Below are 271,445 nucleotides of genomic sequence, written 5' to 3'. Positions count from 1 at the left end.
AAGATACTGTTCTAACTTGAGGGTTGTCTCACTGCCAGATTTCAAGCTCCTGTTATAAATCATTATGGCTCTTCAAAAACAGATGAAAAAATATGAATGTTGGCAAAACTATCCTTCACTAAGTTTGTTCCAAAAATGGCTGAACTATTTTCTATCAAACTTTTTTAAAAAAATAGTAATTTGAGTCCAAGAAGAAATTTCAACCTGGCTGAAATCTGACTAATTATTTGATAACTAAAGTATGTAATGAAATATGTCAGACTGAACTGTCAGTGTCACAATGTGCTCTTCTTTTAAGTCACATAAAGACTAAAGGGAAGGGTCGAGAGATGTCTGTTCTGTTTCTTTAACAAAAGATACCTTGGTAGACAGACAAGATCCTTGAACAGAACTGGATTATAAAGGACTTTATAAGTGGGTCAGAGTGGTGGAATTGAATATGCTGTATGTAGTGTTTATTAGCTACCTGGATGCTATTGGAAGATAAGAAAAATGTTTGTAGATCATATATATTTCTTAAGGATACAAAAAAGATGTTCTGGAAAGTGTAATCAATGCTTTTTTAATTATGTTAATTTTGCTTACCTCTTTCCAGGATGCTTCCCAGCATGTAGCAAATTGGTATGGCAATTAAGCTATTAAAGTTCCTTCTTAAACCCCCTCCATCCATTATAGAATAATGGTCATGTTTTGCACGTGCTGCAGAATATTTTCTGGCTTTCTAGGTTGTATTGCATGCTTTCTTAGTCTGATGTAAAGTGACTTTGTTCATATGCTCAGAAGTGATGTTGGTAATTATTTTTTAACACATTACGGAGTTAGGTCTACCTCAATGTCATTTGACTAACCACTCCTATTTTTGTCAGCATTAGAAATATTATATTCATATGCTTGGTTGAGGAACTACATGTAGGGAGATCTTTGGTTGCTTTTAGCTGGCTTTGGAGGAACTGCTGGAGACTGCAAAACCTGAACAGTGAAAGTGGCTAAGATACCTCACGTTTTCTCAGGCAGTGCTTATCAGACAGGGCAAACTTGTAACTTCACCAAAGAATTAAAAACATGCTTATATTGTTGAAATAATGCACATTCTATTATCTAAAGCACTTTGGATTTGAACTCAATGGGGAACTAGGTTATAAAACAGAGACCTTGTTGAAGTCAGTCTCTTCTGGACACCCTTAAGTTGCAATGAAGGTGATGGCAGAATTAATTCATCTGCAAATGGACTCAGAATAAACAACAACTTGAATGCAATCTTCCTTTTATTCAAAGCTAGGTTGGTGATTTTTGTTAGCTTGCCTCATCTATTGCATTTCTAGGCCATCTATCAACACAGGTATCCCTTTAGCTGCTCCTGCCTCGAGGATGAGAGAAACCAGGAGCCAGGCAGAGAATATATGGGCTATCATGACATCTTTGTTCATTCAATGTTTTTTGCTCAGAAAAAAAGCACCTGGCCCTCAGGAACACCACTTGGCAATGACAAATGTGCACGTATTCTGACATTCCAATTGAGGGATCGTGTCCTGAGAATTCTTCTTAGTTACTAGTCTGTATGACCAGTGTTTTTAAAATAGTGGAGGCGATATCCAGGATATTTTTGCTATTTATAATTCCCATTGTTGCAACTCTCTGGGGATGATTAGATTGGATGACTTCAGTGGTGTGATAGCTATTGATATAAATAACTTTCCAGAAGATTTCCTCATGACTTCAGAACAAATTAGCCAGTAAGAAAAACATTTCTGAAGTTTAGTTCCCTAGCTATTTTCTGAAAACCACACTACGTACTGATCTGCATACAGAAATGCTAAAAACCTTCAAAAGCTAATCTTTGAGAGCCTAGGCTTCTCATTTTAAAAAAAAAAAATAATTATCAAACATCTAGGTGCAGGTCTCAGGCTCCTCAGTTTCTTCAGCGTTTCTGAATATTGTGCTTTCTGAGAAGTTTACAGAAAATGGAAGAAACGCTCACCTAGATAAAAGCCAAATAAGCTGTATGTATTAATCAGTGATCAGAAACAAATAGTGTGGTTCAATGAGTTCAATGAATAGCTGGGGAAATCTGGCCAAGGGACAAATAATTATCCAAAACTCTCTACTTATTTGAAGTATACCTATAGGTCTGCTGTTGGAAAAGGGCTTTCCTGTGAGACTTCCACTGTTTCCTGGTTTCAGCCAGGAAAAGAATAGTGGAAGAAGTGCCTCTCACTCTATTTTGGTGCTTCTGATCCCTGAAGGAAAGCAGAGGCATGGTGCATGTTTGAAAATAAATTAACAAATTTCTAATTGCTCTTTCATGTGGGTTTGAATTCCATGTTTTAGTTGCAATTTTAAATCATGTTTTTGTGGACTAATGCTGAGGAATTGTTTCACTCTTTCCTAGGAGGATCAAAGATTTCAGGCAGTCCAGAGGCCTAAATAACCAAAAGTCAACCTGTTTGTCATTATTTCCCTTTTTAAATCTGAGTTCATTGTACCCAAATGCTCAAACTTTGTGTCTGTGCCTGCACATGTGTGTATACAATTTGGATAACCTCCTTAGATTATCTGTGAAAACTGAAATTCTTAGACCTGATTGTTAATTGACTGAGAGACCTTGGACTTCCTTTAATTAGCAACAGAAAACGCTGAAAGCCTTTGTGTTTTCACCCTTGTTTTTTTTAATTATATGACTTCTTATGTGGAAAACTCCTTCTAGCCCATTATAGGTGTGCAGATAGCATCCTGTAAAGATTTACTTGATTTATTGAAAAGACAGATACTACAGCAGCAAAATATTCAAGGTGTTTGAGGTAACTGCAGCTCTTGACCTTAGCAGAATGAAGTTAGCTAAACATTATTGCAGTACAAAATGCTTGCTGTACCGTGGCATGTAGTTTGCTATGTGGGAATGCAGATGTTCCTCAGCTCGGTAGTGCTCCATGCACCTCAAAACTTTCTTCTCTGAGTGACAGCTCTGCTTTTCTTGGAGAATATTTTAGAAGTGTTTCAGAGCCATGTAAAATTGGAAACCTCCAGAGAATGAGCTAATCCCTTGGCCAATGATATATGAATATATTTGAAATTTAGTAAAACCTCTGAGACTTGCAGTCAGCAGGACTCTGCAGAGCAGGAGCAAGGCTGGCACCATGTACTCCCTGGTGCCAAGGGAGTACAATCCTCGCCTGTCATGGTAAAATTAGCATGTTGCTTAAGGTAAATGAACTGCAATGAACTTTTCTGGGGAAAAAAGTTATTCTTACTTATCTGCATAATGACAGTGTAGATGATTGCTTAGTATATTTACAGTGAAATAAGTATATTGTCATGCTGAATTAAATTGGTGATATGTTACCATAGATGGTGGTGACAGTAGCAAATGCTTCTGAAAAGTGTAGGAAAAGCAATTGTAAGATCACATGCAATAATCTACTCATAAGGGAATGGTAGATTCCATTTGGAATTTGGAATGATAGACTTGCATCTTTTTGAGACTCTTTTCTTTCTTATTTCTAGTTTTAGTTGATATTGTTAGCCTTGATGTAAACACTAGGGGATGCAACCATATTTGGGGGAAAGAGGGAAGCTTCATTTTGTGAGACATTATAGATAGTAAAAAACAATCCTTAGGCAAACTCATTATAATATAAGCAACTGCCAAAAGGAAAAGTTATCCTGTGTAATATTCTAAAATCAGTAATTTGATCAAATTAATTCCTGTATCTATTACAGACTGAAAAGCTGCTTGAGTTCTAGCCTATTTTTCTAACCAAAAGTTTGTCTCTCTTTCTTCAGGACCCAGATAAATAGGTACATGCCTTAAAGTATATCAGTACTCATTTTCAGTTCTTCTCATTCCACCAACTAAATGTGTAAGAGCAGTGTTGTTCCCTCCATTCTTCTAGCCTTCAGTTGCCTGCAAGTTTCAGATAACTTGATATGAGAGGGGAGCATGCAGTGTCCATACAAAACACTGAGCTAACTGCCTAATTTCTTAATCAGATCTTCTGCCAGGACTTGTTGATCAAACTCTCTTGCCTGTCAAACCAGGTACTGGAGGAGGGAGTTCAGGACCATCAGGTACTGCACTGAGCTAAAGCTCTAGTGGATCTGTAAAAGGATGAGGGGAATAGACTTGGCCAGTGGATTTTATTTCTAGTCAAGTGTCAGGCGTATTGACTGGGATTTCTCCACTGGAAATAAAGGATATAATATTCAAGAGAGATATCTGAAGATACCAGGGAGGAATCTTTTTGTTTCCTCTGATATTTTTTGTGTATTAGCAAGCTGGGACACTACCAAGACAGTTCTTTGCTGCAGAAAACTGGCACTGAGGAAGCTGCCACCTGGCAGAGCGGTGTGTTACTGCCTCCTTTTCTGTGCTGCTGCTGCTCCCTGCTGTGAGGGACAGACTATGGTGGAAATCCATAATTCTTTTAGCCACGTTAGGTACTTGTCTCATGTTTGTGCTAGGTTGACTGTGATAATGGCAGAGAAAGACTATTCACTTGCTTTCATCTCTGTCCTTGTACCTGAGATTTTTAGTCCTCTACATGAAATTTCATACAGACTTATTTTTGGAGACTTGTTCTGTGAAACTATGTTCCTCAATTTAAAAAAATCCTACTTTTTGAATCTGAATCTCTGCTGTCCTGATTGATCTAGATTTACTGCTTCTAAAAATAAACACTCCTACAATCTATATGACTCTGCAAGGGGTAATTCCCTGTAGCAGGAAGGCAATGTATTTGTTCAAATTAAGTTAATTTTCAACACTAAAAGCTAATCAGAAGCAAAATATAGCAGAAGAAAGAAAAAAAGCACTATTTTCCTACTCTAGCTCCAATTAAAAAATTCATGCTTTTATGTCCTGACTTCTGATACAAGATACTTTCAGATTTGATAGAATAATTTGATTATATTGAGTCTAAACTTCAGAAGACAGTATTTTTTCCCTGTTTTTGATCTGAGATACCTTTCTAATGAAGAAAAATAAACAGCAAATAAATCCTTTGTGGTCAATCTCTAGGGGGGAAAAAAGCAAAGGCGTCTATTTGCAATTCAAACATCCTTTCAAAGCTAACACATTCATAGTGCTGCCAGGCTTGAATTGCAGATGGCCACTGTTAGAAAGCTTATCAAGTTACCATTTCATCCCACTAACAGATGGTGAAGTAGCAAAAGGCAGGTCTCACTTTTCAGAGATCTGTCCTCTGTACTGTCTTGACCACAGGCTGAGAATGAAGGTCATCCTGTGGAAACATGGCAGAGGCTTACACTTCAGGATCTGGGTGTAACTGTGTGTGGGCTCTGACGTTTGGAGAGGAAAGCACAAGAGGTTTGACAAAGGACCAGTATGCTGTTCTGGGAGGGTCTGGGAAGACTGTCCCTCATCTGAGCTTACCACCCTTTCTTTAAAAACTGACCCCTGCAGTGGGAACACTCTTTGGCTTAAAAATATATTTCTGAAGGAAAAAGTCTTTTGCTTTGTTGTGTGTATCTTAAACCACATATGGGACTGACCTTCTAGAGGGGCATCGCTTCAAATGATGATGACCAACAGATTTCACCATAGTACTTGTAATATACCCATCTGTGGTGTTTGCTTTTCTTGCTTCCAGTAGACAATTTTATTGTAGATTAGTAAGCAAATTAATTGATGTCTAAGTCCCTCATTGTGTCTTTTCTGAGCCCTGTGTTGTGGTGTGTGCGTTTGATTTTTTTCAGGCTTTTTCTAGGACACCTTACTAAAGCATTAATAAGACATCACAAACACCTCAACAGCTTCTAGGCTTTGATATTTATACTGGCTCCTGACACTTCAGATAATGAGGTTTCTCTGCATTGGTTTACATTAAATTGTCACGTATTTAGCGTACAAAGAAAATGTGCAAGGGAACCTGTGAAAGCAAAGCGAAAGCTCTTGGGCTCTTGTGATGGACTAAAATGGCAATGCGGCCATGGAGGGGCCATGGGGGTGGATGAAGAGATAAGGGCAGAAGGGAGTCCCATTACTAGGATGTCCACAGTGTGTATGAAAATTGTATCACTAGTGCAAAGAAGTGTGTAGACTTCTGGCACTCCTGCTTGTAGCTCTCCATGCTGCTGTGATCAAACAAATGTGGACAGGGTAGGATTAGTGGCCTGCTGTCCAGTTGCTTGTGAGACTATATTTACCTTCGTGTCCACAGAGATTCACCTGTGCTTGAGGACATCAATTATCCTCAGCCTTAGACTTCCTTGGATAGCTGGGCACTTTCTCTAAAATAATGGACATTATAGACCTGAGCTTTCTTCTCTTGCTTGATAAACAGGAGGTCCCAATAATTGACATGTATGTTCTTTCATTTATATACAGAGAAAACAACTATAAAAATGTTGTAATATTGTTTGAAAAATAAACTTCAAATTGAAGGTAATGATAAATTATTCTTTTTATTCCCACTATTATGTCTCTGGTCACATAGTTGCTATTTTTGTGTTATTCTGTGCAAAGGCACTGGATAGTACCTATCAATCTGTTTAGGTATCACAGAAATCCTACAGTTTATTAAAGGTGACATAATTTAGTTGCCTTTTAAGGTCAATGATGATAGCTTGGGGATTTAGTCAGGCACTTGAGCCCAGCTTCTTTAATCTCTCTCTGGTGACTCTCTGGTTCTAGCTTGGGTATGGAGTGAAGGAGAACTGGATCTAAGCAGGGGCACTGGTGGAAGCGGCTCGTAATTCAGCTCAGTCATTGCAAAGGGTATGGATGCAAAAAGCTGAGCCACCAGGCTCTAAGCATTCAAGCTGAAATCTGAGCATTGCTACCAGAGGTGGTGTATGTAGTGTGACTTCTCTGCACAATACCTGTTGCTCTCGGAAAGTGGAGGCCCAGTGACTCTTCCCACTTGTCCAAATGAGCCCTTCGAGGCTCTGTACTCTGACAGGGAACAAATAATTTAAGATAATGAAAAAGAAAACTTGAATCAACTGCCTGTACTCAAATTTCAGAAGGAGGGTCTTCCTAACAGCAAGGGTCTTTGGTTCCAAGTGCAAACTTTCAGGTCACAGCTGAGCAACATCATTTACATTTCTAGCCATGGCAAACTGTCTTCCTGTGGGAAGATGCTAGTTTGCTGCAAAGAAACTGGGGGGCAGGAATCACTTGAGCTGCTGAACCTGTTTTTGAGGATGTTTTTGCTGTGAGGGAGATTTAAAACCAGAGCTAATAAATACAAGACTCCTTTAGTGCTTGTCTTTTTGTATTGTAGATCTGCAGCTGATATGTGATCCACTAGTCTTGTGCCTGTGACCTTACATAACAAAACAGCTGAATTCAAATGTATTTTTCATAGTTTCCTCTCCTGTTCATGCTGCAGCCTTCTCTTGCTTGAAGGAGCTGGCATGTCATTGGATTTTTTGAAACAGTAATGAGTTCCTTGTGAAGGGGTAAATCAGAAAGTCATAATAAAACACAAGAACCCAGGCAGCTGACAACATGTTTTAGCAGCTGAAAATGAAATGAAAAACCCTTCAAACTTGTTCTCAAACTGCTCATGTTAAATCTGTTCTGTAATTGCTGCCTGCACAAACATAGTAGGAGTTAGCCTTTCTTTGTGTTAATCTAAGAAAACACCACTTGAAATGGATAGTTTACAACATATGTAGTGCTCCATATATGTGTATTTGAAATATTGCTCTAGACCCCAGTATGCACAGTAAACTACTCTTTCACTGTATTGATTACTACAGTTTAACACCTTTTCAAACTCAGTTGTGAATTAATTTCATACTTTCTTGAACACTTTCCCTCCTTTCCTTTTAAAAGAGTATATTAGTTTATAATATTTATACATAATTCTTTCAGAAATTATGGAGTGCTTAAAAGCTCTTCAAATAATTAGAAAAGGTTTGAAAATGAAATTAATGCAACAAAGTTATCCAGAATTCAAATGTGTGCAAGTGCTTTAGACTCCAATGAGGTAATGGATCATCTGCAGCTCTTTATGAAAAATTTCAGCGTACCTTTTAATTTCAAACTTATGAATAGCAGCCTTGGAACATCTTTTGATTATGATACCACTTCAAGTTATCTGCTTGCCCTACTTTGAATCCCATGGCAATATCTTTCAGGAGTTGTCTTGGTTAAAAGAAAAAAGGCTTTGATACATGACTAAATGCCTTAAGGTACAGAAGGGCACTTCTGTCCTTGCCTAAATGGGGAATGACAGCGGCAGGCAGGAGGAGAAAACCTCAGGATGAGTTGTAGGAAATCTCTAGATGCATTCTTTTGTGATTAGTTAATGAATTGATGGGAGTGGAATTCAACATGGAGCCTTTCAAGTTATTTCTAAAAGTGAATAGCTACAGTGCTTATGCAAACAGCATAAAATGCTTGTGTTTAGGTGCTTCAATGGAAGTTGTTGGATACCAAGCTCCTCTCAAAATGTGACCCTAAGTCACTGTACTTCTGAAATAAGATTGATTCAATCAGGTGAATACAGACACAATTCATTCTGGTAATAAAATAACACTGCCTATCTGTGAGCAATCTGAACAGGGGTAACTTCATAAATAGGAACTTTACAAAATGAATACAATAAAGAATTGGTAGTTTGTCACAGGATAGACACCTGTGTAGACCTCTGACCTCTCTGGAAATTAGAAAGCAGGTAGTGTGGTTCCTGTAAATACTCTACCTTTTATGCTCAAGCATAACCTTGGCATGCACTACTTTTATCTTAAGGATCCAAATAGATAAATATGACAGAATATAACTACTTACACATTTGATAAACTACCACTGTGACCTTGATCATACCCTGAAGTATCAGCTTCATGTAATACCAGCTGAACCTTTGTCATTTGTGCAGCTGCCAGATGCTTGCAAATTTGACTATGAAATTTGACAATAAAAGCATTGTGGGAATTTATTAAAAAGTCTTGATTTGTTTGTTGATTTTATCACAGATTATCTTTTTATACATTCATACAATTTTTATGCATGACTCTTTAGAAGTTATTGAGCAAAAAGTGAGGAGGCCACCCAAAAGTAATTATTGTAATGGCTAACCTACTCCTAAATGCCATGTAAAAACCTGAATGACAAAGTTAAATTTCCAAATATAAGCTCAGTGTGCAAGGATTAATTATTATATTTGTTAGGAACCTGTAGTAAACCGATATTCACTTTTATAGATGCCTATTTAATAACTTAATGCACCAGTAACCTAATGCTTGGAAGAAAACAATATCTCAGCAGTACCTCCATAATTAAGACTTCAGTTCCCAGTGTCAGGCTGCCTTCAGGGAGTGTGCTGTCATGAGTCTAGACACATTTTTGTGATACCCGATAGTGTTGTTTCAGTGCAACAGGCAACTTCACATTCAGCTGGAGCAGTGCAAATGATAATATTATGGCATGACAATGTTATTCTTTTAATGGATGGTTTGTACCTCTAACAAGGAAAGTTTTATGAAATTTGTATTGGCTTCGTTTACAGAAAGCATACCCATTTAGTGGTTCACTTTGACATAACTTTTCTATTTTACATTACTGCTTGGTGCATAGGAACAGAATTGTTTAAATTTTTTTCCTTTCCTTTATTTTTCTTTCTTTTGTCTTTAAAAAGCTTGAAAGAATTTCTGTGTACAATGTGGTTTGAAATAAAAAAAGATATTAATTTTGAACAGACATTTTGTTTTATTAAGTATCCATTTCAGGACTCCTGTGTATTTATTGGTGTGAATGGCACAGCTTCAAAGGATAAAGATAAATACTTCATTCTTCGTGTTGAAAACAACCTACTGTCAGCAGAAAAGCTTTTTGAACTGGTTGGAGCCTAGATCTGAAGTTGTTAATTTCTGACATCTCCTAGGCTATCTCTTTTCTTTTTAGCTTGCTTTACTGAACATCACTTGCTACGGCCAAAATAAATGGCACCATCTTGTCCTGCGTGTGGGAGGCTTGGGGCAGGGGAGCATTGGCACTGGGTACGCTGCTGCCTGTGCCCAAGTCCCAGGCCTGGGCGCCTAAAGCAGTGACCTGCCTTTCGGTGATGGTGGTATCTTCTGTTTGTGGCTGCTTGCAAATCCTTGGAATCTGGTGTAGGGGCTAACACCTAATTTATGAGCTAAGGGACTTAGGTCTGGAAATTTTGACTTAACCTTTTTCAATAGTGGGAGTGCCCATCTGCGCACAAATGTGAAACCTTTCTGAAACAATATTTTTCTAAAAGTGAGCTGTAGATAGAAGGCATCTTTACAGGTCAAATTTCTATTTTATCAAAATGCTTTTGATGTTTTTTTAAACACTTTGATTTTACCAAGCTTAGGCTACTATATGAAAATCAATGTATGCTCAACCTGCCTGTTACACCCTCCCCTGCGAAGGAACGTTTTGCAGCCTGTGCCAACAATATTGCATGAGGCAGAGGAGAGCCTCCTGCTTGTGGCAGGGAAGGGACAGATCTGAGCAAGTGACTGCTGTGCCCCAGTGGAAGAGACTCTTCCTGCTGCTTCTTTGATTCTATGGCAAAGACCATGCTGTACTCCACTTGGGTTATCTCGTTGTGAGCCCAACAAGAGTGTTGTGTGTCCAGCTCAACTCGTAGTGAAACTGTGCTTTCTGCAAAGACTCCAGTCATATTCTTGCACTCTGAAATTCTCCAGTATTGCAGTAATACGGACCATATCTTAGGAATGCTGGTTTGTCTCTGCTGCTGCTGTGACTCTTCTCACCCTTTACTTCCCAGGCAAAGCAATAGGAATAGTGTATGTGTAGAGGTAACATTAAAAAGTACTTATGTTGTAAATTGGCTGTTTAGGGGAGGGGAAAAGAAAGCATGGCATTTTATTTTGCTGATGGTTTCCTCTCTCCTTTCTGTTGGCTCCATGCCTCTTCCTGAGGCCAAGGAAGAACTGCCCAGCACTGTGTGAACTTGGCTTGGCTGTGAAGCATCAGCAAGAGCTGTATGGATCGGTGCTGGAAATCAATTAAATATTTACGTATTGGAGAAGGTTTTGGATATTTTATTTGTCTAGCTTAATTTTCAACTCTTAGAGCAGGATCCACAAAAGACCATGCTTGAAATCAAGCTCCTATACCAGATTTGACATAAAGATGACACCATGATAGTTTGTCCAAGTTAATGGACCTGAAATCTGTTTTTCTCTGGAAAATGTTTAATATTACTCCTTATGCTAGAATGAGTTGACAGATCACAGAAGTGAGTAACGCTTTCTCTAACATTATGTTCTCTGCTTCTGAGCAAATACCGAAGACAAAATGTTCAGTGTATTTATCCTCAGAATCCCTACTGGACTTCAAATACTTCCACAGTGGAGGGGATAGGAGAAACAAATGTGGAAATTTAGAGTTCAGATTCCTTAATAAGAAAGTCCTCTGTTCGTTACTTAATAGATTTTTAATCCTTACCAACATTTTTTAATACTTCAGAATAACTTTCATCATAATGCAGGTAGCTTACAAAACTGAGATATCACAATTTTTATTTTACTTGAACTAAAACAGTGATAAGAAGCAGGTTCATATTCCTGTTTTGGTGCTGGTTGGAACACCAATACCTAGTGTTTCTTTCCCACATGGGATGTTTTCAGCATGTCAGAAGACAACAGGCTCAGGTCTCACCCCAAGACTTCAGACACAGTTGCATTTACTGCAGTTTGGTGTTTTGTTTTTTCTTCCTAGTCCTGCTTTTCTTTGAATCTGAAATAATTTTCAGTTTCATTGCCAAGAATTAGATTAGCCTTCATGAACGAGAGGTTGAAACGTGTATTGATTTCATATTTCCTTTCACATTTCCTTTGTCGAGTATCCTTTAATCATGCATCAACCCAATTATTTTTTCATGAACAATTACTAAATGACATTTTTATTTGAATTTTTCATTATTAAGGGAGTCTAGGGTAGTTTATTTGTAGGTATATACAGAGACAAAAAGAATTTTTTGTGACTTGGCATTTCCATAGGTAACATGAGTGGTAATCTTAAGAAAAGGTCAGTTAAAAATTCATGGCATTTCAGAGTTACAATCAAAAAGCTGTTACTGGCTAAAGAATATTAAATGTTTAATCTGAGGAATGGCATTGTAGTTTGTGGTCTTGCAGAAGGTAGCCTCTATTAAATGCATGCTCAAGAAATCATCAAAGGGCATTGATACACTAATGCTAGTGAGTTCCTGTGTTTTGGAAGACAGCTGCATTATTTAGTTCTCCTCTTAACAGAGGACGCGGATCTATTTAGAAAAGGTAAGGTGCAGTCCAAACTTCCTCCTGTGTCAGTGGCAATGCTAGATTAATCTATGGCAAATGCAAGTGACAATAATGAAGAATGATGGGAACAAAGGGATAAGATAGCCAGTATAGACTGTTGGCAGGTCAAACGCTTCTGGCCATGAACCCTTTTATTCCTCTCTTGAAGGCTGCAGCTGCTCTTCCCACTCAGCAGTAGACCAAGGGCTCAAACACTTCAACAGTCTTCCCCCCATCTACTATACTTTTGTCATCGATGCACAAATTACATTATTTTGGTGTAGCTGAAATATTTAATGGAGATATTAACAAAATATTTAACTGGAAGGATCTGGGACAGAGTCTGTGGCCATATCCTGAGAGAGAGAATGCAATAAAAAATGTCTTCAGCTAGAAAACAGATGTTTCAACACAATTCTGTTTCATAGAAATGTTTGAAAGTTTGTTTTAATTCCTCATTGAAACAAAACCAGATTTTGAAACCTTGAATGCAATCACAAGATGGATTTGTTCCCTGGCCAGCTCTGCACTTCAGCCTGACACCAGGTGTTTCTGCTGCCCCCAGCTTGGCTTTCCCTGCCCATTGTGTCCTTGGGTCGGCAGCCATGGGGCAGGGGCGGTACTGGGGAGCAGCATTCCCCATGCCGTGGGGAGGAGAGGGATGAGAGCTTTTCTTGTGCTTCTAGTAGAAATTAAGGAGCAACTCTCCTTACACCTTCAACTGAGTGTTTCAGGCTATGGAAGAGGGATGGTAAGGAAAAGGAAAGTGGAGAAATGGAAAGATGACAGTCCTGTGTAAAACAGGGAATCCAATGTCAGAGTAAACTGGGAGTAGCAGTGCCAATTAGCTGTTCTAATATCTGTAAAAGGATGAGACTGTATCATTCACAATGGAAATAATCTGTTAAGCATGCTCTCCCCAGGTGTGAATTGCTGTGTGTCACCTAGCTGAGCCACTGCCCGGACCCCGGACGGGTTCTACCTCATCGGTCGTCTTGTACGGAGGCACTGACATGTGTGGCCAGTGAAACCTAACGTAAGGCAGGCGTGGGTGAAGAAGTCTTGAGCAGACATTTGACTAGATGTAGACTTGCTTCTGAGAGCAGCCAAGCCGGGCCCCAGGCCTGGTCATCTAGGCCCACTTTCTAGCTTAGTGCTAGGAAAAAATAGCTTGGTCTTTGGTCTTTTTCTCCTTTCCTAATCTGTTTTCTTTTCTCCTATTTATACTTACTTAAGTCATCCACCCACTCTATTGCCCTCTTTTACTTTTTTCTTCCATATTTCACACTCTCTCTTCTCCTGTATTTTCCATGTGTTTTCTTTCCTGCTCCTTTTCCCCTGCATTCTTCCCTCAAGCCATGACAGCTTTTAGTTACAATGAGAAATGACATATTGTGAAGGTGCTGTATTTTCCAACCTCTTCCCATACTCACTCCGAGTTGGGAGCAAAATGTTCCTGGTGTGCTGCCAGCTGAACCTCTTGCAGTGCTACAAAGCTGGCTCCCTCCCATGCATGTACTCCAGGGATGCACTCCCACAGCATGGGCTTTTTGTCGGCTGTTTCCTATGTGGCTGGCCTTCTCTTCCTTTCCGGCACAGGACTGAACAATTATAAATCAAGCTATTTAGGAAAAACTGTCCTTAAAGACCAGAGGTAGCAAATCTATTTATCATAACCTGCATCTTTCTGGAGAAAATGGCAACACTTTTATTACATTCAAACCATGTGTGCTAATGCCTTATATTTAGTGTGCCAGTTAGACCTGTTTGAGACAGCAATGTAATTACTATATTCACTCTTTTGGATGGCCTGGGGTGAAGTGTCACTTTATTTGCATTTTCTTTCAACTTCAGGATTATATGGGGATCTAACTATCATCTACTCGTATTAACCAGGCAACCTCTTACTGTCTGCCTTACAATGTATTAAGAAAAGGCTTAAGACTTTATTCTGCTATAACTTCTGGCCTCTTTGTTTAACAGCTGTTCACATCTTTTATTTTAAGCTTGTAGGCTTGTTACTTGACATTTATTTGCACAGAATGACAGATGCCATCTATTACCCTGCCTATCTTAAAAAATACTTAAGCCTTTTAGTGTATTTCTCCAATTTGTGCATTTTTAAATTATAATTTTTTCTCAAGTGCATTCTGAAACTGTGGAAATGCTACTGCTTTCAGCATTACTCTGCAAAAAAATGCAGAAAAAAATGCGCATTATTTTTGGGGGAAAAGGTATGGTAGAAACAATAAAATGGAACACCATGACAAGTAAACGCTTTGCTCTGTGAATGCTAATTTGTAGTTCTAAAACATGAGATATTGGCCTACTTTCTGTCTTTAAAATTAGATTCCTTTCAATATAAAAAGGCAGTAAGATAAGTTTTATGGTGTTTGCCAGCGAAGGGGAAGGCACGAAGCTCGAGGAGATGTGTTATATAACATGTCCTATAAATGCTTCTGTATTTATAGTACTTTATTAGTACATCTTCCTCCTTTTGCTGAGATTGCAAGCCTGACGATCTCTTCCTTATATAGCAGGCAAGCGTAGCTTTACCTTGGCTGCACTGCCAGTGTTTAGGCTCTCCCAGTGTGTCCTATTCTTGGCTATGAGCCTCAGAGAAGAGAATTCAGTGTGCAGAAGAGTCCTACATCTTTACTGAACTTTCTGTCACAAAAGCAGCTTTGTCTTTGGTGTTCAGGTATTTTGGGAAGAGTGTAACCATTTATCTCAGAGTAAAAGGACATACTGGCAGTAAACACCTTATCTCTGGTTTTTTATTGGGTATATGTCTTCAGGTGTGTTGTTTCTAGATGTGCGATAAGATGAAAGAGAATGTAAGCATGTGAGAAGCAGCTCTAATTTCCTCTTCCAGGAGTGAACAGCCCTGGTGTGTCTGGGCAGGACCTGGAAGAAGTTTCCTCTCCGTGACTCTGCTCATGTGCCCGGACTGCAGTGATAGAGCAGGCCCTTGCTGTTGCACACCAAGCCTGCGGTAAGCCAGCAACGCTGTCCTAACAAGACCATCCTTCCACCTCCCATGGGACTCTAAAAGTCGAGCCGGTGGGGACTCCGGGCAGTGCTGTCTGCAGCAGAGCAGCCCAGCACTCCCTGCTCTGCTGCAACAGCATCAGAGCAGGATACATGTCTTCATTGTCAACACTCCAGTTAAAAGTCATTGTTTTAGCACAAAACCCACAGAGGTGGAGTGTTTTAGCTTAAAAGCTGGGCTGCAGAGAGCGGTGGCTGAGGAACAATTCTTGATCTGTCCCCAGGCACTGAGCTGCATTTACAGAAACATCCGACAGATGCAGCAAAATCCTCTAAGACTCATCTGTCTGGATCCTTCACCAAGCAATGCCCATGTCCTACATACAGCTACTCTTTTTCATTTGAGATTTATTCTCTTGGCTTCTAGAGATATTGGCACCTGTGACCTTTTCTGGCCTTGCGCTGTGCTAGAAATATCTGCATTCTCTGTACTGCCTGTGGCCAGATCCAAATTGTGAGCATATGGTACTCCCCCTTAATCCTTTTAATTATTCTTTTACAAGCTTCTGGCTGCCTGGTTGGACAATACCTTCTCACAGCCATGTGTCAGCTCTAGTACAGCTACATACAGTCGCTAGGAAATTCTGCATCACAAACCATCTATTTTTAATTGTCCATTTGCTTTCAGGAAATTCAAAACAGAGGACACAAACACAGAAAGCAAAAGTGCATGAAGCAAGAGGGTTTTAATTTGTTCACATTTCCATATGCCTATAATTAATTTGCTCTTAAACAGAGGTAATGGTTCACATGAGTGTGCTCAGACTTGAAATTTGGCTACTGGGAAGAGATGGAGGAAGGAGCTGGAACTGGGTCCTACTCTTATGCCCTTTAACTCTAGGCAGAGTGGGCACATTCTGGCCTCTTTATCTGTTTCAGATGTTTCAAATGGGACATCTACCTATCTGTTGTTTTGTTCCATTATTTATTAGTTTCAAAGCATGCAATTCAGTCCTTACAACTTGTGATGGTTGCAAGTTAAGAGCAGTGGACTAGAGGAACTGCTCTTCAGTAAAATGTGAGGTGTTATTAGCACAGGAATTAACTCCGCATCTGCAGGGAAGCTATTTAAATGTAGACAAGTACATATTTTATTAGCTCTTAGATTGCTAAGGAGTCATCCACTCCAAATAATAGTAATTCCAGTTAAATTTAGACACATACCAAGTTAGCATGTTAAATAATAGGAAAAATAGATGTGTTTAGAAACAGTTAAGTTATACTTCAACCAGCTTGTGCCTGTATTTGCAATGGCAGCAGTTCCAGCACTTCCATTCGAGAAGCACGAGGACTGCCTGGGTTACTCCTAAGAAAAGTGCACGAGGCAAAGTGCGTATCCCTGCGCTGGCCCCAAAGGATTCTGATTATATCGTAGCGGGTGGGTTACCATGGGTGTTTTGTTTGCATCAGGCAGAGTCTTTCCAGCATCCCTGATGGGTGTCATGAACGTCAGCACTGTCCCCCACCAAGAGGCATGGCTCGAAGTTGGAGCGTTGCCCTCAAGTCCCTGATGATAAAACAGAACAAAACAAAAACCTGGATGACTAGGAAGGAATTCCCCTTTTGTTCTGTAAGCTCCTTGGGTCAAAGGCCCTGTAGAAATCTCAATTATTGTTATTGTTTAGTATTATCCTTGGTAGGAGATATGGACAAAATCCTTTCAAACTGGGAGTTTTTATGGCGCTCTTCTGAGGAACTCTAATTGCATTACACTTTCTCCCTCTTCAAAGATCCCAGAAATATCTTTGTTCATGTTTAATGTCTGGATATGTTTGTTATGTTGATGGTAATTTACTTGCAAAGCATAATTATGGGAAATTCCTACAGTTTGTGATAAAGCATACAGAACTGGTTACCACAGCAGGTTTTTCCTCAGTTTCAAGTGACCCTGACTCATTCAGAGAAGTCAAGACCTTTTCTGGGGAAACAGAGCTCTTTGCCAGTGATTATTTTGCTGCAAAGATTTTTTTTTTTTCCACTTGTTGCAGTAACATTTGGGGAGTGAAGATCTATTTCTAAGGCTGCTCCTTCTGTGCTTTCCTGGTCCCTTTTTGATTCTTAAACTGTCATATACTCATTACTTTTAACTGGTGGAACAATAGCTCTTAGATATTTTTCTGAAACCAGCTGTGTAGTAGCTCTACAAATATGAAATAGTTGTATGAGAGTCTGGAAGAGTTAAGGCATGTTACAGTTTGTTTTGGACATATCTAGTTCCACCGTGGAAACCAGGGGATCACTGTCATCAGCTGAGATGCTGATGCTGGCTCTGCAGCCTTGCCAGGTTTCTGTGGATATCTATTCCTTCTCTTGCTCTCCCTCGATGCAAATTTAGGGTCTCTACCAAATGAAATGTCATTTCAGCTATGTGAGTGTGAAAGTGTTTCAAAATGTTGAGTAACATTCTCGCTGTGCTATTGTCCAGGCAAAGTGGAGGCAATAAAAGCAGTATTAAGCCATAATCCAGTTTTAATATGATCGTGGGAAAAATAATAGAGCAGCAACTATGAAACTTGGTATAAGAAACGTTTATCTACTGTGTGTGATGAATCCGCTCATACCAGGTTGGGATTCCACTACCTGCCACTCAACGGAAAGGGAGAGGAAATGGGCAGTTTGCAAAAGAGCACAGTCTGGTAGCTTAGCTGTCAGCAGACACACCTTTGTGGAAGAGGAGTCCTAGCTGCACTTACTAAGCATTAGAAAGACAAGATAGTAAGTTCATGGAAACACGAGAGAAATTCTGTGTTGAAAGCATTGAGCCCTGTTGAATTCACGGGTGCCAGAGCTGTGGTCACTGTTCCGTTATCCCTTACTGATTTCCCCATGCTTAATAGAAAAAAAATCCTACAGTCAATTTAAAAAGACCACAGTAATGAGCTTAAAGTGCAGCACTGAAGGCTATACATTGAAAAGACTTCATAAAGATGAGCATAGCGGAAGTCCTACAATAGATTACATGGGCAGGCAGTGGAGTCTGGCATAACACAGATCTTCCTTTATCATAGGGAAATGGACTTAAATTTATCTCTTGAGGCCCCTTCCAATCTTTTAGTTTTACATCTGCTGTGCTGCTACATGGCATCTCTGGTCTCTCACAACAAGCTGCCTCTTGCAAGGCTGTGCGTGCCAGCAGGAATGCAGAGGGTTCACCACCAAAGCTGGAACCTTATCTTGGCATCATGAACCTCAGCCTTATCTGCGCTGCATCTTTTGCTAGCCTCTTAAAAGCATTGCATAAACTATTCTTTCCCCGCAGACCAGATGTGCCTTCTTGCTCTTTGGACCAAATCTCTCTTAAAATTCTGGTCAGAACGCTGTACAGCATTTGGCCTTCTCTGAACCTTCCTGGATTTTATACTAGTATTGAATATACTTGCATATGTCAGTTTATACATGTAGTCATACATCTATATACATATTCGTTTCTGTTTCCTTATATTTATAAAGACTTTTGTATTGTAGTTTAGCCTATTTAATTTTCTTGCTTTTGTTAACACTTATTGACTTTTTTGTGTGTGGAAAACAAATAATATATGAAACTTTCTGGTTTCGGGTTTTTTGTAATGTGCTAAAGGTGACTTTTTAAGCTGTATTTTCAAGTATAGAATTTCTTCCATAAGGCAGGTACTATCAAAAGATATTGTAGGTGATGGGATCTTTGTATCTAAAAGTCTTATCGATCATGAGATCACCTGTGTTATTTACACTTAATTTAGAGCGAACTAGAGCACCTATTGTGTTGTAAATTCTCTCCTAAGAAGCTGCTTAACTCAGATTTCTGTAAAGTCAAGAGAGTAAGTTTCTGAAAAGTAGCATGTATTCAAACAAAAAAAATGAAAAAAATCACAAAAAATTATGACTATCCTGGTAAGTAACTGCTTTTTAAAAGTAAATAATTTTCAAGGCAAGTTTAATTGCAGTACAATATCTGTGGGAGTACTTTTTGCTTAAAGATTTAAGCTTAAACTTTTCTTGTCATAATGAAAATAGTACTAATAAGTAAGTGTAACTTTAAAAGTTCATTTTTACAGAATTAGCATGGGCCTCCTGTTATGTTGGAAAGAGCACAAGTTCAGCTGAAATTAAGTTTTGGGCTAAAGGGCATGTTTCTATTTTAGCTGTCCTTTAATAGCTCCCTATTAAATTAGTGTTATATAAACTAAGCTTTAGCATAGTTCTATTTTTTTAATCCCTTTTTACAATCAGTATAATAAAGATACAGCACTTGAGGACAGAAAGTAACAAAATACAAGCTGTCAGAATGTGGCCAAATCTTCTTTTTCAGCTTAAAATGCCTTTTGTGAAAGGAAGGGCAGCTCTAGAGGATTGAAGAAATTTCTGATTTTGGTGACCCTGTTAGGGGAATGAAATATGAAATCTCTATGAAGTGCTCAGTCAGATACCACCAGCGTAAAAGCAATACAAAAAATATGAAAAGCCCAACAGCCACCAGGCCCCTCTGAGTGAGAAATGTTTTGTAATTCTACCAGATCAGACACGAAGAGAGGGGAAAGCTTAAACCCAAGGGCTGCAGAGGAAATGCCTCCCGGAGAGGTGCCGGAGCCCTGGGGGAAGAGGCCTTGACCATCTTCCCGCTCAGCTGCGGAGCCTGAGAAGGAAGAAGCAACCATTTTGTTAGACACTTAGGGATGCATCCAAAGAAGTTTTAAACAAGCCTATGCACAGCCAAATGTTTCGGTCACAAGTCTTGCATAAGCTGTAAAATATTTGGGAACAATCTTCCTCATTTGGGTCAGAGAACAGTACACTGACTCTTGCTTTATTAATAGCATCCTATTAAGTAATGGAGAATGGAGTTGTCCATTTAAACATCCTTTTGACTTAATGCATGGATGAGCTTACTCTGCTAATAGGCTGATATTTTTTTAGGTACAAAAATGTGCTGGCTCGCAATAGACTGATACTCTCATGTTCGTCATGTATAAACTTTCCACTACAGACAGCATGTTTAATTTCTGCCAGACACCTGCAGAAAAACTGCAGGCATAAAATGGCCACTGAAGCAACACTTGCCTCACTTTCTTACCCATACCCTATCTTCTCCAGCAAGTGAATTGGCATTGGCATGTGCTTTGTGTTTCAGGAACCTGCTAATTCTAATTTAATGCCTTTAAACTGTTATGCTTGCACCAGTGGTAATTATTATTCTTAATGTATTCTGGGTATGTGTATTCCAAAGGGTATGCTAAAGCAAGGAAAGAGATTTGAGATGAATGAGGAATTATGGAAACAAAATAAGCATCTAAAACTTATTAAAATGGATTAAGCTCAGGGGAAGGGTAACTTAAGCACTAGACTTTAAAATAATTTGGAAGTGATGGAAGAGAATATTTCATACTTTTATCAGCAACAGCTGTAGAACCTGTCAAACAAACAACAACAAAAAATACTTCTATTCAAAATCAAGTTAAAAAAGAACAAGAAGCATGTTTCCTGTTGTATGTATTTTTGTGAAAGACACTTAATGACTGCTTAGGAAGTAACTTGAAGAAAAGTTTCTTTCTGGCAGGTAGTGCAGTTTCCTAAAGGACTGCATGGTATGGTAGTGGTTATTAATGCCACTGCTATAGTAAAACTATGATATATTCAGAGAAAACTGGTAAAGATGTGTGGTGCTTGGTCATGCTGCTTTTGTATAATAAGACTTCTGTTATTAAAAGAGGGCTGCAAGAAAGGGCTGATGAATTACACTTGATCCGAAGGAGCTGATAAAAGCCCAAGTCAGGGAGTTATGCTTTGTGCATTTGGACTGAATTTTGCAAGAATATCTTGGTGTCTGCATTTGCAAGCAGTGCAGCAAGGAAGGGACGCTCTACTTAAGACAGCAAAGAGTGGCAGCAGTGACTGTTCCTGTGTGAGCTGGTGGCTGCTGGCTCCCACTGCCTGGAGCTGCGTGTCCTCCCGAGCTGCCCGCTCAGTTGCTGCCCTGAAATCTGGGTCTGATGGCAGCTCATGCCTCTGCTGAATGCTGCTTAGCAGTCAGGTGTTTTGTACCTTTTCAGAATGAATATTAAATTGCTGTTCATAAAAGAAAATACCTTTGTACTGCCAGCCTGCAGGCTTGCTGGCACGGCACAGCGGAAGGCGAGTGGTGCTGACAGTGGTGTGAATCCAGGTTGTAAAGGCAAAATGACCTGAGTTACTAGAGGACCTGTAATGACTGTGAGAAGAGACTATGCATAAGGGGAAAATAGACATGACACAGCTAGTATTTCTTAAAATACAGTGAAATTGGGAAACAAGTTAATAACAGCAAGAAGTGAGGCTAAAGCATCACTGTCTTTGCATAGTTGTTGTAGCCCATATGGGCTTTTATTGGGAACAGTTAGTGATCACACACACCATATGTGCAGCAGCATCTAGCTTAGCAAGCTGGAAGTTTGAACTACAAATTTCCTTACAGTTAGTGGTGTTAGTATGAGCCAAAGTGATATTAATTTTAATTAGATCTGAAGAAAAAGAAATAACTTCCATTTGTTCCACTAAGCTCCCCAAACTTCCCTTTTGGCTCCATATGGAAAGCCTTACATTAACTTTCCAGTGAATTTCTTTCTACAAAGACAAAGCAGTGGAAATGCCCATGTGTACTGGTAGGAGTATTCACATTCCACAGGTTGATGTGATTATTGTGAAAGCAGCTTGTAGATTTGGAGGCTTGTAAACTGGGGAAGAGAATCAGCAACAAAAAACATCCACAAGGCATCACCTGCTCAATGTAAATTCTGAAAATCAAACTTTTAAAGGGATGTGAAGAATTCATGAGCTATTCATCACTTTTTATTTAAACCACCTGGTATGCGATCCATAATAATAAAGCATCACTAACCCAGGTGTCTATTCAGATCATTACAAATAGATAACAGTTGCATTCCAGTAGTGCCTTCCAGGTTTTGAAGTATCTCTGGAGAAGTGAGCTCTTCAAAGTAAATCCTTATCTGGATCAAAATGAAATAGAGGCTCTACCTGGGCTATTGGGTATATGCTGCAATGTTTCTGTGGTCCTTTGGCCTCACTAGGATGTGGCAAGAATGTTTCATGGCTCTTTCCTGACCTGCATGTACGCTTTTTTTCATGTAGAAACCAGAGTACAAGGGGGAAGGAGAGGAGGGGAAGGAGAGGAGGGGATGGGGGCTTTTCCTGGCAGGAGTTGGGCACAGCTACAGCATGTCCTTAGAGCTGGGGAGCTCCTTGGGGCAGCCCCAGCCTCGTCACAGGCACCTCGTCACTGACCCATGTTCCTTCAGACACAAGAACCAAGATCACGTCGGAGCAACAGATTTTAATAATCCATTATGCTTTGCCTTGTTATCTCTGTGCTGAATGGTGCAGATAATGTGTTTGTCATTCAAGTTTATCTTCTAAAAAGGTAACCAGTCTGGATTTGAAGAGAATGAGAGATGGAGAAGCCACCATTTCCCATTCTTCTTTCATATTAGGTTTTAAAGTGTTTCTGAATAGAGATTTTAAGATTTTGAAAAGGGGTGAGTTTGAAGGTATTTATTTCCATTTTCTGTTGCCTATCTAAAAGGCTGTGAGAAATGATTTTGCTTTGAGAGGGAGATATCGAAACCTAAGTTGAAGCATTTAAATTAAGCACTATGAAAACACACAAAGCCTTTCTACATTGGCTATATATGGAATTTGGCCACTGCCTTTAGGAAGACTGAAAACACTTAAAATGAAAGCACCAGTATATACATAAAGTAAGTCAGGTTCTTCCCTCTCCTGCAAATTTAAGAGCCTTCTCTTCCTTGCTAAAAATCCACCTGGCTCATTAGCTTTGCCTCTTCACATAGCACTAACTCTCACATTAGGCAGTGACTTGACAAAACTGGTTTAAAAAAAGTGTGTGTGTGCATTTTTGATATAACTGCAGTGTGTCAGATGCTGAGGAGGAAGATACTGTTTTGAGAACAAATATTCTTTTGAAGTGTACCTGCACCTGAATGATTTCTTTCACTGCTGAGGTTGTGTACTGACAGGAAGGAGCTTATTCTGGCTATTAAAAACCAGGAAAAAATGATGATGAATCTTTTCCTTTGTCTATATAACGTATCAAAAAAAATTTACAGTATGTGTATGGAGAAGATTGAAACTAGCAAGATGTGCTTGTTATCCTGCTGACTGGTTTAGGAACAGAACCCAGTTTTTTGTTATTAGCGCTTCCTCAGTATAGTCTCTTGAGTCAGAAACTCTCTCTTAGATGTGAGAATGCGGCGTCTGATATAGAAAGGCCTTGATCCTGCCGGGGGTTGTGGAAAACTATCAGGGAAGAAGCAAGTCTTGCTGAGCGCCGTACAGTTGCTTTGAATTTTTGTGGTTTATTCCTGTTGAAGCATGCCCCTCTTCTTATATCCCTGTAACATTAGACTGAGCAATGAGAAAGCTTATTTTCTTTCAAGATGAGTGAGTACCCCTGCAATCTCAGTCTGTCAGTTGGTTGATCAATGTTGCAGCTGGAGGGATGATGGTCCAAGATGCAGGAACCAAGCAATTGGGCATTGCTTGCTGCAAGTGCTCTCTACAGCTGTGGTCCGGACCTGGAGCTCACTCATTCCTTGATCCCCATCTCACTAATTCCATCTGTTCTCAGGTTTTTGGCAAATTTTCTCATCCTTCTAGCTTTCAGACACCAGTGATAATAGATCATTGCAAGAACGGATTCATTTATCTAAGGCTGTTTAAAGATCTGAAAAGGATGCACTTCAAAGGCAGGAAAATGGGATGCAGTGCAGGTGAACAGGGGAGAAAGACGTGCAGTCAAGTTAAATTATTCTGTCTTCTATATGCAAGCAAAGATACTGACTTCTGTCTGCCTTTTCAAATGTTTTGCTGTAATAGCAAGGGGGAATATAAAATGGGACTGATCTCGGTTTAAATGGAAAGTTTAGAGCTGAGCTAGTAGAAAGGCCAGATTCACTGGGGAGAGGAGGCGGCAGATACACATTACAGCCATGCATCCCTGTCTAACTCCTCTGCTCGGCAAAGTTGGCTTATAGAGGCAGGGGGTTACCAATGCTGAGACTGCATGCTTCTACAGCAGATATCTAACCTACCATATGCTTTGAATGCAATGAAAAATGTTTCAGTTACAAATGCAAGCATTGTAGCAAAAAAAGTGGAGGTCAGCACAGAATTCCAGTCTGCTGCAAGGACAAAATAAAAATGCAGTATGTTAGGAAGCAGGAGCAGTCATCGGGACTTTCTCTGCCATAGGAAGAGAAAGGCAGAAAGCCTGGAACAGAATTGCCTCAATTTTATTGATTTTGTTCAGTTTAGTTTTCCTTTTTTCTTAGACTTGAACATTGTTGGAGAATAGGGTTTTAGCATAGCATTGGTATTTTTCTTATTTCAGGTTCATCCCTAGGGCATTAATTTGTTCACTTTTGGCAACCTTAAGTGACTTACCTGTATTAGGATCAGTGTATGAAAGGTTTCAGACAAAACCAGACTGAATATTATGAAAGAAACATCGGCACCCTTTGTAGGAAAAAATGGAGTCTTTCTCTCATTTCTTACAAGAAATGGAAGAATAGTTGGGAGTCTCGCTGCCTGTAGAGATAGAGAGAATATCGCAAAAGTTAACCTGTTCAGGAATTGAACCAGACAATTTTCATTATATAAACTCAAATATATAAAGAAAAGCCAGGTATAAAGATAGTCAAAAGTGCTACAAAACTTAGGTTATGAATGCTGTAGGTTGTGTAAGACGCTTTAATGTTGTACATAAGGTGGTATTCCTGACTGATGTTTTGCATTCATCTGATAGCTGCCCACTGGAAAGGTATTTTGCCAAGAACACCAAAGGAGGAACTATCAGTATTTGAGAATCCTATTATTTAATGCTGTATCTGCAGGCTACGTTGTCAATGGATGGAGTGATAAAGATGCACTTCATTCGCAAGAGAGAAGCGGCAATGTATTTTATCAATAACAAAGTTCAACAGTAAATGTGACAGTGGTTTAACAAGGTTCCATGGCCAGGTACACTTGATTATTTACTGCACAGACAACAGGGCCAGGAGTCTAGGTGCAGCTGGATCCAATCCTAGACTTGGTCAGTGGTTTATGTCTAAAAGATTATATGTGCACAATCAATCCTTTCTATGACTAGCTAAGATTTTCAAAGTTTCAGTGCACTTGCTCCCAATTCACTTGGCAAGTATCTGACAGGATAAGAATTTTCTCAACCTTGAGGAGCAACCTTAAGAGGTGTCCCTACTCAAGGGGAGATCCTGGCATGCAGCTCACAGCTGTGCAGGAGAGTTCAAAGGGCTCTTGGGCTGCTCACTGCTTATGGGGGTAAGATGGTTGACTAATAGTCATCTGCGTACCAACTGCACATGTCAATGCTCTTCTAAGACTCAGCAGTCTATGACAGGGTCAAGAAGTTCCTCTCCTACTTTTTGATTCATCTGACCTTTCTCAGAATGCAGTGGCTAAGAGGTCTGTGTCTTAACTGCAAGCTTGTGCACTGGAAAAAAACATTATTTGTTGTGAACCTGCCTCCTGCTACCTTCATCTGAAGTTCCCTCCCTTTCGTGCTAGAAGAAATAGTGAGCAACCATCCCACCATTTATGATATTACAGACTATTTTATCTTCCCTCAGACACCCTTCTTCAAGCCTGAGGGTGCAGTCTATTTAACTGCTCCACAGATGGAAACTATTCCATACCTTTGATCTTCTTTCTCTGAACCTTTTCCAAGTCTGTCTTGGGGGAGGAGGTGGGTGGAGGTATGGGATGGACAGATAGAAAAGAGGATTGACCAAAGCTGTACCATTCAAAATGCAGGTGTAAGGGGCTACAGTATGCAATGCTGGCCTCTGCTTTGTTCTTTGTCCCTTCTCTGGTAATTTTCAATTATTACTTTGTTGTCCTAAGCATTGAGCTGATATTTTTATTTGTCTATAGTAACTCCAAAATCCTACTCATAATCTTAATTAGCCCAGAGCCCATCATTTCATATATAAATTTGTGAATCATTGCTGCATTTCCATTTACTGTTGTTTGCCTGCCATTTTATTGCCTTAGCACTCAGCTTTATAAGGTCTTCTGCTGTGCCATGGGGAGAACCCTGCAACTACCTCCTCCCTTCCCTTGCTCCCGCTGTACGAGCAGCTCAGAGTAGCTGGGAAACAGCCCCTGTCTTGGGATAAAGCTGTGGGCGACCACTCGCATCCTTCAGGCTCTGTTTTGCCCTGCCTGATATTTCCTGGTTGAATACGAATGCTCTGTTATCTTTATCTTGACTAGGCAGTTGTCACCAATAATTGTAAGCAAAATAAAACGTTCCAACCAAATTCCCTGCATAAATTTATTTGGGGGGGGGTAAGCAAGAGGATCTTTATAGCCCTATTGCCATGCACTGTTACAGCACTCAGAACCACAACTTTAAGGCTTGACAGTGCAATCTACAAACCAGTAAAATTATTCTGCTGTGATTTTACAGAATTACTGCAGGTCATTTATGATGTTTTAATTCTCTTTTCTGCTTGAAACAACAGCTGCCGCCTCTGGTCTCCAAAACTGAACTTGTTAAAGGATTCTACATAGTTGTGACAGTAACCAGAGCCATAAAATAAGAATAAATTTATTTTTTTTTAAAGGTAAAACTCATTGTATCAGAATCATTGACATTTAGGACAGAAAGCATATCTCGGTATACAACACATTTCCTATTAAGTTGTCTATGTTGAAATGATAAACTTCCTAATTAGGTTATTCCATTCCATCTCTTGTTATGGCTCCCCAGTCTGTAGTATTTTTATGAATAGTTCATGCTGTGGTGTACTTTATTAATAAGCTTCCACAACCTAAATGGCATAATTAGTTGCATTTTTATCTCGAAGGTTCAATTAAAAAGTAATCTAGTAGGAGGTAGGATTCCCAATTACTGAGTGTGGGAAAGACACCTATTCTGTTCTCACTGTCTTTCATCTCAGACATAATGCATTTGGTCTTTTCCCCAAATAAAACACAGCTTTTCCTCCCTGTGGAGGAAGGAGAGAGGTCATAGAGACCTGTGGAGACCATAGATAATGATGTCTATTTTTATCTCCACTTTTCTTTAGAGACAATTAAATTTGTAGTACACTCAAATTGCAGTCACTCTGTACACTGTCTTGTAGACAAGACAGAAAAAAGAAATTATTTTCATTGCTGTTTATTGTAATTGAAAAACATTACTTTTTCTATTTCAGGTTCATTAATCAAGCTTTTACAAATATATTGGAAGTAAAATGAAATTAATTTACATTTTATTCTTACAAGTATGTCACTTTAGAAACTTGTAAATAGGCACCACCACTCTTTTAGAAAATGTTAGAATACTTTGACAGATGTAAATCTGTAATTTAATATCCATAACTTAAAACTCCAGATATAATTTCAAAGGACAATAATTGTGAATAGTGTCAGGGGTTTATTAGTAGTCTGCTTTGCTTCTAATGAAGTATTCACAATAGTTATTGTACAATTGAGCTTTCGAAGCCAGAATATTTTCCATTAATGCTTGTAAATGAATTGCAGTAAAGAAAGAAGTAATGGCAGTAGCATTTATTGAAGAAACTTGGCCAGCCTCTCCACTGGGGCAGTGCCAGAGGACTTGGTCTTGTGTACATGGGAAACTCCCCACATTAAGAAGTATTTTATAGATGCCGAGTCTTTGCTTTTCACACAGGAGGCAGCCTGAAGAAGACAATGAAGCCATAAATGAGCCAGCACATTGAGCAATAATTTCACGTTCAGTCCTACCAAGTAGGACTCTGTGCCTCTTGAAAGATGCAGCATTTCCATCTCCCACAGATAGTTTTGGCCCAGCCTGGCAAATATTGCAGGCCAGGAGAGGTCTGGAGTTGCTTGTGGGGCCATGGAAACCAGGGGGATTTCTCAAAAAAATAGGTGCTTGCAAGATGGGGTTGTTAGTTATGCTATAATGAGGGAAGCAAGCAACATGATCTTGCTGCGAGGGGTGCGTTATTAATTATCACCCTGTTGTAGTCAATGGAGAGTTATTTTATTTATGTACTTACTTGAACCTATTTATAAGATGCATATTGCACAGTATTTAGAAGTAGTGTTTTAAATGATACTGGGTTCTGGCTTGATCCTGTTTCCTTTGAATTCAATGAAAATGTGAGAATAATGCTACATTATTCTGAAAGGTTTTGGTGTTTTGGTTTTTTTTGTTAAATAATTATAAATATATAGCCCCTTTTTGGATCAAATTTTTGCTGGTGTATTAGGAGGCCAAATCTAGGGTCAAATCCTGAGAAGTCTTGTGATTGTACCTTGGTTATGCCCAGCAGGCTAGACTCACCATGGATGCAGATGTCGTAAACCCCATTACGCATAGGCTATATCCAGGAGGTGTATGTCCTGTGGCTGGGGTGGACTCAATCCCTGGTATTGTTTTATACAGGTACCTGTAGCTCAGTACAGTGATGCAGTTAGCTGTAGTTTTTCAGCAAATTGTAAGGTCACAAAGTAGAGTTTTGAGAGGTTACTTGTAAAGCCTGAATACAGCAAATCCCTTCAGTGAAAAGACAAGGGCAGAAATATAAATGTTAAACATTTATTTTTAACTGAACTGGTTTTCCCCACACGTTTTTTCCAGGAAGATACAAAGCCAAAATCTTTTTTAGCCCTTTCAATTTGACATAATAGGTGGCCACAAGCTGAGGGTACACACCCATGTTAGTCTCACCCACGTCTTTGCCTTAGACCCAGGTTTTTGCCTTTTGAGGCATGAAATGGATTTGCAGACTTTCTGACAAAAACATTGATGTTAAGGAACCTTATTTTTAAAAGCTTAAAAATATGCATCTATTCACAGCTTTTCACAAAAATTTTATTAAATATTAGTCTATCTCCATGAGATTGTTATTTTCATGAAATAAAGTCTTGGACCACCCAGCTTTTTTCTCTGTTAAACATTGGTTTGAGTGTGTGTATAGAGTAGTTCCTGGGCCTGTTTCCAAATCATATAAACCTTTTCCTTAAAAGATCTGAAAATGGGCATAATTTAAGATCACAAGGTATTTTCCCCATTAAAATGTTCCCAATATTAGATCATGGTTTGGCAAAATAAACATAATCTAATTCTTTGGCTCTTTTTATAGGGAATTCATTACGGACAGATTTCAGATTGAGGCACGGTTCACTGGTGAGAGTGATCGACTTCAAGCATGGCTCTTTTGCTGTTTGAGACTGCACACAATGTCTGTAGAGATCTTGTGGGATTTGAAATGAATTTATTGGGGTTTTATACTCTTCTTTTAAAGTGAGATGATAAAATAAGGCAAGAAGTTTAGTAGACAAGATGCTTCTAACATCCCACCTCACCTCCTGACAACTTTTGGATAAGCATCATCCCTCCTCTTTGCACTATAGATTGCATCACAGGAGCTCTAAAAGTTTGCATGCAAAAGTGAGTTAGTTCTTGAAATACTCTTAACTATATTTACATTTATTGTGTTTATATTTGTTTACACAAATTCACATATATACATTTTATATATTATTATAGGCATTCATGTGCTCATCTACCAATGTTCACGGAAATCTCAGAAAATCTAAGGCCTTGTCCAGAAAAAAGGAGAGAATAGGAGTTCAGAGTGCTGAAGGTCAGTTTACAACAGCTTACTGTCTAGGAAAGTGAGAATATATTTCTTAACACTGCAAACAGGGGCATTTGAATAGTCATTCATTAATATAACATAACCATTAGTTCAAGTTTAACAAGTCAGCCTAGGTATGCTGCTATGCTGTGTGACATTTCATAGCAACAGCACTTGAAACATTTACTTATTGTTTTCTTACCATTAATAATGAAATACCTGTGATCCCGTTTGCATTTCCCTTCTGTTAAACAAAGCACATACATTTGTAGATTTAAATGGCCCACATTTTCTGTCATGAGCTACCAGACATTTCAGCTATTTTTATAAGGAGCAGCTTACCCTAATATCAGAGTTACGTAGTTATGGATTTGCTTTTAGTTTCTTCAGTGAAAGTTTCATATGATTTATAAGCTGGTTGCTTTCTGTCTCGTAATCTAAAAGGTTGCATCAGAGAATAGCTGATAGGAAGCTGGGTTTGCGCACCAAACGGTGTGTTCTTTGTCAAGTGTACACCTGAGCAGGTGCTGGAATGCAGGATCATGTTTCTAAGTACAGATATTCAAGTATTAGGTGTCAAAATACTGCCTAATTTACAGTGTCATAAAGGTTTGCAGCTTCATTAAGGTGAGCAGTTAAACCCTGACATCACTGAGCTTTCTAGTGAAAGGCTCAAGCACCCAACTGTTAAAGAGCAAACTATGGTTGGTGTAAATCAAATTGATTAGAGACGCAATGAAAGTAACAAGTCCAGTGTATAGGCACACATCCCTCTTCCACCCTACACGGCACAGAGAAGGCAGCAGAACATGAATATGACCTCATCAGATGCAACCACATCCCCTTAGTGTGAGGCTGTGGCACCATCTACGGGTGAGACTGCTGTCCAAACTGCTTGTCCCAATCTCCCCGTCTCTCCAAGGCTTACAGTTCTGCACAGCAACTCCCCAGTCCCTTGCTCCGTAACTGCTCCGTCTCAGCACAGCTGGACACGGTGTGCTGCCTCCTCATGCCATCCCTGCTCCCAGAGAGCCAAGGTCATCTCTCTTCCCGCTCTGCAGGACCCTGGCAACATTTGAGATCCTTTCTTCAAAAGTGGCTGTGACCAGCTGCCTGCTGACACCTCAGGTGCGCTGTGTGCCCCACAAATCCTTGCTTGGGTCTGCTTGGTCCTTCAGGCAGGACCTGCTGTTTGGTGGTGGGGCTGCTGTACCTGGAAGCCACCAGGGAGGGAGAGAAAATGGCTGGTTCCTCCTGGTGAAGCTCCCCAGGGCATTCAGGTGAGGGGCTGAAAGACAAGCTCTTTCTGAAAGGCTTTTTCTCCATTGCAGGTGTCCCTCATACCAGGAGAAGTGAGGAGAGGGACGTGTCGCAGCCCGAGAGTCTTCTGCACATGGCTGCACGTGCTGCTTAAGGCAGTAGTTAGACCTGGGGACCACTGCTCTGCAAGCCTGCTATTTCCATTCCTCGGTGCTCAGAACAGGGATAACGCTGCCCTTGATATCCTTAAGTGGGGTGGAGCAGCAGAGAGGGAAGGTGCCTAAGCCCTGCAGCGCTGTCAAACGTAGACACCACCATGCTCTCCCACAAAACTGCAGCAGATGCCTCTGCTGTCACCACGGTGCGGGCAGAGGCTGCCCACGGGCTGGAAGAGCTGAGGGACCTAAGGACACCCCCCTTTGTTTTTTAAATTATTTTTTCTTTGGGAGCTTTGAAGCTGGCACAGAACAGCCATCTCGTCCGCACCGCTCCCCGCAGACAGAGCACGGCCTGCACAATAAAGAGCCGTCCTTCCTCTCCCTGGCCAAACGCCTCGGGGCGCTTCAGGCTCTTTGGCGAAGTAGGGTAAAAGACGAGTAGGAGCTGCAAGGAGCCGGGCCCCGGCCAGGGCTGCCATGATACCGCCCCTGCGCATGCGCGGTAGCCCCGGCGAGATGGCGGAGGAAGAGTGAGTGTGGCGGAGCGGCGGATCGCGTATCTGCTGCCATCCGCGGGGACTGCGCGGTTGCGGGGCCGGGGGCGGCGGCGGGGGAGTCTCAGGCGGTTGGGGTGAGGTGCTGCTGGATGTGACCGGCTTCTCCCGCCCCGCAGGCCGAGGCGGCGGATCCCGCTGGTGCCGGAGAACTTGCTGAAGAAGAGGAAGGCCTACCAGGCCATCAAGGCCACCCAGGCCAAGCAGGCGCTCCTCAACAAGCGGAAGGTAGGAGCTGGCTGTGGGGGTGGTCCCCGGGGCGGCGGTCCCCGGCCCGGGTCGCAGTCCGAGAGCTGACGGGGCGGAGGAGTTGGCGTTGTCGGGTGGTCTGCGGGTGGCTGCCGGCCGAGAGAGCCTGATTGTAAGGGGGTGAAGGCCGGGGCAGATCTGCAGTGCTGTTGCTGCTGTCCGTGCTTACCTTTCTGGGGAGGGAATCGTCATTCCGTGCAGTCCTACGAATGATCTGAGTGATCAGCTTCCTCTGCGAGGGGGGATGCCGGAGCCCTGCGGGTAGGCAAAGGAGGGAGTCGGCTCGTTGCTGAGATTCTGTATTGATGCTGTGAAGATACTGTGGGGTTCTCTGAGGAAGCTTGAGTGCATCTCTTCAGTTGTTGAGCATCTTCCCCATGTGTCTCTGAGACCTGTAAAGAGAACAAAACTTTTTGGGTTCTTATACTAAAACACAACTTTATTGAAGACTGTAAGTTGTTCCTCATAGATCAGCAATTACCAGGGTGCACGTGTGTATAGCCACGGGTGGTACATTGTAATGACACTGAGATGTTTGTGCTACCATGGGATGACCCTGTCTGAAACCAGTTCACCTTTCATTGTAAATCTTCGTGGAGACAGTGTGCTTTTCTGAGAGTGCGTTTAGAGTTAGCTATCTACCAGTAGCTAGATCAATCTGCTAGAGCATAGACAGGTCATCATGAAGCCTTGTTCTGCATGTAGGGTGACACATGTTGTAAATGCAGAGACTCCCTGTGCACAGCATGTGGTTTCCAGACTGGCAGAGCACAACAGACCTTTTTATTTCAGAATTTGAGACCTGTTCTGCTGTATCTCAGCTAATATGGCAGGTGCCTGTCTTGGAAGTGGCCTAAAGCTTCTCAGTGAATCTGTTTCTCTGGAGTTGGTGGGGTTATGTGCAAAACTCTTGCCGTTTTTGTTAGCTACTGTATTTATTTTTTTAAACATATCAGTGTCTCGCTGTATTTCCAAGGTGGAAGTAGAAGTATAAGCAATAATGTTAAATAGCCACCTCTTAAAATTCTCATTAGAAAAATGACCCTAGTGACAAGATTTTGATTAGGTCTACCAGCTTTGAAAATTCAAACCAATTTCATGGATGATTGACAAGGTGAAATAGAAGACACCTAACATTAGATTCTTTAATTTAAAATGGCCTAATAATTTACCCAGTGGTGTATCTAAAATATTATTGGGTAATTGCTATGCCTGTTCAACTCCTATTCATATGAGCACTATGATTTAGGTGGATGTACTTGTTAGTGAGCTAAGGATAGGCATTCAAACCTCTTTTTCATTTTTAAAAAAGCTTTAAATTTTCCCATAATTCTGAATTAATTTTTTCAAGTGAGCTAGATGTTCTGTGTTTAAATCAGTAATACTTAATAGTTACTTGAACACTTGCATTTTTTTTTGCATGTGTGCCCTTATAGAAAATGACTTTAAACCCAGTTATTTTCTGTTGGCTGATAATTTTGAGTTGCGCTAGGGTATTGCTGTAGTGTCTGTTTTACCTAGATACATATGTTGTTTCCGGCTTTCCCAGTGATTGGCTGAACTGTGTATGTAGTTGTGAAGGTCTGTCTGTGGCTACAAATGCTTCTATTTGATTTCTCCTATGTCTAGAAGTATCCTGTGTCTTGCTCTGTTTTTCCTCATTTTTTTTTTCTGGGGAAGAACTCTTTGTTCACTGTTCATAAGTTATAGCTAGCTGCTTGTAAATTTATATGTTGTCCCTCAGTTCTTGCTCCCTTGGGCTTAGATTATCAAATTTATTTTCTTCTTACTGCCTCCAAAACTGGAAGAGCGTAGTTCATCAAGTTCTGAATTTCCCTTGGCCTTTGAGATGCAGACCTCTAAGACTGCTGGGAGGGGTGATGGATGATTTCTTATCCTTCTGTCTTTAGCACCAGAAGGGGAAACAAATCCAGTTTAAACGCCTTGAGGCTTTTGTTCAAGATTCATGGCGCAAACACCGAGACAACATCCGGCTGAGGCGCATGGAGCAGAGACCTGGACAGACGGCTGTACCTCAGGAGCAGAAACTAGCCTTTGTTGTGCGGATTGTAGAGTAAGAAACTTTTGTTGCTCCTTACCTTTGTTATTGCTACCATTTGTAGCTCTCATATTATTTCTAAGCGAAGGAAGGGTGATCAAGCCAGACATGTCTCCTTGCAGGAGGCCTCTTGTTGCTGTATTAGAGAAACGTGGTTACTAATAGTATTTTTTTTGTGACTCAGTATTAAGGGAGTGAGTAAGAGGGTAAGAAGAGTGATTGAGTTGCTGCGGCTGAGAAAAAATTACACTGGTATATTTGTTAAACTGACTCCGTTATCACTGAAGATGTTGCGGATTGTGGAACCTTACGTGGCGTGGGGGTAAGTACCAGTCCCGTGACTCGGTAGTAGTTTGTATGTAAATGTGATAGCTTTTTGATTCTTCATCTGGTATCACAAATCCATAGCTGGCTTTTCCAGTGATGGTCAAAACTCTGTCAGCTTTATATCTAAAACTTGTTATTGTCCCTTTACTTATTGTTCTAAACATAACTTGGTTACTTTCCTACCTCTGTACAAAGAAGTAGGATGGGACTTCGTGCTGCATCATGTCTCTGTGTTACAGAATCTGATTTTTGTTTTTGTACAGACACCCTAACCTGAAATCTGTACGAGAGCTCATCCTGAAACGGGGCCAAGCCAAGATTAAGAAAAAGAGGTTCCCTCTGACGGACAACATGCTGATAGAGGAACATTTAGGTGAGGAAGAAGATGAGGAAATGAATCAAGGAAAGATGCAGATGTTGAGAGTTTGCAGTCTGACCTAAGGGGGAGGAAAATCTTTCAAGACTAGGAATTCTGGAGTAGTACGAGGAAAGATAATACAGTTGGTCATCTCGTGTATATGTTGTTTGTGGGGGGCTTTTTGTGTTCTGTTGAGTTTTTTAAATTGTTAAATTTTTTTCCCTGCAGGGGGTTATGGTATTATTTGCCTGGAAGACCTTATTCATGAAATCTACTCTGCTGGGAAACATTTCAAAAAAGTCACAAACTTCCTGTGGCCATTCCATCTTTCAGTGGCTCGCCATGCTTCACGTAACAAAGTGGGCTTCCTAAAGGAAATGGGTAAGCCTGGCTGCAGAGGTGAAGCAATCAACCAGCTTATACGTCAGCTGAACTAGTCAGGTAAGGAACCCTGTTGTGCAACTTGTAAATCTTATTCTTTATCGGTTTCCTAAGAATACTGCCGTCAAAGATGGGGGGGGGGGGGGTGTCCTTTATTTTAATTCTTCACCCTGCAGAGAAGTGATCCTCAAGGTAGGGGAAAGTTGGGAAGAGTGTGGGTCCCGTTTAGGTATCAGCAAACCCTAAGTGGCCGCCTCTGTAAAGGCTGGATTCTGGGAGAGTGCATTCATGTGTCTGTTTTTTTCTTTCTTTCCTGTTCTGCAGGGTCATTGTGAAAACTTCAGGATTTATTACCTGTTCCTTTTCACATGTAGTTTTTATGGACATTATACTATCTCTTGATTGTTGGTGCCTCTATAAAAAAAGAAAAATACACAGATGATGATGGACTTTGGGCTAGTCCTTGAAGAAGAAGAAAAATTGTATTTGGTACAAGAAAGAAGTGACTGGAACTTCCTGGAGCAATCTGACTTCGGCATCTCTATAAAACAAGGGGGTTTTATGGTTGTTACTTCTAGCCCTGTACCAGTCACCTCCTGATCTCATCTTTGGTCAGTTCCTGATGTAAATTTCTGTTACAGTTGACTTGCACTTGCTGCTTTGATCCAGTCCTCCCCAGGGGAAGTGCTTGAAGTTGCACTCTTTGAAGTGCACCTCCTTCTAGGTGTAAATGGGTAGTGCAGTTAGCTGTTTTAAGAATATTGCTGTCAGGCAGAAGAAAACACTAGGTATTCCTCTGTTACTGCAGTGCAAGCCCCAGTAATAAATAATGTAACTTTTTTTTTTAAGTACCTAAATTGTATTTATTTTCAAAAGCCATGATTTCGTGCCACTGTTTTACAAAAGGCTGCCTTTTCAATTCTGCTAGATTGGGACTGCCGGAGAGAACTACTTCCTGATAGGAAAACCCAGAACCTTTGTAATACAGCGGTGTGTGTATAATCAATATTTTTAAATAAACTTTTGAAATTATACTATTGTAACAGGAAGAGCCATATATAACTCTAGAAGAGTAGGAAAAGAGTTAAATACTCTGGCTGAAGTGAATTTGGTGAAGGAAATAAACAAAAACGTGGAAGAGCCTGAAAGTTCTATTAACACTTGAGAGTTTTAAATTCCTAATTTCTTCCAGTACAAAAATGTGTGAAAGATGCAGGGAGAATCCTGTGCTATTTAACAAATAGGGAAGGTGCTGTGCTTAATCATTAGGTCACTGACTATTTGTACTGTTCTTTGAAGACTTACGTGGAGGCAAACTATTAATCCATGAATGGATTTCATATTGACTCCACAACACTTGTTTTGAGATATAGGGGAAACAGTTAAAGTAATAACTAAGTAGGATGCCTTTAGCATATTATTTCTATGACAGTTATAAAGAAAGATGCAGCATTCATAAACCCAGCTAAAATACAAAGTACTACAGACTCTGAATTAGAGAAAACTATACAAGTTCAAGCTTTATTGTGTAAAACAAGAATACAAACATAGAAAACTCAACAGACGCTAGAGACAGAACACCCCCATCCCCAGTGCTAAAGACCAGCAGTCATTAATGTACAAGGCTTCATATAGTTGAAGTTTTCCTGATAAAACAGCTTCTTTAATTATAAAGAGGTACAAGTAACTTCAGAATTGTTCTGTTGATTCATTTTGTTTCTGGTGATAAAACAGCCCAGGCTTTTAACATAAAGAACTGGCATGGCAGGAGTGAGATTTTTATTCTTTTTAGTCCCAGAGAAAACTTAAGCCTGGTAATAGAAGGCAGTTTGTAACAAAATACTAAATTACAGGGTCTGGACACAATTGTAGTAATTAATCATAGATTTTAGGCAGTTTTTCTAGTCAATGTGGTAGTTAACACCGTTAAGTTTAGCTCATACAGTTAAGTAAGGATTGAACTACCATTATGAATACTTTATTTAGACCTCTTTAAAAACAATACCAGCTTAGTCTAGTGTTACACCACATTATCACAGACAAACACGTTGCCTTTTTTCTGTATCATACTTAAGCAAGAGCAACAGTAATGGTGCGTTCATGACTTAGCTGCACTATGAACAGAAACTATACAAGGTGATAGAATGTATACAAAACCCCCACTTCTTAGGGAAAGGAATCCTTTTTGTAAGCCACCATACTATTTACTTTGTGGATTGTAGTAGTGAAGGAGCGAAGACGAACCTCTTCTGAATTGGCTATGAATTGTGGTCCTGACTCTTCCCACTTTTCTGGCACTGCCAAATCTTTATCTGTGTATATCAGCAAGTCAAAGGCACCTGTAAGCAAGTAGGAACAAATTAACATGCATTAATGCCTGTATAAGAAGATGGTGTGTTTGAAGTTAAAGTTCATCTTTTAAAGCTTGAGACATGTACCAAGGTTCTCAGAAATTATGCTGATACTAGTTATGTGAAAAGAAGTAGTAGTTAAAAAACATGAAAACAAGTCCTGGTTATATTCATGTGTACCCTTTTCAGTTTTCTAAAGTGAGCGTGATGTCAACTTTTCTTTAACCATGTTAAAATACTGTGGAGCTGAGCTCTAAGTAACACTTCATATAAACTCAATGGTTATTTATACAAGCCTGTCCACAGCTACAGTCACAAAATAATGTATTTATGAAAATTTAAATTCCTTGGAGTACACATACTAGTTTCATTAAGTTAGTTAAGCCACCCTGAGTTCTGTCCTGATCTCAGTCTAACAAAATGCTGTCTCTGAAATGTGAGGGTGTATGACGTAATAATTAAAAAGCCTCAGAAAATGTTTTCTAAAATGGAAAAGTTGTTGAGGTTTTCCAAAATAAAGCATTTGATTTCTTTAGTGAAGTTAGGAATACTTACAGGCAGTTTCCAGCAGTGGCAGAAAAGTTACTGTGGCAGTTATTTGTCTGATAACAGATCGAATTTCATCCTGAATAGCTTTCTGAGATTTTTCTCGTGGTGCACTGGAAAAAACAGGAAAACTGGTCAGAGGGTTTCTACTCTGCTGACAGTTTTCTTTAAATACATTTTTCTCTATTATGCTCTGTTGGTCTGTTCGCTATAGGATTTTTTTATAGTAGCCCTAGGTAGATAGGCTTAGAAAAGCGATAGTCAGTTTTCCTTTATTACTGTTTGTGAAGCTTCACAATATTTGTAAGGAATGTTACATTTATTCTCAGTCTGGGATGAATGAGAACATTTGGGCATAACAAGTAGCAGTTATTCAGGGCACGTACCCAATACAGGATGTTATATACTTTCTTGAAGATTAAAAATCAAGTTTTGATCTGATGCTTTAAAAAAAATTAAAAGCATCTGAGGATTATACATGCTTCAATCATATAATGACTGGTTTACAAACAGAATCGCAGTAAGAAAGATAGTAGGTTTGGTAAGGTTTGATGCTCATACTGAGAAAAGGCTATTTCATCCACTTGGAGGAACCATGGCATTTATCTTGTGCCTGCACAGCTACTGGGTACATGGAAGAGCAGGCATAGAGGAACAGTTACCTATCATCCTTTGCAGTTTTGTCACACTCGATGTCAAACTGCCACCGCTCCAGAACCTCATTGTTTTCGATACTCGAGATGACCACCACCAGGCGCTGCACAATGCACTTGTACAGCCACTCTGAAAGAAGCCAGAGCAGTTACTTGCAGTGTGAGAGAGATGAGGAACATCAGCAGAGACACTGCAAGGAGGGTGCGGCTTCCTACCGCCAGTGGGGCTAGCTTAGCAGCTTGAAGAACCCCCTCAGCTTCCCAGCCCGGCCCTCCCACCTTTCATCTGCTCCACCACGTTGTTGAGGTAGTTCTTCAGCTCGGGGTCGGTGGTGACGAGGAGGGTGAGGCCATACTTCTGGACGCGGGTGAAGGTCTCGGGGGGGTAGATGCCCCGCTGGTAGAGGATGCTGTTGATTCCATACGCTGCAACACACAGAAAGGGGGGAGAGAATGCGTGTGTGAGGCGGCCGCGTCGTCCCGCAGGAGGCCTACCACCCGCCCATCTTTCTTCTCCCCGCTCCCACCTCGGTTCCCGAGGCACCCCCGGCCACAGCCCCTTACAGAAAAACTCAGCGACGATCTCGGCGCTGCCCCGCAGGGTGATGCCCTGCTGGTCCCGGCCGAGCTGCTTGGCCATGGGGGCTGCGCGGCAGCCGCTTCCCCGCCGCCCGGTTCAAATCCAGCCCCGCCCCGCCGTGACGCCCCTTCCCGGCTCCTCAGCGCGCCGCCGCGCACGCGCGCTAGTGAGGCCGCGCCTTCCCCTTCTCCGCGTGCGCGGACCGTTGAGGAGCTGTCTGTCTTGGTGCGCATGCGTGCGGCGCGCGGGCGGCCGTTAGCGGGAGGGGTGCGAGGCGGGGCGCGAGGCGGGGCGCGAGGCGGGGCGCGAGGCGGGGCGCGAGGCGGGGCGCGAGGCGGGGCGCGAGGCGGGGCGCGAGGCGGGGCGCGAGGCGGGGCGCGAGGCGGGGCGCGAGGCGGGGCGCGAGGCGGGGCGCGAGGCGGGGCGGTCGTCTCGGTGGCTGAGGGGAGGACGCGGCGCTGCAGCTTGCGGCACCCCGCTGGCCTCGGCGTGTCTTCCCGTGGCGAAGGGGGGCTGCCGTGCTGTCATCGGTCGAAAAGGCTGTTGGGTGCGGGTTCGGCAGCTGCCTGCTAGAAAGAAAAGGTGTTTCCGCTTTAAACTTTCCACCAGTTCTAGGTGCCGTCGCGCGGGGCCGAGCCGTTACCTGCGGCGCGGCTGAGGGAAGCACAGGCTGAGGGCGGAGTGACACCTCGCCGTGGAAGTGCTGTTGGAAATTCGGTTTCAGAGTTTGTTTAGATGCGTTCGTCCACACGAAGGCGCTTTTGAACTTAAAAATGATACTTTCCAGGTATGAATGACATGAAGCAAGTGCCCCGTTTATGGATGATTTTTGGTAGCATTCACTATTTATGTCATGTAGTAGCTATCTAAAATAAAACCAGTCTATTCAACAAGTGTCAAAAAGCAGCAGGGAGAACCTGGGAAAGTGGGATGAAACAGGTGCTTTCTCCTTAAATCCATAGGATGGCAGGGGGGTTGCAACTAGATGATCTTTGAGGTCCCTTCCAGCCCAAACCATTCTATGATAGATGGTAACACAAAAAGAAAGGGCGGAAGAGGCACATCGAAAGGCAGGGAACCCAAGCGCTCACCACTCTGGACATACCCACCCCTGCCGTCAGGCTGCCACAGCGAAGGACAATTGCTAGTTGGTCAAAGCACTTCAATCCTGTTATTACAGGGACACCAAGGAGACATTCCAGCTAGCAGCGACTATCAAATGGAGGAAGCTCTGGCAGAGGTTAACAGGTAAGAGAGACCAAGTGAAACAGCAACTAAATGTTAAGTGTTGAAATATATAAATAGTATCACGAAGAAGGGAAGCCATCGTCTACTGGGATAGTAACTAGATGGCCAGCTAGTCATTTGGTAAAATCAAACAACAGGCAAGTAAGTGAAAAGTAAATGGATTTGTTGGGCATGGAAGAACTGCAAATGAAATCCTTCCCTGAATATGATTTTTTTGAAGTGTCTGGGATGAATAGACGTTATATCTAAGATATACCCATATTAGAGGCCCCTATTAACCTTGAAAGAAACTGGTAAGAACAGCCTTAAAATGAAGTGACGTTCAAAACAGAAGTGTTTTAAACCTAGGATAAAAACTGTATAGTCATTACACAGTGCAGTAGGCCAGCTGCTAAAAGAGTGAATAGATGGTGTGATTGCTTATTTTTTCATAATAAAATACTGTTGGTTACGGTTTTTGCTCTAAGAGAAAGTACAGTTTGCTTCAGGGTTCACACTGCTGTGATTAAAACAAATAGTCTTGAAATCTTGTGCTGAAGTTCTCTTTGGGTCTGAATAATTTAATTATTAACCTAGAGAACTTTATTCTGGGTCTTGATCACTAGTGATTGTGTTATACATTAGTCTTCTGACTAAAATATTTTCTGAGTGATGTATTTCAAAGCCAATGATAATTGAGGCATTTTTTCATCCGAGGCCCAGCTTTTAGAAGCTAGATAGCTGTGAATATCAGCTGTTTTGCTTCAGACCTGGTGTACTATTATGCTTTTATTCATCTATCCCGAAATGGTCTCAACCCCCTTTTTTTCCCACTTGGCTTTTCATTGATTTTGCTTCCTCTGAGGTTTTTGGAGAGCTGCTCATTTTTGTGATAAATACAAGAGCTTGAAAGCCCTTTTATGTGAGGCCAGGCAAGAATAGTAGAGTTTATGAGTAATATTTACAGCTGGTTTATTACTGTTAAAACCAAATGGAAGAAAAAAAATCCAAATGCCTCTTGGTTTACCACAAATTCATTTCACTGTATTTCAGTGTAGGTAGTTTAAAGATCTGTTGTTGCAGACTTAATTGCATCCTTTTTATTTCTCCCAAGATTCATCTGGCAGGTATTGAGAGGCGGTGGTAATCCACGGTACCTCTGTTAAAGCTCTACGCTCCCTTCAGTGAACCTGGCGCATGGTATTTCACAGAGTTTTGGATCACTTCTCTGTCCCCAGTTCTGTATTGCAGTTAACACTGGTTTCTGCCCCGAAGTGCGCGCCCCCTTGAAAAAACCCCCATCCCAACAACCCAAACCCAAACCCAAACAAAACCAACAAACACCACCTTTGCCTTGTGTTACTCCTTTTCTTTGCATCTCTTATATATGCTGCAATGTAATCTAATGGTGAGAGCTGCATATTTTCAATACTTCTCCTTTCTCATAAACTCCCAATATTTTCCTTTGTCTTTTAACACATTATTTTTCTGTGGCCAATTCATTAGTTCAGTCTTTTAAGTCCGTGAAGTAGTGTCTTTATTTTCTTAACCTTTGTAGTTTTTTTACTGGAATGTACTTCATCTTCACCTCTCTTTTTCTTCTCATATCATCAAGATGTTCCTCTCCTTCCCCCCACCAATAATTCACTTGCATGAAGGTTTAGTTATTTGACAGTGTGTGTTTGCTGCTTTTCCCTTCACATTCTCCGATTATCTCATCTTTGTCTCTCTGTTACAAGTCCTAAGCTCCACAATGCTTGTCTTCATTTTCTTCACTTCATTTAGGTCGGTGTCACTCAGCTTCTCTACCAGGTCAATCCAATATCCCCCAACCGAGGCACCCAAGGAATGTGTGCTTATCTGTCACATAACTAATCTGCAGTCACCACTTGACCATAGCCCAGTCAAGTGCAACAGGGACATGTGTACATAAGTCTTTTTGTCATATTACTGAATGGGCACATTCCACATGATGATGATGATGCCTATAGTTTGTGTTTCGGGCACATCCAGCTACATGACAGGGAAGGCTGCGGGGCTCTTGTAAGGGAGAACAGCAGGGAGAGTGCCGTGGGTTAGTGAACGATTTGTGTGGCTGACAGCCTGCTTCCTGACCAACTCCGAGGGACTCTCAGGAACGAAGATGACAAGCTGAGTTATATGTTCTGGCACACCAGGAACTGGCTATCCTTGCTTTAATTATCTCATGCTAAAACATTGATTTTCACAAGGAATGTGAAATCCCAGTTGTATTTAATTTAGGTCTCTTACGATTCTTTAGTCATTGCTCTGTTTCTCAATTACAGCTCGATGTTATGACAGATTTTTTTTGATTCTCTTTCTGTGGAAGGAAATGTCCCCTGTTTAGCTTGGCTTCTATGCAACATTTAATGATTGCTTCCCCATGGCAATTGTCAATGAACTTGGGACAATCCAAATCACTGGTATGCCTTCACTTTTTTTAAGGCAACCCAGGTCACATTCCCATAGTCATTCAGTAGACTAGAAGACATAATTCACTTGTAGAGATCATTCCCAGTTTTTGGTTTTTTTTTTTTTTTTTTTTACCCTCAGGATGATGTGGACAGGTCTCTCCTTCCAGCATAGCAAAATAGTCTAGAAAATGAAAGTTCTGTTTGCTACAAAAGCCCTCATATCACATTAACAAATTGTCATATTAAGCCTCAGTAAAACCAGTTTTTCCTGTCCAGAGAAAGGAAGTCTTACCCTGGCCAACAGAGCCTTAGTGCTTCGTATTTTCTAGTAGATCTCAAGCTCTTTTCAATAATTTCTTCCCACATTTTAGGAGGAGATTCTATACATACAAACCCATAGAAATAGCTAGTCCTGTTGCATTCTTCCCTGCTATTTTCTGTGCATCACTTTGATTCTCCTTAGGGTTTTAGAATGCTGCCCATCCCTGTAGTTGCCAGCACTCATGGCAGATGTTGAGCTCGTTCTTGTCCTGCAGGTTAGACTTTTTGCTCCCTCCTTTCCTCAGCCCATCTTTTGGTATTTGTAGGTCATATGCTGGGTGAGGCAGTTCTCAGTTGGCTGAGCTTCCATGATTTTTGGTGGAACTGTTACTTTTCTTTATCAGTTTAGTTTTGGTGCTATAGGAGGGTGTAACATTTCAGTGGTTCCCAGGAAAAGCTTTTCCTGGACGTAGGCCACCAGCACAGTCAAGTATCATCACTGTTCCTTTCTGTAAGAGTTATTTTAAAGTCTTCTCATGCTTTAAATCACTTTCATATCTTTAAATCACTTTGATGTGTGTAAGGTTCTTTACTGCCTTGCGTTGTGTCTTCATGGCTCTCATCCAGGATTCCTTTGGTAATTTATTATTATCTGGAATTAACTCTAGAATTAATGTAAAATACTGCATTTTTTCACAGGCATTTTATTACTAAGTTAATTTTGTTTTCTTTTTTTGTTGGTCAAGTTTGTTTTCAGTAGTGTTTGTAGCATCAAAGTTTGCAGGATAAGTACAGGTACCTTGTGTCAGCTGTCAAAATACTATAATGTTTATTTTCCACTTGTCTAATGCTATGTTTTAAAACATAAACCATGAGATATTTGCAAATAATGATACTGTATTCTTTCACCAACACCAACGAAAGAGTGGTGCAACTGGGAAAGATTGTCTTGACTTTTAAGAATTAAAAGAAATTGATTTAAAAATTAGTCAGTATGGGCTAATAAGCTGCACTGTAACTTCTAATATGATGAGTAGACTTCTCAAAGGGACTTCCTCATTCTGGTTTTGAACACCGTATAGAAATTTTTTTAAATTAATTTTCATTTTAAATGTTATCAGTTTTAAAATTCAACTTACTCAGGTGACTACTTATTTTTTCTGGAAGGTGAAAGAGATTTGATGTTTCCTTATTTAAGCCAATGTAAGAACACCATTTAGCTTGAAAGTAGCTACATCCGGATACCAGCCACCTTGTACAGTGAAATAACTATTTGAGGATTTTAAGAGTTTTGAAAACTTCTGTGGAACAACACTGAATTCTCTCTTTCTGTCTTTTTTTTTTTTCACTCTCCCCAAAGACCTAACATTTTTCTAAAAGATAGGTAGGAAAAAATTTAGTAAGATATTTGTGATGGTTTTACCTCCAAACTACCGGGAGATGGCACCAGGCACATATGTTATCTGCAACCTGTCAGTTTAGTCTTGAACTACAGTGAGTTCATTTTACTGTTAGGTACTTTAGTTTAGACAAGTTTTAGATGCATTTCTTTTGCTAGTTTTTAAAACATTGTTCCAGAATGAAGGAAATAACTAACTTGATGCCCAGTTTTGAGGTTTACCTTTGGTTGCTGTTGCACTAAAGACAATTAAACTGATGAACAATTATTTTTAATGGTTTCAAGTAAAGACAGGACTTCTGTTTCAGAATCAGAAAGAGCAGAACTTGAATGAACTTTCCATGCCTTGAAAACTCCATAGTGCTTGATGATGTCATGTTATAGTGCTAACAGGTAATGTGAAATCCACTCAATACAGCTCTTTACAACTTAATCTCCTTTACTACTTAATCCTCAACTTGAAGGTTGATAATTTGAAAAATGAATGTTAATACAGTTCATGTTAGCTCCTGTCACATCTGAAGTTCTCATATTAATAAATTAATGGAAACCTAAGGAGTTCTCAGGTAGTTCAGACTTACTAAGCTGGTACACTGCAGTTTAGCTTTAAATTCAAAACAGGTCTTCTAAAGAACAGTAGAACAGATTTATCAGCAGGGACTTAGACTGTCAATAGGTCATCAGATACTGAGGAGCAAAGGGTCCAGAAGACTGGTAGCGTAGTACCTTGATGCGTGGTACCGTATACCTTGATAGTACAATAAGGACTTTTGATAGCATCCTATTGTATGTTTACAACATGTTAGATGACAATTGTTATTTTGTGATTGCTTTCTAATCGTGTCACTTCTGATGTATAAACATGATGGGCTTGTTCAATTAATTGTGTTGCAGGGAATACAATACAGCTTACATAATTCCTAAGAATTATGTTGACTGAAGAGGTAAATATATTGTGAAAAGCATATTATTAGCATTAGAAATATTTGAAGCAAAAATATGAATAATTCCTTAATTTCCTCTTGAAAATTAGAGGTTTTATGCATTTTTCTCTACAGTTAGATCTCCAGTCAAGTTGAGTGCCCTGTTGTCAGAACGATAATCATTACTGAAAATAGGCATGCAAAATATTCATATTCTTTCTCCTAAGTATTGGACAGCTTAAGAAAATGGTAAAGGATAACTTTCTAAATAAGATATCTATTCCCTTATGGAAGGAGGAATTCTTTAAAGAATGTAATTTATTTCAAGAAAAACATCCTTCTTCATGTGTTTTGAGAAATTTATGCATAGCTTTCTTTAAAAAAATGAAAGAACAAATGGCCATCAATATGTCCTGACAGTGAGATGAGCTAAAATATTTTATGAGGCACCCAGGCCACATGTACTGGGACTATACCCTGAGCCGTTCCTCTCCACCTCCCTACCTGCACCTCTCACTGCACATGGCTACCTTGGGAAGTCTGGTCCTATTGCATGGAAACAAATGCCTGACTTCTAAACTTTCTGTGATGTCTTCATCAGAACTCATCTGCTCTGCTGGTTAGTAGCGGAAGAAACATGAGCAGTCTAAGAGTGACATGGGTTGTTAAAAATACCTTTATCTGAAAATCAGGGCAAAATTTGTTTACTAACATTGGTAGCTTAAAAGCAGTTAATGAAGATGTTTTTGCACAAGAACAACATTGAGCTAGGTATGGGAAGTATCAGGTACCAAACAAAGCTTATACAATTCTGCTTTAAGTGTAAAGAAGCTCCTTCCTCTCAATTAATCACATAGATCACATGTAAGGTGAAATGTGCTACTTCTTAATTATTTTTTAGTGACTCTTATCAAGTAATAAATAAATAAATATTTCAGTGTTTCTTAGAGTTTAGTTGTTGATTCATTTTCAGTCTGGCAGCCACTTAAGAAACCAGGGAAGACGATTTTGGAATTTGCCCTTAAAGTCACTTAAGAGCAGACAGTGGGACCATTTGCAAAGTAGCTAGGAAGACAAGTGAAGAAAGGATTTGCTAGTACAATTTGAATAAAATCACTTTATCTTCTAAGTCATTAATGAGCCCAGAAGGACATGCTGTTCACTGCTTGTTGTGTTAGTCAGCACTGGCAAAATTTTTAGGAGAAAACTAGAGAGGAGTGGAACAATATTTGAAAGTTCACGGTAGTTATCTGTGTCTCTTGCACAATGAATGGCCTCATCCAAACCTCATGATTTGATGTTGCTAGGAGCATAAAAATGGAAACCAGATGGCTTGGTAATGTGAGTAGCAGTTTGATGCTAATTGTTCCTTACAGTCTCCCTTCCTTGAAATCTGATTTAAGTGAAAACATGGCATTATTGCTCAAGGTAAGCTATTCTTTGGTTGTAATCTGACAGTTAGTGGACAGGTAGACCACGAGTAGCTACTTACTCTCAGGTTCAGGTCGCTCTTGCTACTAAGGAAAATTCATTGAACTAAAACAAAGTTGTACTTTGTTTGCGTTAGCTGAATGATTTGCCACAGCTTTGATCTGATAAGTTTCTTTAAGCCTTTAAAGATGTTAATGAAGAAGTCCATAGATGTGGACTTACATGTAATGAAGCGGTAACCTAAACAATGATCTAACATTTGTCAGAGAGAGAGCAAAAAAATATAATCAATATAAATAAGTATTTTTATTAAATGCAGTGTTACTGCAGTTTTTGCAGAAATGTGATATAATCTGTTAGGAGAGAAAGGTTATGCAGACCTTCTGCTTGATGAAAAGAAGTCACTGGGTAATAACTGATTATCCATTTGCATCGAGGGGTGGCATCATTGCTTTGCTGTGCTCTTTGCTTAAGCTACATATTGGCCCAGGGTTTCGGTTTTTTCTTAGAAGCTCTCTGCAGGGACCGTGCAGCGTGACTGTACAATGTTTGCAAGGTGACACTGTCCCTTGTGGCTACTGCAGTTGGGAGTCAGCGCTCTGTTTATTTCCATCCTTGCTTGCCAGGGACTTTGTATGAACTTGGGCTAACCAGTTTAGATCAAAGTTTCTAACAGAGGATTTAAAAATCCTGCAAGCTTAGATACATCACATTTCTGCAGCTTCTACCGTGGAGATGCCTTGCTTACTGCCATCCTTCTATTTTAAAGAGAAGAGAGGTGGTTCTTTTTTTTTTTTTTTTTTTTTGTAGAGATGTGACAATGGTGATGCCCACACTCACTTATTTAATACTATGATCTGCAAACAGTCATCTAGCATTGAGAAGATTGAGGGTCAATAACTTTTGCATCCAGAAGATATCCAAACCCTCATCTCCCATGCCCAGAGAATTGTTCTTGTCATCAAACTTTAGGCTAGTTTGGCTGGGCAACATTCTTTATCCGTTTGTTGAAACTGTGCCACAGAACAAAAGGAAATTGAAAATCCATTTGAAGACAGAAAGGAAAAGGAAGAGATTCAGTTTTAATGGTCAGACCTGGCAAAGTGAGTCTAGAACCGCAGTCCAGCTGCCGAGTTATTTTGTGTTTCACATACGTTATTTTCCATATAATTTCACTTTGCATAAGCTTTTCAGTATCGGTAAAATCTAACCTTACTGAGATCTCCTGCTCCGAATTAAACTAATGACAGAAGATCTCTTTTAATATTTCTTTTTGATGACTGATGCATTTGTTTATATGACAATTTCATTGTAAACAATGTTAAAAAAACACAAAACAGTATTAGTAGGAAACGATGATAATAAAGACATGTTGCCCTAGCGATCATAGTTAAAGCTTTAGGGGTACATGTCTCCTGTTGTTATTACCTAAATAACCTCCTAAAATGCTGCAGGATGCCTGTACTAATTTGCTAGGTAAAATGCCCTGCATCTTTTTGTGTTCTCTTTAGCATGCCCAAAGTTGCATGTAGCTCTTTCAACTCAACAGCATGACCAGATTGCTGAACTCTCTCTGCCAAAACCTTTATCTCACTGTGAATGGCTGTCTCCGGTTACTGCCACACACGCGTTTTGCATTACACTGATGATGTTTAGATTTCATCTCCCTAGCAGCCTTAACCTTGCTCTGTCCTTGGGCACATTTTGGCCAACCAGGTTGCACATGAATTTAGAAGTCGTAATAATCCGTGCTGACCTGCAGGTTTTTTACACATTACCCTTGCTGATATTTACCAAGCAAATAGCATTGTTATTCATAAAGAGGGAAAAAGAACCTACTTAAATTCTCTGCAGACAGTAGAGGACATGCACATGATTACTCCATCTCTGGTGATAGCTGTGCTGATATTTCATGACAAATATGAAAAAAATGCTGATAGTAACAAAACTGGACCTAACAAAAACCCGGAGGGAAGAAGCAGTAGCAGACATGTTACATAGATATTCTCCAACATTAAACAGGATGCTGTAGAGCCAAAGAACATGATCTAATGGTGGGTATGTGTTGTAAACAAAAGCTTTGTGTAACACCTTAAAACATGGAGCAACAAAAATAGTTGGACAGAGATGACCTCCACATAGGTGCATTCTTAGGAGTAAGCAAGAAACTAGAGCTCAGGAAGCACAGGATTTACTCTCACATTCTCATTCACCCATGACTTGCTGTGTCATGTTACCTCTTTTTTACCCCTGACCCCATTCTTCAACTTCCCCTACTTCAAGATGGGGTTGCAGTAGTCGTGGTACCATAAATAACACAGGTTCGTAAAAGATTCTGTGATGTTTGTTTGGGCGCTGCTCATCAGCCACCTCTGCTTGAGAGAGTTGTTCTGGTATGTGTAGTTAGTATAAATTGAATTTTACAGCTGATAAGCACAACCAGAACTGGAAAGTGATTGGCTTTAAATTTACATGGAAAAATCCCAAATGAGAAACTACCGGCTGCACAGTATTTTGAGACTTCTTGAAGATTTAGGCAAACAATTTAGATACTAAAAAAAGGTCCTCATTTCTTGAGAAGATGAATAGTGATTAAGCATGATTTAGCCAACTTCCAATATGTTTAAAGCTAATAAAAATCAACTGTACCTACTTTATGAGATACAGAGCAGCTCATGTCCGAGCTGTTGTGACAAGGGAATAACTTGTATTTGTGTGCAGATGACAATGCTTGCCTTTGGAGACCTTCTGAGAAGGCAGTGACACACTTTTCACCTTCACAGTTCAATTCTTGATGTGATTTTAAAAGCATTTTGGAAAACTTGATTAAGTTCTAGTTCACAAACATCTCCCAACCCATGTATTAATGAATAATGACCACAAGTTATAGAAACCTAGTGTGGATAAAACCTAGCATGTATTGGTCTGAAACAAAATACTGACCCATCTAGCGCTACCTCAGCTTTCTTTATACAGAGTATTTCTATTGTGTTAAATAACTCTTGATGTTCCTTAAAACAGGCAGTATCAGTCCCTGTTCAACCCTGTCATGACCCTTTTTTCCCTTTTTTTTCTGGTTGCAGCCCTATTCTCATTGGCTTCGAGTGGAGGAGGACATTGTCTGAGAGTGTGGCATTAGAACTGATTTTCTCTTGAGATTTGTAGCATCAAATTAACAGTATCTTTAACAGCATTAAGATGAGATTTTATGGAGCTGGTCTTTTCTTATATTTGGCAAAGGTGCTGTTACTTACTTATATGCTTGAGAATGAATTTTCTTTTATTTGGTTTACTGTATTATGACATGGAACACTAGAAACCATGCTTATGTTAGAATAGGACTGCCCTTTATAACCAGACTCGTTTTTGTGAAGCAAAATAATTGTTCCCAGATAAACATGTTCCTTCGCCATCAAACCTCCATTCTGTTTGACACACTGACTGTTCATTCTCTGGGAATCTAAAAATCATTTTTAGTGATTTATGGACTGCCATTGCTAATATTTCCATGATCCTATTAAAAGTAAGTGTTTTTTCCTTAGTGGCCAATTTTTATGTTTTAAATAAGCAAAATGTCAATTAAACTAAAACCAGGTCTAAGTTACGTGTATACTAAAATTGGCAGCAGTTTGCCGGCAGATTTTATAAATCATACAAATCTGTCTATATCTGAGGAAAATGAAAAACAAAGTTCTTAATAATGTAAGGAACCAGGAAAGGTGTAAATTTACGTGGTGTGTGGCAGTGAAATAGTCACAAGTAAGTCAAGTTTCAAATATTCCTCATTTGTATTTACTGTGTTATATGCTTTTGTATTATTCCATCTCAGACATGATTTTATATGTATAAATATATATATACACACACACCTGCTTTAGTGGATTTGGTTTCCTTGTCCTGTGATGCTTTTTGCAGGTAATAGAAGTGAAAAGGTTACACATGTAATTCAACATGTACTTATGAATAACACGTTATTTCTAGCACTTTGAAGGAGATAGAGAACCACAGAATGGGTGAGGTTGGAAGGGACCTCTGGAGGTCATCTTGTCCAACCTCCCTGCTCAAGCAGGGTCACTTAGAGCAGATTTCCCAGGGTCATGTCCAGATGAATGAAATATCTGATATATATCTCCAAAGATGGAGATCTTCTCTAGGTTCTAGCTTCTTCCCAGCTCTCTCAGCCTTTCCTCATAGCAGAGATGCTCCAGTCCCGTAATCATCTTAGTGGCCTTTTGCTGAACTCTCTCCAGTAGCTCCGTATCTCTTGTACTGGGGAGCTCAGAACTGGACACACTACTCCAGGCGTGGCCTCACCGGTGCTGAGTAGAGATGAAGGATCATCTCCCTCGACTTGCTGCGACACTCCTAGAATGCCCCATTGTCCAGACCATTAACAAAAAAGTTCCAGTAAAGCTCTGGATAAACAGCGTTACCAAACAGGGTTTTTTCTCTAGGGAGGAAACCTCAAAATCCTAGTAAATCAGTCGGATCTTTTAAATTTTATCTCCTCTTTTCTACGACCCTTGCAATTTCTTTCTTTGAGCGTTGTCCACCATAGGCATCTTACGGGCTTTGGGCACAAAGGCTCTGGGACTGAGTGATCTCCTTTGTCTCTTGGCACTATTGAAAAGTTCACAGCTCCAGGCGTCTTCTACACACCATAGAAAGACTTGGAGTCTCTTCATTTTCTCATGAAATTTGGCAGAACAGGGGAAACCTCAGGGATCCACAGAAGAGTTAAGCCTGCCAGATGCATCTGGTTTACTTTTTTCTTCAGAGATAGGCTCAGTGACCTCTTCTGTGTCAGTGACAGCACAGTGGTTCTGCTGCTTTCAGCACCTGGTAATGGGAAGGTCGGCAGCAAAATTTGGCATCTTTGTAAAGTGAAGACATCTTTGCTTCTGTCCAAGAAAACAAAACACCAAACAACTCTGCACCTTTCTGGTGTCTCAGTAGTGGCAAGAGTCCTAACTGGTTGTATAATGGAATACGTGGCTGGGTGTCTGATAAGTGGGGTATTGGGCTTGACAATCTTCTGTCTCTAAGTCTCCCCTTTCTCCTCAACGCTTGGGTAAGTTAACACAGCCAATATAACATTGCATGTGATTATTAAGGAGTAAAAGCCTTCATCCCGAGTCATGACATGACAAAACCCACATCAGAATACCTTCAGGAATGATGCTTAGTATCTCATTTCTCCCCTGTGGGATTGTTCAGCAAGGCAAGCTCAGTTAAACAATGAAACCAGTATAGTTACACCACGTTTAGATTCATGTAAATGGGAACAGGCTTTGGCACAATAGCTATGAGGCCAGATGTCTCTCAGTAACTCACAAGAAACAACAAGAATAGAGGATATCTGTAACATGATACTTCTCTTATTTTTTAATAAAAACTTGACACTTTAGTAAATGTATTTATTTTGCAATAAATTATTCTGGTGCTTATATAGTTTCTGTTTACAAATGATTGAAACAGCAGCTTTTTCTCAGTAAACAAGCCTAGCACATCAGCCTGCTTGTTTACAGTGAATGTTATAAAAGCGGCATTATGTATTTCCTGCAGAGTATTTTCTTCCCCCTTTATGTTCAGCTTGTCTCAATGTATTTTATCCTAGAGGAGATCAGCTCATTGGTAAATCTATTTGGCTATTGATGCTGAAAGGGGGAACAGGAATAGAGGCATTCAGATAGGAAGAGCCTCAAGCTTAGGTTTTTTTAATGCAGAGCACAGTCCTATAGACTAAGTGTTGAGAATGAAACATCCCTTGCCATAGTGAATGTTAATGAAATTACCTACATTCACAAGGATAAGAGTCTAATTGTTTAAGTTTTCATGAGTTACTGTTTGTTTTTTAAATTCACACATAAATGAAATTAATGGAAAGTATAGGAGAGTTTTGGAGTATGAAGTCAGTGCCTCTGAGACAGATTAAGACAGATTTAGCTGAAAATTTTCTGGCTACATACCGTTTTACCAGAAAATACAATTATGTGAAAATTTCAGTGAAAAAAGAGGGATTTGAGATTAATGACATTGGAACTTCATAGGATTTCAGTTTTCATCAAAATGTAATGTTTGTTTTATTCAGCAAGCGTTTTGACAAAAACCTTTACTTTTTTTTTTTTTTTAAATCTAATTATTTGCCATCCTGCTCTATTCGTAGGAACAATAAGTAGGTAGGTAGGAACTGAACTGAAAACAAAGGGGTAGTTTCCTCAGTAATGATTGAATAGGACTCAAGAGCATTCCAGTAGAGTGCATTCCAGATAGGAATTGTATGTAAGAGCAGGAAAGGTAAAGGCTGTGTACACTGCCCAGCTGTTTGTGTTGTCCAGGTTAGAAGGCATTTGTCTGAGTAAGTGCCTTTTCAGAGCTACTACTGTTTCAGTTGCTGGGACTGATGTAGTGGACGTTTTGTCAGGGGAGTGAGAGGATAAATTGTGGGAGTGCAACATAGAAGGCTACACACGATCCAGAACTGGGAGTTTTTATGTGGCACTTAAGAAATGTGGAATAATTTGCTTTCTGCTGCTCCTGGACAAGTGCAGGACTGCACAACATTTGGTTGGTGCTGCTACATAATTTCTGGTCCTTTAGTTCAGTTGTTCAGTTAATCTGCATGTGTGTATTTGTCTTCAAAGGGAGACTGTGGCTGTTTCCTTGCTGTTGGGTATGCTTGAGGAAGGAACTGTATGTAACAAGGTTCTTTTACAGACATGCTATGAGGCAGCGTGCTCCACAAAGGAGGTCTCCTTTCCCTGTGTGAATGATTTGTTTGGTAAACGTTAGCAAGTTCTGTAGTTCTGTTGGGTCCATATGTTCAGTATATCTTTCTTACGCTGTTTAATTAATCCCCAGTGCCTTCACAACTCTTACACAAGAGATAAGTTTGCTGTAAGAAAATTGAATTCCAGTGAGTGGGATTCTTTTGCTGTTCAGTCACTTTTAATGTCCATTTTGCTGTTTTGCTATGAAAAACTGAATTATAATAGTAACCATATCAAACAAATGTGAATGAGAATAATTTGAATTCCCATTAACTCTAATTGCCTTTTTTAAACTCAGTATAAAAACCAGATTGTCTCTAATTAACTTCTAAAGTACCCCTTTTGCACAAAGGCTATCCCAGGAGACACTTGGCAGACCTCCCTGTTGAGCTTTTTTGCAGATTCCTGTATGCAGAAATGTAGTAGATGATTAGTGTAAAACCACACCATTTGTTGCTGTGATACTTCCCTTAAATGCAAGTGTTTTCATAACGATGCCACCGAGGGAGTGGAACTTCCTCATCATACACTGAAGTCCAGAGTACAGTTTGGACCACAACAGAAGGATAGTTGTGGATATTTATTGAGACAAGCACTGAGGAATGCAGAATACGTAAAGAGATGCTGGTACCTCTGTATTTGAAGTAACTGCAAGTGAAAAACAGATTAGTATAAAGTATTGCCTCCATCAGATAACTAATTTTGAAAACAAGAAAAAAAAAAAATCAGTTTTCAGCTGTTATCTCTGAAGAGGACAGAGAGGAGCCTGGGTTCACATTTGCCTCTCCTCCTTCTTACTGCCTGTGCCTGTTTCCCCCTGCTTGTCTCGTTTCTGTCCATTTCACTTTCAGTATTGTTTTTCAGAGCTTGGGGTAGGCCACATGTCCTGCAGGCACAGATTGCCAGAATATGGGGTTTTTTGAGTTTGGAAGCTGATTAAAGGGTCCACACAAACATAACTTTAGGACATTAGATAAGCAACCTACAGGAACAAAAGCTGTTGTTGAATTTGCATAGTAGTAAGTTTTAAGTTGCTACATGTTGCTATACCTTATGATTACTAAAATTAAAGTCACTGTGAAAGAGATGATAGCAGTAAGAACTGCATCCTTGGAAGCATTGCCAGATAATCTGAACTGAGAAAAGGAAAGAAAAGGAGGCATGTGGAATTGAAGAGGATTCTAGAAAATCCACAGGACAAAGAATTCCTCAGAAATGGATTCACTGGGGTCTGCTAAGCTGCAAACCTCTTTCAACCTTTTTCTGCACTTAGGACATAGTAAATGTATTTATTTTGCAATAAATTATTCTGGTGCTTATATAGTTTCTGTTTACAAATGATTGAAACAGCAGCTTTCACTTGCAGTTACTTCAAATACAATACTCTCCTGTCTGGATTATCTGATGTCTACTAAGGACTGAGAAACATCATTCCTTTCCCACATGGGCATTAGTAAGCTTTCTCCCCACTCCTGAAAACTGTAGAAAATTAACATCTTTTGAGACCTACTGTTTTGATAAATCTGTTTCAAGGGGCTGGCAGAGCTTTAAAGTTATTGAGAGAGATGGCTCAGACAGATGAATACACACACGATAAGTGAATGTGTAAATCTTGCTTCCTAAGAAGGCAGCTCTTCTAAATACTGATTTAGGTCTTCAGACTATTTATTTTATGACCACAGCCCTAAACTCTGCTAAGAGCTTTCTGCTACTGACTGATAGAATCAGGGAGGAAGATAATCTGAAATAAAAGGATAAGAAAGTGCAGCTATTTGATGTAAGAAATGTTGATTTCTAAGGTTTGCTGTCCGTAGGTGGAATATACTATCTGAGAAAAGTAGAATTGTCCAAACCAGATATCCCCTATTTATCTCTCTTTTTTTTTTTTTTTTTCTTTTGCCACTTCCCTGCAGTGGTTTCTTTCTTTAAAGAAAAAATTAAGAAAGCCAGGCTATCTTCAAAGTACAGGGAAAACAGAGATGCCTTTTTTTTTTTCCTCCAGGATCTCTAGAGAAGGAGAGTAGGTAGAAATATGAGTTGGAATTGCAAGATTTTTTCAACAAAATTCTCAGTCATGTGCTTTTAATTCTGCACCTGCACATTCAGATAGTTGGCTGTTGGCTGGTTAGGAGACAAGGCCTCTTTTTGAACACGTTTGTTTCCGTGTCTGTGGTTGCATTTCACTGTTCCTTTGGCATAGCATTGACTCGTGACATTGCCGAGGTGGGCATAAAAACGTGAGAAACAGTGAGCTTACCAGTCCTTTATTTTTTACTTTTTATACTTTATTCAGTGATGCTGAACCAGTAGACTCAGGAAGACCTGTTTTTTTTCTCATCAGTCTTAGATGTGCTGATTGATGATGTTAAATAGATCTGAGCTTTGATGTCTGACCAGTCTGTTCATCTTAGCCAGCTAACTCAGGAAGGAAATAAAAACTTATTGGCGAACAGGACCTAAGTTGAAAAGGGGTAATGCTGGTCACATTGATATTTCTGGTACAGTTCACAAGACATAGCAAACAGTTAAGAATATCTTCCCTTTCCAACCCAAGGTATCCAAGCTTACTTACTGCATCCCAGTCATGCAACTGGTACCAACAAAATTTTCTGCATGTTTTTTGTGTTCTCCTATTTGGCATGCCTTACAAAGCAGAAATGTGCAGATGATGCTGCTCAGTTCTTTACAAACAGTTTGATTGCATCAGTTTTTTTCAGTTTAAGTAAGATATGTTATTTTTACTCAGATGCATCTTAATACCTCTCTTGAATCTGCATATGTTCACTTTTGGAGAGTTGAATATTTTGTTTCCCACAGAGAAAATTATTTTATAAACACACACAATGTATTTGTTTACATGGAGGATAGACTATATGATTCTAATGATTTTGTATCTTTCCTAAGGAGACAAAAATGTCAGATTTTGTGTGTTTTCTTATGCATGTTTTTCTTCTGCTGTCTTCTTTTTGTCTTATGGGAAGCAGTGCTTCAGTAGAAAGCTATGTTAAAAATATAGTTAAAAGAAAATTGATCTTAAACTAATCCTTTGAGTCAATTAAGTAATACTGATCTCAGTAGAACATCTATTAGCGTACATGTGATGTTGCTACTAATACAGCATGAATTCATTACAGCCAGGGGTAGCTCAATGAATTCCAGATGAATTCACAATAGCTGGATTCTTAAAATGCTACCAGGTTTACTTCAGGTTTTCTGTTTCCATGTGTAATTAATACCAGGACCCAGCACTGCTACCTGCTCCTATTTAAAAAATAAAATAATCATATATATGAAATCAAACTGAAAACTTGAAAACATACACCTGAGTCTTGGTATTAATAATGAAAAATAACAGTTGGAAAGCTACCTTAAGACACTGATTTTACATAATTGAAAGTTGTTAATGGTTTATCTCCTTCAGCAGAAATCCAAGCAGCCAAAATACTCCAAACTATTTTAATGTAACTACGTAGATTAGTAGGTTACTTGAAAAATTATTCATATCATATTTAGAGATACCTAAGTGTAAAATAGGCTACAAAGCTATACTTCAAAGATATCTATGAAAATAAAATGTATTTTCAAAGATATGCTGGTCAGACATCCTAATCCCAGGTAGAAACCTAGCAGCTTCTTTTCATAAGAGTGGCAAAATCTGTTTAAATTGGTACTTTTTATAAAAAGAGACATGGAAACTTACACAGTTTCACACTGTCATGGGTTGTATTGGTAAGTTATTTTTTTAGAAGTGTCATATGATTGTTAGAAGCTTTACCTAATGAAGTTCAGCATCTCATGTAGCACGTTAGGTTTCAGACTGGAATCTCCTGCTACGTTTGGACCCATGTAATATCACACTTTTTTAATTACATTATCCCAGCTTGGTACTGGCTATTACCAGAATCAGACCCCCAACTCTGGCAAATGTATTTAGGTTTGAAGATTTCACTGGTCTCTTTTTTCATCAGCCCTTACCATATGGTTCACACAATGTTTCCATAGCTTATAGACCAGATGTGTGTTTTGTGCACACTTCATCAGAAAGTACTGCAGCAAGGACATGGCAAAAATCATCTCCAATAACTATTTAATGTATTGGTTATGTGATGATGTAAATCAAATCATGGTCCCATAAGGGCTGTTTCTTTTTTTGTAATGTACATGACATGCACTGATAATGGCGAGCGAGGGAGCAAGTTGGGATAGGTTTTTTGTTGTTTTCTGTGTATGGTAGGAGAAGGATACTTGTATCATAGTTGTAAAACTAGCCATTTTTTACTTCCAGCTTTCATCCCAGCTGAGCATTGAAGTCAGATGTGTATTTATGCCAGCAAAGTTTCTCAAAGTTTGCTTAACCCTGACAGTGAGGAAAGTTTACCAAGGTCCCCCCAGCTCTGAGATTCGTAGTCCGATGACAGCTTAGGGAAGAGAATGAGGGTGAATATAAGACATATGTAAGGTATCAACAGGCCAACAGCCCCCACTACCGAATAAGAACACATTTGTCACAAAGATTTAACAATTAGTTTGCAACTCACAAGTAGAGAAAGTACAGGACATGCTTTTTCCTTAAGCAAGCATAGTATGAGAAGAAAGGCCACATCAAGGTCTGTGAAATAGGGCCAGATGACAAAAACTTTGTATTAGCACTCGTATCCCTGGGACTCCCAAATGTGCATGAAAAGAGAGTTCTGCTTTTCCTCTGCTCTTGGTTGGATCCAGCCACCTCATGTGTGAAAGCTCAGGACAGAGCTGGGTGATGGGCTGATACAGGGCTGTCAAACATTAAGAACTTAGCACTGGGATGTGGTGCTCACAGGCCCCTATCAGTAACCATGATGTTCTGTTAACATCTATTTAAACACCTCCTGTATGCAAATGTTTCTTTGATTCCCTTGAGAAAAAGGCAATGCATTGACGGGTTTAGAAGCAATTTTGGTGGCTAATACATTTTGGTGTGGTCAAATATTCCATCATCTTATTCTTCACTAAGGCCATGCACTTTATGCCTTCTCCATCAAGAGCACTCTGGTTTCCACCTTCAGATCCAGAGGACCTTTTGAGACTGGTAAAGCAGTAAACCTTTTTTTTTCAAAGAAAAAGAAATCACCACCAACCTTTTCTAGATATACAGTCTGGTTTCTTTCAAAATACTGTGTTCATCATGAGACCCAGTCCTATTTTCCTGGTTTTAACATGCTTAAAAATTGAAGTCTTACGAAAAAGGGGCAATTAATGGAGATAGAAACACTGACAAAAGATAAGACTGTAAGAGGGGAGTATAAAGGAGACAAAGAGAGAAGGGAATAAAGATGGAAAATTAAATGAAATTAAAAAAAAGAAAATCCACACAACTACCTCAAAAAAAGAAAAAAAGACAGGATTGAAAATAAATTTTATACATTCAAGGTTTTATATAGGGTTGGTGAAGCTTAGACCTGATATTGCTGGGAATAAGTCCAATTGGACTAGTGGATTTGTACCTGATTACAACAAGGCAAAAATGTAGCGCTTTTTTTTTTTTTAACAAAATGTTCAGTGATTTATGAGCTAGTCTGTTTTCAGAAGGGAGTTGTGAGTATCAGTGTTTCCCTGAGACTTTGGCTCCTAAGTGCCTATAGCATTTCGAGACTTAAGCTTAGGCTAAATTTTAGAGGTGTTTGTCAATGAGGAGCTTAAGTTCCACAAACCCTTTGAACATTAATGCTTTTGAGAACAGTATCCATTAAATTTTCTAGGGACAGTGAAATAACCAGGAAAGGATAATAATTGTTGGCTTGAACAAGAGGAACTTAGGGTTACCACGCCTGGCTGGGACACCAAAGAGAGAGAATGTATTCACATTTTTGTTTAATACAGCTATTCAATAAGGTCATTCTTATTACACAGATTTTTAAGGATGGTCTTTGCTGTGTTCTGCAAAGAAAAATTTTATCACATTTACAACAGTAATATAGTCTGCCTGATATGGCAGGACTCTCTTACTAAGCTATGTCAGGACAGTACAGAGAGTAAAATGCTGTAAAAGACCTCAAGAGTAACGTAATATAGAAGACTACAGAATATCTTTTCCTCAAGATGAAGCAGTCTGACAGTGCTCCTCCTGCTAAAGGAATTTGTGGCTGGCTCTGTAGAGGTGTTCCAGAGCGTCCATTTGCAAGAAAAGAGAAATACCGGTAGTTACAGGCTGCCCAACACATTCCTTCACAATACTGCTGAAAATGTTTCTCATTTTAATGTAGAAAACCCTCAGAATTAACTACTGAATATATCACTTGAAAAGACTGTGAGTTAATGATATTCTAGCTTAGGACTTTTTCAGTCAAAACCACATGCAGATTACATTTTCATGTGAACGTTGGGCTGCAGAGAGGATTAAACACTCACAAAAATCACTCCAGCAAACATAAAGATGGAAGAAAGCAAAGGCATCTGGGTTTTGTGCGTTTTTGCCTGTCAGGCTGGAGGAATGAGCTACAGCCTGTTGATTTAATTGTGCTAAGTGCTGCGGGCCCTCAGCTATGTTAGTCACGCTCTACGTGGAGCAGCTGTGCAGCACTGGGTGCTGGCTGGGAGGCAAGCCCTGCTGCAGCCTCCCTGTGCTTCCTGGGGTTGTGGCTGTGGCGGTCAGGCGGGAGGGCATTCCAAAGCACAGACCTTTGCTGCCTAAAGAAACAGCCTCATTTTCTTTAATTTTATACCCGCTGTAAAATCAATTCCAAATAATAATTTCTAACCTATTATTGACACTTTATCCTATGGGGAATAGCTAGTTTTGACTATTATAAGCAACCACTGATTTTCCCCAGGCCCTCAGGGCCTCCTGTTGTGACTGAGGCAAATGTTGCTAATAAACGCCTCCTTCAAAGTGACTTTTCCAGCTGAATCGGAGGGATTCCAGTCACCCATTTGATGGAATTTTAACCAGAAACGTGTTGGACAAATTAAATATGGGTTAGCCTCTTGCTCTGGACTATATCAAGAGCCTATAAATGCAAAATGTTTGAGTCACAGAAGACCATGGTCTGTAATTAACTATTGTAACTCTCCTCGCAAATCAAAAGCAGCCTAACCTGTGGAGTTCAATATGTCAAGACATGGGCACTGAAACGGTTTAGAGAAGGAAGAAGAGGTAAGAAGAATAGGAGGGAAAGGTAAACAAGATTATGCATACATGTATGTTGCTGTTAGCTAATATCAGGAGCCTTGAACTTCTAACCTTGTTACGGACAGGCAGAGCTGAAGTCCTTTAATGTATGGGCTCACATTTGAGTCCATATGTCATTTATCCTACTGGGGAAAAAAGTAAAGATCTTCAGACTTACCACTTGGAAAATAATGAGCTGGAAAGGTTTTGCAAACTAGATATATTGTGTTTTCTTTCCTTTGGGCTACTCCTGGAATATTTACAATTTGGTTTAAAATAACTAGTCAGTAGGCTGTTTGACAAGTTGAAAGTGGCAAGGCTGATGTCAGCAAGTATAAAAGAGAAAAATTGGCAGAGTTTGACTTGACTCTGTTTTCAGATTTCAGTGTGGGAGGAAGGATTTTTTGGAGCGGACATCAGGTAGCTTTTTTAATGTCTCTAGTCAGGAGTTCAGTGTGTCAAAACATGGGCTCTTAAGTAATTTAAGGAGAGAAAAAGGATTTGATGAACAAATACTGAGCCTTATATTTTAATCTGGACCAAAGTACCATTTTAATCCAAGTACAATGAAATATTTGTAAATATGCTTATTGAAGAACTTCTGTCTTAAATTCTGTCTCAACATTAATTGCAAATATGCTATAATTCTGCATCCCTCTCTTAACCAGCCACCTTCTGGTAAGCATTTGATGTTGTTGATCTCAAATTAATCTTAAGTTATTAGGTTTCATGGAAAACTTGTGAAAGTGCAGTTTTCAGTGATGCTCTTACATATATATTCCATCAGCAATAAATTTGAAGTAAGACTTAAATTTAAGCTGGTATGCTATGAAGCTGTTTGTGCAGAAAAAGCTATTTCTCAAAGATGATACCTCTTTGCTTATCTGTCTTAATTTTCAAGTAAAAGTAGCTGACAAAATAGTAAGGAGAGAATGACAGAATAATTTGCTTTTTGCATAAATATACTTTGTAAGCTAACTTTGACTTCCTTCATTAGGATATCTATGACAACGTCGTATTGCATCCAGTAAGAAATGAAGAGCTGCTTGATTATGCGTAGTTCATACATAGCTATAACTAGAAATGGAATAAATAATCTGTGCCTCTCTTGCTTTGCTGTAGTGCTTGTATCAGATATTCCTCTGTGATTACATAAGGCCTTGTATAATGTGGTGCTTGTTCATGGCTGGAACTCCAAAATATAATTACCTTATCAAGAGCAATAATATCTTTACCATTTCTATTATGTGCTCTATTAGTCTTCAGACCATCTCACTTCCTAAACTGGAGAATTAAAAATAGAGTGATTTTAAAAAAAAAAAAAATCTCCAATCTTTCTGATATTATTTTAATTAACATTATTATTCACACAATTGTTAGGCCAAATGGATCAGCTAACTCTCTTGACTTTGTAAACTCAAGCTGATCACAAGGATAGCATTCCATAGCATTAGAGAGGAAGTCTGTTCTCAGAAATATGGAAGAATAACTTGATATTCATTTCATCTTGTCCTTCCTACTTAGAGTGTTTAGAGAGAGGGCAAGTAAAAGGCTCAGTGGGGAGATAAAGCTGAATAGCTTTTCCCTCCTTCTCAGTCTAAAACTGCTTCTTAGTACTTATGTTATGCTACTTACAACACCAGAATATTGGTAAAGGGCTTCCTCCATATCTCTGGCCAGAAAATTATGGGCAGTAAATACGAATGTATGTGTGACGTATGCAGGTTAATCTGGTGTATACATACAAGGGCCAGGAGGATTCTCAAGTGCCTTTTTTCTATTAGACAAAATTTAGGTTTATAATACCCCCGCTTTTCCATTTGGGAATACATCTAGGAGTGATAAATGTAAAACCAGGCTGGTTTTGCCCAAGTGCTGTGGATTGCAAGGCAGGACTTCTGCTGAAAACACTCTGTTGTCAGCTGCCTTCCATCATGGTTTTTAGATGTCATCTTTGTCAGCATTGGTATCTCCAGTGAACAGGGCTGAGAGAAAAAGCAGCTGAGGAAAGACAGTTACTGTGGCAGACTTACCTGAATCTTTCTAAGTCTTCCTGGAAAGAGACTGGAACCTTGATGTGGATCGGGTATTGGACTGGTAGCTCTTGCAGGGCAGGGAGCAATGAAGTACTGTGTTCTTCCATCTGCCCTCTTCACATCATCGGCTCACAGCTAATTAATCAGTTGTAATTTCCAGATGGCCTTCCAGATCAGCCTAAGGCAATGCAAACTTCAGCAAGGAAGCATGACAGAGCTCCATTATCAAACACAATGTAGTGTTTCCTACTGTACTTAGAAGGCTGCAAAACTAAGAGCTATAGCTTCAGAGAACACACATTGTTCAAATGTGAGTAACCCAAGTCTTTCAGCAGAGATACTAGTCATGAAACACTGTTTTCTGTGATGTGCATACTTTCATAAATAAGCTCCTCTATAGCACTTGTAACAAAGGAAAAAGACCTTTTAGTATCATAATAATACTACAAAACTTCTAATCTTTTTTTTTTTCATGCACTGCAGCACACCAAGGATAATTCTGAAAGAGCAAGCTACTCATAGTTCTGAGATTACATTTGGTAATTGATTACTTTGGTTGGATGACAAGTGTGATAGCATGTTGTTAACAAGTAAAAGTGCTAAACCCTAAGCTTCAGTACAGTTATAATTATTTGAAAACTGAATGTTAGCACCTATAAACTTTATCTTCATTCAAGTATTTAAAGAATATCTACTGCTTTAAGAAAAACTGTCAAATGTGGCACAGTATCAATGGGTGGACATTGCAAATAAATTTGTTTTGTTGTATATTGGCCAGAAATGATAATTTGTTCATGGAAACAAAATCTTTTTGAACATTGTGTTCTATTTTACCGTAACTGTTTAATTTGATACAATACATAGAAGGCATCAGTGTGAACAGAGTTTTTTCCTCCCTTGCAAAAGGATGGGTTTATATCCTGGAATCACTAAGCTAATCTTCAAGTTACCTTTTTTTTTTTTTTTAGAACTATCGTCATGCAAAGTATCATAAGACACCAAATTCTATGCCTCTCTTGTGCAGATGAAAAAAAGAATTCTTTATCAGAAACCTTTTAACAAGTCTTGTCCAAATAATGGTACTGAATCCAGCTTTTATTAAACTCAGCACTATGGAAAATTTAGGTGAGATGGAGCTGGGGATGTTTATTATGACAATAAGGGTTTGTGTGAGTTTGTTTTTGAAAATTAGATGTGGGGGATGCAAACTCCCACAGATATAAAATTGAACAGAATGTTTGCACAAGCTCTTGCAAAGGAAAACCACCAACTCTGAACAGCTCTGTTGCATAGTCTGAATATTTCTATGATCTTCCTGTGTTTGCTATTTTTTTTCATGCCATGACTGTTAGGGGCCTTCATTTGCTGCATAATACAGTAATAAGAAGACAGGAAACTGGAGGAATTCTGGAAAGTAGCTTTTCCTTCAGCCATGGTCTTGTAAGTGATAAGTATTTTAAGCTGAGTTTTATCTGGTTGGAAACCCAAAACTTCTAAAAAGTCTTGATTTTCAGAGCAAAAGTACACAGCACTTCTGAAAATTATTTTTTGTAAGGCATTTAAAGCAAGACACCATAAAACTGAGCTTCTCTAAACCACTTTTAAACTTTTAAAACTGTAATGCTGAACAAGCACAGCAGCATGATTCAGGGAACTGAGCATTTTAGCTTGTATAATATATAGTATTGAGTATGTGGTTCTTTTTTTTGATCCTTATGTAGTAACAAGGAGTTACCACACAAATAGTATCAATAGTCAGTGTACAGGTGCCATACAGATAACACTGGTGTGGTGTAGATCCCTAAAGAAACATGTTTGTGCTGATGCTTTCATCTGACATAGTGGCAAACTTGAGGGAAAAAATACAGGTTGTGAAAAAAGATGAACTGTCTTCTTGTGTTCTAGATTTAACAGTAGAAGATCAGCACATGACCAATAGATAGTGTGAAATTACAGAGTTGGTGGTGAAGTTTTCCAACTTCACTATGTAGCAAAGAGTAACTGCCAGGGGACTGTGGATTGCCACTGTAAATACTACCCAGGAAAGTGTGCTGTATGGGATACTGGGAATTACAGACCACTGAGTCTGACTGTCTTCCCTGGCAAGATGGGAGACTGTAGTAAGATTTCTGAATGTATGGAAAGCAGTCTGTTTGGCTAAGGTTAGCATGGCATCTTTAAAGGGAATCCTGACTTTTTAGCTTGTTCGAGTTCTCCAAGACTGCAACAAAGCACATGGTTGAAGTGAATCTTACAAGGTCAACAGTCTCCTGGGCTGCATTAGGCAGAGTATTTTCAGCAGGTGAGGTCCCTTCTACTCAGCACTGATGAGGCACACCTGGAGTGCTGGGTCTCATTCTGGGCTCCCCAATCCATGTCTCTACATGGACTTACTGGAGCAAGACCAGTGAAGGGCTACAAAGATGATTAAGGGACTGGAGCATTTCTTATATGCAGAGAGGATGAGAGAGCTGCAACTGTTTAGCCTGGAGAAGAGAAGGATCGGGGTCTTACAGATGTGTATAAATACCTGATGGGAGGAAATAAGAAAGATAGAGCCAGACTCCTCTCAGTAGTGCCTGCTGACAGGACAAGAGGCAATAAGCACAAAATACAACACATGATATGCCATCTGAACACAAGAAACTTTTTTAATGCGAGGGTGGTCAAATTCTCGAATAAGTTGCCCAGGGTATTGTGGAGTCTTCCTCCTTGGGGATATTCAGAAGCTGTCTGGACATGGTCTTAGAACTAGACCTTTATCTGGTGAAGTCAGCTGACCGAGTGTAATTTCACAAATTAAACTGCTGAAGTAAACTGATCTACTTCATTTACACTAGGCCTATGTATCTTAAAACAGTTGTTTTCTTTTAGGACAAGATGCCCAGAATTAACTGGCTGGGCTAGTCTACAAAACCATTTAATTTAATAGAGAAATTGACTTTTTTCTCTGTATTTTTGGTATATAGTTTCTGAAATAGCTGTCCATTTTGGAACTAAATAACATGTTTCATGAAGGCTTTTGAGGAAGAAAAGTTGGTTCCTTATGGTCTTGCAGCTGTCTAAGGAACTATTACAGATTATGAACTGTTTATGCATTTTGTGACAGCTGGCAACATGGCAACACTGCTCCTCAAAACCAACAATAATAACCAAATACGGGTTTATATAAATTGATATGTCCACATATTTTACTGTTGTGCTGGCCTGTCTCTGTTATTACTTGCTGTCCACCACAGTTACTAGTAAGAACATAACAGTGGATTAATGGAAATCTAAAACCTCTTTCCATGCTAAAGAATATAGAAAAATGTATGTTCTTGGCAGATGATGCTTATCTGACATGAGTTTCTTTCTTAAACATATACTATTAATGTAGGCTGTGCCTGAAATGATGAGGACCTAAATGTTGAAATGAATTGGCAAGAAATTAATCCTGTGATCAAAAAATTTTGCATTCTTCTGTAACTCTTCATAGACACCTAAGAATTTTTACTTCCTTCCTTAAAACTTGATCTGCACTTGAATTATTTGTTAGATAACTCAGTGTCAGAATGTGGGTAAGTAAATGGAAAAATATTTCAGTTCATTTTGGGATTATTCATGATGTTATCTGGAGAGGGCCTCCCGCATAAGACCTGACTGTGGGCAAGTTGCTTGTTTGTTGTGGGCAAACATTTATGTGTGAAATCCCAATTTCCCTTGGATCAAACCTAGTCTCAGATTTGCTAAGCACGAGATGCAGACTTGAGTCTGTTATGTAGTTGGTGGCTCTTCAAATCTCTTTTGCATTTTCAAAAATTATAAAGTGTAACCAGGTGACATGTTAGCTGATGTAATTTTATAACTATCAACACAGTGGGGTTTTTTGTGTTACACTACTGCCGTAAATGTTACTCTGTCCAAAACCGTCAACTGTCTATGGAAAAATTGGCACTAAAAAAAAAAAAAAGTATGTTTTTCATGAGCATGCATGGGTGTGCTAACACTATTGTTGTAAATGACAACACCTACCCACCCCCAGTGTGGGTGAAGGTGTTTGATGTGGGAGTGGAATTTTTTGTAGATTGTTGAATTTCTTTATTTCCCTACTCTTTGTTTGGTAACAGGAAGATAGGAATTATAGAGGAGTGGAACATACTGGACAGTGAGATTTTAATCTTGCTTATCCTAAAGAATCAAAATAAGAACATAATGTACTGAATATATAGTCATCTAGGATATTTAGTACGCATAATGAGAGAACATTGGTATTACTAATTAGAAAATGTTATAACACTTTTCTAAGCTCTTCCTATATGGATGGATTTGATGTAATAAATGGCTAAGACTGCAAATTCTGGTTGATGGGACCTACAGAACTACTTTTATCCCTCAGATGCAATGCTACAGTGAACATTCTCATAAGCTACAATAACATGCTACAGTGAGCTTATTCTCATTGCAGTATTTTTAGAGAGGAGAAAACTTCCCAGTAGTGTTTGTTGGGTTTTTTTCCTGTTACTGTTAATTGTTCTATTTAATTGTTTTTACAAATGAGTTATGTACAGAAAGTTCTAGAAGGTGGGGCAGCAACCAGTAAGGAGGCAGACTGATTAAGAGACTAAGGAAATATTTTAGGCCATGACAGGACAAACAAAACCTGTGGTAAATAGTTAACTGTGATCTGTAGAAAAGGGTAGAAGAAAATGGTGCCTGACTTGCTCATGGATTTACCTATGGCACAATCAGTGGTGTGTTCACCTGTTTATTTCCAGGCCTCAGTCTTAGCTGGAGTGAAAAAATTTAGAAAACTGTGTACAAAGACTTTTTTAACCCATGTCTTTTTGCAAACCAGGGTCCTACTGTTCACATCATTTCAATTGCTATGTCCTCCCACAGATGGACCGTAAAGCTGTTCAGTACTCAGTCCTTATACCTGAGAATAACAAGAAAAAGAGATGATTTTGCTGTGCAGTACCATTCTGTTCTAGCGAGTCTCAGTACTTAAATGTGGTGCTTACCTGAGCCAAGTCTTTGTTAGCGACTGTTACAGCTGCCTCATAACTCAGCATGATTGAAGCTGTATCCAGAGTTAGCGGCGTCTCTGATCAGTGTCCCTGCTCATCGCCTTTGACCCATCCAACCGGGCTTGTCTGCTTGAGATCATGTCTGGTCTGGCTGCTGTGCCTCTGTCTTCTGATTTCTCTTCCATCTCCCTATTTATTCCCTCAGCACATCTTACAAGCGGATCCTCTCCAATTCCCACCTCGTTTTCTGTGGGGGTTTTGTGCCTCTGATTTCCTCCTCTTTTCCTTCTACATCTTAACTTTGGATAATCTCTCAACAAGGACATACAGTTGTCTCCTTTAATCCAGACTGAAATCTTTGTCATTCTCCATTCGCTTCCATTCTTGAATGCTTTACCATCAACTTGGCTCAACAGCTCAGTTCCTCTCCTCTGCTGCAGTTAATGTATGAGCCATGCTGCCCTATCACTGCTCTGCTACTTCTACTAAACTGTTGCAAACAAGCATCTTGTGCTTTCTTTAAGTTGTCCTTCATACTTAGAAGGATCTCCCTGTGAGTTAGCAAAGTCACTTCAAAACTGTTCTTCAGCCTCTGATGTTGCTACTTTGTCATGAGGTCTACAGAAATATTGAAAGCAAGTATGCAGGTGATGTGCTGAAATTATTGATCATACTGTTGACTAATCTTAGTTTCTTCTTTTTTTTTTTTTTTTTGTAATATTATCTATTTGTCCATATTTGGGGGCAGCAGCTGTATACTTCATCTTTGTTTGCTTAGCAACTGGAGTCCCTGATTTTGGACCATGTCCTAAGTAATACAAATAATTATTAATAATAAAAATGTTTTTTTTAGTATGATGTTGATTAAATGCAACAGGAGTAACAAATACTAGAGTATCACATGAATTATATAAAATGGATACATTTATTTTCACCCATGCCAAAATTGAGTACATGCTGAACTCTTTTTTTTATTCCACATGACTTTACGCTTCTATTTATGTTAGCTCTCATTGGATGCTCTCTGTTTTTCCTCCACCCTTATACTCTGTAGAGTTCGGGGATACTCTCTGGGGGCTCACAGTGTATTGCTTTCAGGTTCCTTACCAATAGCTTTCACTTGCCTTTCATAGTGTTTTAGTTCATTGGCTTGAATCTACCTCTGTTTTTCCTTAAGCCTTTTAAAGAGATGTCTGCACTAGTCTTCTTGTTAAATTTGTAAGCCAGTTGGACAGTGAACTTTGCCAGATCTTCTTAGCTGATTTATAGAACTGAAATCTCCCCATCCTCCAGGGCATGCACTCTGATTTTTGTGTATAATAACCTTATTTACATTATTCTTTCTTACTTCTGGCCAAGGAATCCACTTATTCTCCCAAATGGAGTACTATGAGTGCTGGAGCAGAGTGTATCTTTTTTAGTTGGCTGGCCTTCTCGAGATCTAGGAGTTCCTAATCACAAGGGTTTTCTGAATGATTAACAAACAACACATCTGTCCTTTGGACTCCTTTGACTGACGAAGAGCTGCTCCACTAAATGCATCTGGGTTTCCTCCATCTGCACAGGATTATTCCCATTGAAGTTTCTGTATTTTTCTCATCTACTTCATTTCAGCAAAAATAGAATGTGAAAGGAAGTGAAATTTGGACTAAATTTACATTAGCCTAACAGCTCTGTTGTTACAAATGACATAATAAAAAGCAGTATTCTTCAAGGAAGAAAAGTAAGTTTCGATCCAGAAAAATGGGCTATTGAAGACAGGCACAGCAGTGGTGTTTAAAGGAGAGGCTGAAACTGTAACTAAATGGAAAAAGCATTTTACAAGTAAATCCAGTGTGGTGGACTACTGGGTTCCTATTATATAACCCTTAACACAAGGTGGGCTCTTCTCAGCTGCTTTGTAGGCCTCAGCTGTCTTTAAATCCCCTTTGTCCCATCCTCTTTTATAAAGGGATAATGATAATAAAATTACTTTATTCAAGAAGCAAATATCTGCTATGAAAATCGCAGAAAACCTCTTTTACCTGTGAAAATTTAGCTTTTGGCAATGTATCTACCTCTGACATCAGCAGAAATAGGGAAAAATAAGAAATAGGGTAAAAGGAAGTGTTGGCAAGGTAGAGCAATGGAAGAAGATGCGGATGCTAACTGTGGAGAACTAAGGGGCCAAGTTCCATATTAGTGGTTATTTTCACTGGTTAAGAAATGTGATGTGCAGTGTTACTATTATTTATATTGCTGCAGGATGCTGAGGTTCCAGCTGAAACCTGTTTCTGTTAAGCACCATACCAGTACTAGGTATGAGAGGAAACAGAAAAGGTGTTCTACCCCAAATCTCACAACAGATCAGTCTCATGTGTGGAAATAGAACTGGTCGCCAGTCAGGAGCATATAATGCATGTCAGGCTATTACACTTAATGAAGACAAAGTAGATTGAAGATTGACAGACTTCACAAATCTCAGCATAGTGTCACAGAAAAATAAACTCCACCTTAAATCTACTTGTTCCAATAAGAATAGAGGCACCTGAGTAGATGCCATCAGGTGTTTCTTGAGTGACTCAACTCCAGGACCTGAAAGGGCATCTAAGGGGAAGGATAAATCTCTAAATACCTTGTTTTCATAAGTATCTGCTACTTAGTTAGCTGTACCTTTGGGTTGACCAGGGATGATTTTCTCATGTGTTGAGCAGCAGTAGATAATAGGAAAACAGGGATAAAACAATTAATCAGGCTTCCCATCCTATATTTTTGGCATTCCTTTTTATGGGTAACAAGAGCACCGTGAGATACCACTGATGAAGGATATGTTGTGCATGTGAACACTCATAGCACTGAATGTCAGCAACTGAAATGATAAAATAATCCTGGAATGTAATGTCAATGGAAAAGATGGGGCCTCACGTCACTGCCACAGAACGCTGCAGGATGGAATTATTTCAAACAATGATGTGATTTTTTTTCTTTCCATGAAAAATTATACAATGACAATGAATAAAATTAAAATCAGCGACATGTAAGTGGGAAACTATAACAACCCTTTCTATGCTGGGGCATAGATGATTAAAAGAAAAAGAGTAGCTAGAAAGTGACATTGAAACTGCACCTGGCATTAAATGCAAAGATGGTCTAGAAGAATATGGAATATTTTACACTTTCCAAGTTTCCCTTGCTCCAGTGCAATCCTTTTATAGAAATAATGCTCATCAGCTGTGTGTGTCTACAAAGAGAGTGTATAATCCATTCTTAAAATCCAAAAACTACATTAACACACCTTGCATCTGTGTACCTGTAGACCCTGAAAGTTGAATTCCTGAAATCAAGCCCTGGCTAACCAGAAACACTGGGCTCAAAACCTGAGCCCTGTCATACCACATCATTGGCTTTGGGTGGGAAAAAGTAGCTGAGATGCAAATTACTGATTAGAATAGCTAATTGTGCTATGTTCATGAGAAAGTCAAATCAAGAAACCCAAGTTAAAATAAGTAATTAATCCATTCCTCCCTGCACACCTTGCCCAACCTTCTAAATAATTTGATCTTCTAACTTGGCTTGGAGAAATTTTGGACAACTTCTAATTCTTTTCAGTCTGCATATTTCTAGCCTTTCAGCAAATGGCAAGGGCTTCTCTTTGTCTCCTTTGCAAAGCAGAACCCAAAATTGCAACATTTATGTTCTTCCAAAGCTGTTTCCCCCACAGGTGTACTCTTAAGATCTGTCACATGGAATAAGAAGTCATCTTTCATTCTTGTTAGATTGTCAGCTAAAGACACCAAGATAATTTAGGAGAAACAAGCATATGGTGCCCTTGCAAGTTTGCCAGAGGCAAGATGTACTTAATCTGTATATCACCAATGATCTCTGAAAATTCAATAGCAAAAATTCTCTAACGCATTTAATAAGCAATAGCAGGGAAGGCTGAATTTTATGTAGAATGTAATGAAGAGGTCCTAAGCCTCGACACTGACAAAGACAAACAGAAAACTTTCTGCTGGCAAATATTAAAGAAGATTGAATGTTTGGTCCACGTAAACATTCACAGATCTGTTGTAGTCGTCCATCATTTGCAGGGACCATTCACCTTTACTGGTTGCAAGTTTATTGCTGTTTTATCGTGAGGATTAGCATAGTCATGCATCTAGCCTGAAAAGTTATGAATAATACCAGAAAGCTTATTTGTAACTGACAACAGGTATTTTGAGCTAAGACTGAGGCTTTTTGGACTTATTCAGCAAACAAGAATGGAAATGTTGCATCTCAACAATTATAGCTCTGGATGCTTTTGGCTGCAGAATATGAAGGGTGCATTGGTGATTGATTTGATTTATACATAATACAGCAATGCCTACCTCAAAACCAGCTGATGGGTGAAGTGAAGGATTGCAACAGAGTACTTCATGGTGTGCCGCACTGGGGTCACAGATACAGTAATTCCAATGTTTTGTTGTGCAGAATTTCAGAAAGGTTATTGCTAGAGTATAGATCAAAGTCCATGTGAAATTACATCTGATCAAATAAAAGGACAGTATGATTTTATGTTTCATGCTTTAGGGGTTTTATCTTATCACATGAACTTCGCATAACCTATCAGGGACAGTATCAGTCCTGTCCAGGTTTTGAGAACCACCCTGTTTCTCCCCTTATAAAGAGGAGGAGTGAAAAATACAGTCTTTAGTCTGCGTATTGCAATTCTCATATTAACATCCTCAATAATTTTATGGCAAGAGTTTTAAGGAGTCACTTGAGATACCATATACTGTTTGCTCTTTAGTAAAATATTCGGCCTTTACTAGTAAAAGGATAGCCTGATGTTGTTTAATTGATGATCTTCCTTGCATTTGGTTAGGTGGTTAACCTATGTACTTTGTGGTCGAACATCTGGGGCAGTATTTATGATGAGAAAGCCATAAATTTTACTTTTTATTAGCTGTCCCTGTTAGAAACAGATTCTCATCTGAAGATCTAACCTGCCTAGGTCAGAGACACATAAATATTTTGGCAAGATTTGCTATCTCACATTACTTCCAGTTTTCAATACCCCTCCTCTTCCCTCCAAATATTTGAGCCATTCTAAACTTCCATCCTCTTTTATTGTATGGGCCCCACTGGGCCCCACTGTAATTTGCTTACAGGGCATGGACTTTGCCTCTCCATTTTTTTTCTGTTAGTATCTGCCATGCTATCTGGAACCGAACTTACTACATAAGGTACTGTATTACCACAAACTCCTAAACTATACACCAAAGAATGCCTTTTGGTTGCTTAATGAAGAATGAAAATTTGACATCACAAATATCAATCATTCAGTCAGGCCTAGCTCCCTGCCAGCCCTGAAGAGTATGGCATAATACTTTATCCAAGCAATTCTTCTATTGAGTTGGAAAATCCAACAGACTTTTTATGGAAACACAAATCAATTTTAATCATGTTTCAGACTAACATGGGTAAGAACTCTCAATTCTTAACCCAATAAAATTACAAAAGGAATCAGTGTCTTACGCTAAGGACTGCTTCACTGGCAGCCCACGCTGCTTGCTTGCTTTCAAGATTAATTTTTCTTCAGCCAACAAGTTTCTCATAGCCATGCTCGTGCCATTAATCTACTGTAACAGGAGCCAAAACAAACACCTTTAGTCCCTAAGAGGTATTGGACCAATATGTCCCATCTGACCTTTTTCTTTGCACAGAATTCCCAAGGTAGTATCATGCTAATTGTAGGATGTATCATTCTTTCTGTCTAAGTACACATCAGTACCAAAAACGTGCCCTTCTTCCGTTATCTTACTGTATATGTTGTGATAACATTGTTTTCAATTTTTAAATGTCTATATCATATTTTAAAAATGTGGTTTTTATCTAGTCTAAGTAGTAGACCGTGTCCTGAAAATTTATTGGAGGCCTGTAGTTTATTTCATACCTAGCTGAGATTACCAGATGGTTCAAAGTGAAAGTTAAAAATATGAATAGAGAATTCTAATGTTTCCATAGGTGTTTCTAGTGAAGCTGTGTAACATGAAGTATACAATCAAAAAAGATCTCTTATGTCAAAAGTACTACATTAGTAGTCCCACGTGCATTAATTCAGAGAAGAGGAATGTCTGAAATGTATTGTATCACTGCAATCCAGCCTAAGAATCATTTCATTAATGAAAAAGGAATCACAATTTTCTCGACTGTGTAATCCACTGAGGATAATATTGGAAGTGTAAGTTGAACGCCCCAGCAAAAAGCCCATTTTGTTGTCATGGCCAGGTGAAAAACAAAGATTGAAAAGCTATGTGAAAAACTGAGTCCAAGTTCTGATCTGTTGTGGCTAGGTATGGAGCCATTGAATCTACTCCAGGACTTACTAGTTTACATTCACCGAGGAGCTGAGTCTATGTGGGGCTCCAGAAAGTGTTTTCAGACAGTGTGATACAGAGAAGCTATGAAAATTGTGAAAGACACAATGGCCTGGTTTAAGAGGTGGTGTCTGTCTGTGTATTGCACAGACCCATTGAGGAAGAGGCTTGAGCCACTGCTTTTTGGTTTCAGTTGGTAGGGTTAGTGGAAGAGCATTGTTCCTCCTCTTTGGATTTTGTTTCTCTGTCTCCAGTACAGCTTAAACTCTTTGACACTGGTGCAGCGTCCGTGTATTTGTATGGCCATGTGTGAGGGCACAGACAAGAGGGCAATTTAGAAAGCTGAAGTATATAAACTGATTTCCTGTGAACAGACTTTTTCCTTGAGCTTTTTTGCTGTTTATTGCTTTTCTGATTTTATTCAGTTGTTCAGAATTACACTTTAAGCATTCTTTTATGGAATTCGGTTTTGTTATGTTTTTGTATCTGCTAATTCAAAATAAATTAATGGACGCCTCACAAGAGAAACACCATAACTTTGTTCTTCTGGCACTTACTAGGTTTAGATAGCATGTGCCATACAGTCATGTATAACTTCCAACCATCTGAGAAATGCTTACCTGTCAGATCTTTTGTGACTGCATTGGCTTTTGCCAAGTTGCATCCGCTCACACCAGGATTGAATTTGTCCTATACTGATCTTTATGGATTTGGAAACTTCCAGCCAAGCAGTTGGATATGATACTTGGAACCAAATTTGGAACGATTATGGGCATGATTGGGTTAGAGTTAATAATTTTGTGTTTCTGAACTGCAGTATTACCTAGGGCCTGTAGAGAAAATGCAGGTAATTCAGAGTTCAAAATTTCTGTTGAAACTGAAGCTTGAAATATTTCTCTACCTTTGTTACAGGACTTAATATTAATAATGTCATGGCATGTATCCCCAAGTGTGACTGACCTCTCCGTGTCAGTGCACATTCTCCATGGAGCAGTGAGCTGGCATTCTGACAGGTTAGAAATGGTTTGTTCTAGTCTGGCTGTATCTTCAAGGGCACTTTTAGAAAGAGGAGCTTGATCCTTAACAGTTTTAGTTGAAGTCTATTGAAAGTTTGACAGTGAACTGCCCTTCCCCAGAATTGTTCTGGCCATGTGTGCCTAAGAGGTCAGCAACATTAGGATAAATTTGGTATCAGTATCCTTGATGGAGCAGGCCTCAAATCAGGCACAACAGGTGCACAAGTCAGTCATTTCAGATGCACAAGAATGCACCTTGATCACAAATATCCACTGCATATTTACATAAAATAACCACTCATTCTATCAAGTAAAATGTCCTTGTAATTGATTCTCTTTACCGAATGATTATAGTAGTAATAGTACTTCCTACAATCATTCTTAAAATACTAATGTCTGACTTGCATTGCAACATCTTAGGCAGGTATCATTTATATGTTGACAATTTTTGTTTTAATTTGATCTCAGGAGCAGCCTGAGTAGATTATGCAGTACATAATCTTGAGGATTTTGATAGGTTTGGTATTATTAGATTTGAGGATATTGCATCTTGCTTTGTGTTGTTTTGAAAGACACTGTGAGCTCAGATTTTTTTATTAACATTATCATCATCTGAGGCAGAATTTATTATTGCCACATTTTGTCCAAGTAGTGCTTTTAATTTTTTTTTCAGTTTCTTTTTGCATAAACTAATTAAGTGACACATCTTTGGTGTACTAGTCTAACCTACACCTTTGTACACTTATAAATCCAACCCTAGGGAATGAGGTCATTATTGCATGCCCCTTTGATCTGGGTTAGGTATGACAAACTAGAAGAGCATAGCTCTGTAGAAGAGGACACCTTGCTTTCTTCTGTGGTCTGTCAGGATCTTCATACTGGCGACTTCCACTCTAGAGCATAGACAGAGATTATATCCTCCATCTGTTCACAGTGATTACTAGATGGTACAGTGCTAGCTCTCTGGTTGATTGTCCAAGTCTTACATGCATTTTATGGGATATGGTCTATAAACCCCAAACACAGCACCAATCAATATGAATTTTCTTTCCTTTTACCCATATTCCCACTGATATCAAGAGCCTAAGTAGTACATGTGGAACTTGTTCTCCCATTTCCCAGCAATTAGAAATATTGCCAGTACAGCTTGAAAGACTAACAAAAATAAACAGATTTTGAGTTAGACTTATCTTTGAGTTTCAATTAGATGTTAGTCCATATAAAATGCAAATAGTATTCAGTGATTCAATGGAGTTATAGTAATATAAAAAGATGTGAGATCAGGAATCACTGTTCATTCAACCCATCATGATATGTGTACATAGCCACTATTTAAAAATTATTTATTTATTCTTTCCTGTAAAACACTTCTATGAGGTGACATTTGTGCATTATGAATTACGTCCAATGATTTCCACAGGTAGATGCTTAGCTGTTTCTTTTCTGCTGCTTGGAGATTTGGAGTGTATTAACTTTATGAACTTCATGGGAAAATTATTGCTTTTTAGAGGGATTATTCAATTACCCACTTCAGGCAAAATGCAATAAATCTTATATTAAGCTAAAGCCGAGCATTAATCAGCAGTCCCTGTGAGCATGACGGCTCTGTTCTTCTGTATGTCCAGCAGGCTTAAGACAATATTCCTTGTCTTCATTTCATTGCTCAGAGGTACAGGTGATCAATTCTTATTATGCTGCAGTATTTTTTACTTACTAACCTCTGTCTTCATCTTCTGAATTTGCTGTAACCCCTAGTTGTCCTCATGCATTTTGATTGTAGTTTAAATTCTTTCCTCTTTTAGGCGAATTCTGTATAGACATAAAGACAGAGGCAAAATATTGCCTATTTTCCCCTCAACTCTTATACTTTGACAATGTTTAGAAGCTATTTTCAATATTTTTAAAAAATATTTTTAGTACAAATGTTGTTCTCTGAATATTCTGTTTTCACTAGTGGCAAAAATTTATGAAACTCAACTTCGGTACTTTTCGGTAACCATAAAAACCAGATAAAAAGCTGCTATTTGTTAGGTTTTTACTTAGAAAAATTTTCAACTTAAACGTTAGTCACAAAATACAGTTCCTTATCATTTATGGTTTGCTTGTTAACGCATGGAGAATGTATTCTGTCTAGAAAGGGAGAATGAAATACTTTGAAAGACAAGAATAAGAAAACTCTTTTCTAGACTAAGCCTTCATGTGAGGGGGTTTTTTTGCATTGATATTTTAATGGATTTTGCACAGCTAAGAACATTCCTGGCAGTTACACTGAAATGGCTTGTTCCTCCTCAGCATCTGTGCGATGAAGAATTGCTTGCAAAGTTAGTGCAAGCAACTTTTTGTTTATTTGTACTGGTTATCTTACAGACGAGGAAGATCCTATTACATTATATCATTGCACTCTGATGAATGTCAACAGTAATGAGAAGCTAAGAAAATATTTTTCAAGGATGTAAGTTAAAGACTTCTTGGTGAAGAGAAAATAGGGCATATTTCCTTGATTAATATATCTTTTCTTGGTCTTGTAGTCCAGGCGCTTTTATTCACTTTTCAGTAGATGGTGCCAGAGTCAAAGTAACCTCTCTTGACTCTCTGAAATACTAGTGGTGTTAAAATGTAATTTCAAAATACTATAAAGATGCTGTTAGTGACTATAGATATGCAAGAAAGGTTTTGTGTCAGAAAGCTCTCTTGGTGAATTTCAAGGTACTTGGTTTCATCTTTAAACCCTTGATAGAAGCTAAGCTTAGAAAGCAAAGAGCTGGTATGTCACAATTTAGGAATAAGCCGGTACTGAATCTGCTTTACCTGCTAACTCCAGATTTTGCATGGGAGAGCAGTGCTGCTGGAAATAGAAGGAAATACAAATTATAAAAAATGAAACTGATTCCAAAATAAAACATCACACGTATGTAACACTCCCAAAGCCTCCTTAGCTTTGAACATCTTACAGTATTCTCGTGCCAACTAGTAATATTTATTCTCTGCCTTGGAAGAGGAAAGACAGATTAGCAACTCTGTTTATTGAGGTAAAGATTGAAAGTCCCCTAATTAGGGAAAAAAGCTGAGGTCTTTGATATTTTTATTTTACTCAACAACATGGTAGTTATTAAACTTGCAAAACAATGGAATATTTTATTTCCCGATTCACAAAAATATGTGAGATTTGGAATGATGCTTTTGAAAGTAGTATGTGAGGGTTAAAAAGAATAGGAAAGATAGAAATTTCATTTTAAGAAAACAGGCGATTTGAGAACAGGAACATAACATGCTTTAGAGGTTTAAGGTGAGAACTGAGAACAATGAAGAGCATTAGTCAAACCTATGTCCCCTAAATATTGCTGTGGATTTCCAAAATAAATTCTTCAACTAATTTGATAATTTTTTTAATTTAAGGGGGAAAAAAGCAAAAAAAAAAAAAAGGTTATTGTCAGGAGTCCCACAGTATAAGGTGTATGAAACATTTAAACCTGGCATTTCTTTATCTCCCAGTCTTCTCAACAGATGCTGGTCCCTGTGGGTTCTGGAGCTGCCTAGATCTGTCTCAGGGCAGCTCTTTTAAACTCACCTGCTAGCTTGTTTCTGGATTTGCTTGGCTTTTGGGACATCTGGGGTCCTCAGGATGAGGCCTCCAGTTGAGAGCCCCTGAAATGGCATTCTGAAGGCTGGAGCCAGGCCCAGTTCCTCCAGAAGAAGTAAATAGCCACCTGTGAGAAATTTCACTTTCAGGGAAAATGAGTAATCTCTCAGATATATCCTCTGGCATAGTTTCTAACCAGCTCTCATTGGAAACATTCCTACAAATATAGTCTACTATTCTGAACATCCTGCTCTTCATCCATGTGTTGTCTTTGCTCCCGGTCTAATTTTGGAATTTCTTTTGCTATTTTATCTGCTTCTCTCCTTAGACAACATGCAGTCCAGTGTTCCAGCTCACTTTGTACTAGTGTGAATATCCCAACCAGAATGCAGGTCTGGATGCAGCAGTACTCATTGAGCTTGTCTTGCTGCCATTGCATATGGATGATGATCATCCCTTTACTTTGGTAAAAGCAAGTTTCAACTTGTTTGATTCTATTTGATAGCTATGTTAAGGCAAAAGTTTTTTTAAACTACAAAACCAATTGAGGGAAGATCGAATAGCTACCTAGGCTTTTTTTCTATGTGAGAATGTCAGTACTTCTTTCGTGGAGGAGTGTAAACATTTTTAGCACTCATTTGCTTGCCAGGCTCTTCTCGGAGAGAAGACAATGTGTTGTCTAGGTCAACAACAGCACTTCAGCATGTAGGCTTTCTGCTATGCTTGTGATTAGCGATTGTTTATTTGTATAACCTTGGTTCGTATCTGTAAGGCTGCATACTTCTACTTTCCAGTATTTGGGCTGAGTTAATGTAAGGCAGGACGAGCAGACAAAGACCTTCAAACTTGCTACATCTTCAGTCCTGTTCACCCCATCCGGGCAGCACAGCTCTGCTACCAAGTATTCTTTCAGTGTAGTAGCCACAAGTCCATGATGTTTGGTCTACAGTATCTCATCTGTCATTTCTGTGGTAAAGATCATTTCAGAGACTCCAAATTGTTGCCATATTTTGGTGCTACATACTGCCTTCAGGATGGGACAAAGGGATATATGGATTGCTGGCTACGGTCCAATTTTTATCTAGAACAAGCAATATTCTTTTGTCATCCACTTTGAAATACAATTAAGTGACTGGCCTACTTTATTATACATTGTGATTGAAATTTCAGTCTGGGAATTGACTAACAAAATGGATGACTCAGGCAGTATTCTGACAGCAGGCAGCTGTCAACCATCTTCAGCATGACTTGGGTTGTCTAGAAGATCTCATCATATACCAACCTGACGTGGTCCAGGTTCAGCCATGATTGTATGTTGTGCATATCTGACTCCCACTAAATGCATTGTTCAAATAGCCAGTCAGGAGCTTCCTCCTGACTTCACAGCGGTTTGATCGAGTGAATTGAAGCGGTATGCATTACTGCATATACTCCCTGAATGTCCAAGTAAGGACTTAGAGGGGTGTATACAACTACCAAAGTTTTTTGGTATCTTTCTAGTCAGACTCTTAACACACTAAGACAATTCATGCATCCCTCCAGGCATGTATGTAGCTGCCTAGAAAAAGTTAATACTTTTAAAGTTTGGCCACAGTTATATAAGATGACTTAGTTGGTGACGGGTAGAACCAGCTTTGTCCAATAAAACACTGTTTTTGACTGATTACAGCAACACATTTTTAAACCTTCCTGCAGTTTAGTGGAGTGTGAAAAGTAGAGTATCCTTTAATAATAACAAGGGCTCTTTATGTACAGTACCCTTAAAAACCTCTGTACTTTGCAAACAGAAATAGTAGCATAGAGCAGAAAGTGATTAATCCAAGACTGTTCATTAGCTAAGCAGTGGTTCCTGGACTAGAACTCCCTTTCCCAAATCCCCTTGAGTTACCCACAAGGCAGGTTAAACTCACTGCTCTAGCCATAACCAGGTAGATTTATAAGAACCGATAAACAGAATATCCATATGTTAATGGATATGAACCCATCAGACCATTTCCCTGTCTGAAGGGATTTGGATACAGGACTCTGCGATGTCTTCACATCTCTGCATTCAGGCCGCTCTTCCATTCTTTGCAGAACACTCAGAGGGAAGGAAGACCAATGCCTCCTGCATACATGTAAAGCCTTGCACAAATACCAAGATAGTTAAAAAAACACATACAATTATTTCTTTACTGGCAGGCTCCAGAGTCAATGACAGTCCAATTTATACAGAAAGGAAATCCCTTCATGCTGCACTGTAAGTTGCAATAATGAAGTAATATGGCTACTCAAGCACATCGAGTTCAGTGATGGATTAGCATAGTCCGTTCCTGAGAGCCCAGAAAAGCCTCTAACTAGAAAGGACCACCCAGCTCACTGCCTGCAGTCTCCCCAATTGCAGGCGACCACTCAGAAGCTGAAATATTTCTAACATCCTCAAACAAAATTTAAACCATAGTGAAAGGTCAACGGCCAAACGTATAATATCTCAGAGGCCTAGCAGGAAAGAGAGCAACACAGATGATTGTGTACATTTCATCTTGTGCTGTGGCTTGTGACTGGGTATTTTCTTCAAGGTTTTGTGGATAAAATTGGTTGGGCAAGATAAAAAGTAACTGAAGAGCCATAATCACCTAAAACCCCTTCAGTCTCTGAGGCTTGGAACCTTTGAGGCTACAGTACTCTAATGGAAAATATTTAAGGATTGGTTAAATTTGTGGCTATTGTAAGTGAAGATAAAAGAAATATTTAATAATATGTTCCCGCTGTTGTCCAGCACATTGCTGCCTGCATGAAAGCATGTGGAGTCCTCTCTGTAGACAGTGGAGGTAACTCATTGCAATGGGATGGGAAAGAGGGTGTCACTGGTTATAATTCAATTGTCACAGAATGCCTGAGGTTATTCTTGCAGACAGCGTGTACAGCTTCAAGATCTGAAAGGGCTTTGGTGATTTGAAACATGCAGTTGCTAAATGCTGGATTCGATTTGTTTGTTGGAAGCTCAGAATAAAGAGGATAACTTTAAAAGGGGTGTTAATTCCTTAGCCAGGGACAGTTGCCATCTCACCAGAGGCACATGTGTGTAGGATTAGCTCCTCTCCAAGGCTGTTGAAGCTGATCTGTAATATAAAAGAAAAATTTTGAAACAAGCAGGATCTGTGCTGACCTCCCATATGAGGGGTAAGACTGGGCAGTGTCCATGTGGGTGGTAGAGTGGAAGTTTCCATGAAGTGTGGGTGGGACCTTCTCTAATAATTTACATTTATACTCGTTCCAGTTGGAGAAGTTTAGCTCACTGGCAAGGTCAATGCCCGATGCACGACTTATTCCTGCTTGTTTGTTTATGTAACATTGTTTTGGGTACCTAGAAATAACAGCCCTTCTTAATACGGTGTGACTTCAAGTAGAACTGATATGAAGCAGACTGGGATGAAAGTGTTGAAGATGCTAATGTTACTGTCAGTGTCACTGCCATGTTCATTCACTTGGCAGCCCTAGCTAGGTTAGGAGATACGGAACCAGTATTTAAGGCAGTGTCAGAGATGGCCGTGTAGCACATCTCATCAGGACATGTACACAGCCTAGTGTAACAACGATCCATCTAGGAAGCAATAAGAACAGATTTGCAGCTCTGAGAAATGTATGAAAAGAATGCGTGGTTTCATGAGTGTCTACTGCTGCTTCAAAACCCAACATTGTTTAGTTATCAGAATGAAATCTTACTGGTGGAGCACTGCTTCAAAAGATGCAATCTACAGATGTTCTATGTGGGCTCAATTTTCCCCACATCACAATAAAGTTATAGATGAAGTATCTCCATTTGTTATTATCCATGGTGAAAACGAAAACAAATCTTTAAGGGATATATATCCTTATATAAGATTTTTTTTTAAAAAAATGGTTGTTTTCCTTCATCTGATTCAGGGTTTTGTCTCCTTAAGAATACATATGGGCATGGTCAAACTTATTCTGACTAACTTTGAACCTATTTGATATTACAAGTGTGAAATTGTGACCACACGTGTTATATTAACACTTTGCATAGGAGACTTGTTTGTATGTGAGAGAAAAATCAGATGCATATATGAGGTGAAAATGGAAACAGTTGAAAAAGACTGGAAAGAAATGAGGGAGACAAAATAACAAAGTAGTATTCTGTCTGTATGTAGCAAAATACATATAAATTTAGTTATTTAGGCCATCTTCTTCTAGTCCAGCTTTTGTGAATACATCACAAAATTGCTCAAAAATCTATTTAAAAAGTAACTGAATTACTCTTTTCATAGAAATACTGCAGTGAAGGCTTTTAATGTAGAGGCAGCAAAATGATGGTGAACTTGAGCTAGACTGAAAAACATACAAGTCAGACCTTAAGGCTATCAAAACTGTGCAAAGGTCACAATATTTTTCCATGTTTATTGTAACAGAAATGAAAACTTTCTATGTAAACCAAGAAAAAGTTAACTGAATTTCACTGAATTTTGAAGAATAGATTCTGTCTCTCCATCTCCTTTTGTCCATCTATTTAAACATACATGCACTTCATGCAGAAGTGATATATGTAGGAAGAAATATTTCAAATAGCAGATGACCTCTTCTTTAGGTTGTGGGATACTTTCATACTTTTTAATTTTGCAGGTCATGTCTGTCTGCTGTTTTTTTACAATTATCAAACTCAGTGCGTCTGAGAAAGGCTCCTACATACTCTTACAAACCCACATTTCCCGCAATTTTTGCAACTTGATTTTTGAATGGATTTTACCAGTTGTGGTACTATATGCATTTTGAAATGCTTATAGTATCCAGAAATCTACTGAAGTCAATTGCTCTTTCCATTCTGCTCCTAAAAAGTTTTTTTGAAGATTAGTCTTGAGCATGGCTTAAGTTACATTTTCATTACAGCATTGCAGAGTACATGCTTGGAGTGTTACCACACCACATAGTTGCACTCATGTTTTGCAAGTTGTCACAGAGCAAGGCTTTCAGAAGCCCCCAAAACCACCATTTCTTCATAAGACATCAGATATTCTGTAAGATTACTGAGAAAGGAAGAAAGAGAAAATCAATTAATGTCTACAGATAGGAAAAAATAAGACTACAAAAATCAATACTTCGAGTAATATTTTCCTGCTCATTAAAAAACAATATCTATTGGGAAACATGCAAACAAATGGCTTGTTTATTTATTTTTTAATTTCTGAGGGTGAGGTGTTCTCATGTGTGGGTTTTTTTTTTTTCCTCCAAGGCTGTTAAGTAGCCATCTGATTAATGGTAAGTTGATTAATACTGCTCACAGGGAGTGTGAGCACCTTGAAAATCAGTCCTGAAATTTCTTTCAAACTGAAATGAAGACTCATTTTGAAAAATGGTTGTCATTTTAGGCTATCTTGTGAAGTTTAAAGCCACTACAGCACTGAAAAACATGAAGATATCCACACTTGCCAAAAACATTTCAGCAGTGAGGTGGACATAGCTGTGCCCCAAGCAGAGATGGGCATTCCTAAGAAGCACACACTGCCCCTTCACGTCTATTTATTGAGAGGGAAATATCCAGCAGCCATCAGGCATAGACAAAGATGGCCCTTGGTCATCTCACTTGCTTAGGGCATGGTTCTAAGCCTTAGACAAGTCTGAGGTAGCCTTCTGCAGACCCTACTGCAACCAAAGAAATTTGTATTTTAGCATAGCTACCACATTTTGCTGAAATGTCCTGGCATTTATAAGCTTTCCAAATAAGGAATTTTAAGGAAAAGGGAGAACATGCAGGGAAAGGGCTTCCAGGCAGAAGACAGGGATATGAATAAAAACGCCTTTCATTTTTTCCTTCTCTCTAAATCTAGCATGAAGGAAGGGCAGTGATTGTGATAATAAAGGCAAATGATAAATGAAAGAAGGGGCACTTCAACATAATCTAGATAACAGGAAAATTTTAAATGGACAATTTAACATGAGGGTCTGCATGGAATTATTTTTCATTAAACAATCAAAGCTTGTGATAATGCAAATGAAATCCATTTTTAGCTGCAGGAAATTTTGAGAATTTCAGAGGAATAAAAAAATATGAGAATAATAATATCATGATGGTAATTCACAGTAATTATAGAAAAGCATAATTGCACAACACAAGCACTAATCAAAGCTCGGAAGAGTACTTTGGCAATCATTAGGATTTCAGAGCTATTAGCATTTACCTTTGTCATTGGGCACCACACAACAAGCATTATTAATTTCATGTCAATCTAGAGCATAATTTCCCTGATCAAATATCAGTTCATAATAACTAACCACAAAGATTAGCTTATCTGACATTGATTTTTTGTGAAGGATTTTCGAAAGAAAGCTTTACTAGTGATTGCTTTAGAAGTAGCAGTGCTGTCCTTGAACTTAGATTATTTCTCAAGGTTTGTGGGCTATCCTATATGTGTACAAATTCCATCAATTTATTTGCATCTGCTGGCCTAAAAAAGCTTCAGAGCATTGTCCGTGCTTTCCCTCTTGATATCTTATAGGTGTAATTTTCTGAGCTTCATACATCTGTGAGCGTGTTAATAATCGAAATATTGAACTATGCATGTATTTTCTGCTGTGTGGTACATAAGTAACTCATCATTTGTGCTCATGGAGAAGGGATGATCAATCATTAGGAGAGGAGTTGGTTTTCAGCAAAAATGAAAAGATAAATAAAAGCACAAGTAAACAGTTGAAACCAAGAACAAGCAGTTTGAAACTGTGGTTTGGAGAAAGGGTATCCTGTAGTGAATAAAGTAATGAACAACGTGGGTTTTTCCCAGGTGAAGAATTGAAATAGTGAAATTAACTAAAGCACAGTTATTTACACTAGTATTATATATAAGTAGTTCGGATATGTATAATGTTCTCTTATGTTCAGTAGAAGAAAGGCTGTATTTTGTGCAATAAAAGAAACAACCTCAGGTCTCTAAACATGAAATGTGACTCTCTAGGCATTCTTAGTTCTTTTTATAACCCTCTTTATGCAGTATTTTTTTTAAAAAATAAATCTATTCTCTTACAGACATTTACAGACTTAAAAAAATTCTATACCATATGTATAGCTTTTAAAGGGGAGGGTTGTCAATAGGAGAAGGCAATGGCTGGTAAGTAAAATATGTTTCAATTTGTTGTTCAATAAAGCAAAATACACCTTATCAACATGCAGGTGGGGTCATTTCCCAGTGTTGGAAATAGTAAGTATTGAATATCTTTTCCTTTTCTCAACTGACTCACTGTCTCAGTGCTTTTCTCTGGCTTGTGGCAGGATTGTTTTTCTGTTAGCAACTTATTTTTTAACACACCATTCTGACACCTTGACAGTTCATGTGCTAAATCAAACTTTACAATTACTGGCAGGCAGTTATTAGATGTATTGCACTTAATTAACTTTGCACCTAATTACAAGCAGTGCTGGCCGATTACAAAGGGCATAAATATATTAGTGCCCTAGCTGTCACATCATGAAAATGGCTGTTTGAACAAGTCAAGCAAAAGCAATTACCACATTGTGTGCATGGTGAAGTGTAACAGAGTGCAGAAGGAGGAATGAACTAGTTCACTGTTTGTAGGAATTTAATTTTGCACTTTGCATTTCAGGTGATCCAGATGAGCAAAGAGTATGATAAAAGATTTCCATTCATTTGTATAAACATTTCAGGAGTGCTTCGTGTTTGTGAAGGGAAAACAAAAGTTGCATGGTTTAGTTGACTTAGGTTTTGTTAGATACCCACTCTGTGTGTCTGTAGATGATAAAATATGAGGATTCCAGCATTAAGGAAAAAAATGGTCTAACATGAGATGATAGATTCTACAGATCACAAGCAAAACTTGTGATTCAGAATGACACTGTGCAACTGTTCCTTACACAGTAGTTTCCAAAATGAGAAGGAAAGCAGAATTTGGTCTCATCTGTAGAGGGATATGTTGTAAAGAACAAATGTTAGCACTCAGCTGGCGTTCTGTGGAAATCTGTCTTGCGTTAGCACAGGAAGAAAACATCTCTGCTGGAAAAGTAAGCAAGACAGAGCAATTTTTAAAATTTTGCAAGTGGCTTTGTAAACAGTCTATATAAGAGAGATGTTTCCTTCTGTATCAAGTATCTGTTCTAACCACCACATGCTCTCTTATGCATAGGAAAATATAACATGTTACAGGTGGCTTAACTAATTGTTGCACATATATCTATAGAAAGATGATGTCTTCATTTTACAAGAATCCTGGATAAGGAGAAAAACTGAGAACTGTTAAATACCATAATTGTTTTCATTGCTTAAAGATTTTGGTTTTTTGCTTAGCAGCAGAGGAGCCTCTGAATTAGCAATGTTTTGCCACAAAACTAAACAAAATGTTTGTTTTCCTTTTCAACAAAACTTAATCCCACCCTTAATTATTCAGCAATGCATAGACAAACCAACTTAAGCCCAGTCATAGGAATTTCATGGTCAGCAAACTGTACCATTTGCTTTGTATGAGATATTTAATGCTTTGTACGAAACAGTACCAAGGTCACATGAACCAGTTTCATATATATTGGCCAAAAAAGGTCACTAGAACTTGACTTTGCTTGAGGCAAATGGAAAGAAACAGGGGGAGTCACAATGTGGTGCTAAATTAGTGGCTGTAGGTCTTGTATGCTGTTGTTATTTACAAGCTCTGAATAGAGAACTGTGAGGATATATGTAAACCTTTCCCAGCTCAGAACAGCCATTCATTGTTACTCATTTCTAAATAGCCTGCCTGTGTTGTTTCTGATAGCTCATGGAAAAAATAGGTGGTCTTTAACGAAAGTTTTGGATGCCTTTGCAATTGTGCTTGCATTACAAAGTCAATTGACTCCTTTGTGTGCAATAGCATTAAGTAGAAAGTGGAGAGATAATGTGTTTTCAAATACAGCATTACATCACTGCTGAAAACATTGCTCAATGTATGAAGACTTTGGGTGGCCAGCAATTTTTACTGTCTGTAAAATTAGAGACATTGTGGTAGAAGAATAAACTTGTGCAGGAAAGTATCCTGATGGAATCATCTGGGGAAAACAAGCACTGTCATTTAAGTATCCTGTGCAAGAGCACTTTGGCTCTTTAGCCACTCCTTAGTAGAAGAGTCAGGAGCTCAGCCCAAGAGAGATGTTAAATCAGTCAAGGGTTCATGTAAAGCTCTATGATTTCAGTTTTCCAGGGCAAATTATATGCTACTAAGCTTTTCACTGATGAGGAACTGCGGGGTGCAAGAAATTAATGTGAAATAATGTGGACGTGACTCTTGCAACACACAAAGTGAGTTATGATCAACACAAAGTGTGTTAAAATGTGACTTAATTGAATGCACTGGAATAATCCATGAATAATGTTTAAAAAATAAATCTAAAGCTCCATGCATTTGAGGAAAATCAGATAAAACAGCAATGAGAAGTTATTCTAGCAGTATATGTCTATATATGATGTGCTTGAACTTTTTTCTGATGCGGATAATCATAGAATCATAGAATCATTTAGGTTGGAAAAGACCCTTAACGTCATTGAGTCCAATCATAAATCTAATACTGCCAAGTCCACCACTAAACCATGTCCCTAAGCACCACATCTAGACATCTTTTAAATACCTGCAGGGATGGTGACTTGTCCTTGCTACATGGTTGCTGCTTTGATCAATTGCTATTAGTTAAAATATTCAACCTTAATAGTCAGTATAGATATCTATATATGCTTTCTGTTGTATCAGAAACCCATGGTGGGGGAAATGGGGATATATGCAAAAATACACATTACTGCTTCTCAATTTTGAAACAGGATATCACGACTTTTTTGTGCAGCAGCCCTGTCTGGAGCAGGACGGCAGGGTTTTCTGTGCATACAGGGCCAAGAGGCTGCTAGCTGGCTAGTGTGTGAGGGAATGGGGGCCACTGCCTCTCGGCTGCTTCCTCCTGGACAGGCTGTGGGCTTTGGTGAGAGGCACTGCTCGGTGGGGCCAGGAGCCATGACTCTGCAGGACACAGGAATCCAACTTCTCAGGACTTTCAGAGTCTCAGCAAGAGCTTGAAGTCCTGCCTCTGAGAGCACGGACAGTCATTCAGCACACTGCTGGTATCTAGTCCTTACACAAGGCAGGGACTCCCAGTCCCACTGAAGTTGTCTCCTCACTTGAAGCACAACCATTATATTAAGCACTGATCGTGTGGCAACAACAGTTGCCCTATTTTATTCCTTGCCACCCCTTACCACCATTGAGAATAGTGGAGAAAAGGCTGGGAAGTCAACTATGGCAGCTATTTTGGCCACTTGCGTAATATTTCATTAGCCACTGTTGAGTCCTCAGCTTTTCCGTATTATTTGTACTAATGACACATTGATAAAACTGAGCTGGTTATTTGTTCTTTTTATTCTGTAGATGAGATATTTCTTAGCCATGACTTGTGAAGAATTATAGCCCTAAGTGCGCTCCTAAGACAAAGAGCCTTCTAAGATCCAAGGATGTCATCTTACATGATTTTTACCCTTTTTTGGAAGCATCTAAAGAAAAACTGGAAACTGCAGTGATATACGAAGAATTGACAGGTATGTAAAAGCCCCCTGTTAACTTTTCCATCCAAGTCTGCTTTGTTCATGAAACTGCATACTTTATAGTTTGACTTTTACACTCTGTTGAAATGACTCTTTCCGTCTGAGTGCATCATACTATAGGAAGCTAATTGACTTTGACTTCGCTGCTTCTGTTCCCAGTGGGATAATGCCAGTTGTAATTCTTTTATTGATTGTTTAGAGCAATTAGCGGAAAACAAATTTCTGCAAAGAACAGATAATTTGGTTTTGTTGCTCTCTACCATTAAAGCTAAACAATTTGTTATCTGAAAAAAAAATTAATAGGAAACACATTGCATCTGTTTATTAGCTGAAGAGAGACAGGTTACCTCATCATTAATGTCATTGGTAATTAGTGCTCTTGTGCTGCCACCATCTGCACCAGTGCCTGGCAATCTGTCAGCAGCTTCAAATGCCAGGGCTGATTGTGTTTATTTGTGCCAAACAATCGGCAGACCGTATGTGATCCTGAAATTTGTAAACAGTAGTTGGCTAATGTAATTTAACTAGGCATTTTTGTTACATGTGTGACTGCTACCCTGGGAAGGACATGAGACTGTAAACCTCCAGGGCAATTCCCAGTCATTGGGTCACCAACACCAGGCTCAGAATGCCACTCTCAATTAATCAGGTTTCTGATGGTCACAACTGGTTTTTGTTTCCATTTGGGACAAGGTCTGGAAAGGCGCTGCGGTCAGAGTGCAGGACCCGCGCTCACATTCCATCAGCACGATAACCGACAGATAAACCCCGACAGGTCTCACAGAGGCCTTGTTAGTTGGATAGGCTTCTGAGCCTATCTGTTATATAGTAGGTAACTTCTTGTTCTACTTCAGATTGAAAAGAATGGATTTTATTTTACAGCAGATGAAGTTTCTTCAAATTAAAAAAAAAAAACAGGAAAAAAGGAAGTAGTTCTGTAATATTTAGGCAGTAATCTTGTTGTTTTACTGACTTTTTGTTCTGCTATTCTTGATATAAAAAATACACCAGATTTGAGTTTGATTTTGTTGCTTTATTTTGAGGAGAAAAAGATGTGAAAATTCTGACTGGCTAATAAAATAGCTTCCAAGCGTCAGAGACTCTTGAGATCCTACATGCAGGGATTTGAAAACTTATGTAAGAATACATTTGTAGTGGTGGACAGCTGTCTGCCATGCTTAAATTTGCGTCATAGTTACTATAAAGTAAAAGATTATGCATGTAAGTGGTTAGTGAGTTACTTGTTTAGTAATTTTTCATTGGTACTGTCCTGTTCTGTGCATTCAGTCATGTGAATAATATATACAAGTACAGGTGCAAGTTAAATGCTTTCCTTGGCACATGGTTTTGAAGCCTACATTAAGATATATTACTTCAGGTATCATATCATGGAATATTACGATTAGTGAATAACTATTAATAGTGCTTATTGCTAATACCTGGACATTTTCCTTTCAGGACTACTGGAGCAGAAAGCTATTAGAAATATGAGGTCCCACTGGCATTGTAGAAAATCTGTTTCATAGTTGTATGGTAGCATATAATTTCCAAGGGGCTGTTAGATGTTTGTATTTGGTGCATGAAGCTTAAGCATGTTCAGGGAGTAATCTCTTTTTCTGATGTGAGAACGTGGAGCTGCCATTGAAAACTCTGAATCTCAGTCAAAAGTGAGAGGAATCGTGAATTTCAGAGAGTCCATTAGAATACATTTCTAAAGATCTGTTGTTAGCAAGAGGTGCAGTTGGATTAGTTGGTCTCTTAAAAGTGGGTAGGAATAGATCATTAGGGGCAATAGCAAAAGAGGGAAGAGTATGAAGCATACTAAGAAAGCTATAATGTCTCAGTATGTTAAGTCCCTCTTCTGGAAAAGGGTCTGTGTACATATATGTATATATAGATATATAATTTGGGAGGTGAATAATGTAAGGAAGGCGGTATTGAACAAGAAAGTAGGAATATTTTATGACTTAATATTCTAAAATGTTTATTTACAAGAGGTGGTTTGCGCTTGTGGACTGATCCAAAGCAACTTGAATTGAAATATTCATTTGACTTTCAATAGGTTTTAGGCCCAGCCCATCTTTTCCAGTGTTTATTGGGTATATTTACTGCATGCAAATTTTTACAGAATTTGCTGCCTTCAGATACCATAAAAAATGGTCTGTCCTAAGGAGTGTGTACACTAAAGACAGAATAAATATGGCATGAAAAAATCAGGTGTTTAATATCCAGTAGGAATAGTAATATGGTTTATAAGAATCTTTTGTTCCTCCATTTACTTTTGTGTCATTTCAGTGATTCGTTTATGTGGTGTGCCAATTTGGGTATTACAGAATATAATTTTAAAGATACATATCTGTTTATCCTGAGGTAACAGCAGATCGATACAGAAACCAAAGTCATTTTAGATTTGGGATTAGAGGAGGAAAAAGAGGTTTTAATAGCAGCGTAGGGATGCTCTAGAATTTAATTGTAACCCCTCTGCCACTTCTCTACGTGTAAAGTGGAAAAACATTACAGATACTAAAATTAAATATGATGCCAATGCTGTAAATCCAGTGTAAGGGTTTTATTGTATCACTGAGCTCTTTAAAATGTTAACATTCCTTGGCTTCATTTAGAAGCATTAACTAATTCCAGGTGAGTCACCTCAGACAACAAAGCCCACTGTTGGTAGACATCCATCACACAGAGCATGAGGTAACAATTCTCCAAGGGCATGTGTAGATGTGAGAATATTTTGTTATGGTGTGGTGACTAACATTCCTTTATTTCTTATTAGTTTATACTGCAATCTATTATATAAAACTTAATTTCTGTTAACTTCTTCATTCAGTTAATGTACACACATGATTTAAAGAACATAATGTACCTTAAAATATTAAATTATAGCCTTTCTGCCCCCCAGGTAGATTGTCAGACATGCTGGTATAAATTAATACGTAATACTGCAAAGCTAACAAATTCCATTTAGCCAAGAGGGCTGAAAGCAGCTCCCAGAGGCAGGGCTGGAGGCTTCTGCTGGAGACAACTGAAATCAATGGAAAGACATTGACTTCATTAATTGCTAAAATAAGGGTGGGGATGGAAGACAAAGATCTGTGGAGAGCAAATAAGGGATGCAGGTTATATTTCTCCATTAGCAGTGGAAGTTCTTCTTGGAGATAAGTAAGTGTTCAGTCACAGGTTGCCTAAATAACTAGTCTAAGGTATTTCTAAGCGACTCTTTGCATATCAGTGTGATTTAGCTGGTTTCAGGTATAAAATGCATCCATTGTTTTTACTAGAGCTAAAGGGGAAAGCTTAGTGTTGTCATTATCATCACAAGCAATGGGAGTCACGATCTGAAGTGCAGGTGGCTAAAGTCAGCTCAGATGTTCACGAGTATCCTGCCTGGCCTATGAGGGCCATGTCAGAATTGTGCTGCCTGGCAGAAGGGGAGATGATGGAGAATGGGCAGTCCCCTTAGACCTTGCTCTCTGGCGTCCTTGTTATGTTACTTGCACTATAATTTCACTGTTACAGAAAGATCAGGAAGAAAGGGAATTTAAATTAAAGGAAACAAGATTTTAAAAATAACCAAATGGAAGGAATCATGTCTGAAAATGGGGAATATAGAACTCAGCTCTAATCCCAGAAATTATGTGATTTCTGTTTGCAGACTAGCATTCATTATGCTGAAGTCAAATAGTTGCTTAGGTCTTTTATTAATTGGTCACATGGCAGCTGTGAAAAGGAGAATGTATTTTTTTAAATTCCTGTAAAGCAGAATATTATGTCTCTGATATTGCATCTTCTCCTTTTCACTGAGAGTGAATTTTTGTATATTATTTTTCAAAACACCTGTTGAGTTGGGATAGAAGAAACTAAGCAACACATTATATCATTTTTCATCTAGAAAAATATGATGTAATCATAAAAGATTATTATAAATTGTTTCTTGATTGTAAATAATATACATACAGACAATGGATAATTAATTGCAGGCAAAGATCAATTAAGAAAGGTCATCTTAAATGTGACTTATTTTATTTGTCTCTATGATTATCAGTGGTCAAATGTAATTACATACTTGTGAAATTGCAGTTCTGAAAAGGTAGGTTAAATGTCGCTGTAAATTACAGGTTTTAAAAAAAGTCATTAATATATATTTTTTTACTATTTGTAGGGGGTTTTTTTGTCTGATGATACAACCAAAGCTTAAAGCAATCAGAGCTGACTCAAAACACACTCAAAATACTCATTTAATTTTAATACAACTTGGACCTAACTGTAGGAGCAGAAATGTCGTAGCACAGTGTACAAAACCTTGCAGTTGGCAGTCTTAGGTAGATGCCACAGCAAAGTAAAATTTAATAACAAAAATACTACTGCTTCTGACAAATGAGCAAAGTGTTGTCAAATAACTTCACTGAGTGCTCCTAGTAACTATGAGAGCTCCATTACAGGCAGATAAAATCTGGGATCTAACTTAATATCTATGTTAACAGAGGCAAAAGAGAAACAGGATGGCTTCTTGCGTGACTAAATGAGCAGTAAAGTAGGAATTTGAGCCTTTTTAAAATTATCTCTGTGATAATCTAGTTAGATTGTTGCAAGAAGGATATTTTACTAGCCACACTTAATTTCTGATTTGCACTAATACTAGGCCTCAATGTAATGATCTGCTACTGAATTTGACTTCCAAAGTACAGTAGGTATGTGAATATGTGGGTACGTACTAATAACTTTCCTGATTATCAGTCAGAATTTGCCAATGATGGAAGAAAATTTTCAGACCTTTCTCATTCTCTTCATAGCAAGACAACTTCATGCAGCTTTTTGGCATGTTTCATCACTCTAAGAAATGTAGCACTTCTGAATTTTTGGGTGATTTATTTTGAATTTCAGCCCTTCCTCTTTTGCCCTATGGATGTTGTTCCGTACAGACAGAGCCCAGAGGAATGGAAAGCTGTAATTTTGCTGAAGTATTGCAGTGATGTGAACACGCTTCTCAAGACTCCCATCCTTGGTAACATATTATTTGAATTTTGCTTTAGAGAATTTAGCAGGGTGGGCAATATCCTGTCTTTGTGTGAATGCACAAGTTTAGAATCATCACACCACCAGATGTTAAGAGGAGTATCTGTAGGCAGCGGGTTTACTTGCCAGGTTGCAAGGTATCCAAGCATTTGGGAATAATTTTAGTTGTCAGACTCTCTCTGACTAACTCTGGATGTGTTGCCTCACCATTACAGGTATGAGACTAAGCATCCTGCATGATCTATGAATGGAGAGCTCTTGACAAAAAAATTAGGCAGTATTCATAATAGTGAACGTGAACTCCAAACTTTTTAGCCTCTTTTTTTTTTTTCTCCCAGCTTTCCCCCTGCCCTTAGCAGCTTTTCTTCATTCTGTGCTGCTGTTGGATACATCTTCTTCAGATTTATTGTATCAATAGTAAAGTTTTGAGATTCTTTTGAGACATGCTGGCACTGGCATTTTCAATCTGTAAAGCTGTCCAGAACACTTCAACATAACCTTCTTCTGGCAGTGCTGTGAGCAGTGCATCAGTGGTGGGTATCAGATCTGAGCTAATGCAGGTCAGATTTCACAGTGTCTGCCGGTATTTATGGGGATGGAAAGAATAAAACAGATTTGCCCAGAATGTTGTAGCCTATTTCAAATGCAAGTAAAGGGGTCATGAATCTGAATCCCTCATCTATCATAACTGCCAGAGGTAGAGCATAGCTGGGACAAAGCCAGCCCCATGCATCAGAGCATAGCTGTGAGCTAAGGAAAAAAGAGGTTTATTAAGAATCATCATTGATAGAAATCCACTGAAGTGAGTAGAGGTCTATTTGCCTACTCATGCAATCCCATTGCAAGTTTACTTTCCACCTCCTTTGACCACAGAGTGCAACGCTTTACTCTCTTTCTCCCTTTCGTATCACAAAGCATCTCATTTTTAAGAGGGAACACAAGTTATACCCCACACCAAAGAAGAAAACATTTGGAACAAATGTACTACACTTCCTTCAACCTCTTTTCTGCTGGCAGAGATTGGTCAACAGGGATATTAGATGCATCCCATTGATTATCTCATCACTAGTATTGACATGTGAGCTGAGAAAATTAGCAAGGGATTTTTACTTTTCTTTAAATGTTTAGATCATGACAAACAATTTGATTTTGCGGACAGATCACTCTTCAGTAAATGTAGCCACACCTAAAATATACTTCTTTGGTATGAGTCAGAGCTGTGTCCTAGAGCCAGAATAAACTTGTCTCAGGTCCTGATGGACCTGAATTGACAACCATCAGCGCTCATTTTATTGCCATCTCTGGTAGGATGGAGAACTGCTGCTTATTTTTGCTGACTGTGTTACCTCAAATAATTAAAATTTAGAACATCACAATCAGTCCTCAGTGATTAAAGGATACTTTATTTTGGCTCATATCCTTTGAGATGGGATGAGTTTTGAACACCGACTTGTGGGGTACGGTTTCACAAGTGCAGGTCTTGGAAGATTTCATAAAATTCTTTGCACAAATATGCATGCCTACTTTTGAATGTTAGACTTAAAACTCAATATGGATTATTTTCAATTATGAATCTAAGCTTTGATAATGCTTTTTTTTTGGGAGGGTTTAATCTGATATAGGAAAAGAGGATAACTTTTCCAGTCTAGAGGCATAGATTGCATATGCAAACAAGAACAGAAGTTGCCTACAGAGCCTTCATGCTTCAAGTGCATTGTGTGATTATTTTTATATTCAGTCATGAACACATTCTGTGGTAATATTCCACTCCTTTTGTTTTACAGTATCGAATGAAAACTGAGACATTAAAAGCAGGGTGTAAGAGAAAGGAAAAAATGTCAGTAAAAGCAGCTGATGAAAATCTTATTAAAAAGCTATGCACGTCAGGCTGTGTTCCTTCTGTAATGTATATGTTTGTAATAACAGCACTGAATTCTGCAGGGACCTATAAGTAATGAAGAAAATTGGTCAAGCAAAAAAAGAAGTTATTGGAAACTTGAGTGCTGTTGAGTCCCATAATATGCAAACTGTACATCTGCATAAAATAAACCTGTGCCCTTCTGATAGCTTTTATATTGTTCCCCTTGTATACATCAATTTGTTTGCTGGGTTGAGTTTACTCCAGTAAATGTTTTATGGTGAGAATTATGTCCCCAGTTTCCATAAGCAGCCAACATTCATTGTCAATTTAATATCAATAACAAGGCAAAATGTAAAACTGGGCAGGACAGTGTCTCCAAGGAGAAAGTTGCCCTCTCACCTAGAATGGAAAGCTTCTGGTGTTAATATATCTTTCTCAGTTGAGGAACAGAATAACAAGGGGAGAGAAGAGAATGATCAAAGCATTGCAGATATTCCAGGAAGGAAGCTACAGCGCAGAATCAAGTCAAAGGACACCAACATGAAGAGTCAGGCTGTACAAAAGACAAAAAAAGAAGGAAAACAAAACCAATGACAAATCATAGTGAAGGGAAACTACTTATTTGTCTAGAAAGACAGAAACAAAAGAGGCAGGAATGGAATCTGAAATTGGAAAGGAAACAAAACCTATTGACTTGGAGCAAAAGCTGCACAAAAGGTATAATGTACCAGAGTACCAAAAAATATGTGTTTGAAACTCTTAGAGTAATGTGAACAAAGAATAAAAGGAAAAACCTGTTGCTCAGCAAGGTTTTGAGATGGGACAAGCATGTCTTACCAGGAAAGCCTTAGGCTCTTTCTTGGTTTCTTTCTTGGTTCTACTCTGCCAGAAAAAGGTTGTTGATCTGAGGGAGCTGCCTTGAGTAAACCTGGTGATAGCAAGCTGTGGAAATTATGAAGCTAGAGAAGTGAAAGAAAGCAGAGACTTCAGTATTTCCTTGCATGTAGGAATATGGAATAGTAGAAGGCAGGAGGGAAGGGGTGATGTGGGAGAGTTAATAGATTACAAAGACATTGGTCTGGTGGAGGAAGTAGCATTCATTCCTGTAGATGGGTTGCTTGGCACGGTGAATGCAATGCCTGTCAGATGCCTGTGAATTTGGTCTTGAGCTGCAGTCCTGGACTTCAGCCATGGACCTTTAGTAAATACTTTTTGAAAACATGGTGTTACAAGATCTGCAACTCAGTTGGCAAGAGGTAGACTTTATGTGGCATACTCTGGGGGAAGAAGATGGTTCATGTACTCAATAATCTTTCCTCTTCTCCTCTGTGGAAAAATCTTCAGACTGGCCAGCAGTCCCAGAATCGAGGAGAGCGCTAGGCTGCTGCTGTAGAGACGCTTTTATACTTGAGTACTGGAATTTCTTTTTGGTCCTGCCATCATCAGTATCAGCTATTTGTTTGGTTTTTAACCCATGCAAGGTCCTTGTTTAGTATTAGGGTTGAGATTTAATACATACATCCCTTTCAAAACATGAATAGGTTTTACAGAAAATGATGCATTTGCAAATCAGAACAATTTTTAATTCAGTATTAACTATAAACTTGAAATCAGACTAACATTCAAACATAACGTTAGCTTCCTATGCATCACTACATTTGGCATAGTGTGGGGACACGCACTAAAGTTTCAGCTGATCACATAAGAAGTGAGGAAGGGCTGCTCTTCTATGGGACTCACCTTACCTGCTGTTGGCCATCTGAGGGCTGGGTGTCTCACGCAGGCAAATTATCTAAGATCTTCCTGTGATTACTGGAGAGAGCCAGGACAGCGCCATTCCATTTATCTTATGGTGTCAAAATCCTCTTTGCTCCTTACAGTACGAGCCGGAGCTCAAGTCTTTATACAACCTGAATGGTTTATGAAACAGGTTCACTGTGAATTCCCAGGGAAAAAAAAGAACTGCCTGTATGAGAGCTTTCCTCAGGTTTGTTCAAGTATTAAGTAAAAATTTACAATCTGTTTGGCTTCAAGATAAGGAGAAGCAGCATTTATACAAATATGCCCAAGTGCATGACACAAAAAGGTATACTATTTATTTTCTGGTCTATATAAAGAAAAATACCAAATGAACAAGTCTATTCTTTAGTGAGACATGCAAATTCTCAGTGTAATTCCATTTAAAATTCAAGTGTCTTCTGTTTTTAAATGTTAGTTTGACAGACTACAAATAAGAAATCTTAAAGCTGGTAAGTATTAAACAGGGGAAAATGTGGCTGTATCCCTGAAACTTAGCAGCTGACTTTCAGAGTACACAGCCACTTAAGTAACTGTGCATATTACCAGCTGCATCTCCAAACTACTGAGCTGCTTTATCTTCAGATGTAGCTGTGGAATAATGTGTAAACTTATTTCCACTTCAGAATGTCCTTGAAGGAAATCTCCCAGAAAACACCAAAGACCATTGAAAGAAGAAAGACTCTAAGTTGCTTCAACTAAAAGAATATTGGTTTAAATAGGCTTTATGTAGGCATCATTACTTGAGCAAGAGTTTCATTGCACAATAGAGCTGATAGCAATGATACATCTTCTCCCTAAACTTGTCACTCCTCCAGACAGCAATACTTAAGGAGGTGTAGTATGTCACATTTTATGGCTAGGATGCCCAGGACACTAAGTCAATCTCTTTCAATTTGGTGTCTCGCATCAGTGAACTAAATACTGATTTAACAGCTGCCACAGACTCCACTGCACACATCATCTGAAGAAACGATGTACTAGAGATCATGCTAGGGTGGTATATCAAAATAATGGGCACTGGGGTTTTTTCAGTAGACTGGACACAGTGAGCAAGTAGAGTATGCTTCACACAATAGCATTAATTGGTTTGTCCATAAAGGACAAGAATAAATAAAAGCCATGAAGTTTCATCTGTGTATGCTATCAGGGTACATGCCACAATTGTAAACTGTGAAAATTAAGTCTTTTTTCCTTTATTTATTCTATTTGTCTCAGGGTTAATCAGCTGTAGCACCAAACTAGCTCCTTTCAGTCTTGCACAAAAGCCTATAATATATCACAGTATTAGGATCACAGGTGGCTTGTTGTCAGCAAGGCAAGAAGTATGACATAGAGGTTTATTTTGTATTCCCTTCACAACTGTATAGTATGCAGAAACATGCAAATGGTTGAGGTCAAATGGCTGTTAACATTCTTCATATTACTGAGTACTGGTATAATAAGGAAGTAATGCCATAAAAGTTCATAATAAAAGGTACATGGCATTCTCTTGGTAGTAGAGTTTTAATCTGTTAGCCACAAAGGCACTGGGATGGGAGACTAGAGAACAGTTAAAATGGATAGCGGTCCAGGTACAGCCAAAGGAAAAGTATGCTTTAAAATGGTGATTTTCAAATATTTTTTTTTTTGGCTGTTTAAGTCTCCCATTTACTAATAATATTTCCACATAGTATTGTTTTGTTCCCATTTCCATCCCTAAATTCCTGCCTCTTTTCTACTGTCCTGATGTTATAGTTCTCCTATACCAGTTTATCCTATTTCTTTCTCTTCTGCTCCTACCCTCCACTCCACTTGCAGCAGACATTGCTGTTTTAAATCTTGTTTGTTTGTCTGGGGAGCAGAGGATGTAGAACCTTAATTCAGTGGTGTCATATCTGAGATCTGCCAAGGCAGTCTGGGAAAATTAGTGAAATGTGTAGTGGCACAAATACAAGAACTTTGGTGCTCTCTTCACCATGTCTCCAGAACATCTATAGTGTGTGCTGCTTTGACTTAAAATATTTTTGAAAGTTAAATTTTCAGTTCCAAAAATCCTAACAACTGGCAACAGATATCCAAAAGTGGCCTCAAAAGAATAAATGTGCTTCGACATATTTCTTTGTTCTTTTAAAGTAAATGAAACATTAAAGTAAATGAAACAATTAGTCCAAATGAAGCACTTCATCACTGAAACCCAGAGGAATTTCTTGGCTGCCGACAAATCATGAATAATAATAAAAGAAGAGAGTGCAGAAAGGAAGGAGGGGTTATGAGAGTAGATAATCTATGGGTGATGAACAAAAGCCAATTTCAAGGACTCTTGAGCTGGGTTAACTTCTGCTGAAATGCTCAGTTTCTGTTTCAAAGTGTTCAGTAAGCCAAAAGTGTTGCAGTGGATTGTATGAGCTTCTGCAAAGTGCTTCGTGGACTCATTTTATTTCTATCTTAAATAACTAATTTTCCTCCAGTTTCAAGTAAAACACTGTCAGCGCAGATCTTTATTTCTATTAGTAGAAAGTGCACTCACTTGCAAATGTAGCTTGAATCATATAAGGACAAGCTGAGCTTTCTACTTTTCTGCTTTCTGTTAAACCCGATTTAATTTTTTTTTTAATCGTCTTGCCCATCTCCACCACATTTTTCTGTTTGCTTAGCGTACTATCCTGTCTGACTGCACTTGCTTAGAGCACAGACTCTGTCATTGTTCCTGTAGGTCATGCTCACTTTATCTGCAGTCTTTCACTGAACAGGGCCTTCATTCCTGAGTGAGGTGATGAGACAGTAGAATAACATATGAACCATATATATGTGTGTGTATTGATATCAGTCTGGATCTATGTGTAATCTCAGTATAATCTGATGGCACTTACACTCTTCTGACCACGGAGGAAAAATGTCTGCCTTTAAAATCCTGGGATTCATGGAGGCGTTGAGGTAGCTGTTCAGCTTCGGAAGTGAAGAATATTTTAAGAAAGTAAAATCTGTCTCTTGTGGAAGAGGACCCTGAAATACAATTAAGTGGCTTTGTATTCAGAACATTTCGTGAAGTGAAGAGGGAAACAGAAATACCTATGTGGTCCTTCAACTCTTTCTAATTCCTATATTAACAGTCTATAAATTTTAGGAAAGATGTTAAACCCAGGTATAGTTTGATGAGAAGCAGTTATCACAGATGGATTAAAAATTTATCTGACTACAAAAGAGCAGCTCTCCTGTTTTGTTACCATGCACCTCATGTAAAGGACACAGAACACAATTCTTCATTCCTTCCTCCATGCTCTAAAACTGTGTCCTTGGTGCTTAAGACTTCAACAGGGGTGCACAAGAAAGTGTCGTGGTTTGAAGTATGGGAAAGGGGGAAAGAGAGCGTACTACCATTCAGCTGTATTTTTGTCCATCCTTATGAGCTGATTTTGGTTTGCACAGATCAGGAGTCATCTCAGGATAGTGTCTATACTTGTCACCAGTTTGCATTTTTGGGGGATAGTTGTGTGGGTGTATAGCACAATGGAGCGATTTGTACTCAGTTACTCTGCCACTGAGCATGCCCAAATGGTTTCAAGCCTACTCACAGAAATAGGTCAGGCTGTGCCAGAAAGTTCCAATATTTCAAAGGTACAAGCATGTCATTTTAGTGTAAAGCTTCCTAAGACTGTTTTGATACCTGTTACAAAATTATATCTTACAGTAATGCTGCATGAAGTGTCCCCAAGAGCTGCTACACCAGTCACCCATGAGATGCTGCAGGCCAAACTCCCTACATTTGTAACTCCATTGACTTCAGAAGTTTGCATGAGGAAAGAATTTGGTCCATTTTAGCTAACTATAGTATAGTGTTCTTTGCAACTTCGCAGGTGCATAATTCTCATAGCCTTCTTTCATAAAGGAGATTAAATTTTAGAAACAGTAGATTTTACAGATCCCAGGACATTTGCCCTGACCATTATTTTGCTTCAAGTAAGTAGGCTCTCTGGCTAACTTTTACTTGTGAGGAATTATATCACAGACATATTAACAGCTATACCCCAGTTAAAGTGTATACCACTAGGGATTGTCTTCAAGTCCAATAAGCTTGCTATTATTTCCTATCTTAAAATTTGTGCTAAGTAATAAAAATAAATAAATAAATAAAAAGTTGAGGTCACACTACAGCTGCAGTCTCATTGAGAATTCAGATGGAAACCACAAGCTAATCTATACAAAAATACACCTAAAAATGACGCCTGAAGAATTGTGGACATGAAAGAAAATTTAAAAAGCCCCACAGTCTCAGCAGCTTTAATAATATATTAGAGTTGTAATCACCTTTCCTGGTGATGGGCAGAGAGAAGGATGTTTTGTTGGAACCTGGTCCTGTTCTGGGAAGTCCATAAATCCATTTTTAATTATATGTATTTGATTAAGTCTCATTCCTGTCATGGCCAATTCAGGGTGTGCTGGTGCCTTATCTGCTTGAAGGATGAATGAAGACCTTGTTTCTTAATTCCTACAAAGAGCCATGGGTATACCCTATTCTCAGGACAGGACTGTTGATTCCTGTCTTGTGGCTTTTACTAGCCAGTTAATCCTAAAGAGGTGTGTGGCTGGAAGCTTGTTTCTGTTATGCTTGCCTGGTGGTGTTATCCTCACCAGGTGGCCTGCTTTTAAGATGACTTAGCTCATGAGGACTCAGGAAATCCTTGATGTTGCAAGTAACCAGGTGGTACCTTAATCAATTATAATTGAGCTGATCAGTATTTTGGAGCAAAATTTTAATTCACAATAAACTTTCTTTTTAAAGTAGGATCCACATCATTGAAATTTATTTTAAAATGTTGAAGATATTTCTGCAATTCTTAAAGTTAAAAAGTTATTTTTGCAATTTTATATGTATTTTTCCTGTGTTCACATTTTTCTCCTATATAGCCATCTAGCTAATTTTGAAAACTGATTTTCCCTGGGCTAGAATGGAAGTGAAATGAAACAGGCAAAACGGGGAAAGAGATGGAAGTCTGTAAATGAAAGATTTCTTTTAAATTGCTAAAGCAAAACAGTGAAAGACTTGGAAATGGGGAAAGAAAATTTGAAATAAAGTGAATCACAAGCAGGAGAAACAGTGTGGAAATTATTGATGAAATTGCTTTCCAGATTTTCTAACATTTTGTCTCAGCTAGCCACAGTACCAAATTATCAGCATAGTTCTAAAAATGGGTATTTTAGTGTCTCTTTCACAATTCCATTTCAGGGCTATGGAAGATTCCAATTTGTATTTAATTCTTAGACTTACATGTGTGCCTTTTCCCAATAAATAGAGAATCAACTATGGACTTTATTGTTTTTTCAGCTTTCTCAGCAGGGAAGATTGGCCTCTTTACATTGGAAGACCTCTGTCTGTGGTGTATGCATGCCAGAGCTTTCCCACCTGCTTTTGACAAGCTGAATGAAATATATCAGTAAGTAACATAATTTTGACATAAAAGGAAAATTGTATATAGTCAGGAATCATTGAATAAGTGAATTCACAGTTCAATTTGAACAAACCTATGACTAATAGTAATCCAGTGTTAACAGATTATTAACTCAACATTTATTAACATTTATATGCTAACAGATGAAAATGTTTCACATATGAACTAGGTACTGTTCTGTTCATAATTAAATGTTTGCCTGTATAATATTTTAGCAGTAGAATAAAGAGTAGCTTTATGTTGAGCCAGGCTACTGATTGGAATAACTACGCTGTGTAAAAACAGTCTTACTCAAACCTTCCTGCTCCCACTGTGGGAACACATTGTTGCGTGCAAGGGCCATCCTACTACTTTCTCAGTATCAGCAAAGATAACAAGGTCAAATTATTTTATACACTGCAAAATACTTTCAATGGATGTTCTTGTAATATTAAAATTGAAAAGACTCTTAGGCAAATACTAAAACCACACACAGTTGTGTTTTCTAAATGACACCACTGATGCAGTAGGAAGGAGAGAACACAGGGCTATCCAAAACTGGTTACTGGGTAGAAGCCATGGTGTGTGTACAACAGCAGTTAGACTGTAGGTAAGGTAATGTAACTGTAAGTCAGGCTTACAAAATTTCTGCTAACAACAAGTAAATTCAGGCAGCTTTCCTCTAACACAGTAAAGACTGTGGAAACCTCACAGAACATACCGTGATCATGGAGTCTGTTCAAAATACCTTTCAGGTAGTGTTTTGATTCTGTTCCTACAGAGACTTAACAACTTGGTTAATTTTGACTGTCACACATGACCAGAGAAGTCAATTTTAGAGCCTGCCTATTTGGCATGAAAGACATACTTTAACAATATATTTCCATATGGCCTGATCCAATTGGCATCTTTGCATTAATTAAAAAGAGGAGCTGTTTTCCATCTGGTGTTCATGCAGCACTAAATCCTCTGGGTAATGTTCGTCACAAGAAAGAGGGGGAAAGGAACAGTGCATACCAAGAAGGTAAAAAATGTTAATGCCCTGTGTGGCATGATCTTCTTCTGTCTTTACTTACCTGGTGATAACAACAACAAAATTGTTGGGCTCTTCAGATAATAATCTGTTTAAAGCTCTTGGAAGGCACCTGATTTTATCAGCATTAATTGCTTCCACTGGGACTAAGCATTAGTAAAGGTAAGTCTTCACATCATCAGGGACTAATTAGGACAAGTGCAAAGGAAAGAGAAGTAGAATGAAAATTGTTCTTATTATTCTTAATCTTGCTATTTATTATGTTCTGAGCCTAACAGCAGACTTTTCTGTTTCTTGCTTGTAACAGTATCTATTAGTGTTATAAACATTGTCTAACTTGGAGGACTTTTTCTCGTTGATCCGTCCTTATTTTTCATGCATTTACATAAATGCTACCAATTAATGTTTGGGTTTGATGCTTCTTTCAAGTGGGAAGCCACAATTCTGAAGATCAAGTACGCAAATAGTTTAGTGTCCTATTCAAGGAATACAGCCACTGCTGAACAACTCAAGGTTGATTTTTCCATGGTGACTTCACCTGGACACATATGGGAAAACATAAAGTATGCAGGAGCTAAGGAGGAAGTATATTATTTATTTCATTTTTGTTAGTTGTCATCATGTTTACAAATTTACGTGGACTATACTCTCCCATTATTTGGCATTTTTGAAAGATCAGTTATGGAGAGATGAAAGAATAAAATAGTTTTAGTCTTGTAATATGTTCATACTGTATATAGTACACTAGGTGTATAGTATTAGGTATAGCTATAGGTGTTTTGTATTTATATTATATATATAAAAATAGTGTATCTAATAATATATTACCAATACTTAGAAAATTTGATTCTTATGTTTACTCACAGTCTTATCTGACAATTTTATAGTGATATCCCAGCTGGCGTGATGTAGAAATCTCTTACAATGCAAACAAAAGTAAAAGGAAATCAATATAAATATAAAATAGAAAACTGGTTTTTAGCCCAGCTGCTCACTATTGCTTCTAAGAATGAGCAGGCAAGTCAACATCTCCAAGGGCACAGCAGCCCAGGCATGAACTGAGCCGTTTGTCTTCAGCAGTGTGACAAGGTGAAATTTTTTGTTGCTGTTTCTGGATTTACAGTTCTATAAGGTGTATGAGGGTCAGGTTTAGTAGCCAACTTATTTTCTCTTTGTGTAATATATAGGTTTCTAATATAAGCACTATTTAATCTCTAAAACAGTGCAATTTTCAATGTTGTAAGAGTAGAGTACCTCACTGCAGTCACTCTCTAGGGCATTAGAGAATAATCTGTATGTAAAAAGCAGAATGTTGTGATCACTTCTCCTTATTCTGGTTCTTGATTACCTGACTTGCCAGTCACACATAGGATTTTCCTTAATGGAGGTACGTTTCACTGACAACAGGACCAGCTGACGTGGTAAACTGTAAAACTTCGAACTTTAATTTATACTTTGCTGTGTTTGTTCTAAGAAGAAACAATCTGATCTGAAAAAAAAAAAGGCAATAAAGAATATATTTTAAATTCAAGAAAAGAACCCCTGCCATCACATTAAGTGTTTCCAGAAAATTATGTGCTTTGGAAGGCATTTTTGTGACCTTGTTTATTAATGTTAACATTGTAATTACTATTTGCTGCTATTGTAAAATACTATACTGTCCTATGTACACCATGTACCCAAGGTAGACTCTCCTGTTTAGTATCTCTTTGTATGCAAATGAACTACTGATAACAAGTTTTGAGTATTTCTTTCCTCAAACAACTATGCATCTGTTCTTTCATCTTGACCATCTCTCTCAATTTGGTTTTGGGACTTCTATGTTGGACTGTGTCAAAAACTTTGTTACGCCATGCAAATTTACATTGTAATCCTCTCGCTCTTCACCAGGCCAGTTGTAAACTAAGGAAAGTAAGTTAGGTAGGCATTTGGTTTTGATAAATCTTTGCTTTTCAGCTTACGGTGCTGTAGGTGCCTGTTAATTGATTGTAATAATTTTTCCAGATGTTTTCCCAGATAGGCAAATTAGGTGGTCTGGACTATAGTTTCCTGAGATGCCTTTTTTCCCCCGTTCTTTTTTAAAGATAAGTAGAATGTTTGATCTGCTCCAGTTTCCTGGGTCTTCACTTAACTCAAATCCATTAAAGTTTGAGTTAGCTCCTCAGCTGTTAGCAGCAGCATTATCCGAAATCATGATTCACAAACCTGAGGTTAGGCAAATACCGTGATCAATTCCCACCTTTAAGAAAATGCCTTTCTGCCTCTGGTGTCCACTACTCTCTAACCAGTCAGCCCTGTCACCCTTTTTTCAGCTATTTCAGCTCAGAAGGAGAAAGCAGGCCAGGTTGCAGGGAGTTGTGCTGGGGCATGCAGTGAACGTGGATCTCAGTAATGGCCAAAATGGCAGAAATTTGTGACCACACAAAGGAAGGACTCCAGACAGGAGGAATTAGGGAGGAGAAGTCCGAGCTCTGAGTAAGAATAAATGGGAAAACACTGCTGTAAAGAAACAGAAAAATAGCATGTTTTTTGTGAGAGACCTCAGTGATTATTCTTTTACTGGAATCATTAAACCTTTCTGTAATTAAGTAAAAAGCCTGTAATGTTCACATACCCATCTCTGTAGGAATTCCTTGAATATTTTGTTTAGCATGCAGAGGCGTAGCTTAGGTTGGCCCATGGTAAGAGATCATCTTTGGTTTATTTTTCACTGGGGACTTCTACACCACACAGGCTTTCTGTTTGACCTTTATATTTTCTTCAGAGGACAAGAGGTTGAAGTCTGCAGGATAACCAGAAATACCCAACATGGCACAGCTGCTCTGGAGAAAACCTAAACTGCTTTTGAGCACAAGAAGTAGTAAACATCTGGGGATCATTTGAAACTGTAGCTGCTCACTCACTATGGAAGACATGAAAGAAGCAGTTAATGTTTCTTTTCTGGGTAGGGGATTGATCTTTATCACCACTTTCCCTAAACTGTATTAATAACAATCACCAGGGACAGGAGAAGTACGCATATTTTAAAAGGCAGCAGCAGTTGCCCCAGGTCACAGAAGTAAAGGAGGAATTTGAATCTGAGTTTTACTTGTTTTCTATCCAGAAGCATGAGCCTCTTTTGTTGGAAATAATTTTTGTGTGAAGTTTGACTGAGGCTTCTAATGATACATGCAAATAAATCAAGTTAAGAAGAAGAAAAAAAAAAAGCCTCCTGTAAGGCCTCCAAAATAATTCTTTCTCTACCAAAAAGAACTGTAAATCTTGGAGTTTTGGGGGGTTTTTTTGTGCAAGGGCTTTTAATTTTTAATTTAAGATAGAAGTGTATGAGAAGGTAGTTCTTGCTTCCTAGAACATTTGGTCTAGTATTTTCTATACCAGGTCACAGAGGCTACTTCCATCTGTGGAGCCAATAATCTCTGTAGCACCCAGAGGACTGTCTTCCAGCCACCCAACATGCATGGCTTTGTGTGGAAACCAAGTAGAGGAGGGGAGGAGAAGGGATGGTCTTTGCAAAGATACCTGGTGAGGTCATATGAGTCTGGTGATATGAAATCTCACTGTGGGAGTACTTCCTTGTATGCCCACAAGACCATGTAAAATGGGACTATGGAGTCCTCGCTCATGCCTGTTCTGAGTGATTCTGCATCTTCCTGTCTCAGTCCCTCCTGGCCAAAATAAGTGGAAAGGGATGGCATCCAGTTCCCTCAGAGCTGTCCCCTTTGTTGAAATACTCCCAGTACCATGGAGCAAGCTGGCTCAGGAGCTGGCCCATCTGTAGTATCTTCCTTCTGTAAGAGAGAAGGTCTTCTTAATCATCTGTACCTCTTGGATGCTTATAATAAGGATAGATCAGCACAGGAAAGTCTGGTCTGCCCAGAGGGGCCACAGAATTTCTGTACCTGGAGATCCTCATAACTCGACAGGACAGTCTCTGACCAACCTGATCTAACTTTGAAGTTGACCATGCTGTGAGCAAGGGGTTGAACTAGATTGTGTCCAGTGATTCATACCAACTTAAATTTTTCTGTGATTCTACTTTAAGTACTAGAAACTGTATACCTCAGTAGCAGATCTGAGGTCAGAAGCAATGAGGAATCCTGCTGGCAGCAGAAGCTGCTTAACTAGAATAGCCTTTTCCCCAGCCTCTGAGCTCACCAGCCTGCATTCCTGCCTGTCTAATAAATGAGTTGGTTTTCTTGGTTGGAGACTTTTCAGGACGAAGTAAAACTATCAGGCATTCCTGAGCTCAGAATTCACCTATGACCACTAATGCTCAACAGCCACCTGCTCTCCCATCAGTGAATCTCCAAGGATGTCAAGGTCTAGTGTCTTTCCCAAACTGGTGGAGCAGTGGAAGCTGAGAGCCATCCCTCAGAGCTCTTGCCCCAGGGAAAAGCACCTGCTCTTCACTCCCAGCTACTCCTGGATATCATCCCTCCTCTTCAGCTCTTGGAAGATGTGCAGTGTTGCTTGCTTGCTTGCTTGCTTGCTTGCTTGCTTCCTTCCTTCCTTCCTTCCTTCCTTCCTTCCTTCCCTCTCCTTCCCTGTCCTTCCCCTCCCATGATGTAAGATAAAGCTTTCATAGTTCTTTCTATACACAGCCACAAGATCTGAGAGAAAGAAAAATGAGAATCTTTGACCTTTTCTATGGGTGTAAATGAAAATTTGGGGTTATGCTGTTAAATTCTTACTGAGGAAAGTGTGAGGTGCTGCTTGTGGTGGAATAATGCAAGTACTAGTCTATATTTTTAGAAGTTCCTCTATCTGGAGAATGAGCTAATGTGTGGAGTGAATTTGCCATCTCAACAATCTAACATACCCCACAGGTCTTTATGTACCTTGAGGATGTTGTCTTAGAAAAACTTTGCTCTTCTTAACTTTGAGAACGTAGTAATGTGCAGATATCAAAAGCAATGCAAGATATTAATGATGTAAGAGATTTTCTAAACTTTTCTTGACTATTTTTAAAGGAATCATTTCTGCACAATGATGGCAAGGCAGATTTCCAAAGCAGCATACTTGAGTCTTGCTGCTGTTACAACTATTAATGGATGTTACTTGGTTGAGTCCCCCTGTGGCGCTTTGGAAGGGTACACTTGTGTGAATAATAAATTAGTTTGTTTCCTTGTTCACAGTTTTTTTGAGGAGTAGAACTACAAAAGCATTCCTTCCCATAAGACAGAAGCAAGACCCACATATCATACTTCATTCCTTCCAAATGGGATATTTCTTTGCTGCACCTGGAAAGAATGCCAGGATCCCAACTGATAAAAATTGGATTTCAGTGAAGTCAGAGGGGAACATGAAATCACTGAAGGAATAGACCACATATAAACCCAACAGCACAAATTAAGGAAAGGTTCTTATCTGTCAGACTAATTGGCTGGGGCCTGTTTCACATATCAGATCTCCCTACTGCTCAGAGAATCTTGAGTAAAATAAATCTGTGCCAGAAATAATTTATACTTATATGTGTATATCTGTTCATAGATCACAATGTGGCCTGATTCCTATACACCCTTTCCATTTGCAAGCATCACCACTGATTTAAAAAGGGGATGTATGCATCTACACTGAAGTAAACAGTGTTTGTAAAGTTAGACACCACGCTCATTCATCTTTATTGGGTCACATGTCAGTAAGGGTTTTGTTAAGTGCTCTATTATTTTGAAAGTCGGTTTAATGACTGCATGCTATAAAAGTTAAAGCAATTATATGTAATGCATAATGAACAATATGACTTCCAAATGTTCGCATGTAATGCATGTCAGATTTCAGTTGAAAAACAAAACAACCCCTCAAGGTTGCAGTCTGCTCTTTAGAAGAGCCACATGTTGTAACCTCAGAACCTCAAAATATCAGCTGGTTTGTGTGCATGATCAGAGCAGTGGAATCTATGCCATATTCTGCCCTTTATTTTCTTGAATCTGGCTGCAGTAATGATCAGATGTGCACTTCTGCCAAATGCAGTCAGTGTTTGATCCACATACATACAGATCATTGAATTAATCTATACTTTTGTCCTCATGGCATATCTCATTCTAACGTAATTTTGGTACAGGATATAACAGAGACAGATACGTAAATAAGGAATGACCTTTTCTAAAATTCATCTGTGGTTGCTCTTCTTTACTTTTGGTAAAATGAAAATATCTATAGACACCAAATGAGATCAAGACCATTGCACTCTCACACCAGAAGAGGTAGCCTTTTGTGAAACATTTAAAATCTAAATATTCTAGACAGACAAAAAAAGCAGATTTACACGTTCCTAGAAAGAACAGCAGAAGTGATCAGTCTTGATTGCCAAGAATGCCTTGCCTTTGTCAGAAGAACCTCTTGAGGAAGCCAGTTACTCTTGTTCCACTCCTTCAGCACAGATTTCCACATCCCACACATCTTTCCTATCCTATTTTCTGTGTACCTGCTTCTGCTGTTCTTATCCACTGCTGCTGCTGTCTTTACCATACAAAGTGTTAATTTTTTTTATTATCAGAACCATAGATGTAAGTTACCATAGTAAACTGAGCTTGAGTCATTCAGGAACTGCTTACCTCTCCCTCCTGGTTCACCTTTTCCTTCCCCAGTGGCAGTGGCACACAGGAAAGAGGTAGGGCTAAAGGCAAAGATAGCAGCTGCCTCAGCTGTTGAACTCTTGTCTGTTTGGATTCATGAGCTGGCACTCTGAAATTATATGCCAGCTCAGTCAAAGTTCCAAATAAAGATCATTAAATATAAAAAGGACAGTGGGAAAGCCTGGCTGGACCACTCAGTTGTCCCAGACTGGATTTCTCCAATTTCCTCCTTTGCAGATGAGCCTATTTATATGAGAAATATGGCCTCAGGCCCTGCAGTTTTGAACACGTTATCAAAATGCATTGATTGTGATTTTGCTGAGGATTGCAGTATTTCTTGAAAAGCTCATATGAAGGGTTTGGGGGGATTTTTGGTTTTGGATTTTTGATTTTTGTTTTGTTTTTGGTTTTGTTTTGTTTTGTTTTTTACCTACAGAAATGTTGTAACCTTCTGTTCTAAAGCAAATCAGCTTCCTGGGAACTTTGCAACTATTCAGATTAGTTTCATGTAAGTTGCTTAGGAATATTCCCTTCAGATAAATAGATCAACAATACCCAAACAAGGCATTTGAGTATCACATTTGGAAACAAAACATTTTATATATTGAAATAAAATTTTATGTATGGAATTTTATTTAATACAACATTAATGTGATTTTAGGTAAAGCTGTCCAACAGGGTGAAGCAAATGCTTGCAAGAATTTTTATTTTACTTCTTTGCTTATAGTGTGGTTGGTATAAACTGCTTTTGTTAGTTTAATAACAAGGGCGGGAAGAGGCCAAGCACTGGGATATTAATTTAAAAACTAGCTCAGAAGAATTAGTCACAGGAGAGCAACTTCTGGGTGTCTGGCACATATCAGCATTTTATTTCATTGTAACCAAAATATTGCACATGGATTCATAAAACACATTTGTTGGGTTTTCTTTTAAGTTTCATGGTTTGTTCTTTCTTTTAAAACCTGTGGTAGGTCAGAATTAATGGTAGCAATTTCCTTTGCTAATGACCTCAAATATACTCTTTTTAAACCCAAGTAGATGCCTTTTTTGAAAAAAGGGCTGGAGACTCTTCTAGCAGTATCAAGATAGAACACTTCTAAATTATGTATCTACGTTTGTATTAAAAACTGCAGTAAGCCTCAACAGAATTATTTTTAAACTACTACAAAATGTATTTAGTGTTCATAGGTGAAACATTATGTTTATATGGAGATAGTCTTTATACAATGATGCTAACATCCATCTGAATGTTATATGTGAGATCATAAAAAAAATACAGTGATTACTGGAATGTAGCATAAACTTAATCAGTTGTTGTTAGTTTTTTTTTTTAATATTTATTTAAATATTTATAATTACTCATGTTTTCCTTGTCAATCTTTCTCACTTTTGACAGAGAGGAAGAAACATTGCAATCCATTCTTTTAAGTAAGATTTTGTAGGTGCATAAGCTGGTTCCTTGCTTTCTATATTTTAAAGTACCCAACAGGGTAGTAGAAGGATTTGTCAATGTTCTTGGCATGAACTTCATGTATATGTGTATAGGGGATATATCTCTCTGTAAAGCATTTGTATCATTGGAATGCTTGAAGGCATTTTCATACTACAAAGTTATGTTACTAGAGATCTTACATCCGCTTATGTCACAGTTTAAACTGTAGAGAAGTCAGAGGTTTTTTCCTATTTTATTTTTAGTAGTTAGAGCATATGATCATTATTAATCAGATTCAGACTAAGGATCAATAAATTCCACAGGCCTACAGGCCAGAGATATATCAAATGACTTTGTCCTACAAAGATGAAGGAAGATTCATGCTGTGATTCCCTAACTGTTAATACAAAATCTTTGCTGATGTGCACCGTGATGCAAACATGATCTGGATCAGACGCAGGAATACAGCTGCATTTCAGTTGCAGCTAGCACATTTAGTTTAGTCTTTATGCCATCTTTATGCTTTTAGATATTCTTTAAAAACATTTAAACACCCCCAAAAACCCCAACTCTGTGGAGCAAGTCTCTATCAGATTGGAAAGTTGTATTGCATCGCTGCAGCAATTTTGAGCCAGTAGTACAAGTCCATGAAGTGGAAGTTCTTGTTTGGTCCATGACTTAAGAGGGAAACAAATGCCTGGAAGGCTACCCAATTAATGGACATCTTATTCATCACTGTCTAGACATGAGTGTGGACATACTTATTTTTATTTATCTTCCATGATAGAAAGGCACAAAATTCTGGCTACAGCTGACCTGTTACCAGCAACACTTGCACTAGCTCAGCAGATGGCCAAGTACCATGATTTCCAAGCTAGTAAAGAGAGACCCAGTCTGATAAATCTCTTAGGAGGTGGGAGTGGGCAACTGCAAACAGCTTAATTCAAGTGAGCAACGTCATACATTAGAAATCAAAATAAGCATTTTTCTCTTAGTGAAAAGAGAGTCTCGGTGTGCTAGGTGTACTTTGGTGATGAAAATGCTGTATTTGAAACACTCTAGTCTCCTTTCTTCCCCTTCCAAATGGCAGCTTCACATTTCATCAAGGTCGCATCAACACTTCATCTTTCTAAGGAAGATTAATAGTGTGCCATAAAGTTTCCCCTGTGTCTTCATCTATCCGAAGACCCTTTAAAACCTTATCTTCTCAGCAGGACTTTTTTTTTTTAAACCCAACAAAAACAACAGTAGGGATTTGCCCCAGTGACCTCAGCCAGTCTCTTTCCAGAGTCACAGCAGCTTGTTTTCTGTGTGGATGTAGCACTGCACTTCAGAGCTGGCTGCTTTTTAATTAGTTTAGTACTGTTTATGAAGGGAAGACCCAGATAAAGTTAAGGTATTCGGTGAGTTTTTTTCAAAAGAAGTGACTAATAATCAAACTCTTTGCTTACTGAAGCCAGTCACAGGCTTCAAGAGAACCTGAGGCAGGGCACCAGCAGATGTTTATGAAAAATCCATCCTGCACTGTTGGGTTATTTTAAACAGAAATCAAATGCTTCTTCCTTTGTTTACCCCTTCATTTCTCCCATAGGGTTCCTAGTTAATGATTTTCCAAGCATGGAAGTGTCAATGGACTCTTCTCTTGCTGTAGGTGTTAACACATGGAAATACTGTTTCTACTTTATATCTATAGCATGTTAGTTTCTGGCATGTGCACAAAGACTGGCCGTGTTTATTTTCAGGTACTGTTTACATAGTTCCTCTGATACTTGGTTTAATGATATCCCTTTTTGATTCATCTGCGGAACAAAACATCTTTTTATGGATTTGTACAAATGACTCAAAATGGTTGAAAAGTGAAATGCCATTTAAATGCATTTTTTTACCTTCCTTTTGCCAGTGTCAGTTTTCTGAATCACCTTTGTAAAGGAGTGGCAACATTTTTCATGCATTTCTAGGTAGCTCCACACATGCAGGTTTTTATTTAAATATATTTGCTGTCAGATGTTTTGCACAAATGCCATCCTGGGGCAGCTTCTTTAAGACAGAAGCTTTAAGACCACAGCACCTACGGGCAAGTCATGTCTATTAAGAGCACAGCTCTGATTTTTGAAGTTTATTTCTTGTTCTCAAGCACAACACATATCCCACCATAGCATATAATTTCAAAGGATCCTATGAACAAAAACCATACATGCAGAACTACTGTTTTGGGTCTTTTATTATTTATTTTTTTATTAAGCTTATTATTACTGATGAGGGCCTGATCATAATCCTGGAAGCTTTAATACTCTTCATTTGCCCTTTAAACCTGGAATGAACAAAAATCTAACCTGTAATAAGTGGGAGATTTGTACTTCCTTGTCAAATGTTTTTACACAGAGTGGTAATCGGTCCATCTGCACCACCCTCGTTCTTCCAATCTTCCCATCTCTGCAGTGTCTCAAGCTTTGATTTCTGAAGTATTTTCCTCAAATGAGAAAAAATCTTAGACAGTAGCCAGTACAGGAACAAGCTTTGATGCTTTAAGGATTTCTGCCTCACCATGGGTATGTATTTTCCATACCATGCTTCCAAGACCCAACTAACGTTCGTTTGTGTCCCACAAAGGCCCACAGACTCACAGCACACAAACAGATAGAGCAAAGCAGGGACCAAGCAGAACAGCATCAAAGGCCTTTTTGTGAAAATATGGACAATGCTATAAAACTAACCTTGTGTTAACCTACCGAAGAACAGAGGACAAGAATTCTGAATGCCAAAATATAGAGAGATGTGTGAAAGGGAAAACTTATACAAAAGTAGGCAGACTGAATAAAACTATTTATCTTTAAGCCACACAAGTCATGGTAATTAAATTAGGTCAGGCTGGCTATAAAGCTGCAAAAAACAGGCTGTAACTAATTTAGAAAGAGACAGAGAAGACCTGAAAAGAAAACAGATTGACAGCCCCCTATTATTTTTTTATCTAATCAAGGCAACAAAACTTAAGAAGGAGGAAAAGGGGGAAAAAAACCCCAAAACCCCACATTGATTTATCAAGATTTTCTCTCAAACCATTAGGATAGACAAAAGCACGTAGTCACATCTTTGATGTGTGAAGGTTTTCACATTGTTACTAGTGCTAACTGAGGGTTACATGCATACAGATTTTACCCCTGAGAAAAACAGAATAATTGAATGCCTTAAAGTTCAGAAAGTGGTGGAAAGTATAACAAAGAGTAAAGCTGATCAGAGCTTTATCATTACAGTATCATTTCACCGAATCATTCTGAGCATCTGTATCATCTGCTGCTATGTGAAGAGAAATCCTAAACATCTGGGAAAAGAGGACGATTAGACTTTTATTTAAAGCTATTTCTTCATAAAACCCACCTGCCAGTTCATATTAAAACAACCCTTTTTGAAAATGGTTTCAAATATTTGCTTTGAATTTGAATGTGTCAGGTTGTATAGGATGTGGGAAGTACCATTCTTGAAAGTTAAGAAGGGAAAGATTAGGAGTTTATTTATAGGTGTGGATCCAGGCTCATTAAACAAGGTTTAAAATAATATTTCTGTTGATTTCTACAGTAGTTTTCATTCTCTAAGTGATTAGAAAAATTAGCATTCTAAGGCTGTCTGAAGGGTAAGGAGGACTGTGTGAACAAAATGGGGGAAGGGAATAGACAAAAAGCCCAGCTTGGTTTGTGTTTGTGTTTAGTAGCAAATAACCCTTTCCCACCCCGCTTCTCTTTTATGCCTGTTTTAGTTTTAAGTAACTTCTAAAGGTTTTCCAGCAGCAGATGACGCTCAGCCACTACATTCATCTGAAACAAGGTACGAACTTTGCCCTGTGAAGAAAATATTTGAGGTTTTCAACACAATTAAGGAGTTGCAAATTCTCTGTGAAAATGGAAATTCCCTCCCGTTTCTACCAATAGGTCCCTGAGGGTGAAGTTTTGACCCCGGCGAAGTCAATGGAAACTTTGCTGTCTTTCATTAATACAAGAGTCATCCCTCATCCCATCTTGCACGTGCAGCAATTAAATGTGGATAGTAAAGTAGAAACTGTCTCTTTGGGGTATTGTCGTTAACACCTTTTCCAGACAATGAGAGAGAGAGAGACAGACTTTGAGAGATAATCAATCAGAAAAGATACACAAAAATGCATAAAGTCAGAAAGGGGGAACAGGCAGGGGAAAAGCGACATTTCTTCTTGCAGAACCTGGCCTGGGTCTGGTCTGATACCTTGAAGGTAGAGAAAGAAGGAAGATACATCATTTGAAAAGGGCTCTAAGAGGGAGAGTGGACTTGGTTCATTGCACGAAAATGTAGTATAGAGAACATAAGCAGTCAGAGATGGCTTGTCACTTTTTCAAAGCTGAACTGGCACTAGCAAGCAGGGTTTATTTCTGTTTGGGAGAAGAGGAAGCTCTCACCCTTCAACTTGAAGAGCACTCAAAGCTCCTCATCAATAGAAAGACAGAATTTTAGCAAGAAGTTGCAAAATTAATTTATAGAACCCCAGAGCATTGGCCCAAAATTTGACCTGAGCACAGGCTCAGAGATTCCTGGTGTTCTTGTACCACAACTTGTTCTCTTTCCCCTTCATACCTCCCCTCCTCCATCTTCCTCCTCGTCCATCTTCTTCCTCCCCATCACCCACTGCTTCTGACTCCACACTGCTTCGTGCTGCTGCCCGCTCCCCACCACCTCCTCTTTGCACATCTGGTGTCACTGGCAGAGGCTCCAGGGATGGTCCTCTGCCTCCATCCCAAGCTGAGCCAGATCAGGACAGCAAAACTTCATTTCTCGAGATCTGAGCCCCTTCTCATCTCTACTGTACAAGTGTACAAATGTTAACACTGCAAGACATTTTTTCCTCGTCTGTCACTTTAAGTTGCTAGCAGAATGGGTCACCTCCAAGGACAGAGACATTTCCTCAGACTTGTGCAATATTGAATTAATACATTGTGGAGAGGTCAAGATCACAACCCTTTTCCTCCTAATATTTCCTGCTTTAAGAACAGAACACGTTTGGGAATGGTTGTTGTGCTACTTGCTGGAACAAGACACAGAGCAGAAACAAACCTACTCGACCTTATTACTGAACTTGCAGTTTTACCTTGGTACACCCTGATTTGAAATGTCTTAAAGCCACTTATGATTGTCATAAGCTCACAAGGAAGGTAGGCCATCATTTTCAGAAATGTATGTCTGACATTCTGTCTTACTCCTTTACTTGAGATCTTAAGTAATCTCTTTGCATGCTTAATGTTTAGTGAATACAGCAGAGCTCTGGATATATCAGAAACTGCCAATGCAGATGGGCTGAGGCACCAAGATAAGAAAGAGCTGTTACCAGATGCAGAGTCCTGCTAAAAATTACTAGCCAGAGAGTAATATAGAACCAGATTTTTAAAGATAAACCACACAACCAGATCTGAACTTCAGTATTTCAGTGTGGCAATTTTCTGCTCTGTGCAGTGTTAACATGTAGCCAGTATCAACCAAGAGACTGAATTAAACCTACTGAGTTTTGACAAATTGGCTTCATTTTTATTGTGTATAGGTAAAAGGGGACCTGCCAGCCTACTATAGATTCTGGATTTACAGGATTTGGACCATAATATCTTCTGTTTTATTGTGTTTCCTTCTCCTATTTAACTAGAAGCTGTAGTTTCTGTTATTTTTTCTATTTTATACTTAAGATAAATTACAGATGACACAGAGCAGTGGAAGAGCAACAGCCTTTAGAAGCACTCTCCAAAATTAGTGTTTGTCAAATACTTTCCAAACATCTGCATGAACAGTGCTACATCAACCTTCCAGCTGACTGGTTAAAAAGAGCGTCCTTTAATCTAAATCATGTTCATTTTTATCCTTTCTGTTTTTCAATTCCTTTCCATTTTCTTGGTCATCTACTTGGCCATGGAGCCTACTATTCAAGTTCCATCCGCTTTTCTTAGCTTAGATGAAAGTCCTTCCTTGTCTACATAACAAATGTTGGTCTCCTACCCCAGTGTTTCTTTTGACTGTTATCAGTTTCATATCCTGATCTTTTGAAATTTCAGGTAGTATATTCAGATAGCATATAGTATTTCAATATAGCTACTTTCAGTTATGTTTAATACTTCATACATCATCCTGAATTGACAACACTAAAGCTGTCATCTTGTTTAGTGAAAATCTCTGCATGAGGCATGAGTAGTTTCCTTCACTTTTTGTCTTCAGCACAATAAACCTTCCTACTTCTGTTCATTATTTGTTTGGGGTTTTTTTAATCAGATGAGTATTGCTTCTCTACATATTGAAATACCATTGTATGTCAGTGAGAGTAAGTTGGTGTTATTCTTGCAAGGTAAAGAGCTTCTCCAGCCCAAGGGTATGGCTGGGTTGAGTTGGGACATCTTGGAAACAAATCATTTCCAAGCCATCAGGGAATAAATCCTTGTGGATTCTTCTTTTAGCTGAGTCTCTGTCTTATTTCAGAGAAATTCCAAATTTAGCTCAGCTTTTTTTCCTGCACTGGGAAGACATGTGTAATGTCTGTGAGAGAAGGCCATTAAAACATTTTTCCTTAATGAGGTTTGTGGATAATATTGCCTATGCGAGGCTTAACAACAAGCATAAAGAGGCCATTGCCTAGAGAAACTCTGCAATTCATTAGCTAGTTTTATCTTTCTTTCAAAGAAAAAAAAATAAATCTGACTGATATGTCCATCCAACACTCTCTGAAAAGAAACAATTCTTTAGCCAGACTATTCCCTTCCCTAACTAGAAAGCAAAACAAAGAGAACTCATGCATTAACATTTTTGAATCTCAAAGAAGAAAGCCTATAATCTAACCAAGAACTGTTTTAGATTTAGTAAATGTGATAGATTTTGCTTTTGGAGGCAACTATCAGAGCACTAAAGAAAGGACAATGCACAGAAGTGAATGAGAAATATGGCAAGGTTATCAGTGAATGTAACGTGGAGGAAAGTAGTCCTTAATGAATAAAAAGGAAAGGGGAGGGTTCATGTGTTTAACAGAACCCTAAGCTTTGCTCTAAGTGGTATGGGCAGAAAATCTGTGAGGTTTGCTCAGAGTGGTTCACCTTGTGACCAAGCATATTAGGGAAGCTGCTATATAGCACCAAGTTCAGTATGGAGATTATTACACCACTTAACCTTATCCTCAGGTCAGGCCATCCTAGATCCATTAACTGTCATTTTGTTTCCTCCCACTTTCAAAAGCCCTTGAGATGGTCTGAAAATAAAGGGCCTGTTTTACTTCAAATCATTTAGCATGGATGTAGCTTTGATCTCCTAACCTTTAGCAAAGCAGGGCAGCACAAGAGCATTGCAGCATCGCTGTGGTACGGCATAAGCAACCCCATGTGACACTGGTAACCCCAGCATCTGAGACACCATTTCCTATTATTGGGACTTTCATTATGTTATTAGCTGGTGGAGTCAATAATCTCAATCCTAGAGATAAGTAAGTTTCTCACAAAATAATGAGTGAACTTAATTCTATTTCATTTTTTAACATTTCTTGAAAGTGTTCAACAACAGTTTAGGAAAATAAGGGAAACATTCATTCACTCAAAGGAAAAGAAAGGTGACTCACATTGGGCTGAACAACAAGGCAAAGGAGGACACGTAGCTAGCACACATTGAAGTCCAACTGTTCTCAGCTGGAGGATGGTCTTCTGGAGGCTGGCATAGATTTGACTCTCCTGATGGTCTCTTATTTTACCCTGGGATCCTCATATATAATTTTAAATTTGGCCTTAGGCAAATAACCTTAATGATGGCTCCCCTATAAATAAAATGGAACCAATGGGACTTGCTAAACCTAGAGTGAAGAGCTTTTAATTTATAAATACGTATGAAGCATTTAGATTAAAGACAGCATAGCATGTGCAGTACTATAACAGGATGACTTATCATCTTATTAACCAAATTAATCAGACTTTCTTAAGTGAATGAAAGGAAAAAAGCTTTTGTTTAAATAAAATACTGGTTTACTTTGCTATGATGGTTGAAGACATATTATTACTAGAGGTGGTCTTTAATACAAGTCTCAAATCATAGAATTGTTTTGGTTGGAAAAGACCTTTAAGATCATCAAGTCCAACTGTTATCCTTCAGCCATAACTCTTGGGACCACCTTGTTCCTTATACCTCTTCCTCTGAGCAGGAATATTGCAGCAGAGCACAGTTCAGCGCTACACGCTCCATTAAAGGAGCTTATATAGCATCCTATAGGCCTATAGGTCCAATGGGAACCTTTGGCAGACACAAAAATACTTCGGAAGACTGTGGGAATGCTGATGACCTGACAATGATTTATAATATTGCATTAGAAAAATAAATACCTGTATAATATGGCAGAACCTGTCAGGATGGATAAAACAAAGATTTGCCAGTAACTATGCTGCACAGCTTTCCTAAACCACTGAACCTGCTGGTTCGCCTAGGCCTCTATTTTCTGCAAACCTTCATAAAAATTTATTGCAGATGAGTACTAAGAAACTACAGGAAAATCCTTCACTGTTCTAACAGCATCTCTCCCTTACGATAGTCTTGCAGTAACTTTTTTTTCCTCCCCCAGCAAGAGAAGTTTTCTTTCTCCAGTGTAACATGGATTAATCCTCTCTTACAAATGGCAAAGAAAAAAATTTATCGGCCTATCTGGGATAGCCAAAGGATGAAGTACCAAAAAGCTGTATATGAACAAGAGAGATTTAAATCACACTTGCAATTGCAGGCACAGTTTCAGCTGCTGTGCAAAGAGCCCTGACACTATTCTAAGCCCAGGTATTATTTTGCTCTGGGGGCTGATGGTAACTAACTGCCCAATATATCAGAACAAGACAGTTTTGTGTAATTTGGCTTCTCTCCTGCTATGTATTCATCAATACATCAGGACCAAAAAGAGCCCAACTGAAAGCAAACCTGGGCAACAGTGTGATTTGGAGCTGACTGCGGGCAGGAGTAATGGGGCAGTGTACTGGCACGCTGGGGACCAGGACTTGGCATGTGCCGTGTCCTTTTGTACTGCTCATGGAGCAGAAAGGCATGACAGATCCAGCTTCAAGATCCAGCTGGACATGCTGTACCGGTAAATCTCCTCTCACGCTGGCGAATCTCAGCGTAGCGCAGACCTGGCACTGGTGGCTGTATGCTTGTACACCATTCATTTGTATCATCCTGAACGCAACGGGTTTGCAATTAGATACTGGGAGCTGTGGGCTGCAGTCACCCGCCGTGCACGGGAAGCCTGTCTGTCCCACCCTGCCGGCAGGCCCTGCGGCTGGCAGGAGCCCCGGCTGTCCCCCAGGCTCTGCTGACCTGGAGCAGGAGCCGAGCAGAGCCCTGCGCTGTGCCAGCACCTGCAGCAGCTCCAAGGGCTAGGGTGAACAAAAAGTGGTGGAGAGTGTCCTGGGCTTTTCTGCACTCACATGTGATAGCCCGGCTCTACATAAAGAGAACCATAGCTGTGTATAAAATACAGCGCTGCTTATTTCTGAGCAGTATACAGGCAACCCAGGGTCTCTAGAAGAAAATAGTTAAGCTGTGTATTATCTGATGACAAGAAGGCAGTAGTTGAGAGAGATGTGGTCCCAAAGCTCTGATGTGTCCCTTTGACCCTGACAGAAGTACCTGTCTACTTTTAAAATTAAAGATGACCAGTGTAAACCTTATTGACTTCAAAAGGCCTACTCCACAGATTCAGGATGTGCACCTGAGTAGTTTATTTGCAGAACCATGCTCTTGCCTAGCCAGATGTTTGAAAACAGATATTCTATCATTACAGAGATAGGAGTTAAAGATTGACAGGGTAAGTTAGTCTGGGATAACATTTTTTTTCTTTTCCTGAAGTAAAATCTGCTGTATTCAGATCTGCGGGTTACTAATTTAGTATGTGGATTTACTAAAATGTTTCTCCATGCACACACATTTTGCAAAAAAATGAACATTATCAATTTTTCTTTCCACTTATGTGCTAGTGAATCTACTGGGGAATTTAATTCTGTGGAATTTGGGATCTTACTCCTTAACCAGGAAAGTCTGAGAACTGAAAGCTGCATTTGCTGAAATATCAGGAATTGGGATGTGGAATTCAGGACATGTGGAATTACAAATACCAGTAATAGATGTCTGTTCAAGCTGTCTTAATAAATTCCAAATACTTATTGGTATGGCTTGTCTGATCACATATATCACATTTTAACAACTGTTCTTTGTCATGAAATGTATATGAAATTTAAGTTTATCCTGTATATTGTTGTTAGTGCTTTAAAAAAAAAAAACCACAAACAACAAACAAACCCAAATTATTAAGCACTGAAAAATCCAAAACAGAAAAGAGGACTTTTTAAATGTGAAAAAACGTGACAAGCATGTACAAGCATTTTGAGAACTGATTGGCATTCCATTATGAATAGCATGAGAATAAATTATAGCAACCCAAAATCTTATTAAAGGAAATTGAAAAGCATAAAATCTCCTTATTAAAAAGCAGGCAATAGAACAAGTGTAAGAGTTAACCAAGTATCTGATTCGGTTATACATGCCCTGAATCAAGATGAAATGTGTAGAGATGTGTTAGTATGATTTTGATACTATAACTATTTTCATTCATGAAGAGGTTACAGATACAAAGAGATAATCTCTTATCTCATAAGAGAATACTTTTGGCTGTATTATTAAGGCTGTAGATCTAAATAAGTTTTACATTGACTATGAAGCGTGTTTTGCGCATTCCTGGCGACAGTAGGTTAAATCTCAAGATAACCACTTCAGACTGGCTGCATACTTTAGTATTTTTCCCCCTTCACAGTTGTTAAAACTTTATAGAGCCTCAAAACATATCCAGATGGACAGTAACTGTGACTGCCACTTATGAAACCAGTATAATCTAGCACAATACACAAAGTAGGGTAAATGTGGAAGGAAAACAAGTTCTGAATAGAGGACCTCCTTGGAATATTGGATCAGCCATCAGACACACCAATTCTGTTTAGACAGGCCTGTTATACATACCCAAATGTTCTGCAAAACAAAGCACACCCCCAACCTTTCACCACTGCGACTCCTAAACACTTCTGCCCAAGGGTGGTCTTCACCCTGCTTGAGGCAGTATTTGTGCCTACATCTTTATTCACAAAATGAAGCATTGGTTTCCATAGTTTTTTGGCAAAGCTGAGACACATAAACCATGTTCTTCCTCTGAGAGGAATATCGTATCTTGGCAGTTTTATTTGGGTCTGACCTTTTCAAATATGCAATAGCAAAAATATGAACAAATAGATCACTGTGCCATTGCACTGCCATTCTATCTCTAGTGGATTCCCCTGCGCACCTCCTTCAGCCTGCTGGTGTAAAGCCAGGATTGTCACAAATAACGTAACCGTAGCTGAGAATTTGGTCAAGATAAAACTATTGTTATTTGAAATCATAGTCTTTGTTCACTTGCTGGATAATGTCTGCTAAACACACCAAATAGCAATATATAGCAGCTTCTATAGATTTTTTTTGTGCTGAGCACAAAAATAATACAAACTTTTTTGCATACAGTATGCATATATCACAACAGGATGATTAGGTAATGGAGCCATGAAATAAGAAAAAAAACCCCAAACCTTGGCAGATTTACAGCAACTAAATCTATTGCTTTATTCCTCACTTCAGCTAGAATAGGTGCTTAATTCAACTGAATTTAATTCTGAAACCTATTTCTACTTGCACATATGTTGGCAGAGACACATCTGAGCGCAGCAGGCATTCTCAATTATTTCCTTATTTGTTCACATTTCACAAATTTCCAGCTTACAAGTTAGCAATTAAAAAAAATGTTTGGGAAATTGCAACTTTAATTCATGGTATTTCATCCCCTTTCCCACCTTTCTCCCTTTCCTTTCAGTTCATTGTAGTCGCATTATGTGTTACATCCGTGGTGCAACTGTTCAAGTTGCATACCTGCTGCTTGTGCAGAAAGTGTGTTTTTAAATATATTGTGCAAAAGGACAGCGTCTCTTAACACATGGCAGTAGTGCTGTGTTTTAGTTTTCTGTTTTGCAGAAAAGATTGCTTGCCGTATGTCTTAACAGAACCTGCTCTTTTTTCCAAAAACTTGGCTAAGGGAGTTAAGATTTTTCAATTTTTTTTTTTTGGGGGGGTCTTTTTGTATGACAATTAGAGATTGGCACATGAAGTATTTAATTAAGCTGCGAATATTGCTGTGTATTGCGAAGTTAAACAAATGCTGTGTCATTCAGCTATCTCTGACTAACAAACAAACTTAATTAAAAGTAAAAAAAGGTAAAATGTAAATAATCTTGGAGTCTTCTAACCAGCTGTGATATATCCATACAACACTATTCTATTGACTAAGGAAGCTATCATTAAGGCTTTTGTTAAAGAAAAAAAAAAAGTTGTCATATTTGTGTTTGGGTTTTCTTCATGTTGCAAACAAAGCTCCAGCCTTTAGCATTTCAGCTCAGCTCCGTTTTGTACCAGAGGTGACTGAGCCACTTGAACAGTCAGTTGCATGTAAATGTGCTGAACAAGAACCAGATCATAAACAAAAGCACGCTGGGGCTTCAATAAGCGAAGCACAAGAGCAGAATATTAACCACGAATCCTGCCTAGGTAAAAATTCCTTTTGCTTGGTCATGGCATATAACAAGGTTTCATGCCTCTCTTTCTGGCTTCTCTGGTGCCACAGACTCCCCAGGAATCTTATTTCATTCAGATGGCTGCTTCTTAATGAGCTGATCTTCAGAGGAACAGCTATTTACTGATTCATTGCTGGGTTACACCTTTAGCACATGATTTTCTCTCACAATAGTTCATGAAATAGGAACCTCACTGCATCAGGCAACTCAAACCAGAAGCAATTGCAAGAATGCTCACCCAGCCAACATTAGGAATATGGGATTCCCTCATTTAGCTGCAGAAATTATTTAAAAATTGTATAATCCCTTCAAGTGGCTTAAGCACTAATTAGGGACTCTAGGGTGTGCTAGAAAATATACTGGTTCATTAAACAATAATGTTTTAAACATCAGTATATACAAAAAGTGATAAAAGTGATTTAAACATGACTGTGTCTTCTTCATGCCTTGTGGCTGTATCTGCTTCACACCTTTTAATTTTTCAGGCTTGTACCTTTGAGTAGACAGAGACCACCATGTATGGGCTAATTGTTAAAATACATTTCCTTCACCCATTCATTCCATCCAAATGCTCGCAGTTGTGGAAATGTTCAGAACACTCCTTTAGTCATTATGGCTGTATGAGGAAGACTAGGACAGGAGAGAAAGAAGAGACTTTATGACTTGACTCCTACCAGTAGTTTACGTCTTTTAATTTTTCAAGTCTTGATTTTAAGTTTGACTGTTTTCGTAACCAGAATGTTCCCTTGAAGGCCAGCTACCTCCTAAATTTACCATGTTAACAAAAATAACCAAAAGATTGCTTTGTTATATAGACATCAACAATTACTAAATCAATTTTAAAATACTTGTTTTCCCTCAGTATTTTTGCACTAAATTTGCTTCTTGAAGCAAAAAGTTGAAGAACAGTTGGAAGTATTGAGCTAACTAAGTATGAAAGGTATGCATGAAAGTGTTAACTCTTGAATGTAGTTATTCAATATTATCAGTATTTCATCATGTCAGCAGAAAACAGGATGCATTCCATTTGGGAATTAGTACGCTTAGCTGGAGGGAATGTTTTTCTAAATTTCATTCAGTTGTTAGTGAACTTGAGGAGCTAGATTACAGTATAAAGTTATATTTTTGCTTCAGATAGATCTGTTTAAATCTAGGTGGTCTCAACTGATTTCACTGAAATTGCTTGATTTTCACAGTAATTGGAAATGGTCTATGTAATGAACAGATTTTACTATGTGTAGTACTGCTAAAAGATAATGTAAGAAAAGCTTGGCTTGACATGGAATATAGCCACAGACTAGTGGAAATAACACATTTGAATATGCAAATACTATTCTCTAACAAGTTTCTGAATTAGTAAAATGCGAATCTAAAGTCATTATTGGTGTAATTTTTCCAGATGAAGGAGAAGGATTTAGGATTAATGAAAAGATGGATTAGTTTTGTCTCCATCATCAGACTACAAAAATAAAAAATTAGAAAGAGAGGACAGAGAGATTTTCCTGAAACACAGCTACTCAAACACCTTCCTGTCCTCTCCTCCCAGCCTTTTCTTCTCCTTTCAGGCCCATTTGGACAAACATCAGTCAGTCTCATTACTTTAGTCTTTTTTGCCGATGTTCTGTGGGTTTCCAGTTTATTTCTGCATGACCTGAAAAATTCATATTTGCATCACAAACTGACCAAAATGTTCTTTAATTATTTCCCAGGAGCTTTGCTTCATTCTCTGAGTGGTCACCACTGCATTGCAACACTAAAGGGCTTGTCAACATTCCCATTATAGATGTCTAATTTTGCAGGATACTATAATCCAGTTGACTTAATTGTGTAGAGCTACAATTCATTTTACAAGATTTCAGGAAAGATGCCAGTTATTTAACATTGAAATGGGGGGGGTGCATCTCAAACATAGTAGGGGAAAAAAAAAGGCAAATCACAGCAGCGTCAAAACTTGCTAGGTTGGTTCTTGTCAAGGTAGCCCCTGATTCCCATCTATATGTTGCCTTTCTTAGCTACCAGTTTTTAGACTCGAGTGTCTGTCAATCCTAATGCCTTCCAGGGGAATTTAATACCCAGCTGACTTCTCGGTAGTGTCTTTGTTTCTCTCACTTTTAATCCTCCTGTGACCTATAATCTCAAAATTAGAGATGATCAATTTTTTAATGACTTATTAGAACATAAAAGTTTTACAAACAAGCTATCAAGGGACACCCACTGTTTCAGCTGGGTACCACACACCACCCATGTGTGGCCCACATGTGGCCTCTGTCATTATGAGTAGATACTTTAGATACGAAATGGATATTGATATATTTAGCCCTGGGATGTCTTCTACCAGTGACTGGAGAAAGCACACATTAGCTTCTTGTGAGCAATGCTATTGCCACTGCCAGGAGTTGTCCCCTCCTCTTAGTGAAGGTAAGAAAGGTATCTTACACTTGTGAGGCCTTCAGAAGTTTTCAGAGCATTTGGATTAGGTTCAGATAAAACTGTGGCTTTCTGAGTAGTTATGTATGAAAAATCTTTGAACTATTTGAAAATTGTCAATAATATCTTCTGCATTTGTTCAGTCCAAAGGGATTTTAAAAATTCAGATTGGAACAGCTGAGGGTGAGAGAAAGTTCACCCCTTATCAGTCATCCAAATTTGCCGCAGCAGTTTTTTATGAAAGCAGTGAAGTGAATGCAGAAACTAAAACCAGGGACCACTTGATAATGCTCTAAGCCAAAAACAGAACAGCAAAAAAAGAGCAGGCGTTGCTACTATAGCTTACATCATATGTAACTTAAATGAAAGGGAACAGGATCAATATAAAGTGTGTGGGCGAGGCAGGCAGACACATGGCGTTGGAGATACAAGGTCAAACATGAAACTCATTCTTCCAAATTGAAATTCAAGGAATTGTCAACAAGTCCCCATCCACACGGGATAAGTGAAGATGTGATTGTGAGGAGCCTGATGATAATCCTAGGACAGATGCTGGTCTCCTTCAGTCTGGCATCAATTCAGAAATCTTCTGGCTGTGCTGGGACTGCTTTGCATTGTCGTTCAATAGAGCTGGAGCAGAGTTTCTCCCCGTATCATAACACGTTTATCCCCATGGCGAGCGTATGCATCTGGTTTTGTATTCAAGTTTTTTCTTATGCAGTTCAATAGTTTCTTGCTAGTAGCCTCAGGGATATTTAAATAAGATGAACCCTTTTACCTACACGACCATAAAAAAAGAAGAGCTAACAAGGGGCTATGAGGTGTTATGGCAAAGGTGATGAGGTGCCTTTATGGGACCTCTGCAAAGTCCTTGACACCCTGAGTACAACAGGCAGAATTCCTCTTCCACCAGTGTCTCAAGGAAGGTGGAAAACCAAAGCTTTTCCAAACCATCGCTCCTCTATGCACATGTGCACAGGAAGTCTTGAAGCACCGTCTGCGGCACGTTAAACGCTCTGTGCTCAGCCAATGTTCCCAATTCCCAGCTGAAAATGGATGGAAATCCACTGCTGGCAAACCTGAGGCTGTCAGGGACTTAAGCCATTACACTCAGTCATATTTATATTCTATTAATGGTAGATCAGTCTTAATAAAGACAAGCTCTGCCGCTAGTTTCAGTTACAGTCTATGTGGTATAACAACATCGACTGCTATACAGTGGATATGGAAATTTCCCACCAGTGGGAGGGCATGGACAAATTCTTCACAGCCACCTTTTATAAATGATGGATGTATTAGCCTCTTTTCTTGCCAATGAGATCTTAGGAACTTGGCTTCCAGACTCTATAAATTTGGCTTGGGCAAATCATTTAGTGTTGAAATCTTGGTACGCAGCACTGTGGCGATTTGCTGTTACTACCCCACCAGGCTGCTACGTGCAGCTCACATCCAGCACCCCCCTCCGGGAAAAAAGATCCAGCATCACCAGTCACTTGCACAGGACTGGCAAGATGACACAGGCAAACATGATTCTGCCTGTATTTCACTTTTTAAAATTAGAGTCTTTTCTTCTACATTAAAGCATATTTTGATATTTCCTGAGGTCAAACAGAGAATACTGTTTGCTCTTTTCAAATCAGTAATCTGAAAAAAAAATATTAGAAGAATGAATAAATACTTCAGAAGACAAATTTTATATGGATAGGTAACCTGCAATTTCTATGTGGATTTCTAATTTAGAAATCTGGTTAAAGGAAAATTTGTTAGACCCTCCCTCTTGCTTTAGCGCTTAGAGGAATATTTTATAAAGTTTAGATCTGCAATTCAAAAAGCAACTCTGCAGCCTCCTCCCCACCCCGCCTCAGCTTCAGAGTCCAAAGCTGGAGAGATTCTTCCAGTCTAAGGCTGCAATATCAAAAATAAGTGTGTGTATACCTGTCAAGAAGACGTGCCTAGCTCCTGACCAGAGCATTCCCGGAGCCTTCCCTGAGAAGAGATCTCTGAAGAGTTTAACCCATCAGACTGTTTTGGGAAGTATGCGCATTTTCCATAGATCACCTCAAAGTCATGAAAGAAGAAATGCTTTTTTCTAGCTGAGGCATTAGCTGTTACCAAGAAAATGATTTGGTGGGCACGATGTAAAGAATGAGAGGTTTAACGTGGTGTTTGAGTGCCTACGGATGACATGGGAACCACGGGTCAGGTGGCAATAAATACAATGTACTAGTACTATGTACTGTCCCATATTTCCCAGATTGCCATCATAGAATTGCATTTGCTCAGGGCTTTGTTTCAGAGATACCAAAATATGAGTAGGGGTTCTCCAGAGGTTGGTTGGATTTTTTTTTTTTTTTTTACATAGATGAGGCTGTGCTATAGCAACCCTAAGCATTCAGTGCTCATCATGTGCCTGTGATCTATGGGCAGAGGTTTCTGGAGCTCATCTGACAGTTTCTACCCTAGGAAAGGAGCGGTTTGATACTATCACAACACAAATGATGAATTATAATCATCATAGGCATCAGTTTGTTTGTTAAGGATGGAGGCAAGATGGTGATGGGAGCATTTCACCCAGCCTTATTTTGGAATTCCAATGACTTAATCATCTATTGGGAAAAAAAATCACATTATCCAAAGTCAGAATTTTTTTTACTATAATAATTTTAAATGAAATTAAATATTTTAAAATTATAATTTTTTTTTTTAAAAAAAAGCTCATTAGACTTTTAAAGGGATATTTGTAGCAACAGGACAAGTGGTAATAGTACAAGGTGGAAAGTATGGCTAAAACTCTATTACAGATGTTTTCAGAGCTCTTTTCTTCTGTGAATATTGGTTATGGTACTGTAGTTAAAAATAAACTTCTACTGTGATCAGGGCTTTCACCTCTTCTGAATTATGGTCCCATCTCTCCTGGATGAGCAACAAGGATAATAACTTTACACTAGCTCCCACAATTTATTGTATACTATTTTTACCCAGCATTTACAAAATCCTTCCATAATTTATGATAAAAATGTAGTTATATGTTTTCTCTTAAGTGCGAGGGAACAATTATATTCACTAGCATGAAATGCTTCTTGAATAAATAGCAGGTAACTGGGAAAAATAGTGGCTAAAGTTTTACTGAGAGAGTGGCTTTGCTGGTGTGCAGAAATTAATGCCAGGTTTCCAACAGTACAGAACTGTGATGAGTAGTCCTCTTCTGTGTTTCCTGATTTGCTTTGTAAAAATCTGTTAATATTAATTAATTCAAATACAAAATAAAAGCAAAAAGAAGTAAAATAAAAGACAATACAAAATACATTAAGATGGAAACATTAGAAAAGAACAATAAAAAATCTGTAAGTAAGTGACTGTTAGCAGTTTTGCCTGGCAGAATAGGTGTTTAGAGTGCCTGCTTAAGGTAAAAATTGCACTTACAGGCATACCTTATCAGCATTGGACCTATAGGCATTAGTCAAGATGGCGTTATATTTGCAGTAGGTCTGCTACTCAGATCAGTTTAGTTGTGCTATCTTGATTAGGACCTGAGTCTCCATCGCTGCCACAAGGCCTGTACATGAAATGAAATATGAATTATGACCATCTGTCAGACAGTAGCTATCGCAGCACCTCCATTCATTTCACCAAACTGAATGTTCCTGACTCCAACATTGAGACAGACACACAAAAGCATAATGGAAAAATGTTGTACTTTTTCCTTGAAGTGATCATAAACACATCTAAGAGCATGCTATACCAAGCATTTGTATTATGGTGTTTGAAACTGTGTATTGTATTTGCAAAAGATAATGCAACAGTTAATTTTCTGCTTAAGCTATAATGCTTTTCCTCAGCACCCGTTGCTACTAAATAAGTCCCTATCATTTTTCAAGGGCGTAACTTGCAACAAGACAGCAATAACAATTACATATTGTTTTAAAATAAGATGCCATTTTCCTTTCTGGCAGGCAGCAATGGGGTTTTAATGCGTAACATTTGTTTAATAAAACTCACAGATGCTTCCTTGACAATTGCAAAGGAAGAAAAGAGAGGAAAACAAACCCAAAGACAAGGGCAGAAAATATGAAGAGCAAATGAAAGATTCAGGTTCCATCACAACTATTCATCTTGTGTCCCAGGCTGACGATGCACATTTTGGCTGGATCAGACATCTCTGGTGAACCTGTGCGTGGCAGGGAAGTGCTGTGATTTGAGTCCCTGCTTTGCTGAAGCCTTGCCTCAGTCATCTCCCACAACCGAAGAAATACTGTGTGCTACCAGGAGGCCCCAAATTCACAAAAGTCACAGCATTTTGGCATTTGTATTTCTGCGAGACAATCTGGCCAAGCAGGACAGATTTTTCTGCTGATTACACATGGCTGCTGTATCTCCAAGGTCTGCCTACACTTTTTAGTTAATAGATTGTGTGAATTGCAGTGGACAACATTTCTTCCTTTGGAGCAAGAGATAACTTATATATAACCTTTCACTGGTTGTCTGGTTTTGCGATAAACTGAAAAAAGAAATATTCATTCTGATTTCAAAAACAAAACAAATGGAAACTCCACTTCTTTGCAATGAAACGCTTTTAATATAAAGGTAATGGATACACCAGAGAAAGAGAGAGGGGATATGGATACACTGCAGAAAGCAGGACCACCTTCTAGCTGAGAATCCTGAGCCCTTTTAAATATAAGAGGCCATCTCTATTGTTATCTCTGCAACTATAAAAGGATGCGGGGCTGAGAGAGGAACCTCCCTCAGGTCACCCAGCCAGCTGCAGAGCTCTAGTAAGATCGTGGGTCTCCCACTCTGTGTAGCCCCCCTGCCCAGCCGCTGGCTAATCAAATGCCCACTCTGAATCATCATGGGAAATACTGGGAGAGAGTTACCATGAAGTGGGGCCAGTTAAGTAAAAGCAAAAATCACAGAGGATAAGCTTTCCACAATATAAAAATAACAAACACAAATATAGAAGATAAATATTATTCCGGTAGATGAAGTGCACTGTGAAATGGCAGTAGTCTAACTTGAACAAATAGAAAAGTCAACATGTACAGAAGAACCAGGAGAGTTGCTAAGACCATTGCTTTTTCCATATCTAATTTTTGAGCCCTCCAGCATATCTGGTGAGTTGCAATAGGAACTTTTTTTTCTGAGCAAACCCAAACTGAGAGACTTTGAAAAGAGCCCGTCAGTACTGCTTCATGGCTGGTGTCAGGGAGCAAGAGACAGGCAACTGTGAGTGCATCGGTCTAAGTGGTTGGACAAAAATCCAGGGTCTCCATGCATTAAAAAGACAAATTGGTATTATCACCGTGTATCTTTGAAGCAATCCTGCTTACCTACAAAGGTCCTGTTTCCCAGGCCTAGGAAGAGTCAAGCCAGGGGAGATGGTTTTGTTCGCACAGCTCTAGGTCAAGTTCAGCCAGGACTCAGCCCACCAGCCCTCTCCCCCTCAGCTTCCCGCACTTGCTCCATCTCCAGTCTGCTTGGACTGTTTCCTCACTCTCAGCTTCTCTGCTCGTTTCTTCTTCTATGCAGACACAAAAATCTCCAGACACCAGCTAAATGGGTCATGACTAGTGCATCTTCATGCCTTTGTTTTGGGTAGTAAAAATCTCTGTATGTGGAGTGAGGTGTCTGAGTGTTATACGAAGCAGGTTCAGTGAATTTTCCCTCATGTGATCCCAACACCTTTAATCTGAATGACCATCTGTGCAATCTAGTATTTACTAATCATAGCAGGTCCAAGAAATACTGCAGCAAAATAGTTACCTAAATTGAGGCAAAAATGTGCAAGTTCAATTTATATCATAATGTGATACCAGCACATTATAATTTTTTAATTAAAAATTGTATCCCTTTGTAATGTCTGCAGCTCTTTCAAATGGCTGTCATCCAGAAACAAGGCAATGCGGGCTAATCTCCATAGAGAATGGGACATCGCATCCTGACCTTGGTACACAGACAGGGGTGTTTTTCAGTCATTGCATAAACATTTCACTGGCACAAAAAGTAATTGGCAGGCATCATTTTGTAATAGATGGCAAACTGGAAAGGGAGCAGTTCCCAATTGACAGAGCAGCCATGCTTCCACGCATGAGCCTATAACTTGTGATAATATTGTGCTCAAAAATTCCTCTAGAAAAGGGATTCCCCAGACAGCTACAGATCAGATCTTTCCTCATTATCCACCAGAAACTATGAACAAACTCCCTGGGAAAAAAAAGCAAAATAAAGCATAACAAAGAAATGCATCTAATTCTTATTCCACAGCAAGTCCAGTTGTATTTTTCACTTCCTCCAGCAAGTGAGAGAAATGCTTTTCTTTTGAGTCTCATTTCCTACCTGTATGTATTACAGCTGAATACTAGAGATAATTGTAAAAGCAAAAGGAGACTTTTTTTTTAAAGCAGAAATTTCCTGTAATAACCACTGTTGTAGTTTAACCCGGCAGGCAGCTGAAACAACCACGCAGCCATTCACTCACCAGTGGGATGGGGGAGAGAATCAAAAAAAAAGAAGAAAAAAGGTGAAACTTGTAGGTTGAGATAAAGACAGTTTCATAGCACAGAAGACACTACTACTACTGATGATGATAAAAGAATGTACAAAACAAGTGACGAACAGCACAATTTCTCACCACCCAAAGTCAATGCTCCACAAGACCCCAAGCTGACCCACCCACTGGCCCACACCCCCCCCCCATCCCCCCCAGTTATATATGGAGCATGACATCATATGGTATGGAATATCCCAGTGGCCAGTTTGGGTCAGCTGTCCTGGCTGTGTCCCCTCCCAGCTTCTTGGGTGCCCCCCGCATTCTTGTAGGCAGGCCAGCATGAGAAGCTGAAAAGTCCTTGACTGCTTGGAAACAACTAAAACCATCAGTGTGTAATCAATATTCTTCTCATCCTAAATCCAAAACACAGCACTATACCAGCTGCTAGGAAGAAAATTAACTCTATCCCAGCTGAAACCAGGACAACTGCATTCTAACTTAACAGCACTATGTTGGGAAAAATCATGTGCTTGTAAGTCTTAAGAGTTTTAAAGGGATTATGTGCTGAGGATGAGACAGAAAAATATCAGCCAGAGTCACTGGTGTCCTCTTATGGCTTGCTGTTCAATTAGCCTGTAAAATTCCCATTAGTTTAAAAGGAGGCAGGATTTCAAGCTATGCAGATCATACCTATCTGAGAAATATGCATAGATTCTAATGCAGGGCAAACGTATGTTCAGTGTGCCTTCCCACATACAGTGCACTCGCTACATTGCAAATGTCTGAGCAAAAGCTGGTGGCATGGCTTTCTGTACAATGCACAGTCCCTGCACTTGGAGCCAGTCCACATTGCTTTCTTGGGCATTTCTTTCCTGAGGATTTGCCTGATGCTGCTTTAATTCTTCGCACTGTGGGACTCCATCACTCACTTTCCTTGGGAGATAGTTCCACAGTTTAATGGGTATTACTAGGGCTTTTTTTACCCCTGATGTTCATCCTAAATTTTACTTTCCTTATTTTAATTCTGTTCTCTACAAATCTTTATTTTTTTTTTCTCCATGGGTGTTAAGGTGTTCCTTTTTTATTCCAGATAAAGTCAAACTATTAGCAACTAGAAATCAGTCTTATGCCTTAGCTGAAGAGACCTAATCTTGAGCAGTAGGTAATTATGGATTGTACCTAGGGGTCCGCTAAAACTTCCTGCTTGATTAACTGTCCCTGCAGTGATGATAATTGCTGTTACACATGAAAAAGTCGAGCGCAGAGCAGAGCCACAGCCCCTCCGGCAGTGTACAGGACAGCACTGATGAACTCTGAGAACAGCTCTGTGCAGTCCCCCGGGCTGGGAGGGAAGAGGGAACTGTGTCCCAGCGCTTTAAAACACTGGAGACCAAAACAGACCCATGAAATACACTGCTGGAGGGACCACGGTTAGATGATCTTCTCCCTGTTGTACCCCACTACAGAAAAAGGGAAATGTCACTATTCAAAATTAAATTTGTAAGAGGAAGGAATGGGTTATATTCTGATTTCACATTGGCTTAAATCAGGAGTTGCTCTAATACTCCTGTGGAATTGGATGGGAGTGTGAGCCAGCTGAAGTAAAAGGCAGCTCAGGCTCAGATGATGTGTGCTGCCAGGTTTGCTTTTACTTATTTAATTGTTTTTCCACCAGTGATGTTTAATTATCAATCAAAACAGGTACTAACAGAAGGCTCCAGGAGCCTTTCCCAGCTGTTTTGGGCTGCAACCCCCAAAGCTTGCCTCTCATAATTCAGTTAGCTTTAGGTACTTTAAAGTTAATAGACTCATTTGAGCAAAGGGCTTATTTGAAATCCACATTGGAAAAAAGTGAGCATAAGTGTGCTAGTGCCAAGCTATAAACACATTTATACAGTGCAGTAAATCAATACCGCTGGCTTTCCTTGGAGAGACCAGGCCAATTAAGCCGAATATACAGGACATGATGATGGAACCTGTTCAGCTTATTACGGGACCAGTAGCAAAGACGGCAACCGTACTGCCCTGCTGAGCCTCATTTTGACATTCCCCAGCCTGGCCAAATTTTAGACCATTTGCATTCAGCTTGTCATGCATTGACTACTGGAAGAGAACAGATAGGTTTTTTTAAAATTATCTGAAAAAAAATGGTGAGACTCAAAGAAAGGAACCAAGGACGGTGATAGTTTATTGTTTCACTGTCCAAAAAAGTTTGTGAAGTTTTTTGTTGAAAGTGTCATTCAAATACAGGCTGGGCTACAAACACGGTAGCTTTTTCCTGTAGTCACCTGCTTAAATTTAAGTCTGTGAGTAGTCATTTCTATTGAAATGTTTGTGGGTTGGCTGTCTTCCTCTGGACTGCAGTTAAAGTTATTAACTTCATGAACCCAAATTGATCTTGATGAACATGCAGCACATGGAAGGTATGGAGAAAGGCAATGAGAAAAATGTACAGTGAAAATGGAAAGACATTACAAGCATTGTGTGGGTGCAGCATGAGGATGAGCAAATGAGAAGAGGCAGGAAAGGTGACACCTATCTACATCTTCCACTAGCACAGGTCTACAAATGTACTTGAACTCTGTAATGCAATAATGATGCTACACTGTCACAATTTTCTGTGTAAGTAGAGGTCATATGATCTGATCAGTGACTTTTTTGCAAACAAGAAAATGTTCAGGTTTTTGTTATCAAAGCATTTCATTCAACTGCCTTAATTACACCCCCTCCCCCCTCCCCCCTTAAAGTGTTATGCAAAATATAAAACAAGGACATGACGTTATGGAGAGCTGATTAGCTGTTGGTGCATTAAGTTCCTGAAAATTATTTATATTTTGTGTTTATGTAAAACCTGTCATTGACTGTTAAATGTAAAGTTACCGTTGTCTGAATTAGGTGCTCAAATCATAGAAATTTTGGTGTAGTTGGAAGCTGACAGCTAGCAAAGTTGTCTTAACAAAAACCTCTCTAAAATGCATTAGAATGTGCACAAAAAGTAATTTTTTAAATGAGAGAAAAGAAGAAGAAAAGACGTCTTGCATCCCATTTAAAAGGGGAGAATTCAGACTTTGAGAGAACTAAAAAGGGGGATTTGAAATGTTCTTTTAAAGGTTTTCCTTTTCAGATCCAAAAAATTCAAGCACACTTGTTGCTGCCCTAGCCCCTAATGCCAGATGGTCCTGTGTCTATCTTACCTGTGCGACTCTGCCAATACCTCTTTATCTGGAAGTAAGTGCTGAAAGGCAACTACCAAGTTGCCAGCAGTGCCTGCCCAGGTCCTAATCCATAGCACTAATTATCCATCTGCCTCGTCAGGTGCCAGAACGGATTCTCCATCCTCTGGCTGGGTATAGGAAAAAGCTGCCTTTCCTCTTCTCACACATCTTGCTCTGTGGGTAGGTTTTTTAGAATTATTTTTAAACTTTGTACTAGCTATTTTTCTGTTTGTACTTTCACTCATCTCATTACTCGTTTCACTGCTCATTTACTCACTGGGACAAAAATTGTTTGAGACAGGCAGTAAAGAAGTGTACATCTGTGAATAGAAATGAAACTCTTTCACCTCATGAGGTTAGCAACTCACCGCACTGTCATAAAACAGAGATATATTTACCCTTAAATCTTGTCTTTTGGAAAGAAAGGGAAGAAACACATAAGCACAAAGTGCAGAACATAAAACTGAAAATCCACAACTATCTCATCCTAGTAGGGCAATACACTCATGGTGCTGCTGCTGGTGGGGAACAGCCCATACCCCTAAAGATATGTTCATAAACAGCTCGTTACTTGGCAGCCCTTTGCAGGGGAAATGCTGTCACCTGAAGGAGATATGTTGGCATGGGCCGTGGAAACTTTTCTTTCCACAAAGGCTACCTGGTATCTAGGGGGAAAAACAAAGGCACACAGGCTCAGAGGCAGGAAGAGCAGTGGCCTCTGATTGCAACTTATCTCAGCGCGCCTTGGCCATATGCTGCTGCCTCCCCTAATCCATTTACTGCATCGGTGGGCAAGAGTGTATTTTTTCCCCTTCACAGCTTTTGTGCAGCATGAATTAGTGAGCTGGCTATACTCTAGTAAAATATATCCCAGCTCGCATCCTCTCTCCACCATTATCTGCAGAGCAAAAAGAGCATAGAGTGAAAGATAAAAATCTCATGTGAGCTATTTGTATGACAAAGTGATTCTGCCTGCTGCGTCTCTGGGTTATGTCAGCCTAGCTATTCCCCTCAACGTGGTACTTACTGTGCAACACATTACCAGCTAGTACTCTTAGTTTCTTAATATATTGACTGCCTCTTCCAGTACATTAGCCCCATTTGCTTTTATAGCTAGGATCTCTAACCAACTTAATTTGTCCTCTTTATCATTTTGAAGAAATGTTGAAAGGCAACTCAGAAACTTCTCTACCTGCCTTTTTCCAAGTGTGCTTCACTATTACAGTGTCCATTATGTTGAGTGTGTATCATTGTCCTGTCTACAAGGCTTGAGAGATTTCATTCATTGCAAATCCTTTATAATAGTCTCACTTCTAGAATGGATTTGCAATACATTTCATTACTAATAAGCCTGCATTTCAAAGCCGCCAAAGGCTTTACACAAATACCAGTCTGGTGTGACTCAAAATTTGCTTTTTCAGACTCACATTCAGGCTTTACAGAATACCAACTGCACAGACACATACAATAAATAACTTCACAATTCCTAGTCTTTGTTCTTTCCTTCCACCACCAGTTTTTTTTCCCTTTTCTTTCCCTTGACGTCAACCTCCGACCCAGCGATGAATGATTACTTTGCATCAGTACCTACTAACATTATAAAAGGTGTCCCGTTTGCCTGAGGTGAGATATATTTGGTCAGTGGGGTTCTGATGCTCTCCTTTACTGACATCAGACTACATTCAGCATAACTAATTCAAGGTTAGCATCGTTATTCCTGATTCTCAGCACAGCAAATGAGATCAAAATCTGCTCCAGTGAGTACACACTCAGAATAAGATACAAGTTGATTATTATCTGCATATGAAACAGCTTAGATATTGCCATAGGCCTTTATTTTCTCCACCTGTACTATGAAGAATGGCATTGGTGGGTGATACAAAAGCCTCAGTAGGGTTGTCAGATGTAAAATATTTCAAATAACCCCCCAAAACTTTAAGTAGTTGACTTATTTGTGGCACATTATGTGGCATAATATGGAAATTAAATATTGGGGTTGTATTTCACCATCAAGTCCACAAGGAGTTAATAGAGAAGTCTGCTTGCTGTTTGCTTTTCTGTTATACAAATTTATAAAAGTTCATTAGTTCCTCATCAATTTGCAGTTTATCTCTGAATGCTCTCCCATGATGTTCCCAATAGCATTGTAGGGAGGAAATGGCCACAGGGATTTCAGAACAAATCCTTTGTAGAGAAGATAATAATATACACTAGGTACATTTATTTACTTGCGCCATAATTGCTATATCTGCTTTATTGACACTAATTAATTAAGCCTCATTTAATTAATTGTGTTCTCTGAGGAAGATGGTGTTGACATTTTGCAGCTGGTAGTTGAGAGGGGAGCTGTGGAAGGCAATGTTCTTGACTGCATCCCTGGTTTGAAGTCCTCTGGCTCCCCAAACCCCTGCCAGTGCCCATGGACTACATTGGGCTGTGCAGCTGGATCTGAGCCTTCAGCCTTCTCCAAAACTGCCAAAAAGACTTCAAATGGAGAAATAACAATCCAAAATCTGAGCTGAGTCTAAATAAACCCCTAACCCAGAAACAGATATGTAGATAGTGTACCCTGAGTTTCCTTTTAGTGCTCTCAGTGAGACCCCTGCCTCAATTCATTTGCTCATTTAGAGTTATTTAAACTTCCTTGGGTCAAACTCGGATATGATGGGACAGATCTTCTGTTGTTCTTGATCAATTCAATATCAGCCCCACATGTCTGACTTGCACATCATTCCTGTGTGTGGCTGCATGTCTTGTTTTACACAGATGAGCAATCCTGCATACCAATGCTCCTATAATTTATCCCAGAGTTGCTGAACTGTTTATACAGGCACCTTTCCATCTATTCCTAACACTCAACATCCTACAGAGGTGTTTTCTCTTGTTCCCAAAATATTATTCTTCATTAATTAAATTTTGGTAAAACAGCTGTATCTTTGAGAGCTGGAGATTCTTAATCTCCTAACAGGCTTTTTGTGGTTAGGGGAAAAAAAAAAAGTCTAATATTTTCCACAGTGCCATGTTGCCTACTAATTTCTATGTATGTTTACCACCTCTCATTGATGCTCAGACCTAAGTTTGGCAATAAAACCTTTCCCAACAACCATTTTACAAGCAAAAACTGCACGTTTCTCCCTGAAAACTATTTTTAAGAACACTTTCTTTACAGAAAGTTCTTTTCATCATTTCATAGCTTAGATATCCTGCTCCCAGTCTAGCTTTACTGATTTCAGCACCATTACACCAGGAATGAATGTGACTTGCTCGATTGTTTTCGGTGGCATGATGTCGCATGCATTTACTATATCCTTGGCAACAGTGAGGCTACCCTATGGCCATTTAAGAAGAAAGAAATGGAGTGAATCAGAATAAGCCATAGTCCCTGCAAAAAGGGGGAGGAAGAAAAGAAAGAAAGGAACAGCCACTGAGTGGGGTCTGGGAAGATTAGGGACCGGTTTGAAAACAAGGATGCAATGAACTGAAATCCAAAAGATTACTTGTCTACTTTCTAGCTGCACCAATAGTCATTTCTCTGCTAATTACCTTCCCTTTTGTGGAGTGGGTGCCATTAGCAGTATCATAGCAGTAGTGCTGCTGTACCCATGACAGTCCAAGGGTATACGTGAGGCAAAGCTTGCACAATACATGTGTTTGGGGTACGTGCCATGGGATCAGCCACGAGATGGATTTCAGGAATGAGTCTCAATGCCTGAGTTTATTTTGTTTTGCTTGCAAACATCTGAGCTCTTAGATTTTGCAAAAAAAAAAAAGCACTGCATGTCATTCTCTTTAGGGCTCCACATAAAAATTGTATCAGTGGTTTATAGACAGCAGCATGGTAGTTTTCCCAGCTTCAAATGCTTTCCTGTTTCTGCTACTCAGCCAGATGGAAAGATTCTCCAAACAAAAGCCTAGTAGAGTGAAGGCATGTGTGAGTTTGCTTCCAGCCACTTCAGTTTGCAGATATTTTTCTGTCTTTTTGCTGTTGGCAAATCTGTCCTTGAAGGGCATAACTAGAAGTTTAATAGAAATGCAAAAGAACCTCTCTTCCAGTGCTCTTCCACGTCATCATTCCTGCAAAGTAAGTTATCAGCAAACACTTGCCAATGTTTGATTACTGTAACACAGGTGATTACAAGAAATATTTGTTTTTTCTGAATGTTTTCTGTCTCAGCAGTATCCAGGGTGCTGCTTCCACTTGAAATTGTTTTTCAGTGCTGTTATCTGAAGCCCACAGCTTATAACAAAAAGGGCTGATTATGTAAAAACAAAGTGACATTGGGCTGTCAAAGCAAAATATCCTCACCACAAATCCCAGCCTGGGCCTTGAGCCGGCAGCTGGATTGCAGAGCAAGAGGAATGCCTTTGTGGAAGCAGAGTGGAAACGTGTGCTGCTGAGCGGGGCAGCCCAGCTGGTGCGCGGCTCCCCTTCAGGTCCTTATTGAGGGGAACAGGTCAGCCTCTTCACACAAGTTTCGCTGTTGCTTTTGTGCATTGCTTGCTTCTAGATCAGAAGGGGCACAGAAGATAGGGAGTACTGGGAGAATATGTGCAGCTTTAATATGAACAATCTGGAGCCAAGTATTTCCCTGTGAAAGACTTTTGATGTGTAATAGAAGCCATACTCCTCCGCAGTGCTGAATAAATTGTAGCCCAGGAAAAACCAAAGTCTTTTGCTAAGGGTTTGGTTTTTATACATTAGCTCTGTCTCACAGATCATGTTTTTATATATATATATATGAAAAAAAAGAACATATGATTAAGTGGATTCTTTTTCTTTACATGAATACAGGCACGCTGCCGATATCCACAGTCTTCATTATACACCCCGCCAAAGGGAGCTGTCTTCACTCCGTCTTATATTCCAGTTTAGGACTGATACTTCCACTGATAATTTCAATAGAAACTATTGCTCAAAAAAACGCTGGTACCACATAACCAGGGACAGGATTCAACTCACCTAAGTTTAGGCACCTAAAAGTTGGGCATTGAATCTAAGCTGCTTGGTTTGGCTTTCTCTATAGTGAATGGAAAAGCAGGTATTTCTCCATAGGGCAAAAGTTCCCTCCATAGCATGGCTATCACATGGAGAGGTCTCCAGAGGTACCTATTTTTCCTCCTCTGCCAGTGTAGGGCAAATAGTTAATCTTTGTCTCCTAATCAGCTGAAGATGGGTATGATGCATTCCCCTTCATTGTGTTCTTAAATATTGAATCACTGCAGAATCTTAATCTGATGTTTTCTTGGGTAATTTCGTAAAACGATATAAAAACGTGTAAAACTGCTCCCTCTTGCAGGGTAAGATTTTTAATTTTGAACACGTGAGTAACACAAACTATAATTTCAGAAAGGCTGCTGTTATTGTTAAATTAGAAAGTCAAAAGTCAGTTTTGGGTAGAAGAGTTTAGGTTTTAGTAGAGCTTATTACTAGAACGAAGACGTGGCTTTGATAAATCCAGAACACCCAAACTACAAATCAGAGTTTTTGTTAACTTCCAAAAAACCTCCTCCTTGGCATACAGTCAGCTGACTTTGTTTTTCTCTATTTTTTTCCAGAACTCTTGGCAACTTCTACACTAGCTGTGATAGTGAAGACTAATGGTATCTGTAGGATTACTGCCAGAAGGAAGAAAAAAAAAATCATTTTAGACCCTTGCTTCAGAGAAGCCCTGTCATGAAAGGGAGCTGGAAAGATCTTTCCCCTGGAGTAAAGCAAATGACATGACAAAAGGTGAGAAATGCTGTTCAAAGCCAAGATCATACCCTGGGACAAGATCAGGACTCTGGAAGGTTTCTGGGTCTTGGAAAGCTGGGTTCATAGGAAAGGTGGTAAACTCACTTTTAATATAAAGAAGAAATCTCTTAGAAATGGAGAGTGAACGAGTTTAGGTAAGTACAGAGTAAATATTAGAAATGCTTCATGGAAACTTCTAAGGGAGAAAAAAAATAATCCAAAAATTATATTGGCCTTGGTATGTAAGCATTCTCTGCAAAGGTGGGTTCAACATGCCTGTGTGATTGCTGAGAAACACTGGGTTTTGCAGAGGGGCCATGCAAAAAGCTTTGCCTGACTCCTCAGCTGCCAGTCAGCTGTTTCCAGCAGGTGGGTGACACCTGACTGTGTGACAGCTGGCCAGGGCACAGTCACACAGGCTTGTGCAACCCATGGTCACTGGTGGTTTTGGTGCCTGGGGTGAAGTGCCTGTTGATGCACCAGGATCACTTCTGTGGGCACACACATCACAAAGGCCATTCGCATGGCCATGGCCTCTCTTCTGCATCTCTTCATCAGTGTGTGTCTAGGAAACAGACAGGGGATGATGGAGAGCCCCTGCTGTGGTTCTGTCTGGACCACGTGATCTTATTTCAAATTGCTCTGAATTATGCAGCTATAAACTTAAACCTGTATCTTCTGCAGTTAAGCCATTAAGGTAAGATTTATGTATCATAATTATAAACTGAAGAAAATGGGTTATTTTAAAGTGGAATGGAAATCATCAGTATCTCAAAACCTTTTCTGAAACAGAAATGTCTTCAAAGAGTAGTAGTTCTTTGTAATTATGTAAAAAGCAAACCAAGTAAATGCCATGTTAGATTGAGGTTTAATGCTCTTTTGTTGCTTGTTAGTGAAAGAAAGGTACTATGACATCTGCTAGAAAAAACAAACCAAATCACAGTCTGCACCCTTGGACTCACTAGGGCCAGGAAGAAATATGGCACAGGGATTAATAAAGCAAAAGGCCACACGTGGAAGCAGAGGAAAAGAAAAGATTTATTCTCTATGTCCCATCAGCAGGCGATGTCCGGCCACTTCCCAGGAAGCAGGGCTTCAGTACGCATAGCGGTTGCTCTGGAAGACAAACGTCGTAAATAACGAATGCCCCCCCTTCCTCCTCCTTTCTCTTAGCTTTTATTGCTGAGCAGATGTGAGATGGTATGGAACATCCCTTTGGTCAGCTGGGGTCAGCTGCCCTGGCTGTGTCCCCTCCCAAGATCTTGCTCCCCCCCCAGCCTACTGGTGAGGAGGGAATGTTGGAGAGACAGCCTTGATGCTGTGCCAGCACTGCTCATAGTAGCCAGAACACTGGGCTGTTACCAACACCTTGTGAGCTACCAATACACAGCACAGCGCTATGAGGGCTGCTACGGGAAAATTAAGTCCATCACAGCCAGACTCAATACAGACTGTAATTCCTAATTATTGAACAAGGAGTGTGTTTTAATCTCATTGTCATAAAAATTTCTGACTTTCCTAAACTTTGTAGCTTTCTTTTTTAACATCTTCCCTATTTAAAAAAGTGAAAGAAAAACAAATAAGCAATTAAAGATTTGACTGGGAATGAGGCAGGAGTTCAGGCAAAACATCTCCCTGGTTATATCACACTGCTGCTGAATGTGAAGGAGGTGCAACGGAGGGGCAGTGTGTGTCTAACAGTGCCTCAGGAGCTGGCAAATGTCCAGGGCATCAAGATGGCCTCAGAGGCCTGAAGTGCTGTGGAGGAAATACTTTCATCATGCCTCAGCACCATGTTTTACCTCTGCAGATATTGCTGGTATTCCTCAGTAGCACCTCAAATTTGTACTGACGTACTATAAACATCAGACCGTGTCCCAAAGCACCTACTCACCAGCTAGCAGGAGAGAGGTTTTTCCCTTGAGGAATTTCCAACACAGTTGTTGTTGGCCCAGCTGAAAGAAACAGGAGAGCTCAGACAACAATTTTGACTTAGCATGTGTATCAACCCAAACTTTTCCTAAGCACTTATGTGGTGTTTAACTGTGAAATGAGCTGAGTTGCTGATACTCTTTTAAATGCAGAGCTAGAAAAATGTGAAATACATGAAACCAAGGCAAATGCTGCTGCTTACTTTAATATGTCAGCTGGCATCAGCACGAATGATAATACCATTGTTGTAAATGAGAGAAGATTTTTCTTCACATTCTGAATTTAATTATTTTTGCAGAATTGAGGACACCAAGACTAGTCAGTTGGTAAGTAGCAATCAACTACAGGCAGGTTGTACTGCAGGCTATGATTACTTAATCTTTTTGGCATCTTGTATCTAAGGAGAGAAGAGCACAGAAATTCACCAAAAAAGTTTTTAAGATGGGCTTAAGAACTTGAACCTCACCATGTTGCAGAACAGGAGAAAGTCCATGGAGGTCACTGGAGTTACAGTGACTTGACACCAGTTTGAGTGCAGACGAAATGTGATGCATCATGTTTAAACCGTTGAAATTGGACAGTAACTTCAGGGCTCCATTTAACTGGAGACCAGCTACTGTTGTCATTTCTTCTGCCAGCAGAACATTTATTTTGCTTATAGCCCATCTGGAGACTGAAAGATGAGCTAAGAATAAGGGGCACTAGGGAAAACGATGGGATAACTTTACTGTCTGTCCCATCGACCCACATCTTTACAGGCAGCCACAGGAGCACTTAACTTGTATTCCCAATATGCTTGCACAAAATACATAGGCATGAATGGAGAGAATTAACCAAAAATCCCCCTAACAAACAAACCCTAAGCTATTCAAAATGATCTGAGTAAACAGGTTAAAAAAAAAAAATGCATTTTCTAGTTAAATGGCACAGGATCATAAAATGGTTTGGCAGCTCCCTGAGTTGGTGACTCAGGATCTCTGTGAATCTAGTCAATTGTGAGGGATTTTAAAAAAATCCCCGCAGGTTTAGCTGCAGCTTTCTTCAAATATATGCAGGAATCAACCCTTTTTGTCCCAGGTTCATCCTGCCTCACCGTGGCACTGGGCTAAGCTTCCCAAGGTAAGCATCTACTACTCCCAGACCCCATCTGTACTCAGTGCAAAGAGGCAGTGCCAGGAGGCAGCTCAGCACAGCTAAGCTGTCTCTCTCCAGACCGTTCTCTCTCTCACTGACAGTTCAGAGGAGTCCGAACCTGGGCGCTTCAGTTAAACTTGTGAAGTTAGATAAGGACGCTTGCAGGGACTGGGAATTGCAGGGTGTAGTGGAGTACAGCGGGTGTACTCCGGAGCTAGCAGAGCTGCTAAGCCTGAGATGGTGAAGAGCAACACAGTACAGTATCATGCAGGTGGCACCTGTGCACGTGCTCCACTGCCATTTCCAAGTTCTGCACAGAGAGAAGCAGATCAGCCTTCTCTTCACCCCCAGTACGGCTGAGTCAGCCTCCTGTTGAACAGAAAATACACATGAGATTTTGCTTCTTGCAAACAGCTTCTTGCTAGTAGGAAACTATTTGCGACGTCTCTGGCCCAAGAGAAGTGCCAGGCACGATTAATATTGTTTAACAAAGCATTTGGCTTTCCTCTGATGAACAAAAAGGGTCAGAGGCTAGGGACCTATGTTGAAAGCTAATTGCTGAAGTTATTTGTCTGGCTTGTGTCAGATGTTTCGATCCTGCTATACAAGTTAGAAGTGCCGAGTGCCCTAAGTGCAATTTTTGAATTTAAATGCTTATAGTTCAAGAAAGAAACAATTCACTGATCATCTCATTAGAGGCTTAGCTATTTACATCTGGACAGCTTTTCCTCTTTGATCTAGTAAGAAAAATGAATGGAAGTTTAGGACATGTTTATTTGCTTTTGTAAAGCCTTGGATCCAAGCAAAGCACACTTTATATCTGGGAAATAGCAATGAGAGGTTGTAAACGTATTAAATACCTTTGACCAGCACTAGATACCAAAACAGAGATTTCCAAGGCTAAAGAATTCAACTCCTGGTTTCCATTTGACTCCCATTACAGACCTCATTTCTATGCTACTAAATGAAACAATATTCTTCTCCCTGTGGACACATGAATGAGTTTGATTGTCATTGTTTGGTTTTAGTTTTTTCCCCCCTTGTAGTCTTCAAAAAACTGCCAGCGCTGTAGCCTGAAAATTTCATAAGTAGAGAAATCTCTGCTCCCATCTATTGGTGAGCAAGTGAAGAATGCCCATGAAACAGTCGATCTGTTTAGCTGTTTTATCTGGATCACTGGATAGACAGATAATCCAGAGAGATAGGGGCTCTCTCATACCATCTGTTCATTAATAAAACACATGGCCCTTCTTTGTCTTTCACTGCTCACTCTTCCAGAGGCACTTTGGGGAGACATCATAGTTACATTTCAGTGACCACACAGTCCTATCAGTTTTCTCAGCATCCTGTACAAGGACAACTTTTCTGTAAGTGCTCTTGCAAAGGATTTAATGAGTAGACATGATGGAGAGACAGATACATGATGGAGTTGAGAAAAGGAAAGTTTTTTTCACACAAACCATGGTAACAGCAGCAGAAGTGAGACATCTCAAGGGTTGGACTAGATGATCTTTAAAGATCCCTTCCAACCCAAACCATTCTGTGATTTTCACTGAAAACTCTTTTACTCAGCCATGAAATAAAATGATATCTTCAAATTGTTTTTTTAGGAAGGAGATTCAGAAAATGACAGAATACCTATTTGGAGGGGCTGGAAACAGGCCTGCCCAGACAGGAGTCAGACCTCTGGAGCTATGGTGTCCAAACAGTGCTAAACTACATGGAAATTTAGCAGATAGAGAAGGAGAAATAATGCTCAGAAAGAATGTATGCCTACAGGAAATTCCCAGCATCAGCTGGCAACCAAGTCAGTGGACCATTGCCAAAGGTACTGAATGAAATAGATGTTTTTATTTATTGCGCATTGTTTTCCCAAAGTTAATGGTATCTTTGCCTTGCCATTAGAGAAGATCTCTTTGTTTCAAAGAGTTTCACACTTGCAAGTGATGAACTATTGCCTGAAGGCGCTTGGAAAATAGTCTGGGTGGGAAGGGACACAATGCCATACAGTGACTTTGAAGAGGGGTCATTTTTTGAACACGGTCTTGTTTCTAGCAGGAGCTCTAGCTGGGTTCTGAGTATCCAGTGATTAGATGTGGTGGCAAGATCCCAACTAGGTGGAGGAGAAAGTAGTCAAAAGAAAGTAAATTACTGGATTCATATGGAAGGGCTCAATTTCTGAGCTCATCAGCTTCTTCACTTGAATTTTCTCAGCATCCAAATCTTAAATGAAGCCTCATTGCCATTGTTAGGAGCAACATTCAGTTCTTGCCACGCTCACATCAGCGGTCATTGCTATTCTGAGATCATTAGGAAGAGGTACAAGCACGGTAAGGAATGAAAAAGAGGGTTGGAGGGAAAAGATGCTGCTGAATAAATCCATACTGGGGTGAATAAAGTGCTGTGACAGAATATCATTCAGCAGAATGGTTTATCACTAAAAACTGGCATGTTGCAGTTGAACTGAGATTTTCTAAAGAAAACTGCATCCACAGACAGCTGACTGATGAGTTCACATTATAAAAGACTGTTCAAGAGTTCATCCACTGAAAGGCCATTTATGGGCTTTACTTTCTCACGGTCCCACTCTGGAAAGAGTTACTCTGCTTGTAAGAGTTACACAGCCCATGCATATCCTCCCATTGTTTCAAGTTAAGGGAACATCAGCTGTTTTTTCTATTGTGAACAGGGGCCATGATGGAGGGCTAATTGGTTCTGTTCAGTTAAATGTCTGTTTTATGAGGCTAGGCTATTGCATGCACTGATGCTGCACAAGGGGACAGCCGTCTGAATCTGTGATCTCTGTCAGACAATGAGCATTTAAGGCCACTTCTGAGGGATTTGGCAAGAAAACTCCTTGTTTCTTTTTCCACACAATAAAAAACCCCAAAAGATAATTAGGTAATTCATAGTGCATAATGATTATCCATGGTTTGGAAGGAATTTCTTTTTGACAAAAAATCCTCTGTTTCTATAGTACAAACTGATTTTACTGGAAACTTGCTATCAGTGTCTCAAACAAACATGCATTAAAGCAAAACAAGAATATATTCCTCAGTAAAGTACTTTCTACTCTAATTTGAAAAAAAATAAGTGACCAGGGAAGGTGGGTTTTTAAGTCACTAACAGTTGACATTGGAAATAACAACTATATTATATGATTTCATTTTACTATTGTGATGAGTAGCTGTTTGAAGAAAAATTGCATAGCAACTGTTCACAAAAAACAGTACAATGTGAAATACCATTACTTTCTACAAAATCAGGACCCACCTCTTCCCAAGCTTGCACATGAGCGCAAGCGTATATTTTTGCAGGTTCACCATAAGTTTGACTTGTCTCCCCACCTCCATTTTTGAAAGGGAGGAGAGGATGGCTGGTGTCTACTCACCAAGTCAGCTGAAAGCCATGCATCCACACAGCCTGCAACCAGAGCAGCTAAATGTCTTCCTTCATAGAGAATCTGGGAATGAAATGGATGCATTAAGAAAAGCTCAGGAAGTATAAAGGAGGTATTAATAAAATACATTGGGGACATGGCAGAAGGATCTGCTAACAGCATGGAACAAGGAGGCAGATAATTGTGTTTGCTTTTACACTAAAACTAGTTCTAGAAGAGCAGGCATATTGATCAAAAGGCATTGCCTCCTCCAAGATCTGTGTCGTCCTCTCATCACATTCTCCTCTGCAAAGGCTTGAGAAAATCAGATGGTAGGAAAAAAAATATCTGGATTTAAAGCTCACAAAAAGCAGATTGAACTGAGGTCTGGTTTCAAATCAGCATGTGCCAGCTGAAAAACTAACCATACCTCTACCCAAGTTTAGTGACTGTGGAAGACAGTGTGCCTGCAGTAATTAGTACAATTACTGAGACTGTTTCAGAGATTCTCAGGATGTACACATTTAAAAAAACCCCACAAAACAGAAACAAGTATCAGCATTAAAAAAGACAAATAGGATTTGCCTGGTTAGACTGATCTATGGATGTCAATCTAAATGCAGTGCTGCAAGCAGTGTTAGGAAAAGCCTCAAGCACAGGAAAATCCTCCAGTAAGAAACAGAAAATGGTGCTTGCAGCTAGTTATAACAACACGTTATTCACAGGCATCACTGACTTAGAGAGTTTATCCTTACAAACACTATACTGTATAATAATTCAAACACTGGCTCACTCCAGGTCCTTTCTTTTAAAAAAAGAGGAGTTGACCAAACTGCTGTTGCCACCCCTGATGTGATAAAAGAGAGTACTATTGACCAGGGGAAGGTGGCTCAGCAAAGGAAAACCAGTGACACCCTTTGGATTTATGTTGACACAGTTGGGTTCAGCTACACAAAAGCCACCTGAGAGAGGATGGGAGACAGCCATCCCAGCGGGGGGATGATCTAGGCAATGCAAGGGAGCTGCAGGCTTGGGAGCTGAGTGAAAGGGGAATAGAAGAGGACTGCAAGGAACAAGGACACACCCTCACAAAAGACCAAAAGTAGCACTAGGAAGCAATAGGAAAAGCCTCAGCTGTAAGCCTCAGACACAAAACTGTGGTAGGTGAGCAGCAGAGCACCAGCTGGTAATCACGCTATGAAACGAAGCAAGCAGCAGCCTAGAAGGAGCCTCTTTCTTCCAGCCCTGACACCACACAATAATGCAACTGAAGAACGATGAAGCTTACCAGCCCACCACGGCAAGTTGTTACAGGGTAACTGCTGGCCTCAGAGGTTCTGCAGAGAGAGATATGACAGGAAGGAGAGGTGAACCAAGCTTAACAGAACTTGAAGGAAGGAACTTCGATGGGTAAAGAAGTCTACAGGGCCATGGGGAGGCCAGCCTTTGTGTACATGGCTGGACCGCTAGCTACCGCTCTGGTATTTCTGTAGCGCTCTCTATAAAAAAAACAAAATGTAGTTACAAGCCTGGAGGATGTTTGTGTTATTACACAATGTACAGAGTATGAAAAACATCCTAAAAAGAATGCCACAAAATCCACAGAAGATTGCCACATCTCACTTTCCATTTGGGAGAGGCAGAGACTGAGGCAACACAGAACTTCTTAATGGACTTCGAATAGACAACATTCATTTGTTTGCCAGCTTACAGGCCGAAATATTACTCAAATAATCCAAAATAATTACGGTTACTGAGACTACAGGTAGTCTAAATTACAGATTTTCCATGAAAACTATTTCACGCTACACCTTTACCCCACAGCGGAGTTTGAAGTATTGCCCATTTACAGACCATGTTGACAAAATTAGTGCAATATTTAGAGACATACCAGAAAAGAAATTTTTTTTTCTGCTGTTGTAGAACAGTTTCAAAGCAGAAATAGTATTGCTTAGCAAGTGCCAAATTAATCACTGGCATACTGTGATAGGTTCTTCACAGAAAGTCAACCTAATTAGGTCTGGACATTTAATCTGAAGAATGGTTGCCACGATTGGGTTACAGCATGTAGCCTTGAAGTAGTAGCTCACATAAACTTCACAAGGCTAGTTTCAAATTAGCTATGTTGGCTGTCACAGCATCCCTGCAATGTGGGAATCATCATGAACTGCACAGAACTAAGTTCAACAATTAGCTACTTGTCTTGGGGCAAGCACAAAACTAAATGGCTTTCAGTATCTTCTGCTCAGGTGCACCTAATTTAGTTGCAGTCACATTGGGTAGTCCCAGCGTCTAACCAATACCCACTGTGTGACATTGGCATAATGTCACAGGAGAGATGTGAGACACTGTGCTGAAGGATGCTGGTGCGATTCCCAGTAGTGTGATTCTGGGAGATGATGAAGACTCAGGGGTATGGTCATGCATTCAAACTAGAGCTACCTGTGCACAACCAGGGGAGACATTTCTCTAAATGCATGGACAGCACAGAATTATTTCAATGATGGATATGTCAGAAACACACAGAACAAAAAAGTGAGCTTACTTTTCATCTATTCTTCTCACGTGCTTCTCTGAGCAGAAAGAAGTCCACACACCAGAGCCTGGGTAGTAGAGAGCCCAGGTGAAATCTGGGAAACAGGGTTTAAATGTTCATTGAAACTCCACTCGGTAAATTTCTAATCAGTCTGCAGGAAAAGCTCACAGTCCTTTTGCTACTAGCATACTTGTGGAAGCTTCTTGTTACTTTTTCATATCCCTTATTTTTAGCTCCAACATGCCTTTGGCCTTGCCCATTTCACCAGTAAGTACCCAAGCATTAATTTTATATATGCCACCTTGCTTGCCTGTCCTTGTTTCTGCTTCTTGTATGGTCTCATTTCCATTTCAGACCACTAAAAAGCTCCTTGCTTAGCCAAGAGGACCTCTGCCATAATTCCCTGTCTTCCTGCACAAAGGTCAGTTTGGTCTTCAGCTTTCACTAAGTTTTCTTCAAAATCAGCTCTCTTGAGCACCCTTGTCCCTTGTAGCAGCTTCTCTCAGATGATCTTAAATAATTAGCTAGCTATGCTTCCCTGTGTAAATTATGATCTGATTATTCCTACAACTGGTTTCAATAACTTTTTAGAACAATGTTCGATTTATCTGATGGGGAGAATAGGAGCCAGTTTTCCTAGATTTCTCCTATTCCCAGGCATTTTTTAATTTGAATTCCAAATACTCTTGCCTTTCTTTTTCAAACCAAAATATCTGGACTAATGAAGGCATTTAGAAAAAAATGTGCTTTATCTAACTTGTAGTAAAAATTAGTATTTTCAGAACACAGCATGAATTTTACAAATTCAAATGGCAAAATTTGAGCACAACTCTTCTTCATATCTAGTTGTTGCCACTACAGTGGGCCTAGTAATAACTAGAAGGAAGAAAATTAAAACCAGCAAAAAAGCCATATGTGCCTTTTGTCCCATATTGCGCCTGTGGCTTAATTATACAGCTGCATTGTGTGCTTAACTAAAAAGCAATAAAGGCACTCCAAGAAGTACCATTAATGAGTCAGCATCACCCCCTGAAGATCAGTTTAGTTACTGGAATCTTTCTGGTGGAAATGCCTTTTATTTCTTATATTCAGCTTTGTCTCCAGTGGTTCATATCCAGAAGTCTCCGGTTTGTTGCTACTAGTGTAAATAGCTACCAAAGGGTGAAGACTGAGGTAATAAGCAAGATCAAAATCAGATCCTACCAGTTCAGCAGTATGAATTCACCATGTAGAAGGTAAGCTCAATGAGAGGATGTTAGCACAGAAGTACCAACTCAAAGATGCTTTGTCTTAACAGGAAATTTTGAAGTTGAGAACACTCTACCATGGGGTAAAGGTACCTGGTGAAAACATGAAAAGCATGAAGGCACATGGTGAAAACATGCAGAATGGGGACGATGCAGAGAAGACAGCACTGAATTATGTGTATGTCCTGGAACTTCTTCCTATGAGGAGTTTCAGGATATTAGACACTCTTGAGATACTTATTGTTCTATTGCGTCTTCAAAGACTTAGGGCTTGGCCAATTTTTACTTTTGGGAGTTGGAAGCAAGCCTTCCCTGAAAGTAGGGTGACTCGTTAAGAACTGCTGCAGGATTGCTCTGCACCTTCTAGTATACCAGTTTTGAGGAAGCATCCCACAACATTTAAAAATCACATTTTTACCAATATGTTTATGGAAAATGGTTGAGTAAGATTGAAGGAAAGTTGTAAGTATGGAAAGAGTAGAATAATCTTTTTGTGAAAATTGCAGTTTGACAAAGATAACAGTTTTTAAAGAAGCATTTTATTTTTTTGATGTTCTATCCCGGTGCTACCAGAGAATAGCAAGGACAAGGAACACATTTGCCCTTCTCTGAAAGCTGAATAATTCACTGGATAATCTCCATTCTTAGTGAATAGAAAGCTGAAAGCTATAAATTGTATTTTAAAAGTTCGTTGTGAACACAGAGTGCTGCAGGAAGTAGCAAGCTTATCAAAGATCTTTATGTTGCCTACAGTGTCAAATGTTATGTTCACCAGGAGACCAGACAAACAAATTAGCAGGATATGTCACTATAATCTAGACTGAAAAAGGTCCCCTGAGAAATTAATTTCCGAATCTTTAATCTACCACATTTTATATAATTTTTATCTACAATAGTGCAGCTTTTCACACATCCCTACTTTAAGAAAAATGTAGTTAAATACTGTTGGAAAAAAGGAGAGAAAAGGAATTAATGTGTTCTTTTTTATCTAACCGTATGTTTTCCCAAATGCAACCTGAAGCCCATTCAGCAGAATATTTACATATGTGCCTATGTCATTCAGAATTCCCACACACTTCCAGTACTCACTGGAGCTCGTCTGATGTTTTAAACTAGGTGTTGAAATGCCCTACTGAATCAGAGCCATAATTTGGATTTCTTTTTCTTTAAGGTGGAGAACGAAGAGCTAACTCTTCCTCCCAGAAGCCACAAGAGTTTGTAAGAAAGGAGATGATGTGGGAAACCTTGTGCCCCTCTTCTCCTGGGTGACGTCAAGAGCATTGCCAAACCTACTGTGTCAAAAGTAGTCCAGATAGTGAGGTGTAATGTGGCAGTCAGCTCCTTCATCACCATTTCGAGCATTCTCAGATTGTTGGCTTTGCACACATGTATTTTGTACCTGTGTTTGAGGAGATGAACATCTCTTCAGTTAATGAAAACATCATGGAAAACATAGAAGACAACTATGAACCCTTCCAAAAGATGGCATTTCAGGGAACAGGCCTATTCAGAAAGAATTGAATTAAAATGTTATGAAGGAAATCCCAGGTTACAAGATAGTCTCTGTTTTTAAAGGGCTATTTCAGCTTTAGCCCATTTCTCATCAAAATCATGGCTTTGCAAGAAGTTATGTCCAACTTGCGTGACAGAACAATTTTATTAGAAGAAACTTGTATTAATTTTAAAAAGCCAATTGCATGCTGTCATGTGTGTTTTGTAGCATCAATCATTGCTTCTGTCTGCTGAGTCTGGATAAAGAATTTAATTGCTAATAACATAGGAATTGGTCTGATTTTGTGAAACTGAAAGGGAAGTGTTTTCTTCCTCCTCCAAGACACGCAAACCTTAATCCTTAGGTCTTTTAAAGAAAAAACACTTCATATGAATGCGACAGAGTAGGTATTGTTTTGAAACGTGTGCACTGTGTATGCTCATGGACATTCTTCTTCATATTCTACTTACATAGCTGTCATTGCATGCATATTAAAAGAAAAAGTGGAAAAAGCACAGCCTCTGAAGAGATCATTAGTATTTCATTCCTCCCAATATAGTTATTTCTTTAATTTCTTTTCCCTTTCCCAGAGAAGCAGATCAGATTGTTCTAGACAGGATGACTTATCTATGACTCTTCTCCTGCATGGGACACTCACCAGTGTAGAATATCCTTTTATCAAGTTGATTCTAAAATCACTATGATTTTATGCCATGATAAAACATATCGTATTGAAAGAGCACATACTTCCTGTTACAAACACCCGTTAAGCATTCCTCACGACATCTGGGGAACCTGTCTTATCCTATTGCTTTCTTGTTGCTTTTCAGGATATTTCGCTGAAGGAGTGAGAACAAATCAACTACAAACTTGCACAGAAAAAGCACACAAATTTTAGATGTCAATCTCCAATTACCAGAGACAGAAAGGGCAAAGGACCCCACTCCAGTGCCACACTCAATATTCCTCACAGGTGAGCTCTTTCTACAGCACTCACTTTTGTCAACTCTTTTCTGACAGCAGAGTTAGAAGCTTCTGGGTTTATCACTTTAAGGTCTGTCTGCATATAGTTGTTTTATCTGTCCATCCCCTCTCTGCCAAAGAGAAATGACCCCTAGCCTCTGTAACCAAATTAGACAGCCCTTCCTGTGATTCTTGGAAATTTACCTTTATGGTTCTTTTAGGGAACCACAGTACTCTTAGGGACATCTTTAATGTGGCCGTATCATTCCTTCATTGCAACACAGAATCCTTATTGAAAAGCAGCAGTGACGCTATTTAGAATATTATACAAAAGAAAACACATCGAAATACCTTGAATAATGGTTCGTCAAAGACTTGAAATTCACAGTATTGCCCAGTCCTCTTTTTGGTGATATTTTTGAGTCTTTTCCATAACTGGTGTGTTGCTGAAAGATAAATGTGAGATATAAAGAAATAAAATAGAGCAGTTAATAGGATCCTACCAGCACTGACCAGCTCTAACAGTTTACTGCACTTTTTGAATTTATGTTTTCAGTCTGTCATTCCACAAAGTCATAGCTCTTTACCTTTTGTGCTTTAGTTTCCATCACTTCCACACCACTGTTCTCTTTGAGCAGTGCTGTTCGTGTTTAAAGTGTTGTGGAAACAATAGTCAGAACCAACCGGTCTGCCTGAAAGAGTGAAAAGCTATATTTTTCTGGTAGTGAAATACTGGTTTAAATATGGCAAAATCCTCTGTCTGTTGCAGTAGTGCAGTTAAGGAGGAGAATTCTTTTAAGAGCTATTTTTGCCATTCTTATGAATCTGAAGCAATGGTACTGTTTCGCTGGTTTCTACTGTGTAATTTCAATATGCAACAATCTCGCCAAGCTGAATAATTTGGAATCCATGCACGCTTTGCAGTTTCAAGATAATTTGATCTGAATAGCAGTTTCATGTAAATGTTTTGGCAGTAACAAAAATATCCTCAACATTACTACTTACAGCTTTGAAACACCAATAACGATTTTTCATGCCGGCAATGAAAGAGCACGATAGGCAGGTTAAAAATCATTAATTCCTCTCTCTGAAACGGATATTTTCTCACTGAAAGGTTTGAAAACAAATCTACTTTCAACAGGTTATTCCTGTATTAACATGATACCAGCAACATCTGTGCAGCTACCTCTCTTCTCCTGTGAGCAAGCACTGTCCAAGGGAGCTTGAAGGAACACAGCTCTTGCTTGCTTCACCCCACAGCTGTGGGGTAAATGTGTGATACGATGAAGTGTTAAATAATTGGAGGAAGTGAATGGAAAATGATAACAATAGCAATAGGAAAAATTCTCAAGTGATTTGAGAAGGTTGTCTGGTGCAGGCTGGATGTTTGATTATGTATGCACTGGATACCCACTTCTCTCTACTTGAATAATACATGGGAACCAAGAATTGTTTACTTTAAAATATCAAAATGAGAAATGACTATGTTCTGAAAATAAAACCTGGGAGTTTCAACTCCGCCACCTCTAGAAAAGTCCAGTGGGAGGGATAGGATTGCTAGAACTAGGGGAGGCCTCCTTTTCCTTATTTGTTATCATTTAACAAAATCTGAAGGCATCTTCCTTTGCACAGAGCAGGAAATAATTCCTATGCAGCTCCAGGGCCATGCAGAGGTTATGGTGCCCATTTCATTTGCGTGTTAAACAATGGAGGGCTTCAGGATCGTACTGGGGCTGTACTGAGTCGCCAGACACTGGGCAAGAAAAAACAAAAGAACCCATGTACAGTGGAGTGTTTCTGACCAGTAACAGATGAAAACATAGTGCTCTCTATCTGCCTTCTCCCTCCAATGTTCTCAAATACAACTGGCTGTGTTCCACTACTGGGGAGATTTTTTAGGGTTATGTTTGGGAGTGCATGGTCAGCAGACTAAAAATTCCAGCCAAAATGTTCCTGTTAATTGGTGATTGGTTTTGAAACCTGCACATTGTGAATCAATGTTGTATTCTCAGCCCCTGCTCTGAGTCTGCTTGGAATTAGTAACCTAAAGTTTTATGGTGATAAACTCCAGTATCCTATTGAGAAGAACTAGTGTACGTGTTGTCTACATGCTAACAAACGCAACCACGCTTCTGCATGTCACTGAAAAATAAAAAGGATTGTACAAATGGCACACATATAATACAATGTTAAGATGTCTGCATCTGGAGGACAGATTGTAGCTGCCACTTCAGTCCCAGGATGAGGCAGCCCAAGCAGTGTCAAGAGCTGAGAGGCCCTTGCCTTATATAGAGTGAAATGGGGTGTCGCTGACTTCAGTACCAAATTTCTCAATGACTTTTGTGTTTTGCCCAGGATGCATCATTATTCCCCATATATGGGAGCAAGGATTTTACCAGAACAAGCATGGTTTTTGCTGATCAGAGAATATGTAATCACTTAGACAATTTGTAACAATATTTATGATATGCACATCTCAGATTGATTTTGCACAAATCTTATTTTTCTGTCCAGAGTTGCTTGTTATGCAAACTCTGAGGACTGTTAAGCATTGCTTGATTAACTTGTACACAGTATTATGAATAGTGTTTGGAAAGGACTTAGAGATAGATCTGGCTACAATCTTACAGCAAACCTCCCAAACTAATATAATTTACTAGGTTTGTATTGATGTGGAAAAATGGCATTTCTTTACATCTGTTAGCTTACCTTAATCAATTTGTTCTTCTCATTATGAATCCAGTTTAACACCTTTGACCACTGCAAGTTTTTGTTCTTATAGCCTCCTCCATTTTCTCCCTTGTTTGTACAGAAGAAACATCCAGCTTATCAGATACAAATGGCTAGCAGTGCTTTATCTGCTTTACCAAGTATAAACTCAGCTAAAGCTATTAGTTAAATACTCTGCTTGTTTCAATCCCATTATCACTAGTCCTGCACTTTGCAGAGATCCCGTCTCGTTTGCAGGCTTGCGAGCCCTTCCACGGCAAGCTGTCTCCAGATGTGCGGTCACAGCATTCCCAGTGGTGTGCGAGTGATGGCAATTGAGCTGCGACACCCGGCTGAAACCTCCAGCACCCCTGAGCCCTGCCTGGAGCCACCTCCTAATGGGTTTTTCACACTCGCCTGGGCTTTAAGGTTCCAAACAGGGAACTTGCTCCAGGACAGGGCCCATCCCGCTGGGGATTTGCAGAAGGGATAGGCTCATCCCCTGCACTGTCTCGGGGAATATTATGCAGGAATTGAACTAATTGGAAAAACAGAACTTTCCAAAGCCCCCCCTCCCTTTTTTTTTTTTTTTTCCCCCCTCTGTGGCTTAACTCATTCTGGGTCAATATTCTTTACAATGTTAACCTTTCTTGATCGGTGCTTTTAATACAGCTGTCAGAGTCAAGTGAGGAAGATGTTAAGGAATCCTCTCTCCCATTGCTGCATTACCAAGGATGTTTCAATGAAAACATGGTCCTTTTGATCTTAGTTATTTGGGAACTCTTCTTCTGCAGCTTGTATCTCAGCAGAAAACCTAACAATCTGTTTGCGCTTACTGGGAAAAGATATTGTCGCCTTGCCAACATAATTACGTTGGTGAGTTAGGGAATAATGAGTGAGAACAGATGAAATATTTAGATATAAATAGTCTGTTTTCATGTGCTGTGATTGTCGCTAATAAGGCAAGGACGTGTGGTTTGTGGTTCAGGGACAGGATGAGGAACCAGGACATCTGGGTTCCTTTCCCAGCTTTACCACAGTGTATTGAAGAAGTCATCAAGCCTCTTTGTACCCCATCAGTTGGAAGTGGATAATAATGCTCTGGGGACTAATTCTTTATTGCTGTTGTTTTCATACATTCAGAAGGGAAGAGCGATACAAGTGTACAATTTTTACATACTAGAAATTGGTCCAACTAAAACTATAAATCCAGATACCTAGAAAGTCTGTGAATTTATCTTATCCTGCCTTTAGGATTCTGACCCACTTGCAATTTCATAGCAATGACAGAAAAACAAGAGAAAAATTAAAACCAATACAGAATGTTTGAACAAAATCCTGTCTGAAAGTATGTGATCTTAAGTTTTCTGTGACAAGTTTTTTAGGCTTTACGCTCAAACTTTTTTTTTTTTTAACCATCTAAAGTGGTTAGAGTAACAATGGGAGTGCTATGTACCCAATAGGGAAATGGCAATGATGTCCTTAAAGTCTGAAAAGCGCTCATTTGTTCAAAGCCTATAAAATACTTGGGCCTTAGGCTCATAAGGCTTGGTAGGAATTAAAAAGGACCTACAGCGGCCATCCACAAAGGGATGTGTTTCCCCTAGCCTATGTGTATTTTGCTTGCTGCAGCTGTAACTAATAAATCACTAAACCATAGACTAAAAGCATGTAATTAGTATAAAAGTAATTAAAGCCAAGATTCATTCTACCTAGGAGTAAATAAGCACATTTGGCATGTAAGTCATAGTGGAAAAGAGATTATTTTTTTTTTAGTGTGCATATGCTAGCAGAGTGTCTCAAAAGCAGAGTTGCTTCTTTGGCTGAGGAAAAAAAAAAAACCTGCGCAAAGGATTTGAAAGGCTTGAGTTTAAATCATGACAATAATTCATTTGGGATGAGCATTATGCTATTTTAAGGTTTCCAGTGCTCATTTGAAACAACTTTAGTAGTAAAACCAACAGTCTATAATGCAATAATAATTTTTTACCTGCTGATGGATTCTGGGCATCAGATGGCTGTATCTACATTAGAAAGCTAAGGAGCCCAACAGGAGCAGATCTACAGTTGATAACAAGGACTCCACATCCATAATGTACACATGATTAGGTATGTCAGTCTGGTTGCATGTGCTGACTGGCTGGAGCACAGGAATTATCCTCCTGGAGTCCCTTTCCGATGTTGGTTTCACGTAAAAGTCCAGTTCCCATGATCTGACCTGCAGTGCAGGAAAAAGCACGGTTAAATGGGAGAAATCAGGATAGTTGCTTCAGAAGTGCACTTCTGATCTGAACTAACACACCAGCCTACCCTCACCCAATTTGTACCCTTAATCACTGAGTAAGGGCAGTACGTGGGCATGATTTGCACTCAGAATTCGGCTGGCCAGGCAAGACCAAGCACAGATTTTACCTTGCTTTGATCGAAATGCAGGCAAGGCTTTGCTCTAAATCACTGCAGTTGGACAATGCTAAAGCAGCAACTGAAATACTTATCACATAGTATAACTTCAGACTTTTTGGAAAGAGGCCTATGGCTATGTGTAAGGAAAATTGGCTTCAGTTTGTTGATTTTTATCTCATTTGAGAACATTCTTGAGAACAGTTTAGTCCACTGCAATATTGGCTCCCTATTTAAATAGGGAGAATTAGCTCTTCACCATCACTCTAAGCTAATAGTGTATTTTCTGTGATACTAAGGGAAAAGTGAATCTCCTGATGCACAAGAAATGCTCCAGGAATCTGCAGCAATTAATTTATTTTCTAATTGACTTGCACACTAAAACAGAAAATACAAGCCTATGGTTAACCAAGCCCTTCCCCTTTCTTATCCCCAGTCCTTGCTTTCACCAGGAAAAGCATGGGCACATGGCCTGCCAGGAAACCTTTAGCACCCTGTCAGGGTTGCAGACATATGGACATGTAGGGAGCGGCATCCCAGGGCTTACTACTGAGGGCTCCCAGTGGAGACAGAGCAGTTTGTATTCAGAGCAGTCTAGAAAGTTATGTCAGAGTGTGTGAAAGTTGGTGAGCTGTCAGCTGGATCCCTCATCCACCTCCAGAGTCTTAGGAAATGAGTGTGCTCAGGGATACAGGGAACAGGTACCAGGAGGCTCATCATCTTTTCCATAAGAATCGCAATCACAATGATTCACATCATCATAAGGTCTTTCACACTAACTTCCCTAAAAAGACATCCCAAACCAACACACACATATCTCTAGCTGTATATTTGTGTATGTGAAGTCATGTAAATAACTATGTGGTGAGACAAAGCAGCCTGAACAACCAAAACATTTAGCAACAAAAATTCTTTGCCTATGGCATAAATCCCACTAGTAGTAATTTCATCTCAAAATGGAAAGCATAGCATTACATTATTTGAGCACAAAGGCCAAATTTCCCTGGTTGCCAGTTAGACCCCAAGCTCATACAAACACAGCAGGAGAAACCTAAAATGATTTTGTTTCCTAGTGGCACTAATTCCATTGCTGGAGAAAATGTAATTATATTTATATTGACATTATAATGATAACTGTGCAGGCCAGACTCCATTCTGTCTGTTAGGCCAGATAAAAATGAAGCACCAGCAGAGACCTAAGGAATTTCTTTTCTTCAGTGGTGGTGTCCCTGGCAGCCCAGCTAGTAATTTCAGCAGTAAGGGGAAAGTTCATTCTGTGAAAAAGATAGTTAAGACTTAATTTTGTCTTAACTACAAAAATCTCTCCATTTTTTATTTATCACAGCATCCTCAAACAAACTCCATGTGGGCTTTGCAATAGGCAGGCTAGGCTTTTGTCCTGTATAGTTGTAAAACTTAGATCTCAACATAAAATCTTACAGCAGTTATATATGTATGCCTGTATGTAATACAGTGTGGGTTTAAGAGCACAAGGTTGTACAAAAGAGGAGCGGGGTATTCGTCATCAAGATAATACTAACGAGGTCAAAGTATCTGGTTGCGATGTGTTAGTGAAAACGGCCATTTCCTCGTAACAGACCTCCACTGCAGCCCTTTTCATCCTCAGCCCAACTTGCCACTCCCCATGTCCACACTGTTGGGAATAATCAGCAAAATCCCTGCAGAGGGATCTGCTGCTCAGGTGCATGAGTAGTCAGTGCATGTTTCCATGCTACATGTTTCAGCATTTGTAAAGAACAAATATATATGTATTTATATGAATGGAAACTTGTTACATGCTGTAAGAATTTTATACGAGGTTTTTTATTAACTTTGTTATATGACAGAAGTAACCTTCCTTGTATTATGTGCTCAGTGTATGTTATTATTAAGACAAAATGGTAAAGATTTTAGCAAGATTTGTAACATTCTGGGAGGGAGGGGTGCCACTATCCCCACATTAAGGGCTGACCTTGCATTTCAGGGAAGCAGAACAAAATATGAATTTCAGTTACAGTGATGAATTTTTGAACATAGAGCTGAAAAACGATCACAGCAGACCTAGCACCCAGGTGCTAGCCTTGCTGTTGTGAACAATAATTGCCTGCTGGCTGTCTGAGGCTGTCAGGATCACATATAGGAGATTCAGACTGGAGCCTGGCACCATTTGACTTGTGGTTTGCTTGCTTATTTATCAATCTCAGTTGCCCCTGTATTAAAAGAGAGGCCCTTCAGGAAAATGGAAGTTCTTTCCTGAAATTCAAGGAGGTGGGAATTGCAGTCATTCACTCCTGATACATTAATTTAACACATAGTGGCATTTTTAGGTATTTATCCTGGCTATATTAATTTAAGATGTTATGGTACATGTGCCAGCCTATCCTGTTGTTTTCTCAGGGCACTTTATCAGCGTGAGATATTGCTAGTTGTAAAGTCAAGATCATATAAGTAAGTATTCATTACTTCTCTTGCACGAATGGTACCACTGCCCACAAGAGAAGTAGTACCGAGGGAAGGTGTTTAAATTCAGGGCTAAAGGATTTCTTTTTCTGGATATAATTCATAAAGAAAACAATTCTAGAGAGAAAATTATTTGCAAGCTGGGACTGAACTAAATTAAACAATTAGAAGATAGAAAAAGTTAAACAACTTGTAATTTTCCAAAGTTAGACTTTGGTTGAGAATAATATTCCAGGACAATCAGAACATGTTGATTTTTTAACAGGTTACAAAAATCCAACCAAACACACAAAAAACTTCCTGTTTGGGTCAAATAAACTTAATTTTCTTTGGCTTTTTCTTCCATTCTCATACACCAAAACAAAAACCACCGTTATGATATCAGTAATTAGGATACCAGTGGATGGATTAGTCAGTCCCTGCCCCAGTTAACCATTATGTGTGTTGCTGGGAGAGTCAGTTAAGGTAGATTCTTTTTTCCTAATTTAACCATATAAAAGAGAGGCACCTGGTTTAACCTACCATCCCATCTCCCTCTACTTTCCATGGGGAAAGAGAGGAAAAGAAAGAGAAATCTGGGCTGTGGGTGGAATCGCTCACTCCTTGGTGGTGCCATCTCTGCCACCGGGGAGGAAAGTGCTGGTATATTTGAAACTGTTTTCTCCGTTAAACTGAAGTTTTATCACTTCTTAGCACACAGCAGAGTTAGGAAGATGACTGTGGGACATTCAGCTATGAGGGCAGTCAGAGGCACACAGGAGCCATTGATAGACTGCGCACTTCTTGAACTCTCCATCCTCTGCAGCTGGACGTAGCTGAGAGGATTTGTCAGTGTTCACAGTCCAAACCTGCAGCACAAATTTGGCTGAGGTTGTTTTTTTCCATTTTTGTCAATATTAAAAATATGTCCTGTACATGGTACTACTTCTGGCATTCCCCACAGAAAGGCCTTTGGAGGCAGAGTTCAGCACCATCACATTTTTATAAATACTTCATAGACATGTACAGATTTCACAAGCTTACATTGGCTTAAACAGGAGGAATGTTATGTGCTTTACCAATGTTACCTGAGGAAATATAGCTCCCAAATGGTAATTTTATTTTTTTCCCAAAATATAGTTATAATATGGGGGTGGATGTATGTTGGCACAGGGCCAAAGTTTCTTAAAGGACACAAACTATTTTAGATATGGAGCTTTCACAGCTTGTTTGTTCTTAAGTTTTGCTTTTACTGAACTACTTAAACTTGGTTAGTATTTTGTTTAAATTAATCTCTCCTCTAAGATTGTTAGAATAGATATTAGATCAAATGCCTCTAATTTACAACCACAGTGCCTTCTCTGCAGTCAGTTTGTATGCACAATGTAAATGTGAATTTTGAATGTTAACTGTTTCATAATATTGAAGAAAATTGAAGAGGGTTGTGCAGATATCAGAAAAATTGAGGATAATATACACACTAAAAGTAAATATAAGTAAGTATTTGGGAAAAATGGCAGAAATCCTTTGCTTATGTACAAAACCTCCCAGAGTACTAACAGTGGTCCATCATTTTCCAAAGTTCTGGGATACCTTCATGTTCCTAAAAATAACCATTTTGTTCCTTCTCAGTGTTTTAGAGGTGTCTGAACTGGTTAGTGAGAAAGAGAGATTTTCTGGCAGTGGAACATTTCTTCATAGCAGTGATAACAATTCCTTATGGCTCCTTTTTTCTTTCTTTTTTTTTTTTTTAAAGGACAATGATACCAAAGGTATAATTCTGAAATCAACAGAATTAAATTGTCACAAACTGACTGCTATTGAAATCACATTTACCTGCTATTAGTTTGTTTGGTTGGGTTTTTTACTTGGAAAGGTTTAGGAGGTCAATTTTTAATATATAATGCATTCAGTTGATAATACACGTACTAAGAATATGATTGAATTTATAACTAGTAAAAATGCACCAATGGCGGGGAATAACTCTTAAGTGTAACCATAATGGCACTGGCAAATTCTAAATTTACTACATGAAATCTCAGAGGAAATCAGTATATGAAAGCACTAAAGTTACCATCTCTTGTCTAATTTTTACCATCTCTGTCTAATTTCATTTGGAATTACATTTGTCTGCTTCCAGATTTAACTAGATGCAGAATATGCAAAAATACATGTGAGTTAGAAATGCATATATCAATTTGAATGGAATAGCAGATAACGTAAACTTTACATTTTAATCACAAAATCAAGCCACTTAAAATATATTTTGCAGGCTACTTTAAAACATTTTCCCCCAATTTTTCACTCCTTACTAGAGCTAATACCAACAGTGTAGCAATACTTTAGTGCAAGGGAGAACACTTTTGCACGGATCCTGCCCTGTCCAGAGTACTGGAAATGTCACACCAGCATGATTGGAAGAGTCCCACTTCCATTTCTAGAGGAGACTGGAATAAACATCTGTGCATTTGGATGATCATCTAAATTAAACTGAGTATGGTAAAGACTTCCTTTAGCAGTTTCCTTGTCACTAAAGGAAATGAGTAATTTTATAAGTCAAATTACAGGATGACTGTTCAGCAGCCAAATATCAAGTCAAATCCAAAGTAAAAGATAAATTAGATGTATCTCACTGTAGATCATTTTGTCTATTACACCTCAGTACTTCAGAACTATGCTGTATCATACATAAAGCCTTGCTCCTGAACCAGAGAATTCATAGTCCATTTATATGACATACCACAGATGAAGGAAAAAGCAGACAGCCTTTTTTAAAGTCCTGATAATTCTAAAATAGTCATAATCCAAAGCAGAAATTGTGTTTTTCTTGTTCACTTGATTTTTTTTTCATGTTATCTGGTGTGCCATCTCACTCATTCAAGTACTGCTACATCACTAGGACATATAACTTAAGATTAAACATGAAAAGATGAATTATTAAACTAATATATAGGTGCTTCAGGCTTTGTCTGAGCTGGGATGGATAATTGCTTCCTTCTTCCTGAGCACTGACTTCTTTACAAAGATTTGCTGGGACAAGACTTCACCTTCTATCAAGTCTCTATCACCTTCATGCACTTTGTCAGCTACTTACCTCCTCTAAGCTACTATACAAATATCGAATACTCTAAGTGAACTGTTTATTGGGACATTCCTTGTGTAAATATACAGGTTTGATACAGTCAGCTGCTAGAAAAACAAACAGGAAAGATGGAGAATGGCTTCAGACAAGCCATCTCACAGCAAACTCTCATAATATAAAAACCTGAGCTGTTCACAAAATTCTTATTTTTGACCTCAGCCACCTTAGAAAATTGTTTTGCCAAGACTGAGGGCTGCACAACCAAAAGGATTGTGGCTGGTTAAAATATCCTTCCAAGGAGGTAGAAATGGAGGTCACCACTGGGGAGCCATTCAAAACCTGATCAGCTGCATCCATGTTGCCCTGTAAAACCTTCTCCCACACCAGATTGACCAACTGCCTGTTCTCTGCTTAGAACAGCTCAGAGGAGGCCTAGTTAGCATGCAATGAAGACATGCCAGGAGGGCTCAGCTTTTCTGGGTCCCCTCCAAAGGCAGCCGGGACGACCCAGCTCCCAAGCACCTTGCCCAGAAGCTGCCCCACAGAGCGGTGCCAGGGTGGGCAGCAGACGCTGTCCCCCTCGGCTCCTCACCCTGTGCTTCTCCGACTCCGGAGCCCCTGCCTGGAGGTTGCAAACAAGCAAACCAGTTAGACCAAAGGATTCCCACCACGCGTTGGGGTGGCAGCAGCGACTCGCAGCCTGCATGGATGACCAGCAGCACATGCTATTGTTTCTAACCAGATCCACACTGTCCACATGAATATAAATGAACATGCACACCAGTGAAGTCGAGAGGTACCTAGCATGCCCATAAAACCAAATGAAAACTTGGCTGCGTGGAACTCCAGCACTCTAGTAGAGATTTGTAGCGTTTTAAGTTTGGTATTCTTTTCAGTGGGGTACCTTTCCTGCAGAAAAACCCCAAAAATTCTGTTTTCTATATCACATTCTTGCGAACAGGGTCAGCTTCCAGGAGTTTACAGCACAGTGAATGAAAATTAGTGATATAAATCAGGTGGCAAAATTATTTCAAGAGAGTGGAGTCATGTTGTGCCAGCAACAATTTTGCAAATATTTGGGTATGGGTATTTATGAGGCACAAAGTCTTGTCTATATGTGTGTCCAGCTTAGGCTGAATTCAGTGGAGATATGCTAAATCACAGAGTAGCTAGTACCTAGTGGTTAAGCCTGCATTTGCACAGAAGACACAAAAGTGTCCTGGATTCACACCTAAAATTAATGTTTTGACATCTAACCATTGACATTTGATGGTTTGACATCTAACCATCCAACTTGCCCCTGTAAGACACTGCAGAATCAAACTCTGAGTCTTGTTCCCCACTGCTTGGTGCCACACGTGATCTCTGCACCTCTCCTTAAGTGCACAAAGCAGGTAAGACATGAGAAGTGTAACATTATGGTCACTTTGCACAAATGAACATGACTAGAATAATGCTAGAGGCAAGGGGAATTAGGTCTCATGAGTATAAATTCTGAGCTAAAGAATTAATTTATGTTTGTTTGAAAGAGCTCAGCGAGGCATAAAAATGTTCAGGAATGCTTAATCCTAGAGGGAATGAGATTTATCAAAGCAATTTGAAAGTATAATACATTCATTTCTGGTTCTACAGGCAAAGAAAAGCCAAAACAGTCCAAAGCATTAATAAGTTAGAAGGTATTTTTCATGTTGCCAACTTTGAAGCTATTTTTCATGCTGCTATCATTACCTCAAGTTTGGCAAAAGGCAAATCTGGTTCTGGTAAGCAATTATTAACTTGCGATAAAGCATTAGGTTTACATTTAAAGATCAAAGCAAACATATATAAACCATTTTGAGTACATACAATCCTCTGCTTTATGTCCTTGCTCTTGGTTTTATATCCAGTCATCACTGTGTTTCCCTCTTACCACCTTAGTGAGTCCAGGAGCAACTAGAATCTGTACTGGAAAGAAAATTTAGTTCATTTAATTCATAGTAATATGTAATGGACTAAAAACTTCAGACAGAGATAATCTCAGTTGGGATACTTGACTAGAGGAACTAGACGATCTCTTACTATCAAATTCATTAGAAAGACAATGAAGCATTTTCCTAATTGTGTTATTTTTCCTCCCCTCTGAAAACTGGTATCACCCAAATGATCAAACCATTAATAATACACATTTACTTAAACAAAATTCTCATTTATCTGACAAATCCCAATGCTAGAGCTCCCCGTAACTAAAATTGCTATTCAAAGATTATCATGCCACGAGAGGGTGGAAGGTTGGCAATTTTCTTCATTTCCAGGGAAAGGGTCATTACTGTGACAGATTCCACCTACTCTTCCCAGCAGTGAACTTGGCCTGTAGCTAAGCAATGTGCAGGTCATCACTGTGACCAAATCCTGAAGTCTTTACTCCTGACTGAACTCCACCTGGGAGCCATTTGTGCAGGTTTTTATGCTTCAATAAATCTGGCCCTTTGCTTCTGTTTGTCCTCTGTTCAGTCTAAACTTTTCAACTGGATAAAAACGAAGGCATCATTTTGAAAACCCTTACTGAAAAAGTCTATTTTCCAAGCATTTTCTGAAAAGCTTGAGTATGGATTTCGGCTCAGGCTCCAAATACAACAATTAAGAATTTGGTTTGAATAAGACTCCCCATATCTATACTGTAAGGTGAAGTAGTAAAAGTGGGCTTCATTTCATGTCTTAGAACAGACTGCTAGATATGACTTCTGTACAGTAATTTTAACAGGTTATGAGCTATTCATCTCTACTCACATGTAATGGGTTGTTCTAAAGTTATATGACCATACATATAAACAAGCAAATTGATGGCAGATTTACAATCATTTTGCAAATGGTATTAAATGTACCTGTAAAAAAAATACCTGAGCCTATTCTATGTGTAGTAAACTACTGAGGAAAAAAAAGTGGACACGACAACTGGAAGAAACCAAGTTCATCTCCCTAAATGGTTGAGAACCATCTAATTAAATGAACCAAGACCTTGCAAGATCACTGGCCATATGAAGGTTAAGTATCACAGCCATATTAGACTAACTACTGCATGTTCATATGACATCAAAGACTACTTCCAGCTACTGATCATTTCTAGTACTACAACACAGCAAAGCTGTGATACTGGAAATGCCTACAGCTTTGTACTGGTCTGTAGGTCCACTTCATGATTAGGGCTCCCATTAGCTCTACTCTCCATCGTGTACCACTGATTTACTAATATGGAATGTGTTTGCTTCTGTGCCGTATCAGAACAAATTTAGGCAGGCTAAAAACTAGATATGTCTGGATTTATAAAAGACTTGGCTGCAAAATTTCCAGTTAGTGCCACTGCACTCTTACCAGTTCCCCTGGATGCTCAGTATCTGTAGGAATCTCATCCTCTGACCCTTGAGCTTCCTTTAAATTGAATGAAATGTTTTTAATCACAAATCATAAGGTAAAAGTGTGGAGAATTATTTTTCTTTTCAAAGTATCTGTAGAGTTTAGGTTTGGTTTCCAATGCACATAAATTCAAATCATTGTCATTTATATAGTCAAGAAGTCTCTTTTTTAATGGTCTGAAGTGCACCATTAGTTTTACATGTTCTTATACACTGGTTTGACCAAAGACAGTCTAGCTGTTTTGTTACAAATGGTTTTAGTTTCCAAGTAAACTAAGTGGCAGAGCATTTCAAAACATATTAAAATATTAATATCCATAACTCGCTCTCAATCAAAAAGAATTACTCTGAATAGTTTTATTTCTGACAGTTCTTATTTTTAAAATATAGTAAAACATACTGCATATATCCACTTACTTCAAAAAAGCAAATCAGGAACACAGGGATCGACATAGTCCTTTTTTTCCTTGTGTGTAAGACATTTCTTTATACAGAAGAAAATGCTTGATTTCTTTTCCCTTCAATGCAAAAATAATCCTGTAAATGCACTTTTCATGTCCCAATGTGTAGCCACTTTGTTGAACTTTTAGATTCTGCAATTAGATAAATCAGATTTCCTAGTGAAGATCTAAAGCTGCAAGTACAGTTTATCTTCAGTTCACTAGTGATATGGACAGTTACTGTCTTGGGACCAGATCCTGTAAATCTGCGTGTGAATGGCTTTGCCTGTAACAGCTAGTCCAGCGATGACCATTACACTGCTCATGTGAGTCAGGGAGGTGAAATTGTTTGCAGGGCACCAGTCATGATTTTCTAACAGACGATAGTAAAAAGATTGCACAAAGAAACAGACTGTAGCCAGGAATATCAAACGGTCATGAGATGCTTTCTTACACCATTTTACCCTATTAAAGTTGTCCCATAGCTACAATAAGCCCCAACTTAAAACTCTTAACTACAAACACTAATACAGGGCACTTTGCGGTTGATGTCAACAGCAGTGATGCAGAATAGCATGAGGCATTTTTTGCAAAACTGGCTCTGCAAACATCATGTGCTGAGCTGGAGGTCAGCGTGGCCCTCCTGGTGCAGTCCCCGGTGGAAGCAGCAATGAAGAGCAAGCAAGAGTAAGCAAGAGTAGCCCAGGCAAGGCTTCTCATGAATTATTACGCATCTCTGAGATTGCAAACTGGTGTGGGGACGCTCCTGGCATGGCTTCCAAGGTGGGACGGTGCCAGAAGCATGCCAACGCTTGTTGGCACTGGGTCCCCAAGGTCCCATTTTGGCTTGCAGAGACAGAGAACCCTTCCTACGTAGCATTTGCACTGTGATTATTTGGTCTCAGAGAGGCCACCAAGGAGTCAGAAGAGATCAGTAATCCACAATAATTTCTGGTTCTAACTGTACTGGTTGCCTGGAGGCTGGCCAGCAAAACTCTCTTTCATGGTAGCCTTAGGCAGACCTCTATGTTATCCCGATTCCTCGTCACTTATCCTGGCATTTGCTGCTGTGCCTTTACACATGTAATGCCTTCAGGATTTGACCCACATGGAGGCTACTCCTACAACCTGTCCCATGATCCTTCCAGGAGTGCTAATGATTTAATGTTAATGGTTATCCACTTCAGACAGGGTTGTGGAGACTGGGGTGTAAGGGGTCATTATTATTTAAACACATTTGTTTTGCCTTTCTTCTCAGAAACTTTAAATCAGAAGAGGTTTCCTTACACAGAATGTCCAAACTGACAGCTTTAGGATGTGTGAGAAAGACACAGTTAATTTAGTGCAAAAGATAAGACATTTCCTTGGGGAAGCACTAATACCAGGACTATTACCCCTCGGTGTCATTTCAGATTAGTGAACTACAGAGAAAGGGATTCTAAATCTTTTTAATTGAAAAATATTTGTCTTTTCATTACTAAAATAAGTTTCTGCCTGGAGGTTAAACAGTTTTAAAATTATTTCTGAATTACATCTGATTTCTGGACAGTTTATCAAAATAAAGGGGGATGCAGTTTGTCTGTCGCCTTATTAATTTATGTCAGACCAGAAAAAGGAGAAATATATTTCCTCAGTGACCCAAATGGAATAGTTACATAAAAAATTATTAGAAATACAAAGTCCTGACATATCTAACTTGCAAAGATTTGCACAGACACATCCACATGTGTGAATACATGTGCATACATGTCATAATTATGCATGCAAAGTAGAGGGCTAATTGTCCAAACTTGGTGGTTCAAACAAGTTGAGATAAGGACTTTACTCAGCTTCTCTCTTCCTTTTTTCTGGCTGAAAGTTCAAAAGGCATCAAACCTACTGATTTTAATCCACATAGGTTTTTGATTCGTAAGCCATGAAATGACCTCACGAAAAGGAGAAAATGCAAATATCCTTTTACCTAAGCACGTTCTGAGCAGGAACATTCAAAAACTGTGATCCAGACTCACTCAGTCCTTGGCCCATCAAGAAAAGAATTTTACATGGCCTTAGACCAGCCCCTTTTTGTCCCAAAACTAAAGAATGAGATTTGAAGCAAAGTCCTTGCTTTGACTGGCGTAGGTACTAACGTCAGGAGCCTCCTGGAAAGCAGTATAGATGTCAGTATAGATGACATGCTGGAAGATTTAAAAAGCATTCAAGAGAGGTAGGTAATTACATATTTAGATGTTCTTTTAGGTAAAATGGTGCTTCGTTATCTAGTTAGAGGTCTAAACACAAAGGCTGAAGTGCACTCTAATTTGGGGGGCAGCATATTTAAAATGGCACTCTGCAAGTTAATGCTTCTGTAGAGATACAGTCTGTCCAGAGTCTTTGAGTAACTGCACAGCTCACAGAACACTTATGTGTTAGGGTCGTTTGTTTTTTTTTTCCTTGAAACTCCTTCCAACCAACTGTACTCTTTCCACTTCTCGTGCTTGCATAATGGTTGTGTTTCCTGTGATCTTTACCGAAGAAAAAATATTGTCCTTTTCTTATTCAATCCTTAGCCATTGTTTTCCCAACCTCTAGTTCTCAAGAAATATGTTTTTTAAAAAAAAAAGGTCTAATTAAGCCATTTATCAAACTTTTCCAAGTGAGTAGAATGACAAATTAGCCCTATCTTCCACCAGCAATCTGATGGATGGGAAGATAAAGATGCAGAGGCTGTTATTTTAGCTGGAAGCTCTCTACTATATCAATTGTTTGGCCCCAAGCCAAAAGGCCCTACGAGATGACAAGAACTAATGATGGGTCCATGAAGTTTATGCAGCGTGAGGCCTGACATCAAAGGAATCTGCCCTTATTAGCAATATCTCTATGCCTTCTTCCTGGAAAAAAAATACTCATGTTTTTTTTAAATTTTTTACCTAATCATCTTACTCTCAGTAAATGGAAAGAAAATGCAAACTGTAAATAAATTTGCACAGTAATATATTGATGAGTTCTGCTTTTCTCTACAAATATGAAGTGATCATTATGACATTACTTTTAAGTCCACCAAGAGAGTCTAAGACAGACTGCAAATAAGTTTCCCTAGAAGTCTTTATTTTTATGCCATTCCTTCAGAAGGACCAGGCTCCCTGACACTGTTCTTATGCAACAGGATCACCTTCAAAGTTTGTAACTTACATCCTTCTCCCTACATTTTTTAAATATGCATCCATTTTTACACGTAATGGAGATCTTGTGTACAAGGTGGAATACAATTACTACTCCACTGGAGAGCAGGAAGAGAGGCTATAATGGCCAGGATGACTTCTAAGAAAAAAAACAACCAACCCAACAACAACAAAAACCTGTTTTGATACATGATTAGAAAAGTTTGACTGAAAACAAGCAATTTCTACAGATACTGTATGTTACTGGGAGCTAAAAGGAACATCCATATATTTTTCACTGGGAAACTATTTAAAGATTATTCTTGATACCCATTTTTTATTACTTTTTTTCTTGTGGAAACAAGACAGTATTCAACTTACTGGTAGAATGAGAAACTGTAGTATTGCTTTATAAAATCCAATAATTCTGCGTAGCTGAATGTTCATACACCTGATCAGCTTGATTCATCTTTTCAACAGAACATTTTTACAGTATGGAATTAAAAACAGTAGTGCAATGAAAAGAAGACAGCATGAGAACTCAGTGCAAAGCCATACTCAGCACATCCTACAGTATTTTCCCTTCGTTCTCCAGCCTGGATTTAATAGTACCTGTAGAAGAAGCACTATGCAAAACTAGGATATGTAATCAATCTTGAACTTTCCTGTGTCTCGATAAAGTGTCCTATATTCAACCTTCTACTGTACTTACCTATCCATCACGCAGCTTACTCAAGTGAAGAACAAGTGGCTTTGCACTCACGGAGTTTTTCTTTCTTACTACTTTTCAAAAGGGGGCATGCCATTTAATCTGCCACGCTGCTTTTTAGCCTGAGACATGAAGGTAATTTACATTGCTTTATCAGCTATAGAATTGTCCACAAGCTTTAATGTTTTTTTGGGGAAATAAAAAAGAGCTTGGAGTACGTGAGGTCCAACATAAACAACCATGGAAAGAACAAAAGAGAACTTTTTAATACTAAAACCTTACTTGGCAACTTCAAAACAAGGAATTACAATTCTGGTTGAGAATACAATGTGACCCATGAAATACCACAGTAATTCATTTTCTTTCTTCCTCCTGATGCGCTTGTTCTCTAAATACATCATGTACTTTCTTAGCTGTTTATTGATAACAGGGCTGCTTAGGAACCACACTAAGTTCTCTATGTGCCACTCACTTGCAACACTTTGGATTGATATCCATAAAGTAGAATTTTCCACTTTACAGGGACAGAAATGTGTTTGAGTTAGTGCTTAGACACTGTTTAATTTAGGGTTAAATGCACTACTTGCTTTGCTGACGACTATATCTTTGAAGAAGAGCCGAAAGACTGATAAAAAGCATGCTTTGCTAAAGAGTATCCTTGAAGGAGAGCTGAAAAACTGATAAGGAGGACACATCCTGCCCCAGAAGGTGCTGAGAGCTGGGCGATTGCCAGAGAGGCCTGAAGTCAACAAGAATCGCCAGTAACCAGGGGATGGGAAAGGTGGCTGGGGGGGCAGATTTACCACCACCTACCCAATCAAAGGACTATGCAAGTTACACCCCCCAGACCCTCAAGGAGCATGCCTGCTAATTTAAAGATGCTTGACCAATAGTAGATGATGTGGTAATTAATAACCAATTAGCATAAATTTAGGCAGGTTTTTCTAATCCTGTAACAAGATAAATATGTGGTAGATTCTGTGTGTGGTGTGCTAGCTTTGTGGAATTACCACCTAGCACCCATCTCTGTGCAGACATGAAATAAATAAGATACTTCTACTCTGTGTGTATATTGGTGTACTGCACACCGGGTAAATGATCCCACTTTTGGGACAACAGGATGAAACTGTAAATAAAGATAATGCACTGGTTAAAGTTTTCAACTCAGAGCTCTATTTTTCCAATAAAAATGAAGTGTAAGTATTATGGCAATATGCAATTAAGTGTTCAAATGTCATTGCTGCTTTGTTCGAGGCGTTCCCTTCCTGAGTTAGAAGCTTAAATGTAATTTGGCTGGAAATTAAATGTTATTCAGCAAAAGATCAGTACTAAAGTTGCCAATAAACCAAACTGTCTGCCTACTTATAATTAGCAACATGGTCACTGTCTGGTTACCCTGGCATACTGTAAATATGCCTGGGCAGACTGTGTGATTTAAGATTATTTAGAAGACAGTTATTCATTGTCTCAAGAGACAGGTAAAACAACTCTCAGTCACTTCGCTTGGCTCAGAGGGGTAGTGGCTACAACTCAATCCTAATTAGCCTTTCTTCAGTAAACTAAAGAAAGGATTTTTCTTTTCTTTAAACATGGCTCCAATTAGTGAATATAGCAAGCTCATTCAGAACTACAAGCGTCAGATTTTTCAAACTCTCCTGAATTTCCCAAACATTTTAGCACAGTTAAGAAATTTTGTTCTATAATTTACACCTTATGACATGATTCAATGGAAGACTTTAAAAAAAGTTTCCTCCAAAATAAATAATAACTAGAAACTTATTCCACCCTGTACTTGTCTTTTATTTGCCAGACGACCAGTTTGCTTCACTTCCTTTCCACGACTTTAGAAAATACAGCAAGTCTGTACGTGTACAGTTCCTGCCTGGAAGCACAGACTTCAGCAGTTAACCCCAAGTTAAAGTATAAACTCATCTTTCATTTCTATTTTAAGATAATATTTAATCGGTTAGGGCTGAAGGATACACAGAAAGTTTGCCAGTAATTGTTGTCTAGTAAGTTTTGTGGAAAATAAGTTTAGCAGAACAAAACTGAAAAACAGAAACAAACCACCATGCTGCTACTAAAGTGACATAGGAAAGCGTACAGATCAGCCTTGTATGAATTAGTGCTTTTCCATCGTGCCTGTGAAACTGAAATGGAAAGACAGTAAATGAATCAGAGCAGAGATACTGCTCAGCTATGGCAATGGAAATACACATTTCAGCCACCAAAGGGATCTGTTTTTCACTTGTCTTGATTTTTCCTTCTTCTAAATCATGTTAATATTATGTCTTTTTTTTCAACTTTAATTTTAGTCTCTTGTGTTGGGAACAGTTTCTGATTTTAAGAAGTCTTTCACAAGAGCATTAAGAGAGAGATTTTGCTCACTAAATGATACATGAAGAGAGTAATGATTTCAGAGCTGTATGTCTTATTTTAGCTATTTCCACTATCAGGAAAAGATAGGCTGACCTACTTGAATGTTACAAAAATAGTCAAGGATCTTTTCACACAATCAATCTCATTGAGCTGAGCAGAAATTGAGAGGTGTGATGTGCTCGCAGCACAACCCAGTTAGGTGCACATCCTGGCAGCGGAAGCAGTAAACCCATCAGAGCACACCTACGGTGTGTTTTGCCCAACACAACCTGGGGATTATTGAAAAAATCTCAAAAGCTTGTTTTTAAAAAGTGTCATTCAGGTTCTAGGCCAAAGAACTTCAGTGAGGGTTTTGGTGAGCATCACTCTGTGGACTTAAGGTATGGACTTGAAGTAGATGATGTGGACCGATAAATGAGACACACCGAGGCAGATCAGGAATGATCAGAGACGTATCTGAAAGGATGGCGTGAATTACAGCTGCTCAAGCTAGAGAAAACTGAGGGGCTGCATGACAACATTCTGAAAAATATGTGAAAATGAAGAAGGGAGCAATAGTTTCTTGCTTATGAGCTTGATTTGCAGCAGGGCAATGCCCAAATGACCTCTGAGGTCCCTTTCAGACCTTACTGAAGGGATATGCTATGGGAGAATAAATTTTCCATAAGGTTCTGGAAGCCTTCAGTAAAAACAGACAATAACTTCATCGAAAGCTTAAAATCTTTCACAGAACAGAAACCATAAATTTGCCAGAAGAGTTACATTTTTATTTTTTAACTTGTATTGGTTTTATCCCTAGGAAACCTGTGTACTTTCTGCAAAAGAAAAAAGCCTTCACACGGTGCAATAACTTCACTAGATGGCAGTGGAGAGAAATACTACTTTACATAATTTTCTTTTTTAATAGGACAGGGAAACATCCCATAAGTACTCCAATTTCTTAGTGTTGTTTGTGTTAGCACTAGATGAGAAGACAGCAATGTTTTTGCCCACACAAAAGTCAGGGGGCTTCTGCCCAATTAAATCTCCATGCAAATATTTGCTGGAGCACAAACATGCACTCTTCAGCGCTAACACAGAGCGGCAGAGAATAACATATACTCATCTTTGAGGGTTGTGTCACAATTGCTCTTCTTCTATCTTCAAATACATGAATAAACCTCACGTTTCTATTGTCATAGTCACTAAAGCAAGCAATCCCAGAGAAAGCATTAATACCATCATGCATTAACCACGGCCAGGACCAGAAAGAGCTGTTCCCTCCCTGGTATTTGCTCTGCAGTTGGTGAAGTGACAGACTGGACGTAATCTGGCGCAGATTTTAAGAAAGGGAATGGAAGCCTTTGACAAGAAAGAAAAACAGCACAATACAGCTTCACATCAAGGGCATGAACAATTTTCTCATAAGCTCAACTGTATGATAGTCTTTCCTGAAACATAAAGTCAGAGACACCATCCCTCAAAGAATCATAACACTGATGCCCCATAAGCATGATGAAGAAAATAAGTGAAGGCTAAGAATGAGTAAGCAAGCAATTTGAAGAGTTCTGTGAAGAATACTCTCAGTATTCAATAAAATATTTTTCATCCTCAAGAATTCTTTACACATACATGTTTGTTGGGAGAACTTAATAGCCCTGTAGATAACAAAAAAGAAAGCGTAATTTTTCAGACTCCTAACAGAACTCCAAGATGAAATACTTCATGCAGCAAGTTCTGTAGGTTCTAAACTTCAAAACCTTGAAAAATTCAATCTTTTGAATATGAAGAACTGATGCCTGCCAGTCTTTAGAAATTAATACACCTGAACAAAAATTAAAACACAGAATGGGAGTCGGTGATTTCAGTCAAGATCATTACTTCAATTAAAAGATTACCAGCAAAATTCTCCAGAAACTATGGAGTTGTCTGGATTTATAACATTCAGAAAACACAAATCATTTAGTACAATAAGGAGATGAAAAAAGTTTGGTTTCTTCTAGCATCAGATGTAAAAAAAATGTTTTCTAAGGTTTGTTTCTTGCTTCTGGAAAGAAGTTATTAAAAAAAAAAATCAATTCACTGCCTAAATCACACTTTTCTATACTACATCTTGCTTACTTAACAATGTCCAAGACTTTCCCCTTAGAGAGTGATACTTTGTCCTCTGACATCTCATCTGCTTGCTTACCAAACTGTTTGCAATAGCTAGCAGAGATTCAGGATATTGCAAGTGATGATAAAAAAACAAACCCCATTCTGTTGCTAGTGACTTTTTGACTTATGCCCGCTAAGCACAAACCTCCATTCAAAGGCTTGAACTTTTAAAGGCATAATTCTCTATATTTATTTTTGTGTAAATATGAGCAGATGAGAAACAATTCCTTATGGCATTCATTCTGTGGAATTTCCCTCACTTTTCCTCTTCACTGGCTGTCGAGAATCAGAAATATATGGAGGTGCAAAGCCCCAGGGCTTCGTTAGTGACACGGTGGGTTGGATTCTCTGCTCTGCAACTTGCACGTTGCTCCGGTCAAACAAACACACACAATACACAAGGCTGTCAGATAGAGTACAACTTGTTGCCTAAACCAACCTGATAAAAAATAAATAACTGCTCCCTAAGCATCAAGAAGAGGTAAAAAATAAGTAGTGGATTATGGAGATTCCTAGAAAAAAAATACACTTCATATTAGCTTGGTGAATTTCCCCAGATGAAGATATTGCAAATAAATAGCTACAGTTCATTATGTTTGCGGAACAAAATACATTCAGCAGAAACACAAATCAAAAGACCAACATGACAAAACAGCGATGCAACGTATGCTCACTCCAACCCCAATTACAGGGAAGTAACTTTCTTTTATCATTTACGTTAGCTTCATGCTGGACGCGCAGGGATGACGCTGATACACAACGAGACAGTTAGGTACCCTGGTAAGAAGCCAAAAGTCCTCTCAAACAGCCTAGACACTGACAAAACAGTCCTTTTAGTTTATTTATTACACTCATTCAGTTCCTCTTTTTAAATTCTTAATTTAACCTTACATGAAAAAAAACTCAATTGCAAAATGCAAAATAAAGGTAACTGTTACACCCTATCCTTACCTCTTTCCCCCAAACACACTCATAAATCAAGGCACTGTGGATTTGCCTAGAAGCTGTGCCATCGTATTACTCTTAATTAAGTAGCTGTAATCTAAGTGGCCAATCAATATTGATTCATATAAGCCTCACTGCAATAAGTCGTCACAGTGTCTTGAGGTGCTACTGACATGAATATAATATCTAGACTTGCTCGTCCACATTCATGTCAAAATTGAAAAGAAATATTCACCTAGCTATTTGCTTCTATATAATGTACATCTGACTGCATATAGAGCAGTTTCTCTTCCTTTTCAAAACTGTGTAGTATTTCCCAGTCTACTTAGTTTGCATTTAATTTCTCCTCACAGCACTTGAATTTTGTACTACCATAAAAAAATGTAGTGACCTACTTTTTCCTGAGGTTTAGAAGGAGGACTTGCATGATAGATACTGGTTAAATCTGACCATACCCTGCACAATACCCTACTTGGAATAAGGACTGAAAATTGCTGTATTATAGTTATGATAATGTATCATTACCGTGAGACACTCTCTTCCTTACCAATTTCAAAATATAACTGTCTAAAATCGATTAACTGCATTAGTAGGTTGATTGGCACTTGCGTATCAATATCTAAATTAAATTGATCTGAGTAACTTGCTTGGATTTCCTAGGAGTTCAAGCATGTTTCTCTTTTCTCTAAAGGGAAGCAAGAGTTTCATTGTCCAGCATCTATAGATGATTTTTGACACAGCCTAGTTAGCTGATTAGGGCCATAAAGACTATAATCTATCAGCAGCATTAAAGTTTAGTTTACTACTGCTTGGTTTCCTATGGTTCTAACACAACTGAAGTGAAAGAAAATTATCTTTTATACACTCTCTGCTTTGTGCTTACAATACACAAGTTTCTACAATTTAACAAACTCCATGTGCTTCTTTTGTAGCAGAAGTACAAATTTGTTATTATAAATAGTATTTACGTGGAAATGTTAAAAGAGGAAATAAAGACATGAACACAAATTGCGTACTCAGTCATGTAACATTTTTTGGCTCAGTTCAGGTTACACAGTCATGCAAAGCAACTCCTTCTTAATTGTCTGTTATCCTACACAGCACAGTTTGTATAAAATCTTTATTGCAAATCTCCTAAAGCCAAGGATCTGCCCTTACGTGCCAATGCATCGGTAACTACACGGCAAGATGAGGTTGATGCATGATAATAGTTTTCTTCTCCTTCCTTGGCAGTGAGGTAGCTGGAGGCAAGATTAGTGCAGGTTCCACCAAGCTGCTGACCCAGGATGATTGGTCACGCAGAGCAATTCTGAACAGGCAGGCTGGTAATTTTGCAATGGTTTATACTTCTATCTTTGCACTAACACAGATCAAATATTTGCAAATGAGGCATTCATTACTTTGTTTTCTTAAAAATCGGCATATTCTTTCTTGTGTCTGTCCTGCCCTCACTATTCAGCCAAAGTAACCAGAGATTCCAGCGATATTTTAAAGCCTCTCAGTTATCAGACAATGGGTGTACAAACTATTTTTATCCCCCACCAGGCCACCCAAAAGATTTCTGAAGTTTGAAACTCTAATTTAAAACAACTGCGTATTTTTTTCAAAGGTTGTACAGTGCCTTGATCGGGTTCTGAAGCTTAAGTAACAGTGAAAACAGAGCTGAAGACAGACTACCAATTTACAAACTAAAGTTTTATACATCAGTAAATCCTTGACCAAAGTGGATTATAACATAAAACCCTGACAGACACTTGGTTACAACATAACCAGTAGAATAATAAGGCAGTATTTTTATTATCAATCCAAAACCAATTCTCTCTTAGAAATACATTTCATATCACAGCCTCTCATTCCTGCTCAGATTTGTATTATCTTTCAAAGTTTAAAAAGAAATACTTAAATTACAGATATACGTAGTTTATTTAACTTTTTGCTACCCTTTTCTTTCACCAGCAAAGAAAATTCGCACTGCTATGTTGCTTGCTATGGACCAGAGATGTGAGTTCTCAGCTCATACGGTCACACTCTCTTTGTGTTTACTATGCAAAGCAGTCATAACAGTATGTGGGAATGAAAAGCCATCATTTTTGTGGAATTGAATGAATCGTATAAATTTTACTTCTGAATTGCTCTGGAAACTTGAAATTGTTACATAATTAAGAAACCCATTCAGATGTCTTTCCAGTCTCTCATTTTCTGTCTTTGATGCATTTGCCACTGGGTTTTTCATAGAATATTAAGCTTTCCATATGGTTTCATTTACATTTCTAACACAAGAGACCTAGTTTGCCATCGTGTGTAGTTTAGGTCTCAATTGTAGGTCACATCTAACTAGGGGACATCTAGAAAATGAGAAAGTCCTAGCACCTCCATGGTTAGCCCTGCTGAGTAACTGCTGCAGTAGCTGAATTTTGCTGTACAGATGTTGGTAATTTGCTATTGAAAACCACCAGTATCAAACTGTCAGACTCAAGAAATGGCTTTAATTATTTCCTCCCTGGAGCAGTAATAGCCATTACTTGAACACTGTCAAAGCTGGAATGTGTTTGTGCTGGTGATTTCTTAGCACATTCAGTGAAGGCAGCTTACCTGCACTTGCCAGCCCTGCTGCTGCCGTAGATTTGCTCCCTCGTCGGGGAAACGCAGAATGGTGCGATTGCTTCAGTGAGGGCTGTATCATCTGGAGACCACCTTCGTGAACTTCTGTTATTTTCCCTGGCCACCAAAGACTAACATTGTTTTTCTGCTTCATTGAGTACTGAAAATAAAAAATAAATCAGACAGAAAGCTCTTGGAAATAACGATACAGGAAGAATCTTCTCTGGAAGGGAATAATTAAATAAAAGAATTAGAAGCTACAGAAAACTTGGAGGAAAATTGTACTAAGAAAGAAGGTGAGGTCGGCAGGGCTACTGCAGGAGTCTCCTTGTCGTTCTGCATAATCACTGCCCGGGCTCTCATCCCTACTTGCAGCAATGGGCATAAATAAAACCATAGTCAAAACCACACAGCTTAAAAAAAAAATTAAAAAACTAACAAGAGGAGGTCAAAATATTTTTAATGGTTTATAGCAATTTTAACATTATTTTCTGTCCTCCTTCAAATAGAACCAAAACCCAGAAAAATTAGATACTGATGTTAATGTGAACATTTCCACAGGAGCCTGCAATGGGCTTTGGCTCATACTTCAAAAGAATAAATAAAAGCCCTTGAAAATAAATCTTGGTCTAGGACATTTTGTTCCTCATTCCCATGCTGTATCGATTTGGGAAGACAATCTAACCTCTGTACCCCTGAAAGTTATCTTGTCTCTGAAGTGGGATAAGGTTTTTCTCCTTAAATGATTTGAGGGGTTTTTGTCTCTCTGACAGAGGATATTAAGAAGTGCTGATGCAAAATTTTCGTGAAGTCTGGAGGAGTTTGTCTCCTAGAAGAGCAAAGAATCATTAGGACATTGATGCAACAGCCATGCACTTGGCCAGCAATAATCTGCTCTTCCTTTGAAGTGCACACTTCAGATATTTGTGCATATAGAGAGGGAACGTGTTTTCCCACATGCAGTAACCTTTCCTTCTGCTGCCTGCACATCACAGACTAGCACAACATCACAAATGGTAGCATTAACAGTCTCTGGGCTGCTCAAGAAAGGGTGGAAGGCTGGGAGAAGCAAAACATTGCCAATAAAAAAGAAAGCACGCTATGAGGGAAACCAGTCTAAAGAAATATGTTGGGGTCTCTTTGTTTGGAAGTATTTGCCAGCCTAAAAGTCTTCTAAGAACTCAACTCAAAGTTGTGCAACACGTTTGCTATTAATTTATCTAGTGCTTGTAAGTACTAGCAAGGAAGAGGTCAAGGAATGTTTTAACTACAGCCGAATTTTCCTTGACTTTTTTATTTCCTTTCTTTTTAGGTCAGCAATAAAAATTAAAAATCTTGAGAAGAAAATAGAAACAGCTACTACTCTAAAACAAGAGCTAAGAGAGAAGAAAAACAGGTTTTCTTCACACCCCACTGAACAAAGACCTACAGGTTCTCTTGAGTTTTTGATCAGGCATTAAGATATTTTTCCAACCAAGCTTTTGCAATTAATATTTCTATGAGGTGATCACTTCTAACAGTGATTGCTGCTGCTAGTATTACACCATAGTAATGATAACAAACGCTATGTGTCAGCATCATAGGCTGTTTGACCATTAACAAAAAAGATTATAATAATGCTTAACAGAGGTTTGTGATCAATAGCTATTAAAGTTCTGCTGTTAGCCCTCCATGATAGCTAAGAGCATAAATAATAATGAGTTATGAAATGCTCTCTAGTGTCTCTGCATGGGCAGGAATTGTTTCGATTGCAACAGGCATGTCTTGCGTGTGGCATATCTTAACCACAAAATTGATATCTATGTACAGAGTTTGGTGTCATCGACATTCAACTCACAGCTGAAACTATTTTGGAGTTTTGTTAAGAATGACAAGATTTGATGAATGGAGATTAATGATTAAAATATTTCAGCCTAAGTCCTCGCACAATGTGATGGCAAATAAGTCTTCAAAGAGATTTATTTTTGTTCCTAGCAGCTGGATATCTAGAGCCTGCCGTTCCTGAGGGAGTCCCTGAGACCTACTTGATGATGGGAGTGTTTCACAGCTGTAAGAGACTCGGATTGTTAAACAATGACTTGAGCTGTAACGTATTTTAGTGACTAGACTCTGAAAACCCTGAGGTTTTCTAATTGCCTACAGCCAGCCTGCTTATCACTGGAAACCTGCAGGCTCCTATGTTGTAACACAAGGCAATGAAAGCCTGTCTTAAACATGTAATTCAATTAGAAGGAAATTATTCCAGAAAAAAAAGCTCTTCCACCCCATTTTTCGGCTGTCAGAGGTGCGGGTGGGCCAGGGGGCTTGCTGATGGCGCTGTTCCTGATGGATCCCTGCAGGGTGCCATTTTTTGAGCACCATTTGAGAAGGCACATATGTGAACAAAACCTGTGATGAGAGGAATGGATAAATGGTGCGCACTGATTTCCACAGAATAAAAACCAGCAAATAGCAGGGAAACTGTCCTCCAGCTCGTGAAATCCTCCCCCAACGTGCACACAGCAGTGAGATGTATTCTGTTGTCAGTGGCAGGGTGAACGTCTCTTTAACCATCGTGATGGTACCAAAATCACAGCTGTAGGATCAGACACTGCATCATCTCTTCAGAGAAGAAAACGCTTGAAATGGCATCACCAACACTCTATTCCACAAGGCACGATGCCATTAATGGTATTCAAGGCCTTTATGGCCGTACAAAAATATTCCTTATTATCACGTATGCAGGAAAACAGGTGTGAAAACTGTTTTTCCTACCTACAGAGAATATGTACTTGCACAGCAATTACTCAATTACAAACATTTCCATTTTCAATTTGAATTAAAATTAAACTTGGACAATGCCAGAGAAACATTTGTGAAATCACGATGACAAAAGTAGAGCTTTTGTAAAGCACTTTTTATAAGCCACGTGCACATTTAAAAATCACTTTGAAACTCACATCAAAGATTTAATTACAGGCTCTGTAGTGATCTATATTACCAGGCCTGATTATTTTTGCAAAATATGCTACATTAACTTACATATGATGGAGATGTAGATTTAAATAGCTTTAAAGTATTATAATTAAAATTAAATAACCATAAACAAAATTAATGAATAACATTTTCTGGTTCATATCCCTAGTTTTTATGGACTCTATTCACTAACTGATTAGTATGCCAAAAGTTGTCATTTTCTACCATGCAATCATAATCCTGAGCAGCTGCACTTGTGGACGTAATTCTGCCCCAAACCCAGATGACAAAGAATCGAGCTACACAAAGTTCCAGTACTGCCTTGAAATTAAAAATAATAGTAATTAAAAAAAAAAAAACTTACAAAGAGTGCCTTACTGTTACAGAAGATAAATGCATTAATAACTATTTTTAGGAGGTAAAAATATCCTCACTAAATCTGGCATCTTTCTAAAACTTACCTTTTAAAATATTTAAGACAGTTTTACAAATTTCTTGTTTAGTTTGGATTTTATTCTGTGGCAAGACATTTTTGGGGATGCATAAAATACATTTGCATTGTTTGCATTTAAAATATTATTCTGAAAAATCTAATTTTATCCTTATTTCGAGTAGCCAGTGACAAGAGTAGAATTAATCTTCAACAGAAATAGCTACAACTCCCCTGGAAAATTCATCTTTTTAGAACCTCATACCCAACTGCTGTATGATAAAAGCTAGCGTGACATTTTGGGTCAACATGAGGCAGCATTTTGTTTGACAATAATTTACTGTTCTTACCCTGTTTTGACACGTTTTACTGCTATGCATGTTTTTGGGTAGCAATTTTCAGTGAGCATCATACTGTCTCCCTCAGTCATATACAGCATCTTGACACAAAACAATTCAAGTCCTACTTTGATTTTTTTCTTCCCCAGAGATATAGATTATGTGGGATGTCTGACTTACTGTAAAAAGAATAATTTGCTTATATAGTGCCAGTCATTTTCCAGGCATCATATTGTAAAGGCAGAAAAATCCAATAATTTGGGATCAAAGAATGCCAATAATGCCATTAGTTTTCCTATCTCCCTGTGCCAGAAATCAAACCGCTGGCACAAGGCATGTTCATAGGAGAACAGCAACTGAGGGAATATGGAGAAACTTCAGCTCCGAAGGGGGATGAAATCAATGTGTAAGAATTACCTTAGCAAAGGGGGATGAAATCCATGTGTAAGAGTTACCTTAGCAAAATAGTCAGGTATAAAAAAGTTATTCCTATGAAAGAGGGGAGATATTTAAACGAAACCCACACTTTAGAAATGCCACTGCTTGTTTACATAGAGAAAGTGGAATACCTTGTGGGACTCTGTAGACTTTAAACATTTTTATGATAAAGGGATACTCTAGGCGGAAACATGGCAGTTCTGCAGTCTCCCATTTCTCCAGGGACAATGCAGAATCCAGTTTTGCTCTAGGAAAGTCTTCAATTCCTCAGAGAAATCACACTTACGTGTTTTTTGCAGCAGTTTGGCACACTTCTTTCCTGTATATTTCTTGATAAAATGGAGTTACTGCCTTGATCCATGTGGCTGTGCCTAAAGTGAGAGGGAACCTTTCTGCCTAGGTGGGAGTGAAGCTGTCACCTTCTCAAGAGACTGACTGCAGCTAATGGCCATGCAGTGCTGCTCAAAGCTGATCCTCTCTCTTTTGCAAGACCTTGATGGCCATAAGAATGAAAACTAAAAAAAAGTCATCTATTTGGGGATGGAGAAATGAGACAGCTTTTCCTCATTGTGAGTGACTAGCTACTGCACGTTCCAGTAACTGTTGGCCTTCAGGTGGCTTTTCCCCTCAAGTGGTTAAGTAAAAATAGATGTAGATAATGATGAATTTAATTTCCACCTGAAGCTTTTACAGGATCAGGTCTATAGGGAAGTAGATTCCAGTGTGTCCTCAGCTGCAGAAGGAGAGACAGGTGCAGACAAAAAAAAAAAAAAAAAAAAAAAAAAAAAGAGGCTTGTTATAATCACCCCTCTTCAATGCAGCTGGTTTAACAAGAGCACAGAGGTTTGTTTGGACCATGCTTGGAAAACGGGAATTTCCATCTTTTTGTTCTCTTCTTAATGTACTGTGCAGAAAGGTCACTTGTTCTGGCAGTGGCTAATATCTGACATCTGAGCAGATCCTTAACAGGGGTAAATTGCCATAGTTCAGCAGTATAAATAGACACAGCAGCACTCACCAGCCGAGGATCCGCTTGAAAATGCTTGTGAATAATTTCCTGTTACCGGGTTGGTCTTCAAATGCCTCTAGATAACTTCCTGGCAGCGCAGTTAAAGCCCCATTTGCAGAGTGGCATTTCCATAGTCTTGCCTTTGATTCTCAAGCCAGCACTTTATGCTTTCTGCTGATCAGATTCACCCACCTCCATCAGTGGCCTCAGCGGGGAGCCGACTTGAGAACCTTCCTGGTGCAATCTGTACCGACACCGCGTAGACGACCAGCGGCATTAAAGCCTCCCATCCGCCATCTGCTGTTTTTTCCCTTGAGTATTTGCCAGTCTGTGGAGTCCTCACCATGTGTGGAAGGACTTGGTGCCCTTCTTCCTCTGGCATGTACAAATATAAATATACCGCTCCTTCACTTCCCAGTATACATTTATGGCTCTTAAATCTTAAAAAATTTGTTGTTCAGTTATGATGGCAACTTTTCAGTAGCATTAGCATGACCAGCAAATACTGATTAAAAAAAATGGACAGCCATCTCCACAATACATTTTATGAAATCCTTAAGGCTTTTTTCTCCAGTGTGGTTATTTGGACTAAAACTGTTCAACCGTAGCATTTTATGGTACTCTGACTTTAAAAATGGTTGTAGCACAAGTGGGATTTATAGTCCTAAGATTCTTTTTGTAGAAGCAGGTGAAGAAAGATGTATTTGATCAGCAGAAACCAAAATTCACATAGCAAACCTCAGAATAGGGTCTTCTCTTCTACAAGGTTGTAATACCAGGATTACGAGCTCAATTTTTCTGTCACCTACATGAGTTCTGATGAAGTGTAACTAAATTCGGTGAAGCTAGTCTTCACGGAGAACACGTACCATCCTCAGGAGAGCCCAGAGTTTTGTATCCATGCCATACAGCTGAGATTTTACTTCCAGTCATATATAAAACTGCAGGAACAACACAAGGTGGAAAAGGACCATCGCTTCGAAAAATAAGCTATAGAAAAATTGTAGCAGCTTGAAGGCAGAAGGAAGGAGATGCCTTTAGGGCTTCTCTCCAGGTAGGTCAATAGAGGTGGACCAGAGGCAGGACCCTGAACTGGTGGTTTAGGCGCAGTCCTTGCCACCTCTGTTTCCTGGCTCTTACTTCCAACCTATGGACTAGAAAAGTTAACTGACAGAGACGGGGTAAGAGGGCAAAAAGGAAAAGATAGCAGATATGCCAGATTTTGGGCCACATAGTGATAGCGTGAAGATGGAAAAGCATTCATGTCCCAACCTGCCTGTACTCCATCTGTTTGCAACAAGATACTTAGTCCCTGTGTAAGCAGAGGGAAAAGGGATGGGGTTTTTTATTGCACATTCATGTAGATTTTGAAAGGAGGAAACCAAGCAAGCTAAAATTAAATACAATTTTCTCTTTTTCCCCATAGACTCAGTCTGGATGGATGCCAAACCACATTTCGGAGGGGTGAGAAGGGCCCAACATCTGCTTCTGGTGTAACTGTTTGTATCTTCGCTCTAGGAAAATTAGGTTTGAAATAATCTCAAATTGTCTGACACCTGTATCCTATTAGAAGTGACACATGGAAACACCTTCAGCATACCGAATTTAGCACCATGTCAACAGTTTAAAGTTAACAGGAAAAAAATTGGTAAAAATCATTGCTTCCCAGTTTCTGCTGAAACAGATCTTGTGTCATTTCACGGGATCATACTGCAAGCTTGATCCATAAACATAATGGGGTTTGAACCAGTATTTATAAGGTGGTTTGTGTCCTTAGCTATAGCTGGAATTAAATTCAGCACGCACCTCAAGGTGACCGGTGTACAGTGCTTTGAGCTCAGTGGAGGCACACCTAAGGGTTGGGTGCCAGCCAGCACCTAGGGCATGAACACGCAGCCATTTGTAAGACTCAAGTTCTTCTGAGAAGGACATTCATTAAAATTCATAAAACTTTATGACTTTCATAAAATTCTTACGAACTAAAATACACTATCCATTACAAAAACATATGTCTTCCCATTCATCTTTAAATACATTCCTTTTTTTCTGAGAACTTTGAATCAATTTGTTTTGAGAGATTAATTGTTTTTTAATGCTAGTCTGAGAGTAAGAGAAACTTTTCTTTTTAGATGGTATTGTTTTTCAGCAGATCTGCATCTTCAATGAGCAATGTCTGGAGTTAAGAAAACAGGAAAAACCACTGGTCTTGATTGTTTTTCTCTTCTGTTCCTGCTAATTATTTGGCACCAAGTGAGCGGTCATTTTATCAAGGAAATAGCTGTGACAAGCACAGAGGACATTTGCAGAAACACAGGCAGGTCAAAATGTGTTTTAAGAGCTAGAAAACAGCAAATTAACTTTTGGAAATTTAAGCAGAGGGCCAATACAGCATGCTAATGAAAATTATGTTAAAAGTAGAAAAGTGGGACGATAATGGAAAGAGAGCCCAATAACACTGAACACTGAGGAAAAAAAGCACACAGGGTGCTGTAACAAGAAAGAGCATCAAGCGCAAGTTTGGGCTCTTTTTAACCCCAGGATCAACCACGTGGACTTCCTGTATGGTGTGGCACTGGTGACACAGAACAAAGGATAATAGGTAATATTTTACATGCACCCATAGCTGAAAAATATCAGGGAAAACCTGGAGCACAATGAAATCTGTTTGAGGTGGAATTTATCCTAAGGGAACAGCTCCAGTGCCACAGCCTGCTTTTGGAATAATTTAATGGAAACTGCTCCTACAGTCTTCCTTAGGTTTAAAACTCTCAGCTTAGGAGAAAAAAAAAAATACGAATAGACCCCTGCAAGCTTCCCAAGAAAGAAAATGATAAACGGCTGTGAAACGTGCATGTACATTGGAGGAACAGCTTTAAAGCAACATGAATTTGAACGAAGGAAGCTCACAGCTACATATTGCAAACAGTCTTCCATAAAGGATGTTACATGGTAGGACAGTTCCCCCAAAAGGATGCTACAAGTCACACACTTGAGTTATTAAACAGCAGCAACAGTCTGAAGGGAACAGTATTAAGACAGGCAGTAATTCTTTATTAGGAACATCTGATTAGAGGATTTATCTTTCTAAAGTATTTTTGCCTATTACTGAAATAGATGGGAGAAAATAAGGGTGCCTTGTAAACAGCTGCTCTACCTTAGGTCCACACACACACACACACACACACACAAAAAAGCTTGAAACGACAAGGTGCCAACCTGAATTCAGTAAGGCTGCAATACCACTCTCCCTGTACTTCGGTGATGTTATAGCTGAGGTTCAACTGGAATGTGGATGCAGAGGCCTGCTAATACTGATCCCAACCAAATCTCACGATAAGCTAGCGCCCTCCCCGTGGGCAGCCTGGCCTCTGAGACAGACTTTAGCTGCTGGCAAGATCCTCCCACACATCCCACAACCTGTTTATCCCTGCTGAGATATCTGTAAAGAACTGAATCACGAGCTACACGTTTGTACGTGTAAACACAGGCTGTGAAACTCTGAACCGAAAGGCCAGCACAGCCTCATCGCATATCCCAGCTCCCACCCTTGAACTTCCAATTTTTTTTGAAAGTCAATTTTATCTTCGCACTCCTGATTTTAAATGCATGAGCCCTCTTCAAAGTCTTAGCAAGTTTTTGCCCTTCAAAAAATAGCCAGTCTTGGTTATTCCTTGTTGGACCTTGCTATCACAACTTGACAAATGTGAAACAAAATAACGGGTAATAAATTATGAATACAAATCCCACATTTGTCCCTGAGGAAGTACACCATTCTTTTAAGGACAGACAACGCAGTCTCATCCCAGCATTTGTGTCTCCCTTTCAGAACAAAAATAAAACAAGGATCTGCTTATCCTTTCCTTTTTGGTTCACCAAAATGTAACTTCCTGCAAGAGCCTGATCAGTGACTGATAACGTCACCTCATCTGAGCAGGAACAGCTTGGGGACTCTGGTGTGAGACAGGAAAATACACCAGCTGGAACCCTGCATGAGGAGGTACCAGCTTCAGTTACCTCTGTCAGCCCTGCTGCCTCTCCCCACGCTTATAAAGACCATAAAACAAACGTAACTCAGAGAAGAAATACAGAAAAAAACGTAGGGAGAAGAGGACAAGGAAATCCAGCAACTGAGTGGATTAATCACTTGTGTCTCGCACCTAGGATCTGGGACCTGCTCAAACATTTTCAGTTCAGTTACGTAAACCCAAGATTTAATACTCTCTTGTCAGCAACCACAGAATTATTTCACGGTGGCCAAGGCCTGACTGCACCTGAAAACAAAGTGCCCTATTGCCTGTCTTTCCCTCTAAAACAAACTAAGGTACATAAGCAGCTAGCATATCTTTCAAAGCACATTTCAGGGGTTTGCTTTCTTCAGATTAATAAAGATGTTCTTTTCTTTCTTTGTTTTTGTAGCTCACAGGACTTTTTTTCCCAAAGAAACACCATGCTCATCGTGTGCCCTTTGTATTTCAAGACAACGGAGCGGCTCCCCTCTGAAAGCCTGCTGTAAGCTGGCACAGCTCTGATCCACAGGTCTCCACAAAGCTTTTAATTAAGCCACACCAGTCTGTGTTGCTGAAAATCTGCCCTTCGATGTGGAATGATTTATTAAAAGCTACAGGAAAAATGCAGGTTTTGCTCCTTATTTAACTGCTACTTACCTTAAAGACAAGATGCACTCACATCAGCTGGGCTTTGGGGAAGAAGAGCCACTTTCTGGCCTCCGAACAGCCCAAAACTCTGGGGAGTGACAAGCGACACTGGCAAGGGCAGCTCAGGACACGTGCTGTGGTGTTAGCCTTCCCACCTGGGGAACCTGAAGCAAAGAAAAACAGACGTTCACACAGAAGGTCAGTGCACCGTTCTGCAAGAACGTCTGGATCCCAGCTGGGACTCTGGCACTATTCTTTGTCTGTCTTCAGGAACCTAACCTTTCTGTAGGACCTATCCAGAAGCGACCATGCCTTTTACAATATATTTTTACAATACATTTGTAAAGGACCGAATATGCCCGTTTAAATAGACACGCTGGCTGATTCAGAGAAATACGAGAAAAAAATATCACAGCTATCTTTCACTGATGTGCACAGGAAACGTGAATGGACATTTTACAGAAATTTCAAGCTTATTTATATTTGTTATTAACATAAAGTAGACTCACTTCTAATTTATTGGTTTAACAAGACATACACTGCTAAGGTCAAAGTCTTCTTAAATGCTTTAAAATCCAGTATTGATAATTTTCTTACTGTTCATCAAAACTGCCTTTTAACTTCATTCATAGATGGTCCAAATGAGTAAAAACACAACATACAAAAAGAACTTTCTAAAAGAGCAAAATCTTCTGTCAAACTGAAGCAAGTTCCTTCTGTCCTGGTACCACTAACACTTTCTGATTTATGGAAATGTTATTCCATTCATCTTCCTAAAAATTCATTGGATTGGAAAAATAAAAGGGTTGTTCACATTGTACTTTCAATGGAAAATGTTTATGACAACATGATTATGGAGAAAAATGCAAGCATACCAAAGCGTATTAATAATGGACATTTTCAACGTTACTGATCTGACCGATTATTTCTAATTTGCTTTCTGAAAGGCTCAAATTCTATTTACTAACTCAGTAAACTCTCGGTGTTGCTCACAGCAATGCAAGTTTGAACTCACTGAACTGGAATTTCAAGACTTGTTCCCAAGCTCATTTGGAGAATAAGCGTGTTTGAGTAGGGTTGTGCTTTACCAGCCAAGAGCATGCTTAGTTTTCACAGAATACATTCAGTGTGTATTTGTCTGGCAGAAGTTACTCAGCAATTTTGAGAATTTGACCACAATGTGTTATCACCAGCAGAGATTTTTCTCCACTGAACATGCAAATGCAACTTTTTCTGAGAAAATGTGGTTTTGTTGCTTTCAGACACAATTTGAGTGCAAATTGCTCAGATGCTGACAATATGACCAAATATTGATGTTCGTGTTATTTGGATAGTGATCCCGTAACATATTGCATCTATCAAACAATTACCTTGTCACTAGCTCTTTAAAGTCTAGAAATATGGATACGCACAAGCAGCTTTGTGGATGCATGTCATTCCCCACACCACTAACTTGCAGCTGGGAAACTAACAACCTAATATTTGTACCTTGTTGGGCAACATGATGTTCTAACAATTCATTGTGCAAAGGAAATGCAGACTTCTGAAAGTATTTTTTGCTGATTCTCTTGGCTTCCAGTAGATTTTATTGCACTCTAAACCAGGAATTGTTGAAATTATTCTGAATTTTGTTGTTGACTTCAGCTGAAACAGGAATGAACATCAATTCAGCACATAACTGACTACTTAGGTAAGTCTCCAGCCCCAGCTGGCTGAAACCCTATGTATGCATAGGAAAAGTTCTGTCTTTACTCTGGCCCTGGTATTTCTAAACTGCATAGATTATTATAATATTCAAAGAAGACTCAGGAAAAAGGCTTCCACATTTTAAAATAAACAAATAGTTTTCTTTAGCTTCTAAGGAAATTGAGAAAAGAGAACAGCACTCTCTTTTTGCCCTCTTCCTCTTTTTCTAGCACGAATTTTGAACCAACCATTTCGTGTATATTCTGGTTATTATTTTTCCCATTCATATCTGCATTCCTAGCATGGTCTAGAATCAGAACTCTAACAAGATTCCTTTACAGGGCAGATGAAAATATCTTTAATATGAATTAAGAGAAAATTATTCACCGAAGAGCTAAAATCCCTAAATTTCTCATTTAAAGTCAGTCAAAACCATTAATCTAAACTGTTAACGTGCAAATGGAAGCCCAAAACCATGTCATGGCAGGCAGCGAAGGCTCTTCAATGTTTTATACCACTGAGGACTGCAGTCGAGCCACGGTGGTATGGACACACCTCGGCTGCACCACAGACATGATTATGTCATTTCCATTCATAAATACCTTGGTTCTGACACAAACTGCTTAAACCGCATGCTTATATCTAAGCATGCTTGCAGACCTTGTGAAGATTTATGATTACTGGAGAAATACCATAGAATCTTTAAGGTTGGAAGAGACCTCTAAGATCATCAAGTCCAACCGTCATATTCTACAGTGAGATTCATCCCATTCATCTCTATGTTCTTCCCTTTACTTTCTCTAACCTAAAGGTCTAGACACTTTATTCTTACTGACATAGAAGGGCTATTTTTTTTACTATGGTCATATAGAAAGTCTTCATCATTAGCACCACAATAAAAGTAATTAAATAGATGAGCAAGAGAAATCCATCGATTGCATGAAACTTATTTCTTCACTTCTACTCTTTCCTTTTTTAAATGACAACTGTTTGGAACAAGGATCCTGCTCCTGCAAAGCAGCCAATGTTAACTTGTCATTCTAGTAATGATGATAACAGCCAAAATGTCAGGAACCACATAATGTAATTTGCTGTATTGTGATGTGTTTGGATAGCAACTGTAAAATTGCCATTTTTTACAGCTTTTCAGGATTTATAAAGAAAAACCCCACAATTTTACTGTGTTCATTACCACACCAAAATCACCACTTTTCTAGTGACTTGCCCAAATTTCGATACCAGAAAGAATGACAGCCTCTTAAGTTTGCTATCTTATTTTTACAAAAGAGCATAAAGGAATACAGACGCAGGGCTCTGTCAATCCTAACAACAGTAGGGTTTTCTAACGTGCAGTGATTTCACTAGATTCAATTTAGATGTGCTTTCAAACACCAGCAGCTAAAAGCTGCTACAGTGTCCGTCCCTGTCTCCAGTAGCTTGTTGGACTGCGTCGGGAGATAACAGATTGACATTATTACTGATCTTGGCCAAATGCTGTTGGTACAGCGCTCAAGGTCATTCGCAGCTTACCTCTGCATGTGCTGGGTGATGTACAGCAGCGCTCAGCTGCGCTGATGGGTTCATCGTTCTCCAAGGCAGTGACCAATGTTGAGCATCTGGCTGAAAGGCTGTTTGATCTTCCCACTGCTTTGCAGGCAATACCACACTGCTCAGGGAGAAAAAAATAAAAAAGGAAAATAAAAAAGCCCACTATTGAAAAGATTTATCAGCAAACGTAGTAGAGCCATGCTTGACCTCCGTATCTTGTCTTGTTCCCCAAAGGCAGCACATGTAAGTTATTTCCTGTCTTTCATGTTACTGACTGGAATGCATCATGAAGTCCAAATTTGCAACCTGCTGTCTGTTTTAGTCATTAGGCATGACTTTTTGTCTCTTGATGAGAGCTGCGGCCAACTGTTCACTGTTGTAATGCATAAATTTTTCAGTTTTCCCCCCTCCTCTGAACAAATAAACGAAAAAACCCAACTAGGCTGAAAGCTGAAATTCACTCATCATCCGAGGCTTCTGTGTCTTACAGTATCTCATTTCCACATCAGCACATCATACTCTGCTCTAGACCACCAAAACGTTAGTTGCAGAGTGAATAGCCTCCACCTATTATTCATGGGCCAAATTCAAAGGTTACTGAAAAACAATGAAAAGCATCTACTAGATTTCAAAAGAGCTGATCAGTGCCAACACTTATACAACTAAGCACGCAAGTTGGAGTTTACTGGCTGCAACTTGGATCTACACTCACTTACCTGTCAATAACATCCATGCATTGTGATCTTCATGTTATTTTTTAAAATTATGTCCACTCTGCAAAGACATGCCACAAGTTATGAAATTAAGCTATTGTGTTGTCTTTGCCAGGTGTTGTATCTTGGAATATTGTTCACAAAACAGTCACTAGGCATTTTAGCCTCTGACGATCTTCAAAGTCAACTGAAGACAATTTATAAGGACATTAGAATATACAGTGTAAAATACCGGTCATGTTTTGATCCCCACAAGCTGTACACAAGTACTGGTTATGCCTTCGCTCCACTAATTTTATATATATATTTTCAATAAATGTCTTTAAAATGAAAGAAACTCTTAGAATCCCTGATCGTTATTTATAAATAGTCTTCTGCAGTAGAGAAAAAGAACTAGAAAAGGCACACATGCCAAACTAATACCTAACTTAAAAACTAGATTGGTGAGAGGGATCTCACCCTGACAGAAAGCAACCTGTGGGGCTGCTCTGCCATTCCAATAATAAAAGTTTATTCCATGAGCAGCAAAATTAGCAGAATTTGATTTCCCATCTATTTCTGCTCTTTGTCCCCTAAACCTCCTTCCAGTGCAGTAAGCGCGGCCATCTGCTCTTCCCCTACACCAGCCCAAGTTGCGGATACCGGCAGTGGTTAGTCTCGAGCTGGAGACATGGGTTGGCCCAGCAGCTCCTGTCAAACCCACGATGTAACTGATGGTTTCTGACGGTGCTTCTGTCAGTGTGGGCACCAACACGAATCTTTCCCTTCTGTCCAGCTCCCAGTGCTCACAGACCTCACAGGCAATTAAGGTGATTAAATCCCATCTCACATTTGGTTGAACTGCCGAGCCATTTCCAAGGTTGTGAAGGGGAGACTGGCCGGCAGACTGGGAGGCGGACCACAGAGGGCTGGTGTGCTAGGTGAGAAGCAGCCCATTCCTCTCAATGCCAATATCCAAACCCTCACAATTACAAGTTAAACAGCCTTCAACTATGTTGCACTAACAGTTCAGCAGCTACTTTGTAAATTATAACACAATTTGGGGTTTTTTTTTGTATACTAATTTGACATTAGTCATTGCAAGCAAGTTGAAAAGACCTCAAGGTAAACTCATCTGTTCATTTGCAAACACAATTGTGTCATTTATCCATGTCCCACCCTATAGTTCAGACACAAGCTTTGCTCTTTTTAATGGCTTGGAATTTCAAGACAGAAAAGTGACAGAGCATCTGCCGGTTTACTCATTCAGTTAAAAAATGTTGGTCTGAAGGAAGGAAAACCATTGAATTCAGTGGTTCTATAACAGCAGGAGTATCAGTCTCTCCCTTTTAGGAAAAGCTGCAGGATCCCAGACATGAATCAACTCTTTGGAAGAAAAGGATGGAATATTACAACTATTTTTGCCCAAGGATGTCACCAAGAGGTAGAAGGCTTTAATGTAAAGTGTCTGGTCATGCCATGCATCTCTGAGGCTATTTCCAGCCCTTGCCTGACCATACCCTGTACACCTACTGGTGGAGTAGGGGTGCTCAGGCAGTTTATACTGGTGTGTTCCCAGTTGCAGATAACACTATGCAGTTCAGTCTCTCAGCTGTAGACCATGGGCTGATAGCCTAAATGAGTCTGTTGGGAATTACTTTCCCTATAGCTTGAAGTAATTAATCGACTCTCATTACCTGTTTTAGTTCTGGATTTTCTCATTAATTTTAAACAGATACTAAACAGATCATTTTTGAGGAACTTTCATAGTGATAATTACAGACATCTTTAAAGCAAGAAGATTGTTGCATTTTCCTCTAATTCAGTTCATTAAAAATTGTCTGAGAGTGACCAATAGAACAATAAGATCTGCCTGACTGACAGCCAAGGCAGGCTGTCTTACTAGCAAAAATTAATTAGTTACTTTATGATTCATGGAAACCGGCGTTCCCACCAGTCACGTGAGTTAGTTATAAAGCTCTGTGTAAGGTTAATAAAACCCAAAAAATCCTCACATCTCCAAAACTTTAGACTACGTGGCAAATCATTGTCATCTTCCCATACTAGAATGGATACTTCTAGTATATCAATGATAGAAGATCCAGAACCAGGAGGGTACGCTGGAGACCAGGTGTTTGGCTGTAGTGGTGTTTGCCACCAGATGCATTTGTAGTGTCCCTTGCACATTTACATAACCGTGGGTTTTACTTGTGAAGTACAACCAAATCACGTATCCTTTTCTTTAATACACTTTTCATTGTCTGTGAATTATATCTCATTTTGGGTTATGATAAATGACAATTTCACATCCAAACAGGATTTGAAATGCCCGAGAAGGTGTGTATTTAATACTTTACATTGCCACGTCTATTTTAAATAAGCATCTATACACACTCCAGATACTGCACTGAAGCCTCACTTACCTTAAGCAGCAGTAAACCCTGTTCACTGAGGCAGGCAATACAGCTTTTTCTATACTTGGAGGTGGATAGGCCAAACCCTCATACATGTCAATTCTCAAGCACTGGCATTAATCCTTTTTTCTCTTAGTTTAGATAAATTGACCGTGCCATTCATAACTCTGCTAATCACAGCCACATTACTCAACAGTTTGCAGAGTTTTCAAATTAGCGTTATAAAATATCTTTTTAGAAGAAGAGATAACCACTGTGTTTCAAAACTTTGCCTGCTGATTTTGACCATCTGTGTAAATCAGCAAACAAATTTCATGATCACTTGTAAGATACATCCCAAAATTTACAATTGCTACCCGACAGATATCCAAAGAGCAGAGACAGGAATGCAACTTAACCCAGCAATGCCCAGGCCTCTTTAAAAACAGGCTGACCTACTATATATCTAAGTCACTTTGCTAATTAATGGGTAAGCACATGTCACTCCAGATAAACAACATCTGAGGGACAAGATAGATGATCGCAAAAATAACCAACAGCAGTTTGATAAGAGCAAATCAACACTGCCCATCAGAAGGGAGAGCAGGGGGGCAACAGAAGAGAAAAATCTATGGAGAATAACCAGTCATGGTTTACGTATTGATTTATTTTATGCATGCCTTACAGAGCCCACTGGCGTAATTTCTCTGTCATTTAATCAAAAATAAAGACAAATTTAAAAGTGAAAATGATTTATAGGAGCTTGGATGGTAGTGAGAAGGTAGACTCAAAGACATTAGTACTAACCTATGTATTTTGGGGAAACTTGGAGCTGAAGTAATGCCTGTCTTCTGTAAATTGCATAATGTATATGAATTAATGCCCACAGACTAAAGCAAATTTGATAAAGGAAAAAAGTAGTCCTTGTTTTCATCATTGAAAGAAACATGATTGGGCTGAGGGAAGAATAAGACCGGGACATTAAAAATCGCTGTTAGGAAAAGGACTACTGGTCTGATTGCAACTCACGTGTGATTCAGTCAACTGCCCGTAACTATGAGATTGGCACTGTTTAAATTCACAGCTTTTCAGAAGGATGAAGCTTGCTCCCTATTCATCTCTGCCACCATCTACAGAATTAAGAGACTGGCTGGCAATGAAGAACAAATTAATCATGTTTATTGTGACAACCATGACTGTTATAAAACAGATACTGTTACAGCACATGCTAACCTCCTCCAGACTTTTTCTTTCCTTATGCAAAACCTGTTGAACATTCAGTTCAGGTCCCCTGAGACATATGTCTAGAAAAGCACTGATTCCAGGAATAAATTCATTTCAGGTACATGCAGCAGAAGTTGCTTGTAATATACTATTTGCAATTAAATCTCTAGATGTACCATTGTTCTCACATCTGAAGTCATCCATTTATTTCTTAAAGAACAGCTTTGAACAGTCTTCAAGAACTACCAACTGTGTGGAAAAATAGCTAACTGAAAGATCTTTATCTTTGATCTAGTTCAACATTTAATTCTTACCTGAATATTTGCTCTTTACAGTGGAAGCAGTTGAGGACAGGGAGCAATTAGGAAATTTCTGAACCAAGGTCAGCTCAAATACAGTCAATATGAAATTACTGTCAAAGCTAATATCCAAAGTTTTCAAACAGGCTCAGGAAAGACTTTCAGTCTTTGCACACTCAGATCATACTGCACTTCTCCAAGGCTAAATAGCAAATAGCTGTGCTACTCACGTGCCCTGCCTGTTCTGATATTTAGGAATGGTGACAATTTAATGCTGACTGTTGCGGTGGGTCATTTTGAAAAGATCTTCCACAGTCACAACATGATGATAAAACTTGTCTGCCCTGTGCTTCACAGGCAGGTAAATGAATACAAAGTTTGGGAGGAAGAAGGCAAAGTCAGTGCAGAAAAAGAGGTGGTGTACACTGGGCCAAGCTCGCAAGACTAAATCCCATCTAACTTATTACTGGCATCACACTTCATGGTCTCTGGCAGAAGAGTCTGTTGTGCCAGCTAAGTGTCAGGGATCTGGATTTCAAAATATTATTACCCTGCCCTGTTGGTGAAATTGCTGAATCTCTTTTATAGCTAAAAATATAGCCTGGCTTGATTTGTTTCCACCCACCATTAACGAGATGCAATCCTATGCTCACAAGATCCACTGTAAAGCAACGGGACAGCTGCAATCTTGCTAAAAAATGCAAGGAGGGTAACAGTGTCACTCTGTCATTTGCTCCTTTGTAACTGTCAAAGGGTCAACTGCATTTTACTCATCAGACTCCACCAACAGTAGTGAAAATATGGCTTTTGTGTAAACTTACAAAAAAGAAAAAAAAAAGGCTTAGTTAAGGAAGGACTGTCACCGCTAAACGTTTTGGATGTACCTTGCTGCTGAAGACACTAGAAAGGACTCGGTCTGACAGACTACTGAAAGCAACGAAGTTTTGAAGCAAGACAATCGAAGAAACATGAGGCTCTAAATGTATGAAACCAAATTATTCTCCCTTGTGTGGAGAAAGAGAATCAGAGGCCTAAAGTAAATATTTGAATCATCTGATCAGCACGCTGTAGCCACAACTCATTAGGTATCTGCTAATTACAGCTTTGAAAGATGCCATGGAGTGACACAAGGCAGCCCTAGATGTATTTAGTTAGTTTTACAACTGAGGAGCCTGAGAAACCCTTGGGTTCTTTCCTACAGTTAACAGCTTTAACAAAGAGCCTCTCCATTAATTACAACCACATCTTGTCCTTTTTTATATATGAGAAACACTATAATCCTTATAAAAACTATAAAACAGCCATTGTCATTTAGGGATGCTATTAATCAAGGCATTCTCGTGTGTTTTCCCTTCACAGCTCCCTTGCCTAGATTTCAGCGTAACAGCTCATTGGTTTTTAACTAAAAGCAGAATGGCCATGTGCAGCCATTGCAGAAGGCTCAGGATTTTGATTTCAGTGCAGGAAACACTTAGCTGTGATCCCTCTTGCAAAGGGAGACCCTGAAGTGTCTGCCAGCATTACCGGCACTGTAACGATCAATCTGACAAAAAGCACTGAAGATAGCTATTTCGTTCTGAGAGTAACTTTCACATTGTTGCTTCTCTCCTTTTCCACTCCTGAAAATCAGTGCAACAAGCAGAAAAGAAGCTGTATTCTTTTTGCACTATCCCAAACAGGTTATGTCTGGGACCCAGACGTGACATAAATGACAACTTGGAATACTTATACTCAGGATTAAGAAAAACTTTCTAACATTAAGAGTAAGGAGTTGCCTAATGAAGGGTTGTCATTACTGGAGATATTTAAGGACAGTTCAGACAAGCACCTATTAAGAATATGAGTGTAAATATTCTGCTTTGGGGCAGGAGCATGGATTAAATGACATCCTAAGATCCTTTCTGGTTACCTGACTCTACAACTCAGCAGCCTCCCCTCCCAAGTTACTCACCCTTCATTTTAATAGCCTCCTGTATAATTTTCAAACTCCTTCACAATTCTCCCAGAAACTCTGCACAGATATACTTGCAACCCTTGAGAAAGAAAAAAGAAAAAAATAAATGGGATTGTTATCTGAGAAGTAAAAAATGAGGCAGAAGACTCACAAGGTAAGATACTAGAACCACAGTAGTATAAATTACAACAGTGATACAAATCCTGTTAGCAGGTTGGCAGAAACCTGACATTTTTCAGTTCTCCACAAAGCTATTATGCATGCCTACTGGACTAGAGAAGTAAGACTAGTTCTGCCAGTTTGAGTCATAGCCAATTTAGGTGAGTTGCAAAGTTGCCCTCTGTTTGTGTCCATGTTAGACACCTTCACTCTACACCAGCTAATTTAATGCTGCAGTAGATTAGCTTTGAAGCAGCACTAGGTGAAAAATTTTTCAAGGTGCCTAGAAAACATTAAAGTCTTAGGGGTTAACTTTGGAGTGATTTATTATCCCCCCCCCCCCCCCCCGATAAATAAAATAGGAACTGTTTAGTTCAGATTCCCTGCTTAAGACTCCCAGTTTGTTACAGAAGTCCTCTGAGCCTTGACTTCAGCAGCCCATACCCAGGTCACCAGTTATCACAGAAACACAGAAGAGAGCCAAACGGGACCTTGGTTAGTCCTTTCCCCTGCCCAAAAGATCCAGCACACAGGAAGAGGACAGCTGGGTAGAACAAGCCAGCAATAGCATGGTTCTTCCATGTGGTTTTATGGGGCAGTTAAATTTTATTACCTGGTAATTACTGAGTAAGACTTCAGACAAGCTGACTCTACAGCCCACATGGCAACAGACTTGTGTGGGCAGTCAGCTCACAAAAAATCATGCTGCAAGACTAATGTTTCAGAGGGGAAAGTCAGTCCATTAGGAAAGCCAAGTTCAAGAATATAGTTTAGCCATACTTTAATACTACCGTTAAAGAATATAAGTACCAACTCTCAAGTTAAAAAAACCAAACAAACCAAAACTAAACTTGCAAAAAAGAAGCCAAAGCATAGAAAGAAATTACCAGATACAGGCTACAAAGACTAGTAGTACAAAATATCTTAAGATTAAAAAAGGCAGGAGGGCAGGTGAGCAGGGATCAGATGACAAAAATGCGTCCGTGAATAGAAACGCAAAAAGCTGTAGATCTGAGGTGGGAGGGCTAAGATCTATGCTGCAGAACAGACACTTGCTTATAATAACACTGCTAAAGTTGGCACAACAAGGAGAAGCAAAGAAGAGGGAAGAGATGGCCTCAGAAGAGGAAAAAAAGAAGAAATATTGAACATGCACATTTTTCAAAGCAGAAGCAGCATAAACCAGGGGTACAAGAGCTGTTGCTTTAAAGCATTGGTATTATTACCAAGGAAGTTACTTGATAGTTTTTTCTTCTTTATTGTTGACTACTATACTACTATTTCTGCACATAGTCAATAATGCGAAATACGCATGAGCAGAACACACTAATACTTGTAAGATCAGTACCAGCATTCTTCTCCGTAGAGGCACTGAATATTTTTGGAACAAATGCTTGGGTGAACATCATTCAGACTGCTTTCTGTAAACTGATACCAGTTAACCAGTTTTGATCCGTATACCTGTTTTAAACTTTATTTAAACCTTGAAACTAAAAAGATATCAAACAATCCTAAACCATGTGATAAACAGATGCCAAAGTCATATAATTCCCTATCTCTTCTGTTCATTCTTTGCAATAAAAAGCAAAAACTACGGTTGATTTACTGTGCACTCAAACATTGGGAGAATCCAGGAACATGTGGGATCAGTTTAGGTCAGGATCAAAACCCCATAATTTAGCTGAGAGCAGCTTCCAAACTAAGCTCATATTTTTTCAGACTATATTTATAGTGCAGTTACTATGTGCCAGTACATCATTAAATGTCCTAAGAACTAAACCAACCCTATTCTTTATTGGGAGGGGTTTTTTCCCCTTAAGTTAGAAATACCCATTCTAGTATAATTCTGCATGAATCCGCAACACTCAGTACTCAGTCCCATCCAGTCTCCAGATCTGATGACTGCTAAGCTGCCTACAGAATTTTCTTGGTGCTGGTAAGAGATCAGAGCCTCCTGTTCTCAATTTCTAACATCCACCTCAGCCTGCCTACAACCACTGCTCCCCCTGACCAGTTTGAAGCTGGAACTAGATTTGGCAAAAAAAGCAGAAGAGACTTGGGATGAAAGTGTCTGGTTCCACCAGGAGTACATCAGCCTCTGGGAGGCTGTTAAGAAGAGGGAGGGATAAGCTACAGAAGCAGCAAAAAAGAAAAAAAAAAAGAAAACCAAAAAACCCAAAAGCTAAACAAAGAAGCCTTGAACCATTCATGCTGTTGTTTGACCTACTGCCCAGAGTGCAGGATGGGGAGCAAGAGGACTGACTCCGATTTCCACCACTACGTTTATGATATAAAGCGCTCTCTCGTGGGTTGCTCTGTCTGTATGATAATGATACAATTTTCAATCATTCAGGTTTCTGTACTGCATGCTCAGCCACATGGTTGGAAAGTCTGATTATTTCCGATCCTGCTGCATTAAAGCAGCAAACTGAGAAGACTGTTGTGCAGGAGACAAATTGGCCATGCATCAGAGATTAGTTTAACATACGTATTAGAGGAATGGTGCTTTTTGATGAATTTTCAGAGCCAAAAACTTCTCCTTATCACATAGGAGCTACTGTCTGTAGGGAAAGGCATGGTGAGAGTAATGCTGACTGGAAAAGCAGCCAGCTGACTCGGTATCTCTCCAACAACACTGGGACATGCTGAGCTCAGGAAGCAGTGGAAGAATGAGCAAAATCATGTCACAGACTAAATCAAGAGACAATTCTGCTTTGCAGAGTCTACAGCTGTTTTAACATCCACAAACTTACTTGAAACACAAAACATGAGCCAAAAATGAGCTACTGGAAGACTATTTTCTTTTTTTTTTTTTTCCTTTTTTTCCTTTTACCACTTGAATGAGTGCAGAAGATACAGTCTGTGTATTAAATGGTTTCCCAAGAAGAAAATGAGAGACAGGAATAAATACCCTGGGATTTACACAGCCAGCGCACATTCAGTGGCAGGAAACTTTGCCAGGTTGTTATATGCATTCATGAAATGGTCTCCAACATCTGACTGGAAAGCACTGCAATATTCAGTGAAATGTACTGAAAGGCAGCCAACATGGCTAGCATCTTGGGTGCTTCTACGACAATAATTAGCTTATTAGCTTTATCAAACTTTAACTAGTGATGTCAAAATATTTTTAGTTTGCATTCATGAAACGGGCAACAAACACACAAGTTTGCTACTTTAAACTAACATACTGGTCTCAAGAGGTTAAGTACTCATCTGTTTCCAAATTGTGTTAAAAATTTTTTTAAAAATTACCTTTTTTCCTGTCCATGCTTTTGAAGCACGTCAGCCTTCACACAGATTATGGCTTTGCAGGACTTATGTCTCTGATACTTCTCATGACGTAATAGCTTCAGCGTAGACCTGCAAGGTAAAACACAGTTTTAAGCATGTATAACAAAACTGAGCCTTCAATCGATGTGGATTTGTTGACAGAAGGGAAAAAAAAAAAAACCTTTTACAAACAGGTAACATTTTGGCTGAAAAGAAGTTCAGACTGCTGCGACACAGACAGCAAAGGGCCTGCAATTTTTTTTGCTTCCCTGAAACAAACAGAATCAGGACTAGATTTTTAACTCCACTTCCAAAAGTGGAGTTACAATTACAATTTAAATTATTCCATGCAGACAGATAAATCTGAAGTCAAGCACAAATCTCTCACCTGATACAGATTAAAAGAAGGAGCTGTACCACCCTTGTGATAGCCCACTGCAGTCTTAGTGACATTCATGACATCAGCAGCTACTGTTGTGAATGTGGCTTTCAACCTTAACATCAAGAAAACCAATAAATTAAATAAGCTAAATCTGCCAGTGATCCTACAGCACCTTTTTTTTCTTTTTCTTAAAGCCACCAGAAAAGCAAAAAAACCCCAAACCCCAAGCCCTCAACCATTTCACTACTGATGTATAATATATTAAATCACAGATATGAGTCAACAATATCATGCTGCTGGGAAAAAATGGAAAACCATTCTGGGAAAAATAAACAGAAGTATCATCTGCAAAACACATGGCGTAACGCTTGCATTTGGCTGGGTGGTGGGAAGCAGGCGGCTCAGCTGTGGGCACCATCGTCCCAGGAGGATGTGGACAGAACGGAAAAAACCTGGAGAGCAGGAACAAGGATGATGAGGGGCCTGAGGAAGGCGGCTGATTAGAAAAGGCTGAAGGATTAGGGCTGCCTGTTCTGAGGAGCAGAGAAGCAGTCCTCTTTGCATCGGTCTTCGGACTTCTGAGAAGCAGTTAGGAAGAAGGAAATAGTTTCCTCCACACACCCCCAGCCCCTTGGACAGCATTAAGCTCACTGAAGAGCATGAAGTGCCAGACACAAGACTGAGGCAAGCATCATCCCTGTTGTGACTTTTCATATACCAGGAATTAAAAATTTGTGCGATACGATTCGGCTACTTTCTGAAAAAATCATCACGATCTTGTTAGCTGATGCATTCCTTACCCATGCAAGCGTTTGCTCTGAAGCTGTCTTCCCCCATCACCAAAGCAAGAGAGTGCTCAGCATTTCATTCTGGTGTCCACCTGGCCCTTTGTTTCAAGCTGCTTCACTTTGATCTTCCTCCTTTCTGTCTACTGTTATTAGCTCACTAGTGGTTTGCTTGTCTTTTTTCCGAGCCTGCACCTCTGGCTGTTGGGAAGTGTGCTGAGTTCTCTTTGCTGACTCAGAAACACGTTGCACTTCTCCACTAGGAACAGCTAAAGAAACAGGAGTGATCTGGTAGTTTCCATGGACCGACCAACTTTCACAAAAGATGCGCTGCAAATTAAACAAATTATTCAGTTAAAATAATTTCTGACTGACAGAGCTACAACTGACAGATCACCTGCTTTGGAAAAACAGGGGAAATACATTGAGTATGACTGGAAACTATCTGGAGCTTATTTAAATACAAAGCAGCAAAATGCAAAAGTCGAGGCATCCAGGAACAAACAGAGATGTGTACAATTAGTGTCCGTCTGCTAGCTACCACAGCAGAGGCTAAATCTTGAGGGCAAGTAAGAAACATGAATGGCATTTTTGACAAGCACTAAGTTAATCATCCTGCGTAACACATTCAGGGTCTCAGATCCTGGAGATCATAATGAATCCCTTTAGATGCAGTGTGTTTGTTCCTCTCATGGGATCAAGACCTAACCAAAAAATTAAGGTGTCATATAATCCAGGAAAAATTACAAACCAAAGTGCTATTTATGCTTGGTGCCCTCAATCCAGTGTCTTCTGTGAGAGCACTGTGTCCTGGAAGACACTTCTACAGTTCCTGGGTATTTCAGTTATCTTCCCAACACCACAAGCCCTTTTACAGATCAAGGCGAAAAGGTAAAATTCCAGAAGAGCTGCTACCATAAGCAGAAACACCGCAGATGCCCGAGTTAACTGAAAACAAGCCACTCAGATCCTGATCCTCCTACTTCAGCTACCCAGCTGCAGATTTTGGGCATATTCACAGTACAATTAAACCATCACAAAGAGTTATATATGCCATCAGTTCCCCAGACAGCTAAAAACCAAAGCCCCTCCAGGTTACAAATCCACAAACTGGAAAAATTGCTGTGTCTTCTACCAAGGAAAGATCTGTGTTCGACCTAATGGGAACAGGGCTCAGAATTCTGAAACCAGCATCTAATACATTCCCCATGGAAAATCAGGACACAGTATCTGTACCTCCAGACTATTAATACATACAATTATTAAATCTCTGTTAAAACTTTAACAATCAATTGGAGACTAATAATATAGCTCATAAGAATTAAAGGCAGATAGCAAATTCATTCCCTTTCTCCCTGTAAGCCCTATTAATGATGGGATATATTAAATCTATGTTTTAATTTTAAGGCTCTGAACATCTGTTTTGAAATAATTAAGTTTTGAATAGTAGTTAGTACTGAAAATGTGAAATATTGGCTGACAGTCCCAGCTCCACAACACCTTACACAGGCTGCAGTTCAGCTGGCCAGCTGAGGCTGTCAGTGTAAGTTGATTGTGATCAGTGAGTACGTGCAGAAGCCAGCAGGCACCATCCACGTCCTGTTTAATAATTCAACAAGTCACCTGGAGGAAACACTCGCTCAGGACCAGGTATATCCCAGCTGATCCGCACTATTGGTAGCAAATGAAAGAATTTTCTTCTTGCATGAAAGCAGAGCAGTGCTATTTTTAAAGAACTATTTATATACTTTATTTTTTAAAGTAACAATTTTGCATTTAAATGTTACTCTACAAAGTTAAAACATTTCCAAGCACCACCACTGACTTGAAGCAACACAATTCCCACTTGAAATTTTGCGGAAACTGGAAAAAAGAGTGGGTGAGGAGAGAAAAAGAAAAATCGTTTTCAGGATTACGTGTTGATGAATCAAAACATGGAAACATTTTTCAAACAAGTTTTCTACGTGCAAGTATCCCAGTTTCCCAGCAACTCTGTTAGTGACATAATGTTAACTTTGTGGGAAAGTAGCTCTGCACTACACTCTCTGGACAAGAAACTAAGAGCTTTCTTGGAGTCTATTCATAACCCTGCATTTGCATTTGATAAATTCCTTTATTGTTATATGCCTTCCCCTTTAACGTGACTTAATTATTCTTGTATTACACACAAAAAAAATATTTGTTTTAAAATGCTAATCTTCCAGCATTTTCTGTGTCATTAGACCAGAGGTTCAGTCAAAGTTTTCCAAAACTTCCAGAAAGTTGTTTAGGTATTTTTCTCAAATAAAAACCATTTTATATAAGCTAAGTTTCTTCTACAATTTTTATAAGACTGGCACTAATTTTAATAGCATGATTTTAATAGCTTTTCAACAAAATATTTCACTATCTAGACCACTATTTAAGGCTAAAAGAAAGGGAGTTATAATATAGTTATATCCATAACAACAGATAAAATTTTTCCTCCGTGTGTTTTCAATTTATATACCAAATATTTGTCAATTCCCAAACTGCATTCGCAATTTCTTGAAAGGTACAGGATCCAAGTTTCTTTTAATTTCTGCAGTCGTAATTTTTTTTTTTAGTATAATGGGAGTTACTCATACTAGAGTGAGCAGGACCACACTCCGAGCGAGCTAGATCTTAAAAATAAGTACTCCAGCCAAGCTAATGTCAAGGTATTTCTTTGTAACATCCTAATAGAAATTCATCCAGGCAAATCCTCTGTCACAGCTTCATCAGCCTTTTTGGGACAGCAGAGAAAGACACCTCCGGTACATTTAGAGCTACTCAGGCAAGTGAGGTAGGCAATCAAGCAGAGATGGGGTTTCTGCCACCACCCATGACACGACGACTAACGCCTGCATTTGCAAAGGATTTATGATCGCAAGGCACAAAAGGGAGCAGTGAGGTGCTCACCACCTCGGATGAGGAGCACAAGGCAGCCCAGCCCTGTATGATGCTGGGGTATTTAATACAGCATCACCTCTTGTCCCCTTGCAGACCCATCCGGGCTCAGCTTACCCCAGGTACCCCTCGGGTACTGCTGCAACGAGCATCCACCTGCAGCTTGAGAAACACCCAGCTAGCACACGCTTCTGCTCCTCTGCATCCTTTGCTACTTAAAATTCAGGTTTTCCCCGAGCAGTCTGTAAAATTTGTCTCCACTTAACCTTAAATTGCCTTTCTCCCCTGCTCACAACTTCAGCTGAAATGAAAAAAAGTAAGCTTGGCTTGTTTTGTGCGTCAAGAAATAAAACCAGCTTTGAAACAACTGCAAAACAGCAAAAGTAGGTTTCAGTGGGATTTCCAATGTACTGTGAATTATACTCATGCTTAATTAAATTACCTTGCTGAATCAGGCCCTAAATTAAAATGAGAGATACCCTTTAATGTTCATTTGGCTCGGATAATTAAAGTAACAAAATGAGGTTTTAGAGCTAATGTAAACTGAAGTGTTAGTAATTAAATATTTCTTTATCCAAGTACCCAGCATAGTTATTTGGTATACAGCAAATGTAGGAAGAGGTGAACAAAATTCCTCAGTTGCTATCCCCTGCTACAGAAACCAAATGGGGAAATTCTTAAGAACTGACCTTACCTCATCCTGAGCAATTTGGAAATATTTTTTTTCAAGCCATTAAATGGCCTTTTGTGTATCCTTTGTACCCCCTGGTTCTGGGTTCCATTTGAAGCCAACAAGTGGGAGCACGAGCTATTTACTTATCTACTTTAAGCTTGGAAAAATGGGAGAGTGTTTGAAAAGGCTGTTTTCTTCTTGAGAAGGGGATGAAATTTCATACTGGCTCTTATTGAAATCAGTTCACATATCTCAGGCCTTTCCTCTCCCTATCCCAATTTCTCCCCACCCCCATAATTTGCACATTTATGCATCAAATCTGATATAATAAATCAGACTCCTCAAAGACCTAGAACCCATTTCTACTCTGTCACATGAGGGCAACTCCATCCGAGGCTGTGAAATGGCATTAGGGTAGTGGAGAGTGGAACATGCTTTGCAGTACTGACTTGAATTAAACTGGAAGAGAAAATGAAGATCCCTAAACAGAGTTTCTTTTTGCAGCACTAATAAAATCTGTATTTTTGGCAGCAGCAACCGAAAGCTGGCTAACGCACTGAAAACAGAAACCCTTCCTCTGGCTGGTGTCACCCCTTTTCTTCCCAGGGCTGCCAAGAACCACAAGTTGCTGCTGGAGGGGAACACACCCCCCACTCCTCCCTCCTGCCCCACCGTGGTGCCTGGTCCTCCTCACTCCTCTGCAGCCAGCACAACTCTGGTGTGCGCTGCAGGCAGACATGGCTCCCACCTGCTGCTTCAGGCTCTCCGGCTCCTAAGCCCAGCACCTAACTGCTGTACGTTTCACTGAAGTGAGAACACTGAGCAGTCAGGGATCCTATCCTACACCCAAAATTGGTTGGGATTAACAAGCCAAGGGTGCTTGTTGCAGCCATGCAGCCACTTTGGCTTCCAAACAGCTCTGGCTCAACCTCTCAGCATTGGTGGCTGAGGGAAACACCGTTCCTGCCTCCACCTGAATTAACCTCTGGCTGAAGAATATTAAAGAGAAAGACTCCCCTGCTCCCATTTTATTTACCTTTTCCTCTCAAAAGCATAACAAAGCACGCTTGCTTTCTGCCTCTCTCAGTTTAGGGTCCAACCAGAATGATTATTAGCTCAGGGATACAAATACATCTGCCTATGTTTTCAGCTAACGCAAAAAATGTATTTGAACAGAAATGAGTGAATGGGGAAAAAAAAAAAAGAGTAAGGTTTTGAAGTTTTCAAGGCGTTTGTTTTCATGCATAGTTTAAGTCTCCAATAAACCTTTCTGTAAGTTTAGATCAAACTGAAAATGTGATAAGCTAAGCTCTGTGCTTTGCTGGAATAACCGAGTCGATGGACCACACTCGTTTTTACTGAAGGAGACTGACTCAGTCAGTTCAGTAGCTCCCCTCTATCAGGCTCTTTTTAATGTTTCTTTGTTGTCACCTGTATTTATCATCCACTATATACATGTATTTCTGCAATCCATCTTTTTCCAATGGCACCTTGCACATTATTTCTAGTGAGATACGAGTGAGGATCCACACAAAGACTGGCTTTATAAAGCAGCCTCTCGTCTCCCACAAGACACAGAGCGAATGATAAACCATTCAAAGGAAATGTTGAAACCCTGCAGCAGCAAGTCCTGAAAGGGAAAAGTACCTGATGATTTCAAGGGCTTCTCTAAGTTTCCTGCAACATGGCATCAGCCATCAGAAGACCTGCCGGGAGCTCATCAGTCCCCCAGATGAACCATTACTCACAGTACTATACTGCTATGATCTTCCTACAAGCATCAGAGGCAATGTCAGTAAATAAACTATGGAAGCCAAGAGATACAGGATTCTTTCAAATTAGTATGCCTTCAAGATCAAGAAGGAGAAACATTGCCACAGAGGGATCATTGTCTATTGTACCTTACCTTTACAAAAATTGTACTGGAAAAAGCACAGATGTTGAAGAGAAAGTTAAAAGCAAAAAAAGGGGACTCGAGGACTGTTTTATCTGGATTACTATTTCTGGCATTCTGCAGTCAAGTCTCTCATCAGTATCTGGAAACTTTATAAAATTATTAGATTGATCTAACACCTTCTAAACTCGAACTCTCTTCAGCCTGCAAACAACTCTGAAGGGTTGTACCTGCCTTGTTTCTTGGCCTTTCAATCAGACTGAGATCCTTGCATCTTGGACAGAGACTCTCAGGATTATTTTGCTCAGCAGATACACTAACTTCTCTTCTTTTCCCATCTGTAGACAAAGACACTCCCCTTTTTTCCCCAAGCAAGGAATGTCAATTACCTTCCACATTTAAATCATTTAGGTTCCTAAATGGTAATTCATGCTGCGAGCATGAACAATGCCTGGCAAACGTCATTCTCAATTTCTGTAAAGACTCTTTGCTGTTGCTATAAGCAAATGCTTCTGCTTTAGAAGCATTCTAAAGGCGACACCGAGAAATTAATTCACAGCACTCTCTCTGCCCTAAGCTGGCCTGCAGGTCCCAAAACTGACTTACGTGGTGCCCTCCTGAGCTCCGGCAAGGTGTGTGAACCTGTCTGTGGCTCATCGCCAACTGGAGAGCAATGCCTGCATGCAGAATAGAAACCCCAGAGGTGTAGGAAACTTGCACTCCAAGCAAGAGGGCAGCCAGTAGATGAGCTCGTGGTGTAACACTCACCCGCTTCTGTTCCACTGCTTTTAGTCCCAGGTGTCCAAAGCCCCTTCCTGGATTAGCCTGTAGTCTCCCAAACTGGCAGGTGAATCTACTCAGGAGTAAATCCACTCAGCTGAGCAGTGTACTTTCAACTCCAGGATAAAAATCTATCTTCAGGTGACATAACTAGGTTGACAAACATCTTTCCAAATGACAAATGTCCTTTCTTTTCCTTGAAGGAAATGCAACTATTCTGTTACAGAAAAAGTGCACGATCTGTTATATTAATGGATTTAATCCCCAGTCCTCTGAGCCTTCCTCTTTTGGACTTTTCCCTACTAACAGATACTGCACATTTAAGAAAAACTGAAACAACCTCCTGACAGAAATATGCTTTTGTTACTAATAATGTTGAAGATTTCTGTAAACAAAACATTGCAAAGGACCACCTGTGGGACCTATCAGCTGCTACTTTTTTACTGAGTACTTTATCAGCATGTCCCTTCAGATCCCTCACAATTACATCAGCTATTGCCATCCATGTTTTAGACAACTGCATGCTGAGAAGTGAATGCAGGAAATGGACCTAACTAAGACCACTAAACATTTATCTCAACACTAGACTGGCAGATCATCATGCTTTTTTAAAGCAGCATAGCAGTTTACAGTTGAAAAAAAAATATCAACTGCATACAAAATTTTCATTTTTCTGCCTCAGAAGTAACAGGTTTGGCATCCTCAGAGAAATTTTCAGTTATTTTTCTGTATATTTGTGCATTCAAAAATATTTATTATCTCTATTATTTTAACCCTGTCACAATGACAGGCGTGGGAAAATAAATACAGAAATAATGAGGACCACTAAGGTGCTGTACATATCAGTGACTCAGGGCAAGCTGATCATGACTTATTTAAATCAGGAGCCTCTGATAATCACTGTGCTTGTATGATCCAGTGCTTTTGATTTCTCATCAGAAAATTAAAAGGTTAAATTAAACACTCGAACCCACACAATTATGACAAAACAAAGTGCTCTCCCTTCCACCCCTCATTTCATCAACATCATTTCTCTAACAGTAGTGCTAATATTCTATTACAAATGTCTCGGTATTTGAATACAAGGTGAAGACTGTATTGACTGAATAGTAGAAAAGAGCTTACCCAACATTTGTGGTTCAGGACTGATCCGTGTGGTACTTTCTTCTGTGCTACAATGTATGCAATATACTGGAGGGTTAATTAATTCCTATCAACTCGTACTTGGAAAATTATTACACCGGCTAATAAGCCTTACTGTTAGGAGGTTGTATGAACTTATAAATGGCATTATTTTAAAATGTCTGGTTAGCTTATGCAGCTGTTTGGGCATTTTTATATTTGCTACCCCTTCAGGCATGTGAATTATACCTTAAATGGGACAGAAGTAGCTGGCATGATCAATATACATGCTTTTGTCCCACACCTACTGGAGAAAACATGTTCTGGTCTAAGAAAATACACTGCCTGAGGTCAGGGTCAGAGAAATGCATGCAGGAATTTTTACCTGAGCCCAAGAGCACTACACACTCACTATGAGACATTGTGAGTTATACAAATTAACGTGGGTCACAAATCTGCCAAAACCTTAATAAACTCCATTTATATGCGTTATAAAATCCTTCCAGAGTCTTGTGGAAAAAATTACTTTTCTTGCAAAAAACCATATCCATAAAATACAAACTTTTTGCGAATCATACTTGCCAGCTACATTAAAGCGCACCAATGATACTACTCTAACCACAAAAGTTATGCTCTTGAAGATCGATCTCATAACAACACTCAAATCAGAACAATAAATCACTCCATTTAAAGAAAAAAGAAAAGTTGTAGATTTTGCTTTGGAATTTACAATAAGAAGCATGTTTGTCATCCCATCGCTAACGAAAAAACTGATTTCACTGATTTGGTGATGAGTTGTATGCTGTACGTTCAGAACGCCACAAAACTCTGATTTTCTGCTTTTTCCCCCAAGAACATGCATCTTTAGTGATGCTCCAATTAGAAGAACTTTTAGTAAACGCTCTTGCAGCAAGTCTCCTGCAGACGACTAATGCTGTTTCCATTTGCACCATGCAAATATTGCTTGTGATTCAGGACCCAAAACTGGAAAGAACCTCTTAAACTGCTGAATGTAGTCTTCTGCTATCATAGGTAGACACTTCACAAATTCCTTTTCACGTATTTCATCTCCAAAAAACACCCAAAACAAAACCACACACAAACAGAAGCATGGAGTCTTGCTCCTGTAACACCTGTCTGAACATCTGTTGGACAGAAATCTTCTCATTTTCACTCAAGGGCTAATACTGATGACCTATTCTTTGTCTTTTACGTGGTTGGTCTTCCCCTCTTCCTTCTTATAAATACCGGCTTCTGCGGTCATACTGCCTTTCTGTCCTTATGTGCTATGTTATCCATATCATCTACTGTTCACTCTGTTTTGGAAGTTTTTCCTTCCATTCTCCTCATCTTCCATGGTCATTTCTTGAAAAATGCTCCCCCGTGTGAATGCACCTTTCTTGCAAGTCAATGAGAAAAATGGCACATAGTCATCCAGAAAAATATTCCCCAAAAGTTCCCTTGTTGTGTGCAAGAGCATTAATAATGAGTTATCTCTACTGGAAGCTTTTCAACATAATACACCCTAGTATCACTCTTGCTTGTGGTTTTGGGGGTTTTTGTTTGTTTGTTTTGTTTTTTAATAGCTACATAACTCTCTAGATCACCATTGTATATGTCAGTCACATGTATGCAGAAAAAAAGAATAATAATCTATTTCTCCAGTGTTACAGCACTGGGTTAATTAACTCACATCTTCCCCTATTTCCCTTGGAAAATTATTATGCTGGCTAATAAACCTTACAGTTATGAGGCTTTTATGAACTTACAAACCCTGCAGCATTTTAAAGCGCTTGTGTGGTCTGCTCAGCTGTTTGAACACTTCTCACCTTCGTCACCCTTACTCCCTGTGAACTGACGCCCCAGAATAGCTTTGCATCAATGGAAAGAAACCATGTGATTGAAAGTGTATGAGATTGACGCATATGTATTCCTTCCATGACTAATAAAAGGGGTTGGCGATTTTCTTCCTTTTCTACTGAATGGAACTATGTTGCCAGAGGCTGAGCTAGGGAGTTTGGTGTTCAACATGCCCTAGATCTATTATCTGACCTTCAGGTGAACCACTTAAACCCCAATGACATAATTTTACCAACTGCAAAACAGAAGTAACAATCATCACCTACCTTAAGGTGTCTCCACCAGGCATTGCAGTGAAAATGCCATCTAAATACATGCCAACGATATTCACTGAATCTGTTGTACAGAGCAATCAAGTTCTTTCTTCCGACTTTGAGCACGTCTCTCAACATGAACGTGAAGGAGCTATGTGAACAACCTCAGTGCTATGCTGCCCAGAGAAGCTTGGCGTAATTGTCACTTTTCTCCAGGAAATCTGTTTTGGAATACCAATTTTTTATGTAAGACAGTAATAGTTTAACAAGCAGCAAAGGATTTTTTCCTATCAGCTATGAAGAATCCACTCATAGCTAAAGCATAAATAAAAGAAATTAGTGAACAGAATAGGGCACTTAGTTTGTTTCTCTCTCAACACCAGATTTCTGTTTTACAACACAAAATATTCTTAAAAGAGCCTCTTTGAGGAACATCCTACCATCTAACTGCTAAATGGTTTCTACATTAACATCCATGAAGCATTTTGCACATGGATGACTTAACATGCTGACAAGCCTACCTTATTTCTACTCTAACAAGACTTAAAAGATAAACAAACTACATCAAATGTTTTCCAAACATTGCAAATAAACACTGCACCAATTTCAGAATAGTAAAGAAAAAAAAAAAAGAAGCCTGAATAAATAGTTCTAAATAAAAACGGAACTGATCCACATAACAGCTTGCATCATTTATCCTTCTCCATCTGAAAACACCTGAGAAAACTGATTGAGATCATGGTGCCATAAGAACAAGTGAGAACGTCATCCTGTGATTTTTCAGAATGGAATTTCTCTCTCGAGCTGATGATGTGATCCTCTTGGACACATAGTCAATGGGTATAAATTTCCTGGGAAAAACCCGCTTTTATTTCATGAATCATTTCCTTAACCAATGTGAATGCGATACCTGGCACTATGCATTTTTGAAATGCGGGACTGGTTTTAGCACTACAAATAGCTGAGAAAAGTGCATCTAAACTGATGCAAAGCAGAAACAACATGAAATTCATTCTTGCTGATACATGGGTATTTCTGAATGCTAGAAAACACACCAATTACCAGCACATTTGGGGACTTAAGCTTGAAAACATCTGGAACACCAACTGAACAAGTCCAGCTGCATCACTTATCTAGTATTTAATGCAGAGAAATGCACTGTGCTATGTCTTTTCCCTGGCATTTATTCCAGGCAAAATTTTTTTCGTCATTTTTCAAATCAAGATTAAAAAAAACAAACCAAAAACCTTAAAGTACTACTGGGCCCCTCCCCCCCATTTTTCATATTTCACTTTTGACAGTGAAAGTAATAATGAGAAATGTCATTAAAAGAATCTTCAAGTGGCTCTCAAAATCAGAGTATGTTATACATCAGTCTGTGGAAGACCCCGCAGACTGACGTTAGAAGTACATCTCTGTAACATACCCAAGCTTTTCACTTTTGGGAGATGGCTCCAATACAGACATTTATATCACAGAGTTTCAGAAACTACAGCAGCAGTGGGTTGTCAAGGCAGAACATGAGCAGTCATCACAAGGGGCAGTACCAGGCTGATTAGGAATGGAGAGGAAAGCAGATGCCAGAAACATTCTGTATTGCAGCTAAAGCTGGCAGGAAAAGAAAAAAAAGAAAGAAAAAATCAAACTGTTTTCCTTGATTTTAATAAATAAAATAACGATAGCACTTTGGATTATTTTCTTCTTTCTGGAAGGAAGTAAAAGAGGTGTTTGAAAAAAATAGAGGAAAGGAATAAAATTTGCCCTTTTTGAATTGGGAGATGTGCTTTCTTGGTGGCCCATGGCCTCAAAAAAGGAGAGAAAAAGTAGAATTTCTACCAATAACAAGATTTTTTTCTTCATCAAGCCACACTTTGACAAAACATTTTAAGCAATTTAAAGTCATTACAAACCATAGTCACAGGAAAGAAATGAAGCTGCATTCATGCTTTCCACATCTATATTCCAGCGCACACAAAAATCATATAGCACTCCTCAATATATTTTCTGAATACTTGGCAACAATGCATTAAATCTAACCATGGTTGCATGGCACTTTCTTCCTGTACTCAGAGGTGGAAGACTTATGAAGTGGTGTCTTTCATCTTGTGAAGTTTGTAGGAGACTTTTTTTTCTTTTAAGTACACATATTACAAAGTTTGGAGAGGGTAAAGTCAACAAACTGTGCCCAGCAGCTGGAACACAGAGTAGAGAAACCAGTTCCTGTTGGGGTTGAGTCTACAGCTTCAGATTAGTCACGAGGAAAACTCAGTCCTCAGACAGAGCCACTTTGTTCTCGTCACAGAAAATCCCATCACACCCTGAGAAGCTAACACTCTCAGAGGCCTCATCACAGACATTTTAGTTTTGTTTATGGCTTTTTTTTAAGGCTGGGAAATTCACAATGACCTGAAGCACTATGTGCCAGCATTCTCTCAGTGTTGACCTGTGCTGTCTCTAAACGCTCAGAAATAGTCCAGGCAGCCATTATTTACAGAAGCATGTGACACAATGTTATGTACAATGCACACTAGACAAGAGTTTGTGTTGATTATGATCCCCAGAAAAGCCATTTATATGCATATAAAACAGATTAACTCCCCACACTATGGGTTGACCTGAACATTTACTGATCTATGTCTAAAATAAGTTTCTTCCTGTGATTGCAGAAGTTAACAAGACTTCAAAACTTAGTTGACTCTAGCGAGTAGAAAGAAACAGACAGCAGATTGCTTGCTGCGTCACAAGGCCCTGTTTGCAGATGCTAATCTAAGAAAGAGAACAAGTTTCCACCACACAGGCAACACCATCTCTGGGCTATACAGTCAGGTTTTCACTAGACTGCTGAGAGTTAGTTAACGAAACAAGTGTTGTAGCAGGAAATCAAAACAGCGGCAACGCCTCTAGTGCAGACTGTTACTTCAGGAACTTACCCCAAAACAGAGAGAAATGGCAATCGGGCTTCCACAGCCAAGAGAAATAGCTTTCAGGGCATCACCTCAGTCTTCCAGTGTATCCTCAGGATGTCTTGCTGCTCTTCTGTCTCTTTATCTACATTTCTTTGGCCTGGTGAAGAGCAAATCAGCACAAAATTGCAGTGTCTCCCTTAAGGAAAGGTCTGTCTTTATACCCCACAAAATTCCTACCTTTGAGAGAATGTACACTGGAGTCGAAGTTCACATTTCTACTCAGGCAGATCAGTGTCAGGTAACAATCTGGTATTGTTGCCCCCAGCTCTGCAGTCCGTCTCTCCCCTTTCTGCTTTAAGCTGCTGTATTTTGCATTAACTGATTTTTCATTCGTGTAAGAGCTTATCACATCAGCTTGAGAACAGTACAGTGGGTGAAAAATCATCACTTTCACTGGAAGAAAAATACATTCAAGTTAATTAAGGACACGGAGCAGAAAAATTTTATCAGACTATTTGGAAACAGCCATCATGAGAAACAGTTTAATTTACTGCTGCCCAACGTGAGTAAAATTGGTGGCTCTGACTTGGAAAAAAGTACGCGTATTTTTCATGCCACATAAGCACGGCTGAATTTGCTTTATCCAACACATAAAGAAACACACAGATGACGACACTTTCTTCTCCACACAGAAAGACGTCACCCTCGTACCAATCTGACTCTGTGTTCTCAACTCCGTAGATCTCTAATCCACGACTGGGACTCGGTCCTGATCAAGCAGTTAACTTGAGCAAACTTGCTACCTTGGAAGGTAAGGCCATCAGGACAGTCCAGTCTCTTACACATAAAACAGCTCTTCTTCAGCTTCTTGCCTCATTTGAAGTCCAACCTGAACCCCAGATGAAGGCTGAGCTTTCAGAGCCAGAAAGAAGCAATTCAAGGATCTATCCAGCATGTGAATACTTCCAATGGAAAAAAGGAAGGCTCTGTAGCAATCCCTCACCTCTTTAAGAAAGAGGATGTATGTCTTCCCAACAATAAAAGTTCAACAGCAGTTATCTCATCTGCTGCCAGACTGATTCCCACATTGATCATCTGCTGGACTGAAATTCAAGATGCACAACACCAACCTGCAATGCACAGGCCAAAGTCATACCTGGAAACAACAGCTTACTATTAGGTTTTTACAAGGGTTATCTAGCAGTGCAACATACAACATGCACACTTTTCAGGGAGGCAGAGAAGTTTTGGAAACCAAAAATCCCTTCTGACACTAGATGGGATCAACTTACATCATTACAGACCACACAAGTTGTGCACGTCCTACGAAAGATCTAAAGGCATATTTCAATGGCTGCTACAGACTGTCCTCTCTGTACCAGTAGGTCACAAACACACCAAAACAGAGCTGGGTGTCCCCAGAACAGTATCTCTGCAGGACCAGAGGATGCCAGTGAACATGCTGCTCCTGCAGAATCCAACCAGAATGGCCTGCCAGGGACAGACGGTATGTGGGAAGCAATGCCTGCAGCAAAGGGGCTTCAAACAAGAGCACCTTGGCTGTGCTGCAGCAGGGTAATTTGGTACTTTCCCACATGGTCGGCCAGCTCTCCTGGCCAGCAGGAGAGAGATGTAGCAGAAACATCTTTCTTTTAAAGGATTACTCCTGGCTCTGGAGAGGTCTGTAATTTTTGGCAGGCTTCTGACGAGCTGTGCAAAGGGAAAAGGAACCTCTCTGCTCCCTCTCCCACACTGTAGCCACACAAGGGTCCAGTCATAATGTAGCTCTTAATAAAGCAGCACAGATGTGCCCTGTAGGCACTTAAAGATTAAAAGAAAAAAAAACCCAAACCCCAAAATGTTCCTGTGTGTTTCATAAATCGGTATATAAGCATAATGCAACCTACTATCCTAGATATAAAAAGAAATATCTTAAAAAGTATTGAATCCTCTGTGAATTTTCTCAGTGGATCGGCATGAAGCTATTTAGCCCAGATGTTTCTATAATTCTGATGCATTAGGAGATGCACGGCATCATGGCCAAGTGTTAACATAGTGAACTATAATGTAAAACATGTAAAGATACTGGCTTCCAAAGTTATTAGAAGTTTTCACTCTAACCAATCTGCTTCCTTATACAGCTATATTTTCTTTACAATATGCACTTATATTTTAGCGCACATGGAAGAACAAAAACCCTCCCCTCTCCCCCATCAAAACCTAATTCTGCATGTTCTCTGGAAGAAGACACAGGGGCCAACTTAAAGATTGACACAGAGTCTTTCAGCAATGGAAATCTCATCTCTGAACAGCAATGAACAGCAAATCTCATATACAGGCAAATGTGAGGCCAACAAGGCACAGCTGGGTACCACATGAACAGGTGAAGAAGTGATGGTGAGATTTTTGATGACAATTTGGTGTCCAAAAGACAGAGTATCTCACTGCATGGTTCTTGTTTGCATCTGTAATGGATTTAGGGATTTGTAGAGGTAATTTTAAAGATATCTAAGCAGGTGCAATGTCTATGTTGGAATGGCCTAACCAAGGGAAGAAGTAATAATGGGAATATGAAGTAGCACAAAAAAGGTAACAGCATGTGCTTAGAAGGATGTAAGACAAAGAGTGCAAAGAAAAAAATGGGCACTCTCTGTAGAAGAACAGTGCAATGGAATACCTTGCACTGAGAGTCCATTCGGGAAAATCTCTGTTGCTGTAATTAATTATTCAGAACAGTTGAAAAGATTTCAGAGCTCATTTCTGCATGATCTACCTGCCAGGATGTGAGCTGAGAGTTTTGTGACTCTTCAAGACCTTATTAGCTTAAAAGGACTAAACGCAATCCTAAATTAATGAAAATGAACTCCTACTACAGCTTTGAACTTGCAGTCACAACTCCGTTTTAATGGAGGTAGTTGCTAGAGTACACCTCATGCTTAGACAGAAAACTAGTACTGAGAGGTAGAATAACTTCCATTGTGGTTCAAGGGGGTTTTCATCCAATTTTTTTCTAGAAACAAAAAATGCTGATATTTCAGTTAGGTCTGAACTTTCTCATGCCCTTTTAAGGCAAACAAATGTTACTCGTGTTTAGGCCATACAGAGCATGCTGGTGCAATCTACCATCGAACATCATACCGACTGCTAGTATGCTGATTATCCTCTATAGTAGGGTAGGCCATGGAAGGGTTGTTTTGACAAATGTTTGGTAACCAAATTTCCTGTATGCCACTTGTCAACTATTCTGCCTTTTTTTTTCCCCCTCTACACAACAACTTCTCATTAGACTGTATTTCCCAGCATAACACTTCAATTCACATTTCTGGCTGTTACTTTTATTTTAAAATACTTAATTAGTCAGATGAGAAACCTGTATTTCAAAAAGAGAGTTTTGTAAAGCCATAGCAGGTGGCACAATTTGTCCTCCTATGTTACAGAGCTTAATTCCAAACCTTGCATTATTCACAGATAATTTAAACCACTCTGTTCTTTTCAAGTTGGATACAGTCCTTGATAGCTGTTGGACAAAAGCTGATGACATCTGTAACCACTAGATAGCTCTCTTAATAACCAGAGAATTATAATGCATTTATGGAAAAAGTCAAACATTCAGCACATACTAGATTGTTCTACACTGTTTCTAAATTACTGCTCTACAATTTAGAAGTTAATTCTTGTATCACGCATTTCATCATTATCTATTTGCCAGCTCAAAGGTTAAATGAAGCAACAATCACGTAACGTTCCGTTAAATCATAATAATTTGAAAAAGGAAAACATATGGGGTAGTGAAAAAAAGAGGCGTAGTCTTGAGCTATCTCTTAAACTATGAAAATATTGTCATATAGCCATTACTGTCATGCTTATTTGTGAACCCAAATCTCCCAGAAAATTAATGACCTGGATCTTGTAACAATTATTTCTCTTCTAAAATGGTATTTGAAAGCTGTGACAAAAAATCGAGAATGAGAACGTACTAATAATCAAAATGTGTATTTGCCTTGGGTTTACTCACTTCCTTCTCTATTGCTTCTTCGCCTGTATGAGCTTTAATGGAGAAGTCCCTAAATGACTGCTTTAGAAACAGAAAAGCTCCATAGGAAAAAATGCCAAAAATCATGGCCAGAGGCAGATTTCTGTTAGGATCTCAATATTAATGTGCAAAAAACACAGGACAACTCCACCTGCAAAGGCTACCTACTCTTAGTTCTGAAAATTCTGCCCATGTTACTTCACTGTGAGTAGTTCCTGTTCTTAGAATTTAACTGAAATGTGCTTTGGGTAACGAGATTGACTCAATTCCTGCAATTTAACCACTGATAACAAAGGCCATTATCCAGCAGCACCTGAACGTTTCATGTTGGAATTCAATGCATCTTCATTGGTAAAAAAAGCATTTTCTTTCCATTTCAAGTACAACTCTGAATAGTGAAATAATAGCTTTAAAATTGCAATTATTACTCACTGAGATTCTGCAAATGCTGGCGTCTCAATTCTTTTTCCATGGAACTACTAACTAGACCATTGTTTTTCTCTATCCAAATAATAGACAGTAAGGATCTCATCACAAATGATCGCTTGTATTATCCAGTTTCTACACTTAGTTTTGCAGAATTACTCCTTTCCTGTATAATTTTCACTGATGTTTAGCTAGCTCCCAAATGGGAGTCCACTTTGCTTAACTAGCTTCAGTTTCTTCCAGCATCCAATTGTTCCAGCAAAATCATTTTCCTGACATATAGCCCAAACTTCTCTTTTTGTGTTTGTATGTGAAATATGAGGCCACAAGAAATACTGCATTTGTGAGTACATATAGTGACAGAGACATAGCAAAATGCCTGCAGAGGAGAAACAACAGCTCCAACAGCTGAGCTGAGAGAAGCTAATTCACTAGTATTTCAAGAATGTGTCATCCAAAAGCACTGGAAAAGAAATAAATCATCACAACTAATATACTCTGCTATTGCTCTGTCCATTCTCAAAGACCTTTTTTCTCAAAATTCTCTCGTAAGAAAAGTAACAAAACTTAGTGTGATTCAAACATATTTACATATGAGGCCAACATTATCTGTAGGCTTTAAAGCTCCTGTTTTCTTAATCAGCAAGCCTGCAGATTGGCTAGTCCATAAATTACTATATTTCTTTTCACTATTTAAATATAACATATCTCTGGGTTTGGTGCAGTGTTTCTTGAAATAACATTTATCTTGACTTTACTTGGGTTTAAGAGTAGGAATTTACTGCTGAGCTGCTGTAAAATTTGTTCTATGATACTTCTTGCTTTGTTTACAAAAATCAAAGAAAGAAAGGATAGCAGTGACTTTTATATGGAAAAAAGACTCCCCAACACACATGCATGGGCATGCCATTTATCACTGTAAAAAAAAGTGCTGTGACAGGAACAATTGCAGGCCCTCTGTTTCAGGGTATGTGTAGAGGTTTAGGTATAGTTGGACCTGTCTTGAGTGGGGTTAGCTCTGGTCCTATTTTAATGATTCTGTGGTGGTACTTTAAACAACGTCTACCTTATTTTCAACATGGGGAAACTGCAGCACTGATTATCTAGAGATGAAGATCAGTGCCCACCTTCCCACAAATTATTGATCTATTTTTGTCGCTCTCAAGACTTAGAGAGTACCATTTTCCTATTCAGAAAGGCAACACTAGCATTCATTATAAGCATTTACACCAGCAGCAGCCATTGTTGAGAGACTTCAAGATCAATTTTTGATGGATTAGCTGCAATATTAGATCAGATGCAGAATGTTTAAAGTTTAGAAGTATTATTCCACTGTGGCCTTGCAATACATCGTAACAATACATTGTTGCAATAATTTCTCCCAAATTCTGTTAGAGATGTGGGTTATAAAATATTTCTAATTAGAAATGGGAATATATGTCAGAGCCACTGTATCTAGCCAGCTTACTTTCCCTCAGACATACCAGTAGAGAAGGTTGGTTGATGTGATATAGTACCTTTTTTCATTACAAATCCATGCTTGTCATAGAGGTTTCTTACAGTGACCGACAGACTTGGAAAACAATGCAGCCAAACACTAAGTTTTTCATATTTGACATGTCTTCATTTCCTTCCCCCTTTCCCTCAGGGATTCTGCAGATCCAGTAGGAGATTGCTCACCTGGAATACAAAACCCAGGGCCTCCATCTACGAACTCTATTTATTGATTGCTCTTCCGTGACATCTCTGAGGGTGGTTGTTTACATTCCATCCCCACCACTAATTTCTTTTTCATTTCCTTACTCTGTCCTAGCTACTGTGTCACTCCTTTTTCTGGCTTTCCAAGCTGTGTTTCTTGCCCCTCTCCCAAAGCACGTAAGATGTAGCAAGCACAAGCTTGTCCTCACTCAGTATTTGATCACATCCCTTCTCCATTCAAATCCACCTGCCATATGCTCATCTGCTACCATGTAAAATTTGTCCCACTTCAAAACCTGACACAGCTCTTTCCCCCACTCTTTATCCCTGTCGTTAAGCTTTGCACTGGCCTGTCCCTCCCAATCCATCCCCCTGTCCATCTGTCTGTCACACTGTTGTACAACCACTCCTGTGTGTCTTTCCTCACACAGAACTCACACAAGACACACAAGTGTCTTTTAAAGACTCATCCCTGCTCTATGCTGAGCAATGACTAATATGAACTTGTAAAGAGAACCTCATTTTCCTTCTCCCAAGATAACCCCTCTTCCCCTCTCTCTGCCCTCAGACTGAAAACACCTCAGAGCCAGCATCAGAATAAGGATGATCACACAGACCCTCACTGAGGGCAAGCATGCTGCTGCACCGGTCAGAATCAGTTATCTACACAAATTTATTTCCCCTTCACAGGCAAAATAACGTTTGCAAGATCAAAACATACACTTCAGAATTTGGCCCAGCAAAATATTGATTTTTTGCAGCATTCCTTCCATTTTTATGGGTTTTCCAAGGGTACCACCATCTTGCACTCATGAGCTCTACAGAAAAATGGTATGGTGAATGTGACCACGTCACATCTGCTGAGACCTGCCAGTACCTTTATGAAAGCACTGTGTCAAACATAAGAAATTAAATTTGAGACTCATTCTATTTTTTTTTTTTTAAAGTACAGTGCAAACCATGAATTAGAATGGCACATAAGCTACAACTTGGTTTGATTCCCTGGTTTATTCTCCCTGAAGAGGGAAGATGAGCACAAAGATTTTATTAACTTCAATTGATTGTGGCCTTCAGTGAAAAATGGATACATCAAACAAAATGAAAATAAAACCGACAAAACCCAAACACGAAAAAAGGCAGCAATCTGAATATAGTAAAATTCTGGTTCCACAGTAAATTAAGGGACAGAAGTCTAGTACACTTCAAGATGTATAACTGCTGTCCATGTGGAAGCCATTCAATTAGATACCAACCTCCTGGTAGGGAAAAATACTGTACTCCTTAGATAAGGGTAGTCTCTGTGATACCTTCTAAAGAAAAAAACAAAACAAACAAAAAAAAACCACAAAAAAAAACCCCAGCACCAAACAAAACCCAAAATGCAGCATCTAATGATGTGAAAACGTCTACTATAATGCATTCCTATGTTCCTGAACTTGAAACTGTGTTTCCCCCCAAAGCCCATCTTTATGTTGTTCATGGTGCTGTCTGCTGCAGCATATTATCATCCAAACTGAAGGAAAGTCATGCACACAATCACCATTCTAAAAGGTGATCGTAGTTACTCATGCAAAATAAACAAGATAATTACAACTTTACTTATTTCAGGATATAAAATGACCACGTATGGACCGGAGAATGGGTTTTCTAGCTCTCCAGACTCCAAGACTGTAGCAAAATCATGCTCTGGGATCTCCAGGTTTTCAGCCTTATGAAGCATGTGCTCAGATTTGCTAGCAGAAGACAGCAGATCTAAACCAACAACATACTAAACCAAGTTGTTTTGTTTCTCCTCTTTGTAAACATGCCTGAAATGTTTACATGAAAGTAGACTATTCATATTGGACAATTTTTGAATGCATATACCTAGGTTATTGTTAATTCAGTAGCCTGTAGCATACTGGAAATTACACAATTGAAAACTGTAAGTTAGCTTTTAATAGAATAAATGATCTGGAGTTAATAATTGTAAGTAAACAAAAGAAAAAAAGTCAGAACAAGCTACTGTACTGAATATACTGCTTCCATAATGCATAAAGGAACTTTTTTTTTTTTAATTTAAACTACACTGGCACAAAACATTTATGTTGTAGTACCAGAGGTATACAGAATTCAGTGGCCTGTCTGTGATACTGGGCCTTACCTTGTTGTGAAATAAAGCCATCCTTAACTGTGGGGTCAAACAAGAATTTAGTACTTTAGTCCATTACACGGACTGAGAAAGCAAAGATTTAAAAAGAGACAAAGTTCCTTTCTATTAGGCCACAAGTGCTGTCTGTAGTTAAGAAGATGACACTGAGCTGAACAGCTGGTACAGGATGAGACGGAGACTGCAAACTACTGAAATCAATGAAGGCTACAGGTGTGCAGCATCCTGACAAAACCAGCATTTTTCAAGCTTTCAAGCACAAGATTGTTTCAAAAGCATCCAAATAGTTCCAAGCACATGAAAGCAAACTTTGTCATACATGTTTTAGTCTTCAGGAAAACAAAACACCTCGTTTAAAACAACAGGCTCTCATGGATTTGTTGCAAGAGCTCCATACGAGGAGGTCCAAAGCATGCTACACAACTAACAGAATCAGCTATTCCCAAGGCTGATATAACATTCGTCCTCTCCTCTGACTTAAGCACTTGTATCTTTCAAATATATGCAGACTACTCTCACATTCCACTGTCTGGGAAATACTTACTCTTTACAAATTGTTTTCACGTATCAGTTCCCTCAGTCTCTAAATAATTTTTGGTTTTGCTCTCAAAATTTCAGAGCTGCAGCAGGGAATTTCCAAAGCAATTGTGAAAATTGTAAATACCAATGAAATTAGCAAAATGTTTGAGAGAGAGAAATTACCTTTTTTCTAGAGGGAGTAGCCATTCTTTTGTTACATAAAACATCACTTGTAGTTCCTCTGGTGCAATTGCAACTGAAAAGCACAATGCAGTGCTGCTATAATAAAAATAGTTAATTCCATTTGCAAGTCATGAAACAGTTTGGTTTTCAAACAAACTTTATCAAGAAACCAGTCATTACATTGCAAGAGCCACCAAATATCCATTATTAATTATATAGAATTACATCATCGAGGCCTTATTTAAAGTTGACTTTGGCCTAGCCAGTGCAATGTTTTGCTTTGTTTGCACATACCATGTCTGCAAATCTACTAAGTCTGGTCTCACACACTACATGAGTCTGTGCCCACAGCAAATTTCGTATCTGTTTATAAAGGATAAAAAGGAGGACCTAGGGAACAAATTCATAGTCATTGCATAACAAACAATAACGCTTTTTGTCCTCAGCATACTGACACATCTTTATAAACACCCCCTTCTTTTTGAGGAAGGCCAAAACCAAGGCCCTGAGGACCCAGAGGGAGGGTGGATATAGCACCATAGAAAAGGGTAATAGGTAATGGGAAGACTTTCTTCTGTAACATTTTTACCATATCATTTATGAGGCTTTTTTCAATTAATTAGGTAGGTTTGACTGGAATAACAAAATATTAACTAGATTAACGGTAAGTTCTTGGTTCAACTCGTGCTATGTTGCCTTTTGCCTGTAACAAGATGTTGAGTGTAACAACACATAGGAGCACTATAGCTATCTCTTAAGAAAACAGGTAAGTCAAACTGCAAGACATTTCTTCACAGTTAAATATTTGAAAGGTGTCTCCTTTTTTCATTCAACATCTTCCGGCAATCAAATCCCAGTGTCTCACACCACTAAAAGTTTTGCAAGACTTTCAGAACAGCTGTGGTTGACATACAAATTTCTCATATCATAATAGGTGTAAGAAAGCTCATTTGGCATAATTTGTCACCTGAGAACGTGAAAATAGGTCACATTAATAAAAGAAAGTGAGAGATCCTTACCACGCATTCTGTCAGCCAGCGGCTCGTACAAAAGCCCTATAAAGGCAATGTGAGTACATCCAGACAGAGAACCATGGGCAGCGGGACTGCAGCTATCAATTATTTAAGGAAAGTCTGCCTGGAGACAGCCATGCCAAGCACCTGAATCCACTTTAATGGTGGAAGTGGACACATATGCTTGGGGACTTCAAATCCTTTATGAGTAACACTCACTTATGATATATGAACAGAGAGCAAACTTTAAGGAAGATTGTAGTAAGTGCGTGGTGTTTGGGGGAGCGCGCAGCCTGGCTGCATTGTGGCTGCTATCATTTAGCAATATGCAGGACCTATAGTTCAGCTTGTTGCTGCGCAGATGAAAAGTCAGTACTTCAAGTGATCTGGCATAAATTAACATTTCCATATCACAGCTGCTTGCTTTAATAGTACTTACATTAAAAGGTCTAATGAAAAATTAAGTGAATAATGTTGCATGCTGGAAAAAGTACTCCTTTTGACAAACTGATCAACTATAAAGCCTCCACTAGCACTTCTTGGATGCATTCCCAGGAAAATCTCTTGTGTTCCTGCTATTCGTCATCCTAGATAAATAAATTAATACAAAACATTACTCAAATACGGAGAAAGTTGTTTTCAACAACTGATAGGAAAGCGTTTTGATAGTAGTGGACTTGGTGTTAAAAATACACATATCAGCATTTACAGAGAAGACACCATTTCTCATGCTATATTTCCCTCTCAGCTTAACAGAACACTTCAAAGTCCCCTATTCATTTGTAAAAGCAGCAGAATATATAATACTGCAGAAAACTACTCCTAAAATTTTTTTTTCCTCTAACAATATTCCTTCACAATAACTTGTGAAGTTTATGGAAAAGAAGAATTTATTTTCAAGCAAACGTAGTTTGAAAATATTCATATCAATTCACACGTCTGTGCTTTTATAGGAGGGGGTTTTTTGAGGTTTTTTTTTTTTTCTTTTCTGTGAGGTATTGTACTTGTTACCTGGAAGCACAAACTGCATCGGTACTTGCTCTGAAAGGCAATCTACACCAGTCAAAGCAAAAGGAAACATCACACATACACTAAAAAATTGTAATTACAGAAACTTGTAGGCAAAAGCTGCACGAGATGGCAATAGGGAAAATAGGTTTTAATGTGAAATGAAAGAGGAAAGACTACAGAAAAGGGAGAAGAAAGAAAAGATAGAAGAAAAGAGCGTTCTGGCAGTTTACAAGCAGAATGCCTGACAGGAGAGAAGCAGAAAATTTGGCAACAGAACTTGAAAGAAAAGCCTAGTGGGACTGAGACTGGGAGGAGGGAAGACAGGCAGAGAGAGAAGGGGAGGGAGAGATGAGTTGTAGCATTGTCTGGCCACAACACAAAAACCTTTCCAACCACATGTGTTGTCATGGCTGGCAGGCAATGCAGATGAATACAACTCGTGAAGATTTGTCCAGACAACATAGCTTGTGGGGTGAAAGCATCTGCAGCTCTTCTAGGAGAACCTAAATTAAGTTAGAATATGAGGTTTTTATTATGATTATGTCCCTAATTTTAGAGCTGTAACAATGGTCTAGGTCTGTATGATGATCCTGCTCTTTTTCTGGTACAATTATTGTCATGCTCTTTCACCAGTTCCTGCTCCTCTGTTCATCACTCGCACAGCCAGAGTAGCCAGATGCAGACTCTCCACTGTGCCATTAACTCATTCAGCATATCGGAATCTAAGATGCCTGCTTAACCTAAAATGGGTACCCTAGCGGGTACTTCGCCGTGCTAAAATGCACAACAGCAAAAGTGGCATGCAGTGGGTTCTCAGAAGCGGAAACTGCAAAAGGTGGAGCGCACCATGATTTGGGTGCCTTTATTAGAGAATTTAAAACATTCCAACCCCAAAGAGTGTACAATGTACGTAAGAGTGAGCAAGCTACATTGCCAGGGATTAATCTGTGGGTTTCTGGTACTAGCTACCTTCACGTGATCCTCCATAGGTATGCTGAAATATCCAAGGTGTGAAGAGCTACAGGTAGTCAGTCTTTCCCTAAACACAGATGCCAGGTTTGCTTCTACTGTTATTCCTCGTTCCTCTTGCTGGTGTATCTGTTCTGTTGCCGGCAGTGTGCTCAGAGCAACTTCATCTTGAAATGCACTTTTCCTGCAAAGTTTTATGGGCTAGTCTGAGAGTGCTTCTGATGAGCATTCTTCTCAGCTTGTATCAGACAACAATGACGTGTTGCATGGATGCCTTTGGATGATTTTATTCCTAACAGCATTTTTTCCTCCTGTGTAGTTTTGTAGCCCTTCACTCTGATCTTAGGACATGCTGCTTCTCTTCGCCACAGTATAATGGTGGAAATTACATCTCCCTCTGTGTTTAGCTTGCTAAAGCTCATAAAAACATAGATGTGCTATGGACAGAACAATCCTGTAACTCCACGAGAAAGAATTATTTTCTTCCTGGCTCGTCATCAGCACTCAACAGTTAACAGGACCAGGCTGCCTCTTCTGAACACAAGAGATCTTAACTGAGCTCTTGGCCACATACCACAAGAACTTCTGCCCAATCTGATTCAAGAAACATACTGTCTTTTGCAAGGGAGAGGGGAAGAAACACGGTAAAGTCTTATTTGGCTCTTTTAAGTACAGCTGACAAGCTGTTGTAGGCTGAGTGACTGTAGGCTGAATAAGTTGGCAAGAAAAGAACACTGTTCTTCAAGCCTGACGCTGTAGCCAAGTCTGATGGGTAGCATAACATACTGTGTAGCCTCTAGTCAGAATAAAATCCATAAAATGAAAAAGAAAACCCCAAACCCACAGCATGCAGTCATCAAATCTAGTCATACATTCAGGACTGGCTGCATAATCAAAGGAAAATTACTTCATTGGGCTCACTGCCCAATAACAAGCTAGAAAGGGTGAGACTTCTATTTCTTGGATTTAATTGTAGGCAATCAGGATGACGTCTCTAACCTCACAAAGCTCATGTTCCTTCAACAGTTTTTGATGACTTTTTGTTTACCACAATCCTGGAAACGTAACAACACAAAGGAAATTCAAAAAAAAAAAAACCGATGCAGCCATAGATGTAGAAACTGCATACAGAAGGAAGATTTTCCCTGATTTGAAACATATCCAACATTTTGTATTTGCAAAATTATTTTCCAGTCCACAGTGTCTCTACTAGGTCAACATGCATCTGTGTTTTAACCTACATATCCTTTCATGTTATGAGTATTATTTAGCTTTCATTTAATTAAGAGTGTTTTAGGCCAAACTTTGACTCCTTGGCTGAGGCAGTACCATGAAGCAAGTGCACTCCTTATGAATGCCTACTGCCTTCCTCCATACTCTGCTCACCTTTGGAAGAAAACAGGCACACTGGCAGAGAGAAGGTGCCAAGTAGTTTCCCCAGTCAGGGAAAGTATATCCCAGCACTCCTGGGAGATACCTGTCTGTCTTGTTCTTATCTCCAAAGGAAGAGACTCCACAGACACTTTGAACAGCTGTCTGTTTCCAGAGATCAGCTCTCTCTGACATCAAAACGTCTTTTTCCTGCAAACTCCTTCTTGTCCTATCCCTAGGGGACACGCCAAATCAGTCAGCACCATACTTCTTACATCTAAGCTTTATCAAAAGAGAAAAGTTGGACCAAGTCTTCTATCCTCTATAAAACAAAGCGAAATTCTCCAGTTTTTCTAAACCTCTTATTGCCCTGACACACTCTTCTGAACTCTAACTTCTCTACCTTAAACGTGCTTATACACAATATTCCCAATAAGCTTCTAGCACTAGTGAGCACAGTTACACACGCATTCTGACAAATCACCTATCTACTAACATACTCCAGAATGAAGTACTTTTTTTTTTTTTTTTTGCAACAGCATCACTTGGTTGACTCATGTTTCGACCCATTAAAAACTCCTTTCCACCCTTCTCCACGGCATTATTGCCTGCTTACACAGTCCATTTTACACTTGTATGTTACATTTCGCCTTCCCCACTGTCAATTTTGCACTGAATTTCATGCATTGACTTAAGGCCATTTCACCAATTTATCCACCATCCTCACTTTCATAGTCTGAGTCATTTCAAACCCCTCCCCATCCAGACTTGCTCCACTGATTGCACTCCAAGTCATTAATGAACTAGATTTTAAAAACATCCTTAGTTCCCCACCTGAAACACCCTTTCAGTTGACATCTACATTATAGTTACAGTCTTGTTGCCTATGCATGTTCCACTAGACCTTAGTAAAAAGTTTTGGATACCAAAGTAGGTACATCTAGTACAGGCACACAGGCGATGTGCTGAGCAACACCAGGTGTAGTACTTTGATGTGCAGAGAACAAGCCAAGACCTAAACACAACAAGGGTGACAGTTAGATTCCCAAAGTAGGACATTCTGAAAAGGAACTGAAAGTAATCAATTCTTTGATGACTACAGTTCCCCACGTCCTCCTTTTTCTTTCCTCTTAACAGCACTTCCTTTATTGCCTTGTCTCAAATCTCCCAAAACTGTATCAGGACTCAGTTCTTGGAGACAGTCATTAAGTTCTGACAGAGACTGCTTCAGCTAATCTTTCAAATGTTACATATTTCATCAAACTCCTGATGTATGCCTAAATTAGCTACCTATTCTTAACGCTCCTTTTCAGTACTTAGTTTGCACTCTTAATTATTGGTTGTCAAAAGACGGTTAAGGATTTTATTTATTTGCATGGTGCCAGATGAGATCAAATGTATTAAAATGAATGTTCACAACATGTAGTAGTTCTTAAAATTTGATGCTGGGACCAAAACAAAACTGATAAACAAAAAAAATATCATTATTATCTCTTAATGAGAACCACTGATTATTTTTTACATTTCATTTGACAGTCTTCATCTTAATTAATTCTACACGGCAAAGTTAAATTATTCTGGTTGATGAAGATCATTCTGACTCCAAAATATACTTATTAAATGAAATTAAAGCATGGTGCTAATCAGGCGAATGAGCATGTGTTACTAACCAAACATACAAACCCTAACAATGAGATAATGACAGGTACGGTGACAGATACAAAGCACTGCTATTTAAAGCTAGTAAAATGCTTTGAGCTTCCTAAAGGGAAAGAGCAATGTAGATGTAAATCTCTACCATCTTCAGAAAGAACAGCCTTTTAAATTGGGTTTGTTTTGTGTCTCAGAAATAAGGCAACATCTGTATTGAAACCTCACTGAAGATGATGAAAGTAGTAGATTGGGAGGTTGTACCAGAGCCAGGCAAGACTCATGGCATGGTTTGCTGTTACATACTGCAAGGGCAGTTTTCCATTAATGACCACTAATGTTTCTGAAGTTTTGGTACATTCATCCAGCAAGCTATTTTCAAAACAAATAAAGAAGTCTGGATTCAATACGGCTTTCCAACTGATGTTCACTAAATCAGGATATATTTGTTAGATCTTGAGTCAAGGCAATCCTATTTATGTGTATATATGAGAATAACACTGCACAGGTAAGCAGAGCCAGCAAAGCTTGCATTTTGATGTGATGGAAATTTCTGAATTAGCTTCAAAAGCTTTGTTTTGCTCACTGACAAGTGAGATGATTAACACCAGAACTATTTGCTTTCATTTGCATAGAACACATGGTTCTCTGGCTGAAACTATTTATAATTTTTCCTGGCAAACCTCTGACACAAGAAAGGGCTGAAGACCTGGCAGTCCAAATCTGTATCATTTCAGGATGCAGGCTGACATAGTAACTTTGCTCTTGCTGAGCAAAGGAGATTTCTGAGCATAGTACATAACGTGAAAGGATACATTCCAACAAGGGTATAACTTTCAATGAATTGTTCCAGCTTACCTTATCCGTTTACAATTAACATTGAATTGCATTTGCCATTTTTCAGTCTAGAATTACTTTATACAGATAAGGGCTGAAAACCTGAGAGTTTAAATATATCACTTCTGGTGTAGGACCCTGATTTGATTCAAATTATAACGGCATTTTTATTACTATTGTCTCAATGATTTACAAAAAAATGCATAAAAAATTTTCACATCCAGCTCTTTGAAAGCTTATCTGTTTTCACCTAACAGTGGTGCAGGTGCATTTTGTCACACTGTGGTGTACATTTCAGTTCACATCCATCCCAATTATCATTCAATGATAAGCATGGGTCACTCTGCTGTTCTTGAATATAATTAAGTGCATTTTGAACCTAGGGAGTGGAATTTATTGTGGCCGACATATTTTAAGAGCTATTTTTCCCTGATTTTTAATCTGTGAATACATCTGATTTTTGTGGCTGGCTTAACACAATCATGAGACCCAGTGTTATACGTGACCTTCTCCCCGCCCCCAGTTTCTAAATGCAACAACAGATATGATTGTAACATTCAAGATAAAAAGAGGGCATAGAGATGCAACATATCATCTTGGTAATTAGCATAACATATACTTTAAAAGAACTGCATGTTTTTATACCAAGCATTGATTTACTCTGCCACTGTGCTAAGTTGTTCGATAAATACAGTGTTCTACACTACAAGCATTCTTTGGAGATGTATTATTGGGGCAGATTCTTTTCCCTCAACAGTGCCTTGGAACAACTAAATATAGATGGCTAAAATGAAACCTAGTCATGAACTGCAAGTGTAACACAAACCTGCATTAAAGCCAGTGAGAGTTTTGGGCACTCAAGAATGCAGGATACCTTATATAAGCCATCACAGACAAGAATCATATTACTAATTAGCAACTTGCCAAAATAAACAGGGAACAAGAACATTGTGGAGTTAAAATAAGAAGAAACCTTACTCAAAATGCAAAGCCAAACTTTTTCTTGAGTTTTGAAAGTCCAGCTGACCAATAATACCCCTACACCCATTCTGATCTCCCTTCTTTCTTGCATGACTAGTAATTATGAGCTATTTTCCAAGCTTCCCGGTAAATGAGTCTTTTTTCCTTTTTTTCACAGAGCGAGAACAGCTGTAGATCAGCTGGATGAAGCTCTACACAGTCTTGGCATGATGGAGTATCCCAAAACTCTCGTTCTCCCCTAAGCTGTGCTCTTCTGCCAGCTGTACTGTCAGATAAAAGAGTACAGTTTAAGCAACCTGCCAGAAGGACTTCAGTTCAACAGCAGGATTAACCTTCATTTTACAACGTCCCCAGAAACAATCTTTTAGATTGTTTTTTTCAATGCCACCTCTTCAGTATTTACCTCCACTTTGTATTCTGAGGAGCAGATGACCCCTGCTGATCAATAAGGCATGTGGTCATGCATCCTTCACTACCTTTGTGGGCAGCAGGCTCTTACTGGCCTGAAAGGCTGACAGTCCTGTTCTCCAACCCAATGCCTGCTCTCGATGTAGATCATTATGCTTAAAGCTTTTGTTTTAATGGAAAGTTAAATCTCTCCTTTTCAATCTTTCACTATGGGGAATAAAAAGAGGTTGAAATTGCAAATTCTTAACTCACTGGCATGTTAAACCAAAGCCTTCTCCAACACTCTGCTTCCATCCTTTCTCAACGCTTTTCACACCATTCCTCCTCACAAAAGCCCATCCTTCACTTACTCCTTGAAATCTTTCAGAAGAGGGAATCAGTGACAAGACATTGTAACCCACAACCCTGTCTCTTATGAGCAGAGAAACAAAGATGCTCTGAAGTTATGGCTAAACGTGCAAAGACACAAAGACCTCCTGCGTAGCTGTCACTGGTGGGTCAGCTCTGGCAGCATAGTTTGGATGATCTCTTATGCCAAGAGGCCTCTTTTATACCTTTTTAGGCCATTATAAAACTGCCTAAGGTGCAGGACACCGGCAAAAGACCCAGAGTACCTTTCACATGCAAATGTAAGAATAGGAAAAGCTACAACTGGAGGCAAAGAGTCAGACAGAAATATAAATGCCAAATCCTGGCAAATGCAGCCAAAAGCAGTGTGCGTCTGGCTCCATGCACCCGAACTGAAGCTTTCTTGGCTGAAGAGGTAGCTTATCCTGGGGAGAGAATGCGGAACCATTTTAATGTCAGAAAAAAAACCCTATCTGTAACCCTGCTATCTTGTGAAGAAAAAATGTTGTGGTGTTGAAGATGGATCATATGAAAGATGGGCAACAGCCCACAGCCAGCCTATGGTCTATAGTCTTCCAAATTTTTACCATAACATACTGCTCTTTGCCAAGCTGAAGAGGAAACATGCCAGCAAAAACAGTTCTTCCTCCCAAGACAAGACCAATTACATTCATTTTGTTCAAGGCCAACAGCTTCTGGTCTCCCCCAAGTTCTGATCCAGGGGTATGGGGTCACTGACTGTTACAGATGCTTTCCTCACAGTCTGCTCCTCCAGGCTTCTGGCCAAAACAGTGCTGTGGCAGGTTATTCAACTCTGTCCCTGTGTGAGCTTTGGCAGGCATCAATCAATCAATTTGGTGTGATGCTTTTGTCCTGTTGAGTAAACCCTATAAAGCTGTGAACCTCATTTCTAGCTGTTTGCAACTCCTTGTATCATTAGTACCATTGTTAGATTCAGTATATATCCTCAGTTTAAACACCACTTATTGATGCATATCCTACAGATTCTCAACTCCACACATGATTAGGCATAAATAATCCTTCCTCAAAACAGGAGCTATACTAAATATTAAAATGTTTATAACACATATATGAAGCAAGCATTCCTTAGGATTACTGTGGTACAGCACATAGCCCAGTTAGAAACTCCTGAAGTGCTATATTCATTTAATTTATGAGATTTTTTTTTTTCTAATATACTTTTCAGGATATTTCAGTCACCCAAACAAGCTAGCTGGAGAACTACTCTTGAAAAATTTTGTTTCTGGACATCTACATTATGCATTACATTATACTCTTCTTCTAGTTCTGATTTGCATCAGTTGTTGCATATTCTATGAAGCTTTCTTTATTTCAGGGCAGTGGTGCCAATTTATAGTACACAAGGATTTAGCTGTACTGTTCAGGTAAAAACCAGAATTTAACTCAAGCTGTCCAAATATACTTTCGACTCATACATAAAATGAAGAAAAAGAAATGAGACAGACATGTTTCGATGAGAGTATTCAATGAGAAATGCCCTTTCCTTCTTTCCCACAAGTGCGCATTTGTACAGCACTGACAACCCCTTCGAGTACCCCCCTTCTTAGTATTTTCTCTCAAAGAAGTCACACAGAATAGTCTCATCCTACTTGCACAGCATTCCTGTTTCTCTTCAGTTCACTCCCCTGCCTCAGATATTTCCTTTTGACACACAAGAAAACGAGCTTAGACAAGGGGTCTGCCACCTATGACCATTAAAAGAAACTTACTCAGAAAGAGGAAAAGAATACTGCCAGGCAGCAAAAAGCTTGTACGTAATTTGGTACAAGCAGCAAAATGGTACTTACCAGTTCTTGATGTCCTTGTTTCACACCCAGAGCTGCGTGCAGGCGTGCACAAATCCCAGTTCCACGTTGTATGGAAGTCCTCATTCCTATGTGCATGGCTGTCCGGGGATCCTGTAACAAAAAGCTCTTACTGATAACTACTTGTTTCCTTTCTGTGAAACATTTCTAACTGCTGGCTTTCCTTATTCACATGATTGTGAGAAAAGCTGGACTGCTGAGACTTGGAGAAGATAAGTTCCCTCTCTGCCATACTGAAATACAGAGTATACATGCATTTGACTTGGCTATATACAAACTTTACTTCAAAATAATGTGCTGCTGCTGTCATTTTGTAAACACATACATTAATCCTGGAAATAGAAAGGTGATTAAAAAAAAGCCTGTCTTCAGTTGCAATCTTGAAATAAGAGTTTGAGAGTCCCAAGTCTGTCCTGAATACTCAGTAATATTATCTGTGCGCTACAGGAAAGATGACTAGATGCACGAATCTGTTTCTTTTTCCAGCAATATCTTTATGAGAGCACAAATTTCAAGTAAAACATTGAGATTAGGGGAAGAGAAGAAAAGTCTCAAGAAACAGCACACAACTACACTTACACAAGTACATCATCAAAGGTATTATCTGCAAAGTCCTCTTAGTTTAAGTTTTTCACTCCCCAGTGGATGACCGCATCTGGTGAGAGAGATAAGCTCAGACCTACATCACAGTAAAGAAGGAAATTTGCTATAGTCATCAAATAAATACATTATATACATGAGGTAACTTATGCCAAACTGGATAAAACAGTATGGATAAAACAGTATGTCTGTATGATTTAAATGCATTTCAAGGGAGTTAATTTTTCACATAGTGTATCTCCTCCTCTGTTAAAAACAATAGAACACTTAATTGGAAATAAATATTATAGATGGAGGTAACAGCAGACATAATATTTTATCCAGTTTGTATGAACAAAAAGTAACACCACTGGAGAACCATAAAACAAAAATCCTTTAAAACTTGACAGTGTCACATCACATATGCAAGAGATATTTACTGATGCTTGCTTTCTTTCTTTCGAGAAGCATGTAAGAAAACAAACTTGCAAAGCCACATTCACTTTTTCTTGTTTAACTGTAATTAGATTACCCTACTTGAGTTTAAAAGACTTAGCTACACTACTATAATCTGTACCTGCCAGCTACAGATTTTTGCTTTAGAAAACAGACAGTACATTGAAAAATTATTAGCATACAAACTAGATTACTTTTGGAAAGAACTGACACTTCAGGTGCTGTGTTTTCATATGTATATATTGATACTCGTACACATAGTTTTAATTCCTCTGCTCTTTTGTTGCTAGCTGTCTCGGCCCGTTTGGGGCGAGGTAAGTTGCACTAGTCTGAGGTGCTATCTTAGGCAGGCTGCAAAATGACTTTTCTTTGTGGCTGATATCGGTTTCTACTCAAGATTTGAAACCAGTAAGTCAAGCAGACAAACGGGGGCTGCTCTACTCAGATTCGTGTCAGCCTCCGTTGCGTCTACCCCAGGCCCTGGGGAGAATCACAAGCTTACCTCCTAAATCGGGGTCTAGCATCGGCCAAGATTAAAGGTTGCAACACTATACAGTTCAGCCAGGAGTTCCAACTAAGATACCCTTTATTGTGCTTGAAATACAACTCGCGTTCAGAGAACAGTTAGGAGAGAGAACAAGGAAAGGGGGGGAGGGGGAGACTGAGGGAGAGAGAATAGCAAGCGTGATAGCCACCACCGTGGATCCAGCGACGTCTCGCAGGATCGATCGTTACCTTCTTTAAGTTCAGTGGAGAAGTCCGTTCCGTCTCCACAGGTCCTTCCTTTTAGAGTCTGCAGCTGCCGCCCCGAACCAATCCGCTGTCCCGCCCGATCAGGAGTTGTCGTGGTTACGGCACGTCGGCCTGTTCACGTGCAGTTCGCGTGGAGTCAACGGTTGCAGGTGCGCGAGCAGCACATGCGCAGTGCCGACTTGCTTATTCAAATGTCCCAGGTTCGCCGGAACACCGGCCGCTCGCACCTTAAAGGGGCCGCCGGAGCGCGGCGGGACGGGGCGGGGGGCAGTAGTGGTTAGCTGAATTGCCTGCTGCTCGGCCCGTTCATGCTTGAGGCAGTGTTGCCGCTTCGGTCTTCTACACTACCAAACAAAACCTTTTTGATGTTTGTCTTCTTTTGTCATGTTAGGAAACAAAAAGCCACAAAAATAACAACAACAAACCCCTCCAAACACCTTTGCATGAATCCAGATTGTTAGTTAGTTCCACACTCGAAGCCCCAGCTATTAGATTAGCAGTAACTATGAGGGGCAAAAGGTCACTGCCATTAGTGGGAATCCTACCAGGGCTATCAATGAACTATGAATCAGGCAATGAAGCCAGTTTTCACATTTGGTAGAAAGTCTGAATTAATAAACAGTCCATTAATGCTGCACAGAAAAAAGCCAAAACCAGACCTGCACTCCTGATTATTTACTCTTAATACAAACAATGGGAAACATGATTAACGCGACAGTGCCATTTTTAATTTTCTGATTGAATCCTGTGTTAAAACAAAAGAATATTATTTAACATCCGTGGAGCTTCCCTAGTCTAAAACAACTGGAAGTGAGATCAGAGTCAAATCCAGGATTTGCTGGAGGAAATGGAGAAGATTTGAAGAAAAACCCCCAACCTTAAGACCTGTTTTTCCCCTTTAAAACATTGCCAGATGAGACAGTCTCATCAAGTCTACAACAGAGCCTGACATGTTAATTAACAGTTATGACAATAAGAAGTATTAACTTACTGTCCCTCTTGAAACCAGCAAAATTTTATCTATAATGTCCCCTAGAAACTGCATTTTATTCTTAATGAGGGCTTGCTTTCCCTATGTGCTCTTGGAACAAGCACAAAGCAAATTATCAAAGCAAGCAACCTAAAGAATACAAAAAATATACTTCATTCAAATGACTTAAACTATTTCATTTTCCACATAGTCATCTGAAAACTGAATCTTGAGTTGTAATTGAAGGGGAAAAGATCACAAGATCTGGTCTCAAAGATTGTGAAAAATAACTTGCCTTAACAAACTCTACCTCAAGATCTGCATACATACAGTTGTCCCTGACCTCAAGTCAACACAGTCTATAAGCCTACCACTGTTCTCTGCTCCAGAGTCATCAAAATAGTAATTCCTCCAAAGATAAAGAAATTACTTTTTTTTTTTAAAAAAAGTAATTTCAATGGCATTTATTAACTACCAACAAGCATACTCTCAACTGACCTGCTGAATCATGCCAACACTTAGTTTGAAGTAAAGAAACACTACCTAATTTTTGTTCTCATTCAGAAGGCAAAATTTACAAAACATTATGTTAATGGCTTATCAGGGATGATTTTCATTGAAAACAACATATTTTTAGCTAGCTTCAAATCACTGTAAACAAAAGAGAAAACAATGGCTGACTACAGAAGCAAAGAAAGATATTTTTCATTTTGAAGAATAAACTTTTATCTCATGACTAGCGTAGAAGATGGAGTTTTGTGAGGTATCTTGAGAAAATACAGATTGCACAGATCATTTTTATTCAGAGAATCTGTTTTCTGTGATACTTGCAGTAAATTACCCCATCTTCCCACTACATATACATAAATCAGACACACACTTTCTTAATTATTGTAGGGAGTGGCATTATAAATCTCTCGTTTTGCCAAGATCTACAACCTCATAAAATTAGAATAATGTGCATCATCTCTCTTGCGTAGCTTCTAGCATGTCGTTTTCACCCTCTTTCCAGCATAACTGAATATGCTCTGGGCTATTTGTAGTAATAGTCATCAGTCTCTCTAATGAAAGAAGCCTGGAAAAAATATGGCAGTTTAACTATCAGATGCTATTTCATAAAAATAAGTCTTCATGTTTTCCAAATACATACGATTTTCTTAATATCACAAAATTTGGCTAGGTAGGTGAAAGCATTTATATATTGGGCCATCAATACTGAAGCTAAAACTATTTGCAGAAAATATGTGAAACTTACAGTTAATTTTATGAAATTTCTCTATCATCAAATACCTCAAAGGGAGAACTCACTATTTCCCATCAGACCACTGTCACTCATCTCTCAGAAGAAGGAAGATGGAGGGTCATTAGACCTTGCCCATTTAAGAGAAAGCACTTTAGGGCAATACTCCTGCCTGGTGACCCAGGTGGGTGTGGGCGTTAACTGACCCAAATAAGGGACAGGACAGAGCAGAACTGCTCTCAGGTGAGTTACCCATGACCCTTCTGTTCTTGGGATGTCCAGAAATAATTGGTTTAATAATTTGCTTCAGGTGTAAAAGTTGGGAGCAACTATGCACCTACCTATGGGCAGTCCTAGAAGTCCCATTTTGCCAAGGTCTGTCATCTTCTTCATAGCATAAAAGGGAATAAGCTGCAGAAAGAATCAGTGGGAAGGTGCTTCGTTTGACACCATTCAAATCACAGGCTACTGGAAGTGGTATCAGGCAAAAGTGGTGCATTTGGGCAGCCCTAAAAGAGCCTAAACCAAAGGACTTTTGTAGCTCTGCCTGAACTAAAAAACCAACAGGCTACATTAGTACCACCCCCTCATCACTGGCACAGTATTTTACCAGCACACAGGATAATGGCTACTCCGTTAAACTCATATGAGCAGGAGCTTGAAAAACAGCTGTTTTTAAAGGAATTTGGTAGCATGCCACTCAGTAAGTCTTTATCAAACTCCTAGATAGAATCTCATACTTCTCATGTGCCAAAGGCTCCTACAAGATCCTCTGCAAAAAAGAAGATGTATTTAGTATAATCTTTTACCACAAATGCACTGGACACAGTTCTTTTGTCCACTTATATTTCTAAGTGCTACTGCTACTCTCACCACGGCTTTAGAATATAGCATATTTTAACACAGCAATGATCCTAACTGCAGCACAAAAGACATGCAAATGGAGTCTTGCTTGCCAACAAATGCTAACAGAAGCCCACAGAGGCCCATCTGGAATTTTCAGGGATTTACTGGCTTCCTTTCATCGCCCCCACCTGCTTTTTTATTTTTTGTTTATTTTTACTCTACAGCAAATTTCTCACTTTTTACAGGTATCAGTCACCAGACAGACTTTACCCACAGATGAAAAGCTTCAGTGTAGTGTTGTTTCCTTTCTCTCCATTGCTCTTTTCACAATTTTGCAATTCTGTTCTTGTTTCTGAACTTCAGCCATTCTTGAGCACTGACTTATTCACCTCCTCTGCTAACCCATTCAGTGAGACACCAAGTTTGAAGGCCAATTTCTGTTCTTTTGTTTGATGCAACTCCAGTTCTAGAATAAAAATAGAAAGTAATAAGTATTCCCTAATAAACGTGCACTGTAAATCTACAGGCACATAAACTCCTCATACTAGGTGGTATTTAATTACACAAGCAACCCTACTGATTTAAGTCATATTTAACACGGATAAGAGTCTATTCCTCATGTACAAAATTTAGAAGTCTGGAAGTTAACTTGCTTTCCTATTTTCTGGTTAACAAGCATTTTATTGACTTGCTTGTTGCTTTGCCACAGTAATTCCAAATGCATTGTGTCTAAGTTTCTATCCGAGAGCTACTATCAGCTCAGTTTAAGTTGCTATTTGAGTACATGCTACTACTTTTAGAGTTGTTTCTATTACAGAAACTATAGAAAAAACGCTATTTATCACATGTGGTTGTAAGCAATAAAGATAAATCTTGGGCATTAAGACAAACACAGTGTAATATAACTTTGATTGCAATTGACTGGAGATGTTTCCATATCAGAACTACTGTAGATTCTGCAGAGTAATTCTACCCTAAACTAAAGAACAAAGAAACAAAAGCCCCCTCTTTGCATAGTAACTGACTTCCGTAAGGTCAGTTATAATGAAAGTGCTCACTGGGAAGATAAGGCATCAAAATACATACAGCCCTGAAATTTCAAAAACCCAGATCCAAGCCATGCTTTAGAAATACATTGCTAGTAAAACTGTTTCTTTGAATAACTCAGCTTTGATTTCTACTAAAAGTCTTATTATTCTAGAAGTCTCCCTTCTTACCTCCCTACTTTTACTGTAGCTACTCATCATATTCATTATCCAGGATATTTGATCAGGCAAATCACCCTGCTCAGTAGAGATGCAGTAGAAGTTAAGGTAACAGGAAACCCATTCTTCCAAGCTTCTCCATGACAAACATGGTATTCAATAAAATGATTCCACTGCCCGACCCGGAATTTTATGCTCCCTCTGAGCATGACATATTTTGCACCTATGAAGTCAATCAAATGCCAATGTTATTTTTTCTTTTATTACCCAGGACTGGTAGAGCAGTTTCAGTAAAAATAATTTATACCAACTGTTTCCAGTTAATGGAAATTCAAAGTCTTCAGACAGTGTTTTTTATTTCTGGTGCTTGAATTCTCAGAGAAATAGTGAAGTATAATTGATACCATACGGTTTTTATTGTTTTCCACATGAAAGAATCACGATTTTCAGTGGATCATCGAATTATGCTGTGGCATTGTGCCAAATCATCAAACAGCAAGGTCACATGTGATGAAGGTACAGTGTTCAAAATAGGAATAGCATGTATCATATCTTTCAATTGAAGGTTTATTTCAGTTTGTCTGTGTAAACCTAGCCAAGAAATTTTCTGGGGTTTCCACAGTCTACAAAGCATTGCCTTGTAAATTACTGGAACAAGTCCAAGAAAATGTGCAGATATTCATCACCAAACAACAGGATTACAAAACACTATCATTTCAAAGAGTACATCACATTAGAGCCAAGCCAGTTGCTTCAGCCTCTTCAGAAATGTTAATAACTACCAAATATGAAAATAACTGCACCTACCATATTTCAGGAATATTGCTGTCATAGAAAAATAGTCTTTCTCCTACAGTTGTGCCTGCTGAAGCATTACATTTACAAATTGTTTTGAGTATTAATTTATTTGCTTTACACATCTGCTTCACCAAATCACAACTAAAGGAATATTTTTAGAAAATCCTGAAAGTTTTTCAGCTTTGGAAAAAAAAACTTTTCACTTTGGGTGCAAGTCTACATTAGATTCGGTAACTGAATCTTTTTATCATTCTTTGACTCATTTTGTGACACTACCTCACACCTCTACTTCTGCTGTATCATTTCAAGCTGAAAACTTGCTGGAAGAACATCACCTTCACAGCACGTGTCTTACACAATGGAGCAATTAGGCACACATCCAAGAATTACAATTCCAGCACCAAGTGACAGTCAAAAACTCTAAAGTTACAAAGTCATTGCAGTGCTTCTAGTTTGGAAAGGGCTTTAATATAGGGGAGACATCTTCCTTTCTCAGAAAGTTTGGTCTTCGTGTCAGACATAGAACAACATAGCACAGGGAATGATCAGGTAACAGGAGCATATCTGGAGTTATAGTCTGGACTGCTTACAGAGAATGTATTGCACATACATTTCTCATCAACACAGCAACTTTTATTTTTAATAAATGATATACAAAGCCATTTCTAAAATAATGTACATAGCACCAAAAGAATTAATCAGAGGCTGATGAATTCAAACTTTCATTTAACAGTTCATAATGCAAATATTACCAACTAAAGTGCAATTGGTATACTTTATCCAGTGGTAGGATTTTTGAAGGGAAACAAGGCAGATTTTCTCAGTACTTCTCAGGCAGGAAATTTAATTTTTCGCCTTCTGGAAGGGTTCAGTTGTAAAGACTTTTGAAGGAACACAATGCCAGTAAGACCTAAATTGATGGTTTTAAAGAGAGGAAACGCTAAATTTATGGCAGGGACTATGTTATAATCCAATATCTTGGCCTTTGTTAGAGACAGAACAAACATTGCCCTGGGGTTTGAATGACTCTGTGGACAATCATCTTAGAATCTTTGTCACCATGACTTTTCCAGGTCACAGATGAATTTATGAAAAAAAGCAACCCTCCCTCAAAACCTGAGCAGGCAAACAAGACTGAGGAAGAGCCTTGTTAGTCCTTTCCACACACAAAATAGTAATCTTGCTATTTTAAAGTTCTCCCTACTTTTTGCCTCTGTGAATACTGTCTTGTTCATAAATAAATCAGCTATATTAAAAGATTCATTTATATCAGATCAATATCAAAACTCTTAATAGCAGCTTTCTCCATAGCTTGTTAAGCCCTTTATCTGCTGCTTAGACCAGAAGTAGAAAGCACAAATAACAGGATAAAAAAACAACAACAAAACCAATTCTAGCTGATATTAATCCTACAAGATTTTTGGACTTGATTGGCTGACCTTGAAAATTGGGCCACATTATGATCAGTGACCAGCTGCATCCCCATCAGGATAACATCAGATGTTTGCCCAGGCTGGCAGTCCTCACTGGAATGGTGTGAATTATTTTCGGTCCATCTTGAACCAACCCTGGCACACCCCGGGTGCACTGCTTGAAGTGTTCTGCACACATGGGCACACGCTATCTGCACAGCTGAATCTGGCAGCCCTTCTTCTTCCCTACCTAAAGACCTATCCTGCAGCTGTTTGACCTACAGTCATGTGGGAGGACAGGCCATGAGGTTAATTTCTCAAAACATTTAAGGGAGGTTCTGGGATTTGCTGGCAGAACGGAGGTAGCTACAGAATAGAATAAGGCACCAACATTTTCCATAACAAAATGAGAACTTACACACCCTAGAAACGTTACCTTTTCCTTTCACAGGATGTTCAAGGCAGGTACAAGAATGCTTCATTTTTTCTTGAGGGAGCAGAAAAATGTCCAAGAATTCTGTTTCTGATGAGAGAATCAGAGATTTATCCATTTGTCATCTCCATAGAGCAGTAGCTGTTGCAAGACAAAATGAAAAAAACCCTGTCTTTTAGTAGTATGCATATATGAGGTTTGAATCATACGTTTACCTATCAAATATGTACATATGCAAATATCTATCAAGGGCAAATACCAATAGTTTTTTGCGCTCAGAGGACATTTTATATTTGCCTCTATTTTCTGGAATTGGTTATGAATGCAGGATTACCCTCAGAGCTATCTCATTTTTCTTTTTCTCCCCTACTTTTTTTTTTTTTTTAAATTACACATTCCTGGGTGTCTGCCTAAGGGAATTTGGATGTTCTCAAAGAAAGGCAATGCTTGGGTCTGTCTCAGCAAGGGGAAATAAGATGTGTTTTTGCTGGAAATTGCTACAGGGGAAAGAAAAGGATTGGGGAGGAATCTGAAGTATTAAAACCCATGTAAGTCCAACTCCCTGTTGTGAATTCAACATCAGTTTACAGCCAGTTTTGATCTGTGTGTCTTGCCCTCATTTTCTGAAATAATTTGCATGTATGTTAAACACATACCAACTTCAACCTCTAAAAATGTTAAAACCTCTTACAAATGAGCTTCTGTGTAAATACCGTTGCATAAACAATACTCAAAAAAGTCAAGACATCGTAACAAATAATTGGAGCCATGAAATGATTTTGCCAGGGGCAAATAAATTAATAATCTTGCTGTTGTACTGTAGCATATCTTATGCAAAACGCTTGTCTTTAATATTTATTTAGACTTGTGCAATGAGATATGAAGCTATGGTTTCTGTAAAATCCCCTAGAGGAAGCCTGTAGAGCCAACACATCAGGGTTTTCTTTTGATGCTGTGTTCTGTAATACCCTTTGTATGTGATTCCCAGCTCTATGTATATAAGATTAGAAGCAAAACAGATCAATTCTCAAGCAGAAATTTTGCCATGTGCCTTGAGAGGTGGCAAGGCATTCCTTAGTGTACTGTCACTCCCTATTTCCTGCCTCCTTGAAAATTTTATTTGGAGGGAGGCATTAGCAGATATGTGGTGATGGTGAAGAAGCATCACTTTCAGAGTGCATTCCACTCCTTCAGATGTATTCTGGGGATTTACTATGACTGCCTATGCTAAATGTACTTTCAAGCCACAGGTATACTCTTTATTTCTGTATGTTGGCATATATCCCTTCTCACAAATACCCCACAGAACATATTCCCACTTGTAACACAGAACCCATCTGGAAATGCTTCCAATTGCACACAGTTCCTATTTCTTTGTTGAATATACTCAACAAAATGACCAAACCAAATGGGAGGAAGCATAAACTTTTAAACATAAACAAATGAAGCACAAGACAGTCCTTCTCAGATTTGCGCAGCTTGTTCAACCCCAGCGAAGTAGCTGAATTAACAACATTTTTACCGGATGTCTAAGGACACTGACTTTTCATTTACTCCTAAGCAAATGATTTAGAGTGGAATATTTAAAACACACTATCAGTTCTGTGAAAAGGACAATGCAGTTTCACCTCATTACTGCTACACATCCATTCTGGTCAACTATTTTCTTTGTATCATTTCGCAGCCTGCAACAACTCTGGACTTTGGGGCCAATAGCATGAACACAATTATCCATCTCCCTTTTTACTTCACACTCTCCTGTGAGAATATTCTGAGCCATCTGTTGTCAGCACCAGTAGGTCTGCAGTCCCTGTAAGTGTGTAAATTAGTTCAGGGTCAAAGAATACAAAAATCTCTTTTCCCAAATGTTGATCGCTGTGTTGCCTTGCAAGTCACACCTGTCACAACAATCCTATCCCAAACATGCTCTATGCCCACAACGCATCACAAGAGCCATGAGTTGCATCGTTCTAAGATACATTTTTTTTAAATTATTCATAAGAGTTCCACAGTGGATCAGTATAAATAACAAGTGGATGTTCTGTTCATTTTTAAAAGGTATGTGTTTCCTTCCTGAACTCTGCTTTAGTACTTAATTCATTTCAATGCAATTAACAACACGGAAGAAACAACCCTTGTGAGCATGAAAGAATGATTCCCAGAGACTGCCACCACTGCTAACAGACGGAGCTGTCACCAAAGCAAGTAAGATTTAAATCCCAGCTGGGACTCCAGGGACTCCCCAGAGGAAGCCATCCAGGAGACAGATGATGAAGTAGTTCTCCACTTCCCAGCTTAGCCACGCTATGGTGAAGATAATCCTGACAGCTTTTGCATTAAACAGCTCCAGGCTTCAGTCAGATACAACAGGCTTAGCAAACCTAAGCAAGGACCTATAGCTGGGGCTCGATGTGGTCAGATATAGATTATCCTTTTTTTTTTTTTCCTCCTGACAGAGGTAACATTTTACTGCCATAAAGCCTAATGAAAAAAGACCTAGGTGCCAGGGCTTGCCCTGGTCACTTTTGTAAGCAGAGGACCAGTCTGGGACTTGGGAACAATGTCCTTCGACAAGGACCTTGCATCCTTCCCCAGAAACTGTGCTTAGCTTAGGGAAATGTAGATTGTATATCAAAAATAAATCAAAATCCCACAGTTCTCTCTGAAATGAGACAGGATTAGAATACTATTCTAGAATACCAATGGGGAAGATCAAATTCAATTTTGGCATCCAGAACCAAAGTCTGCAGCATTAGCACATTTTTTGGCTCTCTTTTGGCTTATTTAGCCAGTAGTACTGACTCTGCAATTACATTTTTCATTATTGCAAAGTAGTAATTATCTCTCCCTCTTTTATTCACATTTGTCACAGCAACTTCCAATCAAGTGCAGAAACTTTTTACAAGATAAATGTGACTGAGCAAATCTGAAATTCAGCATCACTTCTCCCTCCCTTTCAAGGCAGCACATAAAAACAAAAATTGTTCCTGGAAGAGTAACCTGATTAATAAAAACATCTGTATGCCCAATGCTGAAAAGAGCAAAACTCCTCTTATCCTTTTATGAGGAAACTACCAATGTAGACTGATAAATATCCCATTTTCCTAATAAAATGACATGAATGAAACAGCTGAGATATATATTGGTATGTATGTAGAGACACTAGAGAAAAACACAGATAAGCTAGAAACGTAATATTGTGTTAAAGAGGAACCATCACTGACAAATACTGATGATACTAGAATAGCTGTAGGAGAAATACTTCAGTATTGGCACTGTCCAAGCCAATCTGAAAACTCATCTGATTACACTAATCCCAAAATAGATAAAACAGGAAACCATATCAGGGATATCCAGCTAATAGCTTTCCTAACTAAATTGCAAAAGGTAGCAAAAACTCATGGCTGACTGACTGTACAGATTTCCATAAATGTACAGAAAGGTCAAATGGGTTTCATAAATTGGGTGTTAAAACCTACACTCAAGGAATAATACAGTTATCTGTATATTCTTCAACTGCCCTATCACAGGTTGCCAGAAAAGCATTTGATAGTATTGAACGGCCCTTATAACATCTTGTAGCAGTTCTCAAAAACATTCTGCTTGGGACTAACAACATCCAAAAGGCTTGAAATAACTATATAAAGTGCAGTGATATAACAGATGGATATAAATCCTGTCCCTTTCAGCAAAAACCATGAGTACTTCAAGGATGTCTACTTCCTCTCCTTTTAGCCTCTCCTTGGGGACAGAGGCTACTTATGCATATGTCCTGGTTTCAGCTGAGAGGGTTAATTTTCTTCACAGTAGCTAGCATGGGGCTATGTTTTGGATTTGTGCTGGAAGCAGTGTTGATAGAGATGTTTTGGTTCTATGGACCTATTGTTGAGCAGTGCTTACACAGAGCCAAGGCCTCTTCTGCTTCTCGCACTGCCCTGCCAGCGGGATGGCTGGGAGTGCACAAGAAGTTGGGGGGAGACACAGACAGGACAGGTGACCCAAACTGACCAAAGGGATATTCCATACCATTTGACATCATGCTCACTTTATAAGAGGCTTGGGGAAGGAGAGGGACTGGGGGGTGGCGGCATTCGAAGTGATGGCATTTGTCTTCCCAACTAACTGTTATGCGTGACAGAGCCCTGCTTTTCCTGGAGATGGCTGAACACCTACCTGCCCATAGGAAGTGGTGAATGAATTCCTTGTTTTGCTTTGCTTGTACACGAGGCTTTTGCTTTACCTATTAAACTGTCTTTATCTCAACCCACGAGTTTTCTCACTTTAACTTTTCCAATTCTCTCCCCCATCCCGATGGGGGGGGCGGAGGGGGGAGTGAGCGAGCAGCTGCATGGTGCTCAGCTGCTGGCTGGGGTAAAACCACGACAGCATATTATGTCCATATTACGTTTTATGCTACAGGTAAAATATTGCTCGTGTGATCTTCAGGGAATCAGAATAGCTACAATCAATGCTGTGGTTAATATGACGTGACTGAGAGGAAACACAAAATACACTTTCAGATCTTTTCTGTACTTTACCTGTTCTAGTTGACTTAGGTGAACTTCCACCATCAGCATCCTTTATTCATATATTGTATAAGTTATACCAATATTTTTCAATCATGCATGATGCTGCTTAAGCACACTGTGGAATAAATCATAGCAAAAGATGGGGGGATTATAACAGGATAATGACAAGAGAATACTGAAATCAAGAATACCTGTAGATAAGTAATGAAACAAAAAGTAATTTTCATCTGTGTTTTTTGAGATAAGCACCTATGTTCTCAGCATATATTCTACCCTCAGTTTCCCTTTTCTCTCCATTCCTGCCCAGCAACAAAAATTGTCAAGCAAGACTTTTGGTCAGCACATACCAGTATCTACATTTCTCAGTGCAGAATTCAGGCATACATGTTTTCTTAGCAGCTACTTACAGGCTGCCTGTATACCAACTATTTCAACTATTCTATCTGCTGTCTACAAAATTATGAATGAGATTTTTAAAAAGACTGATTATTATTGTCCAATCTCAACTTCCACTACACCCAGGAGAGTCTCCCCAATGTCTTTAATAGGAACAGAGTCTGGCCAACAGAGCACTTTTGAAAATCCCCTCCCCAGCGACAGGAGGGAAGCACAAGCCACCATAACCACATTAAAAATATCAAAAACATATAAGCTGTCTGTTACCCAGATCTTTTCAAATTAATACCCCCACCCAGCAAAAATGATAGACAGACAGACCTCTGCCCCCATGTGGAGATGATCACAGGAGTGAGGGTTGCATTTCTAAATAAATCCTTATGCACTCTCCACAAAGACTGCACAAGGCAAGGGAGAGAACAAAAAGAAGGGACCAGAAAAGCAATCTGTTCCATATTCTTTCAGGAATATATTCTCTTTTGTTTTAAAACATTCAAGTCTTCTTTACCTTCTCATTACTTGCTCTAAGATCATTAAGAAAACAAGACACAATTGTTCAATTTCCAGATGAACTCATAGTATAACAATTTAAGAAGACAAACATTCCTGCTATTGCTTGTTATTCTGCTAATTGTTCCTATTTTGGTTTTTTTCTAGTAAAAAGTAGGATTCACAAATAGTGGAAACCATCCTTCAAACAGCGCATTCTTCCATTATAAATGCAAGGCTTCCTAAGTGGTGATAATGTGCAACAGAGCATGGGAGTCACCAGTGTAGCTGCTGCCGCTTTGAAACTGCTTGGAAAATGTTTCTTTCCCCTATGGTAGGATGCGTGCAAGCTGTAAGCTGAACAACCAAGCTTTCATTGGGAATTCTGCCCACAGGAAAGGTACATACCACACAAAAGAATAAATAAAACTCCAATTTTCCATCAAAAAAACTCATCAGGAAATTCTCTCAAGCTTTGCACAGAGTGCAATGCCTCACTGTGGGTGAGATTCAGTTGTGTAAACATAGGTGTCCAGTGGCATTTCAGCTGCCTCGGGGCATGTGAAAATGTCTCCGTGAGGCTGACAAATGAGACAGGACCTCCTGCCCTTCTAGGCAAATGTAGGCCCAAGTGAGTTGCCCTAGGACATCTTCCAGAGCACAACAGGGCTTACTGCTTAGGCAACTGAATGCCACACACAGAGTATGTATGCCTCACCAGTATCGAGTCTGCACATTCGGATCTGTTACAATAAATTCAACTTTTTGCTCGTTTGTTGGTTGGGTTTTGGGTTTTTGTTATGAAAACAATCTGAAAACAAGAGAGCAACAAGCATTAGTGAGGCATGGAGAGACCTGAAATGGTATACAAAGATGAAAGGGAAAAATAAACAGAGGAAGAGCATGGACTGAAGTGTAGAGTCCTGAGATATCCAGACAGGGATCCTGAGGCAGGAAATCCTACCTGCAAGGCTTGCTCTTGCAGCCATCCGCTCCTGCAATTGTCATTCACGTTTGCATTTACTTTCTGTCTCACCTCACAGAGTGGACGAGCATCTGAGTGCTGCACAGTGGTAAGAGGTGGTGATAATCCTATGGATTTCCGTGAAGATATTATGGGAAATGAAGTTTTCACTGCCTGGCCCACACTACTAATGTAAGAATGTGAGCAAGAGTACAGGGGACAGCTGGGAGGGGAGGATCTGCTTCTGATTAGAGGGGGGGAGGAATATTGTATACGTTGCATGAAGACTCCAGGACCAGAAATGATCCTAGGTCGATGTCGGCACCTCACTCTGAATTTTAATGTTGTTGACTCCTTAGCCACCTAATTCCAGCTGATGCATTTAGGGATAGCTGATGGGTGAAAAGCTCTGCTCTCCAAACACATTCTGCACACAGTAGTGCTTAGCCGTTTTGGAGGCACTGTGCTCTTTCTACACTTGAAAAAAAGACAGTGACTCCAGTGAACATAAAGAATTTATCTCTTTGTTCATCCTGAGCATGGAGAATAACACTGATGCCTTGAAGATACCAAGAGACTTATCTCCTGAGAAATATTTTCTGAGTTACTTTAGAGTGATTTTTTAAGAGATCACCACAGCTGATAGTCAAAATAAATCAAATTACAAGCTATATTTTATGGAGGTCCTCAGTTAAACTGCCAGTTACATCTGAGAAGACAAGTATTACACGTATGCGCTGTAAGTTCCCCAAAAGTATTCAATTTTAAAGCAGGGGCAGAATATTACAGTCTTCATTCACCATTCCTGTCCATACATGAACAGTGTGCATCGTGACTAGGTACCGGGGTACAGTGCAAGGCAGTAAGAATCCCAGTCCACCCATTACCCAGACTGGAAAGCCTCTCTGGGCTGCCTGCCAGAGCTGCTTTGCATTGGAAGCTCCACTAAACTCAGAAACCTAAGAGCCATAAATACAAAAGTGAAGCACGCTTAAAAACCTCCCAGTGTAAGCCATGGCTTTTACACTCATTTTGCAGTGGTATAAAATGGTTACATCCAGCACAGGCAAGCAATGAATCAGTTGTTCAATGATGCGTATGCACTCAAACAGGACCTGTCTTAAGAGTCAATGTAATCTCATGTTATTTCTAGAAGCGGACAATGTTTTGTCCCTCCTCCAAGGAAGTAAGAGAGGAATTTACATTGCAGAATGGACTGCAAACACCCAAAGCTATGATGCACTGAGCTACCTTCAAACCTGGAAACCATATAGTTGAGCCTGCATAGCCCTTTCCCAAATTAAGATGACCTGAAAAGTGGGTTTGCTGACTCAGGCCAAGAGCTAGGCTCTGCTGCTTCAAGCATCAATGCTAGTTTATCTACACGGTATTGAGTTGCACCTTATGGCCTCCCCAAATCAGAGCTAACTTAGAGGTCTTTGCACTCCTTTTCCAGCTACTCTCGTCCTAATTATGAGTGCAGGTTTATCGAGAAACCTAAGCAGCAAAAGGTTGGATGTCATGAAGCACCAGGCTCAACGGGTATGCATTCTGCTTAGTTCAAGAAAAAAGATGACAAATTCATAGCATGCTAATTTGTAGTAGTGGTAAGTAACGTAGAATGAATTTGTGCATTTTAATGTAACTGCAACAAGCAGCAGAATTCTTGCATGCAACCTCTTAGCCCATTCAAGAGAAAGAAAAAAAAATGAAAAATGTTGACTGGTATTTAGTACATGGGATTTCTTTAAATGCATATCACCAGATCCTCAAATGTAGTAAGTTTTATCATGGAGGTAAACAAACAAACAAGCAAAATACCCCCAATTATTTGCAAATGTGCCATTAATGCTAAATCTCATCAAGTCTGAACCCATTTTAAGAGGCTGAAGTTCAGACTGTTAGAATACAATGCATTCATGTTTGATGCTACACCCAGAAAAAGAGAGACATTACCAGCTCCATGTCCTTGTCTGAAATGCCTTCCACCCAGACCTTTGATGTGGATATGGAATACATGCTGCTCAATTTCATGTCAGTGTTCCAGTTTACTTTGCTTCTTGCTTTACATACAACATATGTTCAGTTATTAGAGATTTTCTGCATATTACATCACTTTTACAAGTGACCTCATGAGCTTGCACCGCTAATTCAAAAGGATTAGCGACATTTGCTCAACATTCCTTTGAACTTACTTCTACTAAAGGATGGGCTGTTGAACAGAAGTTCATCCTCCTGCAAAAAGAATAGAAAATGGGCTTTGGTATCTGTTAAAAACATGTGTATCAGCAGGCAATCTCCTGTTACAACTGGGAATTACTTTTGATAACGCACAGAACTTTGATCAAACGCTTATACTCTGTTGAAATACATTCACCCCTATTGTCTTATGCAGTTCCAGTGGCTAAGCTACTTCAGCTTCAATTACTGCAGCCTGGCTCTGACAGATCACAGAATAAAGTAGCCACAGTAAATTATTCAGAATAATTCAGAGTTCTAAATTATAGCTGTTTCCAAAGTATTCCCCCTGAACTTGAGGATATAAGGCATTCAGCAGTTTACAGTTCTCAAACAACATTTTGCACAGAAAATAAATTCTTCTTTCTTTAAAGAAAAAAAAAAGCATTTTTCATACTTTACAGAAAAATCCACCTTTAATTAAGAGGATAAACAAAACATGCAGCCATTTTTTGGTTTAGATTTCTAACGTGTTACTTCCCAGTGTGGCAAACATTTAGGATTTTGTTTTCATGTTCAGATTTGTAAATGAAGAAACATGAGGAGAATAAATTGAGGAATAGACAAAAAATAAATAAAACAGAGTGCAGTGCACAAACAATGCATGTTTTTTACCTGAAAATCGTCTCTGTCCCATCTGGTTGCTGTAGTGTCAAACACAAAGGTTCTTAAGGTCATTCCTTTGCCACTTTGGGCTTCAGAGCCTTGGGTTAAAAAGCTCTTCCAGGGATAAAGACAGTCATAAAAAACATCTTTTAAGGACAGTGAGGCAACTGCCTCCCTCCCTCTCTCCTCAGAGTGGCACATCCCAAACTGTAACACACTCCACTATCCCAGGCCATTGGTCTGCAAAATAAGAAAACCAGAGAGCAAAACTCAATCCAAGTTTCCCAAGGTCAGCGTGTGTGCTCCAGTCACTGAAATATTGGATAAAAGGAACAGATGTCAACTCCTTGTACCTGTCCCAAGTGAAAGTGGCAACTACTGTTGTGCTGAATGTAGAACATTTTTCTATTAGTTACATTGCCAGGACTCTATATAAGAAGTTACATGCCTAATACATGCACCCTATAGGCTGCAAGTATGAGACAAAAGATCGATCTTGTCAAGGGTAAGGCACTTGCGGCAACAAGAGAGTTGCAAGACTTGACTTACCTCTGGAACAATATTACTAACAACTAACATCCTTCCAAGTTGAGGAAGCAATTAAACAGGGCTTCAGTAAACAACACATTTTGGGCCTACATTTAAGCACTACAAAGACCCCTTAATTTATACATATTTTCTCAAAAATTACAGTAAACCCAATACAGTTCTTTTTTTAAAAAATACGTAGAATTAAAATATGTCCACATTTCTGCCTTTATTCACCATTTTTTACTTCCTCTCCTATTTACAGCTTTTATTTCATGGAGCTAGGCCCACATTTTTAATAATTTTTGGATCCACCCATAAGTATGTAGGATTTACATCCTGAACACATGTACAATCAACTAATCTTTAAGATACTCACTACCGAAATAATTTTTGCCACACACATTCCCAGCTACATCACTGCAAAAGCAATGGCAGACCAAAAAAAAATGCTCCTTTGTCCTGAATGGGGTCAGATTTTCACAAAGGTGAAATCTCATATGTCAGTTGTCATGTCTGGTTTCCCACTTCAGTTTATGAAATCTTTAATTCATTACATCATGTTTACTTGATACAAACATAAGCATTAGTGTCAGGGAGAGAGAATTGTAACTCAAGAGAGAAATAAGAAATGAAGCAACAAGAACAGGAAAGTTTGTTTTCACACGTATGTTATAAAGGTAAAAAACCCAGCAGGCATACATTCGCAAAGCACACACTATCCTTTCCACAATTGTTCTTCACATCCAGCTCTTGTTTTTCCCTTCTTCAACTGCAGTGAAGACTTCTTTTCTTATATGCATACAGCACTTAGCACAGCTGTCAAGGACCTCTAGACTTCACTGAAATACAGAGGACAAATAAGATAATGGAACACACAGAGTTTAATCTCAGCAAACCTCTAGACAGAATATTTTCCCTGAAACAACCTGCCCTTTAAAGAAGCGTGCATCTTTCACTTATTTGTTGTGTTTCATAAATATTTTTTTTATATATAAGCATGGGGGGGTGGTGTTAAAATTAACTGTCATGTCAGTCCAAGAATTTGACACAAAACAATACAATATATTGTTATCCTATAAATCTAAGCCGAGCTGGAAATTGGCCAGTATTGCGCCACTTGAAATACAGTTTGCATATTGTCACATATTTTAAATATGTGGGTAATAATATATATATCAAAAGCAGATTTTTTTCTCATGGGGAAAATAAAATAAAGGAAAAAAATAATTATAAAAACATTGTCAAATTTTAAGTTAACCCAAATCTAAAGAATAATCCCCAGACCACCATAAATTATGTGGTGTCCTCACTCAATTGAAAAGCCACTGCTGCATCTGTGGCTTGGGGGGCAGGGACGGGAGAGTTCTGTTCATCAAATAAACCACAATACTTAATGCATACTTAATATTACATAGTTTAATAGAGCAGACCATGTAGGCTGAGAATGTTACTTTAGCCCCATGGTATAAAGCAATTATATTCATTGTCAAGTGCTTTCTCATCACCTACCCTTAGCTCCCGCTGGCAAAACATACCCCATGCCAAGCAATGTCTGAGAAGACGCAGATCCTCTGTTCCTCTCACCCACTGAAGGCTGACCAAAGAACATCTCTACTGAAGCTGATACTCACCAGATAGCTACTAATTTTAATGATAACAAAAGAAACTATCATGAGTGTGCACCTTGCAATTCTGTTCAGTTCAGTACATAAGAAATTTAGAGTTTACAACACCACATTATTTCCTAAAACAAGCCAGCACACCACCCTCCCCTCCTCTCTCACTAATAAAAGACAAAAATACAATTCACAACACTGTCCTATGCATTAATAATTCACATCTGGGCCAGTATCAATCTGCTGGTCGATGTTGAGCAATCTTTTTTTGGTGAACAATATCTGTCTCCCTTCAGCTGGGTCACAGAAATAGATCTTCAGCTAATGAAAAGTCAACGTAAGTCTCCCGAACTCTGTGCACATGTTAGTTTACACACCACTCGTAACAAGAGCTGACAGTTTCATTTGCAGTTCAGTTTTCTGACGTTTTCAGTCTTTAAATTCAATTTTTACCCTTTTTTGCCTGGATGCAATTTCCTTCAAAAACTTTATAACAAGATAAACTTCCACAGGCTGTAACTCATCCTAAAGAAATCTCTGATCTGGGAAGTTTAAAAATATCAAGGGAGGACTTTTAAAGCTGTTAACAAACATTTCAGACCTGAATGCCAAAACCTAAGTTCAGATCACTGTTTACGCACTTGGTCCTCATGGGAATTTAACACTTTTGAAAATGGCAGACCTTACAAGAAATAGTTGCAGAGTTTCTTGATTAGCTGCCTCCTCCTGAAATCTTGCTGAGTTTTGCAACTTTGCCTTTCCACAGTGAGATATAACTGAAGAAAACTGTTTAAGGGAAATTAGTTTGTCTTGAACGTACTTGCATTAAAACACATTGAACTATAGCTAGGTAAAAAATATCAAGCGAGTTCTGCAAATTATTATGTTTCCATGAGTTTACTGGAACATGAGTTTGCCCATCACAAGTGACTTACTGCTTTAATCTTTCAGGACACTAACTGGTAAGCAACTTTGAAAAAGTTACATGCCTGACTGCATAAGGAAGATGAATTTTGAATCACCTACACATTCTGACTGCAGAGCACTTGTACCCTTCTCCAATAGGAAACAGAAACAGTGCCACATGACTTATCTGTAATTCAATGCTATTTGAATTTCAAGCATTAGATTAACATGCTGAATAATGCAACCACAAATCCCAGCACTGAACAGGAGAAAAAGAATATATTCAGCCTCACAGATACTCCTTCAGAGGATATATGTTAAATTACTCAAAAAGCTATTCACTGTAGACTTTTCATTCAGATCTAGTTAAAATGTAAACAACTCTTGAAAATTTAGTTTGTTTTTCCACTTCCTGTGTTATGCAATGCACTCAAGTTACACAAGGCTGTTTTTTCAGCTGGATCACAACATGGTAGCATTTGCAGACCAGTGCTGATGTTTCATTAATGATCTCCATAACAAGAAGATCATTGTTTTCTTTTATGTAAATGCTGGCTAAGTTACAATCACATTAAAATTTACTACATTCTTTTTGGTGGCCCAGTATCAGAGAGAAGGTCATGCTTCCTACCAGTAAGGACACTCCAACAATGTGCAGGCTATTTTGGGTGAGTGCCTGGTGATTAAAAAAGCCACATAGTTAATGAAGTCTGCCAGCAAAAGAGGAAATCTTCGTTGTTCATGTCAAAACAAGAAGAGAACTTGGTTTGTTAGGTGACATTCAAACTACTCCGTATAAAAAAAAGATTTGTACAGCTGAAACTCTTCCCAGTCAAGGCGTCCGCTCTAATAGCTGACTCAGAACACAGTTTCAAATTCTAGTTTTGCCACAGACTTCAGAGCATGGCCAGGCCAATTCATTATTTCATTGCTCATTTATCAACCACAAACTGGAAACAGTATTTTTCTTTCTTTTTTCTTATTGATCCAAACTGTAAGCTCACTAGTTAGGAATAGCTAACCAGGTGGGTGCAAAACAGTACAAAGTAAAATAGCATCTCAGGTTGTAGATAAGAACAATTAAAAGTCCACAGTGCATACATCAAATAAAACTGTAATTCTTAGAGTAACATTTTCAATTGACAGTGAGGTTTCAGTTCACAAATCACTCAGCAAATGTCTTTTACCACATCAAAACTTTTCAACATAGTAATGAACAATTTTCATATTAAGAAAAAAAAAAATCACACAACAAGAGTCACACTTAGTTTCAGGTACAAAATGGCAGGAAAATGCTGACCGTTCATGTAACACCCAAACACTATTCCAAGCTGAATACAAGGTTTTCAGAACAAATGTTCTTTTGCAGTGTTAGTACTAACTTTACTGAACAGAAAAACATGACCAAAATCCACCCAATCCCCTCCTCACATGCAGACTCTAACCAGCACTTAGAAAAGCAGCATTTATGCAAACTGGAGATGCTTTAGGGAAAAACCAGCACAAGATACAAATGAATAAAATACCTGCAATAAACAAGTAAGATTTTTAAAAATAATTAAAAAAAAAAATCCCAAAGCATGACATTACTAACAAACACTTTCAATAAATATGCCACATTTAATCTTTTGCCTTTGCTAGTTTCCTGAGGCAACAAGTCATGTTAAGAAGGTGCTGCCACTAGCTGCAGCCACAGAGGGACTGCCACGCAATGGGCTCCTCATCATTGTGTAAGGGAGGTGGCAAAGAAGCACTCCCAGAGGGACGTGACACCTAATCATCAGATGGAATGCCTCCTTCTCTAGTGAATAACTGTGCATCTCATTCAGCTGCTTCTTTTGGAAATACTGACGTATTCAATAACTACAAATGTAGTAAGGAACTAAGTATATCTATATTCCCAGTCACTGCTTGGACACAATCACAAGTAGCCGGTCTTAGGCACTCTTCTGAACGAACCTAACAATGCTGACTGCCTCTGTTCATGCAGCTCTGAAAATGTTAGTAAAACATGGTTTAAAAAGAACAGTACCTTAGCAGTTCAGAAAAATAGCTATAGCATGCAGGAAATAGTGACAGCTACATTGTGTCAAAGCTAAAAATACATTCTCAGGTGTGTCAAAAATACCAGAACATAGATTTCTAGGTACCTTGAACTCTGCATCATTACTTACCTTACAACAAACTCAGATGCAAAGGAAGTGTTAACTTTTCTCTACAGAAAAACATTCCTGCTTTTACCACTTGCAGTCACATTTTCGTAGGTCACATCTTATCCTAGTAATCCACAGCAGTGCATAGCCACAGCAGAGAGAGTTTGAGCAGGGATCAAGATCTGGCAGGTGCCTCTGGAGGAAGGCTGCGAAAACACTGTGAAAAATATTGGTTCAAGTTGTGAAATCAGCAGGGAATACACCACTCATTTTGCGCTTTTGTTCTTCGGCTTGGAAGGAAAATAGATGAGTGCATCTTTCCAGATTTCTTGGAGAAAGATCTAAACACAGAGAAAGACAGCCAGGAAAGGAAGGGTTGAGAAGTTGACATGTGTAACAGCAACAATAACCTGAAGGGAAAAGGCAAAGACGGAAAAAAACTTAGAGGGAAACAGATTTTGTATCATACCTAATCTATGCCAAGAATTCTACTAAAATAAGAGAAAAGGTTCAGTGGAATTTGGAACACAATGGTAAAATCTTCCAGGGAAACACTCCTGGCATTTGCCAGGCCTTTTGCAACAGCTAAAATTCCAGTTCCCTCTATTTCACATGCAAAACCACCTCAACTTAGATGAAATGATGAGTTTCTTCTGCATCTCATTTACCCTATTCCTAGTCTCCAAGATATTCTCTCATAATTTACATATAAAGCTACGGAAATCTACCTAAGGTTCCACAAATGTGTCTCTTGTGCAGCCTTTCTGCTTGTAGCCTATACTTACCTCAGAGACCTTCACCAAAAGATGTGTTTACTCTTAGTAAAAGTACACTGAATCCAAAATGTCCCATAGAAATTGTGAAATGCTGCTGTTCTCCCTTCAGGCACAACCACATAAGCACTTGAGGCCTCTCCGGTACCAGACAGCAAAAGCTGTTTCAATAAAATCAGCAGGTAATACAGTAATGGCACAAATAACCTGAACTGCAAGGAGAAGAAAAGCCATTCTGTTATGGTACCTTTTTACTTCTACTAACTCCAAAGTAAAATGTGGGGTCCAAAGGATCTTGTCATTAGCTGGCAGACTGGATTAAACTTCATTAAGATGGGTTGGAATTAACACTGACCTTTCACGTGAGATGGTTTTGTTAAGCCATTAAAGCTACTTTAGAGTCAAATAGATGAAACAATACATATGGTCCCGAACTATGTAGGTAGAGGTGTTTCACTGGATATATTTTTGGCAGAACTGTGTACCTGTACATCTGAAATGAGAAGGCAAAACAGTACAGACAAAAGAAAATCAAAGCCAGTTGGGAAATCAGAGCAAGAATTGCATCCATACACACACACACCCCCTGCTCGCCAAAAAAAAAGTCTTTTTAGATTTTTTTTTTTTTTTTAGTCTCTTTGTATTCAGAAAAACAGAGTTTTGTACCTTCCTTGTAAACACGCAAGATTTCATTGAAGATTTTCTTTACATTGCCAGTTTCCTCTCTTACTGGAAATTCCCTGCAAAGCCCCACATTTTGACTATTTCTGCTAGGGAAGAATAACATTCTTGTAGTCTGTTGCCAGCACATTCTCGCTAGTTATTCTAGCAACAGCACTGCAGTATCAGAGCAACAAGAACCATGTGAGGAAAAAAATTAGGCTCTAAAGAGGTAAATTTGTGTTCAAAAATCAAATATGGCCAAATGGAAATAAGAAAAAAATCTGCTGCTCAGTCACCAATGCCTACTGCACTTCAAAACTGGGGAGAGAAGCTTAAAGAAAAAAAAAACCCTCAACAAGATGGGGGAAAAAAAAAAAGGCAAAAATCAGGAGTTGGAGATTTCACAAAAGAAAGTAAAGCATCATTTAGAATGTTTCCAGAAGAAAAGGCTGGATGATGAGTTGCATGGAAAAATAAAGTATGGTTCATGGAGTTTTGTACCTAGATGATATGATGCATGCTAAAAGACCTCATGTCTTTATAATGCTCTCTGCCAATTCAAAGCTAAATCCAGAAAAGTTTGTAGTCTGTCCAAAAGAGATTATCTACCTTTCCTACACTGTCAGCAAGATGGGAATTACCACTGACCAACCCCCACAACACTGCATTGAGCAAACCATCTCTGTAGACATTCGTAAATGCGCAATTGTGTACATTGCTGCTTTTACTACAAGTCTATTTATGGGTATGCCAAAACTATAAGCTCACTATTCAGCAGAATGATTTAAGATTTTCAAGGCTGAAAAAGGCCCATGACTGCTCCTCTCTTGCATACCCATGCTTCAAAACCCTTCAGACCGAACACAAGTGATAGTGCTTATGGATTGATGGCAGTGTCAGCACAAAATTGTGAAGTGTTTTAAGTAATGGACATTTATTATGAAGTTCTTGTTCCACAAAAGGAGATTGGTACATCACCTGGAAAAAACCTGCAGGAGGGGCTGAATCTATAGGATATTTTCACTGATGTTGCCAACTTGTCACATGTCCAGAAATACTGCTGTGATCTCAGTAGCTCTGAGACCTGGCCACAAGCCTGGTGACAAAGATGCAAATGGTCAGCTTGGTACAGGCAACCTCTCAGTGCATGCTCATTTATACTTGTGTGAAATACACATTATCCTCTGATGTGTTGCAAGGTTCTGGAGAATTAGACTGCAGGTAGGTGCAGTCCCTCTGACAACGTGGGAGTTGCCTTTCTTCCCAGGTCACTTCACATGCAGGTGACATCTGCATTTCTCAGTGCTGTGCAGCATTTCCAGGTCTCTCCAGCTCTTCACATAAGTCATTTGCAGCCACAGAGTAACTGCAGTGCTTAGCTAGGAAGATCTAAATTGCCAGTGCCACTGCAAGGGATTTTAGCGTAAGGAAACACATGATTTATTAGCAGCTTTCCCCTTTTCCCCTCCTTACATCCATACCTAGACCTCCATTCTGCTCTGTTGCTGAATCACTACAGAGGTTGGCAAATCAGATGTAACCAGCTTGGTTCACTGAGGTCGTAAGTTTCTGCAGCTCTTGTTCCAGTCAATGGAAAATGCAAGTGTTTGGATTATCAGCAAATAAGGCAGTTCACTGCCTTGTGCTTTGGTTCCCACATCCATAAAATGGGAGCAATTATTCCTTCTTTCTGAAGTGCCAGCAGAATCTTACATGAAAACTGCTGAAAACTTCCTCCTTCCTATAGACCATGGTGGTCTGTCATTATGCCAGTTCCTTTATCCAGCGTTACTGCCCAGCTAGCTGCCCTTCTGTTTAATGAAACAACCAGAGCAATGAGCTGGAAGTCCTCAACACTCTTTCTTCCTACTCGCCTGTCTTCCCACACAGCTTTTTATGCCACCCCTATCAGACTACCTCCTTTTCTCAGAGCTGGGGACACCTGTTCTATTGCAGCAGAAAAGAGGTAAGAAGGTGAAAAAGGAAACCATCAGAGAGCTTATTCAGGAGTAACAGGGATTTGAATACTATCTTACCCAGCCTGATAATTACAAGGAAATGGCAGCAGATCTAAAGCATGACTGGGTAGAAGGTGGCCCTGCCAACAAATACGATAGCCCTAGCAGGCTCCGTTCAGCAGCTCTTTTGCTATAAAAATATTATTGCACTGAAGTGAAATATTTTGGCCTCACTCCAGTAATAACCAAGGCAGGCTATTGTTGCTCTGGAAGGAAATTTTGCTCAATGCGATGGAAGTAACCACTGCCTACTGGAGAGAAAATTCAACAGCAATATCTCTTTGTTCTAGTATTCTGGACTGAACCTTGTTTTCCCTCCCTCCTGTCAAAAAAAGGAATATTCTGCAAACGGGACCTTAGTAGCAGACAGTGGTTTGAATATATGTTGCCTTGGTCTGGCATACTGCCTATTAAAACAGTTAGACATCTTCTTATAGCCATAAGACCTTCTGGCTTTACTCTGCGTCAGACAAGTTCCCCTAAAACAAAGCACAGAGGGCAAGTTAGATCTAGTCAGAGTGCACACATTTTATTGCTGGAAGCTACTGGGCATCTTAGATGAATATAAATAATGAAAACATTTTGATAATTAGACTGTCAAGCAGAAAATCTAACAGAACACATTTCGATATTCAAATGCATTTCAGATGCACGTGCCAATATATTGAAGAGAAAACATCAATAGTTTGCAGAAACAGAACACAGACAAGACTTAGCCAGATAGCGCTCTAACTGCTAGACTCTTTCACTTCCTGGCTTGTCACTGACGCTTGTTACCTTATAAAGTAACACTGGGCAGCAATTAAGTAGGGCTGTTATTCACCACTAACTTAGCAAAGAAAAAGAAATGAATGAGCTTTCCCAGGTTGCAGTAGTTCCAGATTGTCTCTCAAAGGGCTGCATCAATTACTGTCACTTATTTGTCAGCAGTGTGCCATGATTAATTGGCGAGATCCACATTTTTGCGTGCCTTACGTCATACACAGCTCTGCTCCCCCATCTGTTTTTATTGGTGTTATAGACCAAAACGTTCCACACCATGTACCTTGTCAAAGCTATATTAATGTCTCACAATGGACCCAAGCTAAAACAACTTAAAACCCTACAGATTACCTAAATGTGCTGAAAATAAAGATGTAAAGAGAAATGACTGAAAGATTTAGTAGAATTGAAAGTTGAGATGCAAAAAAGAGCAACAGACTTTAAGCTTTCTTCAGCAAAATGAGAATGTTATGTTGGCAGAATAGGAATTTGTTGTCAGTACTTTTAATATGTGGAAAAGTTTTTATCACTAATTCAGAATAAGTAGCACTTTATGAAAACCCCCAAGACATTTACAAAGTAAATTGTTACTTAGCAAGAACAAGTATGTCAAAAATAGCCTTAAGTTTCAGTTCCTCATATCCTTACTTTCCTATTTAAGATGCTATTTGAATGCCTCTTCCTTATTTTCTAGAACACACCTGCATCCTATGGACTTTCACAGAAGTCCAGCATGCACTTAAATGTTTCCTTGGAGTCTTAGTGAGCACATACACACATGTATGCGTTAGGTAGTGAGTAAAAAAACCCATGCATGTACTAAAGAGCAGCACAGCAGGACAGCATATGATAACACAAAACCTTATGGTTTTAACTATAATAAAGGTTTAATCATCAAAAGACCATTCAATATTTATGTTTTCATGTGTAGAGATGAATGTGCTTTAAAAAAAGAATTAAACAAATGTTATTTCCATTCTAGCCTTGACAGCCATCACAATATTTTATATGTCTTGTGATACCTGTCATCTTTGTGAGAGCTTCTACTCAGAAATGGTGCCATTTTGAGACTCCAATTTTTGTTCTTTTAAAATATACTTCTCTCCTTGCTGGAGAAAAGGTAAAATATCTGAAATCTTCATGTTCAGCCCCCAGAATCCATCCATTTTTAGAATCCATCTCCTTAGGGCCACAAGATCCATTTCAGAAGATGCTGTGAAGGACAGTATTGCACTTAGATGGGAATTATGCTTGCCCTTCCACGCTTCCTGCCCTTCTGACCATCTGAAGCACTCAGCAAATATTTACACTACGATCATCTTCCAGCTTTTTGGTTGCATTGGCTTCCAAGTTCAGAATCATGAAAACAGCACAGTGGATAATTAGAAGTCTCTCATAATTATTGGACCATCCATTAGTAATTCTGCAAGGGTAGCACTTGTCCGTAGTACAACTGGAAAAGGAAGCTGGTAAGTGCCCCTAAATTTGCATATTTTTACTCTGAATATATACAACCTTAATTCAAAAGCATTTTGTTTCTTTCAAAGGAGCTACATTTTAACATACTTTCTTTGCTTACCCTTTAGTTAGCAGAAGCAACTGACAGTCCAAGCCAAACATTAAAACACCTGTATATCCTCCTTCGGTTTCCCCACAGCTCTGGAACATTCTCTCCAAGCATGAACCAGAGTTCAGCTTCTGAGTGAGCTAGGTGACCAATTACACTTCTCCTGAAAAGTCTTATTTTCTATTCCTGTGTCAATGAAATAATGCAGGGGAGAAAAAGGGAAAATGAGATGATCTTTTAGGAAACTGAATATTGCACATCATGCATTCCCCCTAACAACACTGTCAGGTGTTTAAAGTTTCCCACTGGGAGAGTCACTGCTCCATTATTAGCTGAGATAAATAAAATCCTCCCGATAACAAGTCCCTCCTCAACCTGCAAGTACTTTTATAGAAACAGAGCCTTCTCATCAGCTTTGTGCTCCTTCACCTCAGAATACTGGTGCTGAACAGAGAAGAAATAGAAGCACAGAGAAGATGACTACCAGCCTTACCAGTCAAAATTGAGTTTACAGTTTCAAGAGATGCGAATGGTCTGGAATGTCAAATACAAATAATTTCAAATACAACTAATGAAATTTTACTTCCATTTCCATACATGTCACAGCACAATAAAAGCATCTTCCTGGGTCCAGGAGCCGTGGTCTATATGATCTCTCCCAAAGAAATCGCATAAGCTTACTCCAGTGCTTCTCTCTCAGTTTCTATCTGTTGTTTCACTACTCATAATAGCAAGCTGCTACCTCCACCTTCATCAAAGTGACTTCTAAAATCTCTGCTGTCATACTGCAGGCATGAAAATAACCACAGACACCATAAAAAAAAGTGCAAAGAAAAAAACCAACAAAAATAAATTTTGACCTGAGAAGTTACAGAGATTAGGAACCAGGTCTACATGAGGCAACAACACTGCATGATAAAAGCTTAGTTACCAACAAGAAATTAACTTTCAAGCTTCCAATATTTTTGCTACTTTCTCAAAAATAAACAGAAAAATTACTCTGCAACATCGTGCAAATGATGCAAAAGTAAGCACGGAGGAGTAAGATTAAGATAATGGGACATTCAGGCCAAAACGCAGATAGCCATGCTTTTGTGATGACTATATACCATGCCTGCATGGAGGTTATCACAGTATTGACACTGTTGGCAAGTTCTCTGACAGTCACTCATCCCATGCCTTTGTACAGCACAGAACAAATCTTGGTTCCGAGAGATGTGTCCTTTATCTGGGGGTTTACTGGTCCCAGAAGGCAGCTCCTCACTTTTGTGGTGCCGAGATTGTCCGCGCCTCTTGGGTGCCATCAGCACCTTGGACAGTGTGAGCCCAGGCCTGAACAACTGGCACACGTCACTATCCACACGCAACACGCAGACAACACAACCCCATGGTCACCCACTCACTCCCCACAATGCCTTAGGGACATCTCTGCTACGGCTTGTTGTCCAAATTTTCATGGCTTCTACCAGAAACATGTTGAATTTTTCCAGTTTGTGTGCATCCAGAACAGGATTCCAACAAAATAGCGCAATCAATGCCAGCTCTTTGCCAGAGATAGTTTTCTGGTATCACTGGCTGCTGCACTAGTTGAGCTGCTGACAGCAGCAGTAGTAGAAAACAGAAGAGGAAAAAAACAAGATTAGCCTGGCTTTTGTCTTTACCTCCATTTTGTTATAAAGCCCTTGAGACTGCTCCTCCAGAATGCTCCCTGGTGCTAGAACACCTCCTTCCTTCTAGAAAACCAGCAACCTATTTCGAATTTCTCTCCAAGAATTTACTTTTCACACTTATTTTTTAATTCCTGACTTTGACCCCATGCTATTTTTTTCTCATTTCACTGTTAGATTTTACAAGATAAGCCAAGAGGCTGTCTATATTATTTTGCATTGACCATTACATTGCCACAACAATACTGTCTGATAGGTCATTTTACATTAGCTGACTTTTTCCTGTTCCCAGCTGCACTCTATGAACATTAACACTTATCTTTCTCTTAGTTCTGTAGCAAAATTCAAAACTGCATTGGCTTAAAAACCAGAAGCACAATGAAAACAACAAATAATTTGAATGACTCGGAAAACCACAGAATGTATACTTAATGTTTCCAGTATCTCGGCCTGGATTGCCATTTTTATGCATTATTTACCATATTCTACCTTGCAGATTTACATACACTAATCCTCCTGGATGTATTCAGCACAAGGAGTGATCCTTGGCCTCCAGCTTTGAAGCAATTTACTACTTCTGGACAAACAGTAACATGTTAGATAGAAATTATAGGTAGTATTGGCAAAGTATTATGCTGTAGAAGGCTCCAATCTGTTCACCTTATGACCTTAGAAAAAGTTCCCAAAGCTTTGAATAAATCAGTGGTATTTCATATACCTTGTCATTATCTTTCAATTCATGGTTTCCCGAGACAGTCAAATGTGAAGAGCAATTGTGTGACAGTAGAGGGATGAGAAATGAGAACAACATGTAAAAGATCTGGCCACTATGCCAGTTTGATAAATATGGTTTAAAAGAGAAGAAAAGAAGTTCTTAAACCAGAGGCTAGGTAGAACAATTCTTTTAGTCAAACAATGCACTTGGAAGAAACGCAGCAGCACTCCTGTTTTTTTTCCTAGATAATGCAAATTAGTCCTAAGATCATTACAAAAACCTGTAGTCTTAAAACCTAGAAAATATAAATCTACAGTATTTAATACATTTAAAAACCACAAGAGGGCAGAAGCATAGGTAAACAGGTGAATGTAAAAAAAAGACACACATAAGCACCAGATAAAAAGAAGCTCAAGACCCTGATGTTCTCAAATACATGTGGGTTTGGTGTTTTATTTTTACAGGAGAATTTGACCATTTACTAGGGGAAAATGAGATTCATAAATGCATTAGATTCCTGATTGCATATACTTAAACATATAACCTTGTCATATGGTGAAAATATGAATCTTATTAACCAGGTTCAGACAATTCTTCATTTGTTCTGAAACTGGCCTGCTTTGGTTCCACAGATCAAAATGACCACAATTTAGTCTTTCATATTTGTTCACTGATTTCAGCTAGAAAGTCATTAATCGCTGCCAATGATATAAAGACTTTTAAAAACACGCAGAGGAAGCCTGCATCCTCAGCTTGGTGGTGGTGATATGATCGGTTCGTACAACAGCTAGCCCAACTGAAACAGAGCTGCAACTGGAGAGTTTGGTTTCTCACATACAGTATCTCAGGCTGTTTGCTGACAGGACAAAATTGTCCTGACTTGGAACCCTAAAACAAATCTTAAAGAGACATTCCAGTATTTGGGGCTACAGTCATAAACAGACTTATCCCAGACATTCGTTCACCCAGCAGAACCTACAGTACCAAATTAGATGCCAAGATCCATTTTGTAAAACACATGGAAAGTATACAAAAACAAAGTTCAAGAGGGAAGTTGGCTCCTGTATTCAGTATACAGTCAGAAGAATGATTAGGCACTTCATTTCAAAGCAGGTAAGCACCTACCTGATTAGGGATTCTCTACTCTAAATCCAGTTGTCTGTGGTGCCCAAGTAAGGACACAATTAGAGATGAGAGAAACCTGCCCACTGCAGCCTCTCTACTAATGTTATTATTATCTAGAAGATGAAAAATTTGTTTTCGGTTTTCACTCTTCTCCATTAGACTAAGGACTCCAACGTAGCTACTCTGGGAATCCAAGCCATGGGGTCAATATAAATTAGATGTGTAACTCACACTTTGGAGGAGTCTATTCATACACAGGGATGCTTCTGTTAGTCTGCAGACATGGAAGCCCTATCCTGTGTTTCATTAACAGGTTGTTCAATGAACCTCATCAACGAAAGGCCTTTGCAACTGTAAAGCCAGTTTTTCCTTATGGACACATGGCAGAGACAGACAGTTCACGGCCTAATACACAGAACAGGTCTTCATCCTTTTCAATATAAAGGTTGACCTGGTTTTTGTTTGGTCATTATGTAAAACTGAAGTCATATTCGTAACATCCCTTTCTTACTGCGTACACACTTTGATCTATGTGCATGCATACATATGGAAACTTTTTAACTTAAATATATTGCATGTGACTATTGTAAACAGTGAACTCCATAACCATACACTTGCATATGTATTGACTGTAGTAATTATTTTTCTTACACCAGTATAAATCAACTTCCCAGAGCAAAATTAAGGAAGTATGAGATGAGAACAAGAAAACATTTTCAGTTTTCTCAGACTAT

At 39.2% G+C, this 271,445-nt stretch overlaps 2 protein-coding genes and 6 long non-coding RNA genes across 17 annotated transcripts; 2 read left to right on the top strand and 6 right to left on the bottom strand.

Moving 5' to 3' along the window:
- The first annotated feature begins 31,291 nt into the window (after positions 1–31,291).
- Positions 31,292–38,376, top strand: RPL7L1 (ribosomal protein L7 like 1). 2 transcript variants are annotated; one of them, XR_008576803.1, is made up of 8 exons: positions 31,292–31,887; positions 32,031–32,139; positions 34,071–34,234; positions 34,404–34,541; positions 34,810–34,919; positions 35,133–35,345; positions 35,610–37,626; positions 38,194–38,376. XR_008576803.1 is itself a non-coding variant. In XM_054823410.1 (7 exons), exons 1-6 carry the CDS (start codon positions 31,835–31,837, stop codon positions 35,339–35,341), a joined length of 783 nt encoding a protein of 260 aa, XP_054679385.1. In that variant the 5' UTR covers positions 31,292–31,834; the 3' UTR covers positions 35,342–35,345; positions 35,610–38,376. The 2 variants fall into 2 exon arrangements, 1 of the variants encoding a protein (XP_054679385.1); XM_054823410.1 differs by having other exon boundaries at positions 35,610–38,376.
- On the bottom strand, positions 37,452–39,541 carry MAD2L1 (mitotic arrest deficient 2 like 1). The gene is made up of 5 exons (XM_054823412.1): positions 39,400–39,541; positions 39,115–39,261; positions 38,845–38,965; positions 38,192–38,295; positions 37,452–37,624 (listed from the first exon to the last, which is right to left on the bottom strand). The coding sequence occupies exons 1-5, from the start codon at positions 39,473–39,475 to the stop codon at positions 37,452–37,454; spliced, it is 621 nt and encodes a 206-aa protein (XP_054679387.1). The 5' UTR covers positions 39,476–39,541.
- Positions 39,542–39,867: 326 nt separating this feature from the next.
- LOC129206108 (uncharacterized) lies at positions 39,868–196,296 on the top strand. 9 transcript variants are annotated; one of them, XR_008576992.1, is made up of 12 exons: positions 39,874–40,202; positions 40,596–40,663; positions 89,371–89,537; positions 103,529–103,637; positions 143,013–143,187; positions 147,867–148,084; positions 152,526–152,592; positions 153,264–153,406; positions 155,741–155,883; positions 184,217–184,291; positions 188,839–191,733; positions 191,829–196,296. It is a non-coding gene; the product is annotated as an uncharacterized LOC129206108 (long non-coding RNA). The 9 variants fall into 9 exon arrangements; XR_008576996.1 differs by having other exon boundaries at positions 153,264–155,883; positions 188,839–188,939; positions 191,574–191,733; XR_008576994.1 differs by having other exon boundaries at positions 153,264–155,883; positions 188,839–188,939; positions 191,239–191,733.
- LOC129206109 (uncharacterized) lies at positions 144,148–151,113 on the bottom strand. Its single transcript, XR_008576998.1, has 5 exons — positions 150,924–151,113; positions 149,648–149,719; positions 146,535–146,625; positions 145,085–145,145; positions 144,148–144,306 (listed from the first exon to the last, which is right to left on the bottom strand). It is a non-coding gene; the product is annotated as an uncharacterized LOC129206109 (long non-coding RNA).
- Positions 192,111–204,885, bottom strand: LOC129206110 (uncharacterized). Its single transcript, XR_008576999.1, has 4 exons — positions 204,776–204,885; positions 201,861–201,942; positions 195,284–195,419; positions 192,111–192,231 (listed from the first exon to the last, which is right to left on the bottom strand). It is a non-coding gene; the product is annotated as an uncharacterized LOC129206110 (long non-coding RNA).
- Positions 204,886–205,281: 396 nt separating this feature from the next.
- Positions 205,282–216,152, bottom strand: LOC129206223 (uncharacterized). The gene is made up of 4 exons (XR_008577059.1): positions 215,965–216,152; positions 206,478–206,792; positions 205,684–205,789; positions 205,282–205,385 (listed from the first exon to the last, which is right to left on the bottom strand). It is a non-coding gene; the product is annotated as an uncharacterized LOC129206223 (long non-coding RNA).
- A 1,232-nt stretch (positions 216,153–217,384) lies between these two features.
- LOC129206225 (uncharacterized) lies at positions 217,385–219,273 on the bottom strand. The gene is made up of 3 exons (XR_008577061.1): positions 219,096–219,273; positions 218,883–219,015; positions 217,385–217,560 (listed from the first exon to the last, which is right to left on the bottom strand). It is a non-coding gene; the product is annotated as an uncharacterized LOC129206225 (long non-coding RNA).
- A 10,055-nt stretch (positions 219,274–229,328) lies between these two features.
- LOC129206224 (uncharacterized) lies at positions 229,329–240,188 on the bottom strand. The gene is made up of 4 exons (XR_008577060.1): positions 240,072–240,188; positions 238,881–238,956; positions 238,284–238,394; positions 229,329–229,466 (listed from the first exon to the last, which is right to left on the bottom strand). It is a non-coding gene; the product is annotated as an uncharacterized LOC129206224 (long non-coding RNA).
- Positions 240,189–271,445: the final 31,257 nt, after the last annotated feature.

This window comes from Grus americana, chromosome 4 (genome assembly GCF_028858705.1).
Source record: "Grus americana isolate bGruAme1 chromosome 4, bGruAme1.mat, whole genome shotgun sequence".
NCBI lineage: Eukaryota > Metazoa > Chordata > Aves > Gruiformes > Gruidae > Grus > Grus americana.
This window is presented reverse-complemented; position numbering and strand designations above follow the sequence as displayed.

Bases quoted from the DNA above. Each gene is read 5' to 3' on its own strand.
- RPL7L1 (XM_054823410.1), top strand. From the start codon at position 31,835: ATGATACCGCCCCTGCGCATGCGCGGTAGCCCCGGCGAGATGGCGGAG. The intron at 31,888-32,030 runs GTGAGTGTGGCG...CCCGCCCCGCAG, and splicing joins GGCGAGATGGCGGAGGAAGA to GCCGAGGCGGCGGATCCCGC. The intron at 32,140-34,070 runs GTAGGAGCTGGC...TTCTGTCTTTAG, and splicing joins CGCTCCTCAACAAGCGGAAG to CACCAGAAGGGGAAACAAAT.
- MAD2L1 (XM_054823412.1), bottom strand. From the start codon at position 39,475: ATGGCCAAGCAGCTCGGCCGGGACCAGCAGGGCATCACCCTGCGGGGC. The intron at 38,296-38,844 runs GTAACTGTTCCT...TGTTTTTTCCAG, and splicing joins AAAACTGCAAAGGATGATAG to TGCACCACGAGAAAAATCTC. The intron at 37,625-38,191 runs GTAAGTATTCCT...ACTTGCTTACAG, and splicing joins GCCACTGCTGGAAACTGCCT to GTGCCTTTGACTTGCTGATA.